At 32.6% G+C, this 288,358-nt stretch overlaps 1 protein-coding gene and 3 pseudogenes across 1 annotated transcript; all 4 read left to right on the top strand.

Annotated features, from left to right (window-relative positions):
* Positions 1 to 25,715, top strand: part of LOC134692373 (methionine--tRNA ligase, cytoplasmic-like) — a 99,944-nt pseudogene extending 74,229 nt beyond the window's left edge.
* Positions 25,716 to 52,829: 27,114 nt separating this feature from the next.
* LOC134692372 (methionine--tRNA ligase, cytoplasmic-like) lies at positions 52,830 to 200,343 on the top strand (annotated as a pseudogene).
* Positions 167,080 to 169,132, top strand: LOC134693189 (uncharacterized; annotated as a pseudogene).
* A 27,399-nt stretch (positions 200,344 to 227,742) lies between the features above and the next one.
* On the top strand, positions 227,743 to 277,313 carry LOC134692371 (methionine--tRNA ligase, cytoplasmic-like). Its single transcript, XM_063552822.1, is given in 16 exon segments — positions 227,743 to 227,757; positions 228,462 to 228,509; positions 230,015 to 230,121; positions 231,278 to 231,394; positions 231,937 to 231,945; positions 232,053 to 232,247; positions 236,336 to 236,425; positions 236,806 to 236,938; positions 244,885 to 245,055; positions 246,818 to 246,913; positions 247,388 to 247,505; positions 274,758 to 274,891; positions 275,510 to 275,589; positions 276,186 to 276,317; positions 276,668 to 276,772; positions 277,250 to 277,313. Coding segments are annotated over 16 exon segments (1,614 nt in total).
* Positions 277,314 to 288,358: the final 11,045 nt, after the last annotated feature.

The raw sequence follows: 288,358 nt of genomic DNA, 5'->3' as shown, positions 1-288,358 counted from the left end.
GAGATTTACGGACCTAGCAAGCGATTTTTAGGGCATTGCCATTTCTTTTGTCTAGGAAAAGCTTTGAGAGATATCTGCACCAAGTTTTTTTTATAAACTTTCAGTACATGTATGCCCTGCTGACTGCAAATTTTGAGGTCGATTGTACTTGTAGTTTCAGAGAACATGTGGATTTTTTTTCAGAAGTGACGCAAGAACAATATTGAATTTCGATTTTTCATGAAACATGATTTATTGATCATGATCATGATTGATTGATTGATTGATTGATTGATTGATTGATCGATTGATTGGTTGGTTGGTTAAACACGTTGCTTAAACATGTTGCTTAAACACGTTGGTTAAACACATTGGATAGGCTCAAAATTGGATCCCGTATTTAACGCATGAAACGGAAACATGTATTGATTGATTGATTGGTTGGTTGGTTGATTAAACACGTTGATTAAACACGTTGGTTAAACATGTTGGTTAAACACGTTGGTTAAACATATTGGTGAAACACGTTGGCTGGTTAAACACGTTGGATAGGCTCAATTTAAACAAGGAAAAAAAAACCATCTTGGATCCCGTATTTAACACATGAAACGGAAACATGCATTGATTGGTTGGTTGGTTAAACACGTTGATTAAACATGTTGGTTAAACACGTTGGTTAAACATGTTGGTTAAACACGTTGGTTAAACATAGTGGTGAAACACGTTGGATAGGCTCAATTTAAACAAGCGAAAAAAAAACACATCTTGGATCCCGTATTTAACACATGAAACGGAAACATGCATTGATTGGTTGGTTGGTTAAACATGTTGGTTAAACATATTGGTTAAACACGTTGGCTGGTTAAACACGTCGGATAGGCTCAATTTAAACAAGCGGGAAAAAAAACACATCTTGGATCCCGTATTTAACACATGAAACGGAAACATGCATTGATTTGTTGGTTGGTTTGTTAAACACGTTGGTTGAACATGTTGGTTAAACACGTTGGTTAAACATATTGGTTAAATATGTTGGTTATAAACGTTTGATAGACTCAATTCAAACAAGCGAAAAAAAAAGAGACCTTGAATCCCGTATCAAACACATGAAACGGAAACATTGATTGATTGATTGATTGATTGATTGATTGATTGATTGGTTGGTTGGTTGGTTGGTTGGTTGGTTGGTTGGTTGGTTGGTTGAAATTCAAACACACATAAAACTGCTTAAATAGTGCCAAAACCACATAATTTGATGACCTTGACCTTTGACCTTGTGACTTTCGTCAAGGTCATTGCTCCACAAGGTCATTGCAAAAGACCCTAAGGGTCAAGGACCTTTTGTTAAAGAGTTTTGCCTAAAAATGGCTTTTTAAAAACCATCGATGGGAGTTATGTCCCTTACATGATGGTAAAATCAATATAGTCATAATGTAAAAAAGTTGCCCCTTGAAGTACCAAGCATTTTTCACTGCTTAATTTTTTTGTATCTATAACCGTTCAAGAGTTATAGGGAAATCAAAGACATGTGAAAATCTAAAATGTGACCTTGAACTTTGACCTTGACCTAATTTTCTAAGTTAGGAATCAGGGGACTCAAATAAAAACATTCCAGGGTTATACGGTTAACGGTTTATGAGTTAAAAAAACATACCGACAAATTTATTCCGTAAAGATAGATAACTCCTATAAAATTTCTTCGAATCGCTTCGATCCAAATACGCCAAAAATTCCTGAGGATGTAACGAACAATTTGTAAAAAGAATTTTGGCTCTTTCTTATTTTGTTACGAAGGAGATGCACACACATGATAAACAGTGAATAGGGAGATAACTCTTACAAAGAAAATGGTTCGGCTTAGCAGGGTGAAATTTAAAAGCGCATAAACTATACGATACAATATGAAAAAAATCTAAGCGACATATTGCGAAACAAACATTTATCGCAAGAACAAAATTTGGCGGAAGAAAAAAAAAAAAAAAATAATAATAATAATAATAATTAAAAACCAATTGTTCAGAGAACAATTGAAAGTCTTTCCACACCACAGGAATTTGGATAAGAAGGTAGTTTCTTCATACTGATGCGATAAATGATGGTTTAATTATCTCTTTGAGTGATATAAGGGAGATAATATGCTACTTCCGGTCAAATGAATGTCACATCCGGTCTCATATGATAGCTTCTTTCACACTGATTCCAAAAATATATAGTTTCTATATACTTTTGTATGTAGAATGGGAGATAATTGGCCACTTCCGGTTTGTAGGAAGTCATTTTTAGTATTCAGTAATCTGTGCATGTATCTATATGACAAAATAAATGGATTCTGAGTACTTTTATGTGAAAAAATTGCAAAAAAAGCTACTTCCGGTTTTCCAAAGGTCACTTCCGGTATCCATTTTTCAAGGTCATTTGTCACCCAACCTTTTGTATCAAGTCAAATGTCTTTATAATGAACTTAATTGAAGTAATTATCAAATAACCTCATATCAAGACATTTCAGGGGCAACAACTCCTATAAGATACCATTTAATTGTATAAGACTAAATGTAGCATATCTTCATTACAATAAAGCAGACATTTTCCACTTGTTCTTTTGTATGTATCTCCCACAGTGTCAGAGAAAATGCAAAAACAAGCAAAAGTCACAATTGAGAACTTGACCTTGACCTTTGACCTTGACCTAATTTTCTAAGTGAGGACCCAGAGGACTCAAATAAAAACATTCCAGGGTTATACGGTTAACGGTTTATGAGTTAAAAAAACATACGAACAAATTTATTCCGTAAAGGTAGATAACTCCTATAAAATTTCATTGAATCGCTTCGATCCAAATACGCCAAAAATTCCTGAGGATGTAACGAACAATTTGTAAAAAGAATTTTGTCGCTATCTTGTTTTGTTACGAAGGAGATGCACACAGAGGATAAACAGTGAAAAGGGAGATAACTCTTACATAGAAAATGGTTCGCCTTAGCAGGGTGAAATTTAAAAGCGCATAACCTATACGATACAATATGAAAAAAATCTAAGCGACATCTTGCGAAACAAACATTTATCGCAAGAACAAAATTTGGCGGAAGAAAAAAAAAAAAAAAATAATAATAATAATCAGAAGAAAAACAATAAGTCTTTCCACAGAAAAGTGGAAAGACTTAATAATAATCAGAACAAATACAATAGGCTTTCCACAGAAAAGTGGAAAGACCTAATAATATGGATAAAACTGGAGTTGTCGTTCGTTTTACGTTGATAGGATAGATAGCACACAACCTACATTCAGTTGTAAGTGGAGGGTTAAAAAAAAAGGGGGGGGGGCAAAAGGGGGTCTCGGGGAGATTTTTTTTTTTTTTTATTAACGGAACAGAATGGTTAAAAAGGTTTTTTACAATATAAATCAATTGCTTTAAAAAAGCAATTGTAGGGGGTCTTTCCCCCTTTAAAATTAATTGAATTTGGGGGGGGGGGGGTGTTTGTTTGTTTGTTTGTTTGTTTGTTCGTTTCTGTATGGGGTCTATATTATTGTTACCGGAGAAGTTTCATGTTTAGTTTGGAAAGTTTTTCTTTTATTTTAGGTACAGCGCGCGCGCCACATCACGTGACACGGGTTTATAATAACGAAAAGATAGTCTTTTTATTTCTTTTTAGGTGGGGACTTTGAACAGACAACATGTATAGAGACGGAATAAACACAATGTAATTTCTTTTGTCATTGTAGGAAATTGACAACTTGATGACAGTTCACGGGCAGTGCATGTTTTGGATTTAATTGATCCGGTGTTACTTTAAAACACATTTATTGATTATTTTCTGATATTGTACATTTTTCAGCACCTGTTTGTAACACAGATTAGTATTTCAATCTCGGAGCGGACATTTTATTGTAGGTTTTTACTGAGATTTACGGACCTAGCAAGCGATTTTTAGGGCATTGCCATTTCTTTTGTCTAGGAAAAGCTTTGAGAGATATCTGCACCAAGTTTTTTTTATAAACTTTCAGTACATGTATGCCCTGCTGACTGCAAATTTTGAGGTCGATTGTACTTGTAGTTTCAGAGAACATGTGGATTTTTTTTCAGAAGTGACGCAAGAACAATATTGAATTTCGATTTTTCATGAAACATGATTTATTGATCATGATCATGATTGATTGATTGATTGATTGATTGATTGATTGATCGATTGATTGGTTGGTTGGTTAAACACGTTGCTTAAACATGTTGCTTAAACACGTTGGTTAAACACATTGGATAGGCTCAAAATTGGATCCCGTATTTAACGCATGAAACGGAAACATGTATTGATTGATTGATTGGTTGGTTGGTTGATTAAACACGTTGATTAAACACGTTGGTTAAACATGTTGGTTAAACACGTTGGTTAAACATATTGGTGAAACACGTTGGCTGGTTAAACACGTTGGATAGGCTCAATTTAAACAAGGAAAAAAAAACCATCTTGGATCCCGTATTTAACACATGAAACGGAAACATGCATTGATTGGTTGGTTGGTTAAACACGTTGATTAAACATGTTGGTTAAACACGTTGGTTAAACATGTTGGTTAAACACGTTGGTTAAACATAGTGGTGAAACACGTTGGATAGGCTCAATTTAAACAAGCGAAAAAAAAACACATCTTGGATCCCGTATTTAACACATGAAACGGAAACATGCATTGATTGGTTGGTTGGTTAAACATGTTGGTTAAACATATTGGTTAAACACGTTGGCTGGTTAAACACGTCGGATAGGCTCAATTTAAACAAGCGGGAAAAAAAACACATCTTGGATCCCGTATTTAACACATGAAACGGAAACATGCATTGATTTGTTGGTTGGTTTGTTAAACACGTTGGTTGAACATGTTGGTTAAACACGTTGGTTAAACATATTGGTTAAATATGTTGGTTATAAACGTTTGATAGACTCAATTCAAACAAGCGAAAAAAAAAGAGACCTTGAATCCCGTATCAAACACATGAAACGGAAACATTGATTGATTGATTGATTGATTGATTGATTGATTGATTGGTTGGTTGGTTGGTTGGTTGGTTGGTTGAAATTCAAACACACATAAAACTGCTTAAATAGTGCCAAAACCACATAATTTGATGACCTTGACCTTTGACCTTGTGACTTTCGTCATGGTCATTGCTCCACAAGGTCATTGCAAAAGACCCTAAGGGTCAAGGACCTTTTGTTAAAGAGTTTTGCCTAAAAATGGCTTTTTAAAAACCATCGATGGGAGTTATGTCCCTTACATGATGGTAAAATCAATATAGTCATAATGTAAAAAAGTTGCCCCTTGAAGTACCAAGCATTTTTCACTGCTGAATTTTTTTGTATCTATAACCGTTCAAGAGTTATAGGGAAATCAAAGACATGTGAAAATCTAAAATGTGACCTTGACCTTTGACCTTGACCTAATTTTCTAAGTTAGGAATCAGGGGACTCAAATAAAAACATTCCAGGGTTATACGGTTAACGGTTTATGAGTTAAAAAAACATACCGACAAATTTATTCCGTAAAGATAGATAACTCCTATAAAATTTCTTCGAATCGCTTCGATCCAAATACGCCAAAAATTCCTGAGGATGTAGCGAACAATTTGTAAAAAGAATTTTGTCGCTTTCTTATTTTGTTACGAAGGAGATGCACACACATGATAAACAGTGAATAGGGAGATAACTCTTACAAAGAAAATGGTTCGGCTTAGCAGGGTGAAATTTAAAAGCGCATAAACTATACGATACAATATGAAAAAAATCTAAGCGACATATTGCGAAACAAACATTTATCGCAAGAACAAAATTTGGCGGAAGAAAAAAAAAAAAAAAATAATAATAATAATAATAATAATAATCAGAACAAATACAATAGGCTTTCCACAGAAAAGTGGAAAGACCTAATTAAAAACCAATTGTTCAGAGAACAATTGAAAGTCTTTCCACACCAAAGAAATTTTGATAAGAAGATAGTTTCTTCATACTGATGCAATAAATGATGGTTTAATTATCTTTTTGAGTGATATAAGGGAGATAATATGCTACTTCCGGTAAAATGAAGTCACATCCGGTCTCATATGATAGCTTCTTTCACACTGATTCCAAAAATATTTTGTTTCTATATACTTTTGTATGTAGAATGGGAGATAATTGGCCACTTCCGGTTTGTTTGAAGTCATTTTTAGTCTTCAGTAATCTGTTCATGTATCTATATGACAAAAGATATGGATTCTGGGTACTTTTAGGTGAACAAATTGCAAAAATAGCTACTTCCGGTTTTCTAAAGGTCACTTCCGGTAGCCATTTTTCAAGGTCATTTGTCACTAAACCTTTTGTATGAGGTCAAATGTCTTTATAATGAATTTAATTGAAGTTATAATCAAATAACCTCATATCAAGACATTTCAGGGGCAACAACTCCTATAAGATGCCATTAAATTGTATAAGACTAAATGTAGCATATTTTCATAACAATAAAGCTGACATTTTGCACGTATTCTTTAATATGTATCTTTCAAAGTGTCAGAAAAAATGCAAAAACAAGCAAAAGTCACAATTGAGAACTTGACCTTGACCTTTGACCTTGACCTCATTTTCTAAGTTAGGACCTAGGAGACTCAAATAAAAACATTACAGGGTTATACGGTTAACTGTTTATGAGTCCAAATACGCCAAAAATTACTGAGGATGTAACGGACAATTTGAAAAAAGAATTTTGTCGCTATCTTGTTTTGTTACGAAGGAGAGTTATAATTTTAAAGGCTCATATTCATTGCAGGATAGCAGCTTCAGTTGGGATGATTTCTTGTTGAAAAATAACAGTGAACTTCTAAACAATCTTGGAAACTTCATTAACAGGTAAAATAATCTGAATCTAAGACATTGAGTATGTATTCAAACCAGAAGTCAAGATGTGGAATAATTTAAAAGTAAAATCAGTGATTATCATAACATTGTAGAAAATAGAAAAATCAAAAGACATAGCCCTACATTTAGTAGTAAAAGAAGAAAATTACTTTATCCTATAAATTAAAATTGAGAATGGAAATAGTGAATGTGAAAGAGACAACAACCCGACCACAGAACAGACAACAGCAGAAGGTCTTCAATGCAGCGAGAAATTCCCGCACCCGGAGGCATCCTTCAGCTGGCCCCTAAACAAATATATATACCAGTTCAGTGATAATGAACGCCATACTAAACTCCAAATTATACACAAAAAACTAAAATTAAAAATAATACAAGACTAACAAAGGCCATTGAATGCATTCAGGTTACTCAATATAGTTATTTAAAAAAACAAATACTATATGAAATGCATGATGTTCAAACAATATATAAAAAAATAAAAAATGACAATAGGAATGTTTTTTTTGGTTCATAAAAAAGACATATATATATTTGATGTTAACAGTAAGATTAAAATCATTTTTTGCTCGGGGGTTGAAGTTTCTCAGTGACAAATTTGGTGGAGTTATCCAGGAAATGAATCTTAGAGATGAAGATAAGCAGCTGTTGGCCCTTATAAACAGGGAATTACAAACATACATTGATAATATGGAACAGGCAATGTAAGTTCGAACTACATATAAGTCAAATTCTGAGGACCTGTAGGTTATTTCATCAGTTATAACACTTTAAATGGTAAGATATTTTATCTTACAAATTGACAGCAAAGCACAGTCGGTTAACAATAATCAACAATGTTAGCAGTGCAAATGCAAATTGAAAAATGTGTTCATTTTTTTTTTACCAAAAAAAAGAGAGAAAAAAAGCTCTTTCAATAAAAACCTAAAACTTTCAGAGAAATACTTTAAGATAAAATGTGTTGTCAAATTAAAACATCCTGCTTATGATTTTACCAACAAATCAAATTGAAATGTTTTTGCAATAAAAGTCACAGTTACATTCCTGGATTTTAGATTGAGAGACTCCATACGTAACATAATGAGCATATCCAGATTAGGGAACCAGTTCATGCAGTCTAAGAAACCATGGGTCTTAGTTAAAGGTAGCGCAGACGACAAGTAAGTTATTTACATGTGTCTATTTGTTATTATTACCAGCTAATAAACGAGAAATTGTATAATTTGGAAATTTATAGATGGATTAATATGAACATGAACAGTAACTTGTTTTTGATTGTTATGTGTTATTTGTATTGGTTTTACAACCCAAGATGACAAAATTGATAACATATGTTAATACTGCAATAACTATTACTTTATATAAAGAGGTTACATATAGATAAAAAATTGAGAATGGAAATGGGGAATGTGTCAAAGAGACAACAACCAGACCAAAGAACAGAAAACAGTGGAAGGCCACCAATGGGTCTTCAACACCATGAGAAAAATCCTGCACCAGGAGGCGTACTTCAACTGGCCCCTAAACAAAAATTTGTCCCAGTTCAGTAATAATGAACGTCATACTAAACTCTGAAATATATAAATGAACTAGCTATGTTCCCTGATCCACCTTTAAGTTGTATACTCTTATCTTTAGGTCAAGATCGGGAACAGTTGTTAGTTTAGCTGTCAACATTGCCAATCTTTTGTCTGTGTTACTACAACCCCTTTATGCCAGAGACAAGTCAGACTATACAGACACAGTTAAACACCCCACCAGACTCTAATGTTGTATATAGAGAGTTTGTATGTCACCTACCACCAGGACATAAACTAGGAAAGGTAAGAAACTTTCACCTTACTTTGATATATATGTAGAGAGTTTGTATGCCACCTGCCACCAGGACATAAAATAGGAAAGGTAAGAAACTTTCACCTTACTTTGATATATATGTAGAGAGTTTGTATGCCACCTGCCACCGGGACATAAAATAGGAAAGGTAAGAAACTTTCACCTTACTTATATATAGATATAGGAAGATGGGGTATGAGTGCCAATGAGACAACTCTCCATCCAAGTAACAATTTATAAAAGTATATGTATATATTAAGTTGTAATGTCAGTTGTAGAGGACACGTCATTCAGCTGCTGTTGTGTTGATCTCAGTTACTTGTGAACAATTAGATCAAATGTAGATCTATTTGTACATTATTAGAGAAATTTTAAAAGTACTGTGAAAGTACTTTTATTCGTGGGGTACCAATTTTCGTGGTTTTCGTGGATGACTTTATGCACGAATTTAAGTGTCCAACGAAATAAAACAACCATTGTCCAAATCAAGACATGGAATGATCCCCATGTATGTTTGACTACTGATATGATCAAGAGCATGTTTTTAATATCGCCAAATCTGAGAATATTTCAACAGCAGTCACAGAACTACACCTGCATGCAGTTTATACAGTTTTATCGTTAATAACATAAACTGTACAACTTTTGATCTTTTAATATTAATAAAAATATTTTTAAACGATGAAAGTCAGATTTCCGGTATTGATATGCCAGTATGATAAAGTGTTCATTTTATATCCCTATAGTTCTCGTACACATGGGAAATAATAATTTCATGCTGGACTTAATTTCAATAAGAATTATTTGACAATTCAAAATACGTATATAGCATTTGTTTATGTTGCTGTTTCCTTTAGGTGACATGTTTATGGCCTAATTAACACCTTTCATGGTCTTTAATCTGTTGATCACTTTATCTTGGGTTAATAAGTGTTGTCACTGCTATTTACACGGGTCAATGTTTACTTTGCAATTATTTCCTTCAATCAAGATTTATCATTATTTGTATACTTCGTGTCTAAAGGCTTTAATTTTTTCAATTTTTTTTTAAAGAAAACTAAAATCCACGAATTTAAAAACCCACGAACATGTAAAAATTGCTCAAACCACGAAATTTGATACCCACGAATTAAAGTACTTTCACAGTAGGTTATTTTATGCTCTAAGTCAGGAGCCTGTTGTTCAGTGGTTGTTGTTTGTTAGTGTGGTTCATAGGTGTTTTATATAGATTAGACCATTGGTTTTCCTGTTTTAATTGTTTTACACTAGTCATTTAATCACTTGGATGGAGAGTTGTCTCATTGGCACGTGGATATCAATTTTCGTGGATTTCGTGGGAACAGATAAACCATGAAATAAAATGTTCAACAAATAGCAAATTTTCTATAGTCTTCTATTCAGATTTCAGCAAAACCACGAAATTAAATATCCACAAATATGTAAGATTTCCTTAATCCACGAAAATTGGTACCCACGTGACGAAAATAAATGAATCCACAGTAAATGTAGTGTATTTTTGGAGTTCTCTAATCTTTATGATGCCAAAATTTTGAATGACAAGTATTGGCGGTAGAACAAAGTTTTGTCACAAACTTAATTTTCCTGAGAATTCATTTAGGTATAAATTTTCATTCTTTTACAATTTACTGTTTATTTCAAATTGAGAATGGAAATAGGGAATATGTTAAAAAGACAACAACCCATCCAAAGAGCAGACAACAGCTGAAGGCCACCAATGGGTCTTCAACACAGCGTTATGCTATATTTCTTTATTGTGTTATCTACATAAAAGAAAACATATTTTGGAAAAGGACATAGGTTGTGCCATGTTTTCTTGGGTCATATACAGTTAAACCTGACTAAACCGAACCCTTTCGGGACTTAAGATTTTGTTCGGTTTTGGCAGGTATTCGGTTTCATCAGATTCACAATGCATAAAATGTGATATGATTAGTTTTCAGAACAAGTTTGGATGAGACAGGTTTCCGGTTTATTCAGGGTTCGGTTTAATCACGTTTCACTGTATATAGATTTAGTATGAATCATGAAGTATTTTTTTTTTGCAGCCAAGTCCATTGTTCCAGAAAATAGAAGCTTGTAAAATAGAGGAATTTAAAAAGATGTTTGCTGGGCAGCCAACACCTGAGACAAAGCCAAAAAAGGTATGTTTTCTTAGATATCAGTAGGTTGTGTCTGTGGTAAATGAGTGGGCATTATTTTGTCCTGAAAAAAAATTAACTGCACTCTTAAATTTTGTTACATTAAAAAAAAATACTGATTAAATTTTGAGAAAATTATTCAACAGTACAGAATGGCATAACCCTCCAACATGACATCATTGTATGCAAGCATTGCTTAATCTACAAAAGATAAGAAGAAAGCAGTAGCTTACAGTAGTTTAATATAATAATTTCCTTGACATAACATAATATAGAGATGTAGCTTCAAAGTGTACTTTTTTTTTTTTTTTTTTTTTTAAATTAATCAAAGTTTTATTGCACTTTTGCTGTTAACAATTTACTCAATCTACAGCTTCAATTAAGTATCCCTTAAATTAGTCATTGAATATTTACGGAAAAATATTCAATAAGTATATCTATAAAGTTAGTTGTATTTATTACATACATAATAACAGTTATACAGAGTACAATTTCATACCGGAATACGGTACGTTTCTTAACCCAAACTGTATATGATTTATTTATTTCAAGCTTCACTGAACCGTGAAATTGATGATGATCCTTGATGGTGGCACGGTAGTATTTGCTTTCCAGAATTTAGGTTGCTCTTTCGTGTACCCTACTTAGGTAAATGTATCTAAACAGTGTGATTGGACAAAAAATACAGTATCAACTGAACATACTTTCCCAAACTGAGTGATGAATCAGGTGTAGAAAGATATGAAATAATTTTACATATAGATGAAAATGAATTTTTGAGATTTTTTTTAAATTTTGCATTCACTGCACCATAAAAGACCTAAAAGTACTAGTGGCCTTAGGATTTTAAAAATAGCAAAAAAAGTAAACGGTCATGATACATATTCAAATTCATTTCTGAATGGTAAAATAAAAGTACTTCAGTTAAATGTGAATGTAGAATTTTTTTGCAGTGTTAGAAAGTGGTGAAAATTCTAAAAAGGCTATCATTATCCCTTATGGGCCAGGAAATACTACCGTGCCACCTTAAGGGGGATATATATTTTTACACTAAATCAAATAAAGGAACTTTTTTTACCTATGCAATTTGTAAGTTTATCAATACAAAGTTGATTAAGGGCAACTATGATAAAAACAAGCCTTAAATTCCACCCCTGAGAGTAAAATTTGCTGATTCAGCAAATTTTGCCTGATCTGTAGGTAATAATTTAAAAATTTACCTAGAAAGTAGAAATTCATTACTTTTATGTAACTTGCAATACATTTTTAATTATAAATGCTCGCTTTGACTTTCCGCAGTGTCTGACACATGTGCAACCACTGAAATTTGAGACGCGACATTCTTCAGTTGCATGTACATCCTATTATTTTCACCGAAATAAATAAATTGCATAATTTCTTATTTTTTTCAACACAAGTACAGCTATACTAGTTTTCTTGAGGTTTAATTTGTAGTTCTAATGTAACATGGCACCAGTTGGAGCTTTAGGGGAACCAGTAAGTGGTTAAGGGGTCCTTACTTATTCATTAAGCTCTCATACTGGTCTGAAATAGAGATAGAAATAGGGGTTTCTTTACATTGAATATACCTTATTTTTGACCAAGAATGTATTTATGATGTTATATCAGCAAGATTAAATGGTTTATTCATTTTCCATGCAAATACCATTAGTTGTTCAGATTTTCTGACAGTGGAAAGCACAATAAAGGCAAATTGATTATGTAAGGGGACATAATTTAACTTAATGCATACATGAGAAATAGACAAACAGTCAACTTAGAGATGTGTTCTAGTACATATATTGCCAAACAGATTTTGGAATTATAGTTAATCTAGTATCCAAGCATTGTATTGTGTAAACCAATAACCAAACTAATTCAGTGTAGCTATAATAGATATGATAAATTATATATAAACATGACAAAAAGAGTAGAATAGCGAATTTCACTTGATGCATATCACCTGACCGGACACATGTCATGTGCAGTCATGAACTAACTAGGTCACAGCTTGAATTTGTTTCGCAATTATAGAAATTCGAAATATTCCAAAGTTTTAAGTATGATTCTCTTATTTTTTTTTTCTAATTTTATTTACATTAATTATTTCCCTGATTTCATTTTGGAATATTTTAAAAATATCAATGACCTTGTCTTTCTTGTCAGACCTGTAATGTGCTTTATAAATTGAAAAGTAAATTATAGTTAATAAATAGTTCATATCAAAATAATCTTCATCTTCAATTATATAGCCAGTTACTAAACTTTCAAGACTTAATATATGCTTATCAACTTTTAATAGTGTTAAAAGCTGGTCAACTTTGTGCCAATACTGAACATTATATGAACAGGAAAAAAAATTATTTTAAATTTATTGTTTTCAAGGTAGTTAAAAATAAAGTTGAATGTAGATTTAAATTTTATAGACATTTTTTTATGCAGAATTCTTTCCCATATTAAAATTCCTGTTGGTTTATCATTTGTAAAATTGACTTTGTAAGGAGGTGTATATTTCTTTGTTGCTTGTGTCTGGTGAAATTTCATGTTTTAGTAGCATATTTAAGTTCACTGATTTCTTTATATTGACAACAGTTTTATAAGATTATAAGAGCTTTCTTGTTTTAAAATAGTTTGCCAGTGTTTTGGTATAGCATTTTTAACTTAAGAAAATTCTCTAATCCAATCTTGTTTGTTCTTTAGATTTTTCAGTACAGTTTTTGATGAGATGTGTCCGTTTTAATCTATTATATTATTGATGTACAAAATATTACTGCTAATCAAATTTTGAAAAAACAGACATTTCCCATTTTCTTTGATAAGATTATTTCCCCATATAATTTGTTTTCTTACTTCAAGAAAGTTTTTTGGAGTGATAGTTTAACCTCCTTTTACTTCTACCCAAGTTTTAATTAATTGTTTATAGAATTCAGGCAAGGATTTATACTCTATTTTATTAAGCAAATTTACATTTGTTAAAATAAAATAAAATCTTTCCCAAATTTATTAAGTTAAAATCTTGGAATAATTGTCCAGTTATCGTTTTCATTTTTTATTAGTTTTGAAACCCATCTAGTTTGCAAGGATTTTATATAGGAGTCTAAATCAATCATTTTTAATCCTCCATCAAGATATGGTTTACATAATATAGAGCGTTTAATTCTATCTTTTTTTCCGCTCCATATAAAATTATATATTAAATTTTTGAACTTTTGTTTTATTTCATGGGTTATCATCATACATGATGCTGTGTATGTTAGGTTTGGTAAAATAAGGGACTTTACTACAGTAATTTTTCCTATTAATGTTAAGTTTCGTTTATTCCATCCTTGAATCAATTTTTCACATTTATCTATTTGTTTCTTTGTGTTTAATTTTTGACATTCTTGATAATCGTATCAAAAATATATTCTTAGACTTTTAATGTGGTCTTGTTTCCAGTTTATATTTTCAAATTTATCTTTTGACTTTTTAAATTTGCCAAGCCATAAGCCTTCTGTATTGTTTCTATTCAGTTTGAGCCCAGAAAAGCTTCCAAAAGTTTCAATGATATTAAGGGCAATACTTATATCTTTGCGTGTTTTTAAAAACAATTGAGTATCATCTGCCAGTTGACATATTTTTAGTGAGCAAGATTTTCCATCTAATTTGATTTCAAATCCTTTTAATTCTTTATTTTCTCTTAATTTAATTGCCATTACTTCAACACACAAGACAAAAATTAACGAAGATAATGGAGATCCTTGTCTAATCCCACGAAATGTATTGAAGGGGGCAGACACCCATCCATTATTTAAAATACATCCGTTTATGTCTGTATACATAGTTTCAACCCATTTTATGAATTCTTTTTTAAAACCAATTTTTTTTTAAAGATTCAAACATAAAGCACCACTCAAGTGAGTCGAAAGCTTTAGTAAAGTCTAAAAATAAAATTGCGCCATCTACATTAATTTTTTCAGAATAATCAATAATGTCTTGCATTTGTCTTATGTTAAAACCTATGTATTTATTTTTTATGTAACCTTTTGATCAGAGTGAATGATTTTTGGTAGTACTGATTTTAGTCGTTGCGCTAAGGCATAAGCTTGTAATTTAACGTCATAGTTTAATAATGTAATAGGTCTATAGTTATCAAGGGAGAGGGGATCATTTTTTTTTAAACAAAAGAGATATGGCTCCAATTTTTTGGGAGTTTGTTAATTCTCCTTTTTTATAGCAATAGTTGAAAACTGGTACTATGAAATCTTTAATCTGTTCCCAAAATTTTCTATAAAACTCAACATTCAGTCCGTCCTGCCCTGGGGCCTTGTTTAATTTCATCTTAAATATAGCCTCTGTGCATTCACTTATAGTAATTTTTCCCTTGCATGTATTACTTTCAGATTCATTTATTATTTTACTTTCTTTGATAGTTTCGAAGTATTGTTTTACCTTTTCTGTATCGGGTTTTGTTGAAGTATATAATTTAGTATAATAATTAACTTCCAAATTTAGTATTTTGTTTTGGTCATATGTTACTTGATTATTTTCACCATACAGTTGAGTTATAGTTTTTTTACTTTGCCGTGTTTTTTCTAGACCAAGAAAAAAAGATGTGTTTTTCTCCCCTTCTTCTAGCCATTTTACGCGTGATCTAATTTGATTTCCTTTATTTTGTTCATTATATAAACTTGTCAATTGTTTTTCAATGTTTTCTTTTAGGTTGACTTTCTTCTCATTTATATAATTATCACAATCAATTTCTTCAGATAGGGTTTTTAATGTATTTTCTAAGATTTCAATAGTATCTTTTTTTTATATTCGCTTTTAATTTACAGTAGTGTATGGTATAACCTCTTACCTCAACTTTAAAGTTATCCCATAAAATATCTAGGTTGAGAGATGTTTCTGATTTTGTTTTATATTTATCAATCAATTTTGAAATAATTTTTTGATACTGTTTATCATCCAGGATGCTGCTATTCAATTTCCAGTAACCTCACCCTTTTGAGTTTCTATTTATGTTGATTTTTAATGAAACAGCGTAATGATCAGTGTGTTGTAGAACTATTGTTCTTATGTCGCATGTAATGCAATTTTTATTAACTTCATCACTTACTTAAATGAAATCAATTCTTGTAGATTCTGATAAGTTTTTCCTTCTCCAGGTAAATTGGGTTTTATTTATGTTTTTGCTTCTCCAGACATCAGTTAGTTTAAGATTCTTGATTAACATTTTAAGGTTATGAACTGGTTTATCAATTTTTTTATTTCCTACTTTTTTCTTTGTATCTCTTATAGATAATATGTCATTGAAGTTACCCCCAATTATTAACTGGCCAATACTGTGATTTTCAATTAATTTGTTTACTGATTTAAAAAAGGTGTTTCTTATTTTACAATTATTAGGTGCATATAGGTTCGCTAATGTATATATATTGTCATCTATTTCTATATTAACTAATATGAATCTACCTTCTGAATCCTTATATTGGTCAATAATCTTAAAGTTTAATCTGCTTGTTATCCATATGGCAACCCCTCTTGCATTACTTAACCAGTTACTAAAGATTACTTCACCTTTGAATTCTTGTTTTAGCTTTGGTTCTAAGGTTTGAGTGAAATGCGTTTCTTGTAGGAATACTATATCACATTTTTGTTGATTAGCCCATTCAATAATTCTATTTCTTTTTTCAGATTTTTGTATACCGTTGGTATTTACAGTGCAGACATGGATACAGTTTTTGTTTGTCATTTTGTATTAATATTAGGAAGGTAAGTTAGATAATTACAGAGTTCTGTTGTGTTTGAAAGTATATTTAACTTGTAAATCAGCAAGAAATTTAGATTTTAAGATTTTATCTATATCCTTAAGTTGTGGATTTTTCTTTTTATATGATATCTTTATCAATATTGAATTCTTTCTATATTTACATCTATGTACAATTACATGTACATGTATAATGATCATGATTATAAATGTGTAAACATAACACGACGTTTCAATTATTGACCTCAATATATAGGTCATGATTTGGGTCAACAATGTGACTTCAGATACAGACTCCTCTGTGTCAATTTTTTTTATTTTGGACTCATTAAGTTTGTAAACATACATAAAAATACAATCAATAGCAAAATATATACAGAGATAGTTGATAGAAAAAAAACATAGCTTTAAGCTAAACACAAAATAAGCAATTAGGAATTTTTGTTTAAATAAGAATATATTGTTATATTTCTGAAACTCTAAAACTCTTTAATGAGAAAATAATACCAAGATATTAGAGAAATAAGAGATAAGATATTTAAGAATATATATATCATGAAAGTAGTTTCATAACAGGAAATAATTGAATGAAAATGTACCGTACTGTCTTACTTTAATTTCTAATAAACTTCTCATTTAATTAACTGTAATATCTCAGCTAAAGACTAGGTTAATATTGTGACTTGTTTAAATGTTTAATGATTTAAAATAGCTAAGTAAGGCAGCAGGGGTCCTAAACAGGGGACCATTTCAGGTTAAGGTCGATTTTTAGAAAATGTCATTTTTATAAATTATATTTGGACATTCAGTCTATGTGACCCACAATTATAATACATTTGTACTTCGTGAAAGAAATCATCTTGGGGGGGATAAAGCAACCTTATGCCAGTACACCTTTCCTATATTGCCTATCAGATATAGCAACATCCTCTGGGCCAAAAAGGAGGTCACTCTTACATATATTTATTACATCATTATCATCATTGACTTTAATTCAGTTTTTTCTCAAAGTTCAGAACTAAAGGGGTATTAGCTATGAAGTTGAGAAAAAATAAAAATACAACTTTTATGGTTTCAAATATTTTTAATAGCCAAATTGTGAAATATTTTGCTATAAGCAGTTAGCTTGGCACTCCTGCTTAATGTCATAACAGACATTAATGAAACTTGCAACATGAAAGAGAAAAAAATTGCATAGTTGTTAAATTTGTGTCTCATCCATTTGTATACTGAGTTATGTTGTTTAAAGTGATAAGTTGAAATAGTCTCTTAGTAGATTTTTTTTTTGGAGTTAAGTAACAGTTCTAGTTAAAATTGATGACTTTAAATATACTGTGGATTCATTTATTTTTATATTTTGAGGAAAACATTTTTTATGGCCCCGCAACGAAGTTGTCGGTGCTATATAGTTTAACCCTTGTCCGTAATTCCGAAATTCCGTAATTCCGAAATTCCGTAATTCCGGAATTCCGTATTTCTGTAATTCCGTAATTCCGAAATTCCGTAATTTCTTAATTCCGAAATTCTGTAATTCCCAAATTCCATAATTCCGTCATTCCGTTATTCCGCAACAAACCATTATACAGAGTTTTTATCGAGCCTGCAACTTTTGTTGCAGAAAGCTCGACATAGGGATAGTGATCCGGTGGCGGTGGCGGCTACGGCATCGGCGTTAGTTAACTTCTTAAAATCTTTATATTTTAGAAGGTGGAAGTCCTGGATGCTTCATACTTTGTATATAGATGCGTCATGTTACGAAGTTTCTGTCAGTCATATGTCCAATGTCCTTGACCTCATTTTCGTGGTTCAGTGACTACTTGAAAAAAAAGTTACGATTTTTTGTAATGTTAAATTCTCTCTTATTATAAGTAATATGATAACTATATTTGGTATGTGCGTACCTTGCAAGGTCCTCATGCCCGTGAGACAGTTTTCACTTGACCTCGACCTCATTTTATGGATCAGTGAACAAGGTTAAGTTTTGGTGGTCAAATCCATATCTCAGATACTATAAGCAATAGGTCTTGTATATTCGGTGTATGGAAGGACTGTAAGGTGAACATGTCCAACCGGCCGGTGTCATCTGACCTTGACCTCATTTGCATGGTTCAGTGGTTATAGTTAAGTTTTGGTGTTTTGGTCTGTTTTTCTTATACTATATGCAATAGGTCTTCTATATTTGGTGTATGGAAGGATTTTAAGGTGTACATGTCTAGCTGGCAGGTGTCAACTGACCTTGACCTCATTTTCATGGTTCAGTGGTCAAAGTTAAATTTTTGAGTTTTGGTCTTTTTTTCTAATACTAACGGTATATGCAATATATTAACTATATTTGGTGTATGGACATATTTTATGATCTATATATTAGTCGCGCAGGTTTTATTTGACCTTGACCTCATTTTCACGGTTCATTGCTCAGTGTTAAGTTTTAATGTTTTGGTCTGTTTTTCTTAAACTATAAGCAGTAGGTCAACTATATTTGTTGTATGAAAGAATTGTTAGCTGTACATGTCTTTCTGAAATGGTTCATCTGACCTTGACCTTAATTTCATGGTTCATTGGTCAATGTTTAGCTTTCTTGGTTAATGTGAAGTTTATGTGACAGTTGTAATAAAGCTTTATATTTAGGACTATCAACATACTATCAATGATTAGTAAAGAAGGCGAAACATTTCAGTGTGTGCACTCTTTTTTCTAAAAGCCTTCAAATATTGGACTGATTTTTGGTATGTGAGTTAACCATGATGAGTTACAGATCAAGTTTAAGTTTCGTTCGGCTCCGCTAATTTTTGTCGAAATCACAGGCTTTGGACTTTGGTAAATTGTTTTTTTGAGATGGGGCCATTCGTGTCGCCATGACACATCTAGTTTTCTTTTCATTGATATTTGATTTTGTGGTTTTGCCAAAGTCTGTATTCAAGTATATTTAAAATATGTATTTCTTTCAACTTTTGAATTTGTGGTTCACCTGTACCAAAAAATCCACAAAAAATTAGTATCCCATGAATAATAATGTATCCATGCAGTATTGGGGGTTTTGTTTTTCTTTTGGTATTATAAACCCATTTTTTTTACTGACCTTGGTTATATCATGTAGACCTGTTTTTATTGGTTGAGGGTGCCAGAGTAACAAGGGACAACCAACAACCTTTTTCAAGAATATACGTGCAGTGTGTTTATAAAGCAGAACATTGTCCCCTATTAAACATCAACAGTCTTTTAAATTTGCAAGAATTATGCTTGATAAATTGTAAGGTTTTGCTATTTAAATATTTGGAAGAAATTCATTTGATGCAGTTTATAGAAAGGAGATTTGGATTGGAAATTTCATTGTGAAAAACAAAAACAATCAATTGAAAGAGACAGACATTTATAACAATCATAATTCATATCACAACCATTATAATTAACTTTTATTACACAAATGAGATTCTCATGTCTTCAAGAAACTAAGGAACTAAATTTGAAATCAAATCAAACTTAGTGACAAGTGTTTGTCAAACTGCTTTATATCCAAAGAAATTTTTCCGATAAAGTGTGTGGTTCAATTTTTTGTGAATTTTGATATTTTTGTCAAAGTGTCAGAGTAAATATTTTGTCAAAATTTTATGAAAATTAAACGAATTAAAATAATTTTTTTCAAGTTGTTTGGTACCACCTTAATAGTGGGGAAGAAGAATTTTTTACCTGAGTAATTCTTTGAGTTGAAATTGAGGTTGTCATGGTTGTAGAGGGAGTTTACTTACGCCACTAATTTGAATACAACTTTAAAGATCAGACAACACCTGCCTTGAAAATTTTAGTAAAGTTCAAATGACCCCAATTTGAAAACCAAATTTCCAAATAAAGACATTTTGATTTGTTATTAATTCTATGAGTTGTGGGGCATAAGTCAAATAAACTCATCATAGATACCAGGATAAATTTTATTTGCCAAGGCCCTTATGCATAAAACAAGTTGAAGTTAAGATTTTGAGAATAGAATTAGTAGTTATATAGAAAATAGTAAACTGTTACATTTAAAAAAAATTAAAGCTTAGTGTGGGTAGAGAATACAACTTTAAAGATCAGACAACACCTGCATGGGAAACTTTAGGAAAGGTCAACTGACCCTAATTTGAAAATCATATGAAAGATTAAATGGTACCCACTTTGAAAACCCTTTTAAAGATTAAAAAAAAATCTACATTGGCGAACATATGAAAAATAAAAAACCACCCACCCACTATGAATACAATTATAAAAGTTTATTTTGTTGATTCCGGGCAGAAGTTGAATAGAATTTGAATAAAGGGTGATGTGTCCAGCTTGAAATTGTTCCACGTCGTCAACACCAAAGTCCCCAAATACATTGTATCAGAAAATATTTAGAAAGAAGACAACCTTCATGATTCAGGACAGACATGTTGCAGGCTAAATCTAGATTTTTGAGAACTCTTCTCTCCCTTTTTTTATGCTCATCTGGCCAAAAGGCCTAGTGAACTTTTTTCATCATTTCATCATCTTCTGTCGTCCAATATTGTCTTCTCTTAACTTTTACAAAAACTCCCCTCTGAAACTACTGGGCCAATTGCAATCCTTCTGGAAATATGGTTATAATTAAGGGGTAAATTCAATAAAATCTCTCCTATTGACATTAATGCTAATACATGTTTATACCTGATTTACCTTTAGAAATTAGAAGCTTTCATATATCATTCATGAAAGTACAAATGTAGCTCTTTCTTTTGCAACAATAAAAACATAGGGTCATGAGGCATATTTCATTATTTGGGCATTGTTTACAAGCACTAGATTCACACTTAATTCTTTTACTGATCCCCATTACTTTTCAACCCTGTAGTAATAAAAATTAGTACATTCAGCATTTTTTTTCAATTTTTAACTCTAGTTTTGATTCATTTATCAAAAAACATTATCTACCAATCAGATGAGCACAGGACTTCACTTTTATACAGAAAGCTCTCAATTTTCACAGAATGAAATATCTTTCATTCACTAAACACAACTAATACCGGCGTCACACATCAGCGTAAAGCACTGACGTACGCCAGGCGTGGTTAAAAACCATGTAAGCTGCAAATGCGCTAGTAATTTCATCTGTATCGTGTGCATAATGAGTTTTGAGCGTGTTAAGGGCGTACGAGACGCATATATATGCGTTTATTGGGCGTTCAAGTTAACTATGTTGACTTATGTCTGGCATTTGTTTAACGTAGATGAAATGCACGCTACGAAGGAAAAATGTCCCTTGAACGTGTTTGCGACACGTTCCTGTTGTTACTGGGACGATTATCTGTGCTTTCGGCGTTTCTGGGACATGTAATTATGGGGTGTTTGGGTAGCACTCCACGGATAGGTGTGTAGTTTGCATTTTCGATTTTTTCAAATATGAGAGCTAGTGTTCACTAAAATAGATTTTTGGATAGCTAAGGATTAATATAGCATTCGTAGAGTATTTATAGGAACATCAAGATTGTGTTATTTATGTATTATGCGCTGTTTTCTGTATGACAGTCGACATTTTGGAATCCATACAAGACATCAATCTGGCAATTATTGTAAAGTTTCATTCCAACTTTCGTCGCAAGAACTTTGTGATTAATTGTACCAAAAATGAGGCGAAATACATTTAATTTTTATTCGATCATTTAGTAGATAAATGTTTACAGTTTCGTAAAAGGTATCACTCAAGAACATTGAAATTCTACTTTAAACCAAATTTTGGAGGAATATGTGAAATTTGCATGCCCTTTTTTGCAATATTTTATGGTAAATAAATGCAAAATGTTGCCATGGATACACAAATAAGGAATTATTTTTCCCATCTTAACGTTTGAAAAACTATGGAAGATATTGTTTACATGCATGTGCACATGTATGACACAAACAGTTGGGTAAGTGTATTAGAAAGTTAGGAAAAGAAGATTATCAAACATTTGGTGGTTCAATTTTAATTTAATTTTTAACTATGGGGTGCTATATTGTTGTACCTTGTACTATTCCTGAATTAACATGGTCTTGTAAATTCACGGACATATATGCTAATAAAAATGCCAGAGCAGTTTCGTTGAATGTCCAAGGGTGCGTTTTATACGTTCACGGAGCGCTGAAACTAGGCCAGGGGTCTTTCAAAAACACGCCCCTCATACTTCCAAGTAAAAGTCGAACGATCTTGAGGCGTATACAACGTGCCTTAAACATGTCTCAAACTTATCTGTAGCGTTTTCAAACGTGCTTGTAGCGTATGTATTATGTGCGTGTAGCAAGCAGGTATATGTTTGACAAATGCTAGAGCTAGATGAAAATGTTTATGCTGCATAAAAATTACCTGGAGTTATAGCATTCACCAAGCGTATACATTTGCATTTCGACGTACTTCAAACTTATGCAACGTGCATCTGACGATTGTTTAGCTTTCCTCTTGCGTGCACCTAATGTATACATACTAAGTCAATTGTGTATGTACTTCTGTTACACGTCTGTTTCACGTCTGTCTATACGGCAATGTGTGACGCCGGCATTAGTGGGGAAATGTCAGAATGTATTTAATGTTTTTAAGACCAATTTAAACATACATGTGTGACTATTTTGAAGATGTTAGCACAGTTTTCTATTATATCCTCTTTAGGAATTTGGCTTTTCCCTAAATGTGCACTTTCCCTGCCATGTCGAGTTCACTCCAAAAAAAACCAACATATTGTAACTATCCTTTTTGTCAGAAATACTCAGCACAGGAAATATTTTAGCTAAGGTATTAAAAAGAACAAGGCACAAGATATTTATTCATGTTGCAGAAGAATATATATGCTTAATTATTTCACCTTCTATTGTCTCTTTCAGGGGGAGAAGACAGCTGTCTCTGGTCCTGTGAACACTGCAGAAGTACAAAGGTTAACAGATGAAGTTACTAAACAGGTAAATCCCTATACATTAACTTTCAAAGAGGTGAAATAACCAAAAATGAGCAAACATTTTTTTTTAATAAATTTCAAAACAAAAAGAATAAAAGGAAATGTAAGAAAAATATTCAAGTGAGCAATACAAGATTTGATAAATTCCATTGAAACTTAGTTTTGCTTTCAGGGTCTTGTTGTAAGAGATTTAAAACCTAAGAAAGCAGAAAAGTCTCTGATTGATTCTGAAGTGACTAAACTGCTGGATCTGAAAAAGAGGTTGGCAGCTGTCTCTGTTCCCGCTTCCAATGGTCCTGGGAAAAATGCAGAAGTAGAGAGGTTAACAGATGAAGTTACTAAACAGGTAAATATCTACTGTGGATTCATTAATTTTGGCGTGGACAAATTTTTGTGGATTGAGGAAATGGGTATTTTTTCTGGATATTTTATCTGGTGGTTTCGACAAAGTCTGCATAAATGTCTGAAATATATGTACCTCCCTGAACATTTCATGGTTAACATATACCCACAAACCCCCTCAATTGGTATCCCACAAATGATGACAAAGACTGCATAAATGTCTAGAGGAAATATGTACCTGGTTGAACATATACCCACAAACTGATATTTTATAGAAAGTAGGTGATAAACAGTATACATTTCTAGTATTCATCATTGCCCTTTGCTTTTTTTGGGGTCAAATTTCACTAAAATACCAAATCTCAATGTAGTCTGTTGATATTTTATAAAGGTATTTACTGATGTCATTTGTGTTCTAAAAACAGGGTGGGAGAACATAAACTTTAGCTGTTAATAAAGGATTAATGAAAGATTGTATATGTTTTACCCCACTCACGATTCAAAGAAATAAAGATGCATTTTTATACCCCACCTACGATAGTAGAGGGGCATTATGTTTTCTGGTCTGTGCGTCTGTCCGTTCGTCCCTCCGTTCGTCCCGTTTCAGGTAAAAGTTTTTGGTCAAGGTTGTTTTTTGATGAAGTTGAAGTCTTATCAACTTGAAACTTAGTACACATGTTCCCTATGATATGATCTTTCTAATTTGAATGCCAAATTTACCCCAATTTCACGGTCCACTGAACATAGAAAATTATAGTGTGAGTGGGGCATCCGTGTACTTGGGACACATTCTTGTTTATATTTACTTTAAGGATAAAATAATGAGTGTGAATAAGCGTGATCAATTTTTTTTGTGGTATTTTATGCATTGGTATACTGATTTGATCATTTTTTCTGTGTTAAAATTACCTTGTTCAAAACTTTCTGTGGTATTTTATACATAGGATATACTGAATTGATCTTTTTTCTTGTATCATTTTATTTTCATTTTAAACAATGTAAGAGGGGGGGGGGGGGGGGGTCAGAGGGGTCCTGAAACCCTGAAATCCGGGGCTTAAAAACATGAAATCCAGAGGTTCTGAATTTTAAAGAAATTTAAATCCTGACATCCTGAAATTTGAAAAAAGAATTCCTTGTTCCCGAAAGGATCAATCCCGAAATCCGGGGCTTAAAAGCACCAAATCCCAATGTCCAAAAGAAGGTCCTGCCCCCCTCTCATGTAAGACAGAAATTGTTGCTTGTAATTGTTAAATGTGTACATAAGAACATATTTACATTTGTTTAACTGTATGAAAGAAACTTATTCTCAAGTAAATGTGTAATTTCATTGTCTTTTACACGGCTGGGTTATTGTCAAAGCATGTAAATGTATCCTGGACATTTGATTTTCTGAATATATATGCCACTACTTAACAGTATGTATTTTTATGTGTAACTTTAAGCCACACCAAATTAATTCCTAGTTGTTTTGACTCCTACTGGTTCCTATTTTGATAAATTTCAAATCAAAATGAGTGAAAGGAATGTTAATCAAGTAAGCAGCAACATTTTTGATTTTTTTAATAAGTAAAGCAATGTAAGACTAATATTCAAGTGAGCAATTTAAGATTTGATGAATTTAATTGCAACTTTATTTTGCTTGCAGGGTCTTGTTGTAAGAGATTTGAAATCTAAGAAAGCAGAAAAGTCTCTGATTGATTCTGAAGTGGCTAAATTACTGGATCTGAAAAAGAGGTTGGCATTGGCTGGAGGTCAAAACCCTCAAGAAGCTGCTGGTGGCGGAAAGAAGAAAGGAAAAAAGAAGTGACAGACAGATTTGAGTGATTGATTTATTTATTGGAATCTAAGCAATCTGTGAATAAAAATTGCAAAAAAACAAAATGTTTATCTTATTATGTTATACTTAATTATCCATTATGTTTTTTGGTCTGTGCATCAGTTCGTTCTTTTGTACCTTTGTCTGTTTATGGTCCGTCTGTTCATCACAAAAGAAAATATCTGTGACAAGGGAAAAATGATTGTTGTATGATGTCAATAGTTCAAGAGGTGCATATTCTCTTGTCAAGCCTGTGCAGATTTCCAAATAGAAATAAGGTATATAGTAACCACATAACAAATCTTCTTTCATCCTGATGACATTACTTTTGGTTGTCCGGATCCCTTATTGATGTTATCTTTTAATCAAATTACAGAAGGTGCTTGACCAGCATATCATTTTTGCTCATTTTACTCATTTTATTTAAAGTGAAGTCATGAAAATTCAAATTAAAAAAAAAAAAAAATTATGCCCACCTACGCTAGTAGAGGGGCATTATGTTTTCTGGTCTGTGGGTCTGTTCGTTCGTCCTCCTTCAGGTTAAAGTTTTTGGTCAAGGTAGTTTTTGATGAAGTTGAAGTCACATCAACTTAAAACTTAGTACACATTTTCCCTATCATATGATCTTTCTTATTTTAATTCCAAATTAAAGTTTTGACCCCAATTTCACGGTCCACTGAACATGTAAAATGAAAGTGCGAGTGGGGCATCCGTGTACTACATGTATGGACACATTCTTGTTTTTTATACTTAAAGTTTTAATACAAAGCATGTGTACTTAAGCGTTTCTGTAAAAGAAAATCCTTTATATTATCAATATCTTCTTAACTTTCTTGCTATTGAATTATTGTCTGCACAACACTCATTTCACTGATATTATCCTGTATGCAGTGACATGAACTACGAGACCTCTCCATAGAACTGAGGCCGCAAGAATAAATTAAAAAAAAATCATTTCACACCTGTTAAGAAAATTATAAAAGTTAAATCAACAAAAAGGAAGTTATGGAAAATAGAAGAAAGAAAAAATAACTTCTGATTCATCACATGCTCAAAGGTTGAAAAAGTTTTCCATTTGCGATGTGGTTGGATGGCAAACTTTACCTTTTGTAGGATTAGGTTAGAAATTTATCAATTGGAAATATTCAATTCACATATATACATGTAATGCTTATTTTTATATATATAAAAACAATTAGGTTATAAAACTAAGGATAACTTAATTCTCTTTTAAATCATTAGTCTCTTTTTAACTGGATTAGGACAGGGAGTTATTTAAAGAATGTGTTATGTCTATTTTTACTTTTGTAACTGGAAACAATTCTAAAAATGAACCTTTTTATTTCTCTTTTTACACCGTCATCATTGAATTGACTGCATATAGTAGAACACAGTTAGGTGATAAATGGGCTATTACACTTCTTAAATAGTTACCAACAGTACAAGGCTTATGATTTAATATGCCAGACGCAAAGTCATTGGTCTCAATTAACTCATTAAGGAAACAATTGGGAAAGAAAAGTATTAATAGTAATTTTTATTACTGTTTTTGGTAGTCTAGAGAAATCTAAAAATGGCTGTTTATATGGTGATGTTGGGTGGATGTTCCGACAGGTGGGGAAACAAGTAGATACTTAATTAGTGTTATCAATTCCTAGTGTTCAACTCAGATCTATGAAACTTCACAAAAAAATTGCACATATTTTGAAGTTGTGTACCTGCTATTATGTAATTTGATGATTTTCTCCCCGAGCTTGGAAACTAAAACATTTCTCAGTAACGGTACACAAAATGGAACCCATTTTGTGTACACAATTATTACAGTTATTATACAAATCTTTGAAATTCTCTAAGAATGATTGCACATACTTTAGTTGTACACTTGCTATTATGAAATTGTTTGTGATATTTTTTCAGACTTTAGAACTTGCATGACTAAGTGTTTCTTCCACCGGAGATCTTTGGAACCATCACACATTCTTTGCAACGCTATTGAGGTTGTGCATCGTTCAGTATGGTGTTATATAAAGATTTTGTCCCTTTTAACATGTTATATTTTCTTTATATATACATTTTCAATATATATAAAATAATGATAAAATAAATCAAATATAAGATTAGAAGGGATTAACAATCACTTTACATTTACACTTACATATCAAATTCTTTTTTGTATATATAGAAAACAATTAGTTTATGAAACTAGTAAGGATGACTTTACTCTTTGGTCGCTATTAACTCGTATTGAAATGAGGCATTATCAATTCGATTAGAAAAGGAAGGTATAAATATTAAGTGTAATTACTATTTTTACTTTTTTAAGAAGAAAAATTCTAAATATAAAAACGTTTTATTTATCTTCTTAATCGTCCTTGAACTGATGGATCATATAATACATTTGGGTGATAAAAGGGTTATGATACTTCATAAAATTATTGGTCTCTATATATCAATTTTGAAACAATTAAGAAGGGATGTATTTGTATAGTAGTAGAGTGGGGCACTCATATTCGCCAGGTACACAATTTCGCCGTTTCATGATTTTGAGGTGTAAAAACTTCAAAGGATGGGTGAAATGGAAGAGATATGCCGCTAAACTATATTATTATAACAAATATGATTATTTTTTAAAATTAGGCGAAATTTCGGAACTTACCGGAAAAACGGACAACGATTTTCAGCAAATTTCCAGAATGAAAAACACGATTTCAAAGAAATATTTCTTAGTAATTCTTTGACTGATTGCCCTAGATTTCAGTTCTTTACACCTTTGAAATGTATGCTGTTCATCTTTGATGAAATTAATTTGATAAATATTGTTTAAAGCTGCAGTGTTTTTCTTTAAATAGATGTGTAAAAACGGCGAATATGTTTCCGCCTTTGACAAAACATCAGGAAATTTCAAATAGCCTTTAATCTTACTTTTCCGAAGATTTTTTTTCTCAAAAAAACAAGTTTTCAAATTAAGAATATTTTGCTTTTGATGTTATTTTCATATAGAAATGTCAGTATAATTCAAGATCACAAAGACCTGAACATAAACTGCAGAAAACATGGAAAGTTTTGGCGAAAATGAGCACCACACTCTTAATTGTTATTACTATTTTCGGTCAAGTCGACAGAAATCTAAAATTGGCTTTTAGTATTGTGATGTTTGCCGGATAATCGGCAGGCGGCGACAATTTTGTTTAATCAACTCATCTCATCTCAGTAATCAGCACTTAGGTACTTACATGATTTATAACAAACATTTATCAAATAGTTCAATTAAATTTTAAGACTAAAGAAATTAGGTTTCGACCCATCAGGCAAAGTTGACCTCTGAAGAACTTGGCTAGTTATTTATATATATGGTGTTATAGCTGTTCAAAAGTTTCGGTTCTCATACAGTTTTGTCTTTCAAATATTCGACTGTGAAAGTTCCTACTGAAGGTGAATCAAGATTAGCTTTTCGAATGCATGAAATAGTAACGATTTGTTTTCATTTTTTACAGTTTACCACCCAAATCCATAAAACTTCACAAAAAGCCAGTACACATATTTTAAAGATGTGTACCTGCTCTTATGAAGTTTCCCGTCAGGATCGGGAACTAAGTCATTGTCCAGCAAAGGTAAAAAAACGGTACCAATTTTGTGTAAACAACTTCCACAGTTATCATCCTTAAACCTTGCAATCCTTAAGAAAGATTGCTCTTATTTAAGTTGTACACCTGCTTATATGGCATTGTTTGAGGATTTTTCCAGACTTCAGAACTAACATGACGTGAGTGTTTCTTCAGAGGCCATCTTTTCAAAAGATGTTAATGTTTTTATTTTATTTTAACCAAGATCTTTATAACTTCACAGAATCATTGCAATGCTATTTCGGTTGTGCATCGTTCAGTATGGTGTTGTATAAAGATTTTTTTCCCTTTTACATGTTATATTTCTTTATATTTAAATGTCCAGTATAGACTAGTCTCCATTGTTAAGGGAACATGCTGCTCCGTGTAGCTATACACAATAAAAAAAAATCCAACCTCACATTATAAAAAAAATCAGATATAAGGTTTTTAAAAATACGTTGCATTCACATATCAAATATATTTTTGTAAAATAGAAAACAATTGGGTAATAAAACTAAGTGTGACTATGTTCTTTGGTGTCTATTAACTCGTATAGAAATGAGGCATAATCAATTCGATTACGAATTGACAGTATTTATAGTATGCATGATTACTATTTATACTTTTCTGAAATAAGATAAATCAATGTAAATGTAATCGCGTATTTGTTATATATATATTGATTATTGTACTGTCTGCTTATAATAGAATATAGTTAGGTGATAAAAGGGTGTTTACACTTCTTAGAATAATTTATTTCTATTAACTCATTTTGGAATGATTTGGAAAGGAGAGTATTCATGGTAATGTTTGTTGGTATTTTTGCAGAGATGGTAGAAGTTCAAAACTGGCTTTTAGTAAGGTGATGTTTAGTGTGAACAACCTCTTCAGTTATCATCCAAAATCACTGAAATTCCATTAGAATGATAGCGCTAGTTTAAGTCGTGCACCTGCTTTTATGGAAAAGTTTGAGAATGTTTCCAAACTTTCTAAACTAACATAACTTATACTGTCTTGCATCTTGAAAACTATAGTAGAAAGAGAAAATCTGATCGGGAACAAAACGACAAGAATTCAAAAATCTATTTACTTTCTATTCATCAAAAAGTCAAATCTCAAAAATACTGAACTCCGAGGAAAATTCTAAACGTAAAGTCCCTAATCAAACGGCAAAATCAAAAGCCCAAATACAACTGGACAACAACTGGCATAGTCCTGACTTGGTACAGCCATTTTCTTATGTAGAACAAGGAGAATTAAAGCTGGTTTTATAGCAAGCTAAAACTATCAATGTTATTGTCAGAAGTTATTGCCCTTAACTGACGATTGTTTGCCTTTTTAACTTTTTTGGATTCGAGCGTCACTGATGAGTCTTCTGTAGACGAAACGCGCGTCTGTCGTATATACTAAATTTAGTCCTGGTATCATTGATGCGTTTATTTGCTAAAATTTTCTTTTTTTGCCTAATTTTTTTTTAACTAAATAATATTATTGACATAGGCAAATATTGTTAGAGACATGACTGACCAGCAATATATGATCTTCAAATATGTCAATATGACCTAAAATAAAAGATAGACAACTACGTAGGGAGTTATAAACGACCTTAAAACACTATTTTTGAATGATTTTAGTGTTTTGCCTGTTATTTCAGTAGACCTATATTAGATAGGTATACACATTAAAAAGAATCATAAACGCAAGTACTACACAAATACCGGACAACCGAATTGAATGCCGCCGTAATGAGTTATAACCTAAAACTAGGTTTTATGAATAATTTCGTGTCCGGCTCATACTTTTTCAAGACACCTTTGAAATAAAAACTTGGGATAAATTATCCGTATCCGTTAAACAAATGCATTATTTCTAAGTTCTACTACAACGGAGATCTATTAACATGCACTGATATATCTTGACTCAGAATAGGATACCAGAGGGTTGGGGTAACTCCCTTTTTTTATTTTATTTAACTTAATAAACATTATTTTCTATACATTTCTATCGTAAACACATTCTTACTTTTGGGGAAGGTTACACGTGCCTACCGTTCTGTCTTATTTTCTATGAGCAAAAAATCCCCGAACATTTTAAGTAAAAAGATCGTGTTTCAACATCTTTTGACGACCTGATTTGAACCAAACTTCAAGGAAACAATAAATTCAGAATCTTCTTTTGGAATCATAGATGTCTATTGGCTATTGTCTATAGTGGTCGGAATCTTTACCTTGCATGAAATTCATAGGTGGAACAAATAAAAAGATGAGAGTCTTGTTTGCACTTGTCTCTAACTCCTTTAGAATAAAAAAAAATCTGAATAAAATGTTTACTTTGTAGTATATTCATTTGCATTTTGATTTGTTTTAGTGAATGAAAGGAAATAATTTGAACAATTTTTTTTATATGTTGATATACGATTTTAGACTTTATTGTTAATAACTACTCATAGCGTTTATTAATCTCCTTAAATCACGATGTTATATTTTTACCATTATATTTTAGCCGGACAAATAGCAAAATACCGCAGAAATGCTATTTGTCCGGCTTGCCGGTTGAATAGACATTTTTGACTATTTTTCCGGCTAGCCGAACGAATAGCCACTGCCTTGAAAGTCATAATAGTATACAACTATACAACAAAATAGAACAGTTTGAAGACATGGTTATTTTCGGGGACATAATGATGACCTTATAATTCCAATAGACCGACAAAATCAAAGTGTGTTTGTACTTATAAGAAAAGTAGGAAACTGTTGATTATTATTGGTTTCTATGATCCTTTTCTATTTGCAACGAGGCGTACATACTTTCCGAATGACATTTGATTATGTCAGGAAAATTTTATTTTTAGTAAGTGTTATGACTACTTGTGCTAATGTGATATGACACAAATGTTCAATCTTAGGTTAAAGACTACAAGAACAGGTATTTTCAAATCCAATTAAACAATAAATATTATTGTTGTGGCGAAATTCTCCTTCAAGAATATGTAGAAAATGACCCATCTCTTTTATCCAGGGCCTTTACTGTTTTGATATTATTGCACTTTGAAAATTTCGTAGTACACAGGATTACAGAAAGGGGTCATAAACCTTGAGGTAAATCTAGTGTCCAAAATATTACCTCCCCTGGAATTTCTCGCTACATTGAAGACCTGTTGGTGACCTTCTGCTGTTGTTTTTTTCTACGATCGGGTTGTTGTCTCTTTGACACATTCCCCATTTCCATTCTCAATTTTATTGACAAAGAGATGGGCGAAATATACCAGAGGGACATTCAAACTCATAGATCGAAAACAAGCTGACAACGTCATGGCTAAAAAAGAAAAAGACACACAGACAAGCAACAGTACACAAGAAACAACACAATAAAACAAAGACTAAGCAACACCAAACCCACCAAAAAACTGTGGGACAACTTGATCTGTTCAATGTTTGTCCCGTTTAAGGAAGGACGCTATCAACTACAAATTCATACGAAAACGTAATAAGAACAAAATTTCAATATACTTTGATCATTCACCTCATTATTAGCAAACGACGAGTACATCAGTCTATATAAATTTTGTGTAAAATAGGTTTTAAAGGTAACTATTGCAAATAAATTTCTTTAGTAACAATTTTGATATGCAGCAAAGATTACTATTTTTGAGTAAATAAGCAAATTCAAAAGGACCTTTTCCCGATGTAATACTGAACGTGAAGAGACCGAGAAGACAACAAATTTATGTAAAAATATCGAGACGAACTTTTTTAAAATGGTTGACAAACTGTAGAATCTTTTAATGGATAACCTACTTTGTAAAAATATTTATCAATAATTTTTGAACCTGTACAGACACAATTTTTTTTCGCGTAAATACAACATTTCTATATTAAAGATTCACGCGGCAAGTGCAGGCCGATGTACTCGACAACGTCGATGTGTAAAATCGGTATTTATTTTGGGAACATGTAACTTGCTAAGTACTATTTCGAACACTTCAAACACTAATGATCTGAAAGCGCTTTGGATTTTGTATGTAGCCCTAACATGTACACCGGGTAAGCGTGTCTATTTCTAGCTAAGAATAAGTTCGTTACCAGTTTAATAATATTCTACTTACAAAATATATAACAAGTAAAGGTAATGCATGTGACATCAATGAACTAAAATATATACAACTGCTCTTTACGTTCTCTAATAAACTATCCATAACTATTATAGTCAAAATATATACAACGAGTACGAATTTGTACTATTACCAATTTGTTCTTGTCAGGAACGAACTTGTTCTCCTGGTACAATTATCTACTCTACATGTTAACACACACGTCCAATACGGTACAAGTTATATCTTGTTACAAAAATGTCCCCAACAAGATAACACACTTGTCCAATATGGTACGACTTGTAAACTCCAACTTGTACATGTCGGTGTTTCTAACAGGCGCCAACCTGTTTTTTTAATTTACACTGAAGCAATCGTAACTATTCTAAGAGACAACGATCTCAAATATCAGCGTACCGCAATTTAATGTCTTCGTCGTCTTTAAGTACTGTTGAAATCGACATTGAGCAAGAAATCGCTCCCGTGTAAATACTCTAATGGTAGTCGTACCATTCTTGAATGTGGGTTGTTCTACCAAAATGCCTCGTTACTAGTTCCCTTTACATTTGAACTGACCCAAAGTTTACCCGGCAAATATCCTATTCTTGTCTATTCTTGTTTATGAAAGTATATTCAAATACATAAAATAAGGCTTCTGTCGAACTGTAACTAAGGTAAACTATTAAACCTATGATAAAAAATCATCACATAATGAGATATTTTTTTATCATTATACAGCAAAGATTAGTATGTTTTAAAGTTCAGTCTGACAAGCTTCGTATGCAGTTATGTAAAAAAAAACATGATAGTAAATCATCGAGCATTTCCATGTATATTTCACGTAACATATACTTTCTTTAAATGTGCAATTGTTATTTATAAATAATTTAAATAATGTTTTGTCAGTACCGTCTCCGATATTAATTTCCTATTGATTTTGTCGACTAAATTAATGACAAGGTTTCCTTAATTGTTGTGTTCGCGACATCAGTTCTGCCACTGAAAGGTCATCTATAATATCACTCGGATGATTGCTTTAATATTATTAAATAAGCAAGGTTTACAACAATTAATGTATTTTGATTCGAATTCGTTTTAATCTGTTTTCCTTCTGTTCCAGATTTTTAATTTTATTCATCCTTTCAAGTGTCGAAGCTGAAATCATACCTCTGTAAATCGTACAGACGCCACGACGTATTGGTTGACCGTTATGGAATATCTGATTCGCAGATAACGACGGACATGTTCTAATTGTCGCTACTACAATTCCACCTCTTTATCCCGTGTGACCTACCTAATTAGGTCTTTCAACCTTTCAGGTGAAAGACCTATTGTATTTGTTCTGATTATTAGGTCTTTCCACCTTTCCGTGGAAAGACCTATTGAATTTGTTCTGATTATTATTAGGTCTTTCCACCTTTCCGTGGAAAGACCTATCGAATTTGTTCTGATTATTAGGTCTTTCCACCTTTCCGTGGAAAGACCTATTGAATTTGTTCTGATTATTATTATTATTATTATTATTTTTTTTTTTTTTCTTCCGCCTAATTTTTTTTCTTGCGTAGTATTGATGTTTCAAAAGATGTCGCTTAGATATTTGGAATATGGTATCGTATAGTTTATATGCTTTAAAATTTACAACTGCGTAACAAAATACTTTACGTTGTAAGAGTTATCTTCCCAAACACTGTTTTTCTTGTGGCCACTACTCCTTCGCAACCGTAAAAGATTACAACAAATTTATTTTACCAAATTGCTCGTTACATCTTAAAGATAAGGATATTCATTTGGACCGAAGCTTTACGGAGACTCCATATGAGAGTTATTCCCCTTTTTCATCTGATTCAAGGGAAATGCATTTCTAACTAGTAAACCATAAGTGATAGAGACCTAGGGTCTTCAGATTTGAGGTCCTTGGTCCAAAAAAATGAAAATGAGGTCAAGGTCAAAGGTCAAGGTCATATTTTAAATTTGTGATTTTGGCTTATTTTCACTTATTTTCAAATACCTTATAACATATCGACAAATAATTTTTCATAAATTGTTAGTTGCGACATGTCCTTACTTATGTATTTTGGTTGAAAGGGTGCGCAGACAATGAATGGGAGTTTTTGCCCATCTTACATTTAGATTAACGCGTAAAGTGATATTACTCATTAACCAAACATATTAAAGACCTAGGGTCTTTTGCTTTAAGGTCCTTGGTTTGTGACCTTAAAATTGAGGTCAAGGTCATAGGTTAATAGGACGTTCTAGATTTTGACCTTTGCTTTAAATTCATATTTATATATCATAAAGCCATAGGAATTAACATTTTAAACTGATTTTTCATATTTCAATATCAAAATAGATCTTTACTAGTGGAAAGACCTGCAATTGTTCTCTGAACAATTGGTTTTTAATTATTATTAGGTCTTTCCACTTTTCCGTGGAAAGACCTATTGAATTTGTTCTGATTATTAGGTCTTTCCACCTTTCCGTGGAAAGACCTATTGAATTTGTTCTGATTATTATTATTATTATTTTTTTTTTTTTTCTTCCGCCTAATTTTTTTTCTTGCGTATTATTGATGTTTCAAAAGATGTCGCTTAGATATTTGGAATATGGTATCGTATAGTTTATACCCTTTAAAAATTTACAACTGCGTAACAAAATACTTTACGTTGTAAGAGTTATCTCCCCAAACACTGTTTTTCTTGTGGCCACTACTCCTTCGCACCCATTAAAGATTACGTCAAATTTATTTTACCAAATTGCTCGTTACATCTTCAGGATTAGGATATTCATTTGGACCGAAGCTTTACGGAGACTCCAAATGAGAGTTATTCCCCCTTTTCCATTTAATTAAGTGATATGCATTTCTAAATGGTAAACGATAAGTGATAAAGACATAGGGTCTTTTGATTCGAGGTCCTTGGTCCAAAAAAATAAAAATGAGGTCAAGGTCAAAGGTCAAGGTCATATTCTAAATTTTGATTTTGGCTTATTTTCATTATTTTCAAATACCTTTTGACATATCAACAAATAATTTTTAATAAATTGTTAGTTGCGACATGTCCTTACTTGTATATTTTGGTTGAAAGGGTGAGCAGACAATAATTGGGAGTTTTTGCCCATCTTACATTTAGAATTACTCGTAAAGTGATATTACAAAAAAACAAACATATTAAAGATCTAGGGTCTTTTGATTTAAGGTCCTTGGTTTGTGAACTTGAAATTGAGGTCAAGGTCATAGGTTAAGATGACGTTCTAGATTTTGACCTTTGCTTTAAATTCATATAAATACATCATAAAGCCATAGGAACTAACATTTTAAACTGATTTTTCATATTTCAATATCAAAATAGATCTTTACTAGTGGAAAGACCTACAATTGTTCTCTGAACAATTGGTTTTTAATTATTATTATTATTTTTTTTTTTTTTTTTCTTCCGCCTAATTTTTTATCTTGCGTATTATTGATGTTTCAAAAGATGTCGCTTAGATATTTGGAATATGGTATCGTATAGTTTATACGCTTTAAAAATTTACAACTGCGTAGCAAAATACTTTACGTTGTAAGAGTTATCTCCCCAAACACTGTTTTTCTTGTGGCCACTACTCCTTCGCAACCGTTTAAGATTACGACAAATTTATTTTACCAAATTGCTCGTTACATCTTCAGGATTAGGATATTCATTTGGACCGAAGCTTTACGGAGACTCCATATGAGAGTTATTCCCCCTTTTCCATTTAATTAAGTGATATGCATTTCTAAATGGTAAACCATAAGTGATAAAGACATAGGGTCTTTAGATTTGAGGTCCTTGGTCCAAAATGATAAAAATGAGGTCAAGGTCAAAGGTCAAGGTCATATTCTAAATTTTTGATTTTGGCTTATTTTCATTTATTTTCAAATACCTTATGACATATCGACAAATAATTTTTCATAAATTGTTAGTTGCGACATGTCCTTACTTGTATATTTTGGTTGATAGGGTGCGCAGACAATAAATGGGAGTTTTTGCCAATCTTACATTTAGAATCACGCGTAAAGTGATATCACTAATAAACCAAACATATTAAAGACCTAGGGTCTTTTGATTTAAGGTCCTTGGTTTGTGAACTTGAAATTGAGGTCAAGGTCATAGGTTAATATGACGTTCTAGATTTTGACCTTTGCTTTAAATTCATATAAATACATCATAAAGCCATAGGAACTAACATTTTCAACTTATTTTTTCATATTTCAATAACAACTTAGATCTTTACTTGTGGAAAGACCTACAATTGTTCTCTGAACAATTGGTTTTTAATTATTATTATTATTATTATTATTTTTTTTTTTTTTTTTCTTCCGCCTAAATTTTTTTCTTGCGTAGTATTGATATTTCAAAAGATGTCGCTTAGATATATGAAATATGATGTCGTATAGTTTATACGCTTTAAAAATTTAAAACTGCGTAACAAAATACTTTACGTTGTAAGAGTTATCTCCCCAAACACTGTTATTCTTGTGGCCACTACTCCTTCGCAACCGTAAAAGAATACGACAAATTTATTTTACCAAATTGCTCGTTACGTCTTCAGGATTAGAATATTCATTTGGACCGAAGCTATCCGGAGACTCCATATGAGAGTTATTTCCCCTTATGCATTTGATAGAAGTGATATGTGTTTCTTACTGGTAAACCATCAGTGATATAGGCCTAGGGTCTTTAGATTTGAGGTCCTTGGTCCAAAAAAATGAAAATAAGGTCAAGGTCAAAGGTCAAGGTCATATTCTAAATTTTGATTTTGGCTTATTTTCTCTTATTTTCAACAACCGTGAAAGATATCGACAAATTCCTTTTACTAAATTGTGAGTTGCGACATGTTGTAAATTTTGGTTGGAAGGGTGCGTAAACAATAAATGAGAGTTTTCGCCCATCTTATATTTAAAATCATGCCTATAGTGATATAACTCATTAACCATACATATTACAGACCTAGGGTCTTTTTGTTTGAGGTCCTTGGTTGGTGACATTGAAATTGAGGTCAAGGTCAAAGGTTAATAGGACGTTCTAGATTTTGACCTTTGCTTTAAATTCATATTTATACATTATAAAGTTATAGGAACTGCCATTTTAGATTGATTTTTTATATTTTGATAATAAAATAGATCTTTACTTGTGGAAAGACCTTCAATTGTTCTTTGAACAATTGGTTTTTAATTATTATTATTTTTTTTTTTTTCTTCCGCCTAATTTTTTTTCTTGCGTATTATTGATGTTTCGAAAGATGTCGCTTAGATATTTGGAATATGGTATCGTATAGTTTATATGCTTTAAAAATTTACAACTGCGTAACAAAATACTTTACGTTATAAGAGTAATCTCCCCAAACACTGTTTTTCTTGTGGCCGCTACTCTTTCGCAACCGTTAAAGATTACGACAAATTTATTTTACCAAATTGCTCGTTACATCTTCAGGATAAGGATATTCATTTGGACCAAAGCTTTACGGAGACTCCATATGAGAGTTATTGCCCCTTTTCCATTTAATTAAGTGATATGCATTTCAAAATGGTAAACCACAAGTGATAAAGACATAGGGTCTTTAGATTTGGGGTCCTTGGTCGAAAATAATAAAAATGAGGTCAAGGTCAAAGGTCAAGGTCATATTCTAAATTTTTGATTTTGGCTTATTTTCATTTATTTTCAAATACCTTATGACATATCGACAAATAATTTTTCATAAATTGTTAGATGCGACATGTCCTTACTTGTATATTTTGATTGAAAGGGTGCGCAGACAATAAATGGGAGTTTTTGCCCATCTTACATTTAGAATTACGCGTAAAGTGATATTACTTATAAACCAAACATATTAAAGACCTTGGGTCTTTTGATTTAAGGTCCTTGGTTTGTGAACTTGAAATTGAGGTCAAGGTCATAGGTTAATATGACGTTCTAGATTTTGACCTTTGCTTTAAAGTCATATAAATACATCATAAATTAAAACCATAGGAACTAACATTTCAAACTGATTTTCCATATTTCAATATCAAAATAGATATTTACTATTGGAAAGACCTACAATTGTTCTCTGAACAATTGGTTTTTAATTATTATTAGGTCTTTCCACCTTTCCGTGGAAAGACCTATTGAATTTGTTCTGATTATTAGGTCTTTCCACCTTTCCGTGGAAAGACCTATTGAATTTGTTCTGATTATTATTATTATTATTTATTTTTTTTTTCTTCCGCCTAATTTTTTTTCTTGCGTAGTATTGATGTTTCAAAAGATGTCGCTTAGATATTTGGAATATGGTATCGTATAGTTTATACGCTTTAAAATTTACAACTGCGTAACAAAATACTTAACATTGTAAGAGTTATCTCCCCAAACACTGTTTTTCTTGTGGCCACTACTCTTTCGCAACCGTTAAAGATTACGACAAATTTATTTTACCAAGTTGCTCGTTACATCTTCAGGATAAGGATATTCATTTGGACCAAAGCTTTACGGAGACTCCATATGAGAGTTATTCCCCCTTTTCCATTTAATTAAGTGATATGCATTTCTAAATGGTAAACCACAAGTGATAAAGACATAGGGTCTTTAGATTTGGGGTCCTTGGTCGAAAATAATAAAAATGAGGTCAAGGTCAAAGGTCAAGGTCATATTCTAAATTTTTGATTTTGGCTTATTTTCATTTATTTTCAAATACCTTATGACATATCGACAAATAATTTTTCATAAATTGTTAGTTGCGACATGTCCTTACTTGTATATTTTGATTGAAAGGGTGCGCAGACAATAAATGGGAGTTTTTGCCCATCTTACATTTAGAATTACGCGTAAAGTGATATTACTAATAAACCAAACATATTAAAGACCTTGGGTCTTTTGATTTAAGGTCCTTGGTTTGTGAACTTGAAATTGAGGTCAAGGTCATAGGTTAATATGACGTTCTAGATTTTGACCTTTGCTTTAAATTCATATAAATAACATCATAAAGCCATAGGAACTAACATTTTAAACTGATTTTTAATATTTCAATATCAAAATAGATCTTTACTAGTGGAAAGACCTACAATTGTTCTCTGAACAATTGGTTTTTAATTATTATTATTATCATTATTTGTTTTTTTTTTCTTCCGCCTAAATTTTTTTCTTGCTTAGTAATGATGTTTCAAAAGATGTCGCTTACATATTTGGAATATGATGTCGTATCATTTATACGCTTTAAAAATTTACATCTGCGTAACAAAATACTTTACATTGTAAGAGTTATCTCCCCAAACACTGTTTTTCTTGTGGCCACTACTCCTTCGCAACCGTAATAGATTACGACAAATTTATTTTACCAAATTGCTCGTTATATCTTAAGGATTAGGATATTCATTTGGACCGAAGCTTTACGGAGACTCCATATGAGAGTTATTCCCCCTTTTCCATTGAATTAAGTGATATGCATTTCTAAATGGTAAACCATAAGTGATAGAGACCTAGGGTCTTCAGATTTGAGGTCATTGGTCCAAAAAAATGAAAATGAGATCAAGGTCAAAGGTCAAGGTCATATTCTAAATTTTGATTTTGGCTTATTTTCACTTATTTCCAAAAACCGTATGACATATCGACAAATAATTTTTCATAAATTGTTAGTTGCGACATGTCCTTACTTGTATATTTTGGTTGAAAGTGTGCGCAGACAATAAATGGGAGTTTTTGCCCATCTTACATTTAGAATTATGCGTAAAGTGATATTACTCATTAACCAAACATATTAAAGACCTAGGGTCTTTCGATTTAAGGTCCTTGGTTTGTGACCTTGAAATTGAGGTCAAGGTCATAGGTTAATAGGACGTTATAAATTTTCACCTTTGCTTTAAATTCACATTTATACATCATAAAGCAATAGGAATTAACATTTTAAACTGATTTTTCATATTTCAATATCAAAATAGACCTTTACTAGTGGAAAGACCTTCAATTGTTCTCTGAACAATTGGTTTTTAATTGATATAATCATTGCACTTCCATGAACAACATGACGGATGCCACAAGTGTAGAAGGATCTGCTTACCCTTGTAACTATGTTGTGTTTTGTGTACTATTGTATGTCTTTTGCTGGATAAATGTAGAGTTTGATGTTCTATATTTTCTATAGCATTGTACATAATTGACTATATTATAATGAAGATGTTGCATCTTACTTCACCATGTCCGTTTTAGAAAGCGACTGTTTAATATCGTCATTTTGATAAAAAAGCTAATTATTTTGGAATTTGGAATATTTCTACCATAATGACGTTATAAAACAGCGTAATCAAGGTTTACAACATTTAATGAATTTTCATTTGACTTATGTTTAATCGTCTTTTTTCTCTGTTCGAGGTTTGTAATGGGATTTTTATCAAACCCCAACAGTTGAAACGGACGAAACAATCCCGACTAATCATACCAGTGCATCTAATTTACTCCGGGTTTCATTATGATTCACGTTATTCAATCTTTCAAATGTCGAAGAGAAAATCTTATATCCGTTAATTTTACAGACGACACCACGTGTTTGGTGACCATTATAGAATATCTTTTTCACAGGTAATATCGGGAAAAATAGTATTTATAGGAAGTGTCATAACTATAGTGGTAATAGGAAATGAAATAAATAGATAAATTCGATTCGATCTAAACACTGAAAGGTTACCAGAGGTAAAATATAATGCGAACCAGCAGCCAAAAAAAGAGATGAAAAAGTAAAAAAAAAAATTTTTTTAATAAATAACCTGATGACAAAAGACGGGAAATAGATATCAGATGGACATCCAAACTTAAAGATCGAAAGTAAAATGACAACACAATGGCTATGGAAGAAAAAGAAAAACAGACAAATAATAGTACACAAGACAAACCATAGAAAATTAAAGACTAAGCAACACGAATCCCACCAAAAACTGGGGGTGATTTTAGGTGCTCCGGAAGGGTAAGCTTATACTGCTCCACATGTGCACCCTTACATTTTATACGAAGCGATACTACTATCAAACTGAATTTCACATAAAGTGTTTGACTCTCACTTAATATACTAGTTATACTTCATACTTCATCACCTTTTTGTAAACAATAATCGGTATCATAACATAGACAAACAAGGGATAATTCGATGTTTTAAATAAGTGAGATATCTGAAGATGGTTTAAAATGTTAGAATAAGAACTTTTTGATCAAGTCTGATTTTTTACAAAAGGGGCCTTTCCCATCAGATGCAGTGAAATAATACTGTAAACAGGTAAATCTTCGCGGTATTTTTATTTTTGCTATTTTCACTGATTCAAAGATTGAAGACCATTCATTAATGTATATCAAACGGATTATGAAAAGAGTCAATTCATAACACCAGTTTATTATCTACATCACATATGAAAACTGTATTTCTGAATGAAAGCTGTATTTTTGAATGAAACGAAATCAAATCACAAAACACATCAAACCAATGAACAAAAACTGTCATATTCCTGACTTGGTACAGGCATTTTCAAATGTATAAAATGGTGGATTGATATTTCCGGGCTTGTATTTCCTATCAGAATTTCATTGAAAGAGAGTTGCTGCTCACAAGGAAGTTTTTATACCAAGAATTCCAAGTGGTGAAGTTGAAATCATCCCATCGTTTATTTTACGGACGCCATCCCGAGTTGGTTGACCAAAATGGAATATCCGTTTCACAGATGATGTCGGATATGTTCCTTATGTCAACTACAACTTCTGTTCTCTTATAACATATGTGACATACCTAATTATACTATTTACCGGGTTTCCGGGTTTGTAATATAATGAGCAACGGGTGTCACATGTAGAGCAGGATATGCGTCCCATCGGAGCACATGAGATCACCTCCAGTTTTTGATGGGTTTGTGTTGTTTAATCTTTAGTTTTTCTATGTTTTGTCTTGTGTACTATTTTATGTCTGTTTATTTTTGCCATGGCGTTGTCAGTTTATATTCGATCTATGAGTTTGGATGTCTCTCTGATATATTTTGCTTCTCTTTTAGTCTACACACCATCTAATTAACTATCGAGTTGACCCCCGAAGACATTCGATGGTTATATAAGTGATATAAACATAAATATGGATATTATTAGATAACGAACTCATGATATTTGATTCTTTTAGGTCTGTTTCATTTCATATTATAGAAAACAAATATATGTTTATCATTCATTTCCTTTAAATAACTGAATACGCACAATGCATGCGTTAACCATCTGTAACTGAGGAGTTAAATTGAAATTCACACTAATACGGTTTCAATAAGGTCAAATTATTCACTTGCAAGTGAATAATTCATCATAAATGTTTCTTAATTTTTTTTGACAAAATTAAATATATATAAATTTCAAAGGTACCAGGCTTATAATGTGATACGCCAGACGCGTGTTTCGTCCACATCTGACGCTTTGATCAAAATATTAAGAAAGCCAACAAGTAAAAAGTCGGAAGAACATTTATGACCCAAAATTCCGCAAAGTTTTGCCAAATACGGCAAAGGTAATCTATGGCTATGAATAATTCATCTTCAATGTTTCTTAGCTTATTTTGACAAAATTGAACCATAGTGGCTGCTAAAAGCGAATTATTATTTCACATTTTCACTTTAATTAATGATTGAACAAACAAAAATCATATTTTAGATTTTTTATGTTTCTCGTAGCTAGTGCACCTTTAATATAAGTTAATTCACAAATAATTTGAAATCTACATTAATGAACTGACAGAAACAGAAACAGTTTGTTTTTTTCTGTTTTTTTTTCTTTGTTCTTTATAGATTGACGAAACTTGTTTTATTTATACATGATGTACAACTGTAATAAATTTAACTAAAATAATTTACTAAGTTTTGGACATGCCTCCTGCAAATCGCAAATTTAAGGCGACGCGAAATTAAATGCAGTTAGTAAACAGCGAAATAAAAACGAGCCAAACATTTCCCGGTTTACCGTTAACATTATGGTTGGGATTTTTTTTTGCTTTAATTAGGCATAAAACACATGTCTACATATGAACTTGACGAACAATGGTTTTTCTAAACCATCACTTGGAAAATTTGTACAAACCTATCGGATTCTTTGTCCGGCTTTATCTATAATTCAAGTCCTTGTTGGTTTGAGCAATTCTTTGAAGTTTGAATTATGTTTGGGTTTTTCATATCTTCGGCATAGGGCATTACTGAAGAGACATTAATTGGTTGAATGCACATATGGTGCAGTAATGTTGGTATCGTAAATAGTTTTTAGCTGCATAAGATCACCCAACGATGAACGAAGAAAAGAAAAATATACATAAAGATTTAAACAAAGATCAGTTACCAATTTAGTGGTTTAAAAGAATTAAGTTAGATAAAATGAATACATAGAATACATAAACATTAGAAAAATTGTGGAAATCTGATGTCTCGTCTCAAATTAATAAATGTCCACATAGAGGGTATAAACGTTTCAGCATTCTGTGGTCAAATTAAATTTGTTCTTTTCCACAATTAGTTTAAGTTAAGTTCAATAACAAATGTCAAGTCTCATTATAACATCTCTTGCTGGTTTGCATCTAATATATATATATATAGACGTGGAAAGGTAACTCCCGGCCACCGAAAGCTTCATTTTTATGAAGCCCAGGTGGTCGTGTGGTCTAGCGGGACGGCTACTGTGCAGGCGATTTGGTGTCACGATATCTCAGTAGCATGGGTTCGAATCCCGGCGTGGGAAGAACAAAAAATTTGCGAAAGCAAATTTACAGATCTAACATTGTTGGGTTGATGTTTAGACGAGTTGTATATACATAATGTACACAGCCATGTATCACCATAACTGCTGGTGATCCGATGGATAAATCTGTTGTAGGGTTGTCACTGGCTCAGACTTACTTATAAATATAATTATTTTCTGTGACTGTATCTTACATTAATTTGTAAATCCTTTACTATAGATAATTAAGCTGATCTGTAAAAATAACATATCCATGCCTTATATATCATGTACTGTAGTACGACGCTAGATTAAAACTGACGTGGAAAGGTAACACTCGGCCACCGAAGCTTAATTTTTATGAAGCCCAGGTGGTCGTTTGGTCTAGCGGGACGGCTACTGCGCAGGCGATTTGGTGTCACGATATCTCAGTAGCATGGGTTCGAATCCCGGCGAGGGAAGAACAAAAAATTTGCGAAAGCAAATTTACAGATCTAACATTGTTGGGTTGATGTTTAGACGAGTTGTATATACATAATGTACATAGCCATGTATCACCATCATTGCTGGTGATCCGATAGATAAATCTGTTGTAGAGTTGTCACTGACTCAGACGTACTTATATATATATATATATATATATATATATTTCAATGGCCATTCTATGGACATTGTATTTACATGGTAAAAAAATCTCAAGGGATTTTCAAACTCATAATTCGACGACAAACTGAAAGCGGAATGTCAAAAAAAAACCCAACACGACGAAAACCTATCGAATACATTTGTTCCAATAGTTTAGAGAATTTCTAAACAAATTATAATAAATATGAAGATAAATTTATAAAAAATTGTAATAAAGACAACGAGTATAAATATATGTATTAAAATATAGAACTAGATGGTTACAGTCGTTTTGTGTTACGTTCAATTCGTATTTCTGGAATAACTGTTATTATCAAAATCCCATAAGCAACTAATTTGTAAAGTCAATGTACAAAATGTTATATTTTTATATATTTTTTTCTAAAATGGACACGAGTAATTCCTATTTAAGTTGTATTTCACCCAATCATATTGCCATCTTTGACTTTGTTTTTCAATGCAGTTTGAAGTTGCTAAAGTTTTCCCTTAGTGATTTAATCAAAGTATTATTATCATGATTTCTTTCTCGGTATTTGTTCATGTAATCTCATTTTCTTATTATTATCAACATTTTTGTCGTTTTTATGTAAATGATACTTGAATAGAACATATATGATAGGAATCAATATTCAGAAAATTCATGAATAAAAAATATCTGTTCTAGCACAGAGCCAATCAGTTTTCTAGTTTGAACAATTGAAAATCAGCTGTTTTATGATTGGCTACTGAATTTTCTAACAAATAAACAATTTCGTGCAGTTAACACTTTAGTAGTTTAAAAGAGCAGGAGAAAATCAAAACTTGTATTTCACTGATGTCCTTGTGGATTTAAGGTTGCAGTGAAAATATAACACATTCGTTTTAATAAAATATTGAAACAGGGATACGCGGCCAACTGCTTAAGGTCGAGTATTTTTCTTTACAGCAAAGAAAAGTGCAATACAGATTTTTTTAGAGACAAAAAATATTGAAACGTAAAAGGATTCGTATTGTATCAGAACTGAATACAGATAACGTGTAGATTTTGTTTTGAAGTTCAGCAAAATATTTGGGAACGACCAGAAGAATTTGAGGATATCATAAACCTGATATTCAGTGCAGAGCCATTAAGAAAACGTAGTAAAATTGCTGACAAAAGACATTCCGCTTTTTTGGCTGAACAGATTACATTACTAATTTGACACTTTGTTAGTGAAATCAACAAAAACTTGATAATAATCAAACGCAAAACACTATTATAAAGACTATTTGGACATTGATCAATTGGAAATCGGAATTTCCTGAATTTGTATTTTATGTTCTTTATTCATGTATTTTATTTATTTTGTACACAATAAAAAGTTATAAACGATCTTTGGACTAATTATGTCTTAATATTGTACCTTGGTCCTCAGCGACAGAAATTGCCGGACAAACTAAACATTTTTTTGGAGCTGGCATGTCACTAATTGCCAGTAGTACTTTGTTAATTTATGGTATTGTCATTTTGTTTAGTTTCTTTTGTAACCTATTCTGACATCGGACTCGGACTTCTCTTAAACTGAGTTTTACGTTGCGTATTGTTGTACATTTGTTTTTTTCTACATTGGCTAGAGGTATAGGGGGAGGGTTGAGATTTCAAAAAACATGTTTAACCCCGCCGCATTTTTGCGTCTGTCCGAAATCAGGAGCTCCTGGCCTTTGTTACCCTTGTATGATTTTTAATTTTAGTTTCTTGTGTATAATTTCTGAGTTTAGTATGACGTTCATTATCAATGAACTAGTAACTTTATGGGTTTAGGGGCCAGCTGAAGGACTCCTCCGGGTACGGGAGTTTCTCGCTGCATCGAAAACATATCGGTGGCCTTCTGCTGTTGTCTGCTTTATGTTCGGGTTGTTGTCTCTTTGACACATTCCCCATATGCATTCTCAATTTAATTTGACATTGTTAGGATTTTATTCTGTTGAAAATAGTCATATTTAGTGTTCTACATAGATGCTATTTTTCTCTTTTGTAATGAATACCAACTTGTGTTGATAAAATTTGAATTCGCATTACGGGTGATGCATTTATTGTAGGTGGCCAGTCTTGCTCCTTTTTTTAGTTCATGGGATTCCCTCGGTTTCATTGATTTGTTCTTTTTTAATAGATGTCCTAGATTTTAACATCGGTCACATGCATTTTTGATCAGATCCACTGACAATGAAAGCCTTTCGGGTCGTGGCGTCATTATCAGTACGACGAGTAAACCATCACAACCAACATTAAATGTCAAAACAAGAAACATGTTCAGAGGGAATATGAAAAACTGTTAATAATGTCAGATAAATATACAGGAATACATCAAGGGACAATAAAAACCAGAGGCTCCGCTCTTAAGAGCCAGTGTCGCTCACCTGTATTTACTGATGCTTTGGAAATCATGTAAAATAAGGTTAACACATCATTAATAGTATTAGATATTAGATATTATTAGATACTATAATGATTTATAAGATAAAATAAAAAAATGCAAAATTTCCGTAAAATTACTATATCGGGGGGAGCAACCAAACAACAGTTGTGGGATTCGTCTGAAAATTTCGGGGCAGATAAATCCAAATCTGATGAACATTTTTGCTACCTGTCAGATTTGCTCTAAATGCTTTATTTTCAGAGATATAAACCAAAAACTGCATTTTACCCCTATGTTCTATTTTTAGCCGTGTCGGCCATGTTGGTTTGAAGGGTTTAGTTAAATTTGTGTCAATTGGTTCAGAGAAGAAGATTTTTGTAAAAGATTACAAGAATTAACGAAAAATTGTTAAAAATTGACTATCAAGGGCAATAACTCCTTCAGGGGTCGACTGACAAGTTTGGTCATGTTTGACCTATTTGTAGATCTTACTTAGCTGAACATTATTGCTGTTTACAGTTATCTATATCTATAATAATATTCATGATAATAACCAAAAACTGCAAAATTTCCTTAAATTTACTAGTTCAAGGGCAGCAACCCAACAACGGCATGTTGAATTCGTCTGAAAATTACAAGGCGGATTTTATCTTCATCATGGAAAACTCTGATTCCCATAACTGGATTTGAATTTTGATGCTTTAAGTTTTTATAAGCTTTACAACTTTAATTTTCTATAAATTTGGATTTTGAAATATTTTGCCTTAGATCATTGCTGAAGGAATAACTGATGTCGAAATGTGCACCGGATGTAATAAGACGGTATTGTAATAATTGAAATTTTGTTGTGAGACTTTAATTATTTTGGCCTCAAGCATCATTAAATACACATTTATTGACAAAATGCGAAGTAAAATTGGTACCGTTTAATGCAATTATACGATGTTTTTGACTTTATCCTTTACAAAAATGACTAGAATAAATACAAAAGCACTGTTTAGGTACAGTTAGAATATCTAGAATAAATCAAGTCGACAGAAATTAAGCGATGTTCAAATCCCCATCAAAAGAATATTTATATCATTATTATCTTTATATACTAGTCGTACTGCTATACTTGACTTCAATAGTGTTTTAAATTGATTTGAGTATTTGAAGTTTTACATATATATATATATATAGTGATTTTATTATAATTATCATTATTACCACTGTTTTATTCTCTCAGTATTTTTCGTTGTTCATTTGCACTTTGTGTATTCTTATTTCCGTAGTGTCGTCAAGAATTCCTTTGTTTTTATATAAACTTATCATGAAAAGAATGTATATGATGATATATTATGAACAACCAACATTTAGAAGATGAATGGATGGAAAAAAAGCTGTGCAAGCGGAGCACCAATAAGATCATAGAGTAAACAGATGAAACTTAAATGTCTTCTGATTTGCCACTGAATTTACATTTACACACAAACAATTTTGTGCAATTTACACTTTTGTAGTATAAATAAGCAGTAGAAAATCAAGAATATTATAACGCTGATATCATTGTTGTGGTGTTTGGTTGAAGGTGAAACATCACGCTTCGTTTCCAAAAATATTGAAACGTAAAAGGATTGGAACTGACTGGAACTGACTATATCTCATCATAGATATATTGTATAGTGAACTTTACCACAATCTCTGTGTGCGACATCGGAACCTTTTGCTAGAAAAATGTCTATTGTTTTACCATTCGATTACATTGTTAATAGATTGGCTGTGGATGAGTTCGATGTACCAGTTGCACCTGTGAATATAATAAACATTGCATTCTGTAGAAAGCAGTCCAAAACATGTGTTTCAGTGTCTCGTGAAATGTCTTCTCCAATTATTTTTAAACAGATTGCAAGACAAGATATGTGTTATTGAACTCAACAGAAACTGTATGTGCAAAAGAAAAACCAAGCACAAAAGGCTGTGATAAACTCTATACGTACATTTATTTAATGCAAGCCTAAACATTCTATTTACTTTATATATTTAAGTTTGATACAATTAAAAGTTTGTTTTTTCACACATCTATTTATTTTATATTTGCTGCAAAGTGTAAGAAATTAAATGAATGACCTTTAATTGTTCATGGGATTCCCTATGCTTCATTGATTTGTCTGTTTGTAATGACAACATCGGTAAACTACTGCCGCTTTAATTTGTGTAATACCTAAAAAAAAATTTAGTTGAGTTCAATGAACAATGAATTTTACAGTTCTCAGCCAAAAAATGTTTGAGGAGAAGTCGTATGTATTTTTATTAATACATGACCAGATGTACTGACACTGAAAGTCTTAAGCGGCGTAGCTTCATTTTCAGTCCGACAAGAAAAATATCACAACCAAAAATAAGCGTCAAAACAAGAAACATGAACAAAAATCAAGGGACAATAAAATTAAAAAAAATAAATGTCAAAAGAAGACATACAACATCATCGAAAAAAAGAAAGAAATGCAAACAAAGTCCAAAAATTGAACTGAATTTGGAGAATAAAAAACTCCGCGAACATGTGGGTCGAACACAGATTCTCTGGAAATGTGACAAATCATATGTATAAAATGGAAAAACTGTAGCCAACCTTTTGATTAGAAGAGTTGGTGTTCCTGAAAAATTATTAAGATTTGTGGTATATACAATCCCTGTTATTTATTTATTATATGTTTGTGTGTATAGATCTAAATGCCCAAAAGTTTACATACATTGAAAATAACAATGTTATCATATTGCCGTAGCTGTATTTGTAAAAACTTTTAGGAAATTTTGGTCTTCAATGCTCTTCGACTTCGAACTTTTGAACTTTTTTTAATCGAGCGTCACTGATGAGTCTATTGAAGACGAAACGCACGTCTGACACAAATACAAAATTTCAATCCTGGTATCTATGATGAGTATATATATAGATCTGCCATAAACATAGCTTGTCAAATAAAAAATAACCATAATGAAATAATAAACGAAAACCACTTATGATGTTCGTGACTTGGAACATGCTCATAAGCATGTCTCATGCTATGCTTATTCTGATACATTAAACCACCAGGACCGACCTACCTCAATACACATAAGATCACTCCTTGTTTAAAGTAGGGAACGTGTTTTCAGTCTTTCGTTTCCTTTTGTGTTTTTTTAACTGTTGTTTGTCATTCAATTTTTTTTTCTTATTTTGCCATTGCATGATCAGTTATTATCAGTTTTAGTGAGTTTTAATGTCGCTTTTGGTATCTTTTGCCTCTCTTTTACTGTCGAAATGTGCATCTGGTGCACACCAATCGGTACCATTGATTTCATTATCATTATCGGTCAGTTGTTTTAAACTGCAGTAAGTTTACCTTAGCCGTATTTGGCACACCTGTTTGGAATTTATGATCCTCAATGCTCTTTAACTTTATACTTGTTTGGCTTTCTAACCATTATGATCTGAGCGTCACTGATAAGTCCTGACGCGCGTCTGGCGTATCAAATTATAAGCCTGATACATAATATAACTGTTTACACTATTCCATAGGGAAGCCAAATTCTGGACTGTAAGTACCGGACGGGGTTTTACTTCGGCGCTTGCATGAAAACAGATAATTTTTTTTATCACAATTTGCTATTCAAATATATTGTTAAACCTTTTAAATTAAGGAATGTCTCATGGAAAACTCTGATTTATATCTGGATTTGACTTTTGGTGCTTTATGTTTTTGTTCGCTTCACAACAGTAACTTTCTATTATTGTTTGATATTAAAAAATGTTGCCCTACTTCATTGCTGAAAAGACAGGTATTCTCGAAATGTGCCCATGATGCAGTAATATTGATTTCATTATTAATTGAATTTTGTTGTGGACCTTTCAATATTTTGGCCTCGAGCGTCATTAAAGAAACATCAATTGACGAAATGCGAAGTACAGTTGGTACCCTTGAATGCAATTATACGATTTTTTCTTTTTTATCCTTATAGGAAAATTGGCTAGCATAAATACAGATGCATTGTTTAGGTACAGTAAGAATATCTTGAATAAATCAAGTCGACAGAAATTTACCGATGTTCCAATAATACATACAATCAAACGAATATTCATAGTACTATTATATTTAACTAGACGTCTTGCCATTCTTGACTTTAATAGTGTTTTAAATTGACTTAAGTATCTGAAGTATTACATAGTAATTTTTTCATCAATTTCATTATTATTACCGTTTTTTTCTCAGTAATTTTCGTTATTCATTTGCACTGTGAGTATTCAGATTTTCGTAATCTCGTCAAGAACTCCTTTGTTTTTATATAAACTTGACATGAAAAGAAATTATATGATATACAACCAATATTTAAAAAATAAATGGATGACAAAACAGCTGTTCTAGCGGAGCACCAATCAGATTCTAGAGTAAACAGATGAAACCTAAATGAATTCCGATTTGCTACTGAATTTTCCTATACACACAAACAATGTTGTGCAATTAACACCTTAATAGTTTAAAAGAGCAGGAGAAAATCAGGAATATCATAACGCTGATATCATTGTTGTGGTATTTGGTTTAAGGTGAAATCACCCTTTTTTTCCCTGAAGTATTGAAACGTAAAAGGATTGGAACTGACTATATCTTATCAGATATATATTGTATTGTGAATGTGAATACAATATCTGTGTGTGAATTTGGAACCTTTTGATAGAAATATGTCTATTGTTTTACCATTTGATCACATTGTTACTAGAATGGCTATGGATGAGATCCTTATACCAGCTAAACCTGTTGATATGACAAACCTTGCATTATGTGGAAGGCAGTCCAGAACATGTGGTTTATTGTTTCATGAACGATCTTCTACAAATTTTGTTATGCAGATTGCAAGACAGGATATGTGTTATTGAACTCAACAGATAAAATTGAGAATGGAAATTGGGACTGTCTCAAAGAGATAACAATCCAACCAAAGAGCGGAAAGAAGACAAAAGCCACCTATGGTGAAACTGTATGTGGAAAAGAAAAACTAAACGCAAAATGCTGTGACGTGCAGCTCCATGCGTACTTTCATTTATTGCAGCACTAACTTTTTATTTACATTATACATGTTATATATATCGTTTAAGTTTGATACAATAAAAATTTAAAACCGATTTTCGTCTTAACATGTCATAATATATACAAAAATATATATATGAATATATTTACAACATTCATCGACAAGAAAAAAAACGATGTCAAAGCATGACATAGAATATGAGATTTGCAATATTCTTTAATCCTGTAGAAAATAGTCAATCTGAGGTTCTATATAGAATTTATAGAATATTAACACCGATTTCCGAAACACTTTGGGTGAACTGAGGTGCTCTGAAATTGTGTTCCCTAACAACATTGATAGGTCAGTCTCAAATGTGCATCATTATATAAAGAGACACAACTCTCATGGTTTTACCACAAAACACATACGTCCATACATAAAGTCATACCAAAATTGCACCGAGTACCCAAATTGCACATATTTAGCAAAAACAGCAGCGGAAATCTTACAAGATTTCCTAGAGACTATGATTTTATACTATGCACGCCTTTCAACATAGGTAAAAATATTTAGATATGCACAAAACGTTCACAGTATTTATCAACGGATGAAGTGTTTACTGAAAAAAAACAAAATGTAGGGAAACGTCTCTATGCGACGTCATCAAAACGTCATCTCTTTAAAATTAGCAAATACAATATGTTACAAGTATCCATTTCTTAAAAAATGAAGAGTAAGCATGGACTAATATCCAATAGTTCAAAATATTTGAAGAAATTAAACAAAAGCTATGTTATTCAACTTTTGACGATGCGAATTTAAGCATGGATGCAATTTGGGTACTCCTCATTACAGACTGATTGATGGTTTGGAGGTAAGTTCAGATCAATTTTTCTATGATTCCATATGGATTCTAAATTAAATTGTTAAAACCATATTATTATAGTAAATAATGATATATCTAAAAAATAAACATACATGTATACTTGAAACTTTTGTCTGAAACATAAATACACGTACATGTAGGTTAAAAACATGTCAAAATAGGTGCAATTTGGGTACCCTCACGTTATACATAACAACGTCGTATTACGCTCATATGTCATTTTATTTTTTAGAAACCTCTAGGAACAATTTGTACAAAACTAATGAGTAAACAAAATAAAACTGTACAATATTAGTTTTTGTTTGTTATCTTAAAATGGATTTGTGTCTTCTTAATTGATATATGAACATCAGAGTTATCAAGAAGCAGTTTAACACGCAACATTTTGTAAAACAGGTGAAAAATCGGTTCCTTTGTTACATATATTTTGTTTTGATTTGATCTGATTTGAATTTTGGTGTTTAACGCCACTTTCAAACGCGCAATTTTACACCAGTAATGAAAACCTTCTGTCATTTATGGGTAGACTTTACATAGATAAATTCAGCCGTATAAGAAAAGCAAAATGAGAATGTTAAATTTGATGTATGCCTTTTTGTGCTACTTTGTTACATTTGTTGTTTATGTAGTGATATTAAGATGATAACACATTATTGACTGTTGTATCCCTATTTTTGACATTTTTACTCTTTGAGTATGTTTGTTTTGTTCATGCATCGTTGACAATGTAATGGAATTTGATGCGACTGTCATACAAGTGAGAGGTTTAGCTAGCTATAAAACCAGGTTCAATCCACCATTTTCTACATTAGAAAATGCCTGTACCAAGTCAGGAATATGACAGTTGTTATCCATTCGTTTGATGTGTTTGGACTTTTGATTTTGCCTTTTGATTTTTGATTTTCCTTTTTGAATTTTCCTCGGAGTTCAGTATTTTTGTGTTTTTACTTTTTTTTAAGCACCGCATTCAGGCTATTTCGTGGTGGCCAGTTATTATTAGTGGAGGAAGCCGAAGTGCCCGAGAAAACCACCGACCTTCGATAGGAAAACAGACAATCCTAGTCAAATTAGATTGGAGTCGAGTGCACCCGCACGAGCGGGGTTCGAGCTCACAACCTCAGTGTTGACTGGCTAGTGATCACAGTAGTAACTACTTAGACTACTCTGCCCCTCATTTTGTTTTGAAGCAACAAGCCAACAAAATTGAACATCGAGAGTTGATCTCAAGTTGATACGATACTTACTAGCATATTTTTCTATAAGAATTTCCTTTTTTTGCAATTATACGATTTTTTCGTCTTTATCCTTATAGGAAAATTGACTAGCATAAATGGTCCGAGACCACAATTGTCGTCCCTTGATTTTCGTTGTTCACGAATATAGCCCCTAGTGTTGACAGTGGGTTACTTGCCAATGGTTTTTATACTCCTTCCAAATTTATTTCTCCATGTTTTGTACCTCAAATTGCAAGTAGGGGGTGAAATTACACTGTAAAAAAATTTGGGTCCAGAATTTTAAAGAAAAGTAGTGACTTGGTCCAGCTGAAAAAGGTTGAAAATTAGCACTTTGAAAGCTGTCAAAAGATTTCAAGACGCCCTAAGCCTAAAATTGTCCATATTTTGAGTTAGAGCAGATAAAGTTTTCTATAGTTTTGATATAATTTGTCCCAAAAGTAGTACAACGCACTGTAAAAATTTCATTGAGAAAGTGCAGGTGGGATTTTTTTAATTTTCATTTATTTTCTAAAAGAAATGCACTACGAAATAATTGTGGTCTCGGACCTAAGATACAGATGCATTGTTTAGGTACAGTAAGAATATCTTGAATAAATCAAGTCGACAGAAATTTACCGATGTTCCAATAATACACACAATTAAAAGAATATTCATAGTACTATTATATTTAACTAGACGTCTTGCCATTCTTGGCTTTAATAGTGTTTTAAATTGACTTTAAAGTATTACATAGTAATTTGTTCATCAATTTCATTATTATTACTGTTTTTTTTCAGTAATTTTCGTTGATCATTTGCACTGTGAGTATTCTGATTTTCGTAATCGCGTCAAGAACTCCTTTGCTTTTATATAAACTTGACATGAAAAGAAATTATATGATATACAACCAATATTTAAAAAATAAATGGATGACAAAACAGCTGTTCTAGCGGAGCACCAATCAGATTCTAGAGTAAACAGATGAAACCAAATATTTCCCATGAAAAAGGGGGGGGGGGGGCGGCCCCCCTCCTTGGATCCGCCTATGAAAATAGTAAAAAAATTGGAACGTGTTTTTTTTTTATCTTTTGAACGATTTTTACGCTCTTTTACTGAGATCTCTTAGAGAGCTACCATTTTGATTTTTGGGATGAAGTTTTAAAAAATAGGCAGGGCAGAGTTTTAAGTAAATAAATTGGCCAGACGAGCAACTTGGCAAAACAAAAGGCAGAATGATTTTTTTTGGTAAAACAAATCAGGATACAATGATAAAAAAAAAGGTTGGACCGAATGGAGTTCAAAATAAAAAGGCAGGACAGAGATTCCAAATTAAAAAAAATGCAGGGCAACATTTTTCATCATAGATACCACATAAAAATTAAATGGTAGCTCCCTTAGAAGTAGAAAAACATCGAAAAAATCAGAAGGGCGGTATGTTAATGTCAACTAAAGGAAACCACATGAAAATATTGGGCTCGGTCCTATGCTGGAAAACAATAAAAGTCTCACTCCGAAAATCGCCGTCTTCTTCACACAACCCAATCCAATGAAAATCGACGGTCACCAGAAGTACACCTGCCATTGAAGTATTAATCCTCAGCTTACGCGTCGGAGGTCACATTGTTTATTCATTTGAAAAAGTATAGAGGGTGGTAGGAGGGGTCTTGATCCCAAAATCCCGAACTTAAAAACCTGAAGTCCCGAGGTTTCGGGTTTATATAAATCTAATTCCCGACATCCCGAAATTCGAAAAAAAAATTCCCGGATCCCGAAAGGGTCAATCCCGAAATCCCGAGCTTAAAAACACCGATTCCAGAGTCCCGATAAAGGTCTTATCCCCCCTCAGTAAAGGGTGTATAATAGCCGTTATGTAAGCAAAAATGTTTCAGTTATTTGTAAAAATTCTTCATTTTTCATTTAAAATGCCGTGGCGCAATCGAATTTGTAATAAAAAATTGAAGAATGTACGTTGAGGTCATCTCAAATAATATTGTTTATGTTTGTATTCAAAACATATATAAAATCTGTAGTAGTATAGTATAGTTTAAAAGACATGGTTATACAATCTGTTCATTGAACAAACAAATATATCATTGTCATTACATGTAATTATTTGTTATTGATATGCTCTGACAAAGTCACATTGTTATTTTATCAATTACAAAATGTTCTTTGTTTTAATTTGTACATTAATTTATTCTTTACAGTCCAATACACAAAAAGGTAAGAAGCACCTGCTTTCCCTTTGTAGCGATACGGTGGATGGGTTGATGCGGTAACGTCATAATGATAAATATGACGTCATATTGCACAACGTACGAATTCAAAATATACTGGTAAATGTGACAGCTTTTGACAATGTAATATTTTGGGAATAGTTGAAAAAAACTATGTTATTCATAGAACAATACTTTGATGGTCAGTTTTTTTCTAGTATCATTAATACATACATGCAGTATGTTATTTATAAATACACTGTTTGTTTGGACAAAGGAACAGCCAGTTCAAGTAGTAGTTGCATTTTTGTTGAGCTTTTTATTCTGATATTTCTCTTCTTCCCTTATTATAAATAAGAAGATGTGGCATTAGTACCAATAAGACAACGTTTTCATTTGTTTTGTGAAGAGTTAAGGAAAAGTATTAACATTATTTTTAAAACTTGAATCACTTATTTCGTTTACCGATTTATCTTACCTACTGCTGGTTTCGAATTTACATCAAAGATTGGTCTTGTCTTCTGTTTTTTTGCATCATAATGGACCTTTCCGGAGTAAAGTTTATTTATCACACTACAAGAACATTCCACATACAGAATGCACCCTAGACCACACTTTGTTTCTTCGGTAACGTTTGTAAACTGAAGTGGCAATTCACAGTCTACACAACCTGCTTTTAGCTGTTTGTCCATTTCATATGGTTCAAAAACGCGCCTCTCTCCCGGTATCCAGATACACGAGTCAAACTGTCCTGGTTCATTGATTTCAGCTTCAAACAAATTGTCCGTTTCGTATAGAATTTTCATTTTTACACTTAAATCAAAACGTCGTTGGCATTCTCCTGCTTTCGTGAAACATCCATTCGAGCGGGCCGCCATTTTTGAAATCGGCGGACTCGAAAACGGCGACGTCATAATACGGTTACGACACTATAGCGGCGCTGAGAGCGATGCGTATAAACAATAGTGTGATTTCCCTTTAAAAGGGAATTCACACTATTGTTTATACGCATCGCTCTCGGCGCCACTATAGTGCCGTAACTGTATTATGACGTCGTCGTTTTGGGGTCCGTCGTAAAGGTTGCTAATTTATAAAATAGCGAGATGCTCACAGGGACGTTCCACTAAAGCAGGAGAAATGATAATGAACATATCATACTTTTTACAACTGTTATAATTAAATTAAAAAAACGTGTCCATAAAAGAGGGTCTGATGATTGTATTTAGGTTTACGGCATACAGAATAATGGGCAAATACTGCAAAATAAAAGTAAAAAAAAAAAAGGATTAGAGAATGATGAGATGCTAAAATATAAAGAATAAAAAATATTGGTAACACAAAATAAATATTAATAAATGAATGCCTCTCTATCCAGACCCTTATGATAAAAAACATATCAATTCAAAAAACATATAACCATCATGCATACTCAACACTAAGAACGTTGGAAATTCATAGCATATTCACATATTCAATATAATTTAGTACCCTCTCGGACCATTTTCTCGAAAACAAAGTCGGTGACATATACTTTTCTTTGGCAGCGTATCGTCGCGATGCGGTATGTATGGTTCAGGGTACATTTTCGGGGGAATACTAATAGACCAAGTAACAGCATTTTAGTGTTCAGCTTCCGGAATCTGTAGTTGTCTTTCCAACAGAGGTTTGTAAATAAGAACAATGAGTTTCGACTTTCAGTTTTCTCATATCACATGCATGAAACATCATAAATATAGTCTTCTATACTACATGTATAAATAATACATAAAACATCTCATTTCATATTTGTATTTATCCGGCTCAGCCTGTCGGGTTAATACAAAGCAGGGTCAAAATTAATGTGTTCTAGTTCTGAATATGAATTAAACTTGCCACTGGACGTAAATTATGTGTGCAGTGCTATTTGAAATCGTTATTTATTTCACATGTGACGACTGAAATTATCCAAGTGTCGTCCATCTTTCCCAAATGTTCCTTTGACATCTAACGACTCTCACTTGGGGGGGGGGGGGGGGGAATGGGCATGAAAACGAGTGATTCGTAGAGTAATCATATTTATTGAAATATTAAACGTTAATAAAATAATGCTAGTTAAAAATCATCCAAAATTTTACATCGGTTGCTGGCTGTCGAACTCAAAGAAAATATAGCACCGTATTATAATGTACATGTTTCTCAATCTTACCTTAATGCTTTGTTCAGACTAGCATCATTTGGGCACAAAAAAAAATTGTAGTTTGTAGTATTTCTTAAAAGTGTCGTTAGCGAGATGTAGGACCAGCAAGTTAAAAATAAGGCCGCTAGACGTCAAATAATCTGGGAATTATCGAACACTATGCCTATAATAAAAGAAGATGTGGTATGATTGTCAATGGGAAAACTCTTCACAATAGACCAAAATAACACAGCAATTAACAACTATAGGTCACCGTACGACCTTCAACAATGAGCAAAGCCCATAACGCATAGTCAGTAATGAAAGGCCCCGAAATGACAATGTAAAACAATTCAAACGAAAACTTGAAAATCTACCATTTTTTTAATGAATAAAACACCATATCTCGGAAACGAAAAATCGAAAATCTATAAAATTGTAAAGGGAGCATACATCAATAGATATGAACAATTCACCAAAGTTTCATGAGGACTGCTGAAAGCATTATTGAGTTATTGTCCGAAAACTGATAAATCCCCTTTCTTAATGAATAAAACCCTATAACTCAGAAACATAAAATCTAAAATTCATAAAAAAAACGAAAGGGAGCTCATGTCAATAGATATAAACAATTCAAGTTTTATGCCAATTGGTTAAAGTGTCCGACATGTTGACGACGGACGGACGGACAGACGGATAACGATATACCATAATACGTCACGTAAACGGGCGCATAAAAATTTAACACGTACTATACAATTGGCTTTGAAAGTCTCCATTAAGAGAAATATTTAACACACACACACATGTATTTATGTAGAGTTACGTGTCTAACAGAGTACTGCTAAATAGAAACCAACACATTAATGTTCAGTCCGGTGAAAGAATATTCCACTCATATAGACAAATGTTTTGTACTGATGTTCGTGTAACCTTAGCCACTGTCGACAGTGATACAGTGAGATTGTCGGATTCTGACCATGAATGAAAAGGACAACCAGTTTTTTATACGAAGGTAGCTGATTGATTCTTTGGTTCTTTTTAAAAAAAAATTGGCCAATGTTATATCAGAGAGTGCTTAAATTAGCACACAGATTCAAACAGTTATTTTTAAATTAACTATTATAGTTAATTTAAAAATAACTGATTGATTCTTTGGTTCTTTTAAAAAAAAAAAATTGGCCAATGTGATATCACAGAGAGTGCTTAAATTGGCACACAGATTCAATTAGTTATTTTCGAGACCAAATAGTGGACTTTATCTGTTGACACTGGTTGGGAAACACTAACCCAATCTGAACATCTAATTTTACTCCGAATGCAGTTAGATTTGTTGAATCCTTTAAGTGTAATGTCGTTTGGTGTTACTTTCCTTGTTACTACTACCAATAGGTCAATACCTCTTCTAGAGGATTTTTAGTCTCCAAGGATATCACCAGGCTACATGTACATGCATACAATCTCTCTTATTTTTACGAAAAAATATCTTCAATTTCAGAAGGATGGTTTAACTCCTGTCTATCACACATTGGCTGAGTATTGTTATTTTTTTTTTTTACCTTGTATCATAAACTGAATGAAATAATTTTAATTTTCTAAGGAAATTATTTATAGTAAATGTTAAAAATATTGCTACAATTTTAAAGGGTTAGGGTTATGGTTAGGGTTAGGGTTAGGGTTAGGGTTAGGGTAAGGGTTAGGGTAAGGTTAGGGTTAGGGTTAGGGTTAGGGTTTAGGGTTAGGGATGGGTTAGGGTAGTGTACTTTGACGAGGGTTAGTGAGGTGCCCTTTCTCTCTTCTGCGCATGTCTGCCCTTTTTTGTGACTGCGCATGCGTCAGAAATTTCAAAAAGCACAGAGTATGAAAAGTGCCTTTGACTTCAATCTTCAAACAGATGTAGAATGGATTTGACTAGAGATATTTTCATAAAGTTAACTTTTCCTCAAAGATGGAAAGGCAATCTTGAGGAAGAAAACTTATTGGTATCACTGAAATGTATGGCCGCACTTTCCAACCTCACTGAAGAAACGTTTGTGCGAGAGTAAAGCCTAACCCCGAGTTAACCCCAACTCCTAAACTACAACAAATAAAGACTTGCGGTTTTCACTATAGGCTTAATTGACCAAAAGTACTGTCCCTAACGGGACTAATTTTTTAACGGCAAGCCGATAGAGGCATAGGATCATAATGAAATATTGAAAATATTGACTATGAAAAGTACCAAAAACCATAACCCGACCCCCCATCCCTCCAAAACTGTGATTTTTTAAAAGTTTGTGAAAAAACTTAATACGAAAATCCAATCGGTTACCCTCCTAGACTTACCCTTTCCGAGATGGAGTAAGGCATCCAAAACAACAATTTCAACATATTTGGGGTTTGGGTTAGGTTTAGTGTTTGGGTTAGAGTCAGGGTTAAGGTTAGGATAAAGGTTAGGGTTAGGGTTAGGGTAAGGGTCAAGATTGGGACAGGGTAGTGTACTTTGACGAGGGTTAGTGAGGTGCCTTTTCTCTCTTCTGCGCATGTCTGCCCTGTTTTGTGACTGCGCAGTGGTCAGAAATTTCAAAAACTATTTCTAAGTACAGAGTATGAAAAGTGCCTTTGACTTCAATCTTCAAACTGATGTAGAATGGATTTGAATAGAGATATTTTCATAAAGTTAACTGTTCCTAAAAGATGGAAAGGCAATCTTGAGGATAAAAACTTATTGGTATCACTGAAATGTATGGCTGCACTTTCCGACCTCACTGAAGAAACGTTTGTGCGCGAGTAAAGCCTAACCCCGAGTTAACCCCAACTCCTAAACTACAACAGATAAAGACTTTACACTACAGGCTTAATTGCCCAAAAGTACTGCCCCAGTTGGGGTCAATTTTTTAACAGAAAGCCGATCGAAGCATAGGGTCATGTTGAAATATTGAAAAGATTGACTATGAAAAGTACCAAAAACCATAACCCGACCCCCCATCCCTCCAAAACTGTGATTTTTGAAAAGTTTGTGAACAAACTTAATACGAACAAACTCTAGATTTAATATTTGACTGAAATTTTTTTTTTTTTTATTCCGTTCGATAAATCTATTTCTGTCATATAAGAAATGTCACCGTTACGAAACTGATCTTTGATATTGTACTTCCATAAAGAAATGGAGGTCGTTTAATTAACAATTTATATACGCCCTTGCTACATGACAAGTCTAGGGTTTATTTAGGTAATTATGCGCATGTGTATAAAATTGAGAAAGGAAATGGGGAATGTATCAAAGAGACAACAACCCGACCATAGAAAAAACAACAGCAGAAGGTCACCAACAGGTCTTCAATGTAACGAGAAATTCCCGCAAGTTTTCTTGACTTGAAGGAGTATCAGATTGAATGGTTGCTCTGGATTCCCTACTGCATTGATTAATTTGAAACTCACGAGATCCTTTCTACGTCTGTCTGCTATTGAGGGTTATTGTTGTTGCATGATTTTAAATCATATGCATTATTGAAATTAAAATAAATGTAGTCCACAATGTGAAGGTGTAACTAGAACACCCCTTCAGCCAAAATGGAGTCTTCCATAGTAGTGCTTTGAGTTGTCTCCCGCCAAACCACGATACGTTGAGAAAAATTAACTCGTTCTGTCGAGACCTCATATTATATTAAAACCGATCGCAATTTAAATAGAGGAATGTGCACGGAAAGGAGTCTTGCCCACTGACCCAAAAGAAATTAAATATTTAAAGAGTTAGGAATGGGGTTCCACCTATAATTCACGTGGGAAAATAGTTGATAAGGTACGAAGTGAAATACCTTCTCTTCTCTCACTCTCAGTGACTGCTGTGGAAAGTAAACTTGGAACTGATAGTACAAAAATAAAACACAATAAGTTCATTGTTCATACACTTGTATCGAGGATTGGCTATTTTTAAAGTTGAATAACTATTCAGATTACGTAAATTACATTTTACGAGCATTTTACACGTGCAGTTGAATTATTTTTGAAAATAATACTAATGCATGTATCAATGAAAACAATGGCAATCATATCCGTCAGAACAATCTGCTCTTTGATTATAAAGAGGGTCAGATAAAAAATGAACAACTCAACTATTACTAAAAACTGTAAGTGAAGCAGTCCAGTTTTGTTGTTTTTTAGGAATCATTATTGTCACAACCTCCACCACTGCCTCTTCCTCATCAGTAGAGAAAGCAGCTGAACCAGAGGAAATACAGGTACCAATTTGTATCAGTCTTTCTTGCTCATGCATAATCTTGCTCAGCTTCTCTGTAAAACCTGATGATGTGGCATCATGATTTCAGATTTGCTATACCCTGCCGTAGCTTGATGACTCAGAACCGGTCAGATCATATTTTTTTTGGCCTGACATTGGTTAGATTGAGGTGAAGTTTGAATTTGGTTGAGGTCACTTTTGTCTTTCTCTAGTCATGTCCTTGTATAAATTGGAAAAATATGCGGAATTTGCCATATATTTACAATCTGTGTCCTATGGAGACATTCTTCTCTTATTAAGTATTGTAACAATAAAACCTTAGGAACTCACCTCCTCAGAGTCCATTTTGAAGACATATTTCACATTTGGTACTGTTGTTTGCCAACATATGTAGATAACCATATTATATATCATTTTGTTACAGAAGCTATGGAACTTAGACCCAATTACAACCAACCTAACAGTTTATGTTAAACAAAGACGCCTGTTTTGTCATCAAATAACTGTGTTTTATTTTGGAAGTTTCTTGCAAAATGAATTTGATATCTTCTTTTCAATGAAAAATTTTAATATTTATAGTGGTATATTTAGTATCAGCCATAGTAATAATTTGAACAAACAAATATTTGTACAGCTTTTTGCATTTGACTTATTTTTGTATAGGTAACATCACACAAAGCTGTAACAAAAGAAGAGTTGGCAGCAGCTGTAGATGCATGGAATTCTGGGAAGAGTAAATGTCCAAAACCACTGGATCGTAAACATCCAATGTAAGTACATATGAAGCCTTTTAGGTTTACAAAATATATATTGACTGTTGGAAAAGTAATAGTAAAAATATTTCATTTTAATACTAGAATGAAATTCTTCCTACAATCAATATCATTTTTGCACTTTGATGAAAAATACTTGAGCTACAAGCTGAGGATAATTCTTGAAATTGTAATGAGGTATAAACTTTGGTAGTGGCTATATATAAGTGCTGGCAAAATAGCAAAGGTAATGGCCGATTTTGGCCTCAAATTTCCGGTCCATCTGACAAAAGATTTTGGACACTTTTTAAACACTTAAGTGTCTATTTCAGTTGATTCAAGTAGTTTATGTGAAGGATTTTAACTGATTTAGTCATTGAAAACACTCCGATTCAAGCTTAAATATGAAAAATCTATCAAATATGCCAAAAAACGTCACTTTTCAGATGGTTTTTGTCAAAACTGATAGTGTGCGCATCCGTGTTCATCCTCAACCTTTATATATTTATGTATTATCATCAAATTCAACTTACATTTCAATATTAAGAATGAACACGAATGCGGCCACATTCATTTAAGACGGAAACCGTCTAAAATTTAACTAAAATGCTAAAATTGTGAAGATTTCAGTAATTTAGCATGACTTAATGATGCTAGTACCCGATATATGTGCATTGTATTGTCAAAAACAGCCAATACTTATGGAGGAGAAGCATTCTACTTTCCAAAAGATAAATAAAAGATTACATTTTAACAATTTTGTAAAACTGCTATATTTTGGTGCCAAAAAGGGGTCGTACTGAACCTATACTCCTTTGCAATTTGCTTTTTTGATGGCTCTGATTAAAATATCTTAATTCAATAGAAATATCCTATTTTGCCGGCTTGAGTTTTAAGATATTTTAATCAGTGCCGGCAAAATAGCCACTACCAATTTTTTCCATGCTGAAAACTGACTGGGTTGGAGAACAGCAATAATAATACTGTTAGGCGCATGTTAGCATTTGTTGCCATGGATTTATAGACTATATCCCATCTTTTTCATCATATTGATTTCAATCTTTTTTGAATGAAGATGAAATACAATGAAAATATAGCTTGTAAAATTTCACTTAATTATGTATCTATGTTATTATTTGATTCAAATCAACCATGTTAATTTTCTTATTTACAGATTGCCAAAAGAGGGTGAAAGAAACATACTTATTACCAGTGAACTGCCATATGTAAACAATGTGCCACATCTAATAGGTAATATTATTGGTTGTGTACTTAGTGCTGATGTCTTCTCTAGGTATGTTAAATTGTTGATCGGGAATATTTTCAACAATGTCTTATATGAACAGGGTACTGTACTGCCATCCATAAATACCTACAGGGGATGATATAGCTTTCAACAAATATTTCATAATTACAGGGGACTGCTTTGCATTCAACAAATACCTTTTATCTACAGGGGACTGTACAGCTTTCAACAAAAAGTTGTATTCAATAGTGACGTATTCAACTCCCAACAAAAACCTTGATATCTACAGGGACTATACAGTCATCAAAGAAAAACTTGGACATATATAGGGAAATGTACAGCTTTTAACAAAAATAAGATGTCAATGAGGGACTTTACAGCCTTAAAAAGATGAAATATACAGGGGACTATGACTTATAACACAAAGTTGATATATACAGAAGACTGTACAGCCATTGACAAACTAATTACAAACAAAAAGGACTATTGTATGAATTATAGACTCACAACCTGGGAATAGTACTTCTATCTTGAGCTTAAGTCATATTCCACAACTATGATGGTATTTGCTAGATTTTGTCAGTGTTTTACCTTTAAAGAAAGATTTTTTTTTCTGTTAGCCTGTATGCAACTTTTAATTATGTGGCTGATTCTACTGTATTATTTCTTCCTGTTATAGATATTGTAGACAGAGAGGATATAACTGTTTATATGTCTGTGGTACAGATGAATATGGGACTGCTACAGAAACTAAGGCCATTGAGGAAAAGCTGACGCCACAACAGATCTGTGATAAATATAACAAGTTACATACAGAAATTTATGATTGGTTCAATTTTGATTGTGACTTTTTTGGCAGGACAACAATCAAAGAACAGACAAGGTAACATTGACGGGACGTTTCATTTGTAATTATACATCTTGCAGGTCCAAATAGAAGCTCAGATATGTTTCAGATCTATCTTGAAGATACATTATCATAAAAATAGAAGTTCATTCTAGCGCTTGGGACAATGTCACATTGATCTGATGTTTCACACATAATAGAAGCAAATTTTTGAATAAGTTCTATCTCTTACACAGAAAATCATAAAAATAGAAGCATTTGGTCATCCTATTTGATACCTGATAATATAAGTGTCACATGGCAAAAGCACCTTTAGGTAGCAAAAACTTTTGCTGTCCTTTTACGCCAAAAAATGAAAATAACACTTTATGAATGTTAGACGTCCAAATCATGATTATGGATTTACCTACATCAGCAATGCTTAAAGCCAAATGTTTTGAAAGCCGCAGGTATATAAGAACTAACCAGGTTTTAATTTTTGTCGAGCCTGCAACGTAACTTTAGTTGCAGAAAGCTCGACATAGGGATACTGATCCGGCGGCGGTGGCGTTATCTTACTTCTTAAAAGGTTAATATTTTAGAAGGTGGAAGACCTGGATGCTTCATACTTTGTATATGGATGCCTCATGTTACAAATTTTCCGTCAGTCACATGTCCAATGTCTTTGACCTCATTTTCATTGTTCAGTGACTACTTGAAAAAAAAGTTACAATTTTTTGTAATGTTAAATTCTCTCTTATTAGAAGTAATAGGATAACTATATTTGGTATGTGCGTACCTTGCAAGGTCCTCATGCCCGTCAGACAGTTTTCACTCGACCTCGACCTCATTTCATGGATCAGTGAACAAGGTTAAGTTTTGATGGTCAAGTCCATATCTCAGATACTATAAGCAATAGGTCTAGTATATTTGGTGTATGGATGGACTGTAAGGTGTACATGTCCAACTGGCAGGTGTCATCTGACCTTGACCTCATTTTCATGGTTCAGTGGTTATAGTTACGTTTTTGTGTTTTGGTCGGTTTTTCTTATACTGTATGCAATTGGTCTACTGTATTTCGTGTATGGAATAATTGTAAGGTGTACATGTCTGGCTGGTAGGTGTCATCTGACCTTGACCTCATTTTCATGGTTCAGTGGCCATAGTTAAGTTTTTGTGTTATGGTCTTTTTTTCTAATACTATATGCAATAGGTGAACTATATTTGGTGTATGGAAATATTTTATGATCTATATGTCAGTCGCGCAGGTTTTATTAGATCTTGACCTCATTTTCACATTGCTCAGTGTTAAAATTTTGTGTTTTTGTCTGTTTTTCTTAAACTATAAGCAATAGGTCAACTATATTTGTTGTAAGGAAGAATTATTAGCTGTACATGTCTGCCTGGCATGGTTCATCTGACCTTGAACTCATTTGCATGGTTCATTGGTCAATGTTTAATTTTCTTGGTTAATGTTATTTTTATGTGACAGGTGTAATAAAGCTTTATATTTAGGACTATCAACATAATATCAATGATTAGTAAAGAAGGCGAGACATTTCAGCGTGTGCACTCTTGTTTATCTTTCTAAGTTATAAAAAAATAAGTAACTGAAACATCCAGTTTTTGGAAAGTTTGCTATAGCTTGCTATAGCAATAAACTTTCTTAAGGCATCGGCCTTAACTTCCGGTGAGACAGACTATCTTACTTTAGGATGTGTGTCCTAGCTTGAAGATAATGTAGTACTGGTGTTTGAAAACTAATAATAGAAAGATGCTTTTGAAACTTTGAGCTCTTCTATTTTGATAGCATACAGCTTGAATTAAAATGTACTGAATTTTCATCGTTTAATCAAATAATTAAACTTCGTTTTGAAAATGGCAACCACAAATATTACTACGAAACGAGACGGCAGTTTCTAGGTTATGCTTTTATCGGTATTCTTCAGACATGCGTCAAATCCATATATGTGTGCCTCCAAACAGGAGTACTATAATCCCGGTTTCAAAGGTTTCCTACCTCCCTGCGGTTGAAGAGAAAATTAATACCGTGTTTATATATTTCATGAATGAAGATTTTTCAATGCTGACAACGATTTTTACAAATGTTTAATAAACATGTAAAAGCCAGAGAGAATCGAAAGTATCATGGTATTTCATCTCGCCCCACAACAAACTCGGCCTTTTACATATTCTGCATTAGAAAATTTGACTATAACAAAATTCGTACTTATACTACTTGCAATTAAGTTTCCTACACAAAGTTTTAGCTCAGTTCTTATTATTTTTCTTCTTGTGGTCTATTTAGGTGTATTTTCAGGGGCCAATAGAAGGGATGAATTAACTATAGAACCCTTTGGGATTTTTTTTTTTTAATTTTCAAATGACTATAACTTGAAAACAGTAAGTGACAGACACACATGGTTTTCAGTAATGATCACAGGACCATAAATCAAATTAAATTTTGGTTGAGTTCATGGGGTCACCCCACCCAACCCCTCATGTTTAAGAAATGAAAAACAGTCAAGATCCCCACCCCTAAACCATATATATTCTTATACGGTACAATAAAACAAATCAATTGAAATAAAAGGAGAGTCCCCTGGGGTCACTCGCACCCCCTTGTTGTTTGAGAACTTGTTAACAGTTGAGATCCCCACCCATAAACCATATTATATATTTTTGTATGGGACAATGGAATAAATAAAATGAAATATAGAGGACTTCCAGAGGGTCAGTCACCCCACCCCTTTCTTTTTGAAAACTTGTAAACGGTCGAGATCCCCACCCCTAAACCATATATATTTTTGTATGTGGCAACAAAACAAATCAAATGAAATAAAGTGGGAGTCCCTTTGGGTCAGCCCCACCCCCTCATGTTTGAGAACTTGGAAATGGTCGAGATCCCCACCCCCTAAACCATATATATTGTACTGGATAATAAAACAAATCAAATGAAATAGAAGGCGAGTTTTCAGGGGTCACTCCCACCCCCTTGTTGTACGAGAACTTGTAAACGGTTGCGATCTCCACCCATAAACCATCTATATTTTTGTGTGGGACAATCAAATAAATCAAATGAAATATAGAAGAAGTCCACAGGGGTGACCCCCCCTTCTTTTTGAAAACTTGTAAACGGTTGAGATCCCCACCCTAAACCATATATATTCTTTTATGGGGCAACAAAACAAATCAAATGAAATATAGTGGGAGTCCCTCTGGGTCATCCCCACCCCCTCATGTTTGAGAACTTGTTAACGATTGAGATCCCCACCCCTTAACCATATATATTCTTGTAGTGGACAATTAAACGAATAAAATGAAATATAAGGAGAGTCCCTCGGTGTCACCCCACCCCATCCTGTTTTGAGAACTTGTAAACAATCAAGATCCACCCCTTCTTTTCGAAACTTGAAAACTGTTGAAATCCAGACACTGAAATCACATATATTCTTGTACAGAATAATAAAACAAATCAGATGAAATAAAAGGCTAGTCACCTAGGGTCACTCTTACCCCTACCTCCTGCCTGTTCTAGAACTTGTAAACTTTCTAGATCCCCACCCCTAAATCATGAATATTACTGTACATGATTTCAAGAAGATTTGAATGACATACAGGTATAATACCTAGACGTCACTTGTGAATATCACTTTACTAGACCAGACCAATTTGTATTGGACTTTGCCCAATGTCAGGCGACCGAGGGAATGACTAATTTTGAGAGCTTTGTTTGGGCAGAGACTTCGTAGCAGCATCCTGTTACAATTACTTCTTGTATAAAGTTGTTGTTTTTTTAAGTAGGAAAAAAAGGTAACCACGCAATCTACACATTTACAATCTATTTGAAATATTACAATCTACGGTTGCAAATTTTCCACAGGTGCTATCCAGCATTTTGATTTTCTACAGTATAAACTATTGAATATGGACGTATAATTTTGATAACAAATTACTGATTCTGAGAAGCCATAGAGAAAGGTTGGAGATTTTTAAACCCATAAAATTAAAAAAAAACTATCAAGTCTATAAACTTTTAAAACTGTAATAAAACAACGATACTGGTCTGCTAAATATTGTGTTATGAAGTTGCTTTGTAAGTTTTTTTATTGAAACAATTATTGATAAAACAATACATTTTTTGTTTCAGTATAGCACAAGATATATTCTGGAAGTTATACAATCAAGGATTTATATTGAAAGACAGCATTGATCAACTTCATTGTACAGCTTGTGATAGGTAGGTTACTTTGGATTACTCATTATTTGTGAGATACCCATTTTTATGGATTTCAAGGGTAAAGGTTAACAATGATTGTTCAACTAATTACAAATTTTCTATAGGATTGAATTCAGACTTTGGTAAAACCATTAAAATCAAATATCAGCAAAAGTACAAAAACACTTATTATATTTTTTTAAATTAATTAGACTCTTTTGTAAATTTTCTAATGTATATTTTGATCTAAAAGCTGTCACACAAATACAGAAGACAATATTGTTCACGATGTTTCATATTTGTACAAAATTTTGCCTTTCATTTCGAATGAAAAGCTTGTCAGGATTTATATAAAAAAACTATTGATGAAGATGTTTTATATTTGTATGTTCTCTCTGGAAGATTTACACACGTTTGTTTCTGCTGTGGAAAATTAATTAATGCCGTAGATCTACGCAACCCGAAGTGTAAACTATGTAAAGCTACACCTGTCATCAAAAGTACACAACATGTATTCCTAGATTTACCTAAGGTAAAGCTATCTCAGTCATCAAAAGTACACAACATTTATTCTTAGATTTACCCAAGGTAAAGATACATCAGTCATCAAAAGTACACAACATGTATTCTTAGATTTACCCAAGGTAAAGATACCTTAGTCATCAAAAGTACACAACATTTATTCTAAGTATTACCCAAGGTAAATTAAAGCTATCTCAATCTTCAAAAGTACACAACATGTATTCCTAGATTTACCCAAGGTAAAGCTACATCAGTCATCAAAAGTACACAACATTTACAGGTTCTATAAACAGTTTCGTATAAAAAACTTGGGGTTATTCCTAATAACTTACTTATTATACTAAAAATAACCATGGAGGGAAACCCCTGTTTATTTACTCAATTGGTGAAAAAGTATCATGTTTTTTGTAGTTGATTGTAAAAATCAGTTAATCAGCTTTCAATTAAAACAGATTGAATGATTGAAATAATTTTGAAAATTATATTAAATATACATGTTTTGAGGGGAAACAACACTGTAAACATCCTGTTATTTGGCAAAGAAAATTGAAAACTTATTTACAGCCACTGTAGCTCTTTTCGGAGCAGGAGACTGTACCCTGAAACAAGATGTTTTTGAAAGGCCAGGTAAAACCCTATAAATTTCATACAGTTTTGATTATGAAAAATGTGCATGGATCATGTCTTCATGGCTGTGCACATGACCTGGTTTCAAGTTTTTTATGTTAATATTAGACCTTTTTTTCCCCATGTTCATTGGATGGAATGTTTTTAATATATTAAAAGTACGCATTATTTTTATTTCATTATAAACTAGAGAACATTCTGATTCCAGTGATATCTAGTTTTATACAAGTACCTTTATTAATCAGTCCACCACTAAGGGTCACTTATGCATGGTCCCTCAAAATGTGACGTCATAGAAAAAAACTTTTGATTGCACCCTTAGATTTACCCTAGGTAAAGCTATCTCAGTCATGAAAAGTACACAACATTTATTCTTAGATTTACCCAAGGTAAATTAAATCTATCTCAATCTTCAAAAGTACACAACATTTATACTTAGATTTACCCAAGGTAAAGCTATCTCGGTCATCTAAAGTACACAACATTTACTCTTAGATTTACTCAAGGTAAAGCTATCTCAGTCATGAAAAGTACACAACATTTATTCTTCGATTTACCCAAGGTAAATTAAAGCTATCTCAATCTTCAAAAGTACACAACATTTATTCTTAGATTTACCCAAGGTAAAGCTACATCTGTCATGAAAAGTACACAACATTTATTCTTAGATTAACCCACAATAAAACTGTCTCAGTTGACAAAAAGTACACAACATTTATTCTTAGATGTGCACAATGTAAAGCTATCTCAGTCATCAAAAGTACACAATATTTATTCTTAGATGTGCACAAGGTAAAGCTACATCAGAAATCAATCTACATACTGTAAACCAAACTTATATTTCTGAGATACTTTCTTTTGCGCTATGCCCTTTCTAGCTAACTTCACAGGGATTTATTTTCATGATAGTCTTATTTTTTTAGGAATTTATGTTAGGACATCTGGGTTTTACTAATTCCCGACAATTCACCTTCACTCTATTTTTCTTCTCGCTCAAGTAGTGAATAAAAAAAAAGTTGCTTGTGAAGATAAGTTAGTTTACATTATTCAGAATTCATTTGAATTTTACATATAATGAACAAGTCATTTTTAGGCAGTTAAGCTGCCTTATGCGAGCACCCTAGATTTGTGTTCTACCCAATAAATGCTGAAATATGTGCCATTGTTATTATCTAGCTGGATGTTATGTTATTTATAACTAATTGGACAGTTTTTTCATACTTTTAATTCTTGATTACAAAAAATATGACCAGAAAAACCTTAAATGATCGTCGATTTATCCAAAATTTTTGAGGTTGCACATAGGAAGAAGGGCATATTAGGAATCTTTATGTAGTTTATTATCCCCCGAGATTTTGGCTAAGCTGTCAAAGAACAAATGTATGAAATGTTTAAAAAATCTCTAAAGACAAGTAGTTTAGATTTCCCAAATGGCAAAAGTCGTAGGAATATTGTTTGTCGTCAATACGTAGTTAACTACGTCAGTAGTCTTAAAATAAGTTCCACTGTTCATGCTGTTGATGGCTATTTTAAATTAATAGACGAAATGTTTGTATCTTTTCAATTTAGAGGCAGGGGTTCAAATTAGCGGTTGTCCGAGGTCTGCAACCTTCCACTTTTGCAGTCGGACTTTCGACATGGTTACTAGCTACGCTCGACATGCCCGACTTGAGATAAATCTTGAGAGGAAATAAAAAAATAACTTTGCAAAGTCTCCTAATAAACGATCTCAAAACTTGTTTTTAGCATTATTATTCATGACAGCGATGTTCATTTTGTTCAACCGCTAGCTTTATACAGAAAATCGCCAACAAATAATGTGTAAATTCGAGTAAAATCGTATCTGACAAAAACAACATTGAAAACAAAAAGGCTGACATGAGAAGAAAATTACAATATCGGATCCGATTCTAGAAGCGGATATGGGTAATTCCGGGTTTTGGCGATCAACTTTTAAAAAAATCAGACAGATGACAAAATACATCTTTGCATGGTAAATAAATATAAACACAATTGAAAACCAAAAGATATATGTAAAAGAATGAAAAAACAGAAAATATTTTGTACTGAAATTTAAAATTACTTTTTGACAAATTTTAATGTCAAAAATCCAATACAATTTGAGTCTTTGTGACAGCTGGGAACAGTATATCTAACATGGTCCTGGTGACAGTATACATTTTCTTTATCAGTAATACATGTTGGTAAAGCAAGTTAGATGCTTTTAAAGAGTAAACATATTACTGCAATATCAATGGGTATTTTTTCCCCTCAATTTTGATGGGTCAGTTAAAGTAGCTGGAAGTTTCTTATTTTACACATATAGTGCAACTAGATTATATGATACCTGAATGTAAGCAAATCATATGATATGTATGTGGAGTCCTTTGGGGCACTCTACCCTCTCCTGTATGATAACTCTGAAACGGATGAGATCCCCACCTCTCAACCATATACATTCATGTATGGGACTATATAACTAATCAAATGAAATATAGGTGAAGTCCCTAGGGTCACCCACCACCTCCTGCTTTAGAACTTGGAAACAGTCGAGATCCCCACCCTCAACCATATTTATTCATGTATGGGACAATATAACAAATCAAATGAAATACAGGTGGAGTCCCTGGGGTCACCGCACCCCTCCTGTTTGGGAACTTTGAAACAGTCGAGATCCCCATCCCTAAACCATATTTATTCATATATGGGACAATATAATAAATCAAATAAAATATAGGGGGAGTCCCTGAAGGTCATCCCACCCCTCATGTTTGAGAACTTGAAAACGGTTGAGATCCCCACCCATAAACCATATATATTCATTAGGGATGTCAACGAGTACTCGAATACTCGGGTACTCGATCGGAAGGCCGAGTACTCGAGTACAGTTTTAGTACTCGGATACTCGTTTGCTAGTTATATATCTTGAGATATTTCTCTTCACATTTCTACTCACTTTAGTTCCGTTGAAATATCCCCTGCGTAATACTAAATAAAATTAATTAACAACATAAATATGTTTATCCTGAGGATACTACCTATTATAGTAGTTTCAGCAATGTCCTTTCCTTCCGAGGAAATGCATTCATGTACACTACTGGTAACAAAAAATAAAAAAGTCGAACAGTCTTTAGTTTGAAATTATTGACCATATCTTATTTCTAAACAAGAACAAAATCAAAGTGACCTGGGTGAACCCCATGAACCCCATGCAGCTGATTAGAGACATTTTCAACGGTGTTTGTACACGGATAAATACTTTCTTGGATTAATAATTAACTTATCACAAGCCGTAAAAACTTACCTTTGTTTGTTAATCAAGACATGTAAATTAATTTAATTACTCTGTATTTGAAACTTAACTATTGTTGTTTAATTTACAATTTAAAGATAGGCGAATTCCGACAGCGACATTCAGACCCAAAAAGATAAATTCAGGCAAACGATAGTGCAAAAAAGCATAACACAGAAAAAGTAAGACTGAGCAACACGAAAAAGCACTAGTAATTTGAAATCCAATATTGTTGTTGACAAATTAATGAACAAGTCGTATTATAATACCAACTCCTCAGGAACAGATGTAAAATATATTGTCTACTTTGTCGGACTTTATACGCAAATATTTTTTATTTTATTGAAAATTGGTTCAGGAACACGTACACAAACACTAATTGTTATTATGATAGGTTATTTGTAGAAACGGCGATCGGTAGTTCATTGTTTGACTGACACAAAAAAACAGAGGACCAAGCTATGTTTACAGTACGTTTGTTTTTCTTAATATGTTTATAAATGGTATAAATAACATAAATACTGCATCCAACTAAAATCTTAACTTTTCAATAGACGTTTAAGATTCTTCCGAGTACTCGCGAGTACCCGAGTATGACATTTCCGATCTTTTGACATCCCTAATATTCATGTATAGGACAATATAACAAATCAAATGAATTATAGGGGGAGTCCCTAGGGTCACTGCACCCTCCTGTTTGAGAACTTGGAATCAGTCGAGATCCTCACCCCTTAACCACATATACTCATGTATGGGACTAAATAACAAATCAAATAAATTATAGGGGGAGTCCCTGCGGTCACCCCACCCCTCCTGTTGTTTGAGAACTTGGAAACAGTCGAGATCCCCACCTTTAAATAAAACCATATATTTTCATGTATGGGACAAAAGAACTAATCAAATGAAATATAGAGAGAGTCCTTAGGGGCACCCTACCCAATCCTGTTTGATAACTTGGAAACAGATGAAATCCCCACCCCTCAACCATATATATTCATGTATTGGACAATATAACAAATTAAATGAAATATAGGGGAAGTCACTGGGGTTCCCCACCCCCTCCTGTTTGAAAACTTGATAACGGTCGAGATCCCCACCCCTAAACCATATATATTCATGTATGGGAAAATATAAAAAATCAAATGAAAAATAGGGGTAGTCCCTAGGGTCACCCCACACCCTCTTGTGTGTGTTTTGAGAACTTGTAAAAGATTGAGATACCAACTCCTAAACCATATTCATTCCTGTTTGTCATTTCAAAAAGATTGAATGACATACAAGGTCAATCTCATAGGCGTCACATATGCATATCACTTTGCTAGACCTAACACCTGTCAGTTTATTCCAAACTTAAACATCATGGACTTGGGGTGAAGGTGGGAGGCATTTACATTTACTATGGACAGGTGAGTCAGACCTCACCATTGATCCCTGTGGTAGTAAAAATTTGTCTGATTTGTGTCTCATAACTTTTGTACTGTAGATATATATATACGTTGCTATTGAAAATATTTATGTTTGCCTTGGTTTTTGGTTAACTGCCTACAGTGCTTACAGCGCTTTGATTCTTTTGGCTTTTAGCATAACAATTAAAAAAGGCAATTGATGTTTATATTTCATTGATTTCATTATACTGTATATATTTTTCAAAGGAAGTAAATATAGAATAAAGAAAAATTTGTTTTTGCCACTGACCTTGTTGAGGTAAAATAAATGTAAGCACAATTTAAACATAATTTTGCAACTACTGATAATTTATTACTTTTTGAAAAATAATAAGATCATCTTTTTTTTTTAGATTGAACCACAGCTGCATAAACATCTAGACAAAGTATTCAAATCAGGCACATGGACAAATAATGCCAAAGTAATTACAAGCTCTTGGATACGAGATGGACTAAAGCCCAGATGTATCATAAGAGATCTAAAATGGGGAACACAAGTACCATTGTCAGGGTACACTGATAAGGTAAATACTCCCCCTTGTTGTAATTGTTTTCTGTGGGTCTCATTAAGAGGATATGCAATGGTCTCCATTTGTCAATCCTTCTGTCTTAAGCTCATACATGTTCAGGGACCATTTGACTTAAAGCATTCATATGTGATCAACTATTTGTCAATGTGATGTTTTATCAGTTATATTTGACAATTTGTACAGGAGTTATTGAACTTTGCCCATTATTGTTTTAATATTGTAACAATAACACCTTTTATCATATACTTAGCATTAATATGATAGCTTTTGCATATGTGTAACGAACGGAAGTACACAAGCCATAATTACCCACCCAGGCTGATAACCCATATAAGCCCGGTCTGATAACCCATATCAGGGGCGTCTCGTGCAAAAACCCATAACAGTGCTTCTCGTGCAAGTTACTTCCGGTGTTTCCGGTATCGGTTGTTTATTTTTCCATTGTGACGTCAGATATTGATGACGTTAAAATTTACGGGACCTTTTGTTGGGATAGTTTAGTACTTGCTAACAAATGCCATTGGCAATTATGAATCATTTTATAGTACAACAAACATGGAGTAATAATGATCATGAAACTCTTCCAAATATTCAATGTTTCAAAATGCCTCTATAGGAAATGTAACCATACAATGTACATATATATGGAGGTAGTGATGCTGTTGGTTGACAATTATAGCATATTGGACTTATAACTTAACTTCTTTATAAAGTATTTGACTGTTTTAGTTGTTGCATTTGGGTGTTGTTTTTTTTGCCTTACATAAAACTATTGTCGGAAGTATATGATAAAGCGATTAATACATGGCCTTTTCCATATCAGCCTGGGTATCATCCCTCGACCCATATCAGCGCCTCGACTCCGTCTCGGGCTGATATGGGCGTCTCGGGATGATACCCAGGCTGATATGGAAAAGGCCATGTATTAATCTCTATCTAATGAAACTTCTTTAAGTCCATTTTACAGAAAGCTCTAATACTTGGTAGGATTGTTTGCCATCATGCATATGTGAAGTTGAACACATTGTACCACCATTTTTAGTAATATGACTGTCCATTTTTATGCCCCATTTATGGGCATTATGTTTTCTGTTCTGTGCATTCGTCTGTTGGTTCGTTCGTCTGTCCGTCCGTCGTCTGTCCGTTCGTCCCGTTTCAGGTTAAAGTTTTTGGTCCAGGTAGTTTTTGTTGAAGTTGAAGTCCGATCAACTTGAAACTTAGTAAACATGTTCCCTATGATATGATCTTTCTAGTTTTACTGCCAAATTAGTGGGGCATTTGTGTACTTGGTACACATTCTTGTTTCAAATATTGTGACACATCATCTATAATCAACCACCTGTTTACCTAATACTTGTTGAAGGGGTATCATTTGTTAGTGTTTTTGATGAAGTTGAAGTCCAATCAACTTGAATCTTAGTACAAATGTTCCCCGTGATATGATCTTTTTAATTTTAATGCCAAATTAGAGTTTTGACCCCAATTTCACGGTTCACTGAACATAGAAAATAATAATGCGAGTGGGGCATTCGTATACTATGGACACATTCTTTTTTTATGTATTTGAAAATAGTTATAAAAAGCTTTTGATAAAAAAAACTTTTTTTAAAACAGATGTTTTATGCATGAAGATTCCTACATACAGGTAAACATATATTTGACCTTTCACAGGAGTTTTATGTATAAGGATTCTTTCTTTTCACAGTTGCTGTATGTATGAAAAAGACCTATATGTATGTATAATTGTCCTTTTTGACAGGTGTTCTATGTATTGTTTGATGCACCCATTTGATATATTTCAATAACAGCCAATTACACAGAGCATTGGGAGCAATGGTGGAATAATCCAGACAAGGTAGTACTCTATAAAGTTAGAGGACCAGTCTATTCGTCTTTATGAGCCATGTATAAACCAGGAAATGAACTACCGCACAGTTTTAATACTGATGTCAGATAACTATCATTAAGAGATGGATATACTTTAATGAATGTAATGTTTCTAGATCTTCTTCATCAGAAAAAGTTGAAGACAAAAAACCTTGGAAGCTAAAATATAAATTCATTTGTGAGCAATCAAAACAAAAAGGACCAAATAGGAAGTCCAAAACCATTGAAGATTAGTTATTGTGATGGAATAGCAACATTCAGTACAAAATCAATTTATAAAATTAAGATTCAGCTCATTAATAATTGTTGAGCAAAGTGACAGAAAGCTTGACAAAGGGGACAGTGATCCGGCGACCTATATTATTGAATATGCATATTAAGATAAGAAATTATGATATTTTATTTTTGTATAATATATTTTGTATTTTATTCTTTGTTTTCAGGTTGATATTTATAATTTCTTTGGTAAAGACAATGTTCCATTCCATTCTGTCATATTCCCGTGTACAATGCTAGGAGCTAACGATAACTACACAGTTTTCAAACACATGATAGCAACAGGTAATTACACATGATAGCTATAGGTAGTTATACATGACTGAAACAGGTAATTATACCCCCGCTTTAAAAAAGGGGGTATACTGTTTTACCTCTGTCTGTCCTTCCGTCAGTCCGTCAGTCCGTCAGTCCGTCGATCCGTCAGTCAGTCCGTCCGTCCAATGAATATTCCGCTTTAAAAAAAGGGGGTATACTGTTTTACCTCTGTCTGTCCTTCCGTCAGTCCGTCAGTCTGTCCGTCAGTCCGTCCGTCCCATGAATATTTTTCGTCGCATTTTTCTCAGGAACTACAATACAAGGATTTCTGAAATTTGGTTTCAGGGTTTATCTAAGACAGCTATACCGTGTGATGCGTTTTCAGATTGATCACTCGACAACTTCCCGTTTACCGAACACTTGTATGATTTTACACATGATAGCCAAGTTGAAAATTTTCGTCACATTCTTCTCAGGAACTACAATACAAGGATTTCTGAAATTTGGTTTCAGGATTTATATAAGTCAGCTATACCGTGTGATGCGTTTTCAGATTCATCACTCGACAACTTCCTGTTTACCGAACACTTGCATATTTTTGCACTATTAATATTATCCACTTGCGGCGGGGGTATCATCAGTGAGCATTAGCTCGCAGTTTCACTTGTTATACTTGATAGCAACATGGAATTACACATGATAGCTACAGGTGAATACACATGATTGCTACAGGTAATTACACATGATAGCTATAGGTAATTACACTTGATAGCTACAGTTTGTTACACCTGATAGCTACAGGTAAATACACATGATAGCTACAGGTAATTACACCTGAGAGCTACAGATAATTACACCTGATAGCTACAGGTAATTACACATGACAGCTATAGGTAGTTACACATGATTGCTACAGGTAATTATACATGATAGCTACAGGTAAATACACATGATAACTACAGGTAATTACACATGATAGCTACAGGTAGTTGCTACTTTACTTAAAGGTGCCTCCTTATTCCAAAAGATTTGAAAGCCCTGTTCTATAATATTGAAAATCGTGCATTATAGATATAGAAAATCTGACAAAGGCAGAAATGTTCAGAAGGTCAAAATTTATATATAGCTTGTTGTTCAATTGACCAAATTGTTGGATAATTATTGTTTAAAGATGGCCTTGAAATGTGTAAAACCTTTAGGTGATAAATAATTATATTTCCTCTATAACTAGATGTAAAATTAACAGATAAGATTATGGAAAAAGTTTCAAACATTTGAAGGATAAGAATGAATCCAAAAGAAAATTAACAGATGAGGTTTTGAAAACAGTTTGTAACATATGAAGAATAAGATAAAGATGTAACAGGAGGGTCGGGCTTGGATTCTTCCGTCCCCTCTAGTTAGTTGTTTATGTCGTGTTAATAACTGAGATATTTGACCCTATACACCAAATATACTGATATCTATATAATGTGTTGACGATGGATGCCAAGTGAGATAATTAGACTATCTCAGTTCTTAAAGTTCTTCTCAGGGAACTGAGCTATGGCAATAGGATAAAAAGATAATAAAGATGTTTATATTTGTATTAAATAAACATGATGTAAAGCAACAAAAACAGTAAACAATATCAACAAATGTAAAATTGTCTAAAAGGTAAATTAAATTCAACAGTTTATAAGTTTAACAATAGTAAAATAATATTCTGAGTAGTATAACAATTACTTACATTTCAAGATAAATTTGAGTATTCGAGTAGACCTAAAGTTTTATAACCCGTTTTTGTTTTGACCTCTTATTTATAGCTTTTGGTTTATATTTAGAACTGTATTAAATACTTTAATATATTTTAAATTTTAAAGACTGTAAAAGAACACGCTGTGGTAGTATTTAGGAAAGGACTTCCCAAATTATAGAAATAACTTTTCTACATCTTTGGTCTATTACCTAGACAAACCTAGTGTCAGTAAAAACTGAATACTATATTAATTGTGAGCCTTACATTAGCTACTGGTCTGAAGACAAACCATAATTTGAACTTAAATGATATGTATAAATTAATTATTTACGATACAAAGGTAACATATATTTTTCCTTCTTCAAAAATATTTATTTATACTCCGAATTTTTCCAAGATAATTAAAGGCTATTTATAAAAAGTGATAACCTATAAAGATCATATATTACAACTTTAATTTACTTAAATATTAAACTAATAACAAAATTAAATAAGGACAAGGGAGATAACTATTCTTTATCTTATAGCAAAATTGTTACATTCCTCCCCCCTAAGAATCAATTTATATGAAAAATATACATTATTCTTGATAAACATATATATTTAATTTTCAACAATTTAGCTAATATTTAAACATGTGAAATTTAATAAATGCATATAATTAACAACTTTCCTTATATCTTTATATATTAAAACTGCAAATAAATTACAAAATGTCCAAATTAATAATTATAATGAGTTTATTAAAATCCTTCAAATGCTGGAGTAGGTATATAGCATCTTCTCCCTAAGTTCCGTTGACAGAAGAAGTATAATGATGAACGTGTTCGGCGGAGTCCGTGCTTGCAGTACATGCCTATGGTTTTGATAACAGGGGTTTCACACCCCTTTTCTTCTTACGGCATCCTTTCAACCGGCCAATACTCTGAAATTTCTTCTTCCGAGGGTATAACCAAGATTGCCACTGAAATTTTAGACCTACTGAAAAAGTTAAAATACAGTATTAAACATTATAAAAATTTCTTTTGAGGTAATTTTCCCTTAGGATTTATAAATCTTTTATTAGTACATGAAATAGAATTAACTGTTGCAGTACGTTCTGCCGCAATATCTTTTTCTAAAAGGTATCACGTTCAAAAATGTCGGCCTTTTTGTTTCTATATTGAATTACATGTGTGTATGTATGTATGTGTGTACGTGTATGTGTATCGATATGTCTAAAATATATTTATATACAGAATAAATAACTCAAGCCAACTTAGGTACCGGTACTCATTTGTGTATTTCACATTATTCCCAAGTCCTGTATTTTGCTGACTGAATTAAATATTTTGTCATATGTTGCCAACAATATGAACATTCAATCTAAGAAGACATGAAATAAACTGGTAACCCCTAATAAATCTTCGGAAGTTCCATTTAAGTTAAAATATAACATTTATTCAGTGCTCCTTTTTTTTTATTATTATTTAATTCGTAATCATGCATGATTTTCTTTATTATTTATTATTTATTTATTATAATCTCTTGCTAAACCATACACCCCTACTATAAATTTCGGAAGTGATGTTTACATCAACAATTTGATATCTAGCTTTTGATATATAATATTAATTTTAAACATATTCCATAGCAACATACGTTTATTATGTTTTATTTTAATCTCATTCATTTTCGGAAGCTAAATTATAACCCCTACTATAAAATGCATTTAGATCACAGATCTACACACACGTACTAACACTTATTTGACACCTATTGTTTTTTATTTTTTTATTTCTGATAACAAATACGCTACTCATTCATTTCCTAACTATTAACTTATTTGTTCTTTTGCTACCCTTCTTTGAAACTACATATCTTTATGTAACTGATTAATCTGCTCCTTCCTATTTTAAATTTACATAGACAAAAAAAACATTTCTGAATCCAAATATTTACAACATAATCATTTTATTTATACCGAAAATCTATAAATTCAGTTTCTAGTATTTATTCTACAGAATGTATGTTATCTTCGCAGTCAGTCAAATCAAAGATTTGGTACTAAAATCGTATTCCCAAACTTTCAGACTCTACTACATGAAGTTAACAATAATAAGATATGATAAAATATAGAATTAATAAACGCTATGTACAACTGTAATTATTTATGGGGAGTATTTTAAGGTCTGTTTAAATGCACGACCACAACGTGTTCTTTTGCAAAATCGCCTTCTACTAATCTACGGGGTTTTACACCCCGATCATAGTTTTCTTTTTTCGCTCTCTCTTTTTTTTTCTCTATTCAGTCCAGATGTTTGTCTCGGAGACCTATAAGCTGATTTGCTTTGCGAGTTTTCGGTACCGTAGAGTTCTCTTTGAATAGTCGACAAGTCATTTACTAACTTTTGATTATATTCTGGAGACCCTTTTTCATTGTCATTTTTCGAATTAACATATAACTCTCTTGTTTCGGTTACGCCAAGCATACCCTCTTCAAGACTAGTACTGTCTTTATATTTCAAAATAAGGCTATGTAAATAGTCAGAATCTCCTTTTTAATCTGTGTTAGCCGACAATCAGCCAGTTGCACCTATATCTTGTTTAGAAGACATTTAAAATGTTTCTTTGTTTTACTTAATTTAAATTTTATTTTGTTTAATACCTTTTAAATACTGCCAAGGTTTCAACTCAGTTCCCCACATTGGCCACCAAATTTTGTAACAGGAGGGTCGGGCTTGGATTCTTCCGTCCCCTCTAGTTAGTTGTTTATGTCGTGTTAATAACTGAGATATTTGACCCTATACACCAAATATACTGATATCTATATAATGTGTTGACGATGGATGCCAAGTGAGATAATTAGACTATCTCAGTTCTTAAAGTTCTTCTCAGGGAACTGAGCTATGGCAATAGGATAAAAAGATAATAAAGATGTTTATATTTGTATTAAATAAACATGATGTAAAGCAACAAAAACAGTAAACAATATCAACAAATGTAAAATTGTCTAAAAGGTAAATTAAATTCAACAGTTTATAAGTTTAACAATAGTAAAATAATATTCTGAGTAGTATAACAATTACTTACATTTCAAGATAAATTTGAGTATTCGAGTAGACCTAAAGTTTTATAACCCGTTTTTGTTTTGACCTCTTATTTATAGCTTTTGGTTTATATTTAGAACTGTATTAAATACTTTAATATATTTTAAATTTTAAAGACTGTAAAAGAACACGCTGTGGTAGTATTTAGGAAAGGACTTCCCAAATTATAGAAATAACTTTTCTACATCTTTGGTCTATTACCTAGACACACCTAGTGTCAGTAAAAACTGAATACTATATTAATTGTGAGCCTTACATTAGCTACTGGTCTGAAGACAAACCATAATTTGAACTTAAATGATATGTATAAATTAATTATTTACGATACAAAGGTAACATATATTTTTCCTTCTTCAAAAATATTTATTTATACTCCGAATTTTTCCAAGATAATTTAAGGCTATTTATAAAAAGTGATAACCTATAAAGATCATATATTACAACTTTAATTTACTTAAATATTAAACTAATAACAAAATTAAATAAGGACAAGGGAGATAACTATTCTTTATCTTATAGCAAAATTGTTACAAAGACAAAAGAAAAATTAAAAGATAAGATTTTGAAAACAGTTTGGAATATATGAAGGATAAAATAAAGACATTAAGTGATAAGTATCCCCTGAAATGTGACAATTGATTGAATAGGTATTGACATTCACAATTTTGGCAGTGATCTGTATCAGGATTTGATGTTGATCTTTGAATGATTTGTAATTTAGAAAGTTTCCCGTTTAATAAATGCTTATAACTTGGAGAGTAACATTTAAATCATATGGATAATTTGACTTGAATGACGATTATTACCAGCATGAATCAATCTGTAAATGGATTTCATGTTGATCTTTAAAAAATTGTAAATTAGAAACTTTCCTACATAAAAAATGCTATTCGTATGTGACGTCATTATTTCACCTTGTACACAAAGCCATGTTTTGATTAACACAAAATATGTTTGACACATAAACACAAACTTTCTTTAAACATTCTCACTATTTTCATGTTTATCCTAGTAAAATAAATTTATTATACCCCCGCTTTAAAAAAGGGGGGGGGGGGGGTACACTGTTTTACCTCTGTCTGTCCTTCGGTCAGTCAGTCCGTCCGTCCCATGAATATTTTTCGTCGCATTTTTCTCAGGAACTACAATACAAGGATTTATGAAATTTGGTTTCAGGGTTTATCTAAGTCAGCTATACCGTGTGATGCGTTTTCAGATTGATCACTCGACAACTTCCTGTTTACCGAACACTTGTATGATTTTACACATGATAGCCAAGTTGAAAATTTCCGTCACATTTTTCTCAGGAACTACAATACAAGGATTTCTGAAATTTAGTTTCAGGGTTCATCTAAGTCAGCTATACCGTGTGATGCGTTTTCAGGTTGATCACTCGACAACTTCCTGTTTACCGAACACTTGTATGATTTTACACATGATAGCCAAGTTGAAATTTTCGTCACATTTTTCGCAGGAACTACAATACAAGGATTTCTGAAATTTGGTTTCAGGGTTTATCTAAGTCAGCTATACCGTGTGATGCGTTTTCAGGTTGATCACTCGACAACTTCCTGTTTACCGAACACTTGTATGATTTTACACATGATAGCCAAGTTGAAATTTTCGTCACATTTTTCGCAGGAACTACAATACAAGGATTTCTGAAATTTGGTTTCAGGGTTTATCTAAGTCAGCTTTACCGTGTCATGCGTTTTCAGATTGATCACTCGACAACTTCCTGTTTACCGAACACTTGTATGATTTTACACATGATAGCCAAGTTGAAAATGTTCGTCACATTTTTCTCAGGAACTACAATACAAGGATTTCTGAAATTTGGTTTCAGGGTTTATATAAGTCAGCTTTACCGTGTGATGCGTTTTCAGATTCATCACTCGACAACTTCCTGTTTACCGAACACTTCCATATTTTTACACTATTAATATTATCCACTTGCGGCGGGGGTATCATCAGTGAGCAGTAGCTCGCAGTTTCACTTGTTTTAGCTGCTTACATAAAATGTTATGATATATTGTTATTAAAACATCATAAATTAACTCTGCTATTATTTTTTAAACTTATTTAATATGGAAATATTCATAATGCATGGGGAGGAAACAGGAATAGCCAAACATTCCTAAGACATTTTCGTATGCTTTGACCTATAAAAGTACTGTATGTGTCCTATTCGAATCGAAATAATTCCTCCATGGAATGCTCTATGCACTTTTTAAAATGGGTTGGCATTATTTTTGATCATATTTTACACCTTGCTAACACTCAGGGTAAAATACCAACAAATATAATGCCTACCCATGTTAAAATGTGCATAGAGCAGGACAGGAAGAAATTAATTCCTAAATATAAACTTGGAGAGTTACATTTAAAAAATCATATCGATAAATTTGCCTTAAATGACAACTTTTACCACCAGGAAAAGATCTGTTAAGGGATTTGATGTTGATCTTTGAATGATTGGTAAATAAGAAATTTTCCAATTTAATAATAACATGAACAGTACATGTACCAATTTTTCAACACCAGATGTGTATTTCGACAATCAATGTCTCTTCAGTGATGCTTTAGCCAAAATTATTGGAAAACCCAAAGCTTCTTATAACAAACTCAATTTTCAAACCGTTGCACTTTTGCAGACATTGCTAGGAGATTGTTTCAAACAGAAATAGTTTAACAGATGTATTGATATTTATTAAAATTTGCATATGGTCAATTTCTACCTAATTCAGCTCAAATGCTAATTACTTGGAGAGTCAAATTTGCCTGGAGAAAAAGTTTTTTTACCTGGAGATAAAGATTTATAGTTGAACTTGATTTTGATCTTTGGATAATTTGTAAATTAGAAACTTCCATTTAGTAAATGTTAATAACTTTGAGAGTAACATTTAAATGATGAACAAATTAGCTGTTAATAATGATTTTTGCCAATTTTCTGAATTTTGGCTTTTTTTTTGAAAATCATTATACAAGAGATAAACTTTAAATGGCAGAAATGATCAGCGAATAGTCTCTATGGCTGAAAATGTCAGTTACCTACTTATAAATAATTATAAGTGTTTGGTTGAAAGTATTGAAGATGGAGAAAAACTGTAGAAGCAAATATTTTGGTTTATTTGTATTTGTTTCTCTTCTTGTTTCAAATATAATAAGTGCAAGGACACTTGCTGATATGTCAGTTTTCTACTGTTGTTTAAAGATACCATTAAAATGTGTACAATTTTACGGCGTTTGATAATTGAATTCCTTTTAAAACTAGATATAGATTAAACTGATAAGGTTATTATCATATGAAGGACAAAATAGAGACAAAAACAGATCACCTATTAAAGTGTTCGTGAAGTTTTCAATATTCCATGAAATGTGACAATTGATTTGATATTGACATTCAAAATTTTTGCAATGATCTGTAAAAGAGAATTGATGGTTGATCTTTGGATAATTTGTAAAGCAGAAAATCTCCTTTTTAATAAATGCTAATAACTTAAACAGTAACTTTATATCAAAAAGGCTTTTTTTTTATATAAATTTATTGTATATGACTAAACTCTGAAGGTTAAAAATAAGTACTTGATCTGTTGGCAAATGACCTTGCTAAAACAGCAATGACTATTTCATCTGATTGATATTTAACATGTTTAATGAGGTAGAAAGATTTGATTCGCAATCTTAATATATGACTGTTTTAATGTATATGTTAGTGGCAATAGGTGAAATTAGGCATTAAGCTAAACTACAAGGCAATAAGCTAACGCCTAGGCAGTAAGTCTAATGCCTAAATGATGTTTGGCATTAGTCTTAAACCCTAGGATTTAAGCTAAAAAAATGTGTGCAGGCATTAAGCTTATTGCATAAAATATAAATGTGAGCAAATCAAGATATTTATTCATTTATTTTTTTTACATGTGTTACATAATACCATTAGGAGAACTGAAGTTTAAAATATCATCTACCGGAAATAAAATCACTAATTAAATTTGTTATCCTTTACATCAAAAATCATCAAGTAATACCGTAAAAAATATGATAACTTGATAGAAATTTGAGTTAAAATCATTTGTTATCAAAATTGTGAAACTGCGTTTGCACTGTCTCCTGTTTATCGTGCATCTGCACCAGCTACTTAAACATTTTGATTTAAATGCGTATTTGAAAATGACGATGACTGATGGGTTGCTGCCACACGAACACAACTTGTTTCACAATTGATTTCGTATTCTAGAATTCAATTTTGCCTACAGATGCTCATCTCATGAGATGCCTATCTCATTTGATCCAAATGTTCCTAGGAGTTTTCCAAATGTTGAAGCTACAGCAGCATTGCCCGTATCATTGAACTGAATGAATTAAATTCATTGAAATATCGATAAAACAATATTTGTAGAATAATTAGTTATTTGCAATTACTTACAGTGGAATACAAAATGAATCCGTGTTGCATATGAATGGTGATTTTGAACGGTCTTTGTGGCATTGATCTGCATCTGATTCTTCGTAAGTGCAGATCCTGGATTTTTTTAAAAGAGGGAAAAGGGGCGAGAAAGTCAGTTTTGATGCCAGTTGACCACTTCGTTGCTTCATTGTCCCTCATCCATTCAGTTAGCATGTCATTGATATCTCCATTCGATCGCTCTACCCTGTGCTCAGGAAAGTCTTGGCTTCCCATGAACAACAAGTTCTGAACACATTAATTTTAACTCGGATATGACCAATGCTGTGAATTCTGGACCATTGTCACTTTGCAGTTTACAGGGCGCACCAAAAAGTGTGATTTAATTCAAAATCCTTCAAATCAAAATACCATAGAATTATCTAGGAAGACATAAATTTTTAAATTTACCTCATCATTCTTGTTGACCTTAGCTATCAAACTCTCAAAATCTCCAATGGTAAAAATTTCATACCTTTTAATACGACCGCAAAAAAAATTGCGTCGTATAATGGTATCATGTCGTCGTCGTCGTCGTCCGAAGACACATTTACTTTCCGGACAAAAACTTTAGATTAAGTGAATGGATCTCTATACATTTTTACCAGAAGGTTTAATACCACTAAAGGAAGGTTAGGATTGATTTTTTTTAAGTAAGTGTATTAATCTCTCTGAAATTCCACCACAAGTTTCCATACCATGAAGGGATGGTTAGTTATGACTTTGGGGGTTATGGCTCAAAATTTTTTGGAATCAGGGACAAAAAAAAAGGCGAAATTAGGGTAAACAAAGGGGAAAAACTAGGTTTTCCGGACAATTACTTTAGATTAAGTTAATGGATCACTATAAAGTTTTACCAGAAGGTTTAATACCACTAAAGGAAAGTAGGGATTGATTTTGGGGGTTATGGTCCAAAAAGTTTAGGAATAAGGGGTCCAAAAGGGGGCCCAAAATAAGCATTTTTGTAGTTTTCAAACAATAACTTGTGTTTAAGTGGATGAATATCTCTGAATTATACCACAAGTGTCCATACCATTAAGGGATGGTTAGTAATAAGTTTGGGGGTTATTGCAAAAAAAAGGGGTGATAGTTTTCCAAAAAAATTCTGAGTTTCTCAAATTCCACATTTTTGAAAAGTTTGAAGAAGAAATCTTTAATTGCACAATATTGCATAATAGATTTGTAAGATCTTGACATTTGTTTTGTGTCAGAAACTCATATTATGTCAAGAATTTGATCACAATCCAAATTCAGAGCTGTATTAAGCTTGAATGTTGTGTCCATACTTGCCCCAACTGTTCAGAGTGCGACCTCTGTGGTCGTATAAAGCTGCGCCCTGCGGAGCACCTGGTTAGATTATAGTAAGCTTTTTTGCTTTCTTTTCTAATGATTCCAAAATTTTTGCCAAAACATCATGGTACTTTTCTCTAGGGCACATGGTGTGAGCAAATAAGCATATCTCAATTTTGTCTACTTTTGAGCAGTTCAAACCAGCTCGACTAGTTAAGTGTAAACATTTTGAAATAATAATAGAATCTCACCCCTTTCCTTTTCAATTGGATACAATTACTTTTTTTTAAATCTTTTTTATTCTTTTGTAATACCACAAAAAAAACTGTATCTAATGCTGTTTTGAATATGAAAAACACTAAAATTTGAAGATCTGTCAAATGAATGTATATTAAGATAAGGGACGACATCAAAAGTTCAATGTAGGATAAAGAAATTACAGATGGGTGCACTCCTAACCTGTACAGCAAGTTAACTTGATAACCAGTCATTTGGACTGGTCAAAGTTAACCTGTGACCGAATATAGGACTGCTCTGACCAGTCCTAGGACCAAAATCTAGTTAACTTGAAAAGCGGACTTGGTCCTAGGACTGTTTTTATGTCTGCCAAAAAGTTAACTTGGAAATAGGTCCGCTATTGATATAAGTTGGACCTGTTTCCAAGTTAACTTCGAACCAGTCCTGTCATAAGTTAACATAAGTTAACTTCGGAACCAGTCCTGTCATAAAGTTAACATAAGTTAACTTGGAAACCGGTCCTGCCACAAAGTTAACTTATGCTTGGACAAATTCGATCAAAACCAGACCTGTTCCCAAGTTAACTTTTGACTGGTCTGCTCAACACTAAGTTAACTTGTAACCAGGACCGCTCTTCGCAAGTTAACTTGTAACCAGGACCGCTCTTCGCATAAATTTAAAATACCAGCATGTCCTCATTTTATTCAAAATATTGATACGTAACAAAATTTCAGTAGTTTTGATACCTCCAGTTGACTTGTACAACAAAATTATTTGACCGCATCCACCAAAACTGACCATATATGCACTTTAATTTGTTAATCTATATACCCACATAGTAAATCAGCCATATTTTTTATGTCAGGATTCAATGTATAATACAATCATGACAATGGACAGCAATATTGCAATATAATAACAACAAATTTTTGTTCGCATAAATTTAGGATACCAGCATGTCCTCATTTTATTCAAAATATTGATACCTAACAAAATTTTAGTAGTTTTGATACCTCCAGTTGACTTGTACAACAAAATTATTTGACCCCATCCACCAAAACTGACCATATGTGCACTTTAATTTGTAAATCTATAAACCAGCATAGTAAATCAGCCTTATTTTTAATGTCAGGATTTAATGTATAATACAATCATGACAATGGACAGCAATATTGCAATATAATAACAACAAATTTTTGTTAACATAAATTAAGGGTGCCAGCATGTGATCTTTTTACTTAAAATACTGATACGTAACAAAATTTCAGTAGTTTTGATGCCTCCAGTTGACTTGTACAACAAAATTATTTGACCGCATCCACCAAAACTGACCATATATTCACTTTAATTTGTAAATCTATATACCTGCATAGTAAATCAGCCATATTTTTTTATGTCAGGATTCAATGTATAATACAATCATGTAAATGGATAGCAAAATTGCAATATAATAACAAAAAAATTGGTTCGCATAAATTTAGCATACCAGCATGTTCTCATTTTATTCAAAATATTGATACGTAACAAAATTTCAGTAGTTTTGATACCTCCAGCTGACTTGTACAACACAATTATTTGACCGCATTACCAAAACTGACCATATGTGCACTTTAATTTGTAAATCTATATACACCATGACATACCCGCATAGTATTAATCAGCCATATTTTTTTATGTCAGGAATCAATGTATAATACAATCATGACAATGGACAGCAATATTGCAATATAATAACAACAAATTTTTGTTCACATAAATTTAGAATTCCAGCATGTTCTCATTTTATTCAAAATATTGATACGTAACACAATTTCAGTAGTTTTGATACCTCCTGCTGACTTGTACAACAAAATTATTTGACTGCATCCACCAAAACTGACCATTTGTTCACTTTAATTTGAAAATCTATATACCCGCATAGTAAATCAGCCATATTTTTAATGTCAGGATTTAATGTATAATACAATCATGACAATGGACAGCAATATTGCAATATAATAACAACAAATTTTTAGTTCACATAAATTTAGGATACCAGCATGTCCTCTTTTCATTCAAAATATTGATATGTAACAAAATTTCAGTAGTTTTGATACCTCCAGCTGACTTGTACAACAAAATTATTTGACCGCGAATCCACCAAAACTGACCATATGTGCACTTTAATTTGAAAATCTATATACCCGGACAGTAAATCAGTCTTTTTTTTTATATCAGGATTTAATGTATAATACAATCATGACAATGGACAGCAATATTGCAATTTAATAACAACAAATTTTTGTTCGCATAAATTTAGGATACCAGCGTGTCCTCCTTTTATTCAAAATATTGATACGTAACAAAATTTCAGTAGTTTGAATACCTCATGCTGACTTGGAAAACAAAACAATTTGACCAAAACTGATCATATGTGCACTTTTATTTGCAAATCTATATACCCGCATACCATTATACCGAGCGCCTTAATGTCTTCTCCTGGCGCTCCTGTTCACATTTTAGTAGGACCGTTAATGTACACATAATCAATAATATTGGAAAACTATTAATGCAAAAAATATTCTGAATAAATTGAGAAATGTCAGAATTTCATCTCTTTATTCACAATAACAGTCACATCATATATAGGAGTTCATGATGGTGTACGTGTAAAACAAAACTATTATGCCACATCATCAAAGTACCAACACTGACATGTCTGAATTCATTTGTACTATTTAAAATGATTTAATAAAAAAAAGTATACGAGGTTCTCTTCTTGGAATCTATTATGTCGGTTGATTGATTTTGTTTATAGTTAAACGTCAAGTGGCAACTATTTCATTAAAGTGCGCATTGAGTATAGTTTTAGGACATCCCATATAAATATCGGCAATGACAAATCTCTCAATAAATCTGACGAAATTTGACGAGATTGTTGATAGTTTTACCACACCGTATGCTTACGGACACAGTACAATTTCTGTTATAATATTCTGCGGGAAATAGAATAGTAAATCCAATGCAAACAAGTTGAATATCAATGAAATATCCATGCAAGTATAAATTTATGCATAAAGTAAAATTTAGGAAGGGACAGGTAAACAACGGGGAACGAAGTAACGTAGACAATGTTGCCGATATCCCGTGATATAAGAATATTGTTCCGATGCGTTGGATAACCTTTCTATCCGCCTTCTAATAAAAAAAAAACTCTGTGTGATCGTATAGCCATTTTTTATTTATATAAGAATATATGTATATCAAAGAGAGCATTTGTATAATATCTAGTAGAGTCTAGCGAGTAAATAATAAATGATATCTGTGGAAAAACAATGCGAATGTTGTTTACATATTTTAATGAAAGCTCAGGTCTGATATGAAAACTCTTATAACGATAATCTGTCATATGTCCTCAGGTCTGGTCAATAGCAGACTTGTCCACAGGTCTGGTCAAAAGCAGACCTGTCCTCAGCTCTGATCAGGAGCAGACCTGTCCACATGTCTGGTCTGAGGCAGACCTGTCCTCAGGACTGGTCAAAAGCAGACTTGTCCACAGGTCTGGTCTGTGGCAGACCTGTCCTCAGGACTGGTCAAAAGCAGACTTGTCCATAGGTCTGGTCTGGAGCAGACTTGTCGATAGGTCTGCAGCAGTCCTAAAAAAGCAGACCGTAGATCTGGTCCACCAACGACGAAGTTAACTTGCTTGACTGCTTAAAAATTCTCAAGTTAACTTAGAAAGCAGTCAACAAGTTAACTCGAAGTTAACTTTTGTTAAGGTTAGGACCGCACCCATCTGTAATTCACATAGTTTTTTCACTGACCCCCCACCCCCCTCTTAACTTAATTTGGGAAAAATTGATTTACCAATAGGAATATATGTAAAAATCGATTTTAGATATACGAAACTTGCAGAATTTTAACCCCCCCCCCACCCCCCCCCCCCCCCCCAATTCCAAACTATTTGATTTAAGTTTTTTTATCCTACATCGATCTTTTGATGTCGTCCCTAAGAATATAATTAAGAAACTCCTTTATATCAACAATAAATCACCGAATATACATAAATTCCAGATTTCACTTATTGCCTTAATTTATGTTTTGCAATAGGTTGAATACTCATCATCAGATTTCAGGAAATAAGCTTAATGCCTCAAAATTTCAGGCAAAAACTTAATGCCTAGGCGTTAGCTTATTGCCTAGGATTTAAGCTTAATGCCTAACTTCACTTATTGCCGCTAACATATATATGACTGTTTTAATATATATATGACTGTTTTAATAGTCTTAAGTATGCATCTTACTTTTGTTAGTAGTGTTTGACCTCATTATTAGCTCACCCGACCTTGTGGACCATTACTTGGCATTTTTGATTGTCATCAATCATCCATTATCCATACTTGTAATTTTTTCCCTAAATCTTCTATAAAATTACTCTATCATATCAACGAAACTTTTGCTAAAATAAGAAAATAATCCTACGATAAATGGGTTGTAAAAAGTATAGTTTATGCAAAACACATAACTAACAGTGTTTGATGATGACCCATCCATAGGATCATCATCATATACTGTTAATCATAGCTATTTTGTGCATTTTTCCTTTGATCTTTTTTTGTGATATTTTACATATCATACTCCCTGCTTGAGGTGGAAAATTATCACTAGAAACTAAGGAGACACAGAGTGTTGCTAATGAAATTGACAACGTTGACACAGATAAAATAGCGATAAACAGATTATCATTGGTCATCTCAACTCGATTGCTTTTCTCGCTTTCGCCGTACAGGCTCAAGCGAGAAAATCGCTCTCGTTGAGATGATCAACGATAATCTGTAATTTATATTTTGGCATACTATATTTTTTATTTGTCATAATTTTTTCCTAGTGATACACATAATTCATATGGCTTCCACTAACAAAAGTTCCATTTGGAGTTACTGTGGTTAGATAGCCCTTATGTGAGGGTGGTAAAGGGTTATTTTCGTGTAATGTGTTTTGCCATTTTTATTCCACGTGTAGCTGTGAAACAAAGTTTGTTATTCACTGTGTTTCGTGAAATCGGTAAAAAGATCAACGTGCAAGAAATTTTTGATTGTTAGTTCATCCGAAAAATGGCATTTTTATTTTTATGTCCCTCTTATGTCAGTATACCATTACTCTCAATGAATGGTTTCACTTTAGCAATCACCGTCAAATTTTTATTGTTGCTATAACGGCCCGTTTTTCTACCTTGAACATATTCTGCCAATATTGAAGGCCCTTTAATTAATCGGAGGACACAATGTGTAAATTGTTTAAATATATATTAATTTAAAGGATTAATTTATATAAAAAAGAAAATGCTAATTGTTTGGTGACATATGACTCAGAAGTTAAAAAATGGTACCTAATATGGTTGCTGATCTGAAGGCCACCGTATTGGTTGTTGCAATTATGAACATGTCAAAAGACAATTTGCTGTTTTGACATTGTAATTTGTCATGATTCTTTTATTTATCTAATAAATGGGTACCGGTTAACAATAAGATTTTTTTTTCCTCACTTAAATATGATTTTTTTTTCTCGCTTTATTGAATAAATTATCTGGTGATAAAATGGTTTATACACGAGGAATCAAGCAGTTATTTTTTTGTTGCCTAAACAGCATTTTTTTCCTGCTAAAACATACACTAATAATATTGAAGGCCCTTTTAATTATCCAAGCACATAATGTGTATATTGTTTAAATATATATTACTTTAAAAGATTAATATTTATAAAAAAGAAAATGCAAATAAAGGTTTCCAGTTAAAAGTGTTAATTGAATGGTTAAGTTTCCTTCAGAAATGTGATAATGAATAAAATATAACATTTAGCAGGACAATAATCTTTAGAATATGTTTTTTAAAGAAATTTTCCAGATTTAATAAAAGTGAATGACTCACATATTAACCTTTTGATAATGAAAAATTAAAAAAAAAATTGTTTGGTGGTAGACATATTTCTATGAAGTTAAAAACTGGAACTTTTTTATAATTTGTTTGCTGATTTCAAGGCCACAGTTTTAGTTATATCAACTTGATACTGTAAATTCAGAACTAATCATGAAGTTTTCATAAATGCAATTAGTTGAGTATCACATTTTTGTTTAGGAACCAGCTTGGGTACCAAATTTCATGGATGAATGAAAACTTTCATGTATATTTAATTTCATGGTTTTGCCTAAGTTTTCATACAAACCTAATAGAAAATTTTATCATTCGTTTGAACATTCAATTTTGTAGCTCATCTGTACCCACGAAATTCACTAAAATTGGTATCCAACGAATAATAATGAATCTACAGTAACTTGTTAATGACATTGAAAGTTATAATTTGATATCATATAAAGATAATTTTCTTTTCTTCCACTAGAGTACCTGAACTACGAAGATGGCAAATTTTCCAGAAGTCGTGGAACAGGTGTGTTTGGAAACCGAGCCAAGGACACAGGGCTACCTGCTGATATCTTCAGATTTTACTTACTGTATGTCAGGCCAGAATCACAGGTAAAATTCATTCATATTCTGTATGAAGCTTTATCATCAAGTAAGAGGATATATTCTTAGTTTAGAGGGACACTGCTGTACCATAAGCCTGTTATTACTGAGCTTGTCTGTTCAATCCATGCACAAGAAACATTACAAATAAAGATCAATATTTTTTTTACAGTAATGATTTATTTTATATTTGATATACATTGTAGAAGCTAAAATTATTGCATACATTTATAATTGCAATTTTTGAAGAATGGACAAATATACACAATTAATTATTGGGAGTGCAGGAAAAGCTGCTAACAGATATATGTATCCAATATCAGAATGCAAGTTCTAAATATTGCAAAACTCAACCAGTGGCATTATTAGCATTATTAAAAACCTGGCAGTAGTTTCTAAATTTACAGTAAACAGGAACTTGTTGGAAATTTATAATTTTGGTTTATAGCAATTAGTTCAATTTAATTTAGTTATAGGTTAGACAAAGGCTGTTAAAAAAATATGAATTATGAAATGACACTTGAATACATTTTTAATGGTCACTTGTGTTAATAAATAAAGTTGTTTTAGAAGTTTGTACCGATTACATCAAAGTTATAATTTTAAAGGCTCATATTCATTGCAGGATAGCAGCTTCAGTTGGGATGATTTCTTGTTGAAAAATAACAGTGAACTTCTAAACAATCTTGGAAACTTCATTAACAGGTAAAAGAATCTGAATCTAAGACATTAAGTATGTATTCAAACCAGAAGTCAAGATGTGGAATAATTTAAAAGTAAAATCAGTGATTATCATAACATTGTAGAAAATAGAAAATCAAAAGACATAGCCCTACATTTAATAGTAAAAGAAGAAAATTACTTTATCCTATACATTAAAATTGAGAATGGAAATAGTGAATGTGTCAAAGAGACAATCACCCGACCACAGAACAGACAACAGCAGAAGGTCACCAATAGGTCTTCAATGCAGCAAGAAATTCCTGCACCCGGAGGCATCCTTCAGCTGGCCCCTAAACAAATATATATACCTGTTCTGTGATAATGAACGCCATACTAAACTCCAAATTATACACACAAAACTAAAATTAAAAATAATACAAGACTAACAAAGGCCATTGAATGCATTCAGGTTACTCAATATAGTTATTTAAAAAAACAAATACTATATGAAATGCATGATGTTCAAACAATATATAAAAAAATAAAAAAATGACAATAGGAATGGTTTTTTTTTGTTCACAAAAAAGACATTTATATATTTGATGCTAACAGTAAGATTAAAAAAAAAATTTGCTAAGGGGTTGAAGTTTCTCAGTGACAAATGTTGTGGAGTTATCCAGGAAATGAATCTTAGAGATGAAGATAAGGAGCTGTTGGCCCTTATAAACAGGGAATTACAAACATACATTGATAATATGGAACAGGCAATGTGAGTTCGAACTACATATAAGTCAAATTCTGAGGACCTGTAGGTTATTTCATCAGTTATAACACTTTAAATGGTAAGATATTTTATCTTACAAATTGACAGCAAAGCACAGTCGGTTAACAATGATCAACAATGTTAGCAGTGCAAATGCAAATTGAAAAATGTGTTCATTTTTTTTTAACAAAAAAAAGAGAGAAAAAAAGCTCTTTCAATAAAAACCTAAAACTTTCAGAGAAATACTTTAAGATAAAATGTGTTTTCAAATTAAAACATCATGCTTATGATTTTACCAACAAATCAAATTGAATTTTTTTTGCAATAAAAGTCACAGTTGCATTCCTGTATTTTAGATTGAGAGACTCCATACGTAACATAATGAGCATATCCAGATTAGGGAACTAGTTCATGCAGTCTAACAAACCATGGGTCTTAGTTAAAGGTAGCGCAGACGACAAGTAAGTTATTTACATGTGTCTATTTGTTATTATTACCAGCTAATAAACGAGAAATTGTATAATTTGGAAATCTATAGATGGATTAATGTGAACATGGACAGTAACTTGTTTTTGATTGTTATGTGTTATTTGTATTGGTTTTACAACCCAAGATGACAAAATTGATAAAATATGTTAATACTGCAATAACTATTACTTTATATAAAGAGGTTACATATAGATAAAAAATTGAGAATGGAAATGGGGAATGTGTCAAAGAGACAACAACCACACCAAAGAGCAGAAAACAGTTGAAGGCCACCAATGGGTCTTCAACACCATGAGAAAAATCCTGCACCAGGAGCCGTACTTCAGCTTGCCCCTAAACAAAAATGTTTCCCAGTTCAGTAATAATGAACGTCATACTAAAATCTGAAATATATAAATGAACTAGCTATGTTCCCTGATCCACCTTTAAGTTGTATACTCTTATCTTTAGGTCAAGATCGGGAACAGTTGTTAGTTTAGCTGTCAACATTGCCAATCTTTTGTCTGTGTTACTACAACCCTATATGCCAGAGACAAGTCAGACTATACAGACACAGTTAAACACCCCACCAGACTCTTATGTTGTGTATAGAAAGTTTGTATGCCACCTGCCACCAGGACATAAAATAGGAAAGGTAAGAAACTTTCACCTTACTTTGATATATATGTAGAGAGTTTGTATGCCACCTGCCACCAGGACATAAAATAGGAAAGGTAAGAAACTTTCACCTTACTTTGATATATATGTAGAGAGTTTGTATGCCACCTGCCACCGGGACATAAAATAGGAAAGGTAAGAAACTTTCACCTTACTTATATATAGATATAGGAAGATGGGGTATGAGTGCCAATGAGACAACTCTCCATCCAAGTAACAATTTATAAAAGTATATGTATATTTTAAGTTGTAATGTCAATTGTAGAGGACACGTCATTCAGCTGCTGTTGTGTTGATCTCAGTTACTTGTGAACAATGAGATCAAATGTAGATCTATTTGTACATAATTAGAGCAATTTTAAAAGTAGGTTATTTTATGCACTTACTCTAAGTCAGGAGCCTATTGTTCAGTGGTTGTTGTTTGTTAGTGTGGTTCATATGTGTTTTATATAGATTAGACCATTGGTTTTCCTGTTTTAATTGTTTTACACTAGTCATTTAATCACTTGGATGGAGAGTTGTCTCATTGGCACGTGCACTCACAACACATCTTCTCATTTACTGTAAATTCATTATTATTCGTTGGATATCAATTTTCGTGGATTTCGTGGGAACAGATAAACCATGAAATAAAATGTTCAACAAATAGCAAATTTTCTATAGTCTTGTATTCAGATTTCAGCAAAACCACGAAATTAAATATCCACAAATATGTAAGATTTCCTTAATCCATGAAAATTGGTACCCACGTGACGAAAATAAATGAATCCACAGTAAATGTAGTGTACTTTTGGAGTTCTCTAATCTTTATGATGCCAAAATTTTGAATGACAAGTATTGGCGGTAGAACAAAGTCTTGTCAACTTAATTTTCCTGAGAATTCATTTAGGTATAAATTTTCATTCTTTTACAATTTACTGTTTATTTCAAATTGAGAATGGAAATAGGGAATATGTTAAAAAGACAACAACACATCTAAAGAGCAGACAACAGCTGAAGGCCACCAATGGGTCTTCAACACAGCGTTATGCTATATTTCTTTATTGTGTTATCTACATAAATGAAAACATATTTTGGAAAAGGACATAGGTTGTGCTATGTTTTCTTGGGTCATATACAGTAAAACCTCACTAAACCGAACCCTTTCGGGACTTAAGATTTTGTTCGGTTTTGGCAGGTATTCGGTTTCTTCAGATTCACAATGCATAAAATGTGATATGATTAGTCTTCAGAACAAGTTTGGATTAGACAGGTTTCCGGTTTATTCAGGGTTCGGTTTAATCAGGTTTCACTATATATAGATTTAGTATGAATCATGAAGTATTTTTTTTTGCAGCCAAGTCCATTGTTCCAGAAAATAGAAGCTTGTAAAATAGAGGAATTTAAAAAGATGTTTGCTGGGCAGCCAGCACCTAAGACAAAGCCTAAAAGAGTATGTTTTCTTAGATATCAGTAGGTTGTGTCTGTGGTAAATGAGTGGGCATTATTTTGTCCTGAAAAAAAATTAACTGCACTCTTAAATTTTGTTACATTAAAAAAAATACTGATTAAATTTTGAGAAAATTATTCAACAGTACAGAATGGCATAACCCTCAAACATGACATCATTGTATGCAAGCATTGCTTAATCTACAAAAGATAAGAAGAAAGCAGTAGCTTACAGTAGTTTAATAAAATAATTTCCTTGAATTAACTTAATATAGAGATGTAGCTTCAAAGTGTATTTGTTAGACAGTGCTAAGTTAAGTTCAAAGGGAAATACTTGTTTGCATTATTGGAGCAGTATATTTCTCTATAAAGTAATGATAAAGTAAGGAATTTTTTTTTTTTTTTTTTTTTTTTTCTTTTTTTTTTTTAAATTTATCAAAGTTTTATTGCACTTTTGCTGTTAAAAATTTACTCAATCTACAGCTTCAATTAAGTATCCCTTAAATTAATCATTGAATATTTAGGGGAAAATATTCAATAAGTATATCTATAAAGTTAGTTGTATTTATTACATTCATAATAACAGTTCTACAGAGTACAATTTCATACCGGAATACGGTACGTTTCTTAACCCAAACTGTATATGATTTATTTATTGAAGCTTCACTGAACCGTGAAATTGATGATGATCCTTTATACTGACAGCATGACTTTTCAGCCGAGAGTAGAATTTCGAAATTTTTTGTTGGTTTACTCCGCGTAATTGTGAAAAGGAGTCTTAAATGAATAGGTAAGACAATTTTTTTTTTTACACATTATATAAACAACATAATTTATTCCAGTAATGGTATTTTTTTGCGATCAAACCAAAGATAAAAAAAGGATCGAAAGTACACGTGGTATAATTAACGATACATGAATGCAGTATCCAAGCATTGTATTGTGCAAACTAATAACCAAACTAATTCAGTGTAGCTATAATAGATATGATAAATTATATATAAACATGACAAAAAGAGTAGAATAGCGAATTTCACTTGATGCATATCACCTGACCGGACACATGTCATGTGCAGTCATGAACTAACTAGGTCACAGCTTGAATTTGCTTCGCAATTATAAAAATTCGAAATATTCCAAAGTTTTAAGTATGATTCTCTTATTTTTATTTTTTCTAATTTTATTTACATTAATTATGTCCCTGATTTCATTTTGGAATATTTTAAAAATATCAATGACCTTGTCTTTCTTGTCAGACCTGTAATGTGCTTTATAAATTGAAAAGTAAATTATAGTTAATAAATAGTTCATATCAAAATAATCTTCATCTTCAATTTTATAGCCAGTTACTAAACTTTCAAGACTGAATATATGCTTATCAACTTTTAATAGTGTTAAAAGCTGGTCAACTTTGTGCAAAAATTGAAAAGTAAATTATAGTTAATAAATAGTTCATATCAAAATAATCTTCATCTTCAATTTTATAGCCAGTTACTAAACTTTCAAGACTGAATATATGCTTATCAACTTTTAATAGTGTTAAAAGCTGGTCAACTTTGTGCCAACACTGAACATTATATGAACAGGAAAAAAAGAAATGTTTATAATCATCATGTTGTTACAATGGAAGCACAAACTACTCTGTACTATTTTCCATTTATCAAGTAATTCATTACAGACTAATATATAATGCATTATTTTCCATTTAAACATTTTAAATTTATTGTTTTCAAGGTAGTTAAAAATAAAGTTGAATGTAGATTTAAATTTTGTAGACATTTTTTTATGCAGAATTCTTTCTCATATTAAAATTCCTGTTGGTTTATCATTTGTAAAATTGACTTTGTAAGGAGGTGTATATTTCTTTGTTGCTTGTGTCTGGTGAAATTTCATGTTTTAGTAGCATATTTAAGTTCACTGATTTCTTTATATTGACAACAGTTTTATAAGAGCTTTCTTGTTTTAAAATATTTTGCCAGTGTTTTGGTATAGCATTTTTAACCAAAGAAAATTCTCTAATCCAATCTTGTTTGTTCTTTAGATTTTTTAGTACAGTTTTTGATGAGATGTGTCCGTTTTCATCTATTATATTATTGATGTACAAAATATTACTGCTAATCCAATTTTGAAAAAACAGACATTTCCCATTTTCTTCGATAAGATTATTTCCCCATATAAATTTGTTTTCTAACTTCAAGAAAGTTTTTTGGAGTGATAGTTTGACCTCCTTTTACTTCTACCCGAGTTTCAATTATTTTTTTATAGAATTCAGGCAAGGATTTATACTCTATTTTATTAAGCAAATTTACATTTGTTAAATTCATTCTGAATAAAAGAAAATCTTTCCCAAATTTATTAAGATAAAATCTTGGAATAATTTTCCAGTTATCGTTTTCATTTTTTATTAGTTTTGAAACCCATCTAACTTGCAAGGATTTTATAAAGGAGTCTAAATCAATCATTTTTAATCCTCCATCAAGATATGGTTTACATAATATAGAGCGTTTAATTCTATCTTTTTTTCCGCTCCATATAAAATTATATATTAAATTTTTGAACTTTTGTTTTATTTCATGGGTTATTATCATACATGATGCTGTGTATGTTAGGTTTGGTAAAATAAGGGACTTTACTACAGTAATTTTTCCTATTAATGTTAAGTTTCATTTATTCCATCCTTGAATCAATTTTTCACATTTATCCATTTGTTTCTCTGTGTTTAATTTTTGACATTCTTGATAATCGTATCCAAAATATATTCTTAGACTTTTAATGTGGTCTTGTTTCCAGTTTATATTTTCAAATTTATCTTTTGACTTTTTATATTTGCCAAGCCATAAGCCTTCTGTTTTGTTTCTATTCAGTTTGAGCCCAGAAAGGCTTCCAAAAGTTTCAATGATATTAAGGGCAATACTTATATCTATGAGTGTTTTTAAAAACAATTGAGTATCATCTGCCAGTTGACATATTTTAAGTGAGCAAGATTTTCCATCTAATTTGATTTCAAATCCTTTTAATTCTTTATTTTCTCTTAATTTAATTGCCATTACTTCAACACACAAGACAAAAATTAACGAAGATAACGGAGATCCTTGTCTAATCCCACGAAATATATTGAAGGGGGCAGACACCCATCCATTATTTAAAATACATCCTTTTATGTATGTACACATAGTTTCAACCCATTTTATGAATTCTTTTTTAAAACCAAATTTTTTTAAAGATTCAAACATAAAGCACCACTCAAGTGAGTCGAAAGCTTTAGTAAAGTCTAAAAATAAAATTGCGCCATCTACATTAATTTTTTAGGAATAATCAATAATGTCTTGCATTTGTCTTATGTTAAAACCTATGTATTTATTTTTTATGTAACCTTTTGATCAGAGTGAATGATTTTTGGTAGTACTGATTTTAGTCGTTGCGCTAAGGCATAAGCTAGTAATTTAACGTCATAGTTTAATAATGTAATAGGTCTATAGTTATCAAGGGAGAGGGGATCATTTTTTTTTAAACAAAAGAGATATGGCTCCAATTTTTTGGGAGTTTGTTAATTCTCCTTTTTTATAGCAATAGTTGAAAACTGGTACTATGAAATCTTTAATCTGTTCCCAAAATTTTCTATAAAACTCAACATTCAGTCCGTCCTGCGCTGGGGCCTTGTTTAATTTCATCTTAAATATAGCCTTTGTGCATTCACTTATAGTAATTTTTCCCACGCATGTATTACTTTCAGATTCATTTAATATTTTACTTTCTTTGATAGTTTCGAAGTATTGTTTTACCTTTTCTGTATCGGGTTTTGTTGAAATATATAATTTAGTATAATAATTAACTTCCAAATTTAGTATTTTGTTTTGGTCATATGTTACTTGATTATTTTCATCATACAGTTGAGTTATAGTTTTTTTTTACTTCGCCGTGTTTTTTCTAGACCAAGAAAAAAAGATGTGTTTTTCTCCCCTTCTTCTAGCCATTTTACGCGTGATCTAATTTGATTTCCTTTAATTTTTTCATTATATAAACTTGCCAATTGTTTTTCAATGTTTTCTTTTAGGTTGACTTTCTTCTCATTTATATAATTATCACAATCAATTTCTTCAGATAGGGTTTTCAATGTATTTTCTAAGATTTCAATAGTATCTTTTTTATATTCGCTTTTAATTTACAGTATTGTATGGTATAACCCCTTACCTCAACTTTCAAGTTATCCCATAAAATATCTAGGTTGAGAGATGTTTCTGATTTTGTTTTATATTTATCAATCAATTTTTAAATAAGTTTTTGATACTGTTCATCATCCAGGATGCTGCTATTTAATTTCCAGTAACCTCACCCTTTTGAGTTCCTATTCATGTTGATTTTTAATGAAACAGCGTAATGATCAGTGTGTTGTAGAACTATTGGTCTTATGTCGCATGTAATGTAATTTTTATTAACTTCATCACTTACTAAAATGTAATCAATTCTTGTAGATTCTCCAGACATCACTTAGTTTAAGATTATTGATTAACATTTTAAGGTTATGAACTGGTTTATCAATTTTTTTATTTCCTACTTTTTTCTTTGTATATCTTATTGAAGTCACCCCCAATTATTAACTGGCCAATACTGTGATTTTCAATTAATTGTTTTACTGATTTAAAAAAGGTGTTTCTTATTTTACATTAATTAGGTGCATATAGGTTCACTAATGTATATATATTGTCATCTATTTCTATATTAACTAATATGAATCTACCTTCTGAATCCTTATATTGGTCAATAATCTTAAAGTTTAATCTGCTTTTTATCCATATGACAACCCCTCTTGCATTACTTAACCAGTTACTAAAGATTACTTCACCTTTGAATTCTTGTTTTAGCTTTGGTTCTAAGGTTTGAGTGAAATGCGTTTCTTGTAGGAATACTATATCACATTTTTTGTTGATTAGCCCATTCAATAATTCTATTTCTTTTTTCAGATTTTTGTAACCCGTTGGTATTTACAGTGCAGACATGGATACAGTTTCTGTTTGTCATTTTGTATTAATATTAGGAAGGTAAGTTAGATAATTACAGAGTTCTGTTGTGTTTGAAAGTATATTTAACTTGTAAATCAGCAAGAATTTAGATTTTAAGATTTTATCTATATCCTTACGTTGTGGATTTTTCTTTTTATATGATATCTTTATCAATATTAAATTCTTTCTATATTTACATCTATGTACATGTATAATGATCATGATTATAAATGTGTAAACATAACACGACGTTTCAATTATTGACCTCAATATATAGGTCATGATTTGGGTCAACAATGTGACTTCAGATACAGACTCCTCTATGTCCAAAAAAATTATTTTGGACTCATTTAAAAGTTTGTAAAAATACATAAAAATACAATCAATAGCAAAATATATACAGAGATAGTTGATAGAAAAAAAAACAAAGCTTTAAGCTAAACACAAAATAAGCAACTAGGAATTTTTGTTTAAATAAGAATATATTGTTATATTTCTGAAACTCTAAAACTCTTTAATGAGAAAATAATACCAGGATCTTAGAGAAATAAGAGATAAGATATTTAAGAATATATATATCATGAAAGTAGTTTCATAACAGGAGATAATTGAATGAAAATGTACCGTACTGTCTTACTTTAATTTCTAATAAACTTCTCATTTCATTAACTGTAATATCTCAGCTAAAGACTAGGTTAATATTGTGACTGTTTTAAATGTTTAATAATTTAAAATAGCTAAGTAAGGCAGCAGGGGTCCTAAGCAGGGGACCATTTCAGGTTAAGGTCGATTTTTAGAAAATGTCATTTTTATAAATTACATTTGGACATTCAGTCTATGTGACCCACAATTATAACATTTGTACTTCGTGAAAGAAATCATCTTGGGGGGGGGGGGGATATAGCAACCCTATGCCAGTACACCTTTCCTATATTGCCTATCAGATATAGCAACCTCCTCTGGGCCAAAAAGGAGGTCACTCTTACATATATTTATTACATCATTATCATCATTGACTTTAATTCAGTTTTTACTCAAAGTTCAGAACTAAAGGGGCATTAGCTATGAAATTGAGAAAAAATAAAAATATAACTTTTATTGTTTCAAATATTTTTAATAGCCAAATTCTGAAATATTTTGCTAAAAGCAGTTAGATTGGCACTCCTGCTTAATGTCCTAACAGACATTAATGAAACTTGCAACATGACAGAGAAAAAATTGCAAAGTTGTTAAATTTGTGTCTCATCCATTTGTATACTGAGTTATGTTGTTTAAAGTGATAAGTGGAAATAGTCTCTTAGTAGATTCTTTTTTTGGAGTTAAGTAACAGTTCTAGTTAAGATTGATGACTTTAATATACTGTGGATTCATTTATTTTCATGGTTTGAGGAAAACTTTTTTTATGGCCCCGCAACGAAGTCGTCGGTGCTATATAGTTTTACCCTTGTCCGTAATTCCAAAATTCCGTAATTCTGTAATTCCGAAATTCCGAAATTCCTTAATTCCGAAATTCTGTAATTCCCAAATTCCATAATTCCGTCATTCCGTCATTCTGCAACAAACCATTATACAGAATTTTTTGTCGAGCCTGCAAATTTTGTTGCAGAAAGCTCGACATAGGGATAGTGATCCGGCGGCGGCGACTACGGCGTCGGCGTTAGTTAATTTCTTAAAAACTTTATATTCTAGAAGGTGGAAGTCCTGGATGCTTCATACTTTGTATATAGATGCGTCATGTTACGAAGTTTCTGTCAGTCACATGTCCAATGTCCTTGACCTCATTTTCATGGTTCAGTGACTACTTGAAAAAAAAGTTACGATTTTTTGTAATGTTAAATTCTCTCTTATTATAAATAAAGGCAACAGTAGTATACCGCTGTTCAAAACTCATAAATCCATGGACAAAAAACAAAATCGGGGTAACAAACTAAAACCGAGCGAAACGCATAAAATATAAGAGGAGAACAACGACACAACACCGAAACGCAACACACACAGAAACAGACCAATCATCAGACAAAACACCACGAGAATAACAAATGTAACATGAATACCAAATACATGAATTTGGGATAGACAAGTACCGTGCCACGTCTTATCTCAATATCTCAAAAATAAGAGAAAACACAAACGACTCAACGTTAAAATGCAACACAAAGAGAAACGAACAATATTATAACAATGACCATCTTCCTGACTTGGTACAGGACACTTTTAAAGGGGAATAACAGTGGTGGGTTGAACCTGGTTTTAAGGCATGCCAAACCTCGCACTTTAATGGCAAAGTTACATATAACATTGAAATGACAACATATTATTACAGGACTACAATACAAATAAATAGGAGAACATATTAGACACAGAAAAACATGATTAATAGATATAGCATCAGGTTTAAAATTCAATACGACAAAAACGCGTAAAAGTTATAGGATAACTATATTTGGTATGTGCGTACCTTGCAAGGTCCTCATGCCCGTCAGACAGTTTTCACTTGACCTCGACCTCATTTTATGGATCAGTGAACAAGGTTAAGTTTTGGTGGTCAAATCCATATTTCAGATACTATAAGCAATAGGTCTTGTATATTCGGTGTATGGAAGGACTGTAAGGTGTACATGTCCAACCGGCAGGTGTCATCTGACCTTGAGCTCATTTTCATGGTTCAGTGGTTATAGTTAAGTTTTTGTGTTTTTGTGTTTTGGTCTGTTTTTCTTATACTATATGCAATAGGTCTTCTATATTTGGTGTATGGAAGGATTGTAAGGTGTACATGTCTAGCTGGCAGGTGTCATCTGACCTTGACCTTATTTTCATAATTCAGTGGTCAAAGTTAAATTTTTGAGTTTTGGTCTTTTTTTCTAATACTAACGGTATATGCAATATGTTAACTATATTTGGTGTATGGAAATATTTTATGATCTATATATTAGTCGCGCAGGTTTTATTTGACCTGGACCTCATTTTCACGGTTCATTGCTCAGTGTTAAGTTTTAATGTTTTTGTCTGTTTTTCTTAAACTATAAGCAGTAGGTCAACTATATTTGTTGTATGAAAGAATTGTTAGCTGTACATGTCTTTCTGAAATGGTTCATCTGACCTTGACCTTAATTTCATGGTTCATTGGTCAATATTTAGCTTTCTTGGTTAATGTGAAGTTTATGTGACAGTTGTAATAAAGCTTTATATTTAGGACTATCAACATACTATTAATGATTAGTAAAGAAGGCGAGACATTTCAGTGTGTGCACTCTTTTTTCTAAAAGCCTTCAAATATTAGACTGATTTTTGGTATGTGAGTTAACCATGATGAGTTACAGATCAAGTGTAAGCTTTGTTCCGCTCTGCTAATTTTTGCCGAAATTGCAGGCTATGAACTTTGATAAATTGTTTAAAATCACAGTTATACAGACTTTTTTTCTAAACTCTTTCAGATATTGGGATGATTTTTGGCATGTGAGTTAACCAAGATGTGTTACAGATCAAGTTTAACTTTTGTTTCGCTCGGCTAATTGTTGCCAAAATTGCAGGCTATGGACTTTGATAAATTGTTCAAAATCATAGTTATACAGACTTTTGTTCTAAACGCTTTCAGATTATGCGGAGTTTTTTTCTAAACTATTTTAGATGTTGGGTTGATTTTTAGTATGTGAGTTAACCATGATGAGTTACAGATCAAGTTTAAGTTTCGTTCCGCTCCTCTAAATTACAGGCTTTGGACTATGATGCATTGTTTAAAATCACAGTTATACAGACTTTTTTCTAAACTGACAGTTTGAGTGGTAATCAAATAAAAACATTTTTGTGGAATTATAATATTAGATGACCTGGTGGAAATCATTTTGCTGTTTTCCATGTTTACATTAGAAAATACGAAATTTACAGTTGGTTTCTGAAACTGTTTAGTTCATGTAAAAATTAAGAATAGGGACTATACTATGACAATTGGTCAAGATTCCCATACATTATTGATATGAGAAAACAAATTGTTTTATTGTGGATTAAAGGAACAAAGCCTACAATGTGTGCGCCTGCAGACGTGCTTCCGTCCATTAAACACAAGTAACAAAAATATTAAAAATGGCATATATATTATTGACTGGAGTCATTGAGCATGTTGAGGACAATTCCGAAACGTTTATGTTATCTTTTTTTTTCAACGTAGAGATTGCAATCGAAGAAGATAAATTGTGACTATGTAATAATAACTATAATATTGTCTAAGTAAGGATACGTTAACGTTTTTATAGAATATGAGAAAAATATTGTAATTTTGGTAATTATTGCAAATTGCATGAATCATTGTTTAGAATATGCCACAAAAACTAAATACTCAATAGAATCCTACACAGAATAGTTAATATTGGGATGCCCACTGCTTTCAATTCTCTGTGATTATTGTGTACGTTAAAAATCAGCTTCACAGATCGACTAAAGGAAATTCGCTCAAATCAGTATATCGCTAACCCATGTAAGTAGATATAGTAAGATGTGGTGTGAGTGCCAATGAGACAACTTTCCATTCAAATAACAATTTAAAAAAGTAAACCATTATAGGCCAATGTACGGCCTTCAACACGGAGCCTTGGCTCACACCGAACAACAAGCTATAAAGGGCCCCAAAATTACTAGTGTAAAACCATTCAAACGGGAAAACCAACGGTCTAATCTATATAAAAAAAACGAGAAACTAAAACACGTATAAATTACAAACTACAACTACTGTACATCAGATTCCTGACTTAGGACAGGTGCAAACATTTGCAGCGGGATTAAGCGTTTTAATGGTACCAAACCTTCTCTCTTTTTCTGAAACAATAGCATAACATTACAACATAGAATTATATATATTCTTCAAAATGTAGTCTGTAAACAAATCCATGACAGTTTAATTCGGTGTCGTATAAAACTATATTTGTTTATTCTGTCTGATATTATGATGTTATTATCAACCGTTATGATTGGTAAAAACTCCCTAAATTTTGGATGTTCAATGCTCTGCTCTATAACTTAGTTGTTCTTTTAAGAATATTTGAAAAGTTGTACGTTAGTGAGGAATATTTTTTAAGCAATACGCGCGACTTGCGTTCAAAATTTCCAATTTCAGTGTGGTATATATGATGAGTTTATCATAAATTAGAGAATAAAAACACTCAGAAGAAATAACTATTAAAATAGAAATAAAAGCTCTTTAACATACACATGCTTAAATAAATAAAATGTCTGCATATGTCAAAGTGTTTTGGTTGCAAATCTATACAATGCATCATCCGAAGAACATATTTGTTTGTTTGTTTTATCTTTAATTAATTATGAAAAGAACCAGTGGAGAATGAAAAGCTTTACATTTAAAGTTAATTATCTGATGTTACGTGAAATGATCAAGTGTCCTGCCAGTTACAAAGTTGTTTTCTTCTGACGTTTTTTTAAATTATAAGTTGCAGGAATATTTTTTTGCTCAGAATGTCAAAAGATTCTGAAACAGTTGTTATTATACAAGGCTATTCGGCGTATTACTTTATACAAACGTATATGACACACAAGCTCTTTGTGTTCGAGAAAACTGGTATGTTTGATTTTTATTTTATCACAAATTAAAGTTCTAAGAAAGCTGTTGTTCTGAAATCAATATCCAATGTATAGTTACATGTTAGATGTTTGGAAAATATGATGAAAATGTGGTTGTCGTATCAAGTATTCTAAGTGTTAAGTTTAAAAAAATCAGATTTAAATAAGAGAGAAGTTGAACATACAAGTATTTGTTTATGAAATTCTACGTCATTAAAAATAAAATTAATATATTTGTAGCACCGCTATGTAGGAGGAATGGGTAATATTCATTTATAGATATTGATGATCTACTAACATTTCAATAATCTCATTTGATATTTTAGTGGAAGATATTAGCACGCAAAATCGAAGGAATTGTGCAAATGATGATACAAGCATGAAAATTACCACAAAGCATCATTTGTATATACTTTAAAAGAAACAACTGCTGGCCATTAAAAAAAATACATTTTTTCAAGATGGCCACCGCCGTTTTCTAAAATGGCTGTTTTTTCAGTTTGAAAATACTGATTTTTTCTGGAAAACTTTTCGTTTTCCTTCTTTTAGTGAAAAATAGCTGTCAGGTTTGGTAGCTACCTTCTTTACATGTGAATAATTCACTAGACATGAGTATTTGACACATACAGGGTATGCGCATGCGTGAAAATGTAACAAAATTCATTTAAAAATATTTTAACTATTTACTATAAAATAAGTGATTTGGGATTTTTAATGATATTATGATTTGGTTTGATAACATTTTTCAAGGTTATGACACACATGATTTAACAATTTTGCGCATGCGCAAACTATTTACAGACATAATGAGTGATTTGTATGCACTACCAGGGCAAACTGGTATAAATCGTAGTTCATCTCATTACTTTAAAAAGCAAGTAAGTGTAAAATCTATGATGCCACTGTTTAAAAACAAGCCAATTTAGTTGCAATGATCAGGTATTTCATGGATAAGACGGAAAATGTGGTTAAAACGAGAAAAACATCAATAGTTACGGCAGATCAGCCACTTTTGGTAATGGATATTCAGTGTGAATTGCCTGATTTGTACAGAGAAGATAAGTTTATCGTCATGTAAGGTGGATTTCACATCGAAATGACTTGTTATGAAATTCTGGGTGATATATTACGTGAAGGTAGATGGACACATGTGTCATGTGTCTTCACTATATAAAACCATTATTGCAACACCTAAAACGGCATATTCTTGTATGTATGTTCAAATGTACCTGGGACTAGACACGCGCATCAGATAACTACTAGTATGTGTTTTATCTTGAAAGGTATATATCGGCTTAAAAAAGCTAAACACAGAAATTATAATCATGTCATGAATCTGTGACGTTCAATGATTTGATAGACTGGCGTAAGAAAATAAAGTCATCTCTACCACATTTCAATTCCTGGCGTTCAATTATTAAAAAAGAAATTCTTGTGAATTTGGTAGTATGCTTATTTTATGAGTCAGATTTTATACAAACAGTCCATATAAAGCATGACACTGTATTCATTTAGGTCTTGATAGTGTAACATATTCTCGATCGCGACCGACCTTCTCCGAGATATGGCTTTCCTTCTCTTAAGTCACCCACAGGTGGCAATTGATTTTGAAAATGATAATTTTACTGTACGTTAGACCAGAAAATATTTTTCTTATACCACAATTGATCAGACAAACACAGAATAATGCAATTGTAAAGGGCGATGTGTTGTCATAGGTTTAACTGAAGATCTCATTAAGACGTATTGATGGTAGCTAGACCAGAAGTCAGTAGACTACTAGTATCAGATAAATTTGCAAGAAATAGTGGTTTGAGGCATTCTATAAAAGATGAACGACTTAATGAACACACAAGGGTTTCTTTAAAAAGATCAAAGGCAAATAATTTGAAGATCGTTTGAAGCAAATACAAAACCAAGGAGAACCAGTTTCTGATAACAACATGAAAAAGAACAACTCCTATTATGTCGGTAAAATAAAACTGTAAACGGTTTTTTTTTTAAACAAAGCTAGAGCTCTTAGATATCTTTTCTAGACTTTTATTTTTTGTCGCAGTGCACAAATTGATTTGGAATATTTCTCAATCCATAAAGACAAACTGCTCCTCCGTTTTTGTTTTCGGATGTAATTTTAAACAGTGGTATTAAATCGGTGCAAATGGATGAACTTGTAACATTTGTAATTTGCAGATCCAAATTCTGACACATTTATCGTTGATAGAGCAGCAATGGTTAATTCCAGGCCACCTTGAAGGGAATCAATATTGGATGATTTTGCAATTGTGTTATATGGCCTTAAAAAAATCATACATCGATAAGTATTCAAGAGTAGATATTGTGTTAGATTTACTAAATGAATCATTGAAAGGCTAGATGTGAGAAGACAAAAGTTGGGTTCTGGAGTAGTTTTCTCTATGAAGATGACAACGAAACGAATTTTTTCAAGTGTCTTGCCGACAGAAATGCTTCTGTAGAGACTAATAACGATACTCTCCAGATACCCCTTGTAATCAGGGAGAGGCAGATAGACGAATGTTAGTCCATGTTCGGCCTGATTATGAAAATTGTTGTAAGACGGTAATATGAGGTAGCACCGACACAGATGTCGTAGTATTAAGAATTGCAGCACTTTTTAATTGCTTCCTGTACGTGATATATCAAATGCGTTTGGTCCTCGTGTAGCTACTCTTCCTTTCATTCATACATTCAGTGCATATGACACGAAGGGAATAGGTCAGATTGGATGACATAGGATGTATTTCAACATGTAAGGGACGTACTTATTTCTTTGCTGAAGTATAAAGACACATACAAGGACATAAAAGAAGCATTCGTTTACATCATGGATGACAGAACACCGTCACTATTTGCTGTTAACGAGGCACGATGTAAATTTTTACCCAGGAAGCAGCGGCATTGTGATGTAGTTCCGCCTACAAGAGAGTTTTTTTCGGAGCACATCCAAAGAGCAGCGTATCAAGGAGGATAAGTTTGGGCTCAGCCTGATTTATATATATCGGCTTAAAAAAGCTAAACACAGAAATTATAATCATGTCATGAATCTGTGACGTTCAATGATTTGATAGACTGGCGTAAGAAAATAAAGTCATCTCTACCACATTTCAATTCCTGGCGTTCAATTATTAAAAAAGAAATTCTTGTGAATTTGGTAGTATGCTTATTTTATGAGTCAGATTTTATACAAACAGTCCATATAAAGCATGATACTGTATTCATTTAGGTCTTGATAGTGTAACATATTCTCGATCGCGACCGACCTTCTCCGAGATATGGCTTTCCTTCTCTTAAGTCACCCACAGGTGGCAATTGATTTTGAAAATGATAATTTTACTGTACGTTAGACCAGAAAATATTTTTCTTATACCACAATTGATCAGACAAACACAGAATAATGCAATTGTAAAGGGCGATGTGTTGTCATAGGTTTAACTGAAGATCTCATTAAGACGTATTGATGGTAGCTAGACCAGAAGTCAGTAGACTACTAGTATCAGATAAATTTGCAAGAAATAGTGGTTTGAGGCATTCTATAAAAGATGAACGACTTAATGAACACACAAGGGTTTCTTTAAAAAGATCAAAGGCAAATAATTTGAAGATCGTTTGAAGCAAATACAAAACCAAGGAGAACCAGTTTCTGATAACAACATGAAAAAGAACAACTCCTATTATGTCGGTAAAATAAAACTGTAAACGTTTTTTTTTTTAAACAAAGCTAGAGCTCTTAGATATCTTTTCTAGACTTTTATTTTTTGTCGCAGTGCACAAATTAATTTGGAATATTTCTCAATCCATAAAGACAAACTGCTCCTCCGTTTTTGTTTTCGGATGTAATTTTAAACAGTGGTATTAAATCGGTGCAAATGGATGAACTTGTAACATTTGTAATTTGCAGATCCAAATTCTGACACATTTATCGTTGATAGAGCAGCAATGGTTAATTCCAGGCCACCTTGAAGGGAATCAATATTGGATGATTTTGCAATTGTGTTATACGGCCTTAAAAAAATCATACATCGATAAGTATTCAAGAGTAGATATTGTGTTAGATTTACTAAATGAATCATTGAAAGGCTAGATGTGAGAAGACAAAAGTTGGGTTCTGGAGTAGTTTTCTCTATGAAGATGACAACGAAACGAATTTTTTCAAGTGTCTTGCCGACAGAAATGCTTCTGTAGAGACTAATAACGATACTCTCCAGATACCCCTTGTAATCAGGGAGAGGCAGATAGACGAATGTTAGTCCATGTTCGGCCTGATTATGAAAATTGTTGTAAGACGGTAATATGAGGTAGCACCGACACAGATGTCGTAGTATTAAGAATTGCAGCACTCCAAAAATATAGTGGAACAAACTGTGAATAGGTTTTGGCAGGAATGAAGACTTTTAATTGCTTCCTGTACGTGATATATCAAATGCGTTTGGTCCTCGTGTAGCTACTCTTCCTTTCATTCATACATTCAGTGCATATGACACGAAGGGAATAGGTCAGATTGGATGACATAGGATGTATTTCAACATGTAAGGGACGTACTTATTTCTTTGCTGAAGTATAAAGACACATACAAGGACATAAAAGAAGCATTCGTTTACATCATGGATGACAGAACACCGTCACTATTTGCTGTTAACGAGGCACGATGTAAATTTTTACCCAGGAAGCAGCGGCATTGTGATGTAGTTCCGCCTACAAGAGAGTTTTTTTCGGAGCACATCCAAAGAGCAGCGTATCAAGGAGGATAAGTTTGGGCTCAGCCTGATTTATATATATCGGCTTAAAAAAGCTAAACACAGAAATTATAATCATGTCATGAATCTGTGACGTTCAATGATTTGATAGACTGGCGTAAGAAAATAAAGTCATCTCTACCACATTTCAATTCCTGGCGTTCAATTATTAAAAAAGAAATTCTTGTGAATTTGGTAGTATGCTTATTTTATGAGTCAGATTTTATACAAACAGTCCATATAAAGCATGATACTGTATTCATTTAGGTCTTGATAGTGTAACATATTCTCGATCGCGACCGACCTTCTCCGAGATATGGCTTTCCTTCTCTTAAGTCACCCACAGGTGGCAATTGATTTTGAAAATGATAATTTTACTGTACGTTAGACCAGAAAATATTTTTCTTATACCACAATTGATCAGACAAACACAGAATAATGCAATTGTAAAGGGCGATGTGTTGTCATAGGTTTAACTGAAGATCTCATTAAGACGTATTGATGGTAGCTAGACCAGAAGTCAGTAGACTACTAGTATCAGATAAATTTGCAAGAAATAGTGGTTTGAGGCATTCTATAAAAGATGAACGACTTAATGAACACACAAGGGTTTCTTTAAAAAGATCAAAGGCAAATAATTTGAAGATCGTTTGAAGCAAATACAAAACCAAGGAGAACCAGTTTCTGATAACAACATGAAAAAGAACAACTCCTATTATGTCGGTAAAATAAAACTGTAAACGTTTTTTTTTTTAAACAAAGCTAGAGCTCTTAGATATCTTTTCTAGACTTTTATTTTTTGTCGCAGTGCACAAATTAATTTGGAATATTTCTCAATCCATAAAGACAAACTGCTCCTCCGTTTTTGTTTTCGGATGTAATTTTAAACAGTGGTATTAAATCGGTGCAAATGGATGAACTTGTAACATTTGTAATTTGCAGATCCAAATTCTGACACATTTATCGTTGATAGAGCAGCAATGGTTAATTCCAGGCCACCTTGAAGGGAATCAATATTGGATGATTTTGCAATTGTGTTATACGGCCTTAAAAAAATCATACATCGATAAGTATTCAAGAGTAGATATTGTGTTAGATTTACTAAATGAATCATTGAAAGGCTAGATGTGAGAAGACAAAAGTTGGGTTCTGGAGTAGTTTTCTCTATGAAGATGACAACGAAACGAATTTTTTCAAGTGTCTTGCCGACAGAAATGCTTCTGTAGAGACTAATAACGATACTCTCCAGATACCCCTTGTAATCAGGGAGAGGCAGATAGACGAATGTTAGTCCATGTTCGGCCTGATTATGAAAATTGTTGTAAGACGGTAATATGAGGTAGCACCGACACAGATGTCGTAGTATTAAGAATTGCAGCACTCCAAAAATATAGTGGAACAAACTGTGAATAGGTTTTGGCAGGAATGAAGACTTTTAATTGCTTCCTGTACGTGATATATCAAATGCGTTTGGTCCTCGTGTAGCTACTCTTCCTTTCATTCATACATTCAGTGCATATGACACGAAGGGAATAGGTCAGATTGGATGACATAGGATGTATTTCAACATGTAAGGGACGTACTTATTTCTTTGCTGAAGTATAAAGACACATACAAGGACATAAAAGAAGCATTCGTTTACATCATGGATGACAGAACACCGTCACTATTTGCTGTTAACGAGGCACGATGTAAATTTTTACCCAGGAAGCAGCGGCATTGTGATGTAGTTCCGCCTACAAGAGAGTTTTTTTCGGAGCACATCCAAAGAGCAGCGTATCAAGGAGGATAAGTTTGGGCTCAGCCTGATTTATATATATCGGCTTAAAAAAGCTAAACACAGAAATTATAATCATGTCATGAATCTGTGACGTTCAATGATTTGATAGACTGGCGTAAGAAAATAAAGTCATCTCTACCACATTTCAATTCCTGGCGTTCAATTATTAAAAAAGAAATTCTTGTGAATTTGGTAGTATGCTTATTTTATGAGTCAGATTTTATACAAACAGTCCATATAAAGCATGATACTGTATTCATTTAGGTCTTGATAGTGTAACATATTCTCGATCGCGACCGACCTTCTCCGAGATATGGCTTTCCTTCTCTTAAGTCACCCACAGGTGGCAATTGATTTTGAAAATGATAATTTTACTGTACGTTAGACCAGAAAATATTTTTCTTATACCACAATTGATCAGACAAACACAGAATAATGCAATTGTAAAGGGCGATGTGTTGTCATAGGTTTAACTGAAGATCTCATTAAGACGTATTGATGGTAGCTAGACCAGAAGTCAGTAGACTACTAGTATCAGATAAATTTGCAAGAAATAGTGGTTTGAGGCATTCTATAAAAGATGAACGACTTAATGAACACACAAGGGTTTCTTTAAAAAGATCAAAGGCAAATAATTTGAAGATCGTTTGAAGCAAATACAAAACCAAGGAGAACCAGTTTCTGATAACAACATGAAAAAGAACAACTCCTATTATGTCGGTAAAATAAAACTGTAAACGTTTTTTTTTTTAAACAAAGCTAGAGCTCTTAGATATCTTTTCTAGACTTTTATTTTTTGTCGCAGTGCACAAATTAATTTGGAATATTTCTCAATCCATAAAGACAAACTGCTCCTCCGTTTTTGTTTTCGGATGTAATTTTAAACAGTGGTATTAAATCGGTGCAAATGGATGAACTTGTAACATTTGTAATTTGCAGATCCAAATTCTGACACATTTATCGTTGATAGAGCAGCAATGGTTAATTCCAGGCCACCTTGAAGGGAATCAATATTGGATGATTTTGCAATTGTGTTATACGGCCTTAAAAAAATCATACATCGATAAGTATTCAAGAGTAGATATTGTGTTAGATTTACTAAATGAATCATTGAAAGGCTAGATGTGAGAAGACAAAAGTTGGGTTCTGGAGTAGTTTTCTCTATGAAGATGACAACGAAACGAATTTTTTCAAGTGTCTTGCCGACAGAAATGCTTCTGTAGAGACTAATAACGATACTCTCCAGATACCCCTTGTAATCAGGGAGAGGCAGATAGACGAATGTTAGTCCATGTTCGGCCTGATTATGAAAATTGTTGTAAGACGGTAATATGAGGTAGCACCGACACAGATGTCGTAGTATTAAGAATTGCAGCACTCCAAAAATATAGTGGAACAAACTGTGAATAGGTTTTGGCAGGAATGAAGACTTTTAATTGCTTCCTGTACGTGATATATCAAATGCGTTTGGTCCTCGTGTAGCTACTCTTCCTTTCATTCATACATTCAGTGCATATGACACGAAGGGAATAGGTCAGATTGGATGACATAGGATGTATTTCAACATGTAAGGGACGTACTTATTTCTTTGCTGAAGTATAAAGACACATACAAGGACATAAAAGAAGCATTCGTTTACATCATGGATGACAGAACACCGTCACTATTTGCTGTTAACGAGGCACGATGTAAATTTTTACCCAGGAAGCAGCGGCATTGTGATGTAGTTCCGCCTACAAGAGAGTTTTTTTCGGAGCACATCCAAAGAGCAGCGTATCAAGGAGGATAAGTTTGGGCTCAGCCTGATTTATATATATCGGCTTAAAAAAGCTAAACACAGAAATTATAATCATGTCATGAATCTGTGACGTTCAATGATTTGATAGACTGGCGTAAGAAAATAAAGTCATCTCTACCACATTTCAATTCCTGGCGTTCAATTATTAAAAAAGAAATTCTTGTGAATTTGGTAGTATGCTTATTTTATGAGTCAGATTTTATACAAACAGTCCATATAAAGCATGATACTGTATTCATTTAGGTCTTGATAGTGTAACATATTCTCGATCGCGACCGACCTTCTCCGAGATATGGCTTTCCTTCTCTTAAGTCACCCACAGGTGGCAATTGATTTTGAAAATGATAATTTTACTGTACGTTAGACCAGAAAATATTTTTCTTATACCACAATTGATCAGACAAACACAGAATAATGCAATTGTAAAGGGCGATGTGTTGTCATAGGTTTAACTGAAGATCTCATTAAGACGTATTGATGGTAGCTAGACCAGAAGTCAGTAGACTACTAGTATCAGATAAATTTGCAAGAAATAGTGGTTTGAGGCATTCTATAAAAGATGAACGACTTAATGAACACACAAGGGTTTCTTTAAAAAGTTCAAAGGCAAATAATTTGAAGATCGTTTGAAGCAAATACAAAACCAAGGAGAACCAGTTTCTGATAACAACATGAAAAAGAACAACTCCTATTATGTCGGTAAAATAAAACTGTAAACGTTTTTTTTTTTAAACAAAGCTAGAGCTCTTAGATATCTTTTCTAGACTTTTATTTTTTGTCGCAGTGCACAAATTAATTTGGAATATTTCTCAATCCATAAAGACAAACTGCTCCTCCGTTTTTGTTTTCGGATGTAATTTTAAACAGTGGTATTAAATCGGTGCAAATGGATGAACTTGTAACATTTGTAATTTGCAGATCCAAATTCTGACACATTTATCGTTGATAGAGCAGCAATGGTTAATTCCAGGCCACCTTGAAGGGAATCAATATTGGATGATTTTGCAATTGTGTTATACGGCCTTAAAAAAATCATACATCGATAAGTATTCAAGAGTAGATATTGTGTTAGATTTACTAAATGAATCATTGAAAGGCTAGATGTGAGAAGACAAAAGTTGGGTTCTGGAGTAGTTTTCTCTATGAAGATGACAACGAAACGAATTTTTTCAAGTGTCTTGCCGACAGAAATGCTTCTGTAGAGACTAATAACGATACTCTCCAGATACCCCTTGTAATCAGGGAGAGGCAGATAGACGAATGTTAGTCCATGTTCGGCCTGATTATGAAAATTGTTGTAAGACGGTAATATGAGGTAGCACCGACACAGATGTCGTAGTATTAAGAATTGCAGCACTCCAAAAATATAGTGGAACAAACTGTGAATAGGTTTTGGCAGGAATGAAGACTTTTAATTGCTTCCTGTACGTGATATATCAAATGCGTTTGGTCCTCGTGTAGCTACTCTTCCTTTCATTCATACATTCAGTGCATATGACACGAAGGGAATAGGTCAGATTGGATGACATAGGATGTATTTCAACATGTAAGGGACGTACTTATTTCTTTGCTGAAGTATAAAGACACATACAAGGACATAAAAGAAGCATTCGTTTACATCATGGATGACAGAACACCGTCACTATTTGCTGTTAACGAGGCACGATGTAAATTTTTACCCAGGAAGCAGCGGCATTGTGATGTAGTTCCGCCTACAAGAGAGTTTTTTTCGGAGCACATCCAAAGAGCAGCGTATCAAGGAGGATAAGTTTGGGCTCAGCCTGATTTATGTACCAATTCATGAACACTGGGGTTGGACGAAAGAAAAAAAAGTTGCATCCTCCTGTCTGGAACTTTTGAAATGAGGAGGCGAAAAACCCAGTTGTGTTGGTGACTGTAAATGCTACCGTTCTGTCCTTCCTTGTACGAGTTTTGTTATTGGCTACTGTCCGATAATTTTAAGATAACGAACCTGTCTTTCTAACAAAACTAGGCATTTAATCTTAACAAAGAATGTGATATCACTTGTTAAATTGATGAAAATTATAAAAAAAAATACATTTTCTAAAATTTTGCCGCCATTTTGAAACCGGAAATCACTCCTTTTTGTCATTTATGTGTTGTTTTTCCGTACTTTAGGAACTGTAATTTACGCTTAATAAAACCTTACATTGGATTATACCTATAACACAACTTTCAAAGATTTACAACTGGATGTGACGCCATTTGCAATATGATCGGTGGCCATCTTGAAAAAAATGGATTTTTTTTATGGCCAGCACCTGATTTCTTTAAATTATCGTTTAGTCCACCTGTATACCAAATTTCATGCTTGTATTTCATACTTGTGTTATTACTTGTTAAGTTGATGAAAATTATTAAAATATTTTTACGTATTTGCATCTAATTTGGAACCGGAAACCACTATTTTTCTTCAGTTATGTGTTGTTTTGTCGTACTAACATGACTAAGGAGCTGTTTTTAACGTTTTGTCATATCTTACATTGAATTATACATAACACATCTTTAAAGGATTAAAATCCCTTGTAAAATTGCTTGAAAGTAAAAAAAATCGAAATTTTTTACTCGTTAGCCGACATTTTGAAACCGGAAGTCACCTTATGTTTCATTAATGTATTGTCTAGTCGTTATTTATGAACTGTCATTTTCTTTTTATCAAATCTAACAATGGATTTAACATATAAAACACCTTTCAAAGGATTAACAAATATTGGCTAATTTGTTATGACGCCATTTTCAAAATGTGTGGTGGCCATCTTGAAAAAAATGATTATTTTTTTCTGGCCAGCAGCGGATTTTTAATAAGTATCATTTAGTTAACCTTTATACCAAAGTTCATGCTTGTATCACGATTTGCACAATTATGTCCTTAATATCTCCCACTATTTAAGTATATATAAGCAACATGTGGAGTTCGTTTTTATTACTGCCGAATGACTTTAAAGCTAATGCCATTTTCTGCATGTTATGAAATATTCAGAAAAGCTGATCATTTTAGGTAAATAGATAAAAGGAGAAGTGTCCTGAGTGCAAATGAGTCAACTCTCGATCCAAGTCACAATTTGTAAAAGTAAACCAGTATAGGTCAAACTACAGTATTCAACACTGATCATTGTCTCGAACCGAACACAAGCTATAAAGGGCTCCAAAAATGATTATTGTAAAACCATTTAAATGGGTAAACCAACGGTCTAATATATATAAAAAACGAGATAAGAAAAGCACTAATGAACCACTTCAATGAATCATGAAAACCACTGAACAACAGGTTTCTGACTAATGCAGCGGGATTAAACGTTTTAATGGGTACAAACCTTCACTCTTGTCGCCATATCTGAGCGGCTAATTGTCAGTTTGAAAAGTCCACTTATTTTCTTCAGAAATCGACCCATTACCAGTTGGGGATGTTTACAACGGACAACATTATCATTCACATCATTAAAATTTCGTTTTGTGTTAAATCAGCCATTCAAATTTTCGTTCCCTTGGTATTGAAATCCTTTTTATATAAAGTTTTCTTGGTTCAATCGGGTAATTTATATGTCTATCAGGATAATTAAAACCATTGCGATGAATTCAAGACTTGAAGTTATTTTATTTTCTTATGTATTTAAATTACTGTAAAAAGGGTGCATATTTTTTTACAAATTTCAGTTTACGTTATTGCGAAGTATAGTTATTTCTTTTCTGAACTGCTGCCAAATACACATTTGATAAGATATAAATTTCAACTTCCAACTCCGAAAAACATCAAATTAATATTTTATAGAACCTTTATGTAGGAGTAATGGGTGATATTTATTTAGAGATATTGATGATCTACTAACAATTCAATAATCTCATTTGATATTTTAGTATATTTAAGCAACATGTGGAGTTCGGTCGTATAACTGCCGGCCGAATGACTTTAAAGCTAATGCCATTTTCTGAATATTACAAAATATTCAGAAAAGCTGTTCATTTTAGGTAAGATGTGGCCTGAGTGCCAATGAGTCAACTCTCAATCCGAGTCTCAATTTGTTAAAGTAAGCCAGTATAGGTCAAACTACGGACTTTAACACTGATCATTGTTTCGAACCGAACACACGCTAGTGTAAAACCATTTAGATGGATAAACCAACGGTCTAATATATATAAAAAAAAACGAGAGAAAAAAACACTTACGAACCACTTCAGCAAATGAAAACCACCGAACAACAGGTTTCTGACCAATGCAGCGGGTTTAAACGTTTGAATACGTACAAACCTTCACCCTTACCTAAAACAATAGTGCTACATTACAAAATAGAAGGGTACACTTTAAGATACCATTTGAACTAGCTTAACTCAATCAAAAGACATATTCAAACAAATGAAAATACACTAAATGAATAAATTTGATCTATGACACCATGCAAAATTAAAAATCAATAAAATAAGGGGTGAGATGTAAAACATTTTTTTCCTGTCAGTTGTCGACACTTTACTCTAAGTCATATCATTATCTTAGTTCTAATAATATGATAGGAAACAACAGAGTCTCTGAATCAATGATATATAACACAAAAGAAGAACAAATGTAACACTTATCGGAATATTTACATATATGATATATACGATAATTAACTTTATTGTCATTTTGTGTTTTTATCCTTTGACCTTTTAGTGATAATTTGTTTTATCATCCTACACGCGTGAGTAATTAAGCACGCAGGTGTCATTGTCAGTGTACTTCTCAACGACGTCATAGGCAAAATAGCGATACACAGATTAGAAATGGTTTTCAAACTCAAGGGTGTTCACCCGCCATATCTGATCGGCTAGTTGTCAGTTTTAAAAGTCCACTTTTTTTCTTCAGAAACCGAGCCATTACCAGTTGGGGATGTTTACAACGGACAAAATTATCATTTACATAGATAGGGTAATATATATGTCTATCAGGATCATTACAACCATTGCGATGAATTTAAGACGTAAAGTTATTTCATTTTCTTATGTATTCAAATTACTGTAAAAAGGGTGCATATTTTTCTACATATTTCAGTTAACGTTATTGCAAAGTATTGTTATTTCTTTTCTTAACTGCTGCCAAATACAAATTTGATAAAATATAAATTGCAACTTCCAACTCCGAAAGACATTTTATGTAGGAGTAATGGGTGATATTTATTAAGAGATATTGATGATCTACTAACATTTCAATAATCTCATTTGACATTTACGTATGTAAACATGTATGAGCAACATGTGGAGTTCATTATTAAAACTGCTGATTGACTTTAAAGCTAATGCGATTTTCGAAACTCTGTTCCCATACATCCTGTCATTGTATTATTGTGCTTCTGTTAATTTTTGTATTATTGTCTTTCATTTTCACTAATGTTCTTTGTCTATATACCTTTTTTGCTTTTTTTTTTTACATATTATGTGTTTGTTTTAATCGTGATTGAGATTAAAAAATAATGTTGACTGCTGTATCCCTATTTTTGACAGGTTTACCTATTATGTCGGTTTATTATATTTCGTTGTCATCATAATGAAATTTGATGCGCCTGTCAAACAAGTCAGAGGTTTAGATAGCTATAAACCCAGGTTTAATCCACCATTTCATACATAAGAAAATGCAGGTTCCAAGTAAGAAATATGAAAGTTGTTATCCTTTCGTCTTATGTGTTTTATCTTTTGATTTTGCCATTTACGCATACAAGATATATATGATAATTAATATCGTTTTAATTTTGGTATTTTTGTGATAATTATTTTTATCATACTACTAGCGTGAGTGATTAGGCACGCACGTGTAATTGTCAGTGTACTTATCAAAGACATTATAGTCAAAATAGCGATAGACAGATTATCAATAGTTTTCTTACTTCGAGGATGTTCACCCACCGCATCTGATCAGCCAAGTTTTAGTTTCAAAGTCAATTTCTTTCTTCAGAAATCGAACTATTGCTCAAAACAAACGTAATTATTTTTTCCTTCGTAAAAATTTCTGATGGTGTTTAAATGTTCGTATGGATCAGTTTTAAAAAACATGTCCTTGAATTCAAGATGTAATGTAGTATTATTTTTATATCTATATAGTTTAATTGTAAAGTGGAGGCAAATTTTAACAAATTTCATATTATGTTGTTGTAACGCATTGATTTCTACTTATTGACCTGTTGTCAAATACAAATATTGGTGAAATATTAATTGTAACTTCCACCTCCGAAACCCCACTATGACATAATAAGCGAGATACGTAACGTTATAAAACTGACTTTTCAAAACATCTATGATCTCAAATTTCTTTATTAGAAAAAAAGAACATTGAGAACTGAATCGCAATTTCAGGTTACTTTTAAAGAATTTTGATATTATTGAAATATCTATTTAATCATGATTAAGATAATATAAATGAGTTTGATAAACATTTTATACCACATTGATTTTAAAACATTATACTTATAAGCTAATTGAAATTATATGTTTTCAAAACAGGCGGGATAAAAAGAGAAATTTTAATACAGACAACTATGTGCTGTTGGACAGGTTTTAAGTTCAAGAATCCAGAGATATATGAAACGATTACTATTTTTTTATATTTTCTTGTGCATTTATCCATTGGTTAAACATATAATTGACATAAAGCCTGGCTCTCTACTCCTAGGAAAATATATGATTCTAAAGGGGTGCCTACATTGCATGTCAGGTGAATTAAAAAGATGACGCCCTACATGACGAAGCACTTGGACTTGATCATAATGGTCGTTCGTCTGGTACTTCCAGGTTTTTTTAACATTAATTTGTTAATTTTAATAGATTTACGAAATTTAAACATTGGATAGCTACTGGTAATGCTAATTAAACCATTTGGTTTAGCCAGATTCATTACATGCTGAATTTCAAAGTTAAAATCACTTCACCTAGACTCTTATACTGTATCAATCACTTTTCGTTCTTACTCGTAAAAGTCAATTGCTCGTCATAGATAAATGAAATACATATACAAATTCGTTCGTGGATCGAACATGCGATACTACTCGACAACAGATAATGTGTACAAGTTTTTTGATTATTTAGATAAAAATATAAGTTGATGATGGATTTTTTTTACGAAAATACATCAAATATTTGACAATGTGGGCTTATGCAGAATTTTGATAATCAAATTATACTTTGTTTTTTGTCAATGAACTAATTCTTTATTGCAATATCAAGTTGCGTCATCTATTTTAACGGATGTAATTTCCATATACTTCATTGATGATATTTTTGTCACCAGCATATGCTGAAATTACACACAATATATACAAAAACATCAGCAACTAACATTCTCATAGTCTTAATAATGAAAAGAAAGAATTAATCTTAAAAATAAGATTATATCTAATTTCAAATGATTGTTGATTGTATGAAATTTACATTTAAGTAATCAAGGTAATGTTTACATGATAATCGCAATGCTTGCATATGTTTCTTAAGAAATAGTTTGATTTTGGTGTATGTTTTTCAACCAGGTATTTTAATTGGAATCGTGATGTTTAGTCTTAAGTTTTCTATGCTTTTGTTATTCAGTAGTGTTTTTCTTTCTGCTGTTTTTTTGTTGTTGTAAAATCACAGAAATGTCAGTGTTGAATTCTCGCCAATAGAATACAGGGTCTTGCAAAACAGTTGACCTTCAATGCAGTTTTAAAAAACCAACAGTTTTTACTGATGCAACTGGAAAAGCAATGTTCAATGGCTCCTTTAAAACAAAAATGAATATAGCTTCTTATCTTTGTAAAAAAACAAACTCAATGATCCAGATTAATCAATCTGAGTACCATCTTGGGTTTAAAATTTGCCTGTAAAACTTAATTACGCTTTTTTAACCTAATTGAAATGCGTGTTTTTTTCTTTCTTATCGCTTCCTACTCGGTTTTAAATTCATGAAAGTGTTTTCTGACAATGAAGTATAATACACAACGAATAATAATTCTAACATTTATTTCTCATATATAGAACAATTACAAAATTGACATGCATCACTTTTATACTCGACTTCGGCACTTGAAATCTAGTTCGGAATCTATTTTCAAATGGCTTGAACTATTATAAAATTGAGAATGGAAATGGGGAATGTGTCAAAGAGACAACAACCCGACCAAATAAAAAACAACAACAGAAGGTCACCAACAGGTCTTCAATGTAGCGAGAAATTCCCGCACCCGGAGGCGTCCTTCAGCTGGCCCCATAACAAATATATACTAGTTCAGTGATAATGAACGCCATACTAATTTCCAAATTGTACACAAGAAACTAATATAAAAATAATACAAGACTAACAAAGGCCAGAGGCTCCTGACTTGGGACAGGCGCAAAAATGCGGCGGGGTTAAACATGTTTGTGAGATCTCAACCCTCCCCCTATACCTCTAACCAATGTAGAAAAATAAACGCATAACAATACGCACATTAAAATTCAGTTCAAGAGAAGTCCGAGTCTGCTGTCAGAAGATGTAACTAAAGAAAATAAACAAAATGACAATAATACATAAATAACAACAGACTACTAGCAGTTAACTGACATGCCAGCTCCAGACTTCAATTAAACTGACTGAAAGATTATGATTTCATCATATGAACATCAGGCACAATCCTTCCCGTTAGGGGTTTAGTATCATACCATCATAACATATATGAGAAGAACATAACCCGTGTCATGCCAACAACTGTTTTTAGAATAAATGTCTTTAGTTCCGACGCAAAGACCTTATCAGTGACTCAATATTAACGCCAAAATATGCAATCTTTAATGACTTGACAACAGTATCGTAATTATATCCCTTCTTAATCAGTCTATTTAAAGGTTTTGTAAGTTTCTGAGGTGAATACTGACACCTTTGTGCTTTATAAAGAATATTTCCATAAAAAAATTGGATGTGAAATACCTGAACGTATAAAAAGTCTGCATGTTGAGCTATATTTACGAATGATGTCTTTATACCGATGATAAAATTTAGTAAAAGTTATTATAGTTAATATTGTACGTTTGAATCACTGAATTACCTTGTCGTTTCGACTGTAAAATTATTGTTAGCATATTCAAAAATTAGCAAACAGTGAAGTAACCCTGGATTTGGTTCTTTTGGTCTTTAAAGAAGTATTTACAGATTCAACGAGTCCGTGACTTTTAAGTAACTGTATTGTTTGTTTACATCCTGAAAATAGTGCATACATTAAAGCTGTCCGTCCAATGTTGTCCGACGCATTTAAATTTGCACTATTATCTAAAAGACACTTGATGATCTTTAATTTCTTTGGTATATTTTCCTCGTTCACTTTTAAATTACGCGCCAACATTAAAGGTGATACACCAGAGGTATTACAACCGTTCACATTGTGTCCTCCTTCTATTAAAAGTTTTGCAAGTTTGAGTTTCCCAAAGGATAAGGCATTCACTAATGAATTTTCCATTTTCTGAATTTCTTTTGTTTAGCAATAAAGATTAGACTTCTGTTTCAAAAAACAATGAGAGGTTTAACGGATTGTCTAATCCTGTGTTAGCTTTATATACTTTCAGAATCCTTTGAACGTCATACCACAGCATGGTATGGTCAATAACGAGACTTTCAGGATATAACGCCTCAATAACAAATAAAAGAAGAAATGTCAAGTTTTATTTGTTGAGTCTTTTAACGGTAACACTATTGTTAGGACTATGATACGTGTTAATTTGAGTTTAACATATGACGTTATAACACCTACATGGCATGATCAATAAATAAAATTGAGAATGGAAATATGGAATATGTCAAAGACACAACAAACCGACCTAAAAGCAGAAAATAGCAGAAGGCCACAAATGGGTTTTGAACGCAGCGCGAAAGTAGAATTAGGAGTCGTGTTGAAGACCGTAATTCGACCTAAAATGGTGTACGTTTACAAATTGTGCATGCATATGGAGAGTTGTCTCATTAACACTCATAACACATGTTATTATATATATATCTATGTGTGTGTTAGACTCAGATCGACATCCAGCATCTAATCAAAGTCCGTTCCTCAAATCCAAGGCCTTTTCTCAAATCGACGTCCAAATCTGACGTCACATTCCCAAATCGACATTCAATCTCTTGATACTATAATCGACGTCCAATGTGGCGGCATGTATTGACAAAACTACGCCCGATTGATTGTAGTCGTCTTTAATCGATGTCCAATATCAATAAATAATAAATTACTGGACTTAATTGTTTACACTCATTGAGGTACATGTTTTGTAGGTTTCAAACATTTATACATACTTTCCATATAGATTTTTTCAAACCGAAATAGGTATCATGCATATCAAAGTTTATCTTGATAAAAAGGTCATCGAATCGATCTACATAGTAGTGTGTCATTCCTATTCATGGTAACTTAACAAATGACATGCATGTAAGTATATGTCAATGAGAAAGCAACCTAACGACAAGGAAAACCAAACGACATCTATAGGACATTATTGAATCTTCAACAATAGACAAAATAAAGAAGTACAGCCAATTGTTTTTGGATTTTTTAGTATTATAATTCGGACTCTGTAAGATATATTTCAACAAATTTCTAAGTTTTACAACTGGAGTGAAACATATACGCCAGAAATTGGCATAATGTTTTTTGTTGTGTTGTTACACAACTGTTTTAGATTAAGTGCTCACACACATGTTTAACCCCGACATAATCTTTATGGGCCTGTACTGCAGTGGTTTTCGATGGTTTATGTCCGTTTGTTTGTTTTTTAGAAAAAAAATATAAATAAGACCGTTAACTTTCTAATTTGAATTGTTAACATTATTCATGTCATACCACATTTCCTTATTTTTATGTAATCTCTAAAATTAAAAAAATGATATCACAACCTGTTTACATATTTAGTCTATTATGTTATAAATCTTTGAAAAAACAAATTTTGTTAAATAGATCCTTTTTGTCACAGAAAATATGTATAATATGTCTAAAGGTTTCAGCTGCTGTCGGTTCAAGTCAATTTTGTATTCTGTGTCCAAAACGGACGTTGATAAGAGAAGCTAACATTTAGACGTCGATTGGGAGAAGCCACAAAATTGACGTCGAATAGATATGCATAAAATTGGCCGTCAATTCGGAAGGATATTTTATTGTGACGTCAGATTTGGACGTCGATTTGAAAAAACATGTAAAATTAAAACCGACAAATTACATAATAGTAGTGCATACATGAACGTCAATAATCTACTTTAGAGACATCCAAACTCGTACGAACAAGAACAACAAAAAGACTAAAAACATTGTACAATACACATAGGAAACTAAAGATTGAACATCACGTTTGAAATTGAAAACAACGGTGTTGAAAAAAAAAAATACAAAACAACATCAAACTCTGTCTAGCATTGCAATTGTCAGATAAATGTTACTGAAAAGTCTAATTACTATGAAAGTTCTTTTTTATTGTTCGTCATTCAACAGAAAAAAAAACGGACGAAAGATACCAGAGGGTCATCAAACTCATTAAACGAAAATAAACTGACAAAGCCTGGCAAAAATGTTCGTCTTACACATGTAACACCTACATGTGTAAGAATATTAAGTGATAATCATTTCAGGTAATGTCTGTGACATGATAACATTTAAAATAATTGATTTAACTTGAAGTTATTAGCGACATTCTGAGTTTGCTATCATCTGTGTGACATACTTTACAGTTAAGGATGTTAACTTCTTAATTTTAAGATAACAAGTCTTTCTAAAGCCTGTTACATACGAATATCTGAACTTTAAAAAAAAATGCGAAAAATGATTATCTCTATATTTTTCATACATTAAACATTTGCATTTTTTCTTTCAAATCCTATGACAAAATAAGATTTTCGAAAATGTGTTTTAAGATATATTAAAAGAAAAGCAGTTTCAGCGGATACCGTTTTTGTTGGCACTAAATTGATAAAACTACAGAATTCCGAATATCTGACATAAAGCCAAAAACAAGAGTAGCAAGCACCCTTAAATCAGACAATGTAGATAGTCATTGACATATAAAAAACGTCAACTCTAAAAAATGAAAACTTGTGCAGTAAAAAAAACCGATGAATTTCGGCATTGATCATTCTTACAAGACGTCCTTGATTGATGGTGTTTAAAATAAATTGACCTATCCGCTAAATATGCAAACTGCTAAAAGTCATATTCGTTCCCCTTTTATTAATATTAATTAACATGTATTATCCTCCAGTGTGAACATTATAAACGCGTATAAAAAATTGAAGTATCTCAATAGGTTAACACAAGAATCAAGGTATAAAACTAAATCTATGTAATTTGACATCTAGAAGTGTCATATGTGTCAGATACATTAGTATGTCAATACAAAGCAACGAATCCTGATATACCAATTAAATTCAATTTCATTTATTTTTATATTTACACACACATAAAGGTTTACACTCAGTAATGATGTCACGTGCGCATGTAAAACAAAAGTATTGCAAGCAACGCATCATGGTATAATACCTTCATTTAAACTTATGCTATATTACTGTGGATTCATTATTATTCGCGGAATACCAATTTTCGTGAATTCGGTGTCACAGGTTTACCACAAAATTAAATGTTCATCGAATAAAAAATTTCATATAGTCTTGTATATAGACCACGAAATCAAATTTTAACGAAAATGCAGGTGTTCCCCAATACACGAAAATCAGTACCCAAGAAAACAAATGAATCACCAGTATCAAATACACATGAAGGTACCATATGCGCATGTGATACATTAGTGCCTCGACAAATCATAGCAAAGCATGATGGTACATGTATAATACCTCGATTTCAATTTATTTTATGTTGTGACATACACATAAAGGTGTCATTAGCTGATATGATACATTAGTGCATCAAAAAACCATATAGAAGCATCATGATATAATACAGCACTATATAATTGTTATAAATTCACGGTAATTGTTTGAAACAGTGAAGTTAATAATAAAATAGTCACATCAAACGTTATCAACTAACGAAATGAGTAGAAAATATTTGTCATATTTATGACTTGATACACGCACCCTTTGAAGTAAACGTTTAGTTAAAACTGGTATTTGAGCTAAACATACCACTTGTATGAGAGCTGTTTAGAGTAACGTTATATTGACAAGCTAAGGTAAGCAGATAAACCAGGCATGTGCGTATTGTTATGCGTTTACTGTTCTGCATTGGCTAGAGGTATAGGGGGAGGGTTGAGATATCATAAACATGTTAAACCCCGCCGCATTTGTGCGCCTGTCCCAAGTCAGGAGCCTCTAGCCTTTGTTAGTCTTGTATTATTTTAATTTTAGTTTCTTGTGTAAAATTTAGAAATTACTATGGCGTTCATTATCACTGAACTAGTATCTATTTGTTTAGGGGCCAGCTGAAGGACGCCTCCGGTGCAGGAATATCTCGCTCCATTGAAGACCTGTTGGTGACCTTCTGCTGTTGTTTTTTTTATGGTCGGGATGTTGTCTCTTTTACACATTCCCCATTTCCATTCTCAATTTTATTTTATGATATGTTAATGTAACAATAACAAACAAGAATGTGTATGCATACACCACGGCCAGACAACACAATTGAATAAACAATTAAATATTTTCAACAAATGTGAGACCTTTAAAGTTAGATGTAAAAACACCAACACGTCAGTAACGATTGTACACTTTAAATATCGAAATGTTTGAAGATTGACATTTGTCATCTGTTTGATTTCGAGTTTGGATGTTGCTTTATGAGCCATCAATATAAGTTCTATAAATCATCTTGTAAAGGTGTTGATTAAAATATGTTATTTCATATCGGTTAAGAATAAGCTTATTGGATATAAAGGGGTCACATGACATTCTTTATTCTTCAGTAATCAATTCCATCGGTCTTTAACAGAACAAAACGGACCGGAAAACTGGTTGTTAACAGACTTTTACATGATAATGACCGGTGGGGCGTGGTTTCTCTGTGTTTTCACGCATTTCAGACGTTTCTACAGTTTACAGTTAAGAAAAAGGAAGACACGTCTGCTAATGAAGACAACTCTAATCACCATTTTGCTACTTATAAAATTATAGTAAACTTTATTGTGTATTTCATATACGGAAGTGACTTGCAGCTATTAAAAACTATGACCTGTCTTCACTCTTTCCTATAGAAATCGTACATTATCTCGAGGTTACTTTCAACTATTTGAAATTCATTTTAAAACATGGCTTCTCAATGAAATAAACATAACAGTCATTGAAAAACTGGTCATTATCGTGATATATGGACAGCCCGTAGGGCAGTGGTATTGACTGCGACAGCGATAATGACCTCACCTTTGGCTCAGTTATTATCACTGTCTCAGTCAATACCACTGTCCTGTGGGGAGTCCATATATCATGATAATGATCAGTTTTTCAATAACTATAATGTAAATATGAATTGTATCTTATAAATACGTATTTAATGATGTACTTAGGTGAGGTTTTGGCATGTGTGTCAAATGTTCAGACGCCTTGTTTTTTTTCCAAACAATACAAGGTAAAATATTTTCCCCCTTTACACCCATTTATTTTTTCATACAAGATTTAAACGCTCATAAAACGTCATTTCCCAAAATTATAGCAGATTGTTGATTTTCTTTCTTTTGATTTGAGACCCAAATAAAAACAATGCAAATGTAATGTAAAAGTCCGAGTCAGCATTTTCCAGCCATATTTTAAAACTCAAATACCTTAAAAAGGGCCTCAATAACCTATCAATATTTTTAGCTTATTTTGTTCCTTAACTTAAACTCTTTCAATTTTCAACTGTTATCAATTTAAATTTCTTGATTTTTTAAAATTTCACCTAAGTACATCCTTAAGGATTAGACAAATATGTCGTAATCGTGGGGCTTAAATAAAAGCAATAGTAGTATACCAATTTTCAATAGCCAACAATCGAACCAGCTGAACCAAATCTTGTCACAAACCGAACCCGAGACTTAAACCTTCAAAGTACTTGTTTATTGAAAAAAAATTGAATGTAAAAAAATCAACTGAATATTCATGAAGGATCAACATACGCCGTCAAGCCAGGTTGCACAAATATTGTAAAACTGCCACTATATAATTTACTTTTTCGATACAGTAAAAATGTTACGTTTCAAATATAAATACAAGGATAAACAAAATTAAAACTGCATGGTAGAAACCCCTTGCATTCAAGTCGTACCATTGGATTCAACTTCATCAGGAACTACAAAAGTGAAAACAAAACATAGAAAGATGCATAAATATCGAGTCATGCTAAGAGTCATCCGAACAAAAGGAACAAAAAAGCATAAAAATTACAAAACGAAACTGTAAAGTTAATTGAAAGATACACAGCATTAACTGAATAGATATTAATATATACAAAAGAAAATGTGTTATGATTTCCATTTAGACAAATTATATATTAAGTATTTTTTTTAGGTCTTGGCACTTTCTAAAAAACTTTTGACAAATAAAAATATAAACGTTTAAAGTAGAAGTATCTAATTGAAATTCTTTTAGCGAGCAAAAGTACACGAGTGGTAATACCATTATTCTTTCCCATACAACAACAGTATTCTTCATTTTTAGAACGACATTTTTCAAACAAATGTGTAGAATTTCTTTTTGGTTTAAAAAAAAAGAGATACTTGTCGTGGATCAATTTTGAAACTGCTGTAAAGAGTCCTTTGTATTTGGCTTTAAATGAACTGAAGCTGTTCAATATAGTTTTTATAAGAATTCTTCGACTGTTTTATAAATTGTTTATATCTTTGTCATTTTGGTCTTTTGTGGATAGTTGTCTCAATTGCAATCATACCACGTCTTCTTTTTTATGTGTATTGTTTGTTTAAATCCTGGTTAAAAAAAAAATGATACATTATAGCTTGTCGTCTTGTGTTGTCAATTGGAACCAGTTTTGCATTTTATCTAGAAAATATGTGATGTGTTATTTCTTTAGAATAATGTCCGCGACCACTTCAAGATTTATAGGAAGTAATATAGGTGTATCTTCTAATGCAATAACCGAATCAGAGTTTTGGCACCATGATATTTTGCTAATGTCTTTTCCACTATATTAATTATAAATCCTTTTAAAAAGGTTAATGAAAAAAAATACTAACTCAGTAACTGTGCGAAACAGGATTTATATACTTCTTTTTTTTTCTTTTTTTTTGGTGTCAACTTTTTAAATTATCTAATAATACCTGATATAACAAACCAGCAAATCAAATGTATAACAACGGAAAACATGCAACAACACGAGTGTAAAACCTGTCAAATAATAATGTGAATGTGAGAATTTCGTTAATGCTCACGGCCACTGAGCTTTTAAACATTATTAATGGATAATGACATTTCAAATGTACTATTTTTAAAACAACATAAATAGGTTCTTCAATGGATTAATGACCCTCCTTAAACGACATCTCAAAAGACACCGCATTACTTTTACTGGCGAAGATAACACTCTTTTGAATAGCTGAAAACAAGATCTAACATAGGCCAACTGTGATGCTATCAATTATCGCCTAAAAAACATTATACCACACAAGAATATGAGTGAAAATGCATAGCATACATTTCCGCAGGGATGGCATTGAATTCATTCATCCGTCCTTACCAACTGATGAAAAGAAGACAAGAGTATTACGCTTCCAAGATAGTTATATAAACTATCAACATCAAATATTGTTTTCGATCTTTCTCAAACAAAAGACGAAAGATGTAACATCTCTTCACTCGAGAGGCCGAAAGTTCAGTCCTCTACCTGTCCCTATTGATGAAACTAAATTAAATGAAGACCTACAAAATTTTGTCAGAAGTCTCCGCATTTATATTTTGAGTCGAGGATTAAAAATTTGATTTTCATTAATGATATTTAAACCTTGTAAAGCCACTTTGCCCTTGACTTAGACAACACTAGCCTTTCAAATGGACAATCATGTACCTGGATATGGTATCTTTTGTACCGCTTAATATAAAAGTTCATCAACTTAACGAGTTGTCCAATCTTGTAAATGTTTATCTTAATCTGTAGATTGATTGTGTTATCAATGAAAGAAACCATTTTTGTATCAGTGTACTTTCATGCATACTTTGTGATAATTTTAGTATTACATGTATAAGGTGTGTTCAACACCTTGACACTGGCCTTCTTTGTTGTTTTGCGGTTTTAACTGATCATCGCAATTGAGCAACACGACAGACATGCTACATGTGGAGCATCTCAGATCACCCGTTGTTTCCCGTTGCGTTTATGTTGCTCGGTCTTTAGTTTTCTATGTTGTTTTGTATATGGTTTTATTTGAATCTTCAAGTAATTCGAAAAACATTTGTTTCCTATTTTATACCATCTATAATCTTGAATATGAACATGATGAAGTCATCTATTTTGACGTAAATAAACGTGCTATTGCCTTAAACATGGAAGAAGTATTAACAATTAATAACAAACTTATATTTAATTTTTCTTTTTTAATATATAACTAAATTCAAGAAGGTTTTTCTCACTATAAGAAAAACTTTGTTACATTTATACAGTTACATAAATATTTTTAAAGAGTCTCACCAAGCAATATTGAAATTTTTTTCAGTAGAAAAACTACATGATAATTTAAAATAAAGAATGCTAAAAAGCATATTCACAATTACCAAACAGTGACGTTTCCCTAGATTTTGTTCGTTTAGTCTTTAAAGAAGTTTTTACAGAATCCACAAGTCCATGACTTTTAAGTAACGGTATTGTTTGTTTGCATCCTGAAAATAGTGCATACATCAGTGCTGTCCGTCCTATGTCGTCCGAAGCATTCAAGTTTGCGTTGTTATCTAGAAGACATTTTATTATCTGTAATTTCTTCGGTATATTTACTTCTTCCACCTGTAGATTACTAGCAAGCATTAAAGGTGTAACGCCTGATTCGGCACAAAAATCAATATTATGTCCTCCTTCGATCAGAAGTTTGGCAAGTTTGAGTTTCCCTAAAGAAAGAGCATTCAGGAACGTATTTTCCATTTTTTTCTTATTTTTTTTAAGGCAACAATGATTTAACGTTATAATTTATGTTTAAACGATTGACTGAATGTTTGTTTCATTTTCTGTCGGCTTTATATGCTTTGGAAAAACATTAACGTCATGACACAGCATGTTAAGACTAATAACAGGTAGAACAACGATATAACACTTCATATTTATATTGTAGAAATGTCAAAATATCATTTACCTCTCCAATCTATTTAAAGGCATCTATATTATGAAGACTTAGGTTCATGTAAATATGAATTGAAAAGTGTTTCCTTATAACACATGTAGCGTTTGTGTTAATACAGGTATATTGACAAAACCATGTTCTTTGTCTTTGACCCTAACCCTAACACTAACCCTAACCTTAACCCTAACCTTAACCCTGACACTAACCCAAACACTAACCCTAACTTAAACCCCAAATGTGTTAAAATTGTTGTTTTGGAAGCCTCACTCCATCTCGGATATGGTAAGTCTAGGAGGGTAACCGATTGGATTTTCGTATTAAGTTTTTTCACAAACTTCTCAAAAATCACAATTTTGGAGGGATGGGGGGTCGGGTTATGGTTTTTGGTACTTTTCATAGTCGATTTTTTTTAAAGTTCAACATGATCTTATGCTTCGATACTTTTGGACAACTAAGCTTGTAGTGAAGATCGCAAGTCTTTATCTGTTGTAGTTTAGGAGTTGGGGTTAACTCGGGGTTAGGCTTTACTCTCCCACAAACGTTTCTTCAGTGAGGTCGGAAAGTGCGGCCGTACATTTTAGTGATACCAATACGTTTTCATCCTTATGATTGCTTTTCCATCTTTTAGGAACAGTTAACTTTATAAAAATATCTCTATTCAAATCCATTCTACATCTGTTTTAAGATTGAAGTCAAAGGCACTTTTCATACTCTGTACTTAGAAATATTTTTTGAAATTTCTGACGCATGCGCAGTCACAAAAAAGGGCAGACATGCGAAGAAGTGACAAAGGGCACCTCACTAACCCTCGTCAAAGTACACTACCATGTCCCAATCTTGACCCTAACCCTAACCCTAACCCAAACCTTAACCCTAACCTTAACCCTGACCCTAACCCAAACACTAACCCTAACCCAAACCCCAAATGTGTTAAAATTGTTGTTTTGGAAGCCTCACTCCATCTCGGAAAGGGTAAGTCTAGGAGGGTAACCGATTGGATTTTCGTATTAATTTATTCACAAACTTCTCAAAAATCACAATTTTGGAGGGATGGGGGGTCGGGTTATGGTTTTTGGTACTTTTCATAGTCGATTTTTTTAAAAGTTCAACATGATCCTGTGTTTCGATCGGCTTGCCGTTAAAAAATCGATCCCATTAGGGGAAGTACTTTTGGACAATTAAGCTTGTAGTGAAGATCGCAAGTCTTTATTTGTTGTAGTTTAAGAGTTGGGGTTAACTCGGGGTTAGGCTTTACTCTCCCACAAACGTTTCTTCAGTGAGGTCGGAAAGTGCGGCCGTACATTTTAGTGATACCAAAACGTGTTCATCCTTATGATTGCTTTTCCATCTTTTAGGAACAGTTAACTTTATAAAAATATCTCTATTCAAATCCATTCTACATCTGTTTGAAGATTGAGGTCAAAGGCACTTTTCATGCTCTGTACTTAGAATTTTTTTGAAATTTCTGACGCATGCGCAGTCACAAAAAAGGGCAGACATGCGCAGAAGTGAGAAAGGGCACCTCACTTACCCTCGTTAAAGTACACTACCATGTCCCAATCTTGACCCTAACCCTAACCCTAACCCTAACCTTAACCCTAACATTAACCCTGACCCTAACCCAAACACTAACCCTAACCCAAACCTAAAATGTGTGAAAATTGTTGTTTTGGAAGCCTCACTCAATCTCGGAAAGGGTAAGTCTAGGAGGGTAACCGATTGGATTTTCGTATTAAGTTTTTTCACAAACTTTTCAAAAATCACAATTTTGGAGGGATGGCCGGGGGGTCGGGTTATGGTTTTTGGTACTTTTCATAGTCGATTTGTTTAATAGTTCAACATGATCCTATGTTTCGATCGGCTTGCCGTTAAAAAATCGATCCCATTAGGGGTGGTACTTTTGGACAATTAAGCTTGTAGTGAAGATTGCAAGTCTTTATTTGTTGTAGTTTAGGAGTTGGGGTTAACTCGGGGTTAGGCTTTACTCTCCCACAAACGTTTCTTCAGTGAGGTCGGAAAGTGCAGCCGTATATTTTAGTGATACCAATACGTTTTCATTCTGATTGCTTTTCCATCTTTTAGGAACAGTTAACTTTATAAAAATATCTCTATTCAAATCCATTCTACATCTGTTTGAAGATTGAAGTCAAAGGCACTTTTCATACTCTGTACTTTTTGTATATTTTTTTAAATTTCTGACGCATGCGCAGAATTGAGAAAGGGCACCTCACTAACCCTCGTCAAAGTACACTACCCTAACCCTAACCCTAACCCTAACCCTAACCCTAACCCTAACCCTAACCCTAACCCTAACCCTAACCTAACCCTAACCCTAACCCTAACCCTAACCCTAACCCTAACGCAGAGTGAATGATTTTTGGTAGTTCTGATTTTAGTCGTTGCGCTAAGGCATAAGCTAGTAATTTAACGTCATAGTTTAATAATGTAATAGGTCTATAGTTATCAAGGGAGAGGGGATCATTTTTTTTAAACAAAAGAGATATGGTTTCAATTTTTTGGGAGTTTGTTAATTCTCCTTTTTTATAGCAATAGTTAAAAACTGGTATTATGAAATCTTTAAAAATTCGATAAAACTCAACGTTCAGTCCGTCCAGCCCTGGGGCCTTGTTTAATTTCATCTTAAATATAGCCTCTGTGCATTCACTTATAGTAATTTTTCCCTCGCATGTATTACTTTCAGATTCATTTATTATTTTACTTTATTTGATAGTTTCGAAGTATTGTTTTACCTTTTCTGTATCGGGTTTTGTTGAAGTATATAATTTAGTATAATAATTAAATTCCAAATTTAGTATTTTGTTTTGGTCATATGTTACTTGATTATTTTCATCATACAGTTGAGTTATAGTTTTTTTACTTTGCCGTGTTTTTTCTAGACCAAGAAAAAAAGATGTGTTTTTCTCCCCTTCTTCTAGCTATTTTACGCGTGATCTAATTTGATTTCCTTTAATTTTGTCATTATATAAACTTGCCAATTGTTTTTCAATGTTTTCTTTTAGGTTGACTTTCTTCTCATTTATATAATTATCACAATCAATTTCTTCAGATAGGGTTTTTAATGTATTTTCTAATATTTCAATAGTATCTTTTTTATATTCGCTTTTAATTTACAGTATTGTATGGTATAACCCCTTACCTCAACTTTAAAGTTATCCCATAAAATATCTAGGTTGAGAGATGTTTCTGATTTTGTTTTATATTTATCAATCAATTTTGAATTAGTTTTTTGATACTGTTCATCATCCAGGATGCTGCTATTTAATTTCCAGCAACCTCGCCCTTTTGAGTTTCTATTTATGTTGATTTTTAATGAAACAGCGTAATGATCAGTGTGTTGTAGAACTATTAAAATTGAGAATGGAAATGGGGAATGTGTCAAAGAGACAACAACCCGACCAAAATAAAAAACACAACAGCAGAAGGTCACCAACAGGTCTTCAATGTAGCGAGAAATTCCCGCACCCGGAGGCGTCCTTCAGATGGCCCCTAAACAATTATATACTAGTTCAGTGATAATGAACGCCATACTAATTTCCAAATTGTACACAAGAAACTAAAATTTAAATAATACAAGACTAACAAAGGCCAGAGGCTCCTGACTTGGGACAGGCGCAAAAATGCGGCGGGGTTAAACATGTTTGTGAGATCTCAACCCTCCCCCTATACCTCTAACCAGTGTAGAAAAGTAAAAGCATAACAATACGCACATTAAAATTCAGTTCAAGAGAAGTCCGAGTCTGATGTCAGAAGATGTAACCAAAGAAAATAAACAAAATGACAATAATACATAAATAACAACAGACTACTAGCAGTTAACTGACATGCCAGCTCCAGACTTCAATTAAACTGACTGAAAGATTATGATTTCATCATATGAACATCAGGCACAATCCTTCCCGTAAGGGGTTTAGTATCATACCATCATAACATATATGAGAAGAACATAACCCGTGTCATGCCAACAACTGTTTTTAGAATAAATGTGTTTAGTTCCGACGCAAAGACCTTATCAGTGACTCAATATTAACGCCAAAATATGCAATCTTTAATGACTTGACAACAGTATCGTAATTATATCCCTTCTTAATAAGTCTATTCAAAGGTTTTGTAAGTTTATGAGGTGAATACTGACACCTTTGTGCTTTATAAAGAATATTTCCATAAAAAATTGGATGTGAAATACCTGAACGTATAAAAAGTCTGCATGTTGAGCTATATTTACGAATGATGTCTTTATACCGATGATAAAATTTAGTAAATGTTTTGACTAGTTTGTGATATCGAAAACCCTGGTGTAATAATTTTTCAGTAATACATAAATTTCTCTCGTTAAAATCTAAAACATTGTTACATACACGAGCGAATCGTACAAGTTGAGATATATAAACACCGTAAGATGGTGACAAGGGAACGTCACCATCTAAAAACGGATAATTAACGATAGGAAATGAAAAATCATCCCTTTTATCATAAATTTTAGTATTCAGCTTTCCGTTATTGTTCTTATGTCGCATGTAATGCAATTTTTATTAACTTCATCACTTACTTAAATGAAATCAATTCTTGTAGATTCTGATAAGTTTTTCCTTCTCCAGGTAAATTGGGTTTTATTTATGTTTTTGCTTCTCCAGACATCAGTTAGTTTAAGATTCTTGATTAACATTTTAAGGTTATGAACTGGTTTATCAAATTTGTTATTTCCTACTTTTTTCTTTGTATCTCTTATAGATAATATGTCGTTGAAGTCACCCCAATTATTAACTGGCCAATACTGTGATTTTCAATTAATTGTTTTACTGATTTAAAAAAGGTGTTTCTTATTTTACAATTATTAGGTGCATATAGGTTCACTAATGTATATATATTGTCATCTATTTCTATATTAACTAATATGAATTTACCTTCTGAATCCTTATATTGGTCAATAATCTTAAAGTTTAATCTGCTTTTTATCCATATGGCAACCCCTCTTGCATTACTTAACCAGTTACTAAAGATTACTTCACCTTTGAATTCTTGTTTTAGCTTTGGTTCTAAGGTTTGAGTGAAATGCGTTTCTTGTAGGAATACTATATCACATTTTTGTTGATTAGCCCATTCAATAATTTATTTCTTTTTTCAGTTTTTTGTAACCCGTTGGTATTTACAGTGCAGACATGGACACAGTTTTTGTTTGTCATTTTGTATTAATATTAGGAAGGTAAGTTAGATAATTACAGAGTTCTGTTGTGTTTGAAAGTATATTTAACTTGTTAATCAGCAAGAATTTAGATTTTTAGATTTTATCTATATCCTTACGTTGTGGATTTTTCTTTTTATATGATATCTTTATCAATATTAAATTCTTTCTATATTTACATCTGTGTACAATTACATGTACATGTATAATGATCATGATTATAAATGTGTAAACATAACACGACGTTTCAATTATTGACCTCAATATATAGGTCATGATTTGGGTCAACAATGTGACTTCAGATACAGACTCCTCTGTGTCCAAAATTTTTATTTTGGACTCATTAAGTTTGTAAACATACATAAAAATACAATCAATAGCAAAATATATACAGAGATAGTTGATAGAAAAAAAATAGCTTTAAGCTAAACACAAAATAAGCAACTAGGAATTTTTGTTTAAATAAGAATATATTGTTATATTTCTGAAACTCTAAAACTCTTTAATGAGAAAATAATACCAGGATCTTAGAGAAATAAGCGATAAGATATTTAAGAATATATATATCATGAAAGTAGTTTCATAACAGGAGATAATTGAATGAAAATGTACCGTACTGTCTTACTTTAATTTCTAATAAACTTCTCATTTAATTAACTGTAATATATCAGCTAAAGACTAGGTTAATATTGTGACTGTTTTAAATGTTTAATGATTTAAAATAGCTAAGTAAGGCAGCAGGGGTCCTAAACAGGGGACCATTTCAGGTTAAGGTCGATTTTTAGAAAATGTCATTTTTATAAATTATATTTGGACATTCAGTCTATGTGACCCACAATTATAATACATTTGTACTTCTTGAAAGAAATCATCTTGGGGGGATATAGCAACCTTATGCCAGTACACCTTTCCTATATTGCCTATCAGATATAGCAACCTCCTCTGGGCCAAAAAGGAGGTCACTCTTACATATCTTTATTACATCATTATCATCATTGACTTTAATTTAGTTTTTTCTCAAAGTTCAGAACTAAAGGGGTATCAGCTATGAAGTTGAGAAAAAATAAAAATATAACTTTTATTGTTTCAAATATTTTTAATAGCCAAGTTGTGAAATATTTTGCTAAAAGCAGTTAGCTTGGCACTCCTGCTTAATGTCATAACAGACATTAATGAAACTTGCAACATGACAGAGAAAAAATTGCAAAGTTGTTAAATTTGTGTCTCATCCATTTGTATACTGAGTTATGTTGTTTAAAGTGATAAGTGGAAATAGTCGAAATTCCGTAATTCCGTAATTCCGAAATTCCGTAATTCCGTACTTCCGAAATTCTGTAATTCCCAAATTCCATAATTCCGTCATTCCGTCATTCCGCAACTTTTGTTGCAGAAAGGTCGACATAGGGATAGTGATCCGGCGGCGGCGGCGGCTACGGCGTCGGCGTTAGCTAACTTCTTAAAAACTTTATATTTTAGAAGGTGGAAGTCATGGATGCTTCATACTTTGTATATAGATGCGTCATGTTACGAAGTTTCTGTCAGTCACATGTCTAATGTCATTGACCTCATTTTCATGGTTCAGTGACTACTTGAAAAAAAAGTTACGATTTTTTGTAATGTTAAATTCTCTCTTATTATAAGTAATAGGATAACTATATTTGGTATGTGCGTTCTTTGCAAGGTCCTCATGCCCATCAGATAGTTTTCACTTGACCTCGACCTCATTTTATGGATCAGTGAACAAGGGTAAGTTTTGGTGGTCAAATCCATATCTCAGATACTATAAGCAATAGGTCTTGTATATTCGGTGTATGGAAGGACTGTAAAGTGTACATGTCCAACCGGCAGGTGTCATCTGACCTTGACCTCATTTTCATGGTTCAGTGGTTATAGTTAAGTTTTGGTGTTTTGGTCTGTTTTTCTTATACTATATGCAATAGGTCTTCTATTTTTGTTGTATGGAAGGATTGTAAGGTGTACATGTCTAGCTGGCAGGTGTCATCTGACCTTGACCTCATTTTCATGGTTCAGTGGTCAAAGTAAATTTTTTGTGTTTTTGTCTTTTTTTCTAATACTAACGGTATATGCAATATGTTAACTATATTTGGTGTATGGAAATATTTTATGATCTATATATTAGTCGCGCAGGTTTTATTTGACCTTGACCTCATTTCACGGTTCATTGCTCAGTGTTAAGTTTTAATGTTTTGGTCTGTTTTTCTTAAGCTAACTATAAGCAGTAGGTCAACTATATTTGTTGTATGAAAGAATTGTTAGCTGTACATGTCTTTCTGAAATGGTTCATCTGACCTTGACCTTAATTTCATGGTTCATTGGTCAATGTTTAGCTTTCTTGGATAATGTGAAGTTTATGTGACAGTTGTTATTAAGCTTTATATTTAGGACTATCAACATACTATCAATGATTAGTAAAGAAGGCGAGACATTTCAATGTGTGTACTCTTTTTTCTAAAAGCCTTCAAATATTGGACTGATTTTTTGGTATGTGAGTTAACCATGATGAGTTACAGATCAAGTTTAAGTTTCGTTCCGCTCCGCTAATTTTTGTCGAAATTACAGGCTTTGGACTTTGATAAATTGTTTAAAATCACAGTCAACAGTTATACAGATTTTTTTTCTAAACTCTTTCAGATATTGGGATGATTTTTGGCATGTGAGTTAACCAAGATGTGTTACAGATCAAGTTTAACTTTTGTTCCGCTCGGCTAATTTTTGCCGAAATTGCAGGCTATGGACCTTGATAAATTGTTCAAAATCACAGTTATACAGACTTTTTTTCTAAACGCTTTCAGATTATACAGAGTTTTTTTCTAAACACCTTCAAATATTGGACTGATTTTTGGTATGTGAGTTAACCATGCTGAGTTACAGATCAAGTTTAAGTTTCGTTCCCCTCCTCTAATTTTTGTCGAAATTATAGACTTTGGACTCTGATAAATTGTTTAAAATCACAGTTATACAGACTTTTTTCTAAACTCTTTTAGATATTGGGATGATTTTTGGCATGTGAGTTAACCAAGATGAGTTACAGATCAAGTTTAAGTTTTGTTCCGTTCGGCTAATTTTTGCCGAAATTACAGGCTATGGACTTTGATAAATTGTTCAAAATCACAGTTATATATACAGACTTTTTTTCTAAACGCTTTCAGATATTGGGCTGATCTTTGGTATGTGAGTTACTCATGAAGAGTTACAGATCAAGTTTTGGTTTTATTCTGCTCCGTTAATTTTTGCCAAAATTAAGGGTCTACAACTTTGAAAATTGTTGAAAATCACAGTCATACAGACTTTTTTTCTATACGTCTCCACATTTTGAGCTGATTTTTGATATGTGACACCTACCATCATGTTTGTGTCCACATGTGTTATTGAAATTGCAGATTTTTCAACTTTTTGAGATGGGGCCATTCGTGTCGCTTTGACACATCTAGTTTTCCTTTCATTGATATTTGATTTTGTGGTTTTGCCAAAGTCTGTATTCAAGTATATTTAAAATATGTATTTCTTTCAACTTTTGAATTTGTGGTTCACCTGTACCCAAAAAATCCACGAAAAATTGGTATCCCATGCATAATAATGTATCCATGCAGTATTGGGGATTTTGTTTTTCTTTTGGTATTATAAACCCATTTTTTTTACTGACCTTGGCTATATCATGTAGACCTGTTTTTATTGGTTGAGGGTGCCAGAGTAACAAGGGACAACCAACAACCTTTTTCAAGAATATACGTGCAGTGTGTTTATAAAGCAGAACATTGTCCCCTATTAAACATCAACAGTCTTTTAAAATTGCAAGAATTATGCTTGATAAATTGAAAGGTTTTGTTATTTAAATGTTTGGAAGAAATTCATTTGATGCAGTTTATAGAAAGGAGATTTGGATTGGAAATTTCATTGTGAAAAACAAAAACAATCAATTGAAAGAGACCGACATGTATAACAATCATAATTAATATCACAACCATCATAATTAACTTTTAGTACACAAATGAGATTCTCATGTCTTCAAGAAACTAAGGAACTAAATTTGAAATCAAATCAAACTTAGTGACAAGTGTTTGTCAAACTGCTCTATATCCAAAGAAATTTTTCCGATAAAGTGTGTTGTTCAATTTTTTGTGAATTTTGATATTTTTGTCAAAGTGTCAGAGTAAATATTTTGTCAAAATTTTATGAAAATTAAACGAATTAAAATAATTTTATTCAAGTTGTTTGGTACCACCTTAATAGTGGGGAAGAAGAATTTTTTACCTGAGTAATTCTTTGAGTTGAAATTGAGGTTGCCATGGTTATAGAGGGAGTTTACTTACGCCACTAATTTGAATACAACTTTAAAGATCAGACAACACCTGCCATGAAAATTTTAGTAAAGTTCAAATGACCCCAATTTGAAAACCATATAAAAGATCAAATCAACCCACTATGAATACCATTTTAAAATATCAAAAGGCACCTGCTGAATTTCTTAGATTCTGGACAGTTTGTTAGAACATGCGTACTGTGAATTAAATAAGATATGTTCAGTCATTTATAGAGAGAAGATTTAGATTAAAAAATTTATTGTGAAAAACAAAAATAAATAATAGAATTTTACAAACATCTATAACATCCATATATCATACTTTCAAAAATGAAATTCTCATGTCTTGAAGAAACAAAAGGAACTAAATTTGAAAATACAAATTTCCAAATAAAGACATTTTGATTTGTTATTAATTCTATGAGTTGTGGGGCATAAGTCAAATAAACTCATCATAAATACCAGGATAAATTTTATTTGCAAAGGCCCTTATGCATAAAACAAGTTGAAGTTAAGATTTTGAGAATAGAATTTAATTTAGTCGTTACATAGAAAATAGTAAACTGTTACATTTGAAAAAAATTAAAGCTTAGTGTGGGTAGAGAATACAACTTTAAAGATCAGACAACACCTGCATTGGAAACTTTAGGAAAGGTCAACTGACCCTAATTTGAAAATCATATGAAAGATTAAATGGTACCCACTTTGAAAACCCTTTTAAAGAATAAAAAAACATCGAACATATGAAAAATAAAAAACCACCCACCCACTATGAATACAATTATAAAAGTTTATTTTGTTGATTCCGGGCAGAAGTTGAATAGAATTTGAATAAAGGGTGATGTGTCCAGCTTGAAATTGTTCCACGTCATCAACATCAAAGTCCACAAATACATTGTATCAGAAAATATTCAGAAAGAAGACAACCTTCATGATTCAGGACAGACATGTTGCAGGCTAAATCTAGATTTTTGAGAACTCTTCTCTCCCCTGTTTTATGCTCATCTGGCCAAAAGGCCTAGTAAACTTTTTTCATCATTTCATCATCTTCTGTCGTCCAATATTGTCTTCTGTTAACTTTTACAAAAACTCCCCTCTGAAACTACTGGGCCAATTACAATCCTTCTGGAAATATGGTTATAATTAAGGGGTAAATTCAATAAAATCTCTCCTATTGACATTAATGCTAATACATGTTTATACCTGATTTACCTTTAGAAATTAGAAGCTTTCATATATCATTCATGAAAGTACAAATGTAGCCCTTTCTTTTGCAACAATAAAAACATAGGGTCATGAGGAATATTACTTTATTTGGGCATTGTTTACAAGCACTAGATTCACACTAAATTCTTTTACTGATAACCATTACTTTTCAACCCTGTAGTAATAAAAATTAGTACATTCAGCATTTTTTTTCAATTTTTAACTCTAGTTTTGATTCATTTATCAAAAAATATTTTTGACAAACATTATCTACCAATCAGAAGAGCACAGGACTTCACTTTTATACAGAAAGCTCTCAATTTTCACAGAATGAAATATCTTTCATTCACTAAACACAACTAATACAGGCGTCACACATCAGCGTAAAGCACTGACGTACGCTAGGCGTGGTTAAAAACCATGTAAGCTGCCAATGCGCTAGTAATTTCATCTGTATCGTGTGCATAATGAGTTTTGAGCGTGTTAAGCGCGTACGAGACGCATATATATGCGTTTATTGGGCGTTCAAGTTACCTATGTTTGACTTATGTCTGGCATTTGTTTAACGTAGATGAAATGCACGCTACGAAGGAAAAATGTCCCTTGAACGTGTTTGCGACACGTTCCTGTTGTTACTGGGACGATTATCTGTGCTTTCGGCGTTTCTGGGACATGTGATTATGGGGTGTTTGGGTAGCACTCCACAGATAGGTGTGTAGTTTGGCCACTTCGATTTTTTCAAATATGAGAGCTAGTGTTCAATAAAATAGATTTTTGGATAGCTAAGGATTAGTATAGCCTTCGTAGAGTATTTATAGGAACATCAAGATTGTGTTATTTATGTATTATGCGCTGTTTTCTGTATGACAGTCGTCATTTTTGAATCCATACAAGACATCGATCTGGCAATTATTGTAAAGTATCATTCCAACTTTCGTCGCAAGAACTTTGTGATTAAATTGTACCAAAAAATGAGGCGAAAGACATCTAATTTTTATTCGATCATTTAGTAGATAAATGTTTACAGTTTCTTAAAAGGTATCACTCAAGAACATTGAAATTCTACTACAAAAACCAAATTTTGGAGGAATATGTGAAATTTTCATGCCCTTTTTGCAATATTTTATGGTAAATAAATGCAAAATGTTGCCATGGATACACAAATAAGGAATTATTTTTCCCATCTTAAAAAACTATGGAAGATATTGTTTACATGCATGTGGACATGTATGACACAAACAGTTGGGTAAGTGTATTAGAAAGTTAGGAAAAGAAGATAATCAAACATTTGGTGGTTCAATTTTAATTTAATTTTTAACTATGGGGTGCTATATTGTTGTACCTTGTACTATTCCTGAATTAACATGGTCTTGTAAATTTACGGACATATGTGCTAATAAAAATGCCAGAGCAGTTTCGTTGAATATCCAAGGGTGCGTTTTATACGTTCACGGAGCGCTGAAACTAGGCCAGGGATCTTTCAAAAACACGCCCCTCATACTTCCAAGTAAAAGTCGAACGATCTTGAGGCGTATACAAGGTGCCTTAAACATGTCTCAACTTATCTGTAGCGTTTTCAAACGTGCTTGAAGCGTATGTATTATGTGCGTGTAGCGAGCAGGTATATGTTTGACAAATGCTAGAGCTAGATGAAAATTTTTATGCTGCATAAAAATTACCTGGAGTTATAGCATTCACCAAGCGTATACATTTGCATTTCGACGTACTTCAAACTTATGCAACGTGCGTCTGACGATTGTTTAGCTTTCCTCTTGCGTGCACCTAATGTATACACACTAAGTCAATTTTTTATGTACTTATGTTACACGTCTGTTGCACGTCTGTCTATACGCCAATGTGTGACGCCGGCATTAGTGGGGAAATGTCAGAATGTATTTAATGTTTTTAAGACCAATTCAAACATACATGTGTGACTATTTTGAAGATGTTAGCACAGTTTTCTATTATATCCTCTTTAGGAATTTGGCTTTTCCCTAAATGTTCACTTTCCTTGCCATGTCGAGTTCACTCCAAAAAAAAACAAGATATGATAACTATCCTTTCTGTCAGAAATACTCAGCACAGGAAATATTTTAGCTAAGGTATTAAAAAGAACAAGGCACAAGATATTTATTCATGTTGCAGAAGAATATATATGCTTAATTATTTCACCTTCTATTGTCTCTTTCAGGGGGAGAAGACAGCTGTCTCTGGTCCTGTGAACACTGCAGAAGTACAAAGGTTAACAGATGAAGTTACTAAACAGGTAAATTCCTATACATTAAATTTCAAAGAGGTGAAATAACCAAAAATGAGCAAACATTTTTTTTTTAATAAATTTCAAAACAAAAAGAATAAAAGGAAATGTAAGAATAATATTCAAGTGAGCAATAAAAGATTTGATGAATTCCATTGAAACTTAGTTTTGCTTTCAGGGTCTTGTTGTAAGAGATTTAAAATCTAAGAAAGCAGAAAAGTCTCTGATTGATTCTGAAGTGGCTAAACGGCTGGATCTGAAAAAGAGGTTGGCAGCTGTCTCTGTTCCCGCTTCCAATGGTCCTGGGAACAATGCAGAAGTAGAGAGGTTAACAGATGAAGTTACTAAACAGGTAAATATCTACTGTGGATTCATTAATTTTGGCGTGGACAAATTTTTGTGGAATGAGGAAATGGGTATTTTTTCTGGATATTATATCTGGTGGTTTCGACAAAGTCTGCATAAATGTCTGAAATATATGTACCTCCCTGAACATTTCATGGTTAACATATACCCACAAACCCTCTCAATTGGTATCCCACAAATGATGACAAAGACTGCATAAATGTCTAGAGGAAATATGTACCTGGTTGAACATATACCCACAAACTGATATTCTATAGAAAGTAGGTGATAAACAGTATACATTTCTAGTATTCATCATTGCCCTTTGCTTTTTTTGGGGTCAAATTTCACTAAAATACCAAATCTCAATGTAGTCTGTTGATATTTTATAAAGGTATTTACTGATGTCATTTGTGTTCTAAAAACAGGGTGGGAGAACATAAACTTTAGCTGTTAATAAAGGATTAATGAAAGATTGTATATGTTTTACCCCACTCACGATTCAAAGAAATAACGATGCATTTTTATGCCCCACCTACGATAGTAGAGGGGCATTATGTTTTCTGGTCTGTGCATCTTTCCGTTCGTCCCTCTGTTCATCCCGCTTCAGGTAAAAGTTTTTGGTCAAGGTTGTTTTTGATGAAGTTGAAAAGTCCTATCAACTTGAAACTTAGTACACATGTTCCCTATGACATGATCTTTCTAATTTTAATGCAAAATTTACCCCAATTTCACGTTAATTTCAAAATAAAGTTGGGTTTTTTTTAAGTAGGAAAAAAAGATAACCACGAAATCTACACATTTACAATCTATTTGAAATATTACAATCTACGGTTGCAAATTTTCCACAGGTGCTATCCAGCACTTTGATTTTCTACAGTATAAACTATTGAATATGGACGTATAATTTTGATAACAAATTACTGATTCTGAGAAGCCATAGAGAAATGTTGAAGATTTTTAATCCCATAAAATTAAAAAAACTATCAAGTCTATAAACTTTTAAAAACTGTAATAAAACAACGATACTGATCTGCTAAATATTGTGTTATGAAGTTTTTTTATTGAAACAATTATTGATAAAACAATACATTTTTTGTTTCAGTATAGCACAAGATATATTCTGGAAGTTATACAATCAAGGATTTATATTGAAAGACAGCATTGATCAACTTCATAGTACAGCTTGTGATAGGTAGGTTACTGTGGATTAATCATTATTTGTGAGATACCCATTTTTATGGATTTCAAGGGTAAAGGTTAACAATGATTGTTCAACTAATTACAAATGTTTTATAGGATTGAATTCAGACTTTGGTAAAACCATTAAAATCAAATATCAGCAAAAGTACAAAAACACTTATTATATTTTTTTTAAATTAATTAGACTCTTTTGTAAATTTTCAAATGTATTTTTTTATCTGAAAGCTGTCACACAAGTACAGAAGACAATATTGTTCACGATGTTTCATATTTGTACAACATTTTGACTTTCATTTCGAATGAAAAGCTTGTCAGGATTTATATAAAAAAACTATGGATGAAGATGTTTTATATTTGTATGTTATCTTTAGAAGATTTACACACGTTTGTTACTGCTGTGGTTTTTTATAAGGTTTTTAGCTGACAGATTTGTAGAAGGCGCATGCCCACTTTGTACATATGAAGATGCCCGTGGAGACTAATGTGACAAATGTGGAAAATTAATTAATGCCGTAGATCTACGCAACCCGAAGTGTAAACTATGTAAAGCTACACCTGTCATCAAAAGTACACAACATTTATTCCTAGATATACCTCAGGTAAAGCTATCTCAGTCATCAAAAGTACACAACATTTATTCTTAGATTTACCCAAGGTAAAGATACATCAGTCATCAAAAGTACACAACATTTATTCTTAAATTTACTCAAGGTAAAGATCCCTTAGTCATCAAAAGTACACAACATTTATTCTAAGTATTACCCAAGGTAAATTAAAGCTATCTCAATCTTCAAAAGTACACAACATGTATTCCTAGATTTACCCAAGGTAAAGCTACATCAGTCATCAAAAGTACACAACATTTACAGGTGCTATAAACAGTTTCGTATAAAAAACTAGGGGTTATTCCCCGACTAAAAATAACCATGGAGGGAAACCCCTGTTTATTTACTCAATTGGTGAAAAAGTATCATGTTTTTTTGGAGTTGATTGTAAAAATCAGTTAATCAGCTTTCAATTAAAACAGATTGAATGATTGAAATAATTTTGAAAATTGTATTAAATATACATGTTTTGATGGGAGACAACACTGTTAACATCCTGTTTTTTTGGCAGTGAAAATTGAAAACTTATTTGCAGCCACTATAGCTCTTTTCGGAGCAGGAGACCGTACCCTGAAACAAGATGTTTTTGAAAGGCCAGGTAAAAACCTACAAATTTCATACAGTTTTGATTATGAAAAATGTGCATGGATCATGTCTTCATGGCTGTGCACATGACCTGGTTTTAAGTTTTTTATGTTAATATTAGACCTTTTTTTCTCCATGTTCATTGGATGGAATGTTTTTAATATATTAAAAGTACACATTATTTTTATTTCATTATAAACTAGAGAACATTCTGATTCCAGTGATATCTAGTTATATACAAGTACCTTTATTAATCAGTCCACCACTAAGGGTCACTTATGCATGGTCCCTCAAAATGTGACGTCATAGAATAAAAACTATTGATTGCACCCTTAGATTTACCCAAGGTAAAGCTATCTCAGTCATGAAAAGTACACAACATATATTCTTAGATTTACCCAAGGTAAATTAAATCTATCTCAATCTTCAAAAGTACACACCATTTATACTTAGATTTTCCCAAGGTAAAGCTATCTCAGTCACCTAAAGTACACAACATTTACTCATAGATTTACCCAAGGTAAATTAAAGCTATCTCAATCTTCAAAAGTACACAACATTTATTCTTAGATTTACCCAAGGTAAAGCTATCTCAGTCATGAAAAGTACACAACATTTATTCTTAGATTAACCCACAATAAAACTGTCTCAGTTGCCAAAAAGTACACAACATTTATTCTTAGATGTGCACAAGAAAAAGCTATCTCAGTCATCAAAAGTACACAATATTTATTCTTAGATGTGCACAAGGTAAAGCTACATCAGAAATCAATCTACATACTGTAAACCAAAGTTATATTTCTGAGATACTTTCTTTTGCGCTATTCCCTTTCTAGCTAACTTCACAGGGATTTATTTTCATGATAGTCTTATTTTTTGAGGAATTTATGTTAGGACATCTGGGTTTTACTAATTCCCGACAATTCACCTTCACTCTATTTTTCTTCTCGCTCAAGTAGTGAATAAAAAAAAAATTGCTTGGGAATATAAGTTAGTTGACATTATTCAGAATTCATTTGAATTTTACATATAACGAACAAGTAATTTTTAGGCAGTTAAGCTGCCTTATGCGAGCACCCTAGATTTGTGTTCTACCCAATAAATGCTGAAATATGTGCCATTGTTATTATCTAGCTGGATGTTATGTTATTTATAACTAGTTGGACAGTTTTTTCATACTTTAATTCTTGATTACAAAAATATGACCAGAAAAACCTTAAATGATTGTCGATTTATCCAAAAGTTTTGAAGTTGCACATAGGAAGTAGGGCATATTAGGAATCTTTATGTAGTTTATTATACCCCGAGATTTCGGCTAAGCTGTCAAAGAACAAATGTATGAAATGTTTAATTGCCGAAGACAAGTAGTTTAAATTTCCCAAATGGCAAAAGTCGTAGGAATATTGTTTGTCGTCAATACGTAGTTAACTACGTGAGTAGTCTTACAATAAGTTCCACTGTTCATGCTGTTGGCGGCAATTTTAAATTATAAGACGAAATGTTTGTATCTTTTCAATTTGGAGGCAGTGGTTCAAATTAGCGGTTGTCCGAGGTCTGTAAACTTCCACTTTTGCAGTCGGACTTTCGACATGGTTACTAGCTACGCTCGACATGCCCGACTTTAGAGAAATCTTGAGAGGAAATAAAAAATAACTTTGCAAACCTTTTTACCAAAGTCTCCTAATAAACGATCTCAAAACTTGTTTTTAACATTATTATTCATGACAGCGATGTTCATTTTGTTCAACCGCTAGCTTTATACAAAAAATCGCCAACAAATAATGAGTAAATTCGAGTAAAATCGTATCTGACAAAAACAACATTGAAAACAAAATGGCTGACATGAGAAGAAAATTACAATATCGGATCCGATTCTAGAAGCAGATATGGGTAATTCCGGGTTTTGGCGATCAACTTTTTAAAAAATCAGACAGATGACAAAATACATCTTTGCATGGTAAATAAATATAAACCCTAGAATTGAAAACCAAAAGAAATATGTGAAAGAGTGAAAAAACAGAAAATATTTTGTACTGAAATTTAAAATTACTTTTTCACAAATTTTAATGTCAAAAATCCAATACAATTTGAGTCTTTGTGACAGCTGGGAACAGTATATCTAACAATATATATGGTCCTGGTGACAGTATTAATTTTCTTTATCAGTAATACATGTTGGTAAAGCAAGTTAGATGCTTTTAAAGAGTAAACATATTACTGCAATTTCAATGGGTATTTTTTTCCCTCATTTTTGATGAGTCAGTTAAAATAGCTGGAAGTTTCTTATTTTACACATATAGTGCAACTAGATTATATGATAACTGAATGTAAGCAAATCATATGATATGTATGTGGAGTCCTTTGATGCACTCTACCCCCTCCTGTTTGATAACTTTGAAACGGATGATATCCCCACCTCTCAACCATATACATTCATGTATGGGACTATATAACTAATCAAATGAAATATAGGTGAAGTCCCTAGGGTCACCCACCACCTCCTGCTTTAGAACTTGGAAACAGTCGAGATCCCCACCCTCAACCATATTTATTCATGTATGGGACAATATAACCAATCAAATGAAATACAGGGGGAGTCCCTTGGGTCACCCCACCCCTCCTGTTTGGGAACTTTGAAACAGTGGAGATCCCCATCCCTAATCCATATATATTCATATATGGGACAATATAATAAATCAAATAAAATATAGGGGGAGTCCCTGAAGGTCATACCACCCCTCCTGTTTGAGAACTCGAAAACGGTTGAGATCCCCACCCATAAACCATATACTAGTATATTAAATTATTTATGTATTGGACAATATAACAAATCAAATGAATTATAGGGGAGTCCCTAGGGTCACTGCACCCTCCTGTTTGAGAACTTGGAAACAGTCGAGATCCTCACCCCTTAACCATATATACTCATGTATGGGACTAAATAACAACTTATAGGGGGAGTCCCTGCGGTCACCCCGCCCCTCCTGTTGTTTGAGAACTTGGAAACAGTCGAGATCCCCACCTTTAAATAAAACCATATATTTTCATGTATGGGACAAAAGAACTAATCAAATGAAATATAGGGAGAGTCCTTAGGGGCACCCTACCCAATCCTGTTTGATAACTTGGAAACAGATGAGATCCCCACCCCTCAACCATATATATTCATGTATTGGACAATATAACAAATTAAATGAAATATAGGGGAAGTCACTGGGGTTCCCCATCCCTCCTGTTTGAAAACTTGATAACGGTCGAGAACCCCACCCCTAAACCATATATATTCATGTATGGAAAAATATGAAAAATCAAATGAAAAATAGGGGTAGTCCCTAGGGTCACCCCACACCCTCTTGTGTGTGTTTCGAGAACTTGTAAAAGATTGAGATACCAACTCCTAAACCTTATTCATTCCTGTTTGTCATTTCAAAAAGATTGAATGACATACAAGGTCAATCTCATAGGCGTCACATATGCATATCACTTTGCTAGACCTAACACCTGTCATTTTATTCCAAACTTAAACATCATGGACTTGGGGTGAAGGTGGGAGGCATTTACATTTACTATGGACAGGTGAGTCAGACCTCACCATTGATCCCTGTGGTAGTAAACATTTGTCTGATTTGTGTCTCATAACTTTTGTAATGTAGAACACAAACTCAGTTTTCTTTCCAGGGAAGTAAATCCATTCATACTTTTACAAGCTCTTACTAAAGTCAACTTGAACTACTAACAGTCAACTAATACGAACAATTACGATCAACTAGAAGAACTGCAATCATTGCAAATTTGTACCACTGCTGACTCAAGACTCATGACCACGAAAAAAATTATACTTGATATATACGTTGCTATTGAAAATAATTATGTTTGCCTTGGTTTTTGGTTAACTGCCTACAGTGCTTACAGCGTTTTGATTCTTTTGGCTTTTAGCATAACAATAAAAAAAAGGCAATTGATGTTTATATTTCATTGATTTCATTATACTGTATATATTTTTCAAAGGAAGTAAATATAGAATAAAGAACATTTTGTTTTTGCCACTGACCTTGTTGAGGTGAAATAAATGTAAGCACAATTTAAACATAATTTTGCAACTACTGATAATTTATTACTTTTTGAAAAATAATAAGATCATCTTTTTTTTTAGATTGAACCACAGCTGCAGAAACATCTAGACAAAGTATTCAAATCAGGCACATGGACAAATATGCCAAAGTAATTACAAGCTCTTGGATACGAGATGGACTAAAGCCCAGATGTATCAGCAGAGATATAAAATGGGGAACACAAGTACCATTGTCAGGGTACACTGATAAGGTAAATACTCCCCCGTGTTGTAATTGTTTTCTGTGGGTCTCATTAAGAGGATATGTAATGGTCTCCATTTGTCAATCCTGCTGTCTTAAGCTCATACATGTTCAGGGACCATTTAAACCATTGAAGATTAGTTATTGTGATGGAATAGCAACATTTAGTACACAATCAATTTATAAAATTAAGATTTAGCTCATTAATAATTGTTGAGCAAAGTGGCAGAAAGCTTGACATAGGGACAGTGATCCGGCGACCTATATTATTGAATATGCATATTAAGATAAGAAATTATGATATTTTATTTTTTATAATATATTTTGTATGTTATTCTTTGTTTTTTAAGGTTGATATGTATAATTTCCTTGGTAAAGACAATGTTCCATTCCATTCTGTCATATTCCCGTGTACAATGCTAGGAGCTAACGATAACTTCACAGTTGTCAAACAAATAATAGCAACAGGTAATTACACATGATAGCTATAGGTAGTTTTACATGATTGAAACAGGTAATTATACCCCTGCTTTAAAAAGGGGGGGTATACTGTTTTACCTCTGTCTGTCCTTCCGTCAGTCCGTCTGTCAGTCAGTCCGTCCCATCAATATTTTTCGTCGCATTTTTCTCAGGAACTACAATACAATGATTTCTGAAATTTGGTTTCAGGGTTTATCTAAGACAGCTATACCGTGTGATGCGTTTTCAGATTGATCACTTGACAACTTCCCGTTTACCGAACACTTGTATGATTTTACACATGATAGCCAAGTTGAAAATTTTCGTCACATTCTTCTCAGGAACTACAATACAAGGATTTCTGAAATTTGGTTTGAGGATTTAAATAAGTCAGCTATACCGTGTGATGCGTTTTCAGATTCATCAATCGACAACTTCCTGTTTACCGAACACTTGCATATTTTTACACTATTACTATTATCCACTTGCGGCAGAGGGTATCATCAGTGAGCAGTAGCTCGCAGTTTCACTTGTTATACTTGATAGCAACATGGAATTACACATGATAGCTACAGGTGAATACACATGATTGCTACAGGTAATTACACATGATAGCTATAGGTAATTACACTTGATAGCTACAGTTTGTTACACCTGATAGTTACATGTAAATGCACATGATTTCTACAGGTAATTACACCTGATAGCTACAGATAATTACACCTGATAGCTACAGGTAATTACACATGATAGCTATAGGTAGTTACACATGATTGTTACAGGTAATTATACATGATAGCTACAGGTAAATACACATGATAACTACAGGTAATTACACATGATAGCTACATTAGTTGCTACTTTACTTAAAGGTGCCTCCTTATTCCAAAAGATTTGAAAGCCCTGTTCTATAATATTGAAAATTGTGCATTATAGATATAGAAAATCTGACAAAGGCAGAAATGTTCAGAAGGTCAAAATTTATATATAGCTTGTTGTTCAATTGACCAAATTGTTGGATAGTTATTTTTTAAAGATGGCCTTGAAATGTGTAAAACCTTTAGGTGATAAATAATTATATTTCCTCTATAACTAGATGTAAAATTAACAGATAAGATTATGGAAAAAGTTTCAAACATTTGAAGGATAAGAATGAATCCAAAAGAAAATTAACAGATGAGATTTTGAAAACAGTTTGTAACATATGAAGAATAAGATAAAGACAAAAGAAAAATTAACAAATAAGGTTTTGAAAACAGTTTGGAATATATGAAGGATAAAATAAAGACATAAGTGATAAGTATCCCCTGAAATGTGACAATTGATTGAATAGGTATTGACATTCACAATTTTGGCAGTGATCTGTATCAGGATTTGATGTTGATCTTTAAATGATTTGTAATTTATAAAGTCTCTCATTTAATAAATGCTTATAACTTGGAGAGTAACATTTAAATCATATGGATAATTTGACTTGAATGACGATTATTACCAGCATGAATCAATCTGTAAATGGATTTCATGTTGATCTTTAAAAAATTGTAAATTAGAAATTTTCCTACATAAAAAATGCTATTCGTGTGTGACGTCATTATTTCACCTTGTACACAAAGCCATGTTCTGATTAACACAAAATATGTTTGACACATAAACACAGACTTACTTTAAACATTCTCGCTATTTTCATGTTTATCCTAGTAAAATAAAATTTATTATACCCCCGCTTTAAAAAAAAAGGGGGGGGGGGGGTATACTGTTCTACCTCTGTCTGTCCTTCCGTCAGTCAGTGCGTCCGTCCCATGAATATTTTTCGTCGCATTTTTCTCAGGAACTACAATACAAGGATTTCTGAAATTTTGTTTCAGGGTTTATCTATGTCAGATATTCCGTGTGATGCGTTTTCAAATTGATCACTCGACAACTTCCTGTTTACCGAACACTTGTATGATTTTACACATAATGTCTGTCCTTCCGTCAGTCAGTCCGTTCGTCCCATGAATATTTTTCGTCGCATTTTTCTCAGGAACTACAATACCGAACACTTGTATGATTTTACACATGATAACCAAGTTGAAAATTTTCGTCACATTTTTCTCAGGAACTTCAATACAAGGATTTCTGAAATTTGGTTTCAGGGTTTATCTAAGTCAGCTATACCGTGTCACTAAGTTAACTATCATTAAGAGATGGATATACTTTAATGAATGTAATGTTTCTAGATCTTCTTCATCAGAAAAAGTTGAAGACAAAAAACCTGGGAAGCTAAAATATAAATTCATTTGTGAGCAATTAAAACAAAAAGGACCAAATAGGAAGTCCAAAACCATTGAAGATTAGTTATTGTGATGGAATAGCAACATTTAGTACAAAATCAATTTATAAAAAATTAAGATTTAGCTCATTAATAATTGTTGAGCAAAGTGGCAGAAAGCTTGACATAGGGACAGTGATCCGGCGACCTATATTATTGAATATGCATATTAAGATAAGAAATTAGGATATTTTATTTTTGTATAATATATTTTGTATTTTATTCTTTGTTTTTTAAGGTTGATATTTATAATTTCCTTGGTAAAGACAATGTTCCATTCCATTCTGTCATATTCCCGTGTACAATGCTAGGAGCTGACGATAACTTCACAGTTGTCAAACAAATGATAGCAACAGGTAATTACACATGATAGCTATAGGTAGTTATACATGATTGAAACAGGTAATTATACCCCCGCTTTAAAAAGGGGGGTATACTGTTTTACCTCTGTCTGTCCTTCCGTCAGTCCGTCAGTCCGTCAGTCAGTCAGTCCGTACATTGAATATTCCGCTTTAAAAAAGGGGGTATACTGTTTTACCTCTGTCTGTCCTTCCGTCAGTCCGTCAGTCAGTCCGTCCGTCCCATCAATATTTTTCGTCGCATTTTTCTTAGGAACTACAATACAATGATTTCTGAAATTTGGTTTCAGGGTTTATCTAAGTCAGCTATACCGTGTCACTAAGTTAACTATCATTAAGAGATGGATATACTTTAATGAATGTAATGTTTCTAGATCTTCTTCATCAGAAAAAGTTGAAGACAATAAACCTGGGAAGCTAAAATATAAATTCATTTGTGAGCAATCAAAACAAAAAGGACCAAATAGGAAGTCCAAAACCATTGAAGATTAGTTATTGTGATGGAATAGCAACATTTAGTACAAAATCAATTTATAAAAAATTAAGATTTAGCTCATTAATAATTGTTGAGCAAAGTGGCAGAAAGCTTGACAAAGGGACAGTGATCCGGCGACCTATATTATTGAATATGCATATTAAGATAAGAAATTATGATATTTTATTTTTGTATAATATATTTTGTATTTTATTCTTTGTTTTTTAAGGTTGATATGTATAATTTCCTTGGTAAAGACAATGTTCCATTCCATTCTGTCATATTCCCGTGTACAATGCTATGAGCTAACGATAACTTCACAGTTGTCAAACAAATGATAGCAACAGGTAATTACACATGATAGCTATAGGTAGTTGTACATGATTGAAACAGGTAATTATACCCCTGCTTTAAAAAGGGGGGGGGGGTATACTGTTTTACCTCTGTCTGTCCTTCCGTCAGTCCGTCAGTCCGTCAGTCAGTCCGTCCGTACATTGAATATTCCGCTTTAAAAAAGGGGGGTATACTGTTTTACCTCTGTCTGTCCTTCCGTCAGTCTGTCAGTCAGTCCGTCCGTCCCATCAATATTTTTCGTCGCATTTTTCTTAGGAACTACAATACAATGATTTCTAAAATTTGGTTTCAGGGTTTATCTAAGTCAGCTATACCGTGTCACTAAGTTAACTATCATTAAGAGATGGATATACTTTAATGAATGTAATGTTTCTAGATCTTCTTCATCAGAAAAAGTTGAAGACAAAAAACCTGGGAAGCTAAAATATCAATTCATTTGTGAGCAATCAAAACAAAAAGGACCAAATAGGAAGTCCAAAACCATTGAAGATTAGTTATTGTGATGGAATAGCAACATTTAGTACAAAATCAATTTATAAAAAATTAAGATTTAGCTCATTAATAATTGTTGAGCAAAGTGGCAGAAAGCTTGACATAGGGACAGTGATCCGGCGACCTATATTATTGAATATGCATATTAAGATAAGAAATTAGGATATTTTATTTTTGTATAATATATTTTGTATTTTATTCTTTGTTTTTTAAGGTTGATATGTATAATTTCCTTGGTAAAGACAATGTTCCATTCCATTCTGTCATATTCCCGTGTACAATGCTAGGAGCTAACGATAACTTCACAGTTGTCAAACAAATGATAGCAACAGGTAATTACACATGATAGCTATAGGTAGTTATACATGATTGAAACAGGTAATTATACCCCTGCTTTAAAAATGGGGGGGGGGTATACTGTTTTACCTCTGTCTGTCCTTCCGTCAGTCCGTCAGTCCGTCAATCAGTCCGTCCGTATATTGAATATTCCGCTTTAAAAAAGGGGGGTATACTGTTTTACCTCTGTCTGTCCTTCCGTCAGTCCGTCAGTCAGTCCGTCCGTCCCATCAATATGTTTCGTCGCATTTTTCTTAGGAACTACAATGCAATGATTTCTGAAATTTGGTTTCAGGGTTTATCTAAGACAGCTATACCGTGTGATGCGTTTTCAGATTGATCACTTGACAACTTCCCGTTTACCGAACACTTGTATGATTTTACACATGATAGCCAAGTTGAAAATTTTCGTCACATTCTTCTCAGGAACTACAATACAAGGATTTCTGAAATTTGGTTTCAGGATTTATATAAGTCAGCTATACCGTGTGATGCGTTTTCAGATTCATCACTCGACAACTTCCTGTTTACCGAACACTTGCATATTTTTACACTATTAATATTATCCACTTGCGGCAGAGGGTATCATCAGTGAGCAGTAGCTCGCAGTTTCACTTGTTATACTTGATAGCAACATGGAATTACACATGATAGCTACAGGTGAATACACATGATTGCTACAGGTAATTACACATGATAGTTATAGGTAATTACACTTGATAGCTACAGTTTGTTACACCTGATAGCTACATGTAAATGCACATGATTTCTACCGGTAATTACACCTAATAGCTACAGATAATTACACCTGATAGCTACAGGTAATTACACATGATAGCTATAGGTAGTTACACATGATTGCTACAGGTAATTATACATGATAGCTACAGGTAAATACACATGATAACTACAGGTAATTACACATGATAGCTACATTAGTTGCTACTTTACTTAAAGGTGCCTCCTTATTCCAAAAGATTTGAAAGCCCTGTTCTATAATATTGAAAATCGTGCATTATAGATATAGAAAATCTGACAAAGGCAGAAATGTTCAGAAGGTCAAAATTTATATATAGCTTGTTGTTCAATTGACCAAATTGTTGGATAGTTATTGTTTAAAGATGGCCTTGAAATGTGTAAAACCTTTAGGTGATAAATAATTATATTTCCTCTATAACTAGATGTAAAATTAACAGATAAGATTATGGAAAAAGTTTCAAACATTTGAAGGATAAGAATGAATCCAAAAGAAAATTAACAGATGAGATTTTGAAAACAGTTTGTAACATATGAAGAATAAGATAAAGACAAAAGAAAAATTAACAAATAAGGTTTTGAAAACAGTTTGGAATATATGAAGGATAAAATAAAGACATAAGTGATAAGTATCCCCTGAAATGTGACAATTGATTGAATAGGTATTGACATTCACAATGTTGGCAGTGATCTGTAATAGGATTTGATGTTGATCTTTGAATGATTTGTAATTTATAAAGTCTCTCATTTAATAAATGCTTATAACTTGGAGAGTAACATTTAAATCATATGGATAATTTGACTTGAATGACGATTATTACCAGCATGAATCAATCTGTAAATGGATTTCATGTTGATCTTTAAAAAATTGTAAATTAGAAATTTTCCTACATAAAAAATGCTATTCGTATGTGACGTCATTATTTCACCTTGTACACAAAGCCATGTTCTGATTAACACAAAATATGTTTGACACATAAACACAGACTTACTTTAAACATTCTCGCTATTTTCATGTTTATCCTAGTAAAATAAAATTTATTATACCCCCGCTTTAAAAAAAAAAGGGGGGGGGGTATACTGTTTTACCTCTGTCTGTCCTTCCGTCAGTCAGTGCGTCCGTCCCATGAATATTTTTCGTCGCATTTTTCTCAGGAACTACAATACAAGGATTTCTGAAATTTTGTTTCAGGGTTTATCTAAGTCAGCTATTCCGTGTGATGCGTTTTCAGATTGATCACTCGACAACTTCCTGTTTACTGAACACTTGTATGCTTTTACACATAATGTCTGTCCTTCCGTCAGTCAGTCCGTTCGTCCCATGAATATTTTTCGTCGCATTTTTCTCAGGAACTACAATACCGAACACTTGTATGATTTTACACATGATAACCAAGTTGAAAATTTTCGTCACATTTTTCTCAGGAACTACAATACAAGGATTTCTGAAATTTGGTATCAGGGTTTATCTAAGTCAGCTATACCGTGTGATGCGTTTTCAGATTGGTCACTCGACAACTTCCTGTTTACCAAACACTTGTATGATTTTACACATAATGTCTGTCCTTCCGTCAGTCAGTCCGTTCGTCCCATGAATATTTTTCGTCGCATTTTTCTCAGGAACTACAATACCGAACACTTGTATGATTTTACACATGATAACCAAGTTGAAAATTTTCGTCACATTTTTCTCAGGAACTACAATACAAGGATTTCTGAAATTTGGTTTCAGGGTTTATCTAAGTCAGCTATACCGTGTGATGCGTTTTCAGATTGATCACTCGACAACTTCCTGTTTACCGAACACTTGTATGATTTTACACATGATAGCCAAGTTGAAAATTTTCGTCACATTTTCCCAGGAACTACAATACAAGGATTTCTGAAATTTCGTTTCAGGATTTATATAAGTCAGCTATACCGTGTGATGCGTTTTCAGATTGATCACTCGACAATTTCCTGTTTACCGAACATTTCCATATTTTTACACTATTAATATTATCCACTTGCGACGGGGGTATCATCAGTGAGCAGTAGCTCGCAGTTTCACTTGTTTTAGCTGCTTACATAAAATGTTATGATATATTGTTATTAAAACATCATAAATTAACTCTGCTATTAGTTTTTAAACTTATTTAATATGGAAATATTCATAATGCATGGGGAGGAAACAGGAATAGCCAAATATTCCTAAGACATTTTCGTATGCTTTGACCTATAAAAGTACTGTATGTGTCCTATTTGAATCGAAATAATTCCTTCATGGAATGCTCTATGCACTTTTTAAAATGGGTAGGCATTATTTTTGATCATATTTTACACCTTTCTAACACTCAGGGTAAAATACCAACAAATATATTGCCTACCCATGTTAAAATGTGCATAGAGCATGACAGAAAGAAATGAATTCCTAAATATAAACTTGGAGAGTTACATTTAAAAAATCATATGGATAAATTTGCCTTGAATGACAACTTTTACCACCAGGAAAAGATCTGTTAAGGGATTTGATGTTGATCTTTGGATAATTGGTAAATAAGAAATTTTCCAATTTAATAATAACATGAATAGTACATGTACTATATATACCATGGTTCTTACGAGTTAACATATTTAAACAAACGAATCCGAAGGATGAGTTTGTTTAAATATGTTAATGAGTAAAACACATGGTATATAAAATTTGTAATATAAATAAAATGATTGACAGCTTTGAAGACCTTGAACTTATATTGGAAATTGGTCACGTTACAGTTTTATCCAATGAAAAGTAAGCTCGCGCAAGTCACTTTTGCGCCTCGTGTATAATCTGCGTGTTTCATTTAGAAAGCCCGCCGCACAATTTGCAGAAAGAGAAAAAAATGGCAGAACTTCCCGATTTATTGGATTATGAGGAAAGCGAACTCATTATAATGGCAGCTGAAATGGAAGACGATGTTCATTTATCACAAATTGCGGCCGAAATAGAGGAAGATATTCAATTATCTCAAGTCGCGACCGAAATCGAAGATGATATCAAGTTGGCAGTCTGTTCTCCAGAGATTGAGGCCGACTATTTTGACGATCTGGCTATTTCTCAGGCAGCAAATATAATGGATGTCAATTTGACAATTTCACAAGCAATGAACGTATACGATGTTGAGGGGGAAGAAAATTTTGACTTGGGAACATTTGAACTTGGTTATTTGGCCCGGGACCAAATCCCAGCGGAGTCGAAAACCCCATGAACCCAGGGATTAATCGTTTTTCTACATGTGTTTCTGCTGACGAGATCGATAAACTAATAACTTCGCAAACCAACCCGAATACACAAAAGAACACAAAGTGGGCTATAAAAGTGTTTAATGAATGGCGGGCAGCTAGAAGACAAAACGGTGTTGAAATAACAGATTTGTTTTGGAGGCTAAAAAAAAAACGGGAGACGAATATCCTCCGAAGTCGTTGTATTACATCGTCTGTGGTTTAATGAGACATTGCAAGGACAACAAATTATTTCATGTTAACTTCTTTGATGAAAAAGACGGCACATTTGCACAATTTCGCAAAGTGCTTGATGCAAGAATGAAATATTTGCTGGCGAAAGGACTGGGGACTAAACAAAAAAAGGCCGACGCAATATCGGAGGAAGATGAGGAAATGTTGTGGTCATCTGGTGTTTTGGACAATCAAATTCAACAACACTTCAGTATACTGTTTTTTATTATGCCTGTAAAATGTTTGGCTTGAGGGGTAGGGATGAACATAGGAATTTGCAATGTTCTCAGTTTGAACTTGGAGAAGACGGAAAGGGGAAATACATTAGATTTATTGGCCGTAACAACAAAACTTTCAACGGTGGTCTGGCTCATATGAAAATTAGCAACAATGATATAAAACTTTATTCTAATGACGGTAAGTTTTGTTTTATTGTTAATAATCAAGATATCGTACTGTAAATATAATTATTTTGCATGTTGTTCCTTTCATTAAAAATGCTAAAACATTTACAATTAAGAATTTCTTGGCAAACTGCTTTAACTCGTTATTTAATGAATTTGAAACTTTATTTAATTATTTAATTATTCATTGATGAATCATATTTTTAAGGCTTATATTACCAAACACTAAACAGTAAAATAGTAATTAGGGAGCGTGAGAAGTGTATAGTGAAGTTCCATCTATTTGATCACTAACAAATTCATGTTTCTTACGATTTTTTGTGTTTGCTCTGTCTATCACGACTGACGAAAAACTGCATTCTTTACAAGAGTTATCTCCCATCCACCGTAAGTTTTAAAATTGAAAATGTAAAGCGCAAAGCCCGTTATCGTATGTAAAGTGACAAAATCAACCGAATCGAACACTTCTGTCATATTCAAGACTTGATACAGGAATTTTTGTATGTAGAAAATGATGGATTGAACCTGGTTTTATAGTTTAACTCTCAAATTGCAAAATACTCATCAATAAAAGACAATGCAACTGCTTTTAATGAAGATATATATTTTTATCACTTTTCGAAATTGTGCAAATCGTGGTACCCCTCCGTTATACATGTACTAAGTTTACCTACGGTAACTGATTATTTCTTAAAATCGCCATATATACAATATTTGTATTATTTTTAGTTTTATAATTCATTTTCAGGACCTAGGTGTATGTACAACATTTTTGAGACATATCTCAACATGCTTGGTGATGATGAATGCTTTTATCGAAAACCTTTGGCTATGGTCGGAAATACAATCCGGTATGGAAAGCAGCCGCTTGGTGTAAATAAACTAGAAGGGTTAATGAAAGAGATGTGTCAAAAAGCGGGTTTAACTGGAAATTACACAAATCATTCTGGGAAGAGGACGTGCGCAACAGCATTGTACAAAGCAGGTGTAGATGAACAAACAATAATGGATCGTACTGGACACAGGTCGTCAGCTGTAAGGGCATACAAATCAAAAACTGATGAAATAGAGCAAAAAGTGTCTTCTGTGTTAAATCCACCAAGTATTGATACAGTTTCTGTTACCCATAATGAATTGGAAGTTGAGGAGCCACCTTTCAAGTGTACAAAACTGGAACCAGTCAACACTGAAAATTCCGCAAATTGTCGTGACATTTCAACGCGCCTAAAATGTTTGAATGATATTACTTACACAAGTGGAACTGTACATTTTAACAACTACAATTTTTCTTTCACTTAAACATTTGTTAAAAGAAAGTTAATTGGAATTTTCGCAATGGAACAATTTTTTATTATTTTTTTTCAAAACTGAAAGAAGGAACTTTTCTAATCTTTTTTCAACTTACGGGAGCTAGTGAAAAGCAATTTTTGTTTTGAGTTTAAAACATGTTTCTTGCGATGTGTTGTGTTACAATTGACTTATTGCTTTGTGTTACAAATGAAACAAATAAATGTTCATGACCTTTCACTTTTTTTTCTGTTTCCAAAATATTTCAGAGGCGGATATCTTTCAAAAAATGGGGTGGAGCTTCAGCCATGGAATAACATGAACATGAATATATACAGCATTGTACAAAGCAGGTGTAGATGAACAAACAATAATGGATCGTACTGGACACAGGTCGTCAGCTGTAAGGGCATACAAATCAAAAACTGATGAAATAGAGCAAAAAGTGTCTTCTGTGTTAAATCCACCAAGTATTGATACAGTTTCTGTTACCCATAATGAATTGGAAGTTGAGGAGCCACCTTTCAAGTGTACAAAACTGGAACCAGTCAACACTGAAAATTCCGCAAATTGTAGTGACATTTCAACGCGCCTAAAATGTTTGAATGATATTACTTACACAAGTGGAACTGTACATTTTAACAACTACAATTTTTCTTTCACTTAAACATTTGTTAAAAGAAAGTTAATTGGAATTTTCGCAATGGAACAATTTTTTATTATTTTTTTTCAAAACTGAAAGAAGGAACTTTTCTAATCTTTTTTCAACTTACGGGAGCTAGTGAAAAGCAATTTTTGTTTTGAGTTTAAAACATGTTTCTTGCGATGTGTTGTGTTACAATTGACTTATTGCTTTGTGTTACAAATGAAACAAATAAATGTTCATGACCTTTCACTTTTTTTTCTGTTTCCAAAATATTTCAGAGGCGGATATCTTTCAAAAAATGGGGTGGAGCTTCAGCCATGGAATAACATGAACACGAATATGTTGTTCCATAGCTAAGCTCCGCCTTTATTCCTTTGGATTCTAGTTGAGCTGCATATTTAATTAGCAAGTATGGTACAACATAAATTTGCATATATTATACCATGGTTTTCACTCGACACACTTTTTAAGCAAATTATTTCATTAAAACATCAAAGGAAAACATCCAATTTATGTTACAAGTACCAATTTTTCAACACCAGATGTGTATTTCGACAATCAATGTCTCTTCAGTGATGCTTTAGCCAAAATTATTGGAAAACCCAAAGCTTCTTATAACAAACTCAATTTTCAAAGCACTTTTGCAGACTTTGCTAGGAGATTGTTTCAAACAGAAATAGTTTAACAGATGTATTGATATTTATTAAAATTTGCATATGGTCAATTTCTACCTAATTCAGCTCAAATGTAATTACTTTGAGAGTCAAATTTGCCTGGAGAAAAAGTTTTTTTACCTGGAGATAAAGATCTATAGATGAACTTGATTTTGATCTTTGGATAATTTGTAAATTAGAAACTTCCATTTAGTAAATGTTAATAACTTTGAGAATCACATTCAAATGATGAACAAATTAGCTGTTAATAATGATTTTTGCCAATTTTCTGAATTTTGGCTTTTATTTTGAAAATCATTATACTAGAGATAAACTTTAAATGGCAGAAATGATCAGCGAATAGTCTCTATGGCTGAAATTGTCAGTTACCTACTTAGAAATAATTATAAGTGTTTGGTTGAAAGTATTGAAGATGGAGAAAACTGTAAAAGCAAATATTTTGGTTTATTTGTATTTGCTTCTCTTCTTGTTTCAAATATAATAAGTGCAAGGACACTTGCTGATATGTCAGTTTTCTACTGTTGTTTAAAGATACCATTAAAATGTGTAAAATTTTACGGCGTTTGATAATTGAATTCCTTTTAAAACTAGATATAGATTAAACTGATAAGGTTATTATCATATGAAGGACAAAATAGAGACAAAAACAGATCACCTATTAAAGTGTCCGTGAAGTTTTCAATATTCCATGAAATGTGACAATTGAATTGATATTGACATTCAAAATTTTTGCAATGATCTGTAAAAGAAAATTGATGGTTGATCTTTGGATAATTTGTGAAGCAGAAAATCTCCTTTTTAATAAATGCTAATAACTTAAACAGTAACTTTATATCAAAAAGGCTTTTTTTTATATATAAATTTATTGTATATGACTAAACTCTGAAGGTTAAAAATAAGTACTTGATCTGTTGGAAAAATTACCTTGCTAAAACAGCAATGACTATTTCATCTGATTGATATTTAACATGTTTAATGAGGTAAAAAGATTTGATTAGCAATCTTAATATATGACTGTTTTAATGTATATGTTAGTGGCAATAGGTGAAATTAGGCATTAAGCTTAAATACTAGCCAATAAGCGAACGCCTAGGCAGTAAGTCTAATGCCTAAATGATGTTTGGCATTAGTCTTAAACCCTAGGATTTAAGCTAAAAAAATGTGTGCAGGCATTAAGCTTATTGCATAAAATATAAATGTGAGCAAATCAAGATATTTATTCATTTAATTTTTTTTACATGTGTTACATAATACCATTATGAGAACTGAAGTTTAAAATATCATCTACCGGAAATAAAATCACTAATTAAATATGTTATCCTTTACATCAATATCATCAAGTAATACCGTAAAAAATATGATAACTTGATAGAAATTTGAGTTAAAATCCTTTGTTATCAAAATTGTGAAACTGCGTTTGCACTGTCTCCTGTTTATCGTGCATCTGCACCAGCTACTTAAACATTTTGATTTACATGCGTATTTGAAAATGACGATGACTGATGGGTTGCTGCCACACGAACACAACTTGTTTCACAATTGATTTCGTATTCTAATATTCAATTTTGCCTACAGATGCTCATCTCATGAGATGCCTATCTCATTTGATCCAAATGTTCCTAGGAGTTTTCCAAATGTTGAAGCTACAGCAGCATTGCCCGTATCATTGACCTGAATGAATTAAATTCATTAAAATATCGATAAAACAATATTTGTAGAATAATTAGTTATTTGCAATTACTTACAGTGGAATACAAAATGAATCCGTGTTGCATATGCATGTTGATTTTGAACGGTCTTTGTGGCATTGATCTGCATCTGATTCTTCGTAAGTGCAGATCCTGGATTTTTTTTAAAGAGGGAAAAGGGGCGAGAAAGTCAGTTTTGATTCCAGTTGACCACTTCGTTGCTTCATTGTCCCTCATCCATGCAGTTAGCATGTCATTGATATCTCCATTCGATCGCTCTACCCTGTGCTCAGGAAAGTCTTGGCTTCCCATGAACAACAAGTTCTGAACACATTAATTTTAACTCGGATATGACCAAAGCTGTGAATTCAGGACCATTGTCACTTTGCAGTTTACAGGGCGAACCAAAAATTGGGATTTAATTGAAAATCCATCAAATCAAAATACCATAGAATTATCTAGGAAGACATAATTTTTTTAATTTACCTCATCATTCTTGTTGACTTTAGCTATCAAACTCTCAAAATCTCCAATGGTAAAAATTACATAACTTTTTATACGACTGCAAAAAAATTTGCGTCGTATAATGGTATCATGTCGTCGTCGTCGTCGTCCGAAGACACATTTACTTTCCGGACAATAACTTTAGATTAAGTGAATGGATCTCTATTTTTACCAGAAGGTTTAATACCACTAAAGGAAGGTTGGGATTGATTTTTTTTTAAGTAAGTGTATTAATCTCTCTGAAATTATACCACAAGTTTCCATACTATGAAGGGATGGTTAGTTATGACTTTGGGGGTTATGGCTCAAAATGTTTTGGAATCAGGGGCAAAAAAAAGGCGAAATTAGGGTAAACAAAGGGGAAAAACTAGGTTTTCCGGACAATAACTTTAGATTAAGTAATGGATCACTATAAAGTTTTACCAGAAGGTTCAATACCACTAAAGGAAAGTAGGGATTGATTTTGGGGGTTATGGTCCAAATAGTTTAGGAATAAGGGGTCCAAAAGGGGGCCCAAAATAAGCATTTTTGTAGTTTTCAAACAATAACTTGTGTTTAAGTGGATGAATCTCTCTGAATTATACCACAAGTTTCCATACCATTAAAGGATGGTTAGTAATGAGTTTGGGGGGTTATTGCAAAAAAAAGGGGTTGGTAGTTTTCAAAAAAAAATTCTGAGTTTCTCAAATTCCACATTTTTGAAAAGTTTGAAGAAGAAATCTTTAATTGCACAATATTGCATAATAGATTTGTAAGATCTTGACATTTGTTTTGTGTTAGAAACTCATATTATGTCAAGAATTTGATGACAATCCAAATTCAGAGCTGTATCAAGCTTGAATGTTGTGTCCATAAGTTGCCCCAACTGTTCAGAGAGCGACCTCTGTGGTCGTATAAAGCTGCGCCCTGCGGAGCACCTGGTTAAATTGTAGTAAGCTTTTTTGCTTTCTTTTCTGATGATTCCAAAATTTTTGCCAACACATCATGGTACTTTTCTCTAGGGCACATGGTGTGAGCAAAAAAGCATATCTCAATTTTGTCTACTTTTGAGCAGTTCAAACCAGCTCGACTAGTTAAGTGTAAACATTTTGAAATAATAATAGAATCTCACCCCTTTCCTTTTCAATTGGATACAATTACTTTTTTAAAAATCTTTTTTATTCTTTTGTAATACCACCAAAAAAACTGTATCTAATGCTGTTTTGAATATGAAAAACACTAAAATTTGAAGATCTGTCAAATGAATGTATAATAAGATAAGGGACGACATCAAAAGTTCAATGTAGGATAAAAAAAACTTAATTCACATAGTTTTTTCACTGACCCCCCACCTCCCCTCTTAACTTAATTTGGGAAAAATTGATTTACCAATAGGGATATATGTAAAAATCGATTTTAGATATACAAAACTTGCAGAATTTTAACCCCCCCCCCCCCCCCCCAACCCCAAACTATTTGATTTAAGTTTTGTATCCTACATCGATCTTTTGATGTCGTCCCTAAGAATATAATTAAGAAACTCCTTTATATCAAGAATAAATCACCGAATATCCATACATTCCAGATTTCACTTATTGCCTTAATTTATGTTTGGCAATAGGTTGAATACTCATCATCAGATTTCAGGAAATAAGCTTAATGCCTGAAAATTTCAGGCAATAACTTAATGCCTAGGCGTTAGCTTATTGCCTAGGATTTAAGCTTAATGCCTTATTTCACTTATTGCCGCTAACATATATATGACTGTTTTAATATATATATGACTGTTTTAATAGTCTTAAGTATTCATCTTACTTTTGTTAGTAGTGTTTGACCTCATTATTAGCTCACCCGACCTTGTGGACCATTACTTGGCATTTTTGATTGTCATCAATCATCCATTATCCATACTTGTAATTTTTTCCCTAAATCTTCTATAAAATTACTCTATCATATCAACGAAACTTTTGCTAAAATAAGAAAATAATCCTACGATAAATGGGTTGTAAAAAGTATAGTTTATGCAAAACACATAACTAACAGTGTTTGATGATGACCCATCCATAGGATCATCATCATATACTGTTAATCATAGCTATTTTGTGCATTTTTCCTTTGAACTTTTTTTGTGATATTTTTCATATCATACTCCCTGCTTGAGGTGGAAAATTATCACTAGAAACTAAGGAGACACAAAGTGTTGCTAATGAAATTGACAACGTTAACACAGATAAAATAGCGATAAACAGATTATCATTGGTCATCTCAACTCGATTGCTTTTCTCGCTTTCGCCGTACAGGCTCAAGCGAGAAAATCGCTCTCGTTGAGATGATCAACGATAATCTGTAATTTATGTTTTGGCATACTATATTTTTTATTTGTCATAATTTTTTCCTAGTGATACACATAATTCATATGGCTTCCACTAACAAAAGTTCCATTTGGAGTTACTGTGGTTAGATAGCCCTTATGTGAGGGTGGTAAAGGGTTATTTTCGTGCAATGTGTTTTGCCATTTTTATTCTACGTGTAGATGTGAAACAACGTTTGTTGTGTTTCGTGAAATCTGTAAAAAGATCAACGTGCAAGAAATTTTTGATTGTTAGTTCATCCGAAAAATGGCATTTTTATTTTTATGTCCCTCTTATGTCAGTATACCATTACTCTCAATGAATGGTTTCACTTTAGCAATCACCGTCAAATTTTGATTGTTGCTATAACGGCCCGTTTTTCTACCTTGAACATATTCTGCCAATATTGAAGGCCCTTTAATTAATCGGAGGACACAATGTGTAAATTGTTTAAATATATATTAATTTAAAGGATTAATTTATATAAAAAAGAAAATGCTAATTGTTTGGTGACATATGACTCAGAAGTTAAAAAATGGTACCTAATATGGTTGCTGATCTGAAGGCCACCGTATTGATTGTTGCAATTATGAACATGTCAAAAGACAATTTGCTGTTTTGACATTGTAATTTGTCATGATTCTTTTATTTTATCTAATAAATGGGTACCGGTTAACAATAAGATTTTTTTTTTCCTCACTTAAATATGATTTTTTTTCTCGCTTTATTAAATAAATTATCTGGTGATAAAATGGTTTATACACGAGGAATCAAGCAGTTAGTTTTGTTGTTGCCAAAACAGCATTTTTTCCCTGCTAAAACATACACTAACAATATTGAAGGCCCTTTAAATTATCCAAGCACACAATGTGTATATTGTTTAAATATATATTACTTTAAAAGATTAATATTTATAAAAAAGAAAATGCAAATAAAGGTTTCCAGTTAAAAGTGTTAATTGAATGGTTAAGTTTCCTTCAGAAATGTGATAATGAATAAAATATAACATTTAGCAGGACAATAATCTTTAGAATATGTTTTTTAAAGAAATTTTCCAGATTTAATAAAAGTGAATGACTCACATATTAACCTTTTGATAAGGAAAAATAAAAAAATAAAAAGTTTGGTGGTAGACATATTTCTATGAAGTTAAAAACTGGAACTTTTTTATAATTTGTTTGCTGATTTCAAGGCCACAGTTTTAATTATATCAACTTGATACTGTAAATTCAGAACTAATCATGAAGTTTTCATTAATGCAATTGGTTGAGTATCACATTTTTGTTTAGGGACCAGCTGATGAAGGCCTCCAAGTGCAGGATATTTTGCTGTACTGAAGACCCATTGGTAGCCTTTGTCTGTTTTTTTGCATTTTGGTCAGGTTGTTGTCTCTTTGCCACATTCCTCATTTCCCATTCTCAATTTAATCTAGATATGCAATTTTATTTTCTTGGGTACCAAATTTCATGGATGAATGAAAACTTTCATGTATATTTAATTTCATGGTTTTGCCTAAGTTTTCATACAAACCTAATAGAAAATTTTATCATTCGTTTGAACATTCAATTTTGTAGCTTATCTGTACCCACGAAATTCACTAAAATTGGTATCCAACGAATAATAATGAATCTACAGTAACTTGTTAATGACATTGAAAGTTATAACTTGATATCATATAAAGATAATTGTCTTTTCTTCCACTAGAGTACCTGAACTACGAAGATGGCAAATTTTCCAAAATTCGTGGAACATGTGTGTTTGGAAACCAAGCCAATGACACAGGGCTACCTGCTGATATCTTCAGATTTTACTTACTGTATGTCAGGCCAGAATCACAGGTAAAATTCATTCATATTCTGTATGATGCTTTATCATCAAGTAAGAGGATATATTCTTAGTTTAGAGGGACACTGCTGTACCATAAGCCTGTCAACACTGAGCTTGTCTGTTCAATCCATGCACAAGAAACATTACAAATAAAGATCTATATTTGTTTTACAGTAATGATTTATTTTATATTTGATATACATTGTAGATTCTAAAATTATTGCATACATTTATAATTGCAATTTTTGAAGAATGGACAAATATACACAATTAATTATTGGGAGTGCAGGAAAAGCTGCTAACATATATATGTATCCAATATCAGAATGCAAGTTCTAAATATTGCAAAACTCAACCAGTGGCATTATTAGCATTATTAAAAACCTGGCAGTAGTTTCTAAATTTACAGTAAACAGGAACTTGTTGGAAATTTATAATTTTGGTTTATAGCAATTAGTTCAATTAAATTTAGTTATAGGTTAGACAAAGGCTGTTAAAAAATATGATTTATGAAATGACACTTGAATACATTTTTAATGGACACTTGTGTTAATAAATAAAGTTTTTTTAGAAGTTTGTACCGATTCATCAAAGTTATAATTTTAAAGGCTCATATTCATTGCAGGATAGCAGCTTCAGTTGGGATGATTTCTTGTTGAAAAATAACAGTGAACTTCTAAACAATCTTGGAAACTTCATTAACAGGTACAAGAATCTGAATCTAAGACATTAAGTATGAATTCAAACCAGAAGTCAAGATTTGGAATAATTTAAAAGTAAAATCAGTGATTATCATAACATTGTAGAAAAAAGAAAAATCAAAAGACATAGCCCTACATTTAATAGTAAAAGAAGAAAATTACTTTATCCTATACATTAAAATTGAGAATGGAAATAGTGAATGTGTCAAAGAGACAACAACCCGACCACAGAACAGACAACAGCAGAAGGTCTTCAATGCAGCGAGAAATTCCCGCACCCGGAGGCATCCTTCAGCTGGCCCCTAAACAAATATATATACCAGTTCAGTGATAATGAACGCCATACTAAACTCCAAATTATACACAAAAAACTAAAATTAAAAATAATACAAGCCTAACAAAGGCCATTTAATGCATTCAGGTTACTCAATATAGTTATTTAAAAAAACAAATACTATATGAAATGCATGATGTTCAAACAATATATAAAAAAATAAAAAAATGACAATAGGAATGGTTTTTTTTTTGTTCACAAAAAAGACATTTATATATTTGATGTTAACAGTAAGATTAAAAAAAAAATTTTGCTAGGGGGTTGAAGTTTCTCAGTGACAAATGTTGTGGAGTTATCCAGGAAATGAATCTTAGAGATGAAGATAAGCAGCTGTTGGCCCTTATAAACAGGGAATTACAAACATACATTGATAATATGGAACAGGCAATGTAAGTTCGAACTACATATAAGTCAAATTCTGAGGACCTGTAGGTTATTTCATCAGTTATAACACTTTAAATGGTAAGATATTTTATCTTACAAATTGACAGCAAAGCACAGTCGGTTAACAATAATCAACAATGTTAGCAGTGCAAATGCAAATTGAAAAATGTGTTCATTTTTTTTTTACCAAAAAAAAGAGAGAAAAAAGCTCTTTCAATAAAAACCTAAAACTTTCAGAGAAATACTTTAAGATAAAATGTGTTGTCAAATTAAAACATCCTGCTTATGATTTTACCAACAAATCAAATTGAATTTTTTTGCAATAAAAGTCACAGTTGCATTCCTGTATTTTAGATTGAGAGACTCCATACGTAACATAATGAGCATATCCAGATTAGGTAACCAGTTCATGCAGTCTAAGAAACCATGGGTCTTAGTTAAAGATAGCGCAGACGACAAGTAAGTTATTTACATGTGTCTATTTGTTATTATTACCAGCTAATAAACGAGAAATTGTATAATTTGGAAATTTATAGATGGATTAATGTGAACATGGACAGTAACTTGTTTTTGATTGTTATGTGTTATTTGTATTGGTTTTACAACCCAAGATGACAAAATTGATAAAATATGTTAATACTGCAATAACTATTACTTTATAAAAAGAGGTTACATATAGATAAAAAATTGAGAATGGAAATGGGGAATGTGTCAAAGAGACAACAACCAGACCAAAGAACAGAAAAAAGTGGAAGGCCACCAATGGGTCTTCAACACCATGAGAAAAATCATGCACCAGGAGGCGTACTTCAGCTGGCCCCTAAACAAAAATTTGTCCCAGTTCAGTAATAATGAACGTCATACTAAACTCTGAAATATATAAATGAACTAGCTATGTTCCCTGATCCACCTTTAAGTTGTATACTCTTATCTTTAGGTCAAGATCGGGAACAGTTGTTAGTTTAGCTGTCAACATTGCCAATCTTTTGTCTGTGTTACTACAACCCTATATGCCAGAGACAAGTCAGACTATACAGACACAGTTAAACACCCCACCAGACTCTAATGTTGAATATAGAGAGTTTGTATGTCACCTGCCACCAGGACATAAAATAGGAAAGGTAAGAAACTTTCACCTTACTTTGATATATATGTAGAGAGTTTGTATGCCACCTGCCACCAGGACATAAAATAGGAAAGGTAAGAAACTTTTACCTTACTTTGATATATATGTAGAGAGTTTGTATGCCACCTGCCACCTGGTCATAAAATAGGAATGGTAAGAAACTTTCACCTTACTTATATATAGATATAGGAAGATGGGGTATGAGTGCCAATGAGACAACTCTCCATCCAAGTAACAATTTATAAAAGTATATGTATATATTAAGTTGTAATGTCAGTTGTAGAGGACACGTCATTCAGCTGCTGTTGTGTTGATCTCAGTTACTTGTGAACAATGAGATCAAATGTAGATCTATTTGTACATAATTAGAGCAATTTTAAAAGAAGGTTATTTTATGCTCTAAGTCAGGAGCCTGTTGTTCAGTGGTTGTTGTTTGTTAGTGTGGTTCATATGTGTTTTATATAGATTAGACCATTGGTTTTCCTGTTTTAATTGTTTTACACTAGTCATTTAATCACTTGGATGGAGAGTTGTCTCATTGGCACGTGCACTCACAACACATCTTGGCGGTAGAACAAAGTTTTGTCACAAACTTACTTTTCCTGAGAATTCATTTAGATATAAATTTTCATTCTTTTACAATTTACTGTTTATTTCAAATTGAGAATGGAAATAGGGAATATGTTAAAAAGACAACAACCCATCCAAAGAGCAGACAACAGCTGAAGGCCACCAATGGGTCTTCAGCACAGCGTTATGCTATATTTCTTTATTGTGTTATCTACATAAATGAAAACATATTTTGGAAAAGGACATAGGTTGTGCCATGTTTTCTTGGGTCATATACAGTAAAACCTGACTAAACCGAACCCTTTCGGGACTTAAGATTTTGTTCGGTTTTGGCAGGTATTCGGTTTCATCAGATTCACAATGCATAAAATGTGATATGATTAGTCTTCAGAACAAGTTTGGATTAGACAGGTTTCCGGTTTATTCAGGGTTCGGTTTAATCAGGTTTCACTGTATCTAGATTTAGTATGAATCATGAAGTATTTTTTTTTTGCAGCCAAGTCCATTGTTCCAGAAAATAGAAGCTTGTAAAATAGAGGAATTTAAAAAGATGTTTGCTGGGCAGCCAACACCTGAGACAAAGCCAAAAAAGGTATGTTTTCTTAGATATCAGTAGGTTGTGTCTGTGGTAAATGAGTGGGCATTATTTTGTCCTGAAAAAAATTTAACTGCACTCTTAAATTTTGTTACATTAAAAAAAAATACTGATTAAATTTTGAGAAAATTATTCAACAGTACAGAATGGCATAACCCTCCAACATGACATCATTGTATGCAAGCATTTATTAATCTACAAAAGATAAGAAGAAAGCAGTAGCTTACAGTAGTTTAATATAATAATTTCCTTGAAATAACTTAATATAGAGATGTAGCTTCAAAGTGTATTTTTTTTTTTTTTTTTTTTTTTTTTAAATTAATCAAAGTTTTATTGCACTTTTGCTGTTAACAATTTACTCAATCTACAGCTTCAATTAAGTATCCCTTAAATTAGTCATTGAATATTTACGGAAAAATATTCAATAAGTATATCTATAAAGTTAGTTGTATTTATTACATACATAATAACAGTTCTACAGAGTACAATTTCATACCGGAATACGGTACGTTTCTTAACCCAAACTGTATATGATTTATTTATTTCAAGCTTCACTGAACCGTGAAATTGATGATGATCCTTGATACTGACAGCATGAATGTTCAGCCGAGAGTAGAATTTCGAAATTTTTTGTTGGTTTACTCCGCGTAATTGTGAAAAGGAGTCTTAAATGAATAGGTAAGACAATAATTTTTTTTACACATTATATAAACAACATAATTTTTTCCAGTAAATGTTTTTTTTTGCGATCAAACCAAAGATCAAAAAAGGATCGAAAGTACACGTGGTATAATTAACGATACATGAATGCAGTATCCAAGCATTGTATTGTGTAAACTAATAACCAAACTAATTCAGTGTAGCTATAATAGATATGATAAATTATATATAAACATGACAAAAAGAGTAGAATAGCGAATTTCACTTGATGCATATCACCTGACCGGACACATGTCATGTGCAGTCATGAACTAACTAGGTCACAGCTTGAATTTGCTTCGCAATTATAGAAATTCGAAATATTCCAAAGTTTTAAGTATGATTCTCTTATTTTTGTTTTCTAATTTTATTTACATTAATTATGTCCCTGATTTCATTTTGGAATATTTTAAAAATATCAATGACCTTGTCTTTCTTGTCAGACCTGTAATGTGCTTTATAAATTGAAAAGTAAATTATAGTTAATAAATAGTTCATATCAAAATAATCTTCATCTTCAATTTTATAGCCAGTTACTAAACTTTCAAGACTGAATATATGCTTATCAACTTTTAATAGTGTTAAAAGCTGGTCAACTTTGTGCCAATACTGAACATTATATGAACAGGAAAAAAAATTATTTTAAATTTATTGTTTTCAAGGTAGTTAAAAATAAATTTGAATGTAGATTTAAATTTTGTAGACATTTTTTTATGCAGAATTCTTTCCCATATTAAAATTCCTGTTGGTTTATCATTTGTAAAATTGACTTTGTAAGGAGGTGTATATTTCTTTGTTGCTTGTGTCTGGTGAAATTTCATGTTTTAGTAGGATATTTAAGTTCACTGATTTCTTTATATTGACAACAGTTTGATAAGAGCTTTCTTGTTTTAAAATAGTTTGCAATTGTTTTGGTATAGCATTTTTAACTAAAGAAAATTTTCTAATCCAATCTTGTTTGTTCTTTAGATTTTTTAGTACAGTTTTTGATGAGATGTGTCCGTTTTCATCTATTATATTATTGATGTACAAAATATTACTGCTAATCCAATTTTGAAAAAACAGACATTTCCCATTTTCTTTGATAAGATTATTTCCCCATATAATTTGTTTTCTAACTTCAAGAAAGTTTTTTGGAGTGATAGTTTGACCTCCTTTTACTTCTACCCAAGTTTTAATTAATTGTTTATAGAATTCAGGCAAGGATTTATACTCTATTTTATTAAGCAAATTTACATTTGTTAAAATAAAAGAAAATCTTTCCCAAATTTATTAAGATAAAATCTTGGAATAATTTTCCAGTTATCGTTTTCATTTTTTATTAGTTTTGAAACCCATCTAATTTGCAAGGATTTTATATAGGAGTCTAAATCAATCATTTTTAATCCTCCATCAAGATATGGTTTACATAATATAGAGCGTTTAATTCTATCTTTTTTTTCCGCTCCATATAAAATTATATATTAAATTTTTGAACTTTTGTTTTATTTCATGGGTTATTATCATACATGATGCTGTGTACATGGTGTATGTTAGGTTTGGTAAAATAAGGGACTTTACTACAGTAATTTTTCCTATTAATGTTAAGTTTCGTTTATTCAATCCTTGAATCAATTTTTCACATTTATCAATTTGTTTCTTTGTGTTTAATTTTTTACATTCTTGATAATCGTATCCAAAATATATTCTTAGACTTTTAATGTGGTCTTGTTTCCAGTTTATATTTTCAAATTTATCTTTTGACTTTTTAAATTTGCCAAGCCATAAGCCTTCTGTATTGTTTCTATTCAGTTTGAGCCCAGAAAAGCTTCCAAAAGTTTCAATGATATTAAGGGCAATACTTATATCTTTGCGTGTTTTTAAAAACAATTGAGTATCATCTGCCAGTTGACATATTTTTAGTGAGCAAGATTTTCCATCTAATTTGATTTCAAATCCTTTTAATTCTTTATTTTCTATTAATTTAATTGCCATTACTTCAAGACACAAGACAAAAATTAACGAAGATAACGGACATCCTTGTCTAATCCCACGAAATGTATTGAAGGGGGCAGACACCCATCCATTATTTAAAATACATCCTTTTATGTCTGTATACATGGTTTCAACCCATTTTATGAATTCTTTTTTAAAACCAAATTTTTTTAAAGATTCAAACATAAAGCACCACTCAAGTGAGTCGAAAGCTTAAGTAAAGTCTAAAAATAAAATTGCGCCATCTACATTAAATTTTTCAGAATAATCAATAATGTCTTGTATTTGTCTTATGTTAAAACCTATGTATTTATTTTTTATGTAACCTTTTGATCAGATTGAATGATTTTTGGTAGTACTGATTGTAGTCGTTGCGCTAAGGCATAAGCTAGTAATTTAACGTCATAGTTTAATAATGTAATAGGTCTATAGTTATCAAGGGAGAGGGGATCTTTTTTTTTTAAACAAAAGAGATATGGCTCCAATTTTTTGGGAGTTTGTTAATTCTCCTTTTTTATAGCAATAGTTGAAAACTGGTACTATGAAATCTTTAATCTGTTCCCAAAATTTTCTATAAAACTCAACATTCAGTCCGTCCAGCCTTGGGGCCTTGTTTAATTTCATCTTAAATATAGCCTCTGTGCATTCACTTATAGTAATTTTTCCCTTGCATATATTACTTTCAGATTCATTTATTATTTTACTTTCTTTGATAGTTTCGAAGTATTGTTTTACCTTTCTGTATCGGATTTTGTTGAAGTATATAATTTAGGATAATAATTAACTTCCAAATTTAGTATTTTGTTTTGGTCATATGTTACTTGATTATTTTCACCATACAGTTGAGTTATAGTTTTTTTTACTTTGCCGTGTTTTTTCTAGACCAAGAAAAAAATATGTGTGTTTCTCCCCTTCTTCTAGCCATTTTACGCGTGATCTAATTTGATTTCCTTTATTTTTTCATTATATAAACTTGTCAATTGTTTTTCAATGTTTTCTTTTATGTTGACTTTCTTCTCATTTATATAATTATCACAATCAATTTCTTCAGATAGGGTTTTTAATGCATTTTATAAGATTTCAATAGTATCTTTTTTTATATTCGCTTTTAATTTACAGTAGTGTATGGTATAACCCCTTACCTCAACTTTAAAGTTATCCCATAACATATCTAGGTTGAGAGATGTTTCTGATTTTGTTTTTTATTTATCAATCAATTTTGAAATAATTTTTTGATACTGTTCATCATCCAGGATGCTGCTATTCAATTTCCAGTAACCTCACCCTTTTGAGTTTCTATTTATGTTGATTTTTAAGGAAACAGCGTAATAATCAGTGTGTTGTAGAACTATTTGTCTTATGTCGAATGTAATGCAATTTTTATTAACTTCATCACTTACTAAAATGTAATCAATTCTTGTAGATTCTGATAAGTTTTTCCTTCTCCAGGTAAATTGGGTTCTATTTATGTTTTTGCTTCTCCAGACATCAGTTAGTTTAAGATTCTTGATTAACATTTTAAGGTTATGAACTGGTTTATCAATTTTTTTATTTCCTACTTTTTTCTTTGTATCTCTTATTGAAGTCACCCCCAATTATTAACTGGCCAATACTGTGATTTTCAATTAATTGTTTTACTGATTTAAAAAAGGTGTTTCTTATTTTACAATTATTAGGTGCATATAGGTTCACTAATGTATATATATTGTCATCTATTTCTATATTAACTAATATGAATCTACCTTCTGAATCCTTATATTGGTCAATAATCTTAAAGTTTAATCTGCTTTTTATCCATATGGCAACCCCTCTTGCATTACTTAACCAGTTACTAAAGATTACTTCACCTTTGAATTCTTGTTTTAGCTTTGGTTCTAAGAATTGAGTGAAATGCGTTTCTTGTAGGAATACTATATCACATTTTTGTTGATTAGCCCATTCAATAATTCTATTTCTTTTTTCAGATTTGTGTAACCCGTTGGTATTTACAGTGCAGACATGGATACAGTTTTTGTTTGTCATTTTGTATTAATATTACGAAGGTAAGTTAGATAATTACAGAGTTCTGTTGTGTTTGAAAGTATATTTAACTTGTAAATCAGCAAGAATTTAGATTTTATCTATATCCTTACGTTGTGGATTTTTCTTTTTATATGATATCTTTATCAATATTAAATTATTTCTATATTTACATCTATGTACAATTACATGTACATGTATAATGATCATGATTATAAATGTGTAAACATAACACGACGTTTCAATTATTGACCTCAATATATAGGTCATGATTTGGGTCAACAATGTGACTTCAGATACAGACTCCTCTGTGTGAATTTTTTTTATTTTGGACTCATTAAGTTTGTAAACATACATAAAAATACAATCAATAGCAAAATATATACAGAGATAGTTGATAGAAAAAAACATAGCTTTAAGCTAAACACAAAATAAGCAACTAGGAATTTTTGTTTAAATAAGAATATTTTGTTATATTTCTGAAACTCTAAAACTCTTTAATGAGAAAATAATACCAGGATCTTAGAGAAATAAGAGATAAGATATTTAAGAATATATATATCATGAAAGTAGTTTCATAACAGGAGATAATTGAATGAAAATGTACCGTACTGTCTTACTTTAATTTCTAATAAACTTCTCATTTAATTAACTGTAATATCTCAGCTAAAGACTAGGTTAATAGTGTGACTGTTTTAAATGTTTAATGATTTAAAATAGCTAAGTAAGGCAGCAGGGGTCCTAAACAGGGGACCATTTCAGGTTAAGGTCGATTTTTAGAAAATGTCATTTTTATAAATTATATTTGGACATTCAGTCTATGTGACCCACAATTATAATACATTTGTACTTCGTGAAAGAAATCATCTTGGGGGATATAGCAACCTTATGCCAGTACACCTTTCCTATATTGCCTATCAGATATAGCAACCTCCTCTGGGCCAAAAAGGAGGTCACTCTTACATATATTTATTACATCATTATCATCATTGACTTTAATTTTTTCTCAAAGTTCAGAACTAAAGGGGTATCAGCTATGAAGTTGAGAAAAAATAAAAATACAACTTTTATTGTTTCAAATATTTTTAATAGCCAAATTATGAAATATTTTGCTAAAAGCAGTTAGCTTGGCAATCCTGCTTAATGTCATAACAGACATTAATGAAACTTGCAACATGACAGAGAAAAAATTGCAAAGTTGTTAAATTTGTGTCTCATCCATTTGTATACTGAGGTATGTTGTTTAAAGTGATAAGTTGAAATAGTCTCTTAGTAGATTCTTTTTTGGAGTTAAGTACCAGTTCTAGTTAAGATTGATGACTTTAAATATACTGTGGATTCATTTATTTTCATATTTTTAGGAAAACTTTTTTTATGGCCCCGCAACGAAGTTGTCGGTGCTATATAGTTTTACCCTTGTCCGTAATTCCGAAATTCCGTAATTCCGAAATTCCCGAAATTCCGCAATTCCGTAATTCCGTAATTCCGAAATTCCGTAATTTCTTAATTCCGAAATTTTGTAATTCCCAAATTCCATAATTCTGTCATTCTGTCATTCCGCAACAAACCATTATACAGAGTTTTTTGTCAAGCCTGCAACTTTTGTTGCAGAAAGCTCGACATAGGGATAGTGATCCGATGGCGGTGGCGGCTACGGCGTCGGCGTTAGTTAACTTCTTAAAATCTTTATATTTTAGAAGGTGGAAGTCCTGGATGCTTCATACTTTGTATATAGATGCGTCATGTTACGAAGTTTCTGTCAGACACATTTCCAATGTCCTTGACCTCATTTTCATGGTTCAGTGACTACTTGAAAAAAAAGTTACGATTTTTTGTAATGTTAAATTCTCTCTTATTATAAGTAATATGATAACTATATTTGGTGTTTGCGTCCCTTGCAAGGTCCTCATGCCCGTGAGACAGTTTTCACTTGACCTCGACCTCATTTTATGGATCAGTGAACAAGGTTAAGTTTTGGTGGTCAAATCCATATCTCAGATACTATAAGCAATAGGTCTTGTATATTCGGTGTATGGAAGGACTGTAAGGTGAACATGTCCAACCGGCAGGTGTCATCTGACCTTGACCTCATTTTCATGGTTCAGTGGTTATAGTAAAGTTTTGGTGTTTTGGTCTGTTTTTCTTATACTATATGCAATAGGTCTTCTATATTTGGTGTATGGAAGGATTGTAAGGTGTACTTGTCTAGCTGGCAGGTGTCATCTGACCTTGACCTCATTTTCATGGTTCAGTGGTCAAAGTTAAATTTTTGAGTTTTGATCTTTTTTTCTAATACTTACGGTATATGCAATATATTAACTATATGTGGTGTATGGAAATATTTTATGATCTATATATTAGTCGCGCAGGTTTTATTTGACCATGACCTCATTTTCACGGTTCATTGCTCAGTGTTAAGTTTTAATGTTTTGGTCTATTTTTCTTAAACTATAAGCAGTAGGTCAACTATATTTGTTGTATGAAAGAATTGTTAGCTTTACATGTCTTTCTGTAATGGTTCATCTGACCTTGACCTTAATTTCATGATTCATTGGTCAATGTTTAGCTTTCTTGGTTAATGTGAAGTTTATGTGACAGTTGTAATAAAGCTTTATATTTAGGACTATCAACATACTATCAATGATTAGTAAAGAAGGCGAGACATTTCAGTGTGTGCACTCTTTTTTCTAAAAGCCTTCAAATATTGGACTGATTTTTGGTATGTGAGTTAACCATGATGAGTTACAGATCAAGTTTAAGTTTCGTTCCGCTCCGCTAATTTTTGTCGAAATTACAGGCTTTGGACTTTGATAAATTGTTTAAAATCACAGTTATACAGACTTTTTTTCTAAACTCTTTCAGATATTGGGATGATTTTTGGCATGTGAGTTAACCAAGGTGTGTTACAGATCAAGTTTAACTTTTGTTTCGCTCGGCTAATTTTTGCCGAAATTGCAGGCTATGGACTTTGATAAATTGTTCAAAATCACAGTTATACAGACTTTTTTTCTAAACGCTTTCAGATTATGCGGAGGTTTTTTTTAAACTATTTTAGATGTTGGGCTAATTTTTGGTATGTGAGTTAACCATGATGAGTTACAGATCAAGTTTAAGTTTCGTTTCGCTCCTCTAATTTTTGTCGAAATTACAGGCTTTGGACTCTGATAAATTGTTTACAATCACAGTTATACAGACTTTTTTTTCTAAACTCTTTTAGATATTGGGATGATTTTTGGCATGTGAGTTAACCAAGATGAGTTACAGATCAAGTTTAAGTTTTGTTCCGCTCGGCTAATTTTTGCTGAAATTACAGGCTATGTACTTTGATGAATTGTTCAAAATCACAGTTATACAGACTTTTTTTTCTAAACGCTTTCAGATTAAACATAGTTTTTTTCTAAACACCTTCAAATATTGGACTTATTTTTGGTATGTGAGTTAACCATGCTGAGTTACAGATCAAGTTAAAGTTTCGTTCCCCTCCTCTATTTTTTGTCGAAATTATAGACTTTGGACTCTGATAAATTGTTTAAAATCACAGTTATACAGACTTTTTTCTAAACTCTTTTAGATATTGGGATGATTTTTGGCATGTGAGTTAACCAATATGAGTTACAGATCAAGTTTAAGTTTTGTTCCGCTCGGCTAATTTTTGCTGAAATTACAGGCTATGGACTTTGATAAATTGTTCAAAATCACAGTTATATATACAGACTTTTTTTCTAAACGGTTTCAGATATTGGGCAGATTTTTGGTATGTGAGTTATTCATGAAGAGTTACAGATCAAGTTTTGGTTTTATTCTGCTCCGTTAATTTTTGCCAAAATTAAGGGTTTACAACTTTGAAAATTGTTGAAAATCACAGTTATACAGACTTTTTTTCTATACGTCTCCACATTTTGAGCTGATTTTTGATATGTGACACCTACCATCATGTTTGTGTCCACATGTGTTATTGAAATTGCAGATTTTTCAACTTTTTGAGATGGGGCCATTCGTGTCGCTTTGACACATCTAGTTTTCTTTTCATTGATATTTGATTTTGTGGTTTTGCCAAAGTCTGTATTCAAGTATATTTAAAATATGTATTTCTTTCAACTTTTGAATTTGTGGTTCACCTGTACCCAAAAAATCCACGAAAAATTGGTATCCCATGAATAATAATGTATCCATGCAGTATTGGGGATTTTGTTTTTCTTTTGGTATTATAAACCCATTTTTTTTTACTGACCTTGGCTATATCATGTAGACCTGTTTTTATTGGTTGAGGGTGCCAGAGTAACAAGGGACAACCAACAACCTTTTTCAAGAATATACGTGCAGTGTGTTTATAAAGCAGAACATTGTCCCCTATTAAACATCAACAGTCTTTTAAAATTGCAAGAATTATGCTTGATAAATTGTAAGGTTTTGCTATTTAAATATTTGGAAGAAATTCATTTGATGCAGTTTATAGAAAGGAGATTTGGATTGGAAATTTCATTGTGAAAAACAAAAACAATCAATTGAAAGAGACAGACATTTATAACAATCATAATTCATATCACAACAATTATAATTAACTTTTATTACACAAATGAGATTCTCATGTCTTCAAGAAACTAAGGAACTAAATTTGAAATCAAATCAAACTTAGTGACAAGTGTTTGTCAAACTGCTTTATATCCAAAGAAATTTTTCCGATAAAGTGTGTGGTTCAATTTTTTGTGAATTTTGATATTTTTGTCAAAGTGTCAGAGTAAATATTTTGTCAAAATTTTATGAAAATTAAACGAATTAAAATAATTTTATTCAAGTTGTTTGGTACCACCTTAATAGTGGAGAAGAAGAACTTTTTACCTGAGTAATTCTTTGAGTTGAAATTGAGGTTGTCATGGTTGTGAAGGGAGTTTACTTACGCCACTAATTTGAATACAACTTTAAAGATCAGACAACACCTGCCTTGAAAATTTTAGTAAAGTTCAAATGACCCCAATTTGAAAACCATATAAAAGATTAAATCAACCCACTATGAATACCATTTTAAAATATCAAAAGGCACCTGCTGAATTTCTTAGATTCTGGACAGTTTGTTAGAACATGCGTACTGTGAATTAAATAAGACATGTTCAGTCATTTATAGAGAGAAGATTTAGATTAAAAAATTTATTGTGAAAAACAAAAATAAATAATAGAATTTTACAAACATCTATAACATCCATATATCATACTTTCAAAAATGAAATTCTCATGTCTTGAAGAAACAAAAGGAATTAAATTTGAAAATACAAATTTCCAAATAAAGACATTTTGATTTGTTATTAATTCTATGAGTTGTGGGGCATAAGTCAAATAAACTCATCATAGATACCAGGATAAATTTTATTTGCCAAGGCCCTTATGCATAAAACAAGTTGAAGTTAAGATTTTGAGAATAGAATTAGTAGTTATATAGAAAATAGTAAACTGTTACATTTAAAAAAATTAAAGCTTAGTGTGGGTAGAGAATACAACTTTAAAGATCAGACAACACCTGCATTGGAAACTTTAGGAAAGGTCAACTGACCCTAATTTGAAAATCATATGAAAGATTAAATGGTACCCACTTTGAAAACCCTTTTAAAGATTAAAAAAAAATCTACATTGGCGAACATATGAAAAATAAAAAAACACCCACCCACTATGAATACAATTATAAAAGTTTATTTTGTTGATTCCGGGCAGAAGTTGAATAGAATTTGAATAAAGGGTGATGTGTCCAGCTTGAAATTGTTCCACGTCATCAACACCAAAGTCCCCAAATACATTGTATCAGAAAATATTCAGAAAGAAGACAACCTTCATGATTCAGGACAGACATGTTGCAGGCTAAATCTAGATTTTTGAGAACTCTTCTCTCCCCTTTTTTATGATCATCTGGCCAAAAGGCCTAGTGAACTTTTTTCATCATTTCATCATCTTCTGTCGTCCAATATTGTCTTCCGTTAACTTTTACAAAAACTCCCCTCTGAAACTACTGGGCCAATTACAATCCTTCTGGAAATATGGTTATAATTAAGGGGTAAATTCAATAAAATCTCTCCTATTGACATTAATGCTAGTACATGTTTATACCTGATTTACCTTTAGAAATTAGAAGCTTTCATATATCATTCATGAAAGTACAAATGTAGCCCTTTCTTTTGCAACAATAAAAACATAGGGTCATGAGGCATATTTCATTATTTGGGCATTGTTTACAAGCACTAGATTCACACTTAATTCTTTTACTGATCCCCATTACTTTTCAACCCTGTAGTAATAAAAATTAGTACATTCAGCATTTTTTTTCAATTTTTAACTCTAGTTTTGATTCATTTATCAAAAAACGTTATCTACCAATCAGAAGAGCACAGGACTTCACTTTTATACAGAAAGCTCTCAATTTTCACAGAATGAAATATCTTTCATTCACTAAACACAACTAATACCGGCGTCACACATCAGCATAAAGCACTGACGTACGCCAGGCGTGGTTAAAAACCATGTAAGCTGCCAATGCGCTAGTAATTTCATCTGTATCGTGTGCATAATGAGTTTTGAGCGTGGTAATGGCGTACGAGACGCATATATATGCGTTTATTGGGCGTTCAAGTTAACTATGTTTGACTTATGTCTTGCATCTGTTTAACGTAGATGAAATGCACGCTACGAAGGAAAAATGTCCCTTGAACGTGTTTGCGACACGTTCCTGTTGTTACTGGGACGATTTTCTGTGCTTTCGGCGTTTCTGGGACATGTAATTATGGGGTGTTTGGGTAGCACTCCACAGATAGGTGTGTAGTTTGGCATTTTCGATTTTTCAAATATGAGAGCTAGTGTTCAATAAAATAGATTTTTGGATAGCTAAGGATTAATATAGCCTTCGTAGAGTAATTATAGGAACATCAAGATTGTGTTATTTATGTATTATGCGCTGTTTTCTGTATGACAGTCGTCATTTTTGAATCCATACAAGACATCAATCTGGCAATTATTGTAAAGTTTCATTCCAACTTTCGTCGCAAGCACTTTGTCATTAATTGTAGCAAAAAATGAGGCGAAAGACATTTAATTTTTATTCGATCATTTGGTAGATAAATGTTTACAGTTTCGTAAAAGGTATCACTCAAGAACATTGAAATTCTACTTTAAACCAAATTTGGGAGGAGTATGTGAAATTTGCTTGCCCTTTTTTGCAATATTTTATGGTAAATAAATGCAGAATGTTGCCATGGATACACAAATAAGGAATTATTTTTCCCATCTTAACGTTTGAAAAACTATGGAAGATATTGTTTACATGCATGTGCACATGTATGACACAAACAGTTGGGTAAGTGTATTAGAAAGTTAGGAAAAGAAGATTGTCAAACATTTGGTAGTTCAATTTTAATTTAATTTTTAACTATGGGGTGCTATATTGTTGTACCTTGTACTATTCCTGAATTAACATGGTCTTGTAAATTCACGGACATATATGCTAATAAAAATGCCAGAGCAGTTTCGTTGAATGTCCAAGGGTGCGTTTTATACGTTCACGGAGCGCTGAAACTAGGCTAGGGGTCTTTTAAAAACACGCCCCTCATACTTCCAAGTAAAAGTCGAACGATCTTGAGGCGTATACAACGTGCCTTAAACATGTCTCAAACTTATCTGTAGCGTTTTCAAACGTGCTTGTAGCGTATGTATTATGTGAGTGTAGCGAGCAGGTATATGTTTGACAAATGCTAGAGCTAGATGAAAATTTTTATGCTGCATACAAATTACCTGGAGTTATAGCATTCACCAAGCGTATACATTTGCATTTCGACGTACTTCAAACTTATGCAACGTGCGTCTGACGATTGTTTAGCTTTCCTCTTGCGTGCACCTAATGTATACACATTAAGTCAATGGTTTATGTACTTCAGTTACACGTCTGTTTCACGTCTGTCTATACGCCAATGTGTGACGCCGGCATTAGTGGGGAAATGTCAGAATGTATTTAATGTTTTTAAGACCAAATTAAACATACATGTGTGACTATTTTGAAGATGTTAGCACATTTTCTATTATATCCTCTTTAGGAATTTGGCTTTTCCCTAAATGTGCACTTTCCCTGCCATGTCGAGTTCACTCAAAAAAAAAAAACATATTGTAACTATCCTTTCTGTCAGAAATACTCAGCACAGGAAATATTTTAGCTAAGGTATTAAAAAGAACAAGGCACAAGATATTTATTCATGTTGCAGAAGAATATATATGCTTAATTATTTCACCTTCTATTGTCTCTTTCAGGGGGAGAAGACAGCTGTCTCTGGTCCTGTGAACACTGCAGAAGTACAAAGGTTAACAGATGAAGTTACTAAACAGGTAAATCCCTATACATTAAATTTCAAAGAGGTGAAATAACCAAAAATGAGCAAACATTTTTTTTTTAATAAATTTCAAAACAAAAAGAATAAAAGGAAATGTAAGAATAATATTCAAGTGAGCAATACAAGATTTGATAAATTCCATTTAAACTTAGTTTTGCTTTCATGGTCTTGTTGTAAGAGATTTAAAACCTAAGAAAGCAGAAAAGTATCTGATTGATTCTGAAGTGACTAAACTGCTGGATCTGAAAAAGAGGTTGGCAGCTGTCTCTGTTCCCACTTCCAATGGTCCTTGGAACAATGCAGAAGTAGAGAGGTTAACAGATGAAGTTACTAAACAGGTAAATATCTACTGTGGATTCATTAATTTTGGCGTGGGCAAATTTTTGTGGATTGAGGAAATGGGTATTTTTTCTGGATATTTTATCTGGTGGTTTCGACAAAGTCTGCATAAATGTCTGAAATATATGTACCTCCCTGAACATTTCATGGTTAACATATACCCATAAACCCCCTCAATTGGTATCCCACAAATGATGACAAAGACTGCATAAATGTTTAGAGGAAATATGTACCTGGTAGAACATATACCCACAAATTGATATTCTATAGAAAGTAGGTGATAAACAGTATACATTTCTAGTATTCATCATTGCCCTTTGCTTTTTTTGGGGTCAAATTTCACTAAAATACCAAATCTCAATGTAGTCTGTTGATATTTTATAAAGGTATTTACTGATGTCATTTGTGTTCTAAAAACAGGGAGGGAGAACATAAACTTTAGCTGTTAATAAAGGATTAATGAAAGATTGTATATGTTTTACCGCACTCACGATTCAAAGAAATAAAGATGCATTTTTATGCCCCACTTACGATAGTAGAGGGGCATTATGTTTTCTGGTCTGTGCGTCTGTCCGTTCGTCCCTCCGTTCGTCCCGTTTCAGGTAAAAGTTTTTGGTCAAGGTTGTTTTTGATGAAGTTGAAGTCCTAACAACTTGAAACTTAATACACATGTTCCCTATGATATGATCTTTCTAATTTGAATGCCAAATTTACCCCAATTTCACGGTCCACTGAACATAGAAAATTATAGTGTGAGTGGGGCATCCGTGTACTTGGGACACATTCTTGTTTATATTTACTTTAAGGATAAAATAATGAGTGTGAATAAGCGTGATCAATTTTTTTTGTGGTATTTTATACATAGGATATACTGAATTGATCTTTTTTCTTGTATCATTTTATTTTCATGTTAAACAATGTAAGAGGGGGGGGGGGGGGTCAGAGGGGTCCTGAAACCCTGAAATCCAGGACTTAAAAACATGAAATTTAAATTCTGACATCCTGAAATTTGAAAAAAGAATTCCTTGTTCCCGAAAGGATCAATCCCGAAATCCGGGGCTTAAAAGCACCAAATCCCAATGTCCAAAAGAAGGTCCTGCCCCCCTCTCATGTAAGACAGAAATTGTTGCTTGTAATTGTTAAATGTGTACATAAGAACATATCTACATTTGTTTAACTGTATGAAAGAAACTTATTCTCAAGTAAATGTGTAATTTCATTGTCTTTTACACGGCTGGGTTATTTTCAAAGCATGTAAATGTATCCTGGACATTTGATTTTCTGAATATATATGCCACTACTTAACAGTATGTATTTTTATGTGTAACTTTAAGCCACACCAAATTAATTCCTAGTTGTTTTGACTCCTACTGGTTCCTATTTTGATAAATTTCAAATCAAAATGAGTGAAAGGAATGTTAATCAAGTAAGCAGCAATATTTTTGATTTTTTTAATAAGTAAAGCAATGTAAGACTAATATTCAAGTGAGCAATTTTAGATTTGATGAATTTAATTGCAACTTTATTTTGCTTTCAGGGTCTTGTTGTAAGAGATTTGAAATCTAAGAAAGCAGAAAAGTCTCTGATTGATTCTGAAGTGGCTAAATTACTGGATCTGAAAAAGAGTGCCGTATTTGGCACAACTTTTTGGAATTTTGGGTCCTCAATGCTCTTCAACTTTGTATTTGTTTGGCTTTTTAACTATTTTGATCTGAGCGTCACTGATGAGTCTTATGTAGACGAAACGCGCGTCTGGCGTATAAAATTATAATCCTGGTACTTTTGATAACTATTTACAACACTGGGTCGATGCCACTGCTGGTGGACGTTTCGTCCCCGAGGGTATCACCAGCCCAGTAGTCAACACTTCGGTGTTGACATGAATATCAATTATATGGTCATTTTTATAAATTTTCTGTTTACAAAACTTTGAATTATTCGAAAAACTAAGGATTTTCTTACCCCAGGAGTAGATTACCTTAGCCGTATTTGGCACAACTTTTTGGAATTTTGGGTCCTCAATGCTCTTCAACTTTGTATTTGTTTGGCTTTTTAACTATTTTGATCTGAGCGTCCCTGATGAGTCTTTTGTAGACGAAACGCGCGTCTGGCGTATAAAATTATAATCCTGGTACTTTTGATAACTATTGGCATTGGCTGGAGGTCAAAACCCTCAAGAAGCTGCTGGTGGCGGAAAGAAGAAAGGAAAAAAGAAGTGACAGACAGATTTGAGTGATTGATTTATTTATTGGAATCTAAGCAATCTGTGAATAAAAATGTCAAAAAAACAAAATGTTTATCTTATTATGTTATACTTAATTATCCATTATGTTTTTTGGTCTGTGCATCAGTTCGTTCTTTTGTACCTTTGTCTGTTTATGGTCCGTCTGTTCATCACAAAAGAAAATATCTGTGACAAGGGAAAAATGATTGTTGTATGATGTCAATAGTTCAAGAGGTGCATATTCTCTTGTCAAGCCTGTGCAGATTTCCAAATAGAAATAAGGTATATAGTAACCACATAACAAATCTTCTTTCATCCTGATGACATTACTTTTGGTTGTCCGGATCCCTTATTGATGTTATCTTTTAATCAAATTACAGAAGGTGCTTGACCAGCATATCATTTTTGCTCATTTTACTCATTTTATTTAAAGTGAAGTCATGAAAATTCAAATTTAAAAAAAAAAAAAAAATTATGCCCCACCTACGCTAGTAGAGGGGCATTATGTTTTATGGTCTGTGGGTCTGTTCGTTCGTCCTCCTTCAGGTTAAAGTTTTTGGTCAAGGTAGTTTTTGATGAAGTTGAAGTCACATCAACTTGAAACTTAGTACAGATTTTCCCTATCATAGGATCTTTCTTATTTTAATTCCAAATTAAAGTTTTGACCCCAATTTCACGGTCCACTGAACATGTAAAATGATAGTGCGAGTGGGGCATCCGTGTACTATGGACACATTCTTGTTTTTATACTTAAAGTTTTAATACAAAGCATGTGTACTTAAGCGTTTCTGTAAAAGAAAATCCTTTATATTATCAATATCTTCTTAACTTTCTTGCTATTGAATTATTGTCTGCACAACACTCATTTCACTGATATTAACCTGTATGCAGTGACATGAACTACGAGACCTCTCCATAGAACTGAGGCCGCAAGAATAAATTAAAAAAAAATCATTTCACACCTGTTAAGAAAATTATAAAAGTTAAATCAACAAAAAGGAAGTTATGGAAAATAGAAGAAAGAAAAAATAACTTCTGATTCATCACATGCTCAAAGGTTGAAAAAGTTTTCCATTTGCTATGTGGTTGGATGGCAAACTTTACCTTTTGTCGGATTAGGTTAGAAATTTATCAATTGGAAATATTCAATTCACATATATACATGTAATGCTTATTTGTATATATATAAAAACAATTAGGTTATAAAACTAAGGATGAGTTCTCTTTTAAATCATTAGTCTCTATTTAACTGGATTAGGACAGGGAGTTATTTAAAGAATGTGTTATGGCTATTTTTACTTTTGTAACTGGAAACAATTCTAAAAATGAACCTTTTTATTTCTCTGTTTACACCGTCATCATTGAATTGACTGCATATAGTAGAAAACAGTTAGGTGATAAATGGGCTATTACACTTCTTAAATAGTTACCAACAGTACAAGGCTTATGATTTAATATGCCAGACGCAAAATCATTGGTCTCAATTAACTCATTAAGGAAACAATTGGGAAAGAAAAGTATTAATAGTAATTTTTATTACTGTTTTTGGCAGTCTAGAGAAATCTAAAAATGGGTGTTTATATGGTGATGTTGGGTGGATGTTCCGACAGGTGGGGAAACAAGTAGATACTTAATTAGTGTTATCAATTCCTAGTGTTCAACTCAGATCTATGAAACTTCACAAAAAAATTGCACATATTTTGAAGTTGTGTACCTGCTATTATGTAATTTGATGATTTTCTCCCCGAGCTTGGAAACTAAGACATTTCTCAGTAGAGGTACAAACAATGGAACCCATTTTGTGTACACAATTATTACAGTTATTATACAAATCTTTGAAATTCTCTAAGAATGATTGCACATACTTTAGTTGTACACTTGCTATTATGAAATTGTTTGTGATATTTTTTCAGACTTTAGAACTTGCATGACAAAGTGTTTCTTCCACCGGAGATCTTTGGAACCATCACACATTCTTTGCAACGCTATTGAGGTTGTGCATCGTTCAGTATGGTGTTATATAAAGATTTTGTCCCTTTTAACATGTTATATTTTCTTTATATATACATTTTCAGTATATATACCATCCTCAAATGTTTAAGGAACATTCTGCTCAAGCTAACTGTACTTCATATAAAGTATTTTTCAATCTACATGATAAAATAAATCAAATATAAGATTAGAAGGGATTAACAATCACTTTACATTTACACTTACATATCAAATTCTTTTTTGTATATATAGAAAACAATTAGTTTATGAAACTAGTAAGGATGACTTTACTCTTTGGTCTCTATTAACTCGTATTGAAATGAGGCATTATCAATTCGATTAGAAAAGGAAGGTATAAATATTAAGTGTAATTACTATTTTTACTTTTTTAAGAAGAAAAATTCTAAATATAAAAACGTTTTATTTATCTTCTTAATCGTCCTTGAACTGATGGATCATATAATACATTTGGGTGATAAAAGGGTTATGATACTTCATAAAATTATTGGTCTCTATATATCAATTTTGAAACAATTAAGAAGGGATGTATTTGTATAGTAGTAGAGTGGTGCACTCATATTCGCCAGGTACACATGATTTTCATGATTTTGAGGTGTAAAAACTTCAAAGGATGGGTGAAATGGAAGAGATATGCCGCTAAATTATATTATTATAACAAATATGATTATTTTTTAAACTTAGGCAAAATTTCGACACTTACCGGAAAAACGGACAACGATTTTCAGCAAATTTCCAGAATGAAAAACACGATTTCAAAGAAATATTTCTTACTAATTCTTTGACTGATTGCCCTAGATTTCAGTTCTTTACACCTTTGAAATGTATGCTGTTCATCTTTGATGAAATTAATTTGATAAATATTGTTTAAAGCTGCAGTGTTTTTCTTTAAATAGATGTGTAAAAACGACGAATATGTTTCCTCCTTTGACAAAACATCAGGAAATTTCAAATAGCCTTTAATATTACTTTTCCGATGATTTTTTTATCTCAAAAAAACAAGTTTTCTAATTAAGAATATTTTGCTTTTGATGTTATTTTCATATAGAAATGTCAGTATAATTCAAGATCACAAAGACCTGAACATAAACTGCAGAAAACATGGAAAGTTTTGGCGAAAATGAGCACCCCACTTTTAATTGTTATTACTATTTTCGGTCAAGTCGACAGAAATCTAAAATTGGCTTTTAGTATTGTGATGTTTGCCGGATAATCGGCAGGCGGCGACAATTTTGTTTAATCAACTCATCTCATCTCAGTAATCAGCACTTAGGTACTTACATGATTTATAACAAACATTTATCAAATAGTTCTGTTAAATTTTAAGACTAAAGAAATTAGGTTTCGACCCATCAGGCAAAGTTGACCTCTGAAGAACCTGGCTAGTTATTTATATATATGGTGTTATAGCTGTTCAAAAGTTTCGGTTTTCATACAGTTTTGTCTTTCAAATATTCGACTGTTACAGTTCCTACTGAAGGTGAATCAAGATTAGCTTTTCGAATGCATGAAATAGTAACAATTAGTTTTCATTTTTTACAGTTTGCCACCCAAATCCATAAAACTTCACAAAAAGCCAGTACACATATTTTAAAGATGTGTACCTGCTATTATGAAGTTTCCCGTCAGGATCGGGAACTAAGTCATTGTCCAGCAAAGGTAAAAAAACGGTACCAATTTTGTGTAAACAACTTCCACAGTTATCATCCTTAAACCTTGCAATCCTTAAGAAAGATTGCTCTTATTTAAGTTGAACACCTGCTTATATGGCATTGTTTGAGGATTTTTCCAGACTTCGGAACTAACATGACGTGAGTGTTTCTTCAGAGGCCATCTTTTCAAAAGATGTTAATGTTTTTATTTTATTTTAACCAAGATCTTTATAACTTCACAGAATCATTGCAATGCTATTTCGGTTGTGCATCGTTCAGTATGGTGTTGTATAAAGATTTTTTTCCCTTTTACATGTTATATTTCTTTATATGTAAATGTCCAGTATAGACTATTCTCCATTGTTAAGGGAACATGCTGCTCCGTGTAGCTATACACAATAAAAAAAAAATCCAACCTCACATTATAAAAAAAATCAGATATAAGGTTTTTAAAAATACGTTGCATTCACATATCAAATATATTTTTGTAAAATAGAAAACAATTGGGTAATAAAACTAAGTGTGACTATGTTCTTTGGTGTCTATTGACTCGTATAGAAATGAGGCATAATCAATTCGATTAGGAATTGACAGTATTTATAGTATGCATGATTACTATTTATACTTTTCTGAAATAAGATAAATCAATGTAAATGTAATCGCGTATTTGTTATATATATATTGATTATTGTACTGTCTGCTTATAATAGAATATAGTTAGGTGATAAAAGGGTGTTTACACTTCTTAGAATAATTTATTTCTATTAACTCATTTTGGAATGATTTGGAAAGGAGAGTATTCATAGTAATGTTTGTTGCTATTTTTGCAGAGATGGTAGAAGTTCAAAACTGGCTTTTAGTAAGGTGATGTTTAGTGTGAACAACCTCTACAGTTATCATTCAAAATCACTGAAATTCCATTAGAATGATAGCGCTAGTTTAAGTCGTGCACCTGCTTTTATGGAAAAGTTTGAGAATGTTTCCAAACTTTCTAAACTAACTTATACTGTCTTGCATCTTGAAAACTATAGTAGAAAGAGAAAATCTGATCGGGAACAAAACGACAAGAATTCAAAAATCTATTTACTTTCTATTCATCAAAAAGTCAAATCTCAAAAATACTGAACTCCGAGGAAAATTCTAAACGTAAAGTCCCTAATCAAACGGCAAAATCAAAAGCCCAAATACAACTGGACAACAACTGTCATAGTCCTGACTTGGTACAGCCATTTTCTTATGTAGAACAAGGAGAATTAAAGCTGGTTTTATAGCAAGCTAAAACTATCAATGTTATTGTCAGAAGTTATTGCCCTTAACTGACGATTGTTTGCCTTTTTAAATTTTTGGATTCGAGCGTCACTGATGAATCTTCTGTAGACGAAACGCGCGTCTGTCGTATATACTAAATTTAGTCCTGGTATCATTGATGCGTTTATTTGCTAAAATTTTCTTTTTTTGCCTAAATTTTTTTTAACTAAATAATATTATTGACATAGGCAAATATTGTTAGAGACATGACTGACCAGCAATATATGATCTTCAAATATGTCAATATGACCTAAAATAAAAGATAGACAACTACGTAGGGAGTTAGAAACGACCTTAAAACACTATTTTTGAATGATTTTAGTGTTTTGCCTGTTATTTCAGTAGACCTTTAGTAGATAGGTATACACATTAAAAAGAATCATAAACGCAAGTACTACACAAATACCGGACAACCGAATTGAATGCCGCCGTAATGAGTTATAACCTAAAACTAGGTTTTATGAATAATTTCGTGTCCGGCTCATACTTTTTCAAGACACCTTTGGAATAAAAACTTGGGATAAATTATCCGTATCCGTTTAACAAATGTAGTATTTCTAAGTTCTACTACAACGGAGATCTATTAACATGCACTGATATATCTTGACTCAGAATAGGATACCAGGGTTGGGGTAACTCCCTTTTTTATTTTATTTAACTTAATAAACATTATTTTCTATACATTTCTATCGTAAACACATTCTTACTTTTGGGGAAGGTTACACGTGCCTACCGTTCTGTCTTATTTTCTATGAGCAAAAAATCCCCGAACATTTGAAGTAAAAAGATCGTGTTTCAACATCTTTTGACGACCTGATTTGAACCAAACTTCAAGGAAACAATAAATTCAGAATCTTCTTTTGGAATCATAGATGTCTATTGGCTATTGTCTATAGTGGTCAGAATGGTCAGAAGTGGAACAAATAAAAAGATGAGAGTCTTGTTTGCACTTGTCTCTAACTCCTTTAGAATAAACAAAAAAATCTGATTTGTTTTAGTGAATGAAAGGAAATAATTTGAACAATTTTTTTTATATGTTGATATACGATTTTAGACTTTATTGTTAATAACTACTCATAGCGTTTATTAATCTCCTTAAATCACGATGTTATATTTTTACCATTATATTTGAGCCGGACAAATAGCAAAATACCGCAGAAATGCTATTTGTCCGGCTTGCCGGTTGAATAGACATTTTTGACTATTTTTCCGGCTAGCCGAACGAATAGCCACTGCCTTGAAAGTCATAATAGTATACAACTATACAACAAAATAGAACAGTTTGAAGACATGGTTATTTTCGGGGACATAATGATGACCTTATAATTCCAATAGACCGACAAAATCAAAGTGTGTTTGTACTTATAAGAAAAGTAGGAAACTGTTGATTATTATTGGTTTCTATGATCCTTTTCTATTTGCAACGAGGCGTACATACTTTCCGAATGACATTTGATTGTGTCAGGAAAATATTATTTTTAGTAAGTGTTATGACTACTTGTGCTAATGTGATATGACACAAATATTCAATCTTAGGTTAAAGACTACAAGAACAGGTATTTTCAAATCCAATTAAACAATAAATATTATTGTTGTGGCGAAATTCTCCTTCAAGAATATGTAGAAAATTACCCATCTCTTTTATCCAGGGCCTTTACTGTTTTGATATTATTGCACTTTGAAAATTTCGTAGTACACAGGATTACAGAAAGGGGTCATAAACCTTGAGGTAAATCTAGTGTCCCAAAATATTACCTCCCCTGGAATTTCTCGCTACATTGAAGACCTGTTGGTGACCTTCTGCTGTTGTTTTTTTCTACGATCGGGTTGTTGTCTCTTTGACACATTCCCCATTTCCATTCTCAATTTTATTGACAAAGAGATGGGCGAAATATACCAGAGGGACATTCAAACTCATAGATCGAAAACAAGCTGACAACGTCATGGCTAAAAAAGAAAAAGACACACAGACAAGCAACAGTACACAAGAAACAACACAATAAAACAAAGACTAAGCAACACCAAACCCACCAAAAAACTGTGGGACAACTTGATCTGTTCAATGTTTGTCCCGTTTAAGGAAGGACGCTATCAATTACAAATTCATACGAAAACGTAATAAGAACAAAATTTCAATATACTTTGATCATTCACCTCATTATTAGCAAACGACGAGTACATCAGTCTATATAAATTTTGTGTAAAATAGGTTTTAAAGGTAACTATTGCAAATAAATTTCTTTAGTAACAATTTTGATATGCAGCAAAGATTACTATTTTTGAGTAAATAAGCAAATTCAAAAGGACCTTTTCCCGATGTAATACTGAACGTGAAGAGACCGAGAAGACAACAAATTTATGTAAAAATATCGAGACGAACTTTTTTAAAATGGTTGACAAACTGTAGAATCTTTTAATGGATAACCTACTTTGTAAAAATATTTATCAATAATTTTTGAACCTGTACAGACACAATTTTTTTTCGCGTAAATACAACATTTCTATATTAAAGATTCACGCGGCAAGTGCAGGCCGATGTACTCGACAACGTCGATGTGTAAAATCGGTATTTATTTTGGGAACATGTAACTTGCTAAGTACTATTTCGAACACTTCAAACACTAATGATCTGAAAGCGCTTTGGATTTTGTATGTAGCCCTAACATGTACACCTGGTAAGCGTGTCTATTTCTAGCTAAGAATAAGTTCGTTACCAGTTTAATAATATTCTACTTACAAAATATATAACAAGTAAAGGTAATGCATGTGACATCAATGAACTAAAATATATACAACTGCTCTTTACGTTCTCTAATAAACTATCCATAACTATTCTAGTCAAAATATATACAACGAGTACGAATTTGTACTATTACCAATTTGTTCTGGTCAGGAACGAACTTGTTCTCCTGGTACAATTATCTACTCTACATGTTAACACACACGTCCAATACGGTACAAGTTATATCTTGTTACAAAAATGTCCCCAACAAGATAACACACTTGTCCAATATGGTACGACTTGTAAACTCCAACTTGTACATGTCGGTGTTTCTAACAGGCGCCAACCTGTTTTTTTAATTTACACTGAAGCAATCGTAACTATTCTAAGAGACAACGATCTCAAATATCAGCGTACCGCAATTTAATGTCTTCGTCGTCTTTAAGTACTGTTGAAATTGACATTGAACAAGAAATCGCTCCAGTGTAAATACTCTAATGGTAGTCGTACCATTCTTGAATGTGGGTTGTTCTACCAAAATGCCTCGTTACTAGTTCCCTTTACATTTGAACTGACCCAAAGTTTACCCGGCAAATATCATATTCTTGTCTATTCTTGTTTATGAAAGTATATTCAAATACATAAAATAAGGCTTCTGTCGAACTGTAACTAAGGTAAAATATTAAACCTATGATGAAAAATCATCACATAATGAGATATTTTTTTATCATTATACAGCAAAGATTAGTATGTTTTAAAGAGTAGTCTGACAAGCTTCTTATGCAGTTATGTAAAAAAAAAACATGATAGTAAATCATCGAGCATTTCCATGTATATTTCACGTAACATATACTTTCTTTAAATGTGCAATTGTTATTTATAAATAATTTAAATAATGTTTTGTCAGTACCGTTTCCGATATTAATTTCCTATTGATTTTGTCGACTAAATTAATGACAAGGTTTCCTTTTTTGTTGTGTTCGCGACATCAGTTTTGCCACTGAAATGTCATCTATAATATCACTCGGAAGATTGCTTTAATATTATTAAATAAGCAAGGTTTACAACAATTAATGTATTTTGATTTTTTGAATTCGTTTTAATCTGTTTTCCTTCTGTTCCAGATTTTTAATTTTATTCATCCTTTCAAGTGTCGAAGCTGAAATCATACCTCTGTAAATCGTACAGACGCCACGACGTATTGGTTGACCGTTATGGAATATCTGATTCGCAGATAACGACGGACATGTTCTAATTGTCGCTACTACAATTCCTCCCCCTTTATCCCGTGTGACCTACCTAATTGATATAATCATTGCACTTCCATGAACAACATGACGGATGCAACAAGTGTAGCAGGATCTGCTTTTCATTTGACTTATGTTTAATCGTCTTTTTTCTCTGTTCGAGGTTTGTAATGGGATTTTTATCAATCCCCAACAGTTGAAACGGACGAAACAATCCCGACTAATCATACCAGTGCATCTAATTTACTCCGGGTTTCATTATGATTCATGTTATTCAATCTTTCAAATGTCGAAGACAAAATCTTATATCCGTTAATTTTACAGACGACACCACGTGTTGGGTGACCATTATAGAATATCTGTTTCACAGATAATATCGGGAAAAATAGTATTTATAGGAAGTGTTATAACTATAGTGGTAATAGGAAATGAAATAAATAGATAAATTCGATTCGATCTAAATGCTGAAAGGTTACCAGAGGTAAAATATAATGCGAACCAGCAGCCAAAAAAAAAGATGAAAAAGTAAAAAAAAAAATTTTTTTAATAAATAACCTGATGACAAAAGACGGGAAATAGATATCAGATGGACATTCAAACTCAAAGATCGAAAGTAAAATGACAACACAATGGCTATGGAAGAAAATGAAAAACAGACAAATAATAGTACACAAGACAAACCATAGAAAACTAAAGACTAAGCAACACGAATCCCACCAAAAACTGGGGGTGATTTTGGGTGCTCCAGAAGGGTAAGCTTATACTACTCCACATGTGCACCCTTACATTTTATAAGAAGCGATACTACTATCAAACTGAATTTCACATAAAGTGTTTGACTCTCACTTAATATACTAGTTATACTTCATACTTCATCACCTTTTTGTAAACAATAATCGGTATCATAACATAGACAAACAAGGGATAATTCGATGTTTTAAATAAGTGAGATATCTGAAGATGGTTTAAAATGTTAGAATAAGAACTTTTTGATCAAGTCTGATTTTTTACAAAGGGGGCCTTTCCCATCAGATGCAGTGAAATAATACTGTAAACAGGTAAATCTTCGCGGTATTTTTATTTTTGCTATTTTCACTGATTCAAAGATTGAAAACCATTCATTAATGTATATCAAACGGATTATGAAAAGAGTCAATTCATAACACCAGTTTATTATCTACATCACATATGAAAACTGTATTTCTGAATGAAAGCTGTATTTTTGAATGAAACGAAATCAAATCACAAAACACATCAAACCAATGGACAAAAACTGTCATATTCCTAACTTGGTACAGGCATTTTCAAATGTATAAAATGGTGGATTGATATTTCCGGGCTTGTAATTTCATTGAAAGAGAGTTGCTGCTCACAAGGAAGTTTTTATACCAAGAATTCCAAGTGGTGAAGTTGAAATCATCCCATCGTTTATTTTACGGACGCCATCCCGAGTTGGTTGACCAAAATGGAATATCCGTTTCACCGATGATGTCGGATATGTTCCTTATGTCAACTACAACTTCTGTTTTCTTATAACATATGTGACATACCTAATTATACTATTTACCGGGTTTCCGGGTTTGTAATATAATGAGCAACGGGTGTCACATGTAGAGCAGGATATGCGTCCCATCGGAGCACATGAGATCACCTACAGTTTTTGGTGGGTTCGTGTTGTGTAATCTTTAGTTTTTTCTATGTTTTGTCTTGTGTACTATTTTATGTCTGTTTATTTTTGCCATGGCGTTGTCAGTTTATATTCGATCTATGAGTTTGGATGTCTCTCTGATATATTTTGCTTCTCTTTTAGTCTACATACCATCTAATTAACTATCGAGTTGACCCCCGAAGACATTCGATGGTTATATAAGTAATATAAACATAAATATGGATATTATTAGATAACGAACTCATGATATTTGATTCTTTTAGGTCTGTTTCATTTCATATTATAGAAAACAAATATATGTTTATCATTCATTTCCTTTAAATAACTGAATACGCACAATGCATGCGTTTACCATCTGTAACTGAGGAGTTAAATTGAAATTCACACTTATACGGTTTCAATAAGGTCAAATTATTCACTTGCAAGTGAATAATTGATCATAAATGTTTCTTAATTTTTTTGGACAAAATTGAATATATATAAATTTCAGAGGTACCAGGCTTATAATGTGATACGCCAGACGCGTGTTTCGTCCACATCTGACGCTTTGATCAAAATATTAAGAAAGCCAACAAGTAAAAAGTCGGAAGAACATTTATGACCCAAAATTCCGCAAAGTTTTGCCAAATACGGCAAAGGTAATCTATGGCTATGAATAATTCATCTTCAATGTTTCTTAGCTTATTTTGACAAAATTGAACCATAGTGGCTGCTAAAAGCGAATTATTATTTCACATTTTCACTTTAATTAATGATTGAACAAACAAAAATCATATTTTAGATTTTTTATGTTTCTCGTAGCTAGTGCACCTTTAATATAAGTTAATTCACAAATAATTTGAAATCTACATTAATGAACTGACAGAAACAGAAACAGTTTGTTTTTTTCTGGTTTTTTTTTCTTTGTTCTTTATAGATTGACGAAACTTGTTTTATTTATACATGATGTACAACTGTAATACATTTAACTAAAATAATTTACTAAGTTTTGGACATGCCTCCTGCAAATCGCAAATTTAAGGCGACGCGAAATTAAATGCAGTTAGTAAACAGCGAAATAAAAACGAGCCAAACATTTCCCGGTTTACCGTTAACATTATGGTTGGGATTTTTTGGCTTTAATTAGGCATAAAACACATGTCTACATATGAACTTGACGAACAATGGTTTTTCTAAACCATCACTTGGAAAATTTGTACAAACCTATCGGATTCTTTGTCCGGCTTTATCTATAATTCAAGTCCTTGTTGGTTTGAGCAATTCTTTGAAGTTTGAATTATGTTTGGGTTTTCATATCTTCGGCCTAGGGCATTACTGAAGAGACATTAATTGGTTGAATGCACATATGGTGCAGTAATGTTGGTATCGTAAATAGTTTTTAGCTGCATAAGATCACCCAACGATGAACGAAGAAAAGAAAAATATACATAAAGATTTAAACAAAGATCAGTTACCAATTTAGTGGTTTAAAAGAATTAAGTTAGATAAAATGAATAAATAGAATACATAAACATTAGAAAAATTGTGGAAATCTGATGTCTCGTCTCAAATTAATAAATGTCCACATAGAGGGTATAAACGTTTCAGCATTCTGTGGTCAAATTAAATTTGTTCTTTTCCACAATTAGTTTAAGTTAAGTTCAATAACAAATGTCAAATCTCATTATAACATCTCTTGCTGGTGTGCATCTAATATATATATATATATAGACGTGGAAAGGTAACTCCCGGCCACCGAAAGCTTCATTTTTATGAAGCCCAGGTGGTCGTGTGGTCTAGCGGGACGGCTACTGTGCAGGCGATTTGGTGTCACGATATCTCAGTAGCATGGGTTCGAATCCCGGCGTGGGAAGAACAAAAAATTTGCGAAAGCAAATTTACAGATCTAACATTGTTGGGTTGATGTTTAGACGAGTTGTATATACATAATGTACACAGCCATGTATCACCATAACTGCTGGTGATCCGATGGATAAATTTGTTGTAGGGTTGTCACTGGCTCAGACGTACTTATAAATATAATTATTTTCTGTGACGGTATCTTACATTAATTTGTAAATCCTTTACTATAGATAATTAAGCTGATCTGTAAAAATAACATATCCATGCCTTATATATCATGTACTGTAGTACGACGCTAGATTAAAACTGACGTGGAAAGGTAACACTCGGCCACCGAAGCTTAATTTATATGAAGCCCAGGTGGTCGTGTGGTCTAGCGGGACGGCTACTGCGCTGGCGATTTGGTGTCACGATATCTCAGTAGCATGGGTTCGAATCCCGGCGAGGGAAGAACAAACAATTTGCGAAAGCAAATTTACAGATCTAACATTGTTGGGTTGATGTTTAGACGAGTTGTATATACATAATGTACACAGCCATGTATCACCATCATTGCTGGTGATCCGATAGATAAATCTGTTGTAGAGTTGTCACTGACTCAGACGTACTTATATATATATATATATATATATATTTCAACGGCCATTCTATGGACATTGTATTTACATGGTAAAATCCAATAGTTTAGAGAATTTCTAAACAAATTATAATAAATATGAAGATAAATTTATAAAAAATTGTCATAAAGACAACGAGTATAAATATATGTATTAAAATATAGAACTAGATGGTTACAGTCGTTTTGTGTTACGTTCAATTCGTATTTCTGGAATAACTGTTATTATCAAAATCCCATAAGCAACTAATTTGTAAAGTCAATGTACAAAATGTTATATTTTTATATATTTTTTTCTAAAATGGACACGAGTAATTCCTATTTAAGTTGTATTTCACCCAATCATATCGCCATCTTTGACTTTGTTTTTCAATGCAGTTTGAAGTTGCTAAAGTTTTCCCTTGGTGATTATTATCATGATTTCTTTCTCGGTATTTGTTCATGTAATCTCATTTTCTTATTATTATCAACATTTTTGTCGTTTTTATGTAAATAATACTTGAATAGAACATATATGATAGGAATCAATATTCAGAAAATTCATGAATAAAAAATATCTGTTCTAGCACAGAGCCAATCAGTTTTCTAGTTTGAACAAATGAAAATCAGCTGTTTTATGATTGGCTACTGAATTTTCTAACAAATAAACAATTTCGTGCAATTAACACTTTAGTAGTTTAAAAGAGCAGGAGAAAATCAAAACTTGTATTTCACTGATGTCCTTGTGGATTTAAGGTTGCAGTGAAAATATAACACATTCGTTTTAATAAAATATTGAAGCAGGGATACGCGGCCAACTGCTTAAGGTCGAGTATTTTTCTTTACAGCAAAGAAAATGGCAATACAGATTTTTTTAGAGACAAAAAATTTTGAAACGTAAAAGGATTCGTATTGTATCAGAACTGAATACAGATAACGTGTAGATTTTGTTTTGAAGTTCAGCAAAATATTTGGGAACGACCAGAAGAATTTGAGGATATCATAAACCTGATATTCAGTGCAGAGCCATTAAGAAAACGTAGTAAAATTGCTGACAAAAGACATTCCGCTTTTTTGGCTGAACAGATTACATTACTAATTTGACACTTTGTTAGTGAAATCAACAAAAACTTGATAATAATCAAGCGCAAAACACTATTATAAAGACTATTTGGACATTGATCAATTGGAAATCGGAATTTCCTGATTTTGTATTTTATGTTCTTTATTCATGTATTTTATTTATTTTGTACACAATAAAAAGTTATAAACGATCTTTGGACTAATTATGTCTTAATATTGTATCTTGGTCCTCAGCGACAGAAATTGCCGGACAAACTAAACATTTTTTTGGAGCTGGAATGTCACTAATTGACAGTAGTACTTTGTTAATTTATGTAATATTGTCATTTTGTTTAGTTTCTTTTGTAACCTATTCTGACATCGGACTCGGACTTCTCTTAAACTGAGTTTTACGTTGCGTATTGTTGTACATTTGTTTTTTTCTACATTGGCTAGAGGTATAGGGGGAGGGTTGAGATTTCAAAAAACATGTTTAACCCCGCCGCATTTTTGCGTCTGTCCCAAATCAGGAGCTCCTGGCCTTTGTTAGTCTTGTATGATTTTTAATTTTAGTTTCTTGTGTATAATTTCTGAGTTTAGTATGACGTTCATTATCAATGAACTAGTAACTTTATGGGTTTAGGGGCCAGCTGAAGGACTCCTCCGGGTGCGGGAGTTTCTCGCTGCATCGAAAACATATCGGTGGCCTTCTGCTGTTGTCTGCTTTATGTTCGGGTTGTTGTCTCTTTGACACATTCCCCATATGCATTCTCAATTTAATTTGACATTGTTAGGATTTTATTCTGTTGAAAATAGTCATATGTAGTGTTCTACATAGATGCTATTTTTCTCTTTTGTAATGAATACCAACTTGTGTTGATAAAATTTGAATTCGCATTACGGGTGATGCATTCATTGTAGGTGGCCAGTCTTGCTCCTTTTTTTAGTTCATGGGATTCCCTCGGTTTCATTGATTTGTTCTTTTTTAATAGATGTCCTAGATTTTAACATCGGTCACATGCATTTTTGATCAGATCCACTGACAATGAAAGCCTTTCGGGTCGTGGCGTCATTATCAGTACGACGAGTAAACCATCACAACCAACATTAAATGTCAAAACAAGAAACATGTTCAGAGGGAATATGAAAAACTGTTAATAATGTCAGATAAATATACAGGAATACATCAAGGGACAATAAAAACCAGAGGCTCCGCTCTTAAGAGCCTGTGTCGCTCACCTGTATTTACTGATGCTTTGGAAATCATGTAAAATAAGGTTAACACATCATTAATAGTATTAGATATTAGATATTATTAGATACTATAATGATTTATAAGATAAAATAAAAAAATGCAAAATTTCCGTAAAATTACTATATCGGGGGGAGCAACCAAACAACAGTTGTGGGATTCGTCTGAAAATTTCGGGGCAGATAAATCTAAATCTGATGAACATTCTTGCTACCTGTCAGATTTGCTCTAAATGCTTTATTTTCAGAGATATAAACCAAAAACTGCATTTTACCCCTATGTTCTATTTTTAGCCGTGTCGGCCATGTTGGTTTGAAGGGTTTAGTTAAATTTGTGTCAATTGGTTCAGAGAAGAAGATTTTTGGAAAAGATTACAAGAATTAACGAAAAATTGTTAAAAATTGACTATCAAGGGCAATAACTCCTTCAGGGGTCGACTGACAAGTTTGGTCATGTTTGACCTATTTGTAGATCTTACTTAGCTGAACATTATAGCTGTTTACAGTTATCTATATCTATAATAATATTCATGATAATAACAAAAACTGCAAAATTTCCTTAAATTTACTAGTTCAAGGGCAGCAACCCAACAACGGCATGTTGGATTCGTCTGAAAATTACAAGGCGGATTTTATCTTCATCATGGAAAACTCTGATTCCCAAAACTGGATTTGAATTTTGATGCTTTAAGTTTTTATAAGCTTTACAACTTTAATTTTCTATAAATTTGGATATTGAAATATTTTGCCTTAGATCATTGCTGAAGGAATAACTGTTGTCGAAATGTGCACCGGATGTAGTAAGACGGTATTGTAATAATTGAAATTTTGTTGTGAGACTTTAAATATTTTGGCCTCAAGCATCATTAAATACACATTTATTGACAAAATGCGAAGTAAAATTGGTACCGTTTAATGCAATTATACGATGTTTTTGACTTTATCCTTTACAAAAATGACTAGAATAAATACAAAAGCACTGTTTAGGTACAGTTAGAATATCTAGAATAAATCAAGTCGACAGAAATTAAGCGATGTTCAAATCCCCATCAAAAGAATATTTATATCATTATTATCTTTATATACTAGTCGTACTGCTATACTTGACTTCAATGGTGTTTTAAATTGATTTGAGTATTTGAAGTTTTACATATATATATATATATAGTGATTTTATTATAATTATCATTATTACCACTGTTTTTTCTCTCAGTATTTTTCGTTGTTCATTTGCACTTTGTGTATTCTTATTTCCGTAGTCTCGTCAATAATTCCTTTGTTTTTATATAAACTTATCATGAAAAGAATGTATATGATGATATATTATGAACAACCAATATTTAGAAGATGAATGGATGGAAAAAAAGCTGTGCAAGCGGAGCACCAATAAGATCATAGAGTAAACAGATGAAACTTAAATGTCTTCTGATTTGCCACTGAATTTACATTTACACACAAACAATTTTGTGCAATTAACACTTTTGTAGTATAAATAAGCAGTAGAAAATCAACAATATTATAACGCTGATATCATTGTTGTGGTGTTTGGTTGAAGGTGAAACATCACGCTTCGTTTCCAAAATATTGAAACGTAAAAGGATTGGAACTGACTGGAACTGACTATATCTCATCATAGATATATTGTATAGTGAACTTTACAACAATCTCTGTGTGCGACATCGGAACCTTTTGCTAGAAATATGTCTATTGTTTTACCATTCGATTACATTGTTACTAGATTGACTGTGGATGAGTTCGATGTACCAGTTGCACCTGTGAATATAATAAACATTGCATTCTGTGGAAAGCAGTCCAAAACATGTGTTTCAGTGTCTTGTGAAATGTCTTCTCCAATTATTTTTAAACAGATTGCAAGACAAGATATGTGTTATTGAACTCAACAGAAACTGTATGTGGAAAAGAAAAACCAAGTACAAAAGGCTGTGATAAACTCTATACGTACATTTATTTAATGCAAGCCTAAACATTCTATTTACTTTATATATTTAAGTTTGATACAATTAAAAGTTTAAACCGATTTTCGTCTTGATATGTAACAATATACATAATATTATATATTTATATTTTTAGAACATTTATCAACAAGAAAAATACGATGTCAAAGCATGGCATAGAAAATGATGTTTTGCAATACTCTTCAAACCTGTAGAAAATGGTCAATCGAAGGTTCTATATAAAATTTTAGTCTATTCTAGTCTAGCTAGTCTACTCTTTATGAACAAGTGAGAAAAGGATTGTTTTTTCACACATCTCTTTATTTTATATTTGCTGCAAAGTGTAAGAAATTAAATGAATGACCTTTAATTGTTCATGGGATTCCCTATGCTTCATTGATTTGTCTGTTTGTAATGACAACATCGGTAAACTACTGCCGCTTTAATTTGTGTAATACCTAAAAAAAAATTTAGTTGAGTTCAATGAACAATGAATTTTACAGTTCTCAGCCAAAAAATGTTTGAGGAGAAGTCGTATGTATTTTTATTAATAAATGACCAGATGTACTGACACTGAACGTCTTAAGCGTCGTAGCTTCATTTTCAGTCCGCCAAGAAAAATATCACAACCAAAAATAAGCGTCAAAACAAGAAACATGAACAAAAATCAAGGGACAATAAAATTTAAAAAAATAAATGTCAAAAGAAGACATACAACATCATCGAAAAAAAGAAAGAAATGCAAACAAAGTCCAAAAATTGAACTGAATTTGGAGAATAAAAAACTCCGCGAACATTTGGGTCGAACACAGATTCTCTGGAAATGTGACAAATCATATGTATAAAATGGAAAAACTGTAGCCAACCTTTTGATTAGAAGAGTTGGTGTTCCTGAAAAATTATTAAGATTTGTGGTATATACAATCCCTGTTATTTATTTATTATATGTTTGTGTGTATAGATCTAAATGCCCAAAAGTTTACATACATTGAAAATAACAATGTTATCATATTGCCGTAGCTGTATTTGTAAAAACTTTTAGGAAATTTTGGTCTTCAATGCTCTTCGACTTCGAACTTTTGAACTTTTTTTAATCGAGCGTCACTGATGAGTCTTTTGAAGACGAAACGCACGTCTGACACAAATACAAAATTTCAATCCTGGTATCTATGATGAGTATATATATAGATCTGCCATAAACATAGCTTGTCAAATAAAAAATAACCATGATAATGAAATAATAAACGAAAACCACTTATGATGTTCGTGACTTGGAACATGCTCATAAGCATGTCTCATGCTATGCTTATTCTGATACATTAAACCACCAGGACCGACCTACCTTAATACACATAAGATCACTCCTTGTTTAAAGTAGGGAACGTGTTGTCAGTCATTCGTTTCCTTTTGTGTTTTTTTAACTGTTGTTTGTCATTCAAGTTTTTTTTCTTATTTTGCCATTGCATGATCAGTTATTATCAGTTTTAGTGAGTTTTAATGTCGCTTTTGGTATCTTTTGCCTCTCTTTTACTGTCGAAATGTGCATCTGGTGCACACCAATCGGTACCATTGATTTCATTATCATTATCGGTCAGTTGTTTTAAACTGCAGTAAGTTTACCTTAGCCGTATTTGGCACACCTGTTTGGAATTTATGATCCTCAATGCTCTTTAACTTTATACTTGTTTGGCTTTCTAACCATTATGATCTGAGCGTCACTGATAAGTCCTGACGCGCGTCTGGCGTATCAAATTATAAGCCTGATACATAATATAACTGTTTACACTATTCCATAGGGAAGCCAAATTCTGGACTGTAAGTACCGGACGGGGTTTTACTTCGGCGCTTGCATGAAAACAGAATTTTTTTTTATCACAATTTGCTATTCAAATATATTGTTAAACCTTTTAAATTAAGGAATGTCTCATGGAAAACTCTGATTTATATCATGATTTGACTTTTGGTGCTTTATGTTTTTGTTCGCTTCACAACAGTAACTTTCTATTATTGTTTGATATTAAAAAATGTTGCCCTACTTCATTGCTGAAAAGACAGGTATTCTCGAAATGTGCCCATGATGCAGTAAGATTGATTTCATTATTAATTGAATTTTGTTGTGGACCTTTCAATATTTTGGCCTCGAGCGTCATTAAAGAAACATCAATTGACGAAATGCGTAGTACAGTTGGTACCCTTGAATGCAATTATACGATTTTTTCGTTTTTATCCTTATAGGAAAATTGGCTAGCATAAATACAGATGCATTGTTTAGGTACAGTAAGAATATCTTGAATAAATCAAGTCGACAGAAATTTACCGATGTTCCAATAATACACACAATCAAACGAATATTCATAGTACTATTATATTTAACTAGACGTCTTGTCATTCTTGACTTTAATAGTGTTTTAAATTGACTTAAGTATCTGAAGTATTACATAGTAATTTTTTCATCAATTTCATTATTATTACCGTTTTTTTCTCAGTAATTTTCGTTATTCATTTGCACTGTGAGTATTCAGATTTTCGTAATCTCGTCAAGAACTCCTTTGTTTTTATATAAACTTGACATAAAAAGAAATTATATGATATACAACCAATATTTAAAAAATAAATGGATGACAAAACAGCTGTTCTAGCGGAGCACCAATCAGATTCTAGAGTAAACAGATGAAACCTAAATGAATTCCGATTTGCTACTGAATTTTCCTATACACACAAACAATGTTGTGCAATTAACACCTTAATAGTTTAAAAGAGCAGGAGAAAATCAGGAATATCATAACGCTGATATCATTGTTGTGGTATTTGGTTTAAGGTGAAATCACGCTTTTTTTCCCTGAAGTATTGAAACGTAAAAGGATTGGAACTGACTATATATATTGTATTGTGAATGTGAATACAATATCTGTGTGTGAATTTGTCACCTTTTGATAGAAATATGTCTATTGTTTTACCATTTGATCACATTGTTACTAGAATGGCTATGGATGAGATCCTTATACCAGCTAAACCTGTTGATATGACAAACCTTGCATTATGTGGAAGGCAGTCCAGAACATGTGGTTTATTGTTTTATGAACGATCTTCTACAAATTTTGTTATGCAGATTGCAAGACAGGATATGTGTTATTGAACTCAACAGATAAAATTGAGAATGGAAATTGGGACTGTCTCAAAGAGATAACAATCAAACCAAAGAGCGGAAAGAAGACAAAAGCCACCTATGGTGAAACTGTATGTGGAAAAGAAAAACTAAACGCAACATGCTGTGACGTGCAGCTCCATGCGTACTTTCATTTATTGCAAGCACTAACTTTTTATTTACATTATGCATGTTATATATATCGTTTAAGTTTGATACAATAAAAAATTAAAACCGATTTTCGTCTTAACATGTCATAATATATACAAAAATATATATATGAATATATTTACAACATTCATCGACAAGAAAAAAACGATGTCAAAGCATGGCATAGAATATGAGATTTGCAATATTCTTTAATCCTGTAGAACATAGTCAATCTGAGGTTCTATATAGAATTTTGACGTCTTTATTAACACCGATTTCCGAAACACTTTGGGTGAACTGAGGTGCTCTGAAATTGTGTTCCCTAACAACATTGATAGGTCAGTCTCAAATGTGCATCATTATATAAAGAGACACAACTCTCATGGTTTTACCACAAAACACATACGTCCATACATAAAGTCATACCAAAATTGCACCGAGTACCCAAATTGCACCTATTTAGCAAAAACAGCAGCGGAAATCTTACAAGATTTCCTAGAGACTATGATTTTATACTATGCACGCCTTTCAACATAGGTAAAAATATTTAGATATGCACAAAACGTTCACAGTATTTATCAACGGATGAAGTGTTTACTGAAAAAAAAAAAAATGTAGGGAAACGTCTCTATGCGACGTCATCAAAACGTCATCTCTTTAAAATTAGCAAATACAATATGTTACAAGTATCCATTTCTTAAAAAATGAAGACTAAGCATGGACTAATATCCAATAGTTCAAAATATTTGAAGAAATTAAACAAAAAGCTATGTTATTCAACTTTTGACGATGCGAATTTAAGCATGGGTGCAATTTGGGTACTCCTCATTACAGACTGATTGATGGTTTGGAGGTAAGTTCAGATCAATTTTTCTATGATTCCATATGGATTCTAAATTAAATTGTTGAAACCATATTATTATAGTAAATAATGATATATCTAAACAATAAACATATACTTGAAACTTTTGTCTGAAACATAAATAAACGTAGGTTAAAAATATGTCAAAATAGGTGCAATTTGGGTACCCTCACGTTATACATAACAACGTCGTATTACGCTCATATGTCATTTTATTTTTTAGAAACCTCTAGGAACAATTTGTACAAAACTAATGAGTAAACAAAATAAGACTGTACAATATTAGTTTTTGTTTGTTATCTTAAAATGGATTTGTGTCTTCTTAATTTATATATGAACATCAGAGTTATCAAGAAGCAGTTTAACACGCAACATTTTGTAAAACAGGTGAAACATCGGTTTCCTTTGTTACATACATTTTGTTTTGATTTGATCTGATTTGAATTTTGGTGTTTAACGCCACTTTCAAACGCGCAATTTTACACAAGTAATGAAAACCTTCTTTCATTTATGGGTAGACTTTAAATAGATAAATTCAGCCGTATAAGAAAAGCAAAATGAGAATGTTAAATTTGATGTATGCCTTTTTGTGCTACTTTGTTACATTTGTTGTTTATGTAGTGATATTAAGATGATAACACATTATTGACTGTTGTATCCCTATTTTTGACATTTTTACTCTTTGAGTATGTTTGTTTTGTTCATGCATCGTTGACAATGTAATGGAATTTGATGCAACTGTCATACAAGTGAGAGGTTTAGCTAGCTATAAAACCAGGTTCAATCCACCATTTTCTACATTAGAAAATGCCTGTACCAAGTCAGGAATATGACAGTTGTTATCCATTCGTTTGATGTGTTTGGACTTTTGATTTTGCCTTTTGATTTTTGATTTTCCTTTTTGAATTTTCCTCGGAGTTCAGTATTTTTGTGTTTTTACTTTTTTTTAATTACCGCATTCAGGCTATTTCGTGGTGGCCAGTTATTATTAGTGGAGGAAGCCGAAGTGCCCGAGAAAACCACCGACCTTCGATAGGAAAACAGACAATCCTAGTCAAATTAGATTGGAGTCGAGTGCACCCGCACGAGCGGGGTTCGAGCTCACAACCTCAGTGTTGACTGGCTAGTGATCACAGTAGTAACTACTTAGACTACTCTGCCCCTCATTTTGTTTTGAAGCAACAAGCCATCAAAATTGAACATCGAGAGTTGATCTCAAGTTGATACGATACTTACTAGCATATTTTTCTATAAGAATTTCCTTTTTTTGCAATTATACGATTTTTTCGTCTTTATCCTTATAGGAAAATTGACTAGCATAAATGGTCCGAGACCACAATTGTCGTCCCTTGATTTTCGTTGTTCACGAATATAGCCCCTAGTGTTGACAGTGGGTTACTTGCCAATGTTTTGTATACCCCTTCCAAATTTATTTCTCCATGTTTTGTACCTCAAATTGCAAGTAGGGGGTGAAATTACACTGTAAAAAAATTTGGGTCCAGAATTTTAAAGGAAAGTAGTGATTTGGTCCAGCTGAAAAAGGTTGAAAATTAGCACTTTGGAAGCTGTCAAAAGATTTCAAGACGCCCTAAACCTAAAATTGTCCATATTTTGAGTTAGAGCAGATAAAGTTTTCTATAGTTTTGATATAATTTGTCCCAAAAGTAGTACAAAGCACTGTAAAAATTTCATTGAGAAAGTGCAGGTGGGATTTTTTTAATTTTCATTTATTTTCTAAAAGAAATGCACTACGAAATAATTGTGGTCTCGGACCTAAGATACAGATGCATTGTTTAGGTACAGTAAGAATATCTTGAATAAATCAAGTCGACAGAAATTTACCGATGTTCCAATAATACACACAATTAAAAGAATATTCATAGTACTATTATATTTAACTAGACGTCTTGCCATTCTTGGCTTTAATAGTGTTTTAAATTGACTTTAAAATATTACATAGTAATTTGTTCATCAATTTCATTATTATTACTTTTTTTTTTCAGTAATTTTCGTTGATCATTTGCACTGTGAGTATTCTGATTTTCGTAATCGCGTCAAGAACTCCTTTGCTTTTATATAAACTTGACATGAAAAAAAATTATATGATATACAACCAATATTTAAAAAATAAATGGATGACAAAACAGCTGTTCTAGCAGAGCACCAATCAGATTCTAGAGTAAACAGATGAAACCAAATTTTTCCCATGAAAAAGGGGGGGGGGGCGGCCCCCCCTCCTTGGATCCGCCTATGAAAATAGTAAAAAAATTGGAACGTTTTTTTTTTTATCTTTTGAACGATTTTTACGCTCTTTTACTGAGATCTCTTAGAGAGCTACCATTTTGATTTTTGGGATGAAGTTTGAAAAAATAGGCAGGGCAGAAGTTTTAAGTAAATAAATTGGCCAGACGAGCAACTTGGCAAAACAAAAGGCAGAATGATTTTTTTTGGTAAAACAAATCAGGATACAATGATAAAAAAAAAGGTTGGACCGAATGGAGTTCAAAATAAAAAGGCAGGACAGAGATTCCAAATTAAAAAAAAAACAGGGCAAAATTGTTCATCATAGATACCACATAAAAATTAAATGGTAGCTCCCTTAGAAGTAGAAAAACATCGAAAAAATCAGAAGGGCGGTATGTTAATGTCAACTAAAGGAAACCACATGAAAATATTGGGCTCGGTCCTATGCTGGAAAACAATAAAAGTCTCACTCCGAAAATCGCCGTCTTCTTCACACAACCCAATCCAATGAAAATCGACGGTCACCAGAAGGACACCTGCCATTGAAGTATTAATCCTCAGCTTACGCGTCGGAGGTCACATTGTTTATTCATTTGAAAAAGTATAGAGGGTGGTAGGAGGGGTCTTGATCCCAAAATCCCGAGCTTAAAAACCTGAAGTCCCGAGGTCTCGGGCTTATATAAATCTAATTCCCGACATCCCGAAATTCGAAAAAAAATTCCCGGATCCCGAAAGGGTCAATCCCGAAATCCCGAGCCTAAAAACACCCGATTCCAGAGTCCCGATAAAGGTCCTATCACCCTCAGTAAAGGGTGTATAATAGCCGTAATGTAAGCAAAAATGTTTCAGTTATTTGTAAAAATTCTTCATTTTTCATTTAAAAATGCCGTGGCGCAATCGAATTTGTAATAAAAAATTGAAGAATGTACGTTGAGGTCATCTCAAATAATATTGTTTATGTTTGCATTCAAAACATATATAAAATCTGTAGTAGTATAGTATAGTTTAAAAGACATGGTTATACAATCTGTTCATTGAACAAACAAATAAATCATTGTCATTACATGTAACTATTTGTTATTGATATGCTCTGACAAAGTCACATTGTTATTTTATCAATTACAAAATGTTCTTTGTTTTAATTTGTACATTAATTTATGCTTTACAGTCCAATACACAAAAAGGTAAGAAGCACCTGCTTTCCCTTTGTAGCGATACGGTGGATGGGTTGATGCGGTAACGTCATAATGATAAATATGACGTCATATTGCACAACGTACGAATTCAAAATATACTGGTAAATGTGACAGCTTTTGACAATGTAATATTTGGGGAATAGTTGAAAAAAACTATGTTATTCATAGAACAATACTTTGATGGTCAGTTTTTTTCTAGTATCATTAATACATACATGCAGTATGTTATTTATAAATAAACTGTTTGTTTGGACAAAGGAACAGCCAGTTCAAGTAGTAGTTGCATTTTTGTTGAGCTTTTTATTCTGATATTTCTCTTCTTCCCTTATTATAAATAAGAAGATGTGGCATTAGTACCAATAAGACAACGTTTTCATTTGTTTTGTGAAGAGTTAAGGAAAAGTATTAACATTATTTTTAAAACTTGAATCACTTATTTCCTTTACCGATTTATCTTACCTACTGCTGGTTTCGAATTTACATCAAAGATTGGTCTTGTCTTCTGTTTTTTTGCATCATAAATCATTTCCGGAGTAAAGTTTATTTATCACACCACAAGAACATGCCACATACAGAATGCACCCTAGACCACACTTTGTTTCTTCGGTAACGTTTGTAAACTGAAGTGGCAACTCACAGTCTACACAACCTGCTTTTAGCTGTTTGTCCATTTCATATGGTTCAAAAACGCGCCTCTCTCCCGGTATCCAGATACACGAGTCAAACTGTCTTGGTTCATTGATTTCAGCTTCAAACAAATTGTCCGTTTCGTATAGAATTTTCATTTTTACACTTAAATCAAAACGTCGTTGGCATTCTCCTGCTTTCGTGAAACATCCATTCGAGCGGGCCGCCATTTTAGAAATCGGCGGACTCGAAAACGGCGACGTCATAATACGGTTACGACACTATAGCGGCGCTGAGAGCGATGCGTATAAACAATAGTGTGATTTCCCTTTAAAAGGGAATTCACACTATTGTTTATACGCATCGCTCTCGGCACCGCTATAGTGCCGTAACTGTATTATGACGTCGTCGTTTTGGGGTCCGTCGCAAAGGTTGCTAATTTATAAAATAGCGAGATGTTCAAAGGGACGTTCCACTAAAGCAGGAGAAATGATAATGAACATATCATATTTTTTACAACTGTTATAATTAAATTAAAAAAACGTGTCCATAAAAGAGGGTCTGATGATTGTATTTAGGTTTACGGCATACAGAATAATGGGCAAATACTGCAAAATAAAAGAAAAAAAAAAAGGATTAGAGAATGATGAGATGCTAAAATATAAAGAATAAAAAATATTGGTAACACAAAATAAATATTAATAAATGAATGCCTCTCTATCCAGACCCTTATGATAAAAAAAACATATCAATTCAAAAAACATATAACCATCATGCATACTCAACACTAAGAACGTTGGAAATTCATAGTATATTCACATATTCAATATAATTTAGTACCCTCTCGGACCATTTTCTCGAAAACAAAGTCGGTGACATATACTTTTCTTTGGCAGCGTATCGTCGCGATGCGGTATGTATGGTTCAGGGTACATTTTCGGGGGAATACTAATAGACCAAGTAACAGCATTTTAGTGTTCAGCTTCCGGAATCTGTAGTTGTCTTTCCAACAGAGGTTTGTAAATAAGAACAATGAGTTTCGACTTTCAGTTTTCTCATATCACATGCATGAAACGTCATAAATATAGTCTTCTATACTACATGTATAAATAATACTTAAAACATCTCATTTCATATTTGTATTTATCCGGCTCAGTCTGTCGGGTTAATACAAAGCAGGGTCAAAATTAATGTGTTCTAGTTCTGAATATGAATTAAACTTGCCACTGGACGTAAATTATGTGTGCAGTGCTATTTGAAATCGTTATTTATTTCACATGTGACGACTGAAATTATCCAAGTGTCGTCCATCTTTCCCAAATGTTCCTTTGACATCTAACGACTCTCACTTGGGGGGGGGGGGGAGGGGATGGGCATGAAAACGAGTGATTCTTGGGGTAATCATATTTATTGAAATATTAAACGTTAATACAATAATGCTAGTTGAAAATTATCCAACATTTTACATAGGTTGCTGTCTGTCGAACTCAAAGAAAATATAGCACCGTATTATAATGTACATGTTTCTCAATCTTACCTTAATGCTTTGTTCAGACTAGCATCATTTGGGCACTAAAAAAAATTGTAGTTTGTAGTATTTCTTAAAAGTGTCGTTAGCGAGATGTAGGACCAGCAAGTTAAAAATAAGGCCGCTAGACGTCAAATAATCTGGGAATTATCGAACACTATGCCTATAATAAAAGAAGATGTGGTATGATTGTCAATGGGAAAACTCTTCACAAGAGACCAAAATAACACAGCAATTTACAACTATAGGTCACCGTACGACCTTCAACAATGAGCAAAGCCTACCGCAAAGTCAGCTATGAAAGGCCCCGAAATGACAATGTAAAACAATTCAAACGAAAACTTGAAAATCCACCATTTTTTTAATGAATAAAACACCATATCTCGGAAACGAAAAATCGAAAATCTATAAAATTGTAAAGGGAGCATACATCAATAGATATGAACAATTCACCAAAGTTTCATGAGGACTGCTGAAAGCATTAGTGAGTTATTGTCCGAAAACTGATAAATCCCCTTTCTTAATGAATAAAACCCTATAACTCAGAAACATAAAATCTAAAATTCATAAAAAAACGAAAGGGAGCTCATGTCAATAGATATAAACAATTCAAGTTTTATGCCAATTGGTTAAAGTGTCCGACATGTTGACGACGGACGGACGGACAGACGGATAACGATATACCATAATACGTCACGTAAACGGGCGCATAAAAATTTAACACGTACTATACAATTGGCTTTGAAAGTCTCCATTAAGAGAACTATTTAACACACACACACATGTATTTATGTAGAGTTACGTGTCTAACAGAGTACTGCTAAATAGTAACCAACACATTAATGTTCCGTCCGGTGAAAGAATATTCCACTCATATAGACAAATGTTTTGTACTGATGTTCGTGTAACCTTAGCCACTGAAAGTTTTGCAAAATTCAAGAAAAGAATGAGGAAAAAACCCCAAAAATAGTAATAATAGTTCAGATGTAGGTTTATGGTTCAGATAACCCAATGTGATCAATTGCCTGTCGACAGTGATACAGTGAGATTGTCGGATTCTGACCATGAATGAAAAGGACAACCAGTTTTTTATACGAAGGTAGCTGATTGATTCTTTGGTTCTTTTTAAAAAAAAATTGGCCAATATGATATCGCAGAGAGTGCTTAAATTGGCACACAGATTCAAACAGTTATTTTTAAATTAACTATTATAGTTAATTTAAAAATAACTGATTGATTCTGTGAATGTGATATCACAGAGAGTGCTTAAATTGGCACACAGATTCAATTAGTTATTTTCGAGACCAAATAGTGGACTTTATCTGTTGACACTGGTTGGGAAACACTAACCCAATCTGAACATCTAATTTTACTCCGAATGCAGTTAGATTTGTTGAATCCTTCAAGTGTAATGTCGTTTTGTGTTACTTTCCTTGTTACTACTACCAATAGGTCAATACCTCTTCTAGAGGATTTTTAGTCTCCGAGGATATCACCAGGCTACATGTACATGCATACAATCTCTCTTATTTTTACGAAAAAATATCTTCAATTTCAGAAGGATGGTTTAACTCCTATCTATCTGAGTCATCAAGCTATGGCAGGGTATAGCAAATCTGAAATCATGATGCCACATCATCAGGTTTTACAGAGAAGCTGAGCAAGATTATGCATAAGCAAGAAAGACTGATACAAATTGGTACCTGTATTTCCTCTGGTTCAGCTGCTTTCTCTACTGATGAGGAAGAGGCAGTGGTGCAGGTTGTGACAATAATGATTCCTAAAAAACAACAAAACTGGACTGCTTCACTTACAGTTTTTAGTAATAGTTGAGTTGTTCATTTTTTATCTGACCCTCTTTATAATCAAAGAGCAGATTGTTCTGACGGATATGATTGCCATTGTTTTCATTGATACATGCATTAGTATTATTTTCAAAAATAATTCAACTGCACGTGTAAAATGCTCGTAAAATGTAATTTACGTAATCTGAATAGTTATTCAACTTTAAAAATAGCCAATCCTCGATACAAGTGTATAAACAATGAACTTATTGTGTTTTATTTTTGTACTATCAGTTCCAAGTTTACTTTCCACAGCAGTCACTGAGAGTGAGAGAAGAGAAGGTATTTCACTTCGTACCTTATCAACTATTTTCCCACGTGAATTCTAGGTGGAACCCCATTCCTAACTCTTTAAATATTTAATTTCTTTTGGGTCAGTGGGCAAGACTCCTTTCCGTGCACATTCCTCTATTTAAATTGCGATCGGTTTTAATATAATCCTTGTCTGTTCTTTGATTGTTGTCCTGCCAAAAAAGTCACAATCAAAATTGAACCAATCATAAATTTCTGTATGTAACTTGTTATATTTATCACAGATCTGTTGTGGCGTCAGCTTTTCCTCAATGGCCTTAGTTTCTGTAGCAGTCCCATATTCATCTGTACCACAGACAAATAAACAGTTATATCCTCTCAGTCTACAATATATATAACAGGAAGAAATAATACAGTAGAATCAGCCACATAATTAAAAGTTGCACACAGGCTAACAGAAAAAAAAGATCTTTCTTTAAAGGTAAAACACTGACAAAATCTAGAAAATACCATCATAGTTATGGAATATGACTTAAGCTCAAGATAGAAGTACTATTCCCAGTTTGTGAGTCTATAATTCATACAATAGTCCTTTTTCTTTGTAATTAGTTTGTCAATGGCTGTACAGTCTTCTGTATATATCAACTTTGTGTTATAAGTCATGGTCCCCTGTATATTTCATCTTTTTAAGGCTGTACAGTCCCTCATTGACATCTTATTTTTGTTAAAAGCTGTACATTTCCCTATATATGTCCAAGTTTTTCTTTGATGACTGTATAGTCCCTGTAGATATCAAGGTTTTTGTTGGGAGTTGAATACGTCACTATTGAATACATCTTTTTGTTGAAAGCTGTACAGTCCCCTGTAGATAAAAGGTATTTGTTGAATGCAAAGCAGTCCCCTGTAATTATGAAATATTTGTTGAAAGCTATATCATCCCCTGTAGATACACATTTTTGTAAGGTATTTATGGATGGCAGTACAGTACCCTGTTCATATAAGACATTGTTGAAAATATTCCCGATCAACAATTTAACATACCTAGAGAAGACATCAGCACTAATTACACAACCAATAATATTACCAAGATGTGGCACATTGTTTACATATGGCAGTTCACTGGTAATAAGTATGTTTCTTTCACCCTCTTTTGGCAATCTGTAAATAAGAAAATGAACATGGTTGATTTGAATCAAATAATAACATAGATACATAATTAAGTGAAATTTTACAAGCTATATTTTCATTTTATTTCATCTTCATTCAAAAAAGATTGAAATCAATATGATGAAAAAGATGGGATATAGTCTATAAATCCATGGCAACAAATGCTAACATGCGCCTAACAGTATTATTATTGCTGTTCTCCAACCCACTCAGTTTTCAGCATGGAAAAAATTGGTAGTGGCTATTTTGCCGGCACTGATTAAAATATCTTAAAACTCAAGCCGGCAAAATAGGATATTTCTATTGAATTAAGATATTTTAATCAGAGCCATCAAAAAAGCAAATTGCAAAGGAGTATAGGTTCAGTACGACCCTTTTTTGGCCCCAAAATATAGCAGTTTTACAAAATTGTTAAAATGTAATCTTTTATTTATCTTTTGGAAAGTAGAATGCTTCTGCTCCATAAGTATGGGCTGTTTTTGACAATACAATGCACATATATCGGGTACTAGCATCATTAAGTCATGCTAAATTACTGAAATCTTCACAATTTTAGCATTTTAGTTAAATTTTAGACGGTTTCCGTCTTAAATGAATGTGGCCGCATTCGTGTTCATTCTTAATATTGAAATGTAAGTTGAATTTGATGATAATACATAAATATATAAAGGTTGAGGATGAACACGGATGCGCACACTTTCAGTTTTGACAAAAACCATCTGAAAAGTGACGTTTTTTGGCATATTTGATAGATTTTTCATATTTAAGCTTGAATCGGAGAGTTTTCAATGACTAAATCAGTTAAAATCCTTCACATTAACTACTTGAATCAACTGAAATAGACACTTAAGTGTTTAAAAAGTGTCCAAAATCTTTTGTCAGATGGACCGGAAATTTGAGGCCAAAATCGGCCATTACCTTTGCTATTTTACCAGCACTTATATATAGCCACTACCAAAGTTTATACCTCACTACAATTTCAAGAATTATCCTCAGCTTGTAGCTCAAGTATTTTTCATCAAAGTGCAAAAATGATATTGATTGTAGGAAGAATTTCATTCTAGTAATAAAATGAAATATTTTTACTATTACTTTTCCAACAGTCAATATATATTTTGTAAACCTAAAAGGCTTCATATGTACTTACATTGGATGTTTACGCTCCAGTGGTTTTGGATATTTACTCTTCCCAGAATTCCATGCATCTACAGCTGCTGCCAACTCTTCTTTTGTTACAGCTTTGTGTGATATTACCTATACAAAAATAAGTCAAATGCAAAAAGCTGTACAAATATTTGTTTGTTCAAATTATTACTATGGCTGATACTAAATATACCACTTTAAATATTAAAATTTTGCATTGAAAAGAAGATATCAAATTCATTTTGCAAGAAACTTCCAAAATAAAACACAGTTATTTGATGACAAAACAGGCGTCTTTGTTTGGCATAAACTGTTAGGTTGGTTGTAATTGGGTCTAAGTTCCATAGCTTCTGTAACAAAATGATATATAATATGGTTATCTACATATGTTGGCAAACAACAGTACCAAATGTGAAATATGTCTTCAAAATGGACTCTGAGGAGGTGAGTTCCTAAGGTTTTATTGTTACAATATTTAATAAGAGAAGAATGTCTCCATAGGACACAGATTGTAAATATATGGCAAATTCCGCATATTTTTCCAATTTATACAAGGACATGACAAGAGAAAGGCAAAAGTGACCTCAACAAAATTCAAACTTCACCTCAATCTAACCAATGTCAGGCCAACAAAAATATGATCTGACCGGTTCTGAGTCATCAAGCTATGGCAGGGTATAGCAAATCTGAAATCATGATGCCACATCATCAGGTTTTACAGAGAAGCTGAGCAAGATTATGCATAAGCAAGAAAGACTGATACAAATTGGTACCTGTATTTCCTCTGGTTCAGCTGCTTTCTCTACTGATGAGGAAGAGGCAGTGGTGCAGGTTGTGACAATAATGATTCCTAAAAAACAACAAAACTGGACTGCTTCACTTACAGTTTTTAGTAATAGTTGAGTTGTTCATTTTTTATCTGACCCTCTTTATAATCAAAGAGCAGATTGTTCTGACGGATATGATTGCCATTGTTTTCATTGATACATGCATTAGTATTATTTTCAAAAATAATTCAACTGCACGTGTAAAATGCTCGTAAAATGTAATTTACGTAATCTGAATAGTTATTCAACTTTAAAAATAGCCAATCCTCGATACAAGTGTATGAACAATGAACTTATTGTGTTTTATTTTTGTACTATCAGTTCCAAGTTTACTTTCCACAGCAGTCACTGAGAGTGAGAGAAGAGAAGGTATTTCACTTCGTACCTTATCAACTATTTTCCCACGTGAATTCTAGGTGGAACCCCATTCCTAACTCTTTAAATATTTAATTTCTTTTGGGTCAGTGGGCAAGACTCCTTTCCGTGCACATTCCTCTATTTAAATTGCGATCGGTTTTAATATAATATGAGGTCTCGACAGAACGAGTTAATTTTTCTCAACGTATCGTGGTTTGGCGGGAGACAACTCAAAGCATTAATATGGAAGACTCCATTTTGGCTGAAGGGGTGTTCTAGTTACACCTTCACATTGTGGACTACATTTATTTTAATTTAAATAATGCATATGATTTAAAATCATGCAACAACAATAACCCCCAATAGCAGACAGATGTAGAAAGGATCTCGTGAGTTTCAAATTAATCAATGCAGTAGGGAATCCAGAGCAACCATTCAATCTGATACTCCTTCAAGTCAAGAAAACTTGCGGGAATTTCTCGTTACATTGAAGACCTGTTGGTGACCTTCTGCTGTTGTTTTTTCTATGGTCGGGTTGTTGTCTCTTTGATACATTCCCCATTTCCTTTCTCAATTTTATACACATGCGCATAATTACCTAAATAAACCCTAGACTTTTCATGTAGCAAGGGCGTATATAAATTGTTAATTAAACGGCCTCCATTTCTTTATGGAAGTACAATATCAAAGATCAGTTTCGTAACGGTGACATTTCTTATATGACAGAAATAGATTTATCGAACGGAATAAACAAAAATAATATTTCAGTCAAATATTAAATCTAGAGTTTGTTCGTATTAAGTTTGTTCACAAACTTTTCAAAAATCACAGTTTTGGAGGGATGGGGGGTCGGGTTATGGTTTTTGGTACTTTTCATAGTCAATCTTTTCAATATTTCAACATAATCCTATGCTTCGATCGGCTTGCCGTTAAAAAATCGACCCCAACAGGGACAGTACTTTTGGTCAATTAAGTGAAAACAACAGATCATATTTTTGTTGGCCTGACATTGGTTAGATTGAGGTGAAGTTTGAATTTTGTTGAGGTCACTTTTGCCTTTCTCTTGTCATGTCCTTGTATAAATTGGAAAAATATGCGGAATTTGCCATATATTTACAATCTGTGTCCTATGGAGACATTCTTCTCTTATTAAATATTGTAACAATAAAACCTTAGGAACTCACCTCCTCAGAGTCCATTTTGAAGACATATTTCACATTTGGTACTGTTGTTTGCCAACATATGTAGATAACCATATTATATATCATTTTGTTACAGAAGCTATGGAACTTAGACCCAATTACAACCAACCTAACAGTTTATGCCAAACAAAGACGCCTGTTTTGTCATCAAATAACTGTGTTTTATTTTGGAAGTTTCTTGCAAAATGAATTTGATATCTTCTTTTCAATGCAAAATTTTAATATTTAAAGTGGTATATTTAGTATCAGCCATAGTAATAATTTGAACAAACAAATATTTGTACAGCTTTTTGCATTTGACTTATTTTTGTATAGGTAATATCACACAAAGCTGTAACAAAAGAAGAGTTGGCAGCAGCTGTAGATGCATGGAATTCTGGGAAGAGTAAATATCCAAAACCACTGGAGCGTAAACATCCAATGTAAGTACATATGAAGCCTTTTAGGTTTACAAAATATATATTGACTGTTGGAAAAGTAATAGTAAAAATATTTCATTTTAATACTAGAATGAAATTCTTCCTACAATCAATATCATTTTTGCACTTTGATGAAAAATACTTGAGCTACAAGCTGAGGATAATTCTTGAAATTGTAGTGAGGTATAAACTTTGGTAGTGGCTATATATAAGTGCTGGTAAAATAGCAAAGGTAATGGCCGATTTTGGCCTCAAATTTCCGGTCCATCTGACAAAAGATTTTGGACACTTTTTAAACACTTAAGTGTCTATTTCAGTTGATTCAAGTAGTTAATGTGAAGGATTTTAACTGATTTAGTCATTGAAAACTCTCCGATTCAAGCTTAAATATGAAAAATCTATCAAATATGCCAAAAAACGTCACTTTTCAGATGGTTTTTGTCAAAACTGAAAGTGTGCGCATCCGTGTTCATCCTCAACCTTTATATATTTATGTATTATCATCAAATTCAACTTACATTTCAATATTAAGAATGAACACGAATGCGGCCACATTCATTTAAGACGGAAACCGTCTAAAATTTAACTAAAATGCTAAAATTGTGAAGATTTCAGTAATTTAGCATGACTTAATGATGCTAGTACCCGATATATGTGCATTGTATTGTCAAAAACAGCCCATACTTATGGAGCAGAAGCATTCTACTTTCCAAAAGATAAATAAAAGATTACATTTTAACAATTTTGTAAAACTGCTATATTTTGGGGCCAAAAAAGGGTCGTACTGAACCTATACTCCTTTGCAATTTGCTTTTTTGATGGCTCTGATTAAAATATCTTAATTCAATAGAAATATCCTATTTTGCCGGCTTGAGTTTTAAGATATTTTAATCAGTGCCGGCAAAATAGCCACTACCAATTTTTTCCATGCTGAAAACTGAGTGGGTTGGAGAACAGCAATAATAATACTGTTAGGCGCATGTTAGCATTTGTTGCCATGGATTTATAGACTATATCCCATCTTTTTCATCATATTGATTTCAATCTTTTTTGAATGAAGATGAAATAAAATGAAAATATAGCTTGTAAAATTTCACTTAATTATGTATCTATGTTATTATTTGATTCAAATCAACCATGTTCATTTTCTTATTTACAGATTGCCAAAAGAGGGTGAAAGAAACATACTTATTACCAGTGAACTGCCATATGTAAACAATGTGCCACATCTTGGTAATATTATTGGTTGTGTAATTAGTGCTGATGTCTTCTCTAGGTATGTTAAATTGTTGATCGGGAATATTTTCAACAATGTCTTATATGAACAGGGTACTGTACTGCCATCCATAAATACCTTACAAAAATGTGTATCTACAGGGGATGATATAGCTTTCAACAAATATTTCATAATTACAGGGGACTGCTTTGCATTCAACAAATACCTTTTATCTACAGGGGACTGTACAGCTTTCAACAAAAAGATGTATTCAATAGTGACGTATTCAACTCCCAACAAAAACCTTGATATCTACAGGGACTATACAGTCATCAAAGAAAAACTTGGACATATATAGGGAAATGTACAGCTTTTAACAAAAATAAGATGTCAATGAGGGACTGTACAGCCTTAAAAAGATGAAATATACAGGGGACCATGACTTATAACACAAAGTTGATATATACAGAAGACTGTACAGCCATTGACAAACTAATTACAAAGAAAAAGGACTATTGTATGAATTATAGACTCACAAACTGGGAATAGTACTTCTATCTTGAGCTTAAGTCATATTCCATAACTATGATGGTATTTTCTAGATTTTGTCAGTGTTTTACCTTTAAAGAAAGATCTTTTTTTTCTGTTAGCCTGTGTGCAACTTTTAATTATGTGGCTGATTCTACTGTATTATTTCTTCCTGTTATATATATTGTAGACTGAGAGGATATAACTGTTTATTTGTCTGTGGTACAGATGAATATGGGACTGCTACAGAAACTAAGGCCATTGAGGAAAAGCTGACGCCACAACAGATCTGTGATAAATATAACAAGTTACATACAGAAATTTATGATTGGTTCAATTTTGATTGTGACTTTTTTGGCAGGACAACAATCAAAGAACAGACAAGGTAACATTGACGGGACGTTTCATTTGTAATTATACATCTTGCAGGTCCAAATAGAAGCTCAGATATGTTTCAGATCTATCTTGAAGATCCATTATCATAAAAATAGAAGTTCATTCTAGCGCTTTGGACAATGTCACATTGATCTGATGTTGCACACATAATAGAAGCAAATTTTTGAATAAGTTCTATCTCTTACACAGAAAATCATAAAAATAGAAGCATTTGGTCATCCTATTTGATACCTGATAATATAAGTGTCACATGGCAAAAGCACCTTTAGGTAGCAAAAACTTTTGCTGTCCTTTTACGCCAAAAAATTAAAATAACACTTTATGAATGTTAGACGTCCAAATCATGATTATGGATTTACCTACATCAGCAATGCTTAAAGCCAAATGTTTTGAAAGCCGCTGGTATATAAGAACTAACCAGGTTTTAATTTTTGTCGAGCCTGCAACGTAACTTTAGTTGCAGAAAGCTCGACATAGGGATACTGATCCGGCGGCGGCAGCTACGGAGGCGGCGGTGGCGTTAGCTAACTTCTTAAAAGGTTAATATTTTAGAAAGTGGAAGACCTGGATGCTTCATACTTTGTATATGGATGCCTCATGTTACAAATTTTCCGTCAGTCACATGTCCAATGTCCTTGACCTCATTTTCATTGTTCAGTGACTACTTGAAAAAAAAATTACAATTTTTTGTAATGTTAAATTCTCTCTTCTTAGAAGTAATAGGATAACTATATTTGGTATGTGCGTACCTTGCAAGGTCCTCATGCCCGTCAGACAGTTTTCACTCGACCTCGACCTCATTTCATGGATCAGTGAACAAGGTTAAGTTTTGATGGTCAAGTCCATATCTCAGATACTATAAGCAATAGGTCTAGTATATTTGGTGTATGGATGGACTGTAAGGTGTACATGTCCAACTGGCAGGTGTCATCTGACCTTGACCTCATTTTCATGGTTCAGTGGTTATAGTTAAGTTTTTGTGTTTTGGTCGGTTTTTCTTATACTGTATGCAATTGGTCTACTGTATTTCGTGTATGGAATAATTGTAAGGTGTACATGTCTGGCTGGTAGGTGTCATCTGACCTTGACCTCATTTTCATGTTTCACTGGCCATAGTTAAGTTTTTTGAGTTATGGTCTTTTTTTCTAATATATTTGGTGTATGGAAATATTTTATGATCTATATGTCAGTCGCGCAGGTTTTATTAGATCTTGACCTCATTTTCACATTGCTCAGTGTTAAAATTTTGTGTTTTGGTCTGTTTTTCTTAAACTATAAGCAATAGGTCAACTATATTTGTTGTATGGAAGAATTATTAGCTGTACATGTCTGCCTGGCATGGTTCATCTGACCTTGACCTCATTTGCATGGTTCATTGGTCAATGTTTAATTTTCTTGGTTAATGTTAAGTTTATGTGACAGGTGTAATAAAGCTTTATATTTAGGACTATCAACATAATATCAATGATTAGTAAAGAAGGCGAGACATTTCAGCGTGTGCACTCTTGTTTATCTTTCTAAGTTATAAAAAAATAAGTTACTGAAACATCCAGTTTTTGGAAAGTTTGCTATAGCTTGCTATAGCAATAAACTTTCTTAAGGCATCGGCCTTAACTTCCGGTGAGACAGACTATCTTACTTTAGAATGTGTGTCCTAGCTTGAAGATAATGTAGTACTGGTGTTTGAAAACTAATAATAGAAAGATGCTTTTGAAACTTTGAGCTCTTCTATTTTGATAGCATACAGCTTGAATTAAAATGTACTGAATTTTCATCGTTTAATCAAATAATTAAACTTCGTTTTGAAAATGGCAACCACAAATATTACTACGAAACGAGACGGCAGTTTCTAGGTTATGCTTTTATCGGTATTCTTCAGACATGCGTCAAATCCATATATGTGTGCCTCCAAACAGGAGTACTATAATCCCGGTTTCAAAGGTTTCCTACCTTCCTGCGGTTGAAGAGAAAATTAATACCGTGTTTAAATATTTCATGAATGAAGATTTTTCAATGCTGACTACGATTTTTACAAATGTTTAATAAACAAGTAAGAGCCAGAGAGAATCGAAAGTATCATGGTATTTCATCTCGCCCCACAACAAACTCGGCCTTTTACATATTCTGCATTAGAAAATTGGACTATAACAAAATTCGTTCTTATACTACTTGCAATTAAGACTCCTACACAAAGTTTTAGCTCAGTTCTTATTATTTTTCTTCTTGTGGTCTATTTAGGTGTATTGTCAGGGGCCAATAGAAGGGATGAATTAACTATAGAACCCTTTGGGATTTTTTTTTTTATTTTCAAATGACTATAACTTGAAAACAGTAAGTGACAGACACACATGGTTTTCAGTAATGATCACAGGACCATAAATCAAATAAAATTTTGGTTGAGTTCATGGGGTCACCCCACCCAACCCCTCATGTTTGAGAACTGAAAAACAGTCAAGATCCCCACCCCTAAAACATACTCTTATACGGTACAATAAAACAAATCAATTGAAATAAAAGGACAGTCCCCTGGGGTCACTCGCACCCCCTTGTTGTTTGAGAACTTGTTAACAGTTGAGATCCCCACCCATAAACCATATTATATATTTTTGTATGGGACAATGGAATAAATAAAATGAAATATAGAGGACCTCCAGAGGGTTAGCCACCCCACCCCTTTCTTTTTGAAAACTTGTAAACGGTCGAGATCCCCACCCCTAAACCATATATATTTTTGTATGTGGCAACAAAACAAATCAAATGAAATAAAGTGAGAGTCCCTTTGGGTCAGTCCCACCCCCTCATGTTTGAGAACTTGGAAATGGTCGAGATCCCCACCCCCTAAACCATATATATTGTACTGGATAATAAAACAAATCAAATGAAATAGAAGGCGAGTTTTCAGGGGTCACTCCCACCCCCTTGTTGTACGAGAACTTGTAAACGGTTGCGATCTCCACCCATAAACCATCTATATTTTTGTGTGGGACAATCAAATAAATCAAATGAAATATAGAAGAAGTCCACAGGGGTGACCCCCCCCCCTTCTTTTTGAAAACTTGTAAACGGTTGAGATCCCCACCCTAAACCATATATATTCTTTTATGGGGCAACAAAACAAATCAAATGAAATATAGTGGGAGTCCCTCTGGGTCATCCCCACCCCCTCATGTTTGAGAACTTGTTAACGATTGAGATCCCCACCCCTTAACCATATATATTCTTGTAGTGGACAATTAAACGAATAAAATGAAATATAAGGAGAGTCCCTCGGTGTCACCCCACCCCATCCTGTTTTGAGAACTTGTAAACAATCAAGATCCACCCCTTCTTTTCGAAACTTGAAAACTGTTGAAATCCAGACACTGAAATCACATATATTCTTGTACGGAATAATAAAACAAATCAGATGAAATAAAAGGCTAGTCACCTAGGGTCACTCTTACCCCTACCTCCTGCCTGTTCTAGAACTTGTAAACTTTCTAGATCCCCACCCCTAAATCATGAATATTACTGTACATGATTTCAAGAAGATTTGAATGACATACAGGTATAATACCTAGACGTCACTTGTGAATATCACTTTACTAGACCAGACCAAATTGTATTGGACTTTGCTCAATGTCAGGCGACCGAGGGAATGACTAATTTTGAGAGCTTTGTTTGGGCAGAGACTTCGTAGCAGCAACCTGTTACAATTACTTCTTGTATAAAGTTGGGTTTTTTTTAAGTAGGAAAAAAAGGTAACCACGCAATCTACACATTTACAATCTATTTGAAATATTACAATCTATGGTTGCAAATTTTTCACAGGTGCTATCCAGCACTTTGATTTTCTACAGTATAAACTATTGAATATGGACGTATAATTTTGATAACAAATTACTGATTCTCAGAAGCCATAGAGAAAGGTTGAAGATTTTTAAACCCATAAAATTAAAAAAAAAACTATCAAGTCTATAAACTTTTAAAACTGTAATAAAACAACGATACTGGTCTGCTAAATATTGTGTTATGAAGTTGCTTTGTAAGTTTTTTATTGAAACAATTATTGATAAAACAATACATTTTTAGTTTCAGTATAGCACAAGATATATTCTGGAAGTTATACAATCAAGGATTTATATTGAAAGACAGCATTGATCAACTTCATTGTACAGCTTGTGATAGGTAGGTTACTTTGGATTACTCATTATTTGTGAGATACCCATTTTTATGGATTTCAAGGGTAAAGGTTAACAATGATTGTTCAACTAATTACAAATTTTCTATAGGATTGAATTCAGACTTTGGTAAAACCATTAAAATCAAATATCAGCAAAAGTACAAAAACACTTATTATATTTTTTTTTAAATTAATTAGACTCTTTTGTAAATTTGCTAATATATATTTTGATCTAAAAGCTGTCACACAAATACAGAAGACAATATTGTTCACGATGTTTCATATTTGTACAAAATTTTGCCTTTCATTTCGAATGAAAAGCTTGTCAGGATTTATATAAAAAAACTATTGATGAAAATGTTTTATATTTGTATGTTCTCTCTAGAAGATTTACACACGTTTGTTTCTGCTGTGGAAAATTAATCAATGCCGTAGATCTACGCAACCCGAAGTGTAAACTATGTTAAGCTACACCTGTCATCAAAAGTACACAACATGTATTCCTAGATTTACCTAAGGTAAAGCTATCTCAGTCATCAAAAGTACACAACATTTATTCTTAGATTTACCCAAGGTAAAGATACATCAGTCATCAAAAGTACACAACATGTATTCTTAGATTTACCCAAGGTAAAGATACCTTAGTCATCAAAAGTACACAACATTTATTCTAAGTATTACCCAAGGTAAATTAAAGCTATCTCAATCTTCAAAAGTACACAACATGTATTCCTAGATTTACCCAAGATAAAGCTACATCATTCATCAAAAGTACACAACATTTACAGGTGCTATAAACAGTTTCGTATAAAAAACTTGGGGTTATAAACCCCTGTTTATTTACTCAATTGGTGAGAAAGTATCATGTTTTTTGTATTTGATTGTAAAAATCAGTTAATCAGCTTTCAATTAAAACAGATTGAATGATTGAAATAATTTTGAAAATTATATTAAATATACATGTTTTGAGGGGAAACAACACTGTAAACATCCTGTTATTTGGCAAAGAAAATTGAAAACTTATTTACAGCCACTGTAGCTCTTTTCGGAGCAGGAGACTGTACCCTGAAACAAGATGTTTTTGAAAGGCCAGGTAAAACCCTATAAATTTCATACAGTTTTGATTATGAAAAATGTGCATGGATCATGTCTTCATGGCTGTGCACATGACCTGGTTTCAAGTTTTTTATGTTAATATTAGACCTTTTTTTCCCCATGTTCATTGGATGGAATGTTTTTAATATATTAAAAGTACACATTATTTTTATTTCATTATAAACTAGAGAACATTCTGATTCCAGCGATATCTAGTTTTATACAAGTACCTTTATAAATCAGTCCACCACTAAGGGTCACTTATGCATGGTCCCTCAAAATGTGACGTCATAGAAAAAAACTTTTGATTGCACCCTTAGATTTACCCAAGGTAAAGCTATCTCAGTCATGAAAAGTACACAACATGTATTCTTAGATTTACCCAAGGTAAATTAAATCTATCTCAATCTTCAAAAGTACACAACAATTATACTTAGATTTACCCAAGGTAAAGCTATCTCAGTCATCTAAAGTACACAACATTTACTCTTAGATTTACCCAAGGTAAAGCTATCTCAGTCATGAAAAGTACACAACATTTATTCTTCGATTTACCCAAGGTAAATTAAAGCTATCTCAATCTTCAAAAGTACACAACATTTATTCTTAGATTTACCCAAGGTAAAGCTACATCTGTCATGAAAAGTACACAACATTTATTCTTAGATTAACCCACACTAAAACTGTCTCAGTTGCCAAAAAGTACACAACATTTATTCTTAGATGTACACAATGTAAAGCTATCTCAGTCATCAAAAGTACACAATATTTATTCTTAGATGTGCACAAGGTAAAGCTACATCAGAAATCAATCTACATACTGTAAACCAAAGTTATATTTCTGAGATACTTTCTTTTGCGCTATGCCCTTTCTAGCTAACTTCACAGGGATTTATTTTCATGATAGTCTTATTTTTTTAGGAATTTATGTTAGGACATCTGGGTTTTACTAATTCCCGACAATTCACCTTCACTCTATTTTTCTTCTCGCTCAAGTAGTGAATAAAAAAAAAATTGCTTGGGAAGATAAGTTAGTTGACATTATTCAGAATTCATTTGAATTTTACATATAATGAACAAGTCATTTTTAGGCAGTTAAGCTGCCTTATGCGAGAACCCTAGATTTGTGTTCTACCCAATAAATGCTGAAATATGTGCCATTGTTATTATCTAGCTGGATGTTATGTTATTTATAACTAATTGGACATTTTTTTCATACTTTTAATTCTTGATTACAAAAAATATGACCAGAAAAACCTTAAATGATCGTCGATTTATCCAAAATTTTTGAAGTTACACATAGGAAGAAGGGCATATTAGGAATCTTTATGTAGTTTATTATCCCCCGAGATTTTGGCTAAGCTGTCAAAGAACAAATGTATGAAATGTTTAAAAAATCTCTAAAGACAAGTAGTTTAGATTTCCCAAATGGCAAAAGTCGTAGGAATATTGTGTGTCGTCAATACGTAGTTAACTACGTCAGTAGTCTTAAAATAAGTTCCACTGTTCATGCTGTTGATGGCTATTTTAAATTATAAGACGAAATGTTTGTATCTTTTCAATTTAGAGGCAGGGGTTCAAATTAGCGGTTGTCCGAGGTCTGCGACCTTCCACTTTTGCAGTCGGACTTTCGACATGGTTACTAGCTATGCTCGACATGCCCGACTTGAGAGAAATCTTGAGAGGAAATAAAAAAATAACTTTGCAAAGTCTCCTAATAAACGATCTCAAAACTTGTTTTTAGCATTATTATTCATGACAGCGATGTTCATTTTGTTCAACCGCTAGCTTTATACAGAAAATGTGTAAATTCGAGTAGAATCGTATCTGACAAAAACAACATTGAAAACAAAATGGCTGACATGAGAAGAAAATTACAATATCGGATCCGATTCTAGAAGCGGATATGGGTAATTCCGGGTTTTGGCGATCAACTTTTAAAAAAATCAGACAGATGACAAAATACATCTTTGCATGGTAAATAAATATAAACACTACAATTGAAAACCAAAAGATATATGTAAAAGAATGAAAAAACAGAAAATATTTTGTACTGAAATTTAAAATTACTTTTTGACAAATTTTAATGTCAAAAATCCAATACAATTTGAGTCTTTGTGACAGCTGGGAACAGTATATCTAACATGGTCCTGGTGACAGTATAATTTTTTTTTCATCAGTAATACATGTTGGTAAAGCAAGTTAGATGCTTTTAAAGAGTAAACATATTACTGCAATATCAATGGGTATTTTTCCCCTCAATTTTGATGGGTCAGTTAAAATAGCTGGAAGTTTCTTATTTTACACATATAGTGCAACTAGATTATATGATACCTGAATGTAAGCAAATCATATGATATGTATGTGGAGTCCTTTGGGGCACTCTACCCCCTCCTGTTTGATAACTTTGAAACGGATGAGATCCCCACCTCTCAACCATATACATTCATGTATGGGACTATATAACTAATCAAATGAAATATAGGTGAAGTCCCTAGGGTCACCCACCACCTCCTGCTTTAGAACTTGGAAACAGTCGAGATCCCCACCCTCAACCATATTTATTCATGTATGGGACAATATAACAAATCAAATGAAGTACAGGGGGAGTCCCTGGGGTCACCGCACCCCTCCTGTTTGGGAACTTTGAAACAGTCGAGATCCCCATCCCTAAACCATATTTATTCATATATGGGACAATATAATAAATCAAATAAAATATAGGGGGAGTCCTTGAAGGTCATCCCACCCCTCCTGTTTGAGAACTTGAAAACGGTTGAGATCCCCACCCATAAACCGTATATATTCAATGTTAGGGATGTCAACGAGTACTCGAATACTCGGGTACTCGATCGGAAGGCCGAGTACTCGAGTACAGTTTTAGTACTCGGATACTCGTTTGCTAGTTATACATCTTGAGATATTTATCTTCACATTTCTACTCACTTTAGTTCCGTTGAAATATCCCCTGCGTAATACTAAATAAAATTAATTAACAACATAAATATGTTTATCCTGAGGATACTACCTATTATAGTAGTTTCAGCAATGTCCTTTCCTTCCGAGGAAATGTATTCATGTACACTACTGGTAACAAAAAATAAAAAAGTCGAACAGTCTTTAGTTTGAAATTATTGACCATATCTTATTTCTAAACAAGAACAAAGTCAAAGTGACCTGGATGAACCCCATGCAGCTGATTAGAGACATTTTCAACGGTGTTTGTACACGGATAAATACTTTCTTGGATTAATAATTAACTTATCACAAGCCGTAAAAACTTACCTTTGTTTGTTAATCAAGACATGTAAATTAATTTAATTACTCTGTATTTGAAACTTAACTATTGTTGTTTAATTTACAATTTAAAGATAGGCGAATTACGACAGCGACATTCAGACCCAAAAAGATAAATTCAGGCAAACGATAGTGCAAAAAAACATAACACAGAAAAAGTAAGACTGAGCAACACGAAAAAGCACTAGTAATTTGAAACCCAATATTGTTTTTGACAAATTAATGAACAAGTCGTATTATAATACCAACTCCTCAGGAACAGATGAAAAATATATTGTCTACTTTGTCGGACTTTATACGCAAATATTGTAGGCGAGTTTGGTCCGACCGTACGCGTATGGTCGGGGTAATTACCACTCTGTTACCGCTTACTTTTAATACTTCTAAACTCTCCATATGTAATGACCGTTAGACGCTATAGTATAGGTAATTTTATTATTATGTTATAATAAAAATATTAGCTAAATCAAAATTAGAAGTTTCACATAGTTAATTTTACTTACTTGTCAAAACTTTAATAAACACATTTTATACCGATGGTCATTACCGATTTGTTATTACGAGTGAATGGCAATATGTCGCCTTAAAAAAAATAATTCCAAAAATGTCTTAATGAACTGTTACACAAGAAGTCACTGGAAAGTGACACATATAAAAAAAAAGAAGAAGATGTGGTATGATTGCCAATGAGACAACTGTCCATAAGAGACCAAAATGACACAGACATTAACAACTATAGGTCACGTACGGCCTTCAGCAAGGTTTATTTAAGTTGTCTTGTGAATATGATGAATTGCATTCATGTTACGATATTTGAGATCTAGAGCTTCTTAAAAACACCGCAGACATATCGGAATGGCCCAAGACCTCGGTATCACGGCACACAGCTACAATAGGCTAGCTTTTCACTCGCAAACAACCAATACTTGCAAATGCCAAAAAAAAAAGCTATGATACCATTTGGAAGTGAATGTCACCCCAAGCTTACACGCAAGAATGTATTTAGCGATGACAACTATGGCATCAATATATAATTTTTAAGTAGTATTTGAATTATTTGTATTATTGAAACTTCAATAATGTAATTTAAAAAAAATATACCTATATGGTCCAAATACGCATATGGTCCGGCCCGTTAATAACCAAACGAGTATTATACTCATATGGTCCGACCATACGCGTACGGTCGGACCATACGCGTATGGTCGGACCATATGAGTATACGCATATGGTCATGACCATACGCGTATGGTCCAAATACTCATATGGTCCGGGACATATATATTCAACGGATTTGAACAAAATACTAACATGAACGTTAGTTTATTATGAAATTTCAATTCAAATTCTGTTTGCTTGTTTTAATAGTTTAACATTATAGCATCTACATACTTGTACTATGGTACGGTTTTGAAAATTGTATTCATTGTGTTGACCAACTATCCTACACGTCTTGATTCATTCACATTATAGATCACATTTCAAAAGCACATTATCGGTTTGCGTTCTCAAACTTCGGGATAAAATGTAAATGAATCCGGAGTCGAAACATTTAATGTAGACCGTTTGACATTCGAATTCAACTATTATACTTTCCTGAGTATCAGTGAGATGCTTTCTATTTACTATTTCGTGCGCTAAAATACTACTTGCATGCAATACTGTTAAATTCACTCGTGAAAGCTTAATGTTCGTTTTTGTCATCTAATTACAGGACACGACAGAAAGAGCTTTACATGTGACTTTCAAGCACGGCCATCATTACTGACGGTATTCTGACCTCGAGTTGTTTCTATTTTATTTCTTTTTTGAGTCACTGTTCTATTATAAACTTTGACCTGTTCGAAAAGCCAAGGATTGTCTACCCAAAGAATAGATTCCTTAAATTTGTAATGCACATGTATTTAGCCTTTTAACTTTTTTTCATTCGAGCGTCACTGATGCTTTTCTTGTACACATTAACTCGTGTCTGGCGAACATCATTTTAATTCTGGTATCTTTTTATATCTACATATACCTTTTTATATACATTGGTTATTTCGAAAGTGTGTAAAGGTATTCATAAACTTCTGAATTAAGAAATTCTTTGGCAAAACTAAGTTTCCCTGTATAATGTTTGAATTGATTTAAGTAAAATCAGGAAATCCTTAACATTTGAGATGTTTTATAAGAGGTCCCAATCAATTGCATGCCACAGGTTTCACCGCATACAACATCCACCATGAGAACAAAATATAAAGATATGATAGATGAAATAAATGCATCCAGAATTCTAGATTATAAAGCAAACTGAGTGCATAAATTTATATTGCGATAGGTGTGTGCAATTTGCATAAATCATCCGGTTAGTAGAAATTAGGATTTGCCAAAGAGTTATAATCGGAAACATTATGTACATTCCCAAGTAATAAATAAAATAGTCGAGCTTTAACATAACTATTCAAATAGAAGCTGTAAATATATACTTTCAACTGACTTCTTCTATTCACAGTCAATTATTTCAATTCAAAAGCAAATACAAATTCAGCAACAATCTTTTGGTGACCCGGCAGTCAGTGTTTTAGGTTCATGTATTGCTTTTCTTTTTTTAAAGAAAGCAACTTGTTTATTTTATTGAAAATTGGTTCAGGAACACGTACACAAACAATGATTGCTATTATGATAGGTTATTTGTAGAAACGGCGATCGGTAGTTCATTGTTTGACTGACACAAAAAAAAAACAGAGGATCAAGCTATGTTTACAGTACGTTTGTTTTTCTTAATATGTTTATAAATAGTATAAATAACATAAATACTGCATCCAACTAAAATCTTAACTTTTCAATAGACGTTTAAGATTCTTCCGAGTACTCGCGAGTACCCGAGTATGAAATTTCCGATCTTTTGACATCCCTAATATTCGTGTATAGGACAATATAACAAATCAAATGAATTATAGGGGGAGTCCCTAGGGTCACTGCACCCTCCTGTTTGAGAACTTGGAAACAGTCAAGATCCTCACCCCTTAACCACATATACTCATGTATGGGACTAAATAAAATATCAAATAAATTATAGGGGGAGTCCCTGCGGTCACCCCACCCCTCTTGTTGTTTGAGAACTTGGAAACAGTCGAGATCCCCACCTTTAAATAAAACCATATATTTTCATGTATGGGACAAAATAACTAATCAAATGAAATATAGGGACTGTCCTTAGGGGCACCCTACCCAATCCTGTTTGATAACTTGGAAACAGATGAAATCCCCACCCCTCAACCATATGTATTCATGTATTGGACAATATAACAAATTAAATGAAATATAGGGGAAGTCACTGGGGTTCCCCACCCCCTCCTGTTTGAAAACTTGATAACGGTCGAGATCCCCACCCCTAAACCATATATATTCATGTATAGGAAAATATAAAAAATCAAATGAAAAATAGGGGTAGTCCCTAGGGTCACCCCACACCCTCTTGTGTGTGTTTTGAGAACTTGTAAAAGTTTGAGATACCAACTCCTAAACCATATTCATTCCTGTTTGTCATTTCAAAAAGATTGAATGACATACAAGGTCAATCTCATAGGCGTCACATATGCATATCACTCTGCTAGACCTAACACCTGTCAGTTTATTCCAAACTTAAACATCATGGACTTGGGGTGAAGGTGGGAGGCATTTACATTTACTATGGACAGGTGAGTCAGACCTCACCATTGATCCCTGTGGTAGTAAACATTTGTCTGATTTGTGTCTCATAACTTTTGTACTGTAGATATATATATACGTTGCTATTGAAAATATTTATGTTTGCCTTGGTTTTTGGTTAACTGCCTACAGTGCTTACAGCACTTTGATTCTTTTGGCTTTTAGCAAAACAATAAAAAAAGGCAATTGATGTTTATATTTCATTGATTTCATTATACTGTATATATTTTTCAAAGGAAGTAAATATAGAATAAAGAAAAACATGTTTTTGCCACTGACCTTGTTGAGGTGAAATAAATGTAAGCACAATTTAAACATAATTTTGCAACTACTGATAATTTATTACTTTTTGAAAAATAATAAGATCATCTTTTTTTTTTAGATTGAACCACAGCTGCAGAAACATCTAGACAAAGTATTCAAATCAGGCAAATGGACAAATAATGCCAAAGTAATTACAAGCTATTGGATACGAGATGGACTAAAGCCCAGATGTATCATCAGAGATCTAAAATGGGGAACACAAGTACCATTGTCAGGGTACACTGATAAGGTAAATACTCCCCCTTGTTGTAATTGTTTTCTGTGGGTCTCATTAAGAGGATATGTAATGGTCTCCAGTTGTCAATCCTTCTGTCTTAAGCTCATACATGTTCAGGGACCATTTGACTTAAAGCATTCATATGTGATCAACTATTTGTCAATGTGATGTTTTATCAGTTATATTTGACAATTTGTACAGGAGTTATTGAACTTTGCCCATTATTGTTTTAATATTGTAACAATAACACCTTTTATCATATACTTAGCATTAATATGATAGCTTTTGCATATGTGTAACGAACGGAAGTACACAAGCCATAATTACCCACCCAGGCTGATAACCCATATCAGCCCTGTCTGATAACCCATATCAGGGGCGTCTCGTGCAAAAACCCATAACAGTGCTTCTCGTGCAAGTTACTTCCGGTGTTTCCGGTATCGGTTGTTTATTTTTCCATTGTGACGTCAGATATTGATGACGTTAAAATTTACGGGACCTTTTGTTGGGATAGTTTAGTACTTGCTAACAAATGCCATTGGCAATTATGAATCATTTTATAGTACAACAAACATGGAGTAATAATGATCATGAAACTCTTCCAAATATTCAATGTTTCAAAATGCCTCTTTAGGAAATGTAACCATACAATGTACATATATATGGAGGTAGTGATGCTGTTGGTTGACAATTATAGCATATTGGACTTATAACTTAACTTCTTTATAAAGTTTTTGACTGTTTTAGTTGTTGCATTTGGGTGTTTTTTTTTTTGCCTTACATAAAACTATTGTCGGAAGTATATGATAAAGCGATTAATACATGGCCTTTTCCATATCAGCCTGGGTATCATCCCTCGACCCATATCAGCGCCTCAACTCCGTCTCGGGCTGATATGGGCGTCTCGGGATGATACCCAGGCTGATATGGAAAAGGCCATGTATTAATCTCTATGTAATGAAACTTCTTTGAGTCCATTTTACAGAAAGCTCTAATACTTGGTAGGATTGTTTGCCATCATGCATATGTGAAGTTGAACACATTGTACCACCATTTTTAGTAATATGACTGTCCATTTTTATGCCCCATTTATGGGCATTATGTTTTCTGATCTGTGCATTCGTCTGTTGGTTCGTTCGTCTGTCCGTCCGTCTTCTGTCCGTTCGTCCCGTTTCAGGTTAAAGTTTTTGGTCCAGGTAGTTTTTGATGAAGTTGAAGTCCGATCAACTTGAAACTTAGTAAACATGTTCCCTATGATATGATCTTTCTAGTTTTACTGCCAAATTAGTGGGGCATTTGTGTACTTGGTACACATTCTTGTTTCAAATATTGTGACACATCATCTATAATCAACCACCTGTTTACCTAATACTTGTTGAAGGGGTATCATTTGTTAGTGTTTTTGATGAAGTTGAAGTCCAATCAACTTGAATCTTAGTACACATGTTCCCCGTGATATGATCTTTTTAATTTTAATGCCAAATTAGAGTTTTGACCCCAATTTCACGGTTCACTGAACATAGAAAATAATAATGCGAGTGGGGCATTCGTATACTATGGACACATTCTTGTTTTATGTATTTGAAAATAGTTATAAAAAGCTTTTGGTAAAAAAAACTTTTTTTAAAACAGGTTTTATGCATGAAGATTCCTACATACAGGTAAACATATATTTGACCTTGACAGGAGTTTTATGTAAAAGGATTCTTTCTTTTCACAGTTGCTGTATGTATGAAAAAGACCTATATGTATGTATAATTGTCCTTTTTGACAGGTGTTCTATGTATGGTTTGATGCACCCATTTGATATATTTCAATAACAGCCAATTACACAGAGCATTGGGAGCAATGGTGGAATAATCCAGACAAGGTAGTACTCTATAAAGTTAGAGGACCAGTCTATTCGTCTTTATGAGCCATGTATAAACCAGGAAATGAACTACCGCACAGTTTTAATACTGATGTCAGATAACTATCATTAAGAGATGGATATACTTTAATGAATGTAATGTTTCTAGATCTTCTTCATCAGAAAAAGTTGAAGACAAAAAACCTGGGAAGCTAAAATATAAATTCATTTGTGAGCAATCAAAACAAAAAGGACCAAATAGGAAGTCCAAAACCATTGAAGATTAGTTATTGTGATGGAATAGCAACATTCAGTACAAAATCAATTTATAAAATTAAGATTCAGCTCATTAATAATTGTTGAGCAAAGTGGCAGAAAGCTTGACATAGGGACAGTGATCCGGCGACCTATATTATTGAATATGCATATTAAGATAAGAAATTATGATATTTTATTTTTGTATAATATATTTTGTATTTTATTCTTTGTTTTCAGGTTGATATGTATAATTTCCTTGGTAAAGACAATGTTCCATTCCATTCTGTCATATTCCCGTGTACAATGCTAGGAGCTAACGATAACTACACAGTTGTCAAACACATGATAGCAACAGGTAATTACACATGATAGCTATAGGTAGTTATACATGACTGAAACAGGTAATTATACCCCCGCTTTAAAAAAGGGGGTATACTGTTTTACCTCTGTCTGTCCTTCCGTCAGTCCGTCAGTCCGTCAGTCCGTCGATCCGTCAGTCAGTCCGTCCGTCCAATGAATATTCCGCTTTAAAAAAAGGGGGTATACTGTTTTACCTCTGTCTGTCCTTCCGTCAGTCCGTCAGTCTGTCAGTCAGTCCGTCCGTCCCATGAATATTTTTCGTCGCATTTTTCTCAGGAACTACAATACAAGGATTTCTGAAATTTGGTTTCAGGGTTTATCGAAGACAGCTATACCGTGTGATGCGTTTTCAGATTGATCACTTGACAACTTCCCGTTTACCGAACACTTGTATGATTTTACACATGATAGCCAAGTTGAAAATGTTCGTCTCATTCTTCTCAGGAACTACAATACAAGGATTTCTGAAATTTGGTTTCAGGATTTATATAAGTCAGCTATACCGTGTGATGCGTTTTCAGATTCATCACTCGACAACTTCCTGTTTACCGAACACTTGCATATTTTTACACTATTAATATTATCCACTTGCGGCGGGGGTATCATCAGTGGGCAGTAGCTTGCAGTTTCACTTGTTATACTTGATAGGTAATTATACATGATAGCTACAGGTAAATACACATGATAACTACAGGTAATTACACATGATAGCTACAGGTAGTTGCTACTTTACTTAAAGGTGCCTCCTTATTCCAAAAGATTTGAAAGCCCTGTTCTATAATATTGAAAATCGTGCATTATAGATATAGAAAATCTGACAAAGGCAGAAATGTTCAGAAGGTCAAAATTTATATATAGCTTGTTGTTCAATTGACCAAATTGTTGGATAATTATTGTTTAAAGATGGCCTTGAAATGTGTAAAACCTTTTAGGTGATAAATAATTATATTTCCTCTATAACTAGATGTAAAATTAACAGATAAGATTATGGAAAAAGTTTCAAACATTTGAAGGATAAGAATGAATCCAAAAGAAAATTAAAAGATGAGGTTGTGAAGACAGTTTGTAACATATGAAGAATAAGATAAAGACAAAAGAAAAATTAACAGATCAGGTTTTGAAAACAGTTTGGAATATATGAAGGATAAAATAAAGACATAAGTGATAATTATCCCCTGAAATGTGACAATTGATTGGTATAGGTATTGACATTCACAATTTTGGCAGTGATCTGTATCAGGATTTGATGTTGATCTTTGAATGATGTGTAATTTAGAAAGTTTCCCGTTTAATAAATGCTTATAACTTGGAGAGTAATATTTAAATCATATGGATAATTTGACTTGAATGACGATTATTACCAGCATGAATCAATCTGTAAATGGATTTCATGTTGATCTTTAAAAATTTGTAAATTAGAAATTTTCCTACATAAAAAATGCTATTCGTATGTGACGTCATTATTTCACCTTGTACACAAAGCCATGTTCTGATTAACACAAAATATGTTTGACACATAAACACAAACTTACTTTAATAATTCTCGCTATTTTCATGTTTATCCTAGTAAAATAAACTTTATTATACCCCCGCTTTTAAAAAGGGGGGGTATACTGTTTTACCTCTGTCTGTCCTCCGGCAGTCAGTCCGTCCGTCCCATGAATATTTTTCGTCGCCTTTGTCTCAGGAACTTCAATACAAGGATTTCTGAAATTTGATTTCAGGGTTTATCTAAGTCAGCTGTACCGTGTGATGCGTTTTCAGATTGATCACTCGACAACTTCCTGTTTACCGAACACTTGTATGATTTTACACATAATGTCTGTCCCTCCGTCAGTCAGTCCGTCCGTCCCATGAATATTTTTCGTCGCATTTTTCTCAGGAACTACAATACAAGGATTTCTGAAATTTGGTTTCAGGGTTAATCTAAGTCAGCTATACCGTATGATGCGTTTTCAGATTGATCACTTAGTGGGAGATATTAAGGACATAATTGTGCAAATCGTGATACAAGCATGAACTTTGGTATAAAGGTTAACTAAATGATACTTATTAAAAATCCGCTGCTGACCAGAAAAAAATAATCATTTTTTCAAGATGGCCACCACACATTTTGAAAAGGGCGTCATAACAAATTAGCCAATATTTGTTAATCCTTTGAAAGGTGTTTTATATGTTAAATCCATTGCTAGATTTGATAAAAAGAAAATGACAGTTCATAAATAACGAATAGACAATACATTAATGAAACATAAGGTGACTTCCGGTTTCAAAATGTCGGCTAACGAGTAAAAAATTTCGATTTTTTTTACTTTCAAGCAATTTTACAAGGGATTTTAATCCTTTAAAGATGTGTTATGTATAATTCAATGTAAGATATGACAAAACGTTAAAAACAGCTCCTTAGTACGACAAAACAACACATAACTGAAGAAAAATAGTGGTTTCCGGTTCCAAATTAGATGCAAATACGTAAAAAATATTTTAATAATTTTCATCAACTTAACAAGTAATAACACAAGTATGAAATACAAGCATGAAATTTGGTATACAGGTGGACTAAACGATATTTTAAAGAAATCAGGTGCTGGCCATAAAAAAAATTCATTTTTTTCAAGATGGCCACCGATCATATTGCAAATGGCGTCACATCCAGTTGTAAATCTTTGAAAGTTGTGTTATAGGTATAATCCAATGTGAGGTTTTATTAAGCGTAAATTACAGTTCCTAAAGTACGGAAAAACAACACATAAATGACAAAAAGGAGTGATTTCCGGTTTCAAAATGGCGGCAAAATTTTAGAAAATGTATTTTTTTTTTATAATGTTCATCAATTTAACAAGTGATATCACATTCTTTGTTAAGATTAAATGCCTAGTTTTGTTAGAAAGACAGGTTCGTTATCTTAAAATTATCGGACAGTAGCCAATAACAAAACTCGTACAAGGAAGGACAGAACGGTAGCATTTACAGTCACCAACACAACTGGGTTTTTCGCCTCCTCATTTCAAAAGTTCCAGACAGGAGGATGCAACTTTTTTTTCTTTCGTCCAACCCCAGTGTTCATGAATTGGTACATAAATCAGGCTGAGCCCAAACTTATCCTCCTTGATACGCTGCTCTTTGGATGTGCTCCGAAAAAAACTCTCTTGTACACATGTTGTAGGCGGAACTACATCACAATGCCGCTGCTTCCTGGGTAAAAATTTACATCGTGCCTCGTTAACAGCAAATAGTGACGGTGTTCTGTCATACATGATGCAAACGAATGCTTCTTTTATGTCCTTGTATGTGTCTTTATACTGCAGCAAAGAAATAAGTACGTCCCTTACATGTTGAAATACATCCTATGTCATCCAATCTGACCTATTCCCTTCGTGTCACATGCACTGAATGTATGAATGAAAGGAAGAGTAGCTACACGAGGACCAAACGCATTTGATATATCACGTACAGGAAGCAATTAAAAGTCTTCATTCCTGCCAAAACCTATTCACAGTTTGTTCCACTATATTTTTGGAGTGCTGCAATTCTTAATACTACGACATCTGTGTCGGTGCTACCTCATATTACCGTCTTACAACAATTTTCATAATCAGGCCGAACATGGACAAACATTCGTATATCTGCCTCTCCCTGATTACAAGGGGTATCTGGAGAGTATCGTTATTAGTCTCTACAGAAGCATTTCTGTCGGCAAGACACTTGAAAAAATTCGTTTCGTTGTCATCTTCATAGAGAAAACTACTCCAGAACCCAACTTTTGTCTTCTCACATCTAGCCTTTCAATGATTCATTTAGTAAATCTAACACAATATCTACTCTTGAATACTTATCGATGTATGATTTTTTTAAGGCCGTATAACACAATTACAAAATCATCCAATATTGATTCCCTTCAAGGTGGCCTGGAATTAACCATTGCTGCTCTATCAACGATAAATGTGTCAGAATTTGGATCTGCAAATTACAAATGTTACAAGTTCATCCATTTGCACCGATTTAATACCACTGTTTAAAATGACATCCGAAGACAAAAACGGAGGAGCAGTTTGTCTTTATGGATTGAGAAATATTCCAAATCAATTTGTGCACTGCGACAAAAAATAAAAGTCTAGAAAAGATATCTAAGAGCTCTAGCTTTGTTTAAAAAAAAAACCGTTTACAGTTTTATTTTACCGACATAATAGGAGTTGTTCTTTTTCATGTGGTTATCAGAAACTGGTTCTCCTTGGTTTTGTATTTGCTTCAAACGATCTTCAAATTATTTGCCTTTGATCTTTTTAAAGAAACCCTTGTGTGTTCATTAAGTCGTTCATCTTTTATAGAATGCCTCAAACCACTATTTCTTGCAAATTTATCTGATACTAGTAGTCTACTGACTTCTGGTCTAGCTACCATCAATACGTCTTAATGAGATCTTCAGTTAAACCTATGACAACACATCGCCCTTTACAATTGCATTATTCTGTGTTTGTCTGATCAATTGTGGTATAAGAAAAATATTTTCTGGTCTAACGTACAGTAAAATTATCATTTTCAAAATCAATTGCCACCTGTGGGTGACTTAAGAGAAGGAAAGCCATATCTCGGAGAAGGTCGGTCACGATCGAGAATATGTTACACTATCAAGACCTAAATGAATACAGTATCATGCTTTATATGGACTTTTTGTATAAAATCTGACTCATAAAATAAGCATACTACCAAATTCACAAGAAGTTCTTATTTAATAATTGAACGCCAGGAATTGAAATGTGGTAGAGATGACTTTATTTTCTTACGCCAGTCTATCAAATCATTGAACGTCACAGAGTCATGACATGATTATAATTTCTGTGTTTAGCTTTTTTAAGCCGATATATACCTTTCAAGATAAAACACATACTAGTAGTTATCTGATGCGCGTGTCTAGTCCTAGGTACATTTGAACATACATACAAGAATATGCCGTTTTAGGTGTTGCAATAATGGTTTTATATAGTGAAGACACATGACACATGTGTCCATCTACCTTCACGTAATATATCACCCAGAATTTCATAACAAGTCATTTCAATGTGAAATCCACCTTACATGACGATAAACTTATCTTCTCTGTACAAATCAGGCAATTCACACTGAATATCCATTACCAAAAGTGGCTGATCTGCCGTTACTATTGATGTTTTTCTCGTTTTAACCACACTTTCCGTCTTATCCATCAAATACCTGATCATTGCAACTAAATTGGCTTGTTTTTAAACAGTGGCATCATAGATTTTACACTTACTTGCTTTTTAAAGTAATGAGATGAACTACGATTTATACCAGTTTGCCCTGGTAGTGCATACAAATCACTCATTATGTCTATAAATAGTTTGCGCATGCGCAAAATTGTTAAATCATGTGTGTCATAACCTTGAAAAATGTTATCAAACCAAATCATAATATCATTAAAAATCCCAAATCACTTATTTTATAGTCAATAGTTAAAATATTTTTAAATGAATTTTGTGACATTTTCACGCATGCGCATACCCTGTATGTGTCAAATACTCATGTCTAGTGAATTATTCACATGTAAAGAAGGTAGCTACCAAACCTGACAGCTATTTTTCACTAAAAGAAGGAAAACGAAATGTTTTCCAGAAAAAATCAGTATTTTCAAACTGAAAAAACAGTCATTTTAGAAAACGGCGGTGGCCATCTTGAAAAAATGTTTTTTTTTTAATGGCCAGCAGTTGTTTCTTTTAAAGTATATACAAATGATGCTTTGTGGTAATTTTCATGCTTGTATCATCATTTGCACAATTCCTTCGATTTTGCGTGCTAATATCTTCCACTAACTCGACAACTTCCTATTTACCGAACATTTGTATGATTTTACACATGATAGCCAAGTTGAACATTTTCGTCACATTTTTCTCAGGAACTACAATACAAGGATTTCTGAAATTTGGTTTCAGGGTTTATCTGAGTCAGCTATACCGTGTGATGCGTTTTCAGATTGATCACTCGACAACTTCCTATTTACCGAACACTTGTATGATTTTACACATAATAGCCTAGTTGAAAATTTTCGTCACATTTTTCTCAGGAACTACAATACAAGGATTTCTGAAATTTGGTTTCAGGGTTTATCTAAGTCAGCTATACCGTGTGATGCGTTTTCAGATTCATCACTCGACAACTTCCTGTTTACCGAACACTTGCATATTTTTACACTATTAATATTATCCACTTGCGGCGGGGGTATCATCAGTGAGCAGTAGCTCGCAGTTTCACTTGTTATACTTGTTAGCAACATGGAATTACACATGATAGCTACAGGTGAATACACATGATTGCTACAGGTAATTACACATGATAGCTATAGGTAATTACACTTTATAGCTACAGGTGAATACACATGATTGCTACAGGTAATTACACATGATAGCTGTAGGTAATTACACTTGATAGCTACAAGTGAATACACATGATTGCTACAGGTAATTACACATGATAGCTATAGGTTATTAAACTTGATAGCTACATTTTGTTACACCTGATAGCTACAGGTAAATACACATGATAGCTACAGGTAATTACACCTGATAGCTACATATAATTACACCTGATAGCTACAGGTAATTACACATGATAGCTATAGGTAGTTACACATGATTGCTACAGGTAATTATACATGATAGCTACAGGTAAATACACATGATAACTACAGGTAATTACACATGATAGCTACAGGTAGTTGCTACTTTATTTAAAGGTGCCTCCTTATTTCAAAAGATTTGAAAGCCCTGTTCTATAATATTGAAAATCGTGCATTATAGATATAGAAAATCTGACAAAGGCAGAAATATTCAGAAGGTCAAAATTTATATATAGCTTGTTGTTCAATTGACCAAATTGTTGGATAATTATTGTTTAAAGATGGCCTTGAAATGTGTAAAATCTTTAGGTGATAAATAATTATATTTCCTCTATAACTAGATGTAAAATTAACAAATAAGATTATGGAAAAAGTTTCAAACATTTGAAGGATAAGAATGAATCCAAAAGAAAATTAACAGATGAGGTTTTGAAAACAGTTTGTAACATATGAAGAATTAGATAAAGACAAAAGAAAAATTAACAGATAAGGTTTTGAAAACAGTTTGGAATATATGAAGGATAAAATAAAGACATTAAGTGATAAGTATCCCCTGAAATATGACAATTGATTGAATAGGTATTGACATTCACAATTTTGGCAGTGATCTGTATCAGGATTTGATGTTGATCTTTGGATGATTTGTAATTTAGAAAGTCTCCCATTTAATAAATGCTTATAACTTGGAGAGTAATATTTAAATCATATGGATAATTTGACTTGAATGACGATTATTACCAGCATGAATCAATCTGTAAATGGATTTCATGTTGATCTTTAAAAAAATGTAAATTAGAAACTTTCCTACATAAAAAATGCTATTCGTATGTGACGTCATTATTTCACCTTGTACACAAAGCCATGTTTTGATTAACACAAAATATGTTTGACACATAAACACAAACTTACTTTAAACATTCTCGCTATTTTCATGTTTATCCTAGTAAAATAAATTTATTATACCCCCGTCAGTCAGTCCGTCTGTCCCATGAATATTTTTCGTCGCATTTTCTCAGGAACTACAATACAAGGATTTCTGAAATTTGGTTTCAATGTTTATCTAAGTCAGCTATACCGTGTGATGCGTTTTCAGATTGATCACTCGACAACTTCCTGTTTACCGAACACTTGTATGATTTTACACATGATAGCCAAGTTGAAAATGTTCGTGACATTTTTCTCAGGAACTACAATACAAGGATTTCTGAAATTTGGTTTCAGGGTTTATCTACGTCAGCTATACCGTGTGATGCGTTTTCAGATTGATCACTTGACAACTTCCTGTTAACCAAACACTTGTATGATTTTACACATGAAAGCCAAGTTGAAAATTTTCGTCACATTTTTCTCAGGAACTACAATACAAGGATTTCTGAAATTGGTTTCAGGATTTATATAAGTCAGCTATACCGTGTGATGCGTTTTCAGATTCATCACTCGACAACTTCCTGTTTACCGAACACTTGATCTTTGGATGATTTGTAATTTAGAAAGTCTCCCATTTAATAAATGCTTATAACTTGGAGAGTAATATTTAAATCATATGGATAATTTGACTTGAATGACGATTATTACCAGCATGAATCAATCTGTAAATGGATTTCATGTTGATCTTTAAAAAATTGTAAATTAGAAACTTTCCTACATAAAAAATGCTATTCGTATGTGACGTCATTATTTCACCTTGTACACAAAGCCATGTTCTGATTAACACAAAATATGTTTGACACATAAACACAAACTTACTTTAAACATTCTCGCTATTTTCATGTTTATTCTAGTAAAATAAATTTATTATACCCCCGCTTTAAAAAAAGGGGGGTACACTGTTTTACCTATGTCTGTCCTTCGGTCAGTCAGTCCGTCCGTCCCATGAATATTTTTCGTCGCATTTTTCTCAGGAACTACAATACAAGGATTTCTGAAATTTGGTTTCAGGGTTTATCTAAGTCAGCTATACCGTGTGATGCGTTTTCAGATTGATCACTTGACAACTTCCTGTTTACCGAACACTTGTATGATTTTACACATGATAGCCAAGTTAAAATTTTCGTCACATTTTCGCAGGAACTACAATACAAGGATTTCTGAAATTTGGTTTCAGGGTTTATCTAAGTCAGCTTTACCGTGTGATGCGTTTTCAGATTGATCACTCGACAACTTCCTGTTTACCGAACACTTGTATGATTTTACACATGATAGCCAAGTTGAAAATGTTCGTCACATTTGTCTCAGGAACTACAATACAAGGATTTCTGAAATATGGTTTCAGGGTTTATATAAGTCAGCTTTACCATGTGATGCGTTTTCAGATTCATCACTCGACAACTTCCTGTTTACCGAACACTTCCATATTTTTACACTATTAATATTATCCACTTGCGGCGGGGGTATCATCAGTGAGCAGTAGCTCGCAGTTTCACTTGTTTTAGCTGCTTACATAAAATGTTATGATATATTGTTATTAAAACATCATAAATTAACTCTGCTATTAGTTTTTAAACTTATTTAATATGGAAATATTCATAATGCATGGGGAGGAAACAGGAATAGCCAAATATTCCTAAAACATTTTCGTATGCTTTGACCTATAAAAGTACTGTATGTGTCCTATTTGAATCGAAATAATTCCTTCATGGAATGCTCTATGCACTTTTTAAAATGGGTAGGCATTATTTTTGATCATACTTTACACCTTGCTAACACTCAGGGTAAAATACCAACAAATATAATGCCTACCCATGTTAAAATGTGCATAGAGCATGACAGGAAGAAATTAATTCCTAAACATAAACTTGGAGAGTTACATTTAAAAAATCATATGGATAAATTTGCCTTAAATGACAACTTTTACCACCAGGAAAAGATCTGTTAAGGGATTTGATGTTGATCTTTGAATAATTGGTAAATAAGAAATTTTCCAATTTAATAATAACATGAACAGTACATGTACCAATTTTTCAACACCAGATGTGTATTTCGACAATCAATGTCTCTTCAGTGATGCTTAAGCCAAAATTATTGGAAAACCCAAAGCTTCTTATAACAAACTCAATTTTCAAACAGTTGCACTTTTGCAGACATTGCTAGGAGATTGTTTCAAACAGAAATAGTTTAACAGATGTATTGATATTTATTAAAATTTACATATGGTCAATTTCTACCTAATTCAGCTCAAATTCTTATTACTTGGAGAGTCAAATTTGCCTGGAGAAAAAGTTTTTTTACCTGGAGATAAAGATCTATAGATGAACTTGATTTTGATCTTTGGATAATTTGTAAATTAGAAACTTCCATTTAGTAAATGTTAATAACTTTGAGAGTAACATTTAAATGAATTTTGGCTTTTATTTTGAAAATCATTATGCTAGAGATAAACTTTAAATGGCAGAAATGATCAGCGAATAGTCTCTATGGCTGAAAATGTCAGTTACCTACTTATAAATAATTATAAGTGTTTGGTTGAAAGTATTGAAGATGGAGAAAAACTGTAGAAGCAAATACTTTGGTTAATTAGGTCTTTCCACTTTTCTGTGGAAAGACCTATTGTTTTTCTATTGATTATTTTTTTTTTCTTCTGCCTAATTTTGTTCTTGCGATAAACGATAAACATTTGTTTCGCAATATGTCGCTTAGATATTTTGTATATGATATCGAACAGTTTATGCGCTTTTGAAATTTACCCTGCGTAAACAAATACTTTTCTTTGTAGGAGTTATCTCCCCAAACACTGTTTTCCTTGTTATCGCATCTCCTTCGCAACCGTAAAAGATTATGACAAATTTATTTTACAAAATTGCTCGTTATATCCTTGGCATGATTTGTCCTATTTTGACCGAAGCGATATGACCGCTCCATATGAGAGTTATTTCCCCTTATGCATCTGATATAAGTGATATGAATTTCTATCTTATAAATCATAAGTGATAGAGCCCTAGCATCTTTTGATTTGAGGTCCTTGGTCCCTAAAAATGAAAATTAGGTCAAGGTCAAAGGACTAGGTCATATTCTAATATTTGAATTTGGCTTATTTTCACTTATATCCAAAGACTGTATAAGATATCAACAAATTATTTTTACTAAATTGTTAGTTGCGACATGTCGTAAGATGTAAATTTTGATTGCAAGCGTACGCTGAATGTAAAAGGGAGTTTTCTCCCCTCTTGTATTTAAAAATACGCGTTTGGTGATATAACTCATTAACTAAATATAATTTAGACCTATGGTCTTTTGATTTGAGGTCCTTGGTTTATGACCTTGAAATTGATCTCAAGGTCATAGCTTAATTTGACGTTCTAGATTTTGACCTTTGCTTTTATTCAATATGTGTACATGATAAAGATATACAACTTTTAGAAAAAGGTATCAAACCATTTAACCTTGAAAAAAACAACCGGAAGTGACCTTTTGTAAACCGGAAGTAGCTATTTTGTTGTACTTTATTAATATAAAAGTATATAGAACCAGATATTTTTGAAATTAGTGTCAAGTAAATATTCAAATATAATCGGAAGTAACATTTTTCAAACCGGAAGTAACAAATTATCTCCCTTATTTAAAAAAAATGTATGGAAACAATATATTTTTGGAATCAGCTTACTAGGAGCTATCATTTGACGATTGAAATGACATTTTAAACTTAGTTTCACAACTTTTCATATCAAAATACATTGTTTTGATGGAAAGACCTTCAATTGTTCTCTGAACAATTGGTTTTTAATTTGTATTTGTTTCTCTTCTTGTTTCAAATATAATAAGTGCAAGGACACTTGCTGATATGTCAGTTTTCTACTGTTGTTTAAAGATACCATTAAAATGTGTACAATTTTACGGCGTTTGATAATTGAATTCCTTTTAAAACTAGATATAGATTAAACTGATAAGGTTATTATCATATGAAGGACAAAATAGAGACAAAAACAGTTTTCAATATTCCATGAAATGTGACAATTGATTTGATATTGACATTCAAAATTTTTGCAATGATCTGTAAAAGAGAATTGATGGTTGATCTTTGGATAATTTGTAAAGCAGAACATCTCCTTTTTAATAAATGCTAATAACTTAAACAGTAACTTTATATTAAAAAGGCTTTATTTATATAAATGTATTGTATATGACTAAACTCTGAAGGTTAAAAATAAGTACTTGATCTGTTGGCAAATGACCTTGCTAAAACAGCAATGACTATTTCATCTGATTGATATTTAACATGTTTAATGAGGTAGAAAGATTTGATTCGCAATCTTAATATATGACTGTTTTAATGTATATGTTAGTGGCAATAGGTGAAATTAGGCATTAAGCTTAACTACTAGGCAATAAGCTAACGCCTAGGCAGTAAGTCTAATGCCTAAATGATGTTTGGCATTAGTCTTAAACCCTAGGATTTAAGCTAAAAAAATGTGTGCAGGCATTAAGCTTATTGCATAAAATATAAATGTGAGCAAATCAAGATATTTATTCATTTAATTTTTTTTACATGTGTTACATAATACCATTAGGAGAACTGAAGTTTAAAATATCATCTACCAGAAATAAAATCACTAATTAAATTTGTTATCCTTTACATCAAAAATCATCAAGTAATACCGTAAAAAATATGATAACTTGATAGAAATTTGAGTTAAAATCATTTGTTATCAAAATTGTGAAACTGCGTTTGCACTGTCTCCTGTTTATCGTGCATCTGCACCAGCTACTTAAACATTTTGATTTACATGCGTATTTGAAAATGACGATGACTAATGGGTTGCTGCCACACGAACACAACTTGTTTCACAATTGATTTCGTATTCTAGAATTCAATTTTGCCTACAGATGCTCATCTCATGAGATGCCTATCTCATTTGATCCAAATGTTCCTAGGAGTTTTCCAAATGTTGAAGCTACAGCAGCATTGCCCGTATCATTGACCTGAATGAATTAAATTCATTAAAATATCGATAAAACAATATTTGTAGAATAATTAGTTATTTGCAATTACTTACAAAGGAATACAAAATGAATCCGTGTTGCATATGCATGGGGATTTTGAACGGTCTTTGTGGCATTGATCTGCATCTGATTCTTCGTAAGTGCAGATCCTGGATTTTTTTAAAAGAGGGAAAAGGGGCGAGAAAGTCAGTTTTGATGCCAGTTGACCACTTCGTTGCTTCATTGTCCCTCATCCATGCAGTTAGCATGTCATTGATATCTCCATTCGATCGCTCTACCCTGTGCTCAGGAAAGTCTTGGCTTCCCATGAACAACAAGTTCTGAACACATTAATTTTAACTCGGATATGACCAAAGCTGTGAATTCTGGACCATTGTCACTTTGCAGTTTGCAGGGCGCACCAAAAAGTGTGATTTAATTGAAAATCCTTCAAATCAAAATACCATAGAATTATCTAGGAAGACATAAATTTTTAAATTTACCTCATCATTCTTGTTGACTTTAGCTATCAAACTCTCAAAATCTCCAATGGTAAAAATTTCATACCTTTTAATACGACCGCAAAAAAAATTGCGTCGTATAATGGTATCATGTCGTCGTCGTCGTCGTCCGAAGACACATTTACTTTCCGGACAAAAACTTTAGATTAAGTGAATGGATCTCTATACATTTTTACCAGAAGGTTTAATACCACTAAAGGAAGGTTAGGATTGATTTTTTTTAAGTAAGTGTATTAATCTCTCTGAAATTCCACCACAAGTTTCCATACCATGAAGGGATGGTTAGTTATGACTTTGGGGGTTCTGGCTCAAAATGTTTTGGAATCAGGGACAAAAAAAAAGGCGAAATTAGGGTAAACAAAGGGGAAAAACTAGGTTTTCCGGACAATTACTTTAGATTAAGTGAATGGATCACTATAAAGTTTTACCAGAAGGTTTAATACCACTAAAGGAAAGTAGGGATTGATTTTGGGGGTTATGGTCCAAAAAGTTTAGGAATAAGGGGTCCAAAAGGGGGCCCAAAATAAGCATTTTTGTAGTTTTCAAACAATAACTTGTGTTTAAGTGGATGAATCTTTCTGAATTATACCACAAGTGTCCATACCATTAAGGGATGGTTAGTAATAAGTTTGGGGGTTATTGCAAAAAAAAGGGGTGATAGTTTTCCAAAAGAAAATCTGAGTTTCTCAAATTCCACATTTTTGAAAAGTTTGAAGAAGAAATCTTTAATTGCACAATATTGCATAATAGATTTGTAAGATCTTGACATTTGTTTTGTGTCAGAAACTCATATTATGTCAAGAATTTGATCACAATCCAAATTCAGAGCTGTATTAAGCTTGAATGTTGTGTCCATACTTGCCCCAACTGTTCAGAGTGCGACCTCTGTGGTCTTATAAAGCTGCGCCCTGCGGAGCACCTGGTTAAATTATAGTAAGCTTTTTTGCTTTCTTTTCTGATGATTCCAAAATTTTTGCCAAAACATCATGGTACTTTTCTCTAGGGCACATGGTGTGAGCAAAAAAGCATATCTCAATTTTGTCTACTTTTGAGCAGTTCAAACCAGCTCGACTAGTTAAGTGTAAACATTTTGAAATAATAATAGAATCTCACCCCTTTCCTTTTCAATTGGATACAATTACTTTTTTTTAAATCTTTTTTATTCTTTTCTAATACCACAAAAAAAACTGTATCTAATGCTGTTTTGAATATGAAAAACACTAAAATTTGAAGATCTGTCAAATGAATGTATATTAAGATAAGGGACGACATCAAAAGTTCAATGTAGGATAAAGAAATTTCAGATGGGTGCACTCCTAACCTGTACAGCAAGTTAACTTGATAACCAGTCATTTGGACTGGTCAAAGTTAACCTGTGACCGAATATAGGACTGCTCTGACCAGTCCTAGGACCAAAATCTAGTTAACTTGAAAAGCGGACTTGGTCCTAGGACTGTTTTTATGTCTGCCAAAAAGTTAACTTGGAAACAGGTCCGCTATTGATATAAGTTGGACCTGTTTCCAAGTTAACTTCGAACCAGTCCTGTCATAAGTTAACATAAGTTAACTTCGGAACCAGTCCTGTCATAAAGTTAACATAAGTTAACTTGGAAACCGGTCCTGCCACAAAGTTAACTTATGCTTGGACAAATTCGATCAAAACCAGACCTGTTCCCAAGTTAACTTTTGACTGGTCTGCTCAACACTAAGTTAACTTGTAACCAGGACCGCTCTTCGATAATTAAAAAAAAAAAGATTTTTAATATCTTTGTTTCGTAGTATATACATCGAAAATAAAGTAATTTGAAAATTAATACTTCCGTTTTATGAACAGGATTAAATACAAATATTTTAAAATAAGTACGCACAGAACGAAACACAAATTTATCTGTGATCTGACAATATATCTATTATAAAAACGATCTCGGTTACAATGATAACAGGCACTCAATATATATATATTCCGAGATCAAATTCAATCATATTATGTATATTTTTGAAAAGAAGTATATTTGATGTTAGGTGTATACGTCCTTGTTAGTTATACATCCTTGAACTATGCAGCCACAGTAGTTTTGATGCCTCCAGTTGACTAGTACAACAAAATTATTTGACCGCATCCACCAAAACTGACCATATATGCACTTTAATTTGTAAATCTATATACCTACATAGTAAATCAGTCATATTTTTGTCAGGATTCAATGTATAATGCAATCATGACAATGGACAGCAAAATTGCAATATAATAACAACAAATTTTGGTTCGCATTAATTTAGAATACCAGCATGTCCTCATTTTATTCAAAATATTGATACGTAACAAAATTTCAGTAGTTTTGATACCTCCAGTTGACTTGTACAACAAAATTATTTGACCGCATACACCAAAACTGACCATATATGCACTTTAATTTGTAAATCTATATACCCACATAGTAAATCAGCCATATTTTTTATGTCAGGATTCAATGTATAATACAATCATGACAATGGACAGCAATATTGCAATATAATAACAACAAATTTTTGTTCGCATAAATTTAGGATACCAGCATGTCCTCATTTTATTCAAAATATTGATACCTAACAAAATTTCAGTAGTTTTGATACTTCCAGTTGACTTGTACAACAAAATTATTTGACCGCATCCACCAAAACTGACCATATGTGCACTTTAATTTGTAAATCTATAAACCAGCATAGTAAATCAGCCTTATTTTTAATGTCAGGATTTAATGTATAATACGATCATGACAATGGACAGCAATATTGCAATATAATAACAACAAATTTTTGTTCACATAAATTAAGGGTGCCAGCATGTGATCTTTTTACTTAAAATACTGATACGTAACAAAATTTCAGTAGTTTTGATGCCTCCAGTTGACTTGTACAACAAAATTATTTGACCGCATCCACCAAAACTGACCATATATGCACTTTAATTTGTAAATCTATATACCTGCATAGTAAATCAGCCATATTTTTTATGTCAGGATTCAATGTATAATACAATCATGTAAATGGACAGCAAAATTGCAATATAATAACAAAAAAATTGGTTCGCATAAATTTAGCATACCAGCATGTTCTCATTTTATTCAAAATATTGATACGTAACAAAATTTCAGTAGTTTTGATACCTCCAGCTGACTTGTACAACACAATTATTTGACCGCATTACCAAAACTGACCATATGTGCACTTTAATTTGTAAATCTATATACACCATGACATACCCGCATAGTATTAATCAGCCATATTTTTTTATGTCAGGAATCAATGTATAATACAATCATGACAATGGACAGCAATATTGCAATATAATAACAACAAATTTTTAGTTCACATAAATTTAGGATACCAGCATGTCCTCTTTTCATTCAAAATATTGATATGTAACAAAATTTCAGTAGTTTTGATACCTCCAGCTGACTTGTACAACAAAATTATTTGACCGCGAATCCACCAAAACTGACCATATGTGCACTTTAATTTGAAAATCTATATACCCGGACAGTAAATCAGTCTTTTTTTTTTATATCAGGATTTAATGTATAATACAATCATGACAATGGACAGCAATATTGCAATTTAATAACAACAAATTTTTGTTCGCATACATTTAGGATACCAGCGTGTCCTCCTTTTATTCAAAATATTGATACGTAACAAAATTTCAGTAGTTTGAATACCTCATGCTGACTTGGAAAACAAAACTATTTGACCAAAACTGATCATATGTGCACTTTTATTTGCAAATCTATATACCCGCATACCATTATACCGAGCGCCTTAATGTCTTCTCCTGGCGCTCCTGTTCACATTTTAGTAGGACCGTAAATGTACACATAATCAATAATATTGGAAAACTATTAATGCAAAAAATATTCTGAATAAATTGAGAAATGTCAGAATTTCATCTCTTTATTCATAATAACAGTCACATCATATATAGGAGTTCATGATGGTGTACGTGTAAAACAAAACTATTATGCCACATCATCAAAGTACCAACACTGACATGTCTGAATTCATTTGTACTATTTAAAATGATTTAATAAAAAAAAGTATACGAGGTTCTCTTCTTGGAATCTATTATGTCGGTTGATTGATTTTGTTTATAGTTAAACGTCAAGTGGCAACTATTTCATTAAAGTGCGCATTGAGTATAGTTTTAGGACGTCCCATATAAATATCGGCAATGACAAATCTCTCAATAAATCTGACGAAATTTGACGAGATTGTTGATAGTTTTACCACACCGTATGCTTACGGACACAGTACAATTTCTGTTATAATATTCTGCGGGAAATATAATAGTAAATCCAATGCAAACAAGTTGAATTTCAATGAAATATCCATGCAAGTATAAATTTATGCATAAAGTAAAATTTAGGAAGGGACAGGTAAACAACGGGGAACGAAGTAACGTAGACAATGTTGCCGATATCCCGTGATATAAGAATATTGTTCCGATGCGTTGGATAACCTTTCTATCCGCCTTCTAATAAAAAAAAACTCTGTGTGATCGTATAGCCATTTTTTATTTATATAAGAATATATGTATATCAAAGAGAGCATTTGTATAATATCTAGTAGAGTCTAGCGAGTAAATAATAAATGATATCTGTGGAAAAACAATGCGAATGTTGTTTACATATTTTAATGAAAGCTCAGGTCTGATATGAAAACTCTTATAACGATAATCTGTCATATGTCCTCAGGTCTGGTCAATAGCAGACTTGTCCACAGGTCTGGTCAAAAGCAGACCTGTCCTCAGCTCTGATCAGGAGCAGACCTGTCCACAGGTCTGGTCTGAGACAGACCTGTCCTCAGGACTGGTCAAAAGCAGACTTGTCCACAGGTCTGGTCTGGGGCAGACCTGTCCTCAGGACTGGTCAAAAGCAGACTTGTCCACAGGTCTGGTCTGGAGCAGACTTGTCGATAGGTCTGCAGCAGTCCTAAAAAAGCAGACCGTAGGTCTGGTCCACCAACGACGAAGTTAACTTGCTTGACTGCTTAAAAATTCTCAAGTTAACTTAGAAAGCAGTCAACAAGTTAACTCTAAGTTAACTTTTGTTAAGGTTAGAACCGCACCCATCTGTAATTCACATAGTTTTTTCACTGACCCCCCACCCCCCTCTTAACTTAATTTGGGAAAAATTTATTTACCAATAGGAATATATGTAAAAATCGATTTTAGATATACGAAACTTGCAGAATTTTAACCCCCCCCCCCTCCAATTCCAAACTATTTGATTTAAGTTTTTTTTATCCTACATCGATCTTTTGATGTCGTCCCTAAGAATATAATTAAGAAACTCCTTTATATCAAAATAAATCACCGAATATACATAAATTCCAGATTTCACTTATTGCCTTAATTTATGTTTGGCAATAGGTTGAATACTCATCATCAGATTTCAGGAAATAAGCTTAATGCCTCAAAATTTCAGGCAAAAACTTAATGCCTAGGCGTTAGTTTATTGCCTAGGAATTAAGCTTAATGCCTAACTTCACTTATTGCCGCTAACATATATATGACTGTTTTAATATATATATGACTGTTTTAATAGTCTTAAGTATTCATCTTACTTTTGTTAGTAGTGTTTGACCTCATTATTAGCTCACCCGACCTTGTGGACCATTACTTGGCATTTTTGATTGTCATCAATCATCCATTATCCATACTTGTAATTTTTTCCCTAAATCTTCTATAAAATTACTCTATCATATCAACGAAACTTTTGCTAAAATAAGAAAATAATCCTACGATAAATGGGTTGTAAAATGTATAGTTTATGCAAAACACATAACTAACAGTGTTTGATGATGACCCATCCATAGGATCATCATCATATACTGTTAATCATAGCTATTTTGTGCATTTTTCCTTTGATCTTTTTTTGTGATATTTTACATATCATACTCCCTGCTTGAGGTGGAAAATTATCACTAGAAACTAAGGAGACACAAAGTGTTGCTAATGAAATTGACAACGTTAACACAGATAAAATAGCGATAAACAGATTATCATTGGTCATCTCAACTCGATTGCTTTTCTCGCTTTCGCCGTACAGGCTCAAGCGAGAAAATCGCTCTCGTTGAGATGATCAACGATAATCTGTAATTTATGTTTTGGCATACTATATTTTTTATTTGTCATAATTTTTTCCTAGTGATACACATAATTCATATGGCTTCCACTAACAAAAGTTCCATTTGGAGTTACTGTGGTTAGATAGCCCTTATGTGAGGGTGGTAAAGGGTTATTTTCGTGCAATGTGTTTTGCCATTTTTATTCCACGTGTAGCTGTGAAAGTTTGTTATTCACTGTGTTTCGTGAAATCGGTAAAAAGATCAACGTGCAAGAAATTTTTGATTGTTAGTTCATCCGAAAAATGGTATTTTTATTTTTATGTCCCTCTTATGTCAGTATACCATTACTCTCAATGAATGGTTTCACTTTAGCAATCACCGTCAAATTTTTATTGTTGCTATAACGGCCCGTTTTTCTACCTTGAACATATTCTGCCAATATTGAAGGCCCTTTAATTAATCGGAGGACACAATGTGTAAATTGTTTAAATATATATTAATTTAAAAGATTAATTTATATAAAAAAGAAAATGCTAATTGTTTGGTGACATATGACTCAGAAGTTAAAAAATGGTATATAATATGGTTGCTGATCTGAAGGCCACCGTATTGGTTGTTGCAATTATGAACATGTCAAAAGACAATTTGCTGTTTTGACATTGTAATTTGTCATGATTCTTTTATTTTATCTAATAAATGGGTACCGGTTAACAATAAGATTTTTTTTTTCCTCACTTAAATGTGATTTTTTTTTCTCGCTTTATTGAATAAATTATCTGGTGATAAAATGGTTTATACACGAGGAATCAAGCAGTTATTTTTTTGTTGCCTAAACAGCATTTTTTTCCTGCTAAAACATACACTAATAATATTGAAGGCCCTTTAAATTATCCAAGCACACAATGTGTATATTGTTTAAATATATATTACTTTAAAAGATTAATATTTATAAAAAAGAAAATGCAAATAAAGGTTTCCAGTTAAAAGTGTTAATATGGTACTTATATAGAATAATATAAGTACTGTTTATACAAACTGACATTCCAGCTTACACTTAATAATTAATGTGATAATAAAGATGCTGACATTATTGATACTTTTAATTAACATACACAGACCACTTGGTACATCTTGAGGTTAAATCCCTGGCATTTGACACTTTGAAGTTACAACTGGAATCTCACTAGGAGGCACACTCTAATCTTTTCTTAATCAGATACATGTCATAAACAATCACAGTTGGTGAAGAAATGCAGATTATGATACCAGATCTTATAGAAAATAATTACACAACAATTAGTACATTATCTAAAGGTCAGTGAGGCCAGACTCCTCCCATTGTTGATTGATGTACCCTATCTGTGTGTGAAGCCATATGCATGGTCTTTGTATAATCACTTTCTTGGTTCATAGCAGGCTTGACTAGTTGATATAGTTGTACAGTGCTATTATTTAATTTATTTCAATTTAAACAACTACTTATAACTTGGATTACTTTATTCACTCGTGACATAATGTCTGGCAGAGGAAAAGGTGTTCGCACAAGAAGGAATAGAGTTACTTCATATGCAAATTCAGCTATTTCTGATAGACAATGGGATTTAAACAATCCATCCAACTGGACTTCACAAAAATTTCGAGAAGAATTGGACAAAAAAGGCATACAAACTCCAAGTTCTTTACCCAAATCGGTATTAAAACAACTATATATCGAAAATTCTAACACAAGTGGGATTACTACACCACAAATTCAACAAAACAGGACTATTTCTGACAATGATACATCCAATCTGTTGAGTACAGAACCTGAAGTAGCTGTAACAGACAGTGGGACAAATGTACAACCCTTAGCCTCTTTGGACATAAACAATATTCCTGTTCCCAATACTTCCTTGGCAGAACAGGACACAATGAGTGTAAACCATCAAGTAACAAGCAACAATACAGGTGGAATTACCAATGACATTCCAATGCAGAACTCTAATTTCAACAGTATGGCTACAATGTCTACCATGCTGGCACATTGTTTCAGTGGCTTTCAACAAAGTTTGAATCATTTTAACCAGAATTTAAACAAAGGGACTAATACTGACAGCAGTGGATTCAACCTTCAGCAATGGTATAAAGCTCAAAGTTCTACAACTAATCACATGGATCAAGTTCCGAATATTCCCATATTTCAAACAGGATTACAACAGGATTTGATTTATCCGTCTCCAACCGTACAGCAGTTAGATGCCCGAGACTCATCTACTCAACATGGATTTCAAGGAGTGCGTTCAGATTCTTTTTCAAATGTGGATATCATTTCTCCTATTCTTCAAAAACAGATCATTGAGGGTAAGGATATTAACTTGGCATCTCTGTTAATACCAAAATATGAATGCCCCCAAACAAATAATATTTTGGCTAATGGTATAGAATTAAATGTTTCAGGAAAGCCTGATCCACGTTTGAACAGAAAGTTGTCTTTGCAGGAATTTATTAGGGCTTTTGGAAAATTTAAAAGGGTTATGACAACTGTTTTCCCAGATAGGCGTGCCGAATTGGACGCATATCAAGACGACATCATTGATATATGCAACTTTTTTGGAGATAAATTTTATGATTACCATAAAATGTTCTCTGCAAAAGCTGTTAAGAGAAAAGTTTGTAAAAATTGATTGGAGTAAAAGGGATCGTGATATTTTAAATTTGGTTACAGCTGGGGCTAGCATAAACATTTGTAAAATCTGTAATATGGCAGATCATACCACAGCTTTCTGTTCACTACAAACTTCTGGGAATTACCAGTCACATTTTAACAAAAATTCAAGGCAGTTTGAAGCTTCCATTGATTCAGGTCCTTCATCGGATAAGTTAGACAAAAATGGCAGAACACGTGTATATTTCAAGGGGGAAGAGGTTTGCAACAATTTCAACACTGCCAGGGGGTGCACAAGGATCAACTGTTCCTATAGGCATGTCTGTTCTAAGTGTAACCTATCTAACCACTCCCTACCAAATTGCAGAGTCTCAAACAAAGGTGGAGAACATAATTCACTTGCGAAACCCCTTTTACCTATTTCATCTCAGAATAGTGGGAAACATTTTAAAAAATGACTAGTATTAGAGGACTTTCCAAAGGAAGCTACTTCCCCTATTAATGTGGATAAGCTCGAAACTGAACTATTTAGTTATCCTGAAAAATCGTTTGTAAAATATTTATGCAATGGTCTACGAAAGGGTTTTGATACTATGATATCAGAAGTAAATTTATCTACTAAAGAATGCAGAAATAGTTTTTCAGCAAGGTCACAACCAGAAATTACAAGTGCCTTAATATCAGTTGAGGTAGAGAGAGGATACATGTATGGGCCTTTTAACAACCTCCCCTTTCAGAATTATAGGGTAAGTCCCATAGGGATAGCAGAGGGGAAATACTCAAACAAAAAACGCTTAATATTAGATTTATCCTCCCCTCACAATGATGATGAACATTCAAGCATAAATGATTTGATTGATAAAAATAATTGTTCAATGTCCTATGTCAAGATAGATGATGCCATTGATATAATTTTGCGTCTAGGAAGGAACTCCTGGCTTTGTAAATTCGATATATCAGACGCATTCAAAATTTGTCCTATCTTTCCAAGCCAGTGGCCATTTTTCTGTATAAAATGGTGTGAGATGTATTATTTTTTTGTTAGATTAACCTTTGGTTGTCGTTCCAGCCCAAAAATTTTTGATCATGTGTCCCAAGCTATTTGCCACATAGCAACACAAAATTACAAAATTCTAAACATATTACATTTGCTTGATGACTTTTTGACCATTGATTCACCATCAGCAGATTCACCATCAGCAGATGGAGAAAGAACAATGGCAATTATGATGATGATTTTTAAAAAGCTTAACATACCAGTAGCTAGCCACAAAACTATAGGTCCTGTCAAATGTTTGGAGTATCTGGGTATTATACTGGACACTGAAAAAATGGAAGCTCGACTACCAACTAATAAAGTTGAACTTATTTGTGAGTTCATCTCAAAAATTTATAGGAAAAGAAAATGCACTAAAAGGGAACTTTTACAGCTTTTAGGTCATTTAAATTTTGCTTCAAGGGTGATTCTTCCTGGTCGAACCTTTGTTTCATATCTTATTAATCTGTCCTGTACCGTCAATGATCTGCACCATTATGTTCACCTAACTAAGGAGTGCCGAACAGATTTATACTTTTGGTTGCGTTTTCTTAGCAATTGGAATGGAGTAAATATGTTTTACAATAAAGATTACATTTCAAGCTTCGACATGGAACTCTTTACAGATGCATCATCAACTAAAGGCTTCGGCGGTTATCATCAAGGAGAATGGTTTACTTCTTCATGGTCAGGAAATTTGGAATTACCAGATGAGAAAAAATATTCAATGGCTTTCCTGGAACTGTATCCTATTGTAGTGGCAGCTATTCTATGGGGTTCCAAGTGGTCTAAAAAACGTATTCTTTTCTGGTGTGATAATGAGGCAACAGTTGCAATAGTGAAAAAAGGTCGATCTAAATGCTTACAGATCATGAGTTTAATGCGACAATTAACATGGTGTGCCTGTAAATATAACTTTCATTTCAGTGCAAAACATGTACCAGGAAAGTGACGCTTTGTCTCGATTTCAGATGGATCGTTTCCGCAGGCTGGCTCCAAATGCAGCACTTCAACCTCATCAGTGCCCACCCAGTTCAGAAGTAATGTGGTCCTGAACAAAATAGTTCATCAACTTTGGGATATTGCTATTGCAAGCAAAACAAGAAGTGCATATGAAACTGGATTTAAACATTTTGAGAGATTTACGTTGCTGAACAATTTTAAATTTAATTACCTACCACCTATTTCAGAAGACATTTTGATTTATTTTACTGCATATTGTTTTCATTTTTTGAAACTACAGTATTCTACCATAAAATTGTATTTATGTGGAATAAGATACAAATATTTAAAAAATAATTGTAAGGATCCCTTAGAATCTGACAACAACACACCCTTAGATAGACTCTCCTACATTTTGAACTCTGTCAAAAAACTTCAAAAACCAAATAACAAGAAAAGATTACCTATCACTTTCGAAATTTTAGAGAAAATTATATTTCGTCTAAGGCAAGGTGTGTTTACCCCTTTCATTGATTTAATGCTAGAAGCAGTATGTACTGTAGGTTTTTATGGCTTTATGAGATGTGGAGAATTTACTGTCTTGAAAGCCAACCAATTTGACCCATCTGTTAATTTATGTATTGGAGATATTATTTTGCATAAAGATATGATAATTTTGAAATTGAAACAGTCTAAAACAGACCCTTTCAGGAAAGGTGTAGATATTCAACTCCATAAAGTAAAAAATCAAATTTGTCCTTTTAAAATCTTAGTCAAATATTTACAAGTTAGAGAGAGTCTTAAACAAGGTCTCCCATCTGATCCACTTTTTATCTCACAAAATGCTTTGGCATTAGAAAGGAATTATTTCATTAATTGTATAAAACAAGTACTTAGTATATGTGGCTTCAATCCTGATCACTATAATGGTCATAGCCTACGCATAGGAGCTGCCACTACTGCAGGTAAAGCACATATTGAAGACCATTTGGTCAAAACACTAGGACGCTGGTCCTCTGATAGTTACTGCAGGTATATAAGAGTGTCATCTACTTCAATTAAATATGCACAAGAATTGTTAGGAAAATATTAACATGAACATAATAATGTTTTAGAATGCAGATCTACACATTCATGTACATAGATTTTTCCATTGTTATTTTTTATATATATATTTTTTTTTTCTCATGACTTTATTGAAGGTGAAAAAATCTTAATCCTAAATCCTTGGGGGCACTCAGCTGTTTCCATCTGAGTTTTTGGACCTTGATGGAATTTTATCACTGGTTATTTCTAAAATTTCATTCATCCCCAAGCATTTCGAGGAAAAATTTTATCAAATTTATTCCAGCGCCAGTTTGATAGACCCCTGCTACTTCACAAGTACATGGGCTATCCCCATGCAGACCTTGCACACACCGGCTGCAGATGAGACGCCTAGTCTCATCACCTAAGTGGAGAACCCTCGCTTCACATTCCCCGGCTGGCGTATTGTCGGGCAGGCAGGTTCTTCCTCACACTGGAGGTTGCAAGCTGACTTGCTCTGGCAGGAACTCAAAATTGTTTTATATGCTGAGTGTTTCCCTAAGGCCAAAACCAGATTGATTAATTGTTTTTTATAATAAAATTATTATTCATTCTAATATATCTTTCTGCTTTAAGCCAGTATGATTTGCTAAGACCATGTTTTGGTTTACACACAGATATCCCTTATGTTACATTTGGTATTGTTTTTCGGAGCTGGTATTTGCTCAATTACAAGGATGAGATCTGGACTTTAATTGAGATTTGTTCTATTATGAGAGTTTTACTTTGAGTAAGTGTAGAGTCAAGACTTGCTCATTAGTACAAACAGAAGAACAAATTTTACCTCAAAAGTTACACCTGTTAAAATATAAGTTGATGTGATCATTAAACATTTCATCTTATCAATGGAAGGCTTGCTTATTGATGCCTTGATCTTGGGAAAGGTAAATAAATTTGTGTCTCTAAAAATTTAGTAAGCCTGCCACTGGTGACCTGAAATGTTTTGATCACTGACACTAGAGCAAAGACAAGAAGTATTGGCAACCACTCACTCCAACAACTATACAAATTATACAACATCATACTAAAAGTACAGAAACAATATTTCACTTTATGAGACTCAATGAATATAAATCATTACACTTAGAAAAACAAATAGGAGACTACAGAAAAGAATAACAATAGGAGACAACAGATTACAAACTTGGCTTGTTTGTATAAATATGGTACTTATATAGAATAATATAAGTACTGTTTATACAAACTGACATTCCAGCTTACACTTAATAATTAATGTGATAATAAAGATGCTGACATTATTGATACTTTTAATTAACATACACAGACCACTTGGTACATCTTGAGGTTAAATCCCTGGCATTTGACACTTTGAAGTTACAACTGGAATCTCACTAGGAGGCACACTCTAATCTTTTCTTAATCAGATACATGTCATAAACAATCACAGTTGGTGAAGAAATGCAGATTATGATACCAGATCTTATAGAAAATAATTACACAACAATTAGTACATTATCTAAAGGTCAGTGAGGCCAGACTCCTCCCATTGTTGATTGATGTACCCTATCTGTGTGTGAAGCCATATGCATGGTCTTTGTATAATCACTTTCTTGGTTCATAGCAGGCTTGACTAGTTGATATAGTTTTACAGTGCTATTGTTTAATTTACCACCCGCCATCCACCTACCTAACACCTTCAATAATGTTTCATGACAAGGGAAACATCTCAGTTTTTACTAGTGATATATATTTTATTTTTAATTTCAATTCCTTGATGGAATTTTATCACTGGTTGTGGCTTGTTTGTATAAATTGAATGGTTAAGTTTCCTTCAGAAATGTGATAATGAATAAAATATAACATTTAGCAGGACAATAATCTTTAGAATATGTTTTTTAAAGAAATTTTCCAGATTTAATAAAAGTGAATGACTCACATATTAACCTCTTGATAATGAAAAATTAAAAAAAAAATTGTTTGGTGGTAGACATATTTCTATGAAGTTAAAAACTGGAACTTTTTTATAATTTGTTTGCTGATTTCAAGGCCACAGTTTTAATTATATCAACTTGATACTGTAAATTCAGAACTAATCATGAAGTTTTCATAAATGCAATTGGTTGAGTATCACATTTTTGTTTAGGGACCAGCTTGGGTACCAAATTTCATGGATGAATGAAAACTTTCATGTATATTTAATTTCATGGTTTTGCCTAAGTTTTCATACAGACCTAATAGAAAATTTTATCATTCGTTTGAACATTCAATTTTGTAGCTCATCTGTACCCACGAAATTCACTAAAATTTGTATCCAACAAATAATAATGAATCTACAGTAACTTGTTAATGACATTGAAAGTTATAATTTGATATCATATAAAGATAATTTTCTTTTCTTCCACTAGAGTACCTGAACTACGAAGATGGCAAATTTTCCAGAAGTCGTGGAACAGGTGTGTTTGGAAACCAAGCCAATGACACAGGGCTACCTGCTGATATCTTCAGATTTTACTTACTGTATGTCAGGCCAGAATCACAGGTAAAATTCATTCATATTCTGTATGAAGCTTTATCATCAAGTAAGAGGATATATTCTTAGTTTAGAGGGACACTGCTGTACCATAAGCCTGTTATTACTGAGCTTGTCTGTTCAATCCATGCACAAGAAACATTACAAATAAAGATCAATATTTTTTTTTTACAGTAATGATTTATTTTATATTTGATATACATTGTAGATTCTAAAATTATTGCATACATTTATAATTGCAATTTTTGAAGAATGGACAAATATACACAATTAATTATTGGGAGTGCAGGAAAAGCTGCTAACAGATATATGTATCCAATATCAGAATGCAAGTTCTAAATATTGCAAAACTCAACCAGTGGCATTATTAGCATTATTAAAAACCTGGCAGTAGTTTCTAAATTTACAGTAAACAGGAACTTGTTGGAAATTTATAATTTTGGTTTATAGCAATTAGTTCAATTTAATTTAGTTATAGGTTAGACAAAGGCTGTTAAAAAAATATGAATTATGAAATGACACTTGAATACATTTTTAATGGACACTTGTGTTAATAAATAAAGTTGTTTTAGAAGTTTGTACCGATTACATCAAAGTTATAATTTTAAAGGCTCATATTCATTGCAGGATAGCAGCTTCAGTTGGGATGATTTCTTGTTGAAAAATAACAGTGAACTTCTAAACAATCTTGGAAACTTCATTAACAGGTAAAAGAATCTGAATCTAAGACATTAAGTATGTATTCAAACCAGAAGTCAAGATGTGGAATAATTTAAAAGTAAAATCAGTGATTATCATAACATTGTAGAAAAAAGTAAATCAAAAGACATAGCCCTACATTTAATAGTAAAAGAAGAAAATTACTTTATCCTATACATTAAAATTGAGAATGGAAATAGTGAATGTGTCAAAGAGACAATCACCCGACCACAGAACAGACAACAGCAGAAGGTCACCAATAGGTCTTCAATGCAGCAAGAAATTCCTGCACCCGGAGGCATCCTTCAGCTGGCCCCTAAACAAATATATATACCTGTTCTGTGATAATGAACGCCATACTAAACTCCTAATTATACACAAAAAACTAAAATTAAAAATAATACAAGACTAACAAAGGCCATTGAATGCATTCAGGTTACTCAATATAGTTATTTAAAAAAACAAATACTATATGAAATGCATGATGTTCAAACAATATATAAAAAAATAAAAAAATGACAATAGGAATGGTTTTTTTTTGTTCACAAAAAAGACATTTATATATTTGATGTTAACAGTAAGATTAAAAAAAAAAATTTGCTAGGGGGTTGAAGTTTCTCAGTGACAAATGTTGTGGAGTTATCCAGGAAATGAATCTTAGAGATGAAGATAAGGAGCGGTTGGCCCTTATAAACAGGGAATTACAAACATACATTGATAATATGGAACAGGCAATGTGAGTTCGAACTACATATAAGTCAAATTCTGAGGACCTGTAGGTTATTTCATCAGTTATAACACTTTAAATGGTAAGATATTTTATCTTACAAATTGACAGCAAAGCACAGTCGGTTAACAATGATCAACAATGTTAGCAGTGCAAATGCAAATTGAAAAATGTGTTCATTTTTTTTTACCAAAAAAAAGAGAGAAAAAAAGCTCTTTCAATAAAAACCTAAAACTTTCAGAGAAATACTTTAAGATAAAATGTGTTTTCAAATTAAAACATCATGCTTATGATTTTACCAACAAATCAAATTGATTTTTTTTTGCTATAAAAGTCACAGTTGCATTCCTGTATTTTAGATTGAGAGACTCCATACGTAACATAATGAGCATATCCAGATTAGGGAACTAGTTCATGCAGTCTAACAAACCATGGGTCTTAGTTAAAGGTAGCGCAGACGACAAGTAAGTTATTTACATGTGTCTATTTGTTATTATTACCAGCTAATAAACGAGAAATTGTATAATTTGGAAATTTATAGATGGATTAATGTGAACATGGACAGTAACTTGTTTTTGATTGTTATGTGTTATTTGTATTGATTTTACAACCCAAGATGACAAAATTGATAAAATATGTTAATACTGCAATAACTATTACTTTATATAAAGAGGTTACATATAGATAAAAAATTGAGAATGGAAATGGGGAATGTGTCAAAGAGACAACAACCACACCAAAGAGCAGAAAACAGTTGAAGGCCACCAATGGGTTTCAACACCATGAGAAAAATCCTGCACCAGGAGCCGTACTTCAGCTTGCCCCTAAACAAAAAAATTTCCCAGTTCAGTAATAATGAACGTCATACTAAAATCTGAAATATATAAATGAACTAGCTATTTTCCCTGATCCACCTTTAAGTTGTATACTCTTATCTTTAGGTCAAGATCGGGAACAGTTGTTAGTTTAGCTGTCAACATTGCCAATCTTTTGTCTGTGGTGTAGTGGTTAGTGCATCGGACTACTAACACAAAGGTTCCTGGTTCGATTCCCGTTTGGGATGAAAATTTCAGGAACCCAATTTTCGGCTCTCCCTTGACACCATTTGCAAGTATGGTCTTGAGGAAACGATGATAGTCCGTCGGACGGGGACGATAAATGGCTGGCCCGTGTTAAGAGAGAGCCACATCTCTTGCACGTTAAAGACACCCTTGTAGATTTCGAAAAAGAGTAGGCTAATGCCGCTACAAGGCAGCACTCGCACCCGCAAAGTGGAAAGGGATTAATATAAGTTGCAAAACTTGTTTCCCAATCCACTATAAATAAATATGTTTAAATTAAATTAAAGTTTGTCTGTGTTACTACAACCCTATATGCCAGAGACAAGTCAGACTATACAGACACAGTTAAACACCCCACCAGACTCTAATGTTGTGTATAGAGAGTTTGTATGCCACCTGCCACCAGGACATAAAATAGGAAAGGTAAGAAACTTTCACCTTACTTTGATATATATGTAGAGAGTTTGTATGCCACCTGCCACCAGGACATAAAATAGGAAAGGTAAGAAACTTTCACCTTACTTTGATATATATGTAGAGAGTTTGTATGCCACCTGCCACCGGGACATAAAATAGGAAAGGTAAGAAACTTTCACCTTACTTATATATAGATATAGGAAGATGGGGTATGAGTGCCAATGAGACAACTCTCCATCCAATTAACAATTTATAAAAGTATATGTATATATTAAGTTGTAATGTCAGTTGTATAGGACACGTCATTCAGCTGCTGTTGTGTTGATCTCAGTTACTTGTGAACAATGAGATCAAATGTAGATCTATTTGTACATAATTAGAGCAATTTTAAAAGTAGGTTATTTTATGCACTTACTCTAAGTCAGGAGCCTATTGTTCAGTGGTTGTTGTTTGTTAGTGTGGTTCATATGTGTTTTATATAGATTAGACCATTGGTTTTCCTGTTTTAATTGTTTTACACTAGTCATTTAATCACTTGGATGGAGAGTTGTCTCATTGGCACGTGCACTCACAACACATCTTCTCATTTACTGTAAATTCATTATTATTCGTTGGATATCAATTTTCGTGGATTTCGTGGGAACAGATAAACCATGAAATAAAATGTTCAACAAATAGCAAATTTTCTATAGTCTTGTATTCAGATTTCAGCAAAACCACGAAATTAAATATCCACAAATATGTAAGATTTCCTTAATCCATGAAAATTGGTACCCACGTGACGAAAATAAATGAATCCACAGTAAATGTAGTGTACTTTTGGAGTTCTCTAATCTTTATGATGCCAAAATTTTGAATGACAAGTATTGGCGGTAGAACAAAGTCTTGTCAACTTAATTTTCCTGAGAATTCATTTAGGTATAAATTTTCATTCTTTTACAATTTACTGTTTATTTCAAATTGAGAATGGAAATAGGGAATATGTTAAAAAGACAACAACACATCCAAAGAGCAGACAACAGCTGAAGGCCACCAATGGGTCTTCAACACAGCGTTATGCTATATTTCTTTATTGTGTTATCTACATAAATGAAAACATATTTTGGAAAAGGACATAGGTTGTGCCATGTTTTCTTGGGTCATATACAGTAAAACCTGACTAAACCGAACCCTTTCGGGACTTAAGATTTTGTTCGGTTTTGGCAGGTATTCGGTTTCTTCAGATTCACAATGCATAAAATGTGATATGATTAGTCTTCAGAACAAGTTTGGATTAGACAGGTTTCCGGTTTATTCAGGGTTCGGTTTAATCAGGTTTCACTATATATAGATTTAGTATGAATCATGAAGTATTTTTTTTTTTGCAGCCAAGTCCATTGTTCCAGAAAATAAAAGCTTGTAAAATAGAGGAATTTAAAAAGATGTTTGCTGGGCAGCCAGCACCTAAGACAAAGCCTAAAAGAGTATGTTTTCTTAGATATCAGTAGGTTGTGTCTGTGGTAAATGAGTGGGCATTATTTTGTCCTGAAAAAAAATTAACTGCACTCTTAAATTTTGTTACATTAAAAAAAAATACTGATTAAATTTTGAGAAAATTATTCAACAGTACAGAATGGCACAACCCTCAAACATGACATCATTGTATGCAAGCATTGCTTAATCTACAAAAGATAAGAAGAAAGCAGTAGCTTACAGTAGTTTAATATAATAATTTCCTTGAATTAACTTAATATAGAGATGTAGCTTCAAAGTGTATTTGTTAGACAGTGCTAAGTTAAGTTCAAATGGAAATATTTGTTTGCATTATTGGAGCAGTATATTTCTCTATAAAGTAATGATAAAGTAAGGAATTTTTTTCTTTTTTTTTTTTTTTCTTTTTTTTTTTTAAATTTATCAAAGTTTTATTGCACTTTTGCTGTCAATCTACAGCTTCAATTAAGTATCCCTTAAATTAATCATTGAATATTTAGGGGAAAATATTCAATAAGTACAGATGGGTGCGGTCCTAACCTTGACAACAGTTAACTTAGAGTTAACTTGTTGACTGCTTTCTAAGTTAACTTGGGAATTTTTAAGCAGTCAAGCAAGTTAACTTCGTCGTTGGTGGACCAGACCTACGGTCTGCTTTATTAGGACTGCTGCAGACCTATCGATAAGTCTGCTCCAGACCAGACCTGTGGACAAGTCTGCTTTTGATCAGTCCTGAGGACAGGTCTGCCCCAGACCAGACCTGTGGACAAGTCTGCTTTTGACCAGTCACGGCCTGAGGACAGGTCTGCCTCAGACCAGACCTGTGGACAGGTCTGCTCCTGACCAGACCTGAGGACAGGTCTGCTTTTGACCAGACCTGTGGACAAGTCTGCTATTGACCAGACCTGAGGACAGGTCTGCTTATGACAGATTATCGTTATAAGAGTTTTCATATCAGACCTGAGCTTTCATTAAAATATGTAAACAACATTCGCATTGTTTTTCCACAGATATCATTTATTATTTACTCACTAGACTCTACTAGATATTATACAAATGCTCTCTTTTATTTTCTTATATAAATAAAAAATGGCTATACGATCACACAGAGTTTTTTTTTTATTAGAAGGCGGATAGAAAGGTTATCCAACGCATCGGAACAATATTCTTATATCACGGGATATCGGCAACATTGTCTACGTTATTTCGTTCCCCGTTGTTTACCTGTCTCTTCCTAAATTTTACTTTATGCATAAATTTATACTTGCATGGATATTTCATTGATATTCAACTTGATTTACTATTCTATTTCCCGCAGAATATTCCAAACAGAAATTGTACAGTGTCCGTAAGCATACGGTGTGGTAAAACTATCAACAATCTCGTCAAATTCGTCAGATTTATCGAGAGATTTGTCATTGCCGATATTTATATGGGACGTCCTAAAATTATACTCAATTCGCACTTTAATGAAATAGTTGCCACTTGACGTTTAACTATAAACAAAATCAATCAACCGACATAATAGATTCCAAGAAGAGAACCTCGTATACTTTTTTTGGCTGTCCATCATGTCCATTGTCATGATAGTATTATACATTAAATCCTGACATAAAAAATGACTGATTTACTGTCCAGGTATATAGATTTTCAAATTAAAGTGCACATGTGGTCAGTTTTGGTGGATGCGGTCAAATAATTTTGTTGTACAAGTCAGCTGGAGGTATCAAAACTACTGAAATTTTGTTACGTATCAATATTTTAAATAAAATGAAGACATGCTGGTATCCTAAATTTATGCGAACCCAAATTTTTTGTTATTATATTGCAATATTGCTGTCCATTGTCATGATTGTGTTATACATTAAATCCTGACATAAAAAATATGGCTGATTTACTATGCGGGTATATAGATTTTCAAATTAAAGTGAACATATGGTCAGTTTTGGTGGATGCGGTCAAATAATTTGGTTGTACAAGTTAGCTGGAGGTATCAAAACTACTGAAATTTTGTTACGTATCAATATTTTGAATAAAATGAAGAGATGCTATAATTCTAAATTTATGCGAACAAAAATTTGTTGTTATTATATTGCAATATTGCTGTCCATTGTCATGATTGTATTATACATTGAATCCTGACATAAAAATATGGCTGATTTACTATGCGGGTATATAGATTTACAAATTAAAGTGCATATATGTTCAGTTTTGGTGGATGCGGTCAAATAATTTTATTGTACAAGTCAACTGGAGGTATCAAAACTACTGAAATTTTGTTACTTATCAATATTTTGAATAAAATGAGGACATGCTGGTATCCCAAATTTATGTGAACAAAAATTTGTTGTTATTATATTGCAATATTGCTGTCCATTGTCATGATTGTATTATACATTGAATCCTGACATAAAAATATGGCTGATTTACTATGGTATATAGATTTTCAAATTAAAGTGCACATATGGTCAGTTTTGGTGGATGCGGTCAAATAATTTTGTTGTACAAGTCAGCTGGAGGTATCAAAACTACTGAAATTTTGTTACGTATCAATATTTTGAATAAAATGAGGACATGCTGGTATCCTAAATTTATGGGAACCCAAATTTTTTGTTATTATATTGCAATATTGCTGTCCATTGTCATGATTGTGTTATACATTAAATCCTGACATAAAAAATATGGCTGATTTACTATGCGGGTATATAGATTTTCAAATTAAAGTGAACATATGGTCAGTTTTGGTGGATGCGGTCAAATAATTTTGTGGTATAAGTTAGCTGGAGGTATCAAAACTACTGAAATTTTGTTACGTATCAATATTTTGAATAAAATGAGGAGATGCTATAATTCTAAATTTATGCGAACAAAAATTTGTTGTTATTATATTGCAATATTGCTGTCCATTGTCATGATTGTATTATACATTGAATCCTGACATAAAAATATGGCTGATTTACTATGCGGGTATATAGATTTACAAATTAAAGTGCATATATGTTCAGTTTTGGTGGATGCGGTCAAATAATTTTATTGTACAAGTCAACTGGAGGTATCAAAACTACTGAAATTTTGTTACTTATCAATATTTTGAATAAAATGAGGACATGCTGGTATCCCAAATTTATGTGAACAAAAATTTGTTGTTATTATATTGCAATATTGCTGTCCATTGTCATGATTGTATTATACATTAAATCCTGACATAAAAAAAATGACTGATTTACTGTCCGGGTATATAGATTTTCAAATTAAAGTGCACATATGGTCAGTTTTGGTGGATGCGGTCAAATAATTTTGTTGTACAAGTCAGCTGGAGGTATCAAAACTAATGAAATTTTGTTACGTATCAATATTTTGAATAAAATGAGGACATGCTGGTATCCTAAATTTATGGGAACCCAAATTTTTTGTTATTATATTGCAATATTGCTGTCCATTGTCATGATTGTGTTATACATTAAATCCTGACATAAAAAATATGGCTGATTTACTATGCGGGTATATAGATTTTCAAATTAAAGTGAACATATGGTCAGTTTTGGTGGACGCGGTCAAATAATTTTGTTGTACAAGTTAGCTGGAGGTATCAAAACTACTGAAATTTTGTTATGTATCAATATTTTGAATAAAATGAGGACATGCTATAATTCTAAATTGATGCGAACAAAAAATTGTTGTTATTATATTGCAATATTGCTGTCCATTGTCATGATTGTATTATACATTGAATCCTGACATAAAAATATGGCTGATTTACTATGCGGGTATATAGATTTACAAATTAAAGTGCATATATGGTCAGTTTTGGTGGATGCGGTCAAATAATTTTATTGTACAAGTCAACTGGAGGTATCAAAACTACTGAAATTTTGTTACGTATCAATATTTTGAATAAAAAGAGGACATGCTGGTATCCTAAATTTATGCGAACCAAAATTTTTTGTAATTATATTGCAATTTTGCTGTCCATTGTCATGATTGCATTATACATTGAATCCTGACATAAAAAATATGGCTGATTTACTATGCGGGTATATAGATTTACAAATTAAAGTGCATATATGTTCAGTTTTGGTCAACTGGAGGTATCAAAACTACTGAAATATTGTTACGTATCAGTATTTTGAGTAAAAAGAGGACATGCTGGCACCCTTCATTTAGGCGAACAAAAATTTGTATTTAAATGAATTAAATTATTGCTGATTGTGGCTGCATAGTTCAAGGATGTATAACTATGAAGGACGTATACACCTAACATCAAATATACTTCTTTTCAAAAATATACATTATATGATTGAATTTGATCTCGGAATATATATATATTGAGTGCATGCTATCATTGTAACCGAGATCGTTTTTATAATTGATAGATTGTCAGATCACAGATAAATTTGTGTTACGTTCTGTGCGTACTTATTTTAAACTATTTGTATTTAATCCTGTTCATAAAACGGAAGTATTAATTTTCAAATTACTTTATTTTCGATGTTTATACTACGAAACAAAGAATGCTTAGATATTATTTTTTTTATTTTAAATCAACGAAGAGCGGTCCTGGTTACAAGTTAACTTAGTGTTGAGCAGACCAGTCAAAAGTTAACTTGGGAACAGGTCTGGTTTTGATCGGATTTGTCCAAGCAGAAGTTAACTTTGTGGCAGGACCGGTTTCCAAGTTAACTTATGTTAACTTTATGACAGGACTGGTTCCGAAGTTAACTTATGACAGGACTGGTTCGAAGTTAACTTATATCAATAGCGGACCTGTTTCCAAGTTAACTTTTTGGCAGACATAAAAACAGTCCTAGGACAAAGTCCGCATTTCAAGTTAACTAGATTTTGGTCCTAGGACTGGTCAGAGCAGTCCTATTTTCGGTCACAGGTTAACTTTGACCAGTCCAAATGACTGGTTATCAAGTTAACTTGCTGTACAGGTTAGGAGTGCACCCATCTGTATATAATTCATAGCTGATTTTGGATCTTATTTAACATTTGACAATATATAAATTTCATGAAAGCCAATAAGCAAAATCTGAAATAAAAAACCACTGTAACAAAATATCAGGATAAAATGACATTTATATTTGATTAAAGTTCATTTTGTAAAGATCAAGATTTAATAATGGAAAACGCATGAGAGTATCTATTTTCTTATTGTCTTTTTTATGTCACCCGATCGACAATGTCGGGTGACATATTGCTTTTTCTCTGTTTCTCTTTCTGTATTATTATTTTTCTTCCACCTATTTTGTCCGGCAGTTTTCCTCGGAGCCAATGGTACCAATCTTAATGAAAGTTAACTATAATGAAAATCCAGAAACTACACCAAAAATTTCAAAAATGTTAAAATGCCCAAATTTGTTGAAACTTTATAGTAACGATGAGCAACATTGGTAGATGTGGAATTTGGCGTCGAAATTTCGAAAATGTCTGCCGTTACAATGGAAACAATGCAAAACAGGTCAAAATGATTCAACAACCTTAAAGTGGCATTTACTTTCTTAAAAATGGTACGTCAAATTGATCGAAACTTCGATGGTATGGTGCCTCCCGTGTACTAATGTGGTATATACCATTTTAATTTTGGGACAGGTCTCTGTTGTCATAGACACCATCACAAATGTAAAAAATTTCAAAAATTTCAAAATGCTCCAAAATTGATGAAACTTTATATGATTGTAGAATGGTAAGTATGAATGAGGCTTTTGATGTTGGATTTTTTTTTTAAAAGATCATTGTTGCCATGGAAACTGCAAAAATGTAAAAAAAAATCCAAATGCTTTGAACTTTATGAAACTTAATATTAGTGTTAACTGGCAAGTATAAATGAGACTTATGACTTTGAAAATGGAACGGCAGAAATGTGATTTGTTTTTAAATGCTCTAAATGAACTAAAAAAATTACAGAAAGATGTATAATCATGCATATGTGTGCATTCACTGTCAATTTCTCCTGAAATGCCTGCCACTTAGTGGCGATTGGGGAAGGGTGACATCCGCTATTGTTTGCAATGGTAATTCTAGTTTCTTTTCTTTTTTTTTGCATAGTAAGAGATCATTGAAATAATAACGACAAGTATTCCGAAAACAGCTAAGTGGAAAAAAAGCGATACCTTAGTAAAAAAATATTGACAAATATAAATTTTAGTGTTGCTTCAACGGTTTTAGGACTTTGCTATTGTATATCAATATATAGAACACTAAACAGTAAATTTGATTTTTACAATTCTAGAGTATTCATACAGAGAGGCGAAATATATCAAAAGGACAAAAAGTCGAAAATAAAGATTTCAGTGTAAAATATAACACTTTGAATGAGCTTTTTTTCACTTAAAAAGATGTCATCGGATATATATAAGACTAAACATTTGTGCCAGGTATCAAACAAACAAAAACTTGTTGGCCTCAGGATAATTGTCATAATTTTCTTTAAATTCTTTCAATCATTCAACATTTTTATACTCTTTGTCCCATGATTCCTGAAAAAAATGTCTGCTTTTGCATTAATAAGATTGCTACACGGTGGCCAATATACTGGAATTCTATTTACATTAAAAAGGTGAATAAATCCCAAAATGAATATCTCATAATGATTTTGAAACTTGAAAGAAGAAATATTTACAACAATTACTAAACCCAAAAATCTTTTCTTACAAAACATGCAAAAGGAATTATTAAATCAAAATCAGTAACATCGTTTTTCTCACACAAGTTATTTGATAAAGGTATTAATAAGAAATGCAAATTTTTCAATTTATTTGCACCACTTAATTCAAACCTTGTCATGTTGTTCAAAACAATTTGACAGATTTAAATTAATTTTCTTATTGCCAAGAAGTTCTTTATATTTTGCATATTTATTTATTTTTATTATAAAACTAACAGTTAGCAAAATTTTAATTACTAGGGAGAGAATAAGAATCACTCTTTTGTGATGTAATATAACTGAGCATATTTGCTCGTTTGTGACTTTAAGTGCATACTTTATTACATGAAAGTAGTTTTATAAGTACGTTTTTCTTCAAAGGGTAAATTCAATTATCTTACTGTTAATATAAGTCACATTGTTGACCGAATATAATTTAGATATTTTCACACATTATTGTGTGTCTCGTGTCCAATACGGACTTTATTAAAGTCATATGAAACGAGTGAGTGGTGAAAAGTAATGTTTGTCCAATTCCTGAACCAATGCATGTGTGCATCATAAACTTAGTCCTCTGTGCACGATTTTATCATTATTTTCGCAAATATATCATATAATAGTCAATTTTTTTTCTCTCTGTTTGTTATGATTTAACTAATATGGCTGCTCATTAAAAGCCGTGTTTTGAAGCCGAATTTTACCGATTGTAACCTTATAGTAAACAAATCACAAAAAGCATGGGTATTGAGCACGTGTTTAACATGTATAATCAGATATTTGTTTATTTCAATGAAAGATCCATGCGTATTGTGGTCACCGGATTTTTACGAGGAGGGTTACGCTCGGGTCACTATGCATACGGAAAATATGTCGGCGAATTGCTTGCTGGAAGCAAGCAATTAAAGATAAGTAAACTTCTTCTAAATGTGGACAAATTAAAGAATTTTCCTCAGAAAAAAAGTATATGTACATAAGTTGTATAATGAAAACTATCCATTTAGTTATAAAAAAAACATATGCATATTTTTTTTTTAATTTGAGGTTTCTTAAGACTTTAACGAGTATGATCATGACAACTTGTTCAAATCAATTTTAATCCTATTACCTTGTGATTCCATGTTATAAATTTCTTAATAACTAAACTGACACTTCATTTTGATTTTTACAGTTAGTAAGATTTGTGTAGCATGCCAGACAATTAGAATCACACGTTGTTTGAATGTGGTATACATTAACCATGTCAACATATTTACTCGTTTGAACTGAAAAATAAGAATGTATCCTATGAAAATCAGTTTTATGACTATCTACATGTGTAACTTCAAAGTGTAAAATTATTTTTTCAACTGAAACAAAAAACACATTGTTGACCTCGTGCATTTTAGAATGTTCTATCTTTTAATCATTCCATGCTTATTTGTACATCTCGTGTCTCTTTTTATTGACTTTATTAACACGTGTATGCTCCTGACAGAAATATGAAAGAGTTCTTCTGAAATCGACGCACTAATTCTACGATAGACATAACAAAATTGGTGACTAACAAACGGACAATTATTCTGTGTCTCACTAGACATTAACAATGAAAACCAAGGAGAAAACAAAGACTAAACGAGATTCTCTCAGATTTTTTAAGTCTTTATATAAATTGATAGTAAGATTTAAATGACCCAAGATTCCATGTACATTCGAAACTCTATAATTAGATGAAGAACAGCTTAATGTCCGGAATATCTCTTTCATACTATGCAAGTGCCTATCAAATACTAATTAAATAGTGATACATCAAAGTTTTGACTGACCGCAAAAGTAAAGACATCTGTAGAGAACATAATATGTGTGTTAGTCAAACTGTAAAACAAATAAATATTTAGATCATTTATAAAGACCGTGAGAGTAATAAATATGTCTCATTGGCGATTTGCGATCAACATCACCCATTGGAAAATCAAGTACTTCTGAACATAAAATTGAGAATACAGACTACCAAATTTTATTCAATATATTTACATAAGTTTATGATTATACAATTATTTTTGGCCCTTGGGAATCATCTCAGCTATGTATAGATTGTGACCCGTCCCTGTCTTAAAAGTTTATTTGCATTCATGAGAAGCAATTTTTAAAGGCAGTGACACACCCGTTAGTTCGAATGAACACATCATTGTTCCGAGGGAGCACAGCGTGGCTCCCTACTGCTTTAGACAGCGCAGCATGGCTGCCGAACGAGTTAAACTGACGGTGGTGATGAGACAACTGAATTCTTGGGCAAATAAATGAAATTTGGTTGATAGATCCAGACAATAAATTTTCATTAATATCCAAAAACTCAGATGAGAATCAACTGAGTGCCCGAAAGGATGATGAGATGTGGTTAAGCCTTCAATATATCAACGATAATTAACATGTTTCAAAGACAAGTAAAAATTAACCGCGTAAGCTAAAAATAAAGTGTA

Source organism: Mytilus trossulus, chromosome 12, assembly GCF_036588685.1.
Source record: "Mytilus trossulus isolate FHL-02 chromosome 12, PNRI_Mtr1.1.1.hap1, whole genome shotgun sequence".
NCBI classification, from domain to species: domain Eukaryota; kingdom Metazoa; phylum Mollusca; class Bivalvia; order Mytilida; family Mytilidae; genus Mytilus; species Mytilus trossulus.
The sequence above is the reverse complement of the archived record's forward strand: the minus strand, read 5'-3'. Positions and strand labels throughout refer to the sequence as shown.